General features: G+C 45.0%; 2 long non-coding RNA genes across 2 annotated transcripts in view; both read right to left on the bottom strand.

The window, feature by feature from the left end:
* Positions 1-92,835, bottom strand: part of LOC140216333 (uncharacterized) — a 199,747-nt gene extending 106,912 nt beyond the window's left edge. Inside the window, exons 1-2 of the long non-coding RNA XR_011892979.1 lie at positions 92,261-92,835; positions 90,470-90,563 (exon numbers count right to left, since the gene is read on the bottom strand). This is a non-coding gene — a long non-coding RNA (uncharacterized lncRNA). The remainder of the gene's footprint in view (positions 1-90,469; positions 90,564-92,260) is intronic.
* An 11,051-nt stretch (positions 92,836-103,886) lies between these two features.
* LOC140216332 (uncharacterized) lies at positions 103,887-285,512 on the bottom strand. The gene is made up of 3 exons (XR_011892978.1): positions 285,008-285,512; positions 137,521-137,621; positions 103,887-104,103 (listed from the first exon to the last, which is right to left on the bottom strand). It is a non-coding gene; the product is annotated as an uncharacterized lncRNA (long non-coding RNA).
* Positions 285,513-288,358: the final 2,846 nt, after the last annotated feature.

Raw genomic sequence — 288,358 nt, 5'->3', positions numbered from 1 at the left:
CAGACGCTAATTTTGGCACATAAAGCCCACCAGTTTCATCAAATTTCATTATTTTCACATTTTTCGCGCCAGACCACGTGGCTTTCAAATGTTTTGATCCGGGAATGCGCTTCAACTCTTCCTTTAATTTCATCCTGTGCACCGCTGCTCGAAAGGCGAGAGACAGGTCATGGGTGAAAATACGAACAAGGAGCGGTGGACTTAAAATAGGAACGGAGGAGGCTTTAAGCTCATCTGCATGTCGCTTATTATGCAATACGTTTCCTAGGAAAAATAAAGAGCGACACTATAGAGGATGTTCTTACTTTTTATTTAATGCGGAAGTAGTGCCGCACAAACCACATCATTTCTAACAAGGAGGTCGGAGTTTGGAGGCAGTTCAGCCCGCGGAAAAGAAATGCGTTCAGACAAGTACGTTCAGCGATTATGCAAATTAGATGCTCCATCTCATACAAGAATTGCAGTTTTAAGGAATATATGACGAGCACTGAAGAGGACTGTAGCATAACGAATACGTTCGCACTTGTTGCTCTTTTAATGTGGTGGAGCTCATAGGGTGAAAATTGAGAGCGAGAATTGAAGCTCCGCTCAAGGTGATCGTGATAGATTACATCTACTGCTCTTTAATGGCAAGGGCAACGGTGCTTTCAAAGTCAAGTCTGAAACATAAGGCCAGGAAGCCTGAAAACTCCATAAAGAATATTAAATGAAAAAAAAAAAGCCCATTTGCAGGTCACCGCGCCACGCAAAAGTATAAAGCAGCGAGCGCTCATATCGTATTCGCGCTAGTGTGAAAAAAAAACTTTTAAATTGTAAACCTCAATTTAAAGATCAACAGAATTTTTAAGGCATGTAGTTCGTTTACTATATTCGCATGAAACGAACCGAAAGAAAAGAAATAATTGCAAAATCCAGCATAAAAACTGAATGTATGTGCAGGCCTCGCCAACGTAGCAAGCAACTGAAAGTTGACCTATTCTAAAATTTAGGACTCGGGATACAGAACTGTGATTTAAAAGAAAAAAAAAGAGATTAATTCTTGTTACATACCGTGTATAACAAATATTGCACGACGTGAAAAATTTTGCCGCTACTTTTTAGCACAGTCCTTGGCAAAACTAACCACAATGCAGTTGCGTATTTTATTGCGAGTCCATGGTAGCTAAGAAACATAAAAAGAAAACTTTGCAAACGCATAACTTCTGATGATGGAAATATTCGACATTTTGTTCCCATGAAAGACCGGACCTGTTGTTACTGGATTTCTCTTTAGATATATATTTATGAAGCAATAAATATGCATAGCTGAGCAAAATTTTTTTGTAGTCTGTGTTTACGGGCAACGCAATGTAATAAGAAAACACTCCTTAACGGTTTTCCAGGTGCAATGCTTTCGATGTAGTGGAGAATAACAGATCAAGTGAGGCGAAAGATAAGTAATCTATTCCTTTTTTGATGTGTTGTGAGCGCATTATTTCAAGTTTAGAGGCAAATATTTTTTTGTACTTATCTGTACATATGTACCTATCTATGGCGTCTCTTGTACTTTATGTGATGCTTTGAGAGGTCAAGTTCTATAATTTAGTGTTCAACGGTGCCTGTGATACAGAGGCGTTGGTGAGATTTCCAGCGACTAAGCTCTTGCTAAATATAGAAGCTTGTCTACAATATGCATGAAGAGAAAGTGCGGTTTCTTGAGTCCAGCTGCATGTGTTTCATACAGCGCATGGGTTGCTATTTTTTTTTCCTGCAAGGAACATTCAGATCACAACTGGAGTTGGGAAATGGAAGATTAGCTTCCGTTTCTAGGTTTCGTCGCACACATTTTCATGTTCCGACAGTGAGCTAGAATTTCCATAGAGGTAGCATAACAGGCTGCGCCTCAGTATAGCAAGTACTTTTCGACGTTGTCCTAGATTTCATCACTTCAGGCTTAAAACCTGCAGACTACCTCACAGTAGTCAAATTTCAATTTAGTCACATTCTCAAACTGTTTCGTCAATATTGTGTGCTGCACTGCTTGTAAGGCGTTAGAATGGTGTTCTTTCTTTCTAAATTCAATTTGTGAGCATTAGTTAACAAAGTTCAGGTGAATTTCGATGCCCTTTAGTACGTACTAACGGACTTTAAACAGAACATATGCCTCCAATTCTTTAATCGAAAATAGAAATGAATTTACAATGCTGTTATGGAGACTACGTTATTATGACTCAGACACCCATGAATCAGCTAAGTCTGTGGACGTGTTGTATAAAAAAAGAATATCTGACTGGTCGAGCCTCTGAACTGCATATCACCAACTTCCCATTTCAACATTTGCCGCATCTTTACTGCGAGAGCAGTCAAGAGGAAGCTTTAGCTTGGAAGTTGCCATCTAAATACATGAGAACGAATAAATTTCATTCCGAAGTTTATTCCCCGAGTCTAGCCACTTTTTGGCGGACGAACGTGTATTGCCGCTTTCGTGGGCCACTCCTGATGATAGGGCAGCCTAAAATTACGTGCTACAGGGGTGATTGGGTGTGTGCTACTGGGTATGTGCCAGTAGACTTTAGTTCCATATTATATCTTGTCATAAAACATTCTGTATTGCTTACTATAAATATAAATGCCGCAGCCTGTAATTTCTACATAATGACACAACAGTTATTTTATTCATTCAACCGCTGTCTACAAGTCAAAAATACTTGGAATTACGTGGACGTAAATTACAGTTCAGTCTGACACATATATTTCTTCTTTGCAACGAAAGCGCCAAATTCGATTAAGTTTGTTCCATAAAAAAAAAAAAAGGCGTTAAGATGTAGTGACTGAAGGAAGCAGAATTTTTATTTAAGGCGTTGATTTCTTTAGAAAAGTTCTTGAAAATTCCACAGTTTCAAAAAGTGAAGTATCAAATTTACAGCTCTCTAATTCAGCGGTAAAAAAAGCAATCGCAGGAATCTGTAAACTACAGTTATAAAAACATATAAAGCGGAAAAAAATATCGTCTTGTACACCGCTCTGAAATTTACCAGGACTTTTGTAAAATCTTCGTAAGCGTTGTGACACTCTCACGTAAGCTTCAAATTCATGTATCACATATATATGCTTCAGATGCTGTAACAGGTGCAGTTTACAGAACTGAAATACCTGTTTTTTTTGTGCAGAGTTACGTCCTGCTACTGTTTTTTTCTGGTGTAACAAATTTTAGGCAACTTTTTGAAACATTTCAGGTCACAAACCAGGATTTCGCTTCCTAGATTGGCTATAATTTAATTTTTCTTTCAAATGCAACAAATACCATTAAGATTGGCCCGGCGGTTGCCTCACAAAAACGTTTGTGCGTTTTACATGTAAACAAATAGATAAATTAGAGTTGGCTCAGAGCTAAAGCTTCCTGTTAGGAGCATAACGCATATGTTAAAAATAAATACCACGTGGCCGAGGTTTAACAGGAACCCTTCACTATGGCGTGTTCATAATGAAATCGCGGTTATGGCACGTAAAAGTTTAGAGTTTTAAGAGCATTACCATGACTTTGCTGTGTTCGTCAGTACTTCGCGCTACGCCGACAAAGAGGGCGGCCCGCAGTCGTTTCATCGTTAACGTATCGTCGTTATCGTGCCGTCGATGGGCCACGTGCTCCATAGTTTCATACAATTGCTAGAGGGAACTGTGGCGCTAGTATCCACGGCAGCTTCGAACCGGACGGTTAAACCAGTACGGGAATGATGGGTAGTACATGAATTTGTCTAAACTTTGTGCTTCTGCCTTTTAAACGGCTTGGTGGCTTTGCAGACTGATCCTTTTCGAGAACGTCGTGCACTATAATTAATTAAATGAGCATCAATAAAGTCCTCTGGCAAAGAAGGACCTCTGGACCTCTGGACCTCTGGCAAAGAAGCCCGACAATGAAACCATTGCGCCCAGTAAGCATGGACTAGCGGATCTGCTGCAATTAGCAGCGAATATGCGTGTTCGCAGATACTTATTTCCTTTTGGATTCAAATCAAAATGTATAGATTGCTTTGCAATTTAGCCTAGTGAAGGCACAAAATGAAGCCAAAAGCACGAAGATAAGAAAAATCGATGTGGTGCCTATAATTCCCATGGCGGCTGAACAGTCGCAGCGTCAGAACCGCCTCTATAGTAATTACTATATAATACTCTATTACCTGTGCATCCTCAACTTCACACTCGTCGTAGACCAAACAGAAGAAAACATTGTTTACAATTGCCTCTTTTTGCTCGAACTCTACGCTATCAAATCTCAGGAGAGGAAAAGTTTTCAGCGCGCGCACACGCACGCACACACACACGCGTACTCAGGTGTTGATTGGTCAGTCAATCACCAATGGTCGCATCGGCCGGTGCGTCTTAAGAAGCGCAGTAACGCTTTTGTGGCTTGACTCTCACAAAGCCTGAAAGCCTGGCCACTCAGTCTCGCGAAGGATTCCTTTGTTTCGTCCGTATCATTGTGTGCATGGGCTAAACTCAGCCCCAAGTCTCTTTCTTTAGAAGCTAAGCAGATGGAGCGAGAAGAATCTGATAAAGAAGCCGAACAAGAGCAAGAAGGATTACCCTGAGGCATGTCCGGTTCTTTGCTTCCTGACTACGTGATTGAGAAGTTAAAGATAGACGGGAGCTCGAACGAACTTGAGGAGTTTCTCAGATTTTTAGCTTAAATTTGTTTCTTCTATTTATTTCAGCTTCTAGTCCCTTCGTTTTTCAATGCTAGACACAAGTTCATGTGCAGGCCTTCGATACGGGCTCCAATACCTCCTTTGGGTCTTTTCATTCGGTGGTGCTGACCAATCGAGAGTCGCCATTTGAGCTGGGAATCTTTTGTCCTCAAGTCTGACCCAGACTGAAATTGAAACCACGACACTCGGTTCAACTCTGAGCGCGAAGCGGAACAAATGTGCCCTAAAAGGTCTGTAAGACAAAGCCTTTCGATCAAAAAGACTTTCTTTATATTCACTTTGGGGTTATACCCCACCTCTGCAGCGTCTGTCCAGCCCGCATCGGTACCTCTCTCCGACCTGATTTTTGAGTCCCGAGACTGGTCTATCCTACCTGACGACAAAAGCAGAGTAGGTATTCTCAATCGAACTATTTCGAGCACATGACTCTCATCGTACCTTGATTGATTATATCAGGGCTCCCATAAGGAGTCTCGTTAGAAGTTAGGTCACGCAAAAATAAAAATGTCTATTAAAGTGATTGACCGCAGTGCGCCCCTCGGAAGATGGCATTCTAGGCAGCCACCGGCACTGTATGTTGAATGGCTAAGTCACTAGAATTTACCCCTCAAAGTATCAAGGTATCATATATTCTAGGTTCAGTTTGATACCTAAAATGCCGATTTCAAAAAGGGAAATGCCAGGCATAACCTTTAGCAGTGCTTTAGCTACGTTGGAGCAAGATTTCATTTCTGGGTATGAATATCTCTGCATGCAAAAGCAGTGCTAGTTCGTCGTCGCTGCACCTTTTCTGGAAATTCTATGTGATCGAGCAGGACCCACAATGCTCACCCCACCAAACGGGTGTGGTTTTTCAGACGACTAGCCGCGACTGTACTAGTCTGCGCGCAAGTTGCCTCTGGGCCTCGCACTTCCGTTTGGAGTTCCAGTTGGGTGGGGTTGAAGAAGACGGGATGCGGATTTGCTCTGGGGTCCTATTGTAGAGACCGTCAAATTCCGCCATATTGTCAATTTTTTCATATTCTTGGTGTTGATTGGCGCACAAGGCTGCTGCAGCTTCCCTGATTGGCTCAACACCCCAACATGGCGGAAATTGACATTGTCCGCACAGCGGCACTCCAAGAGAGCGGCCTCTGAAGAGGCCGCCAAGACCACGCGGTGTCGTAGGAGGTACGCCACTATCTGGACACGGACGCATACTGTCGAAGATGAGCTTGGTACGGCGTGTAGCGCCTGCGACCACATGTGGTTCCCATCGCACACGTCTTCGAGAGGACGTGAGTCCGTTCGTGATTGGATGCGCGGGCAGGGGAGGAATGGTTTGAGTCACCGAGGATGGCTTTTGCAGTAATTTTTTATTCTTTGTGGCTTTAGTCATTGAATAGAAAGTCGCCACGCCGTTGTCGTCGCTGAGATTCGGACAGTTTCCGTTCAACGCTTTGTCTTTTCTCACGCTGCAGTACTTAAACGTAATAAATTCTGGCCCCAACCATCTCTGCGGTTTGATGCCGGCTAAAGATTTAATTAGGACTTCTTATACATTTAAGTGGCATTTTGCGCTGTTTTTCTATGTTGCTTACCGCCGACAACTTTCGTGCTGTGCACAAATTGGAAGGTAACTTGAAGACTCACGGCTGCCACAGGATCGGCTTTTATCATCATGTCTGCGTTAAATGGAATGCGTGAGAAAGAGGTGCATTGACCTTCAAAGCATGGTGTGATATAGCTTAATACACTGTGAAAAAAATATAACATGAAGTTTATTGCTCAATAAAATTCGTAAGGAACGAGCACGTAAAATAAAAAAAAGGAAGGAAATGCACAATCAAGATGGTGCATATAGAGTCTACGTTATAAAATCAGTCTTGGTAATGTATTTCGCCTGAGGATGTTCTTGGAACGTTACTAGGCGTAAAGGCAAACGAAGCTAAGAGAACGTGCCAAAGAAAAAGAAAAAGGAAGTACGCTTGAAATGTTTACGAGTGCGTTGCACCCACTTTTATGCTCACGTCCGAAGAAAATTCATTCCTCTGCACGAAACTAGCCTGCTACATTTCAACACCGAACGACCACGGGGGCTGCAATTATTCACTGGGAGAACGAGCCCATGCATGTTTCAAGCAGATTGACTGCGTTCATTTCCTTTTTTTCGTTTAGTTTTATGCAAGACCGTGACAGAACATAGCACTGTTTAACTTTTCACAAAGCGAACTCCTATAGCAAACGCTGAAAGTTTCGACGGAGTCGATCGCTTCAGGACGCCGCCATGCAGTACGTAACAGGCCTACATGTCAGTCCTGGTTAATCTACCTGACTTTGATTTATAATTTTCTCTCTCTCTCCCTCTTTCTCTCTCTGTACCTGTCGCCGGTTCTGTCTAGGCTAGCTCCACCTAGTTGGGCTGCGACGGCGATGGCGCATGCTGGGTTGGCCTCTTTCATAACCAGGAATTATAAGATTGGCCCTTCGGCAATCTGTGGAACTTGGCCGCTACGCACTAGCGTAATTCAATGGGAACATTTTCAATATGTTTCAAAAGATCGAGCTAGTTTCAATAGTTTTCGTTAGCAACGTCACGAGGTTACTTCCTTTTAATAACATACCTATTTAGAACGTTAGTCTGCGTTATACCAGCGTTTTGGTCCTGACCAAAATTTTGTTTTCTTCTCTATTCCCAATTCTTTCTTTATACCGACTTTAAGTAAACGACTTTGTCAAAAACCCGAAGAGCAATGCCGTACCTTGCGTAGCATTTGGAACCGTCATCAAAGATGAAGGGAAAAAAGAATATCCGGAATTCCTTCTTTAGTTCTCCCGCTACTGGGCTGTTTGCAGTGCTGTTGATAGTGCCCCGTAACTTCTGCACTCGGGAGCCGTACATGTGCAGTTATCTTGCCACTCGTAAATGTCTCATCTAGATGCGCCTAGCAAGAAAGAGGAAAATAAAGTTTACTCATAAACGCTGATGCAACGGAAGCCGCGAACGATAGCGTTCGTTTTTTTTCCTGAGCGATACAAGCACGCAAACAAGAGAATAGTAAATAATGGAGGCGAAGGTTATGTGCAGGATGTAAGGTAAAGTATATTGATGGCAAGAAAATAAAGCAGAGCTATTCTACTAAAAGTGGAGCTACACCCTTGGTCATGGTTGAAGTCTGTAACGGTCAGGTTTCGGGCATCGTCTTCTTCAGCAGCCGCCTTAAAAAGTTCTTCGCTATCCATTTTTACTACCCACTCTACAGACTTTCCATAAAAAGAAACCACTTCAGTTTCGATGCCCGGACGTCCGCCATCAGGGCGTGCGGAAATAGCAAAGTTGGGAGGGGCCATAACGACGACGAGGATAAAACTTGCATTTTTATGTATATGTAAGTCCTGGTTGTTTGAATATCTGACCAGCTTTGAACGCCATAAGAAAAATAATAGAGACTATAACTTACGTGTCCTTGCTTGTAATAAGATTCAGAGGTGCAATTGGGCTAAGCAGAACTAACAGGGATTCAGTATATTCCGAAGCGTTTGAAGCAGCTATCCGGTTCGCAAGTAAAAAAAAAAAAAAAAAAAAAAAAGAAAGAGAGAGAGAGAGAGAGAAACGCATTAGCTTAGATGCCTCTTTCTGAATAGTAGTGTTCTCAATAACGGTATTTCTTGCTTACCATATAGAATAGCGCGCGTTTATGTTTCAGTGTTGCTTTATGTCTATCGTGAATAGTGACCAAATTGAACATTTAGGAAAATCATCACTTCGACATGTAGAAAACGTCAAAAATCAACGCCTTACTGTATCTTTAGGTCAGAAGTGAACGTAGGCGAATTAAAGCCTTTCGTATGAAATGAACTCCACTGTAGAAAAGAGCTGTGCTCGAGTGCAGAAAGATGAAGCGATTTATCCCTCATTCAATACCAATGTGCAGACAGTTCAGTCGATTAATGTGAGTCTTCTTAAGGACGAAGCGTCATAAATGATTGACATCTGCAGAGCACGATATACAAGGAATAAACTTTAGCTTGACAAAAAAAATATTTACAATGAATGAGACATAGAGAAAAAAAGAAAGAGAAGGAAGGAAGGGCAGGGAGGTTGACCCGACGCACGCCCGGCTTGCTACCCTGCACTGGGGGAAGGCTATACAGAGGTGAGAAAGAGAAGAGAGAGAGAGAGAGAGAGAGAGAGAGAGAGAGAGAGAGAGAGAGAGGAGAGAGAGAGAGAGAGAGAGAGGAGAGAGAGAGAGAGAGAGAGAGAGAGAGAGAGAGAGAGAGAGAGAGAGAGAGAGAGAGAGAGAGAGAGCACAAGCTGCAAACGCACTTGAAAATGTGCACCAAGCATCTAAACGGTCGCAGTGACCTGACTACTTCAGGTACTGTGGCGATACCCTCGTTGCTTTCTGCGCCATCGATGCGCAGAAAAATGTTCGATATCATGTACCTACAGCGTTCCCGTTATAAATCAGCATTTCATTGTCGGTTCAAGCATTGCACCTTTCCGTTTTGATAACGTCTTCGTGACAGAATTTATAAAGTTAGGTTATGAAGGCTTCTTGCCAAAACTACTGATTTGATTATGAGGCGCGCCGTAGTGGGGAACTCTGAGTTAGTCATGACCATCTGGGGTTCTTTAACGTGCACCCCATACATAGTACACGAGCATTCTTGAATTCCGTCCCATCAGAATGCGGCCACCTATTCCCAGATCGAACCCGCGTCCTCGGGTTGAACAGCACAACGCCATAGCCACTAAGCTACCGCGGCGGGTAGTTAACTTGGCTCAAAAGTTAAGTGCCTGAGATTTGGAAGCTGGGCCATCGCTGACGCCTGGACAGAGGCTAAATGGGAGAACTGAAAGCGGTTCGTTATTTCCTATTTCTTCCCTCTTCTACTAATTTTTGTTGAACACGCTGATTTGTCCAGTCGGGCCTGTTATCTACGTGAATCTTGATAGGCCTTGTGCGTTCCTTATTACGCGATCTCATTTGCCTTGCACATATTTGCGCTTAATTGCGTTTCGTTACAAATACCACTGCTCGAGAGCTGTTTACCAGTGTACGAAGGTGGAGCTTAATGATGTATATATGGCGCAGTCAAGTGACTAGCCTTTGCCGGCTAACTTCGCTTATGCAGAGCGTCCCAACTATCACGCACCAAGATTTCAAAATATGCAAATTTCACGAAGCTGGACAGAACCAAGGTAATGTTTGCCGTCGTTTGGAAGTACTCATAGTGATATTGTTGACCGTCACCGCGCACAGTGCTACGTAATGTATTCCGCAAGAAACGCCTGCCAACGTTTATTAGGTGGCTCAATCATTTACCTTCTGTGCTCTTGCGTAAGGTCTCACGTGCGTGTTCATGCTTTGCGGTCTGAATGTGTACACGTGCACGTGTGAATTCGGGAGCAGGCACGTGTTTCCATGTGTGGTTGCGGTAAAACATCACAACACGTCTCCATAAGCGCAAATGTGATATGTGTTTAGAATCACATATTGACTGTCGTTAATCACCTACATGGCCCATATGATACGATAACCAAATATCGGATCCAAGTGGCATTGGCGGTGTCACATGTTTTGTGAAGATAGAAGTGCACACAAGACGTCACTACGATGGAACTAGACGTGAATCTCACGCTATCTTGATATACTCTGTACTCAGAAATATTTCAGTTCTAATAATTATCTTATAGTCCCGATTAATTGCTGTATCGTTATTAACAATAAAAAAACAGCACTTCCAGTATCAGATAAGAAGCAATTTGATTGATCGCCTGACAAAAATCATAAGGTGCTGGCGGCTCCCTCGTCAATAACTGTGGTGAATTCTCCTTTTAAGAAGACAAGAATAAAATGCTATAGAATGGAATGTGGTGGTTATAGGTGGCAAATTCCAGGAATCAATAGGATTGTATCTGAGTGTGCTAACTTATATTAAGCTGAAAGGCACATGTAGATACTGACTGATGTGATATGTGCAAGTTTTCCCTCAAGTGGATGCCTATTTTCTTTCGCAATAACAAAGAAAAAAAAAAGAAGGTCTTAGAAAGTGTAGACTGCAAACCAAGGCACAGCTCCCAGAAAATTTAATAAACAAATATGCGAAGCTAGATTAGGGCCTAAAGCTTCTTGCAGAATTCTCAATAAATGCTAAACGTTCCAAACATTTCAAGCAAAATATTGGTAAATCGTAACTCTGCATAAAGAAACAGGTACCTCGATTCTTGAAGTAAGTACTAAGTAACACTGTTATATCACTTGAGTATTATTAATATCATGAGAAGCCAACAAACTTATTATATGACTAATAAAAATCGGGCCCCTCGGTTAACCCCCTTTCTCCTTGAGTATTATTAAGGCACAATAGTGGTCGCCACTGAATAGCTATAGGCGTTTATGCAGACACTAATTGCTCGAGCTTCTTTATTTTAATTTCACCTGACTTGAGTCCTTTTAAGCTTCGCGCACATTTCAGCCACTGATGAAGTCGGTGTCTGCGGAGTGAACGCAAGCAAGTTTCTAGTTGGCAGAAAACAACAAACTACTTTGTGCGATGCATAATAATCTATGTATTTTTCTCTTTGTAGCTTCTGTCCGGAGTTTAAAGCAAGACGGATGTTTAATGCTTCGCAACTTAAGACAGGGTAGCTTACTAACACTGCGCACATCGCCTAAGTGTGTCCTCCATTGTGAGGACAAGGTCTCTTTAATAAGGGGAAGGAGTGTAGAAAGAATAGAGAAGACAGAACATTGATTCAGGCCGACCTCTCAGCTTTTCTATGATAATAAATACTGCTCTCTCTTTTTAAGAGCATTCCGGCTGCTTGTGGAACAGTGCGCTCATTAATTCATTGCTTAAGTCAGCTTGTGGCGAAACATACCAAAACAACGACGTATGATATTGGAGCGTCGTAGGTCCGAGAGGGTCACACTAGATGAGCGACCTTTCGAAATAATAAAGCAAGAGGACGTCGGGAGACCAGGGACGGTAGTGCTCCGAGCTTTGTCCGTCTACACAATGGTTTACACAACGGCCGGAGCATCCTGGCTTCATGAGTGCCTTTGCTGGTAGTCAAAACATTGTGCCGTGAAAAGCAATAGATTGACGAGGAGTAAGCTAAGCACGTGGCTCACTAATAGAGTACATATTTTCGACCTTTATTGTTCAATTCATGTTCGTTTGTGATGAACGATAAGAATGAGATTATATCAGCTTTTCTGGGAACGTCTTGTTCAAGCGAAGCTTGTATTGTCGGCGTCGGTGTCGCCGTACGAAAAAACCCAAGCCGCGCGAAAATAATAATTACTTATGTAGCTGCGGATAGGAACTACCGACCTCCGGGTTGCGAGACCACCACACTAACCAATTCAGCCACTGCTGCTTTTTTTCCCTTCTTCATTGCAGGGAATTATGAGTAGTGCCAATCCAAAATTGTTACGTTACGGCCCGTTCATCATAAGTGCCCTTTAAAGCGGGGTTTTATGTACATGCAGAAATAGACGCAGCGCAGGGCGCGAGCCATTCACAGGCGTCTCTTCCGTCCGGAGGAGGGAAAGGGGTGTGATCGCCTGTTCCCTCGCCTCGCGCCCGACGTTGCCCGGCAGTGCAGGCCCAGCAGTCCGATGGGGAGGCCGCGTTTGGTTCGTTCTGCCGAAGAGCAGGCTGCATTGAAGGAACGGCAGTGGGACCAGGACGTTGTCGTCGACGTGCCGACCTCGACGTGAGGGAGCGCGAAGCCGAGGCGTTACGGTAACGAATAGACGCGGATCTTGAGCTTCGCTTGCACCCCTGTTCACAGTAGCGGAAGGGCGGTCAATTTTTTTCTTCAGCTTAGGTGTTTTGCACTCATTGCTGTAATGGGGCATGCGCAATATGTTTATCGACATGTTTGAAGCGCGGACGTCGAAGCTCTTCAGCAGCGGGCTCAGCTGGCACGTGGTAGATTGCAAGCTAGCGGGAAAATAAGTTCATTCCGTGTTGTTTCTATGACTACGCTTGCTCAAAACCCCTCGAGGGGAAGTGCCAAATTTAGCTGACGTCGTCGACGACCAAGACGACACAGCAAACTGGGGGTAGCATGCTAAGGTAGGGTTGGACTTTATTTGCAACCTGCGGATGGTGTCGGTTGCAGTCACGACTCTGCACCGCATTTTGATCCAGCACAAAGCTCACACTTGGAAAGGACGCAGTACACAAGAGCACCTACAGGAGCTACACGTGTCCCCCATTGTGGCGTGCTGACTGGGTGGTCGCAGATGATGGCGTGGTGTTCTGTTTAGCAGAGGCGCGTAAGGGAGGCCCCTTCGAAAACGCTTTATTACGTGAAGGATGTGATTAAGTTAGTTGCATCTGAGCCCGGTGTCTTATCTTCATCGTGGCGCAGCGTTCAATACGGTCTACATTCCGACATTGAACTTTCGCTACAGTGCTTACTGGATGCTGAAAAACTCGGTCTTCCTTCCTTTCTTTCAATTTATTTAAATATGTTTCTTGGAGTTACTAAAAGAGATTTACCGTGCTGGGTTTCACCAAATTACCCAGTCATCTCCACAGCCAAGTTTTAAGTTCGTTGGTTGAAACGTAATACTGTATATGCATTGATTCATAGAAATGTAGTCAGTGCATACCAAAAAAACAAAAAAAAAAAAAAAAAACATTTAGCAACCGTCTTCTAATGTGGTCTTGTTTGTCCATCACGTTAAGGCGAGTTATAGCGCTAGTTATGCGCTGTATTCGCCCAACGCGTATTCTTATATCCTCGCGGTTTTTACGCTAGAACTCGCTTTATCAGCGAAACTTTTGAGTAGGCATACATGAAAAACAGCTTAAGCTTAGATCGAACGCAAGAAGGCTCGCGACAAATTCAAAGAGGAATTTTTGGCTGATACAAGCAATTTCTCTCAAAGATGAGTCAAGCGTGCGGGAGGTTCCACGAAAGACCATTGACGAACACCAGAAGGCTCTCTTAGGATTCCACTAGTGCGAACACAAGGTCTACTTCGTTCTTGCAAAATTTCACCTCGAATAGTTTTTCTCATTTATACATATATTCTCTTTCTGGCGGCAATTCAAGAAAGAAATGGTGACTTAGGTGATAGTGTAGATTGCAATATGGCAAGAGCACTGTTGCAAAAATAAATAATTGTATGCTGGATCAGTTGGAATTGCACACGGCACTCTTGCTTTGCCGCGCTACTTCAAGAAGGTAGCAAAAAACAGAAACATGTTTTATAATAAAATTGTGATGTTATCGTCAGCGTGATATATTTCCTCATCCGGCACTCTAGAATTTGATAAATTAACACACTGACCGCCAGCGAAATTACGCGCTCTGGAAAAGTGGCAGAGAGCAATGCCATCAATACATGGAATTTCAGAAAAAAAGGGAGATAAAGCACGTCTGCTAGAAGTATAACTTGGAAGAGACCTTCCTAAAAACCTTTCGCTTCCGGTATCGTACGACTGCAATTTCAAGAGCGGGTGTAGAACTGTAGCCAGTGTGAATAAATGAGGAGAACCTTTCCGGTGCCTCCCCCCCCCCCCCCCCCCCCTCCGAAAGCAAAAGAAAACCCGGAAAGAAACATTTTTGGAGGGGTCGCTTGAGATTGGCTTCATTCATCACCACTCTTTATTTATTTCTTTTTTTCCCCTTTTCCTGCTTTGAGCCTCGACGTACATATCTGCTGCTTTCCTAAGAGATAAGTGATGAGTAGCTTTCCGCTCCGCGGCACATTTCCGGCTCCTCCAGAAACCCATCTTCCTTCGCTTTTTCTCGTTCTCTCCGAATTTTTTTCCAAGCATTCGCTCTTCGCACTCGCATACATGTAATGCGCTGTCTCAATGTAGACCCCGTTTCATTGTTTATTTTCTGCTTTTGCCCTGCAACCTTAGTGAAACTGCGAGAAGTTCTTCATTGCTATAAAGAGACTGGCGGCACTAACTTATTTAGCGATCGATTAGAGGAAAGCAAGCTGTATCACTTGGTACCTCGCGCATGCAGGACAACATCTTGTGTGCTTACTACTCTTAAGCTGCGAGGGGGTACCCAAAAGTAACTGGAATTATTTAAAAAAAAAGTTATATGTATTTGTTTATTTTTTTGCAAAACGTCGTTATCATATTGTAGGTATACTCTAAGATTACACTTATTGCATTTGTCCAATCTGCGATTCTATTCTTCAAAACTTTTTCAAACTCTTCTGTTTTGATGGCCTAATAGCTCCTGTCTCGTTTTCTTCCCTCACCTCTTCCACGTCGTGAAATAGCCGTCCTTTAATGTCATTCTTCATGCGAGGAAACAATAAAAAGTCGCACGGAGCGAAGTCAGGTGTCCGCGCCCCTTACTCACTGTAGAGCACCTTCAAGGCGATAAGGGTGTTTTGTAAAAAAATAAATACCTGCATATAATTAAAAAAATAATTCCGGTTACAGGGTACCCCTTTGTATAAACACTCACTGTAGCAACATCGCCGAGACGTTGCGCATTGTGTCAGCACAATACAATAGTGCCTGCCGGTGGAACATGCCGCTGTTGCCCTTGTCTTCGAGTTGACTGAGAGTATTGAACGATTATAGTGTCAGCCCGATAAAGATTGGCTAAGCCTTAGAGTACTTCAGGTTCTTCAGTAGATTATTTATTTATTTATTTATTTATTTATTCATTTATTTATTTATTTATTTATTTATTTATTTATTTCAATAGCTTCAAGGCCCCAGCGGGACCCTATGTTCATCATTCGGTTGGCGCACACTAGATCGCCGCACAAAGTATTAAAGTGTTCTCTAGGCTATCAGTGCCAATGCCATAAAATTAACATCAGCTCGCTATTTTTCCATTTCCAGAGCTGTCCAGAGCTGCAACGACGTTACTACAACATTCATCAGCGCCTTCAGCAAGCAGTATTCAGAGACATTTAGTGTCCGACTCATTTTTTTTCTTTTCAATTTTGTATATACTCGGAGATAGCGCTTACGCAACCATGGTATCCGAAGGAAAGGAGCTGATAAAGATAAAAAAAAAGCAAAACATGAAACTAACAATCATTTCAGAGCGTTGCGCAGCGATTCACCTATCGAGAGATAATATCCCGACAGTCCCTCGTAAGTGACAAGCGGCTGGCAACCATGGCAGACTCGAGGCGTCAGCAACAGCAGCTGTTCTTGACACATAACATCCAAGGAGTTTCTTATTTCGCCGCAAGATAAAAGTGGAATTCCAGAAGTAGCAAAGCCCTTCCTTGTTTTTTCTGTCTTTCGTCTGACTCTCTTAAAGACGCCTATTCGGGAAACTAGGAAGTGAAGCACCCTTGTTAGCTTCAGTGCACAACGAAATGAAGAGAACTTCCGCAAAAGCTTTATTTGACAGCAGAGCCAAGTGATATGAAGCAAGAGAGAGCGCACGAACTCAGGAGAACAACATGGCACGGTGCCCATATTTTTTTCTGTCAATTTTCGTAACAGTCAATATTTGTGCAGCAGCCAAACGTTCGAGTTTCCAATGGGGTTTTGAAACAACGAGGCATGACGCAGCTTTACAATTTCCCTGCGTTATAATTACGTGTCATGGCGTTCAGCGAGAGTTCAAAAGGCTTTTCACAGTATATTTCACGGATCACAACTAAGCGCAATGGGATGTTACGACGAACGCGATAGCAGCGTACAAGGGCAAGGTTCATATTTTATAGGGTAATACACAATCATTGAGCGTCACTAGAGATATATATATATTTATTTCTGAATGCATGTTAAAGATGTTTGCCTGGCCATACACTTCGGCTGCTACTCCAGATGACGATGGTAACGTGTGTTAAAGCGCATGCATACAAGTACGCGCGCACACAACACAGGCAAGTGCACACAGTGAGAAGTAATTAGAATGTGTAGACAAAAGAAGGTTAGCATGCAATTAGAGTGTGTCTGAGGAAGGTTAGCAAATCTTTGTGGCGCATAAAGTACTTACAACGCTGCTCCAAGGTCCAAATAGATGCTGCAACTCTGAGAAGATGCCATGTAAATCTGAGGGCGCACAGCGCACGCAGACGCATAAAACACTAGAACGAAGGAGAATTTGTTGAGGACACTGAGAGAGATCCGCATCAGTTACCATTAGAATCTTCAATGGGATCAACAGAACAGCCCGCACAACTTAACGCAAGCTTTTCGTTCCTAATGCTGCAAAATAATGAATCCCCTCACATGCGGCTCTGGGAATTTGACCCTGACCATAGCACCCAGCTCAAACTGAGAGCTTGACATGCTACCCACTGCGTAATCGCATCAACCTTCGCATGTGGAACGGGGGGCGTTATGTTGGTGGATTGGAGTTTAGGCGCTGCGTAGCACAGGTGTCTATCTTATCGGAAAGAAAGAAAAGCTTGAATTGAACGCGCAATGGCACACTACTTCGTTACATAGCCGTTTTCGCCGAGAAAAGCCGGGCCAGCAAATGTGATGTGAGGTATCCGCGTACCCTGAGGAATGCCAATTGGCTCCCTGCAATCAGAGACAATTTTCCTTCTATGTTATCGCCATGCTTCTAGGATTCGTTTCACTTAAATCCCAAACCTCCTAACTTGGTTGGTAAACGCGAGTATTGCACACAGACCCTCTTTTCTAAGCTATATTCACCTTCGATTCGATTAATTTGTTATCAGTCGTCCCAGCGACTGTGGTGATCACGATGGATTGACGTTATTGCCATTCGATGACGCAGGGCAATAGCAAGTGAGGAAGTCCCTCCGAGCGGCCGCTGCTTCTTCGGTGAGATATTGTTTTCTGTTTTCTTCAAGAATCAGTGCTGTGTTGAGACTTCGCTGTTGTCCAGAGAGAACGGACATCCCGTGGGATACCTGTGTGCTGGAGATCGCGCACGGTATCGCCTGGTTTTGCTGCTCTCCGCAGCGCATCTACGCCTGCCACGGCGGTCGGCAGCAAAGAACACCGGTACGAGCCATATGTCGGACAGCGCGTTCCTAGGCGCATGAGTGCCGCAGAATCGGCGCCGCACTCGGAAGTGCCGCAACACGCGCCTAATGTCGAGTCGGCGACGCTAGTTCTCAACGCTGCCCTACCTTCCAGCGCACCATCAGTGAAAATGGCTGAGACAAGCGAAATTGAAGCCAAGAAACCAGGGGTTGACGATGACAAGACATCTACCTATGAGCTAAGTGAAGATGAAGACATAGACTGTGATGAAACGCCGTTCTCCTTGGTAAGGTATAGAAAGAAGCGGCCTGAGGGAATTCCAGTTGTTTTTCGACCCTCACAAGTAGGACGCAACCTCTGGCAAGTGAATGCAAACCACGCTGCGTCGGAAATTGTCTCCGCGGCAAAGGAAAAAGTACAGTCATTCCGCGTGAATAGAGATGGAAGTGTCTCTGTCAACGTTACTTCAGTCCCATCTGCAAGACATCTACTGTCAATGAGTGAAATGGCTGGTTTGGGAGTCGAACCATTAATTCAGGCATCTTATACCAAGAATGTTGGCAAGATACGCCATGTGCCAGTTGAGTATACAGAAGAATATCTGCTTGACTTCCTGAAGGACTTTGGCGTGACATCTGCCTGTCGTCAGGCACGCTACAATCGCCAAGAAGACGGAGCGGTAGAAACACGCCCTCTGAGAACTGTCATTCTCCATTTCAGAGAACACAAACCAATGCCGCAACGAGTGCATTTACGTTTCACGAGTCATCCCGTAGAAGAATATCACGGCCCTGCTCTGAGATGCTACAACTGCCAGAGATTTGGACATTTATTGAAGAACTGCCGCAGTCCACGTCGCTGCAAGATATGCTCAGAAGGCCACGGCCATTCAGAGTGCAAGTCTGTGTGTCAGCCAAAGTGTGCCAACTGTGGCGGAAATCATACAGCTTCCTTCTCCGGGTGCCCTCAGAGCAGAGCTGCCTCAAGGTTGCGCAGACATGAGTTGAAATATGGAAGGCTGCCTCCTCGTAATGCGCTCCCACGCAACCTTGATGCTGTAAGGTGCGCGCCTCCAACTGCCAACAAAGAAAAAGAGTAAGTGGTCAATATGAACTATTTTGCAGCTCTGAAGCACTCAGGTCGACAACGTTCTGACAGCGAGCGACACGATCCACCTCCAGAGAACACTACTCATCTTGCCCAGGCTTCAAGTGAACTTCGCCGAGCTTCTAAACAACGCCCTCTGCCATTCACACAGCAACCTCACCTAACATCTGAGCAACTACCTCAACATTCGCCTCAACCACACCAGTCATCCCAGCGACCATCTCAGTCAGCTCTTCAGCGACCTGCTTCGAGCACACATGGAGCTTCAGCGTCGTTTGGTGATTACACGTCTTTACCCGTGGCACAGATAATCCTGCCCATGCTATTTAAAGCTCTGCGTGCAATTCTCTGTACCATTCCACACGCTAACAACCTTCCAGAGGTAAAAGCACTGCTTTCTATGGAATCGTTGGTGCTTCCACAACCACCAACAGCTCCACTGCAGGCTTACAATGAACAATCGTTATAACAATGTTTTCATATTTCAGTGGAATGCTAATAGCCTTCGAAATGAGTCAGCTGATTTACGCAAACTACTAGCTCAACATAACTTTCCTGTTTTATGTATACAGGAGGCAGGCGTACGAGATGACTTTCGTCTTTCGAACTATGTTATATATACATCATCGTGCATTGCTGGAAGTAGCAGAGCGATGTTATGCGTGAGAAAAGACCTGCCGTCCTGTTTAATACAGTTGAGCGATTTAAATATACCGGAGTTCGTAGCATGCAAGATATATGTTAGAAATACAAACGTCACAGTGGTCAGTCTTTATCTACAATGTTCTAGCAAAATATCAGTAGACAGCTTCGTGAATGAGTTTGGTATCGCAAAATCACATGTGCTGGTTTGTGGGGACTTCAACGCACATAACGTCATCTGGGGCAGTGAATATAATGATTCCGGTGAAGCATTATAGAGTCTGCCGTAGGAAAAAGTAATCTGATCGTGTTAAATGACAGCTCTCCAACATTCTTGCGGGGGTTTCGTTACTCAAGCTGTATAGATGTTACGCTCTGCTCACAAGACCTTCTTGATGACGTTGAATGGTCAATGGACATAGAAACGCACGGTAGTGATCATTTTCCGATTCTGGTAAAACATCGCCTCATACGGAGTAAGGGGACCCGACGCTGCTCAAAATATACTAATTGGCAAAGTTTTCGGCACCATTTAAGTAACTCATGAAGCGAAAATCCGAACTTTCAAAGTTTTGCAAGCATATTGTGTGAGTCTTACAAGATCTGCACAAAGCAAGTCATTGTTCCAAATGAATACGCTGCAGTCGACGGGGAATATGAATGTCTAAGAGCAATTACAAGACTCGCAGAACGGGTTTACCGCCGCAGTGGAAAGCTGGATGACTACAAGATGGCACAGAAAGTTCAGTCAACTTCGCGCAGACGCTTACAAAAATTAGGTACGAGAAGATGGCGAGAATACTGCGCGTCGTTGTCTCCGTTTACTCCAGTTCCCAGAATATGGTCAGTTGACAGATCTTTTATTGGTCCAATTACCCAGAGCCATGCCTTCCGAGCCTTTTTCATAGCTCGAAGCACTCCGGAAACATCTGTTGCTGACGAATTCTGTCAACCTATGTCTAGACCAGGAATTCCGTTTACTTGCCCTACGATAGGTCGCGGGATCGAATCCCGGCCACGGCGGCCGCATTTCGATGGGGGCGAAATGCGAAAACACCCGTGTACTTAGATTTAGGTGCACGTTAAAGAACCCCAGGTGGTCGAAATTTCCGGAGTCCTCCACTACGGCGTGCCTCATAATCAGAAAGTGGTTTTGGCCCGTTAAACCCCATAATTTAATTTAATTAATTTATTGCCCTACAATTTACAAGTTCGACAACACTAGCAGAACAGAAGGTTTGCGCATGCTTTATGTCACAACATCCTCAACTTGACTGTGAGTTTAGTTTAAATGAACTGAAATGTGCTCTTTCGTCATGCCGTACAAAGACAACCGCAGGCCCAGATGGTGTTATGTATGTGATGTTAAAGAACCTAGGTCCAGTAGGAAGAATGGCTCTTTTGGAGATATTTAATGATATCTGGATAAGAGAGACTCTTCCAGATTCATGAAAATTAGCTGGGGTAATTCCAGTACTAAAACCAGGAAAGACTCCCCTTTGTCTTGACTCGTACCGACCCGTCAGTCTCACAAGCTATTTTCCAAATTAATGAAGAAGATCATAGACCGTCTACTGCAATGGTGGTGTGAACACACAAATATGTTTTCGAACTACATGCCCGGTTTTCGACAAAATCGGTGTACAATGGATTCAGTATTAGACATTGCCACATGCGCCGAACATGAACGAAGTTGCGGAAATGTGACAGTGGCAGTATTCTTAGATATTCAAAGAGCTTTCGACGCGGTAAGTCACATACACATCCTTGCTGGTATGTTAGAGCTTGGCCTACACGGTCGAACACTGCGATGGGTATCAAATTTCTTGAAAGATAGAAAAATATTTATGGAAACAATCGAAGGAGAGAGTAATTATCACAGCATCACGCAGGGCGTTCTGCAGGGCAGTGTTCTCAGTCCGTTTTTATTCAACTGTGTCATGGCAGCCTTGCCACAAAAACTCCCTTCTGGTATACAGTATTTTCTGTACGCAGATGACATCTGCATATCGACCTCTGGATCTCATACGCAAGACATTCGAACAACGCTGCAAGAGGGTCTTTATAGTATCGACACCTTTTTAAAAGAAAGAGGCATGAGTCTTTCATACGCAAAGACAGCCGTACTTCCTTTCACTATAGACGACAGCTGAATAATTTCCAACTTACGCTTAATGGGCAAACTTTGATGTTTGTGAAAGAGCATAAATTTCTTGGAGTTATTCTTGACCGCCAGCTAACATGGGCTTCACACATCCGCGCAATCGAAAAGCAGACCAATGCAGTAATAAACGTACTTCGGCGACTCGCAGGGACAACGTGGGGGGGATCAGTCTCTTCGCTACTACAAGTTCATAACGCACTCATAAAACAAAAAATTGCTTACTCGGCACCTATTCTCCGTGGTTTATCGCAAACTTCTGAGGAACGTCTTCAACGTTTACTAGCAAGGGGGCTACGAGTGTGTCTTGGGGTTCCGCAGGCTACCTCGAGTTCTTTAGTAATTGCTGAAGCTCGTCACCCCCCATTTCCAGTCATACGAACGGTTGAAACATGCCAACATATTTATCGCATCTTAACCCAACACGAGAAGCATTCATTAAACCTCGCGCTCACCGAAAGAAACAAAAGCAAAATTGACGATGATGTTCGAGAACATAAAGCATTATTACCAAGATTTGAATTATGCAAAGTGGATGTTAGTTACCCTCCCTGGATGTTACCATGCCCTAAAATAGAATTATCGGTTGACGGGATTATATCTAAAAGAGACATGTTCATAGTAGCCGCACAGCAACTGGCACTCTTCCAAATTTACTCATTATATCCCCAGTACATCCACGTTTATGCAGATGGTTCGTGTCATAAAAATTCCTCGACTTCAGCATTCGTCATTCCACATTTAGCGCTAGAGCAAACATTTCAATTATCCCGGGAGACATCTTCCACCGTGGCAGAACTATTTGCAATCCTGTGTGCTTTGCGCTTCATAACATCAGAAAAACATTCGCAAAAATGGGTTATCTTTAGCGACTCGCAAGCCGCTCTCACATTACTACAGAGCAATGAGAAAAATTCTTTGAACATTTCGCTATTGTATGAGACGCTCAAAGAACTTACAAAGGCAAGCGAAATGAACCACGTAATTGCATTTCAGTGAATACTTGGGCACTGCAATATTCCTGGTAATACTGCAGCGGACGCAGCTGCGAATCGAGCGCACAACAACGCATAGACAACCAATCTTCCCCTATTGCGTAGTGAAGTCCGTCTGATCCTGAGACAGATTTCTTTTCGCCTCAGCAAAATTACCTGGTTTGACCAGGAAACTAAAAACTTGGAGTTATACTCTATAGACGCATGTATAACAATCAATGCCGGAAACTCTAAGAGACAACAGAAAATTTGAAACCTTGGTACACCGGCTGCGTCTTGGCACTGCATTTACGAAACACTTCTTGTACAGGATAAAACGTGTCTCTAGTCCGCAGTGTTCTTGTAGCCATCCAGACGACGATGTGCATCATCTTCTTCTCGAGTGTACGAAATACGATCCGCAAGCGAATTTGTTTATATTAGACAGAAGACCCTTCACTCTAAAGAAGATAGGTGGCCCATGGCCAACAGCGGGCCTTCAAAAAAAGAGCACTTCTTGCACTGAAAAAGCTTTTAGAGGACACCAACATTTTGGCAAAATATTAAGTATCAGATGATCCGAATATGCTAAATGAGTTACATAAACGTTGTTCGTGGTTTATAATTGGTTTATATGCTGATCGCATTTTTTACACAATATGTACAATTCTGTTCTGTACTTGCAGTGTACTACATGTGTTGTGTGTTTTGGCTGTTGAAAACATCTGACTTTATATATGCGTACGTGGACTAAACTAATGCACAGAACTTTGCGACTCATGTACTGTTGGACTGTATATTTTTTATTGATCCGGTGTTCTACTGAGTGTCGCTATTCTCCCTTTTAGACGCATTCGTTTGCCAAGTGACAAGGAGTAGCCGGTGCCACCATTCCTAACAACGGCGCCAACCTCTCCTAACATTCACTTCAATAAAAAGAAGGCAAGGTGAAAAGAGCAAAGCCAGTTCCCCGCAGTGAAAGCTGTCAAAACAGCGAAGCTGGTGGTCGTTCTCTCAATTTGAACTCTTGTTTAGTGCAATCTTAATGAAAGTCTTGTCTCGTTGTCGTCGTTCTGTTAGATTCGAGCTTCGGTTCCAGATTGCGCACACTGTTGAGTTGCGTGAGGTTGTGATCAGACCACAGCGTATCACACACCTTGCAGCTGTGGCCGCACTCACGGTCGAGCAATTCTCTTTTGAACCGCCCATAGGCACACTCAGTGGGAGGAATCTCTCTGCATCGACGTCTCTGCTCGGCCTCCTACTCGAAGTTGGGGGTTAGCTTGCCTCTGCTGGTTCTTGGCTTGGGTTGCTTTCTCTTGAACGTGGAGGTTGGCTTGCCTCCACGGGTGCTTGGCTTGCGCTTGCAGTTCTCCATCCTCGGTGGTAGCCGCTTCCCTCTGCTTGCGCTTTGCTTGCGCTTCTCGCTCTCGAAGCTCGGGATTTGCGCGACGTCGGTGCTGCCGCTCTCGTGCGAGCTCCCGTTGCTGCTCGCCCCGAGCGGAATCCATGGGGCGAAAGGGCACGGGTCGGCGAAACACCTGCTCCTAACCCCTCTTCTCCCCCCCCCCCCCCCCGCCCCCCTACCCACCCCCGGCATGCCCTCTGATTCGTCCGCTGCCATCCCGGCGGGGCTCCGCTCCTACCCTCAGCGTGGCCTTTGGCGGTGAGCTCCGGAACCTGCCGCCCTATGTGACACCGGACGCCTAATGGCGAAGGCTCGACTTAAAACATCTCCGCTGCTAAAATGCACAAAGAGTCGTTACACGCTGGCAATACAGGTTCGGCCTTGAAGCTATAGATCTCACATCGTCGTCTCATCTTCCCACTATAGTTCGCTTTACTAAGCCCTAGTTGGTTATATCGTCGCGCGTCCTTTTTCTGCACCTTGTCGTTGCCACCGTAGCATACACGTTTTTGTTAAAAAAATTATGGGGTTTTACATGCCAAAACCACTTTATGATTATGAGGCACGCCGTAGTGGAGGGCTCCGGAAATTTCGAACACCTGGGGTTCTTTAACGTGCACCTAAATCTAAATACACGGGTGTTTTCGCATTTCGGCCCCATAGAAATGCGGCCGCCGTGGCCAGGATCCGATACGGCGACCTCGTGCTCAGCAGCCCAACACCATAGCCACTGAGAAACCACACCGGATTACACGTTTTTGTTGCCGCGCAAGACACTTCCCATGGTATGCGATGACTAAAGTGCCTATTGTGCAGCCGCTGGTAGCCCTGTAGCGCTTGGAAGCGCTTGGATCTGCTGCTAGCCCTGTAACGCCAGCTCTTGGCACTACGCCCACTGAGCAATAGGTGAGCAGGTAAATACGTGTATGAACTGCACTAAAAATTTAGCAAACAGGCAAAATGCATGTTATAAAATTATAAATTGTCATAAACGGTCCAAATTTCAGACGGAGTAATCTGAAACTTTAGGACACGTTTTCTTCCTCATTTAGTAGAATGGAATGGGGCAACCCCGTTTTGCTTTTCGATTACCTTAGGAAAATTTTTATTCCTAACTATGTCAGCTTCTACGAGTGGGCTGATGTCATAACCCCATATAACACTATTATAAGCTTGTACGTGTACTGCTGCGGTTGCTATTGCGGCGATAGTCTGCAGGTCCTGCCTAACCGAACGCGATGGTTCAGGCGATGGCTTTCGACAAGTTGTCATGAAGATACAGGGTATTGATGCGACGAAAGACAGGTGGTTCAGAAAACAAAGCAGCTGGCTTTTGTATCTTTTGAATATTTTGTAAGCGTTTACAATTCGTCGTGATGCTGGATGTTGCACAGTTTTAATACTAAAGGTAACTTTCTCTAAATATAATTTGTAGGAGTAGCATAAAAGACACCACATGGACAAGGACACTTGTCGACCCCTGTGGTTTATTACGTCCTGTCCTCGCTGCGCCTTGCAAAACGCGCTTAGCTAGCACACCATGCATTTTGTCGCATTTGATACTGAACGCGATTGCTGCAAACTAAGTGCAGCACCTCAGGCGCATGAATAAAGAAAGGCTACAATGTGCTTTCACACTGCGAGAAGCGCGGTCGTTGTTTTCTCCAGCTACTTGCAGCCTCGCATGTTGTTCAGCGCCTCTTACAGGAAAATTGGAGTGATAAGAAATTGCTGCCCAGTCAAGCTGCAACTGACCGTTCAGCCAATGTTTATGAAGTAAAACGTTTTGATTGAAGTCATTGATTATTGGCGCGGCTTCTAATAGCTCCATGAAAAGCTATAAGCTTTCTTTAAGCGTTACGCTGGCAAATATGCAGAAAAAAGAAATAAGAATCATGTGCGTCACACGGGGTTATTGAATATAAAGGAGATTTTTTTTAATGGGGCAAATCTGTTAGGCATTAAGGTTACTATTGTTTAAATAATTTTTAAATAAAACAACATGTTACTAGCGGCACTATCGCCTCAGACTGTCTGATAAGCCATTTAATACTAACCTCATTAAGAATAAACACCTCTATTTTTGTTATTTTCGACACTTGATATTCAGACTTCCAGTCGTTACAAAACGAAAAAAGAAACACAACAAGAATTTGTTGGTCACATGAGCGCAGCAAAGTCCCAGTTTACGAAGTACGGATTCAAAAGGGTTCATGACGAGTTGTTTGACGACGCTGAACTCTGCTAGTTCGCGAAACTACGTCGGTAGCTGAACAAAGAGCGCGTAAAGTGATCAGTTGCTCCAACTGAATAGCTGCGATTCGACAAGTGAAACAGGAAGCGTCCTATAGCGAATGCAAGTTAGACTTGTTGCCGAATGCGTGGTGAACTTTCGGCGAACGAATATCACACATTATTTGAGCTGAGGTAAACAAGTTTAGTACTGGAACGAAAACCCGAACTTAAACTGTGAGCATTGTCCTCGTGCACAGAGAAGCAGTGAGGAAATGCGTGTTGTAAAATGCCGGAAATCCGGAAACGTCAATGAGGCTAACAATACACGTGCAAAGAAATAGTCATCAGCCAGCTACACTACAGTGAATGCTGCCTTGGTTTTTTTTTTATTTAACGCAAATGTTTAAAGAAATACTTTTCAATAGCATCTGGAAATGTAATAGAGGTTTTTTGTCAGTGGTACCCCGTAATCTTGTTTCAGGACCTAAACAAATTCTATGTATCCGGTCGCCAGTGTCATGGTTTGTAAACATTAGAGACTTTTAGCGTGTCCGGTATTCGGGCAAGCGCGGGCGGTTTTCCGTTTTAGCGGGGGCGTCAACGTGAGCGGCCAGATTGGTGGCGCCAGCTGGTGGCGCAAATCTCAACCACACAAACACAGAGCTAATTACTATATTCTGCTTAGCTGCTGGCGTAAATTTTCGACGGTGGCGTAATCGTGTTCACAATTACGCCGCTGCAAAAAATTTGCACGAGTGGCGAAGCAGGATATGGCGAGTTACTGCAGTTTTAGCTATGCGTTTGTCTGGTTGAGCTCTACAACACCAGGTGGCTTCACCGCTCACGTTTACGCCCCGACCATCCGGTAATCCGCCCAAACCGCTCCCGTTTACCGGAATAGCGTACAAGCTAAAAGTCTCTATTATAAGTTCTTGGCGCGAGTCGGGTGTCATGGTGAGCTAGCTAACAATGGCCAGAGATATTTTCATTACCGTTTAAACAGACAGACAGACAGACAGACAGACAGACAGACAGACAGACAGACAGACAGACAGACAGACAGACAGACAGACAGACAGACAGACAGACAGACAGACAGACAGACAGACAGACATGCTGAGTTTCAAGAGAAGCTGCAAAAGTTAGCTACGCTGATGGCCATGGTCATCTTATCTTCCATTCTTACGTTCCTCTGTTTTTATTCTGGCTAAGGATCCAATATCTTTTTCGCGCTCATGACTTGTGAACGAAGTGTCCGATGTCACTTACTCTTATACGTGGATAAGGGAAGCTTGTAATTTATAGAGATATGTCACAAATGTCAATTTTGACCACCTTGAACGTTCTGGCAAGTTATGTTAGATAACTAGAATGCCTTTCACCAAAGCGGAATTAAGGTGCTTTAAACATGACAAGAGAACATGCGTACTGGCTTAGTGGCTACATTGTCGCACCGCTAAGCGCGAGGTCGTGGGTTCAAATCCCAGACACGGACACCGCATATCAGTGGGGGCGAAATGCACAAACTACAGTGTCCCGCGTATTTGGGGCACGTTAAAGATCAGCGGTCTGAGCTAACTCAGCCACGGCTTGCATCATATTCATATTATAAAGGAGATTTGTTGGGGTTCGTAGCGACCGCTGGTTCTAGGATGCACCGAGCAGTTCCCGAGCTCGAGCCTCTGCTGCGCGCTTGATGCTGCCGATGCTGCTGACTCTGTGCGCACATTCGTTATCTTCCTTACAATATGCTGGTTTTGGGGCTCAAAACTCAAGAATTTGGATATAATTTCTGCATTATTTTTTAAAAATTTCTTAAGGTTGTCAACTATTGAATAGAAAACGTACTCCCTCCCTCCAGAAAAATTAATATCTGCCCACGGTGGTCGCAACTTTGTCGGTTGCTTTAATTGCAGGAAGTTCCATTCGAATCGGTTCAGCAGTCACCTGAACATAACGTTCACTTATTTCGACATATCTAGTCACCAGATAGATATTATCACGGTGCAAATATGGTGAAGACTGCAAATACTGGGAGTTCATAATTTAGCTCTTTAATAGGTGAAGTTGTGCCCATAAATATGGCAAGGCTCGAATCACAACAAGAGTAGTGAGCACGGTCGTCGGTCGTCTAAATGTGGACTGACGGGTCAAGCTAATCCTGTATTTATTTATGTATTACCGAACATTTCAGTGCAATCGCTGCTGCTCGAGTATATTCGAGAATGTACAACGCTATGCGCGTCACTCGCTATCAGATTAGGCAAGACACTTTCGCTATACAAGCAACGACAACATGAAAAAAAAAGCACTTTCGATACGCAAGAATGTGAATTTGATTACAATAACAACCTAGTGAAAATGGTAACAAAACATTTACGCGTGAAAATATTAATAATGTGATTTATCTTTGTGTCGGTCATGCTGCTACAGTAATAATGAACTATACATAATTGTGTCTGTCCATGTTTGCTTCAGTTTGCATTCCCTGTGGATAGATCAGTGAATAACGACAACAAATAGTTCCGAAGTACTTTTCCCGCGTAAACATTTCGACCGCATCAGAGGACTGATTAGGTTAGGAACGATATGCCCCTAGTGCTTTTGGGATGTAGCTTGACGTGAGGGTGCCAGATTGCCTTTAACACCTTAACTCGTATTTGCGACGAGCTTACTCTTGAGCGAAATTCGCCCAAGATGAAGTGACTGTACGAAAAGCTATTTGTCCGCACTGGGCGTACATGCTTGACGCAAAGCAAATAACTGCTGGCTGACAAATGACTAGCCCTACACTGTCAATTATTGCCCCTGCCATTGGGCCAACGCCTTTTCGCACACCCTTCACTTGCAGATAAGTTGCGCAACAATAGGAGTGAGACCTGTCGTTTTCCGTGTAATTATAAGAGAAAAGCTTTTTTCAGCTATGCGGGCATCATATTTTATACTTTCGTTAGGTTAATAACCATGTGGTGGAAACCCCATAGCGTTAACTGGCCACGCGTGGGAGGTTTCTTTGTAGACTAGTACGTTGGCAAGTGGAATCCTCATTGTTCTGGAGACAAAGAACGTGCCGGTGTGTGCCAAGCCTCCTTGTTGAAGCGCACAGCTTGCGCGCTGCAGGTGGAAGGACGTGCAAAATGAGTCTGCAAAAAACAGCCGCACATTTTCGTAGGTTCTGGTGGTTTGTATTTTGTTGCATAAAGGGTTATACTACCAGTAATTACTGCTATCGTTAATCATCGAGCCTCGCTGAGCCTTCAGATGCCTTACGTTGCTATACAAAGGCCAAGATTCAGGAGGAGGCAGATGATGATGATGATGATGATAATGATGATGCGGAGGAGGAGGAGGAGGAGGAGGAGGAGGAGGAAAGTGTTGCTTGCTGCAGGCAGCCCTAGATTTGCAAAAGTGGCCGGCGATTGCTCCGCCTGAACGTTATACTATCAAACGCGATACGGTCTGATAGCCTCAGCAGTCCAGCTAACAACACCAGGTATCAGAAACATGTTGACACGGAGCCTAATACGTAGCTCGTTTTACAAACCAGGATCTTGCTGTCGTGTCCTGTCTATATATGTCCGTGGGTGTGTCTTGTTAGGCCGTACTCACCTTCGCGAATGTTGCTGGAACTAGCAAGATAACGGTAGCTCTCAGCTTGTCGTGACGTCAATGCGTGTCAGTTACAAAACAGACCAATGTGCTAGTAACATTCACTGATGAGCCAATGCGGTAGTGGTTCATCATGACCACTTTAATCTGATTAGTTGGTAAGCAACCCGTGCCATGGTTTATTTCCTAGCATGCCCTGAACTGCTGGAGCGGTTTGGTAGCTGTAGTGAAGAAAGAGCATGTATGTGAAGTTGGACGCTGCATATTTGTAACAAGATACATGCGAAGAAACACGGTCACACACAGAGGATGATCTGATGGTGGTTGTTTGCTTGCGCCTTGTCACAACTACGCAGCGCAACCTCCCGTATGTAATTAAGGACCGAATAGGCAACATGCAACATTTAAATGAGAGATATATAATGAAAAAAAATGGTTAGAGCGTATATACATTGATAAACGCCTCGCGCCGTTCTTCCGATGATTAGGGTGAATGTGCAGACTTACAAAGTAAATAAGAAACATCTAGGGTATTAACTTCCAGTTATCTATGTAAGAACAATGCAGTCTTTATGTCGGTCCTCGCATAATAACCTCACTGCTCATGAGGAGCAACCAAAGATGGGGAAGGCAGCGACTGAAGAAATCGTGAACCTGACAAGTAAACCAGCTTTAGCGGTGCTTGTTTCTTCTTCTGTATTCTGTAAAAGAAGAACACTAGGCAATTATAAATAGAAATAAGGAACCTTACCAAGACGCGCACTTGTACTTGTAAGCCGGCGGAGGTATTTCACTGGCAAGCGGCCATTTGGGCTACATTCTTTATACCAAAGTTCAATATGTGCCGCAGTTCGTAGCGAGCAGAGACAACAATGTACTTTTTTAAGCTTTGCTCCGTAAATAAAAGCCGTGCATTCATGCTGCTTATGATATGGTAATGGGTGCAGTAAAATAAACAATAGAACAATTACCCTAAAATACTGCAGAAATCTAGGAGTGCTGCAGAGATAAACAAAAGACAAGTAGGTGTAATCTGTCAGTCCAAGAGTTGAGCATCCGTATGGACCCGTTTCACGGTGATCCCGTGGGCGCCGCCATGTTTAATCATGTGATGACGCATCCATTGCTTACGTCAGCTACCATGTTTATAACTGATGTGCATGAAGCCCGGTGTAGCCCATCAAATCGTTGACGGTGACTGGGTGGACGACACAAAGCTCTGGCTGCAGCTTCAGGGGATACGTAAGCGCTTGCGGAGCTAATTTGCTGACTCGGGCAACAAAACAAGCCACGAAGGGAGGCGGCCATTGACATCACAAATCGGCAAGAGGACAAGAGACTACGCCGAACGCTCAAGCATTGAAACCTCCATGAACCTACCAACAACACCTTCCCGAGATATCTCCGACAACGCAAAATACCGCGAGGGGTAAAGAAGATTTTCTGTGGGCGCCCTCGCTTCCCTTTTCGCCGATTGTTTCGGCTATACGCAGGAGGTTACTTAAGGCCGTCCTGACACCCGTGTTAACTAGAACCCCTCGGAACTCAGATCGAGTCACCAGCCTGAAGGATCAATGATGTAAACACATTTCTCATCGTTTTCATCATTCCGATGCCCGCCTTCGTCGTCGCCTCTTGATTCTTGCGGTGAAGGCTTACCAGCGCCCAATCGTGAAATTCAAGCCAGCAACCCCATGTACTTCCTGTGTTCAGCGCCTTAAAACCTATCTGTTTATAGAGAGGGTGAGAGGGAGATTTTATTGATATGAAAGTCAGATAGGTAGACCTCGCCTTGTGCCGTCTGGTCTGCTACTCTGCACTGGAGAAGAGGGAAGGGGAGTGAAAGTACCGGCACGGATGATGATGAACTTTCCTGTCTATTTAAATGCTTGACAAAGATGTCACTTTGCGTGGCTCAGATAACTTAAAACGTTAAAAAGTTGTGAGTTGCGTATGCGGCACTTATCTACGAAACAAATGCGTGCCTTGGCGCAATCTAATGTTTCTGGGGGAGGGGGAAATCGCATCGGGCGCTTGAAACTTTAACGAAACGCCTCTGGTGCAGTTTTCACGACGGCCGCCCATCGAAACTTGATGCATAATGCATCGAGCTGCTCTTCATCACAACTGATTGTATGTATGCGCGTCGAATGCATGAAATAGATAAAAAATAAAGATAGTCCGCTGGTTTCCGCTGCTTTCTTCCATAGCGCACACAGCCACTTCTATGCGCCACGTACATAAGTGAAGGCTCGCTGCGTCAGCAGAGATGCGCGCGCCGATCCCTGCAGATTGTTCGAGAAGTACCCGCGGCACGCATCGATGCATATCCGGCTCGATGCACATTTCGCCGTTCCTTCCCGTTCAACCTCATTACCAGCGCCTCTCGAGCGGCACACGCCGTTGGCGAGATTGGGCGGTATGCAAATGGAGATCGAACTCGCATTCCCGCTTGCTCAGTTTGCTGCTGCATACCCCCGTTATCAAGTGTCGCTGAAAAGCGACGAACGTAATGGAAAGGCTGAAACTGTACTATGAAAGAAGAAGGGAAAAAGGAGCAAGTCAAGTGGATCCTATTCCTCAGCAGTGTAGAGTGTGCACACTTTCGTCTGCAGTCGCTATTCGTCAACAATTTCAGATCTGCCCTTCAGATTGAAGAAAATTAGTATAGATGTACACGCCAATTACACTCGCTCGTTTGCGTGACGTTACGCCAAAGGGCGAAGATCTTTAGATATCGGCGTCTCTCAGGAACAGCTTCTTGGAGCACGAAGACGGAGAGAACAGGTGCAGTGCAGTTTTGTGGATGGAGCTCGGGCAGAATGCTTAGGCAGTCACTGAGTGTAGCAGCGTACGTTCGGACTGTACGAAAACATTTTGCTTATTATAAACTTGGGACCATATTCACAGAGCTTTCTTTGGTGAGCGATGTTTTTTATTGCCCAATCGACTTCTGTAAAAAAAAAGGTTCAACATTGCGATGTGTTGCCATCAGCTCTTACAAACAGTTTTAGCGTGAGAGATGTCTTGCGATTGATGGCCCTGTGCTTGATGGAATTGGCCAACAAGACACGTTTACCGAAAGAAAAAAAAAAGCAACCTATGTAGATCCATCACAGAGGTTGGAATCTGTGTGAAGCTAAGCTTTACTGAAACGGTTCATTAAAGCCTGTACAACTAACGGCGGTGGATGTAATATTGTTTGGTTTCATGCTACGCAACCCGTAAGATCAGGGAGTGTTTATGTTTATCCAGCGCAGCGGTCTTGTAACTTTAATCACGCAATCTTAACGCTTGTGCGCGGCACCACTCACAAGCCTCGCCGGAGTGAAAGCACCAAGCTAGGCGGATGCACAGCGTGAAACGTCTACGCAGTGATGTCGCGAGGATGAAGACAGTGTATGACGCTTGTTGAGGGAAGAATCGGGGTGACGCGGAGCAAAGTACGACACCTACCAAGCAGCAGTTAGGGATTCTGCACCTGTTGTGCCACAGTGGGACATGCATAGTAGTACATAACGAAACTCACTAAAGCAAAGAAAATCAAGTAAATCAATTATCTATTGAACTTATTGCGCCATTCTATTAACCGGTACGCGTGCTTTAGAGATGCCTTTGAGGCGACAATAAATCTTGAGGTTTTAGGTAAGAATCTAATCCTTTTTCTTTAATGGCATAATAGACGTGTCCTTATATACTCGCACTAGTTTTTTCGTCATTGTACAAGATTTATATTGACCATTAAGAATTACACTATCAGAACAGCGAGTAATGAAACTAGCTTTTTTTGTACAACCTTGTGACCAGAAAATACACATGATAACAACAACAACAAAAAAGAACAAGTAACACCAAAGCGCAACGATAACGGCGAGCATGGTCGTCGACCTCCAAAATCTGATCTGCGGGTCACTATTTGCGTGGCGCGTGCAATTCCGATTAGACAAATGTTATTTCGTTATATGATCGGAAACAATCTTCGAGACAGTTCCGATGCAGCAAGGCGAATCTTGCGCTGGGCGGTGCCTCGGGAGAGACCCGCTGGAGAGCTTAGTAGAGAGGACAGATGGTGGTTCCAAGCGGATGACGTCACCGAATTAACGCATAAAATAGCTTGTGCAACAGAAGTAAAAGCCCCATGTCGTCATTTTGCGCATGTGTCTTAAATGTGTTCCTAAAGTGAGCAAAAGGAATAATAACTACGAGTTGTCATTGCGAGAAGTTTCTCTAAGTTTATGTATCGATATTATTGCCCGATAAATTAATACTTGCCGAAGTTTCAAGACCAGCTATCTTACAAAATGAAACAGAATAAAAATATAATTTGATACGTCTGCAAAAATTTCCGGTAGGATCTATCTCATGATGAATGTTGACGTTAGTGCGATCAGCATGGAAGCAATGTAGCGATACACCGTATCGCCAAATTCGTTCTTTGTGTGTAATCGACTTGAATTTGTTGTTACCGACATCTTTCTTACTTCTCTGTAGGACAACGATTCTCGCTCGATGCATGCGCTCATCCCAATATGTTCATTCCACTTCTTTTTTTCCGCACTCGGCCATTCCTGACGCCAACTTTTTGCCTTCTTTCTAACTGACTTCGTCAACTTTCTGTTGCCGGCTTCTTCAGTTCGTGTCTCTTCTTCTGACTGGACACGCAGCCAGCGGCACAACCCACATTTACGGGATTGGCCGAGAATGTCCACATGCCTAGTTTTACATGCCTGGTTGCACATACCCAGAGGTCCAAGTTGTCTATTCCCATGTTGTGTGTTCGCGCACATACCTAACTGGCACATAACCAGTGGAAGATACCCAGTGACCCAAAATTTTCGTGAAAGAAGTTACACAACGACGGAGATGCTGAAGAGTGCGTGAAATTCCCAAAAAACGCTAACCGCATTGTTGGGAATGCCAGATATCATTCGTGTACGCAACGTTCTTTTCTGTGCAACAGAAACTGCGCACATGTATTCTCTGGTTTTAGGTGCGCCATAATTACTCAGAACGCACCTCGCTGTGGGCGCGACAAGAGTACATAAATGCATATTCTGCAGTCAAAACAGGAACATATCATGTGCCAAAAGGTTTTGTTTACTGCACAAGGGCTAGCACAATCTACTGTAAAAAGAAGAGATAAAAAACAAGCCGAAGTTGCATGCAGTGCATAATCTGTATCCTTTCCCGAAACTTAGAATGCTAAGCGCTTTTTGAACATTTTGCTCAATGCAACCTCCTGCAGAGAAAAAAGTGTCGAAGAAACACACGTCTGGATAGTTGCAGCTAGCCACTTCTGAACTGCCTAACATCATCGCAAATCAGGCTGCATATGCCAGCGTTACTTCCAAAAGGAAACGGATTAGGCAATGCAAGATATTAGACTGACATTACTAAACATTGTCGCATTCTAACGATTGTTTAAAGAAACTGGAATTAAGTCAATCTGTCGACCGCAAACTTTTGTCGATCGAAATGGAAATCCAGTGATATCTTCTTTTGAAGACAACGGTGTACTCCGGGGAAAGAAAAGTAGAGCATGTCGCCATAGTCGCGTATGTGTTACACTATTCAAGTACTACGCGTAGCAGAAATATATTGATCGATTCTATCGAGCCCGCCGTAGTCACTTAATAATTAATTGTTTATATTATAAATGAACATAATGAATCGATGCCCACTGAAGCCAAACTGACGGATTCTTATCGGAGTGTGGCTGCTGCCGCAGTACGCAGTCGGCGAAGGTCAGACGTTCTTGTGCGGGTACTAGAATTGGGCTCTCGGCCTTTATCACCTTTCTTAAATATGATAACAGCAATAGCAGTATGGAGCTAATAAACTTGCTTGCGGCTTAAAATGAAATGGGGGCCATCGTCACCTCCTTTGCAGAAGGCCGTCGCAGCAGTTTTTTACTGCTGTGAGAAGGAAAATAAATGAAAGGGCTCATTCTTCAAAATTAATGAGAGGTTGCCCGATTGAGCCGTAGGTTATTAGACGTCGGCGCAGTCGTCTATCACGAGGAGAACGGCCGACGAAGCCTCGCCGTTCGCGGGGGTTATTGTTCGGACGGCAACTCATCATGTGACGAAGGGAGCCCGCGGCTCGAGAGATGACGCACCGCGTTTAATAACCGGGTGCACGTCGATGAGCAGTGCTCGGCCTTTCCGGGAGACCAGGTTTTTCGCAAGCGCTGACTCGACGAGTGGTGACCGAAAGCGTAACTGCAGGCACGGCAGGCCGTGCTCGGATATCGTATGCGATACCCTCGTCGGGATCTCCATCAAAAGCCGCGGCACTGAATGGGCATTCCCCATAGATTGAAAGGGGCTCTGCAACATCTCTCGCCAACATGCCTCACTGTCTGCCCGCCTTCGGCCCCCGCCCCCTTCCCCGCACCGTCCACTGTCATCGCTCTTCCGCCTTTCAACTCCGGGCCTGCTTTTCGCCGTTGAGAACGCGCTCGACAAACGTGGCCCGCCACATGGGGTACAGGCTGTACTGGAGGATTTTCGTCTCTCATCTCAGAAGGGTTTGGGTGCGAGCTAGTTGGTACGGATCATCCATATTTAAAACAGCGCCAAAAAACACGGACAAGGGAGGAGGACACAGGACGAGCGCTGACTGCCAACAACACCTTTATTGGAGCCTGCGCAAATACATTTGTCCGTGTTTTTTGGCGCTGTTTTAAATATGAAAGTCTCTCATCTGTAAGCATGCTCTCAGTAATTTCTGTCAGTATGACTCGAGTGCAATTTTAACGAATGAGAAATTATGAATGTTATCGCGATGGCAGTGCCACCTGTCGCGGTTTGCGAACGCCGGAAAGTTGAAATCAGCAAAAGAACTGGTGGCCGGCACCGTTAACGGGTAGGAACATTTCCGATTAAAGGCCGTAGTGTGCATTTAGAGTGGGCGTGTTTGTGCGTTGGAGCGCCGGAGTCGACAGCGAGTCGTGATAGAGAATATAGCACGTGCGCAAGCGACCGAGCAAATACAAACGGTTTCCACAGACTTTGCGAGTGCATTCGATGGTCGCGTGTGGCGAAATGCCCGTGCCGTTGTGCGTTTCGATTGACCACTGCAGTGGCGCTCTGCCACAGAAGGCAGGCCTATATTTATGTTGCACTGCCATTCAGGGCAAACATAAACCAAGCCAAAAAGAAGAACCCGCGCAATAAGGTAACGTGGTGCTGTACTTGTCTCATTACCGGGAAATTGTTTGCTCGTACGTACATCTTAAACATATCACGAGTCTGCCACCTGCCACAGAAGAATTGCTCTTGCTTTCAAGCAAAAAAACAGAAAAGAAAAGAACAAAGTTGACGAATTTCCCAGTGGCAGACGTGCTCGCCAGAACTGGAGATGAATTTTAACAGTGTGTACAAAGTGTGTAATAAGATCTGTACGTTTGTTGATATTAGTATTGTGTTTTCTTTCTCATCTTTTCTGTTACACGTAGCTATATTGCTCTCGAATCGAAGGCTGTTTTCAAGTAGCCGGCTTCCACAGCACGGGCCAAGCTTTCCATTTTAAGTACATTTCTTTGTCTCGTCTGAGAGTTATCCACCGCAGCTGGCAGCCGGTAACTGGAGTAATGAAAAGGCAGGACCTTCCAGTGTTGCCATTTTAGCGATCTTGACGTTGGAGTAAAAGACTTTCTTGTTTGCTTGGCGCCAGCTTTTTCTATTCAGGGACCGGCGATATATTCAGCGACATGACATAACAATTGGCGACATTTTAGCGATTTAAGAATTTAGGAAAATTACTGTAAAAATGGAATAATAGGACGCATGTTATTTGAAAACTACAATGAAGCGGTCGCAATCAGCTCTACACAGTGCATGGGCTCTGTGAACATGAGGGAACAATGTCTTTCTGCACATATGTTCAGCGCGGTGGCTTTCATAGCCTTTCGCATTGTGCTAACAAAATGCATCGTTTATTTATTTTTTTGCTTTTCTAGAAAACGATTTTAATGGGTCTTAACCAGGCACGTACCCAAGGGGGGGGCCCGGGGGGGCCCGGGCCCCCCCCGAAATCAAGTGGCATACCCCCCCCCCCCCCTCCCCACCCACGCCACCACTCCTCACACATTCCTAAAGCGCCGCCAGATCAATGTTGAGACTTGGCAGCTTTTCATCGGTCAGCATTATGCTGCCTTTTTCACTCCTTTTAGATGGCGGTAGTTATCGGCATCTCTTGTAATGTGAAGGACAGTTTTCTCATAGATTCCGCACCCGCGCGATTAACTCGAGATGCGTTCAGTTGTCACCATCTATTCAACCGTCACGCGCATAGCTGTTGCTTTTGTTAGTTCAACCTTCTTTGTTTAGGCTGATCCTGGGACCAGGAGAGGGATGCGGCTGTTACTCAGCTGGTCTGTACTCTCATGGAACGAGTTGCGGCGGGAGAAAACGCCAATTGCGTTTAACTTATCCCTTTTCTTCATTATTTCCTTGAGTTACGACTCGCCGCGACGCTGGCAGATGCCCGGAACCATATACACGTGATATGGGTTAGATAAGGTGGCAAATAAAATAATGGGAAAGAGCGTCCATCATGAAACCCTGCAATAACCCTTAAGCCCATAAGCAAGATGAATGTCGCCCGTTACCTCGTCTGTTTTTCCCTAATTGTATAGCACTTTTCGTGCAAAATTGCCAACTGGAAACAAAAATCGCAAGGAGTTGAGAAATTAAGCGATCTACTAAGGGAGAGAGCCAAGGCAACAAGCAAACTTCAAGCAAAAGCGAATAATAAAAAAAGTTAACCGTTGTTTATGAGAATATTTATGGATCAACATCTTTTTATTTAAAAAGGAAGTAGAGAAAACGCCGCCGGAAGTGGAGAAGAATTACTTGTTTTGAATGACGCTTCTACAGTTATCGGTCGAACCGCCACACGTAGCCACTTCTCTGCTGTGCTTTGTGGGTACTGCGCTCACCTTTCGCGGTGAGCGCAGTACGTCTGGAATCGCAGAGTCCTGCGCTCTACGCGGTTGTATGTGACTGGCGGCCGCACAGCGTTACGCAACTCGCGGAACTGTCAAAACTGATCAACAAGGCGAAAATAACTGATATTCGAACCTATAACATGAGAAAGGCTGAAGAAGCCGTAAAAAATGAACGCAGCCTGAAATCAGTAAAAAAGAAACCTGGCATAGGACAAAGCATGATGTATGCACTAAAAGATAAGAAGGATAATATCATCAGCAATCTCGAAGATATAGTAAAAGCAGCGGAAATATTCTAAGCTGACCTGTATACAGTACCCAGAGGAGTCACGATACCTCACTTAGAAACAGTAATGAACAGGATACAGAAACTCTCCTATAACTAGCAATGAGGTCAGAAGGGCCCTGCAAGACATGAAACGATGAAGAGCGGGAGGAGAAGGTGGAATAACAGTCAATTTAATCAAAGATGGAGGAGACATAATGCTTGGAAAACTGGCGGCGCTTTATACGAAGTGTCTAGAAAGGGTCCCAGAAGGGTCCCAGAAAACTGGAATGCAGATATTATACTAATCCACAAAAAAGGAAACGTTAAAGAATTGAAAAATTATGGGACCATTAGCTTAGTCCCAGTATTATACAAAATATTTACCAAAATAATCTCCAAACACTGGACTTTAGTCAACCAAGGGAACAGGCTGGCTCCAGGAAGGGATACTCTACAATGGATCACATCCATGTCATCAATCAGGTTATCGCGAAATCTGCAGAGTACAATAAGCCTCTCTATGTGGCTTATATAGATTACCGAAAGGCATTTGATTCAGTAGAGATACCAGTAATCGTAGAGGCACTACGTAATCAAGGAGTACAGAACGCTTACGTAAAAAGCTTGGAAAATATTGCTACCTGCGTGTGGTATTTGTTTGTTTGAACGAGGCGCGTAGGCGCCATCACTCCAGAAAAGAGGAGGAAGAACGAACTGGGCTCGCGCTGTGAATCTAACCGGTCAGAGCTGCAACCATTGTTGTAAATATAATCTGTAAATAGTTTGTCGTCTTACTGACTCGTCCTTCGCGTAAGAATATCTACAGAGGTTCTACAGCTACCTTAATTCTACACAAGAAAAGCAGGGAGATACCTATAGAGAAAGGGGTCAGACAGGGAGACACAATTTCTCCAAAGCTATTCACCACGTGCTTAGAAGAATTCAAGCTATTAAACTGGGAAGGCTTAGGAGTAAAGATCGACGGCAAATATCTCAGCAGGCTTCGGTTTGCCGATGACATTGTTCTATTCAACAACAATGCAGACGAGTTACAACAAATGATTGGAACCTTAACAGAGAGAGTGTAAGAGTGGGGTTGAATATTAATATGCAGAAGTTGAAGATAATGATAAATAGCCGGGCAAAGGAACAAGAGATCAGGATCGCCAGTCGGCCACTAGAGACTGTGAAGGAGTACGTTTACCTAGGTCAATTAATCACAGGGAACCCTGATCATGAGAAGGAAATTCACAGAAGAATAAAAATGGGTGAGTTCACATACGGCAGACATTGCCAGCTCCGACTGGAAGCTTAACATTATCATTGAAGAGGAAGGTGTGCAATCAGCGCATTTTACCAGTGCTGACATATGGGGCAGGAACTTGGAGACTGACAGTGAAGCTTCAGAACAACTTAAGGACAGCGCAGAGAGCGATGGAACGACGATTGCTGGGCATAACGTTAAGAGACAGAAAGAGAGCGGTTTGGATCAGAGAGCAAACAGGTATAGACGATATTCTAATTGACATCAAGAGGAAAAAATGTAGCTGGGCAGGCCATGTAATGCGCCGGTTAGATAACCGTTGGACCATTAGGGTTACAGAATGGGTACCAAGACAAGGGAAACGCAATCGAGGACGACAAAACACTAGGTGGAGCGATGAAATTAGGAAATTCGCGGGCGCTAGTTGGAATCGGTTGGATGAGGACAGGGGTAATTAAAGATCGCAGGGAGAGGCCTTCGTCCTGCAGTGGACATAAAACAGGCTGATGATGATGATGATGATGGAGGTGGTGGGCCCCCCCCGAAAAAAAATCCTGCGTACGTGCCTGGTCTTAACGCTACAAATTTCACAGTTTCACTAAATAGCGTTCGATTGGTGAACGTCGGCAAGCGTAACAGTATCAGAACTATTTGCAATGAAATGGAGTATGTCATGTATGTACAACGCAATACAGGTGTATATTTAGACTTAGGGCCCAGAAGGGGCGTAATCAGACTGATCGACTCGGCACAAGATTAAATTTCGGAAGTGGCTGGCCTCGTTAACGTTAATCCGAACACGCTGCTCTCGTTCCTCACTGTTTTTGGACAAACGAATGCTGCATGAAGCTTCCGGTGTTCAAGGGAAAGGACGGTGTAGTATTTTAACTACCATGGCCGGTTTGGAGTGGTGTGTGGCGTCTCGGACACTAGACGTGCGCTCCTGACAGACCTGCATACAAATCAGGTAGTTGCATTCGCCGTGTTAACAACGTACAACCACGCGCATGTTAAAGAATTTTTGCTCTTCTTTCACGAATTCCGAGAACTACAAAATTACCAGGGATATAGCAGTCCAAGTGCCTTAATTTTCGTGCTAAGAAAATCAGTTTATTCATGTTTTAGGCTTTTAATTATCCCGGATTGTAACGTTACAATCTGGAAGTAAAACCGAAAATCCGTTGTTAGGTAGTGGTAGTTGAAATTTAAAGCTCTACACACCATATTAGATTAATTTTTTTTATTCCTCACATACATGTACACTGAACCAATGTGAAACGCTTCAGTAGATGATTTACGCCACGCTAGACAGCGTGTTATAGTTTTCCAAAACGCCTGCTTTATTTAAAACTTGTCAGTTCTCGCGATCGTTCTAGCGACATTGAAGCAAAATTTAGTGGAAATTTAGCAACATTTCTGTCTCAATTCAGCGGCATGCGCCAAAATTATAATGGCAACACTGCTTCATAGTTATTTCATTTCTTTATTTTGCCTGTACAGTGCTCGGATTCCAGAAGTGCTCACTTTGCACAGCTGCACAAGTTCCAGCATCCTGGGCTTCCATATCGTTCGCCTAGTGCCTTTGTATTTGATAAATAAATAAATAAATAAATAAATAAATAAATAAATAAATAAATAAATAAATAAATAAATAAATAAATAAATAAATATGAGTTTTAGGTTGACACAAAACCCTCAAAGCTCTCATTAGGACTCCAATCTCGTTACTAGTCATATTGTCCTGCCTGTCTGTGAGGTCATGTGATGCGTTAAGCTGTGTCCGCTCTTCTCTCCTCTTCATGCTGGTGGGCGTGGTGTCCTTTCCTGAAGACAAGAGCTAACCTGAAAACCTTCTATCCTTTTTGTTTCATTTGCTGTTCCTATGCTTTTACCGACTGTCCTTTCTCTTTCGTTTGCTGTTTGTATGTTTTATGCAGTAATGATGATGACCGCGTAATGCACGAGATCTCGTTAGGCAAGGTTATCGCGCTGCCAGAAAGACGCGTGTGGCTGGTCGAGGAGAAAGCGTAGCTGGAACGGAGGGCCAGAAAGCACGCCAACCCTTACGAGGCGCGAACAGTTGCACTTTCGGACGTGAATGAAACAAGAACAACGAAGGAATTTTCTCAGCCACGCCGTACAGCTCGCGCGTATGAGGTCCTCAGCCCTCATACGTCGCACTGGCTTAGCGTGACCGCATGTTCCGAACTAAAGGCAGCACACGATTGGTGGCTAACGCCGGCTGACGCGCCAGCGCTAATGCACCGCGCAGCCACCGAGGCTTTTCTTGTTGCGGCGCCGTAGTAGCGGGGAGCACTCAGGTCCTCCTTTCGGAAGCTCTCCTCCCAGTTCTCCTTGCGTGCGGAAGATCACTAGTCCGACCGAGAATTTATTTCCGGATAGTAGTGCAGCGAGATATGGAATGCTTTTCGCCGTCTCGATCGAGAGTTGCTTGGCACCGCCTGGGTTAGAGAGTAACTTTCAGAGGCCTGCCACTAGGTCACTTCGTAATGCGTAACCTTTCGGGCCTTACAGAAATGAGCGCGTAGCAAGCAAATTCAGAAGAATATATATATATATATATATATATATATATATATATATATTTGTTCGCTTCGATTAGTGGTGTGAGGAAGTCTTTCCACCGTAGTGGTCACGTACAGCTTCGTTAAGAGAGGGGCGCACATACACATATGAAGGAAACAGGACGTTCTGTGTATGTGCTAATAGCTATGCATCAGCAACTAGCACAAAATGAATCACGGGAACGTACTATCAACAAACCGGCGCCGTCACCTTCTTCCCTTTTCAACAAAATATAATGAGAGAGAGAGAGAGACAAAGGGAAACAAAAATTCCGGCGGCTACACTTCGAACTGCTTATGAGTGAGAATGCCAAAACATTAAACCGTTTGTGGACCTCGGAACGGCAAGATCGCGCTGATGTCACGCACTCCTGACGTGGCGCCGCCTCCTCCCCATTGGCTGCGCCGTTACGTGACCAATGACACATGCATTAGGCCACACTGTTTGTCAGCCACATGGCGGTGACGTGACGTGTGCAATGACGTACGCACTATATATAGGCACACTTTTAGACTGCCAGGACTGTGGAGCTGCCGTGGCCCCGGGGACGCGTGCTCGTCCCGCACCACGGTTTCGATTCTCACCCAGAAAGAAATTTACCAATTTTTTTTTCCAAAGTCGCTAATTTACCTTGTTTACAGGAAGCTCCCTGACAAATTTGACGTCAATCCGAGCATCTTTTTGACGTGTTTTTACTCTATACGCCGTCGGCTATTTTTGGTACCATCATTCGGTTACGCCAATGCCGACGGATTTTTGCGTAATGGGGCATATAATGCGTTCGCATTAAAATGGAAACCCACTTTCTATTACTGGACACTTGCAGGCTTCATCGGCGAAAAAATTAACTGGTGAAAGCACCCTTCATGCCTGCTAACAATCCTGCCCCGTGAGTGAGTGAGTGAGTGAGTGAGTGAGTGAGTGAGTGAGTGAGTGAGTGAGTGAGTGAGTGAGTGAGTGAGTGAGTGAATGAGTGAGTGAGTGAGTGAGTGAGTGAGTGAGTGAGTGAGTGAGTGAGTGAGTGAGTGAGTGAGTGAGTGAGTGAGTGAGTGAATGAGTGAGTGAGTGAGTGAGTGAAACAACTTTATTTGTTCCACTATAGACGCAATTAAACTCAACGCCACCTAGCTAGGCCCCCTCGGGGACCATCAGTTGAAACCTGACGGCCTTCTCGCGAGCTCTCTGGACTGCCAGGATTTGAGAGGTCTGGTCCTGGGCCCTAATGAGCTTCATCGTTTCCTCTTGGGTTAAAGGGGGACCTGCAGAGGCGCAGCTCCACAGGACATGCTCGAAGTCCGCATAACCACCACACAGAGGGCAGTCCGGGCTTGGGAATCGTTCAGGGTACATTGTGTGCAGCGCCGCAGGGCTCGGGTAAGTGCTTGTTTGCAGAAGTGTGATAGTGATCGCCTGGGCCCTGCACAGCCCCGTGAAGCAGATAAATATGTTCTGTCTCAATAATCCCCGCATATAATTTAGACGCCATAAAATTGCGTAAAGTATTTCAAACACGAATTCTCACCTAAAAAAGCAAGGTTATTCGTTGTGCGACCGCTTAACTTTTTCTAGTAAATTATGGCTGCGGCAAATGCTCATACAGCGCGCTTACATGCAGACACCTTTTTCCAATCAAATACGAAAACTTATCCTAGGTACAGTTAAGAAAAGCAATTGCTGTAGTACCAGAATAAGCTTGTGCGAGTTTTGTGGTTGTGTCTATATTTAACAGTTCATTACCAAATATTTATGCAGTACTATGAAGACAATTGACGACTTCAACACTAACAACTAACACTGACGACTGAGTGGCTAAATGCAGTTTACAGAGCCGTCTTTTTTTTTTTTTTTCGCGGAGAGTTACGGATCTGTGAATTCACAGTCAGTCAGTCAGTCAAGAACTTCAGTGAGGTCCTAAGGAGTTTTAAGCCGTTAGAGATCCCATACGGGGAGCACCTCGGGCCGAAACCGTAGGCGACGCCCAAGTCGGGACGGGAACGTGGTGACGCTCCGCCAGTTCTTGGGCCCTCTGGACGGCCTTGAGCTGGAGTTTGAGGTCCGGGCTTTTGAGGGCTTCTTCCCATTCGGGCTCACTAGAGAGAGGGCCCTTTGGTAACGCGGTACATTGCCATAGCATGTGCGAGAGTGAGCAATAAAGTTCTTGGCAGTCTGGGCAATTTGCCGGGATGTCCGAGTTATAGTGACTCAGTAGGCCTCGTGACGGATACGAGTCCGTTTGTAGCATTCGAAACGCGGCCGCCTGCGCGCGTTCGAGTTTGGAGTGCGGGAGCGGATATTTCATTCTGCCTTTTCGATAGTATGAGGTGATTTCGTGATAAGTGAGTAGCGGGTCATTAAACTGAATGTCCAGTCCCTCGGAGGCCGTGGGACCGTCGCGGCGGGCAAGTTCTCGCGCACGGTCGTGGGCCGTCTCATTGAGGTTTGGTTTCTGCGGGTGAATGTCTTTCCCCATGTGAGCGGGGAACCAGGAGAGGCGTCGTTTGCTCTCCTTTGAGCTCGCTAGTAGTATATGCGCTACTTCTTTACATACGTTGCCGCTTTCGTAGGCCCGAATTGTGGCACGCGAGTCCGTGAGGACATGAGTAAATGTGGGGTCTGCCATGGCGATGGCTACGGCTATCTGTTCTGCTTTAGCGCTGGTGGTCGTTTTAACCGATGCGGATGATCGTAAGGTTCCGTTACCGTCCACGACTGCTTTATCGCGAAAGTGGATGTGTTGCCGTACTGGGTCGCGTCCACAAATGCGGTGGCTTCGCGATCCGCGTCGGTGCGATCGAGAATCGCGCGGGCGCGGGCCCGGCGCCTGCCCACGTTGTGTTGTGGGTGGACGTTTCTAGGAAATGGTGAGACCTTGTAGTTGCCTCTAATTTCGCTCGGTAGGGTAATCGCATGCTCGAAATAGGGAGATGGGGAGATATTAGCTTCGTTTAGGATTAGTCTGCCGGCTTTGGACGAGGATAGGCGTAGTATTTGCGCCATTGTCTGAGCCTCGATCACTTCGTCGCTTTTGTTGTGCATGCCTAGCTGGTCAACCTTTGATGTACTTGCTCTTTGTGGAATGCCCAAGACCTGTTTGATGCTCTTGCGAAGGAGTGTGTTTAGTTTCGTCTTTTCTGTTTTCGTCCAGTTGTGGGCAGAGGCGACGTAATTAATGTGGTTCATAAGGAATGCGTGGTATACGCGCAAAAGGTTGTCTTCGCAGAGACCCTTTCTGCGCCCCGAGACTCTGTGGATGAGTCTGATCATGTTTTCAGTTTTGGCGGTTAAATGTTTGATAGTGTGTCCGTGGCATCCGGTGGCTTCGATTAGGAGCCCAAGAATGCGTATGTGATCGACTCGCGGAATCTGTTGTCCGTCTCTTGTGTGTAGTGCGATCGGAAGTTCGTCTAGAGGTGTTAGGTAGCGGACTCCTTGGCAAGACTTGCGAAATAGTAAGAGTTCCGATTTCTTGGAGGATAGTTTCATGCCTGTGTCTAGTAGGTAGTCTTCCGTGGCATCTAGGGCAGACTGTAATGCCTGCTCCATGTCTGCCAAAGAGCCTCCCGGGCTCCAAATGGTGATGTCATCTGCGTATAAAGCGCAGTTTACGTTCGGGATGTCTCGTAGTTTGTCTGCGAGTCCCTTCATCACTATATTAAATAGTAATGGAGAGATGACTGAGCCTTGAGGTGTTCCGACGGAGCCCAGGGTGTAAGGGTCCGACTTAAGTTCTAAGACTCGCAGTTGGGCTTCTCTGTCTTTCAGGAAGGAGCGTACGTACTCCTGAAATCTCTGGCCGAGGCCGAGGCCTGCAACAGACTCCAGTACGAAGCGGTGCGAGACGGTATCGAATGCTTTTGTGAGATCGAGGGCGAGGATGCCTCGAACGTCTCTTGTTTTAACGTCGAAGATCTGTCTCTTTAGGAGTAACATAACATCCTGAGTGGATAGGTGGGGTCGAAACCCTACCATGTTGTATGGGAGGAGTTCGTGTTCCTCAATGTAGCGTGACACTCGGTTGTGAATGACGTGCTCCGCTACTTTACCCACGCATGAATTAAGAGAGATGGGTCGTAAGTTATCCAGGTTAAGGGGTTTGCCGAGTTTGGGAATGAGGACCACCGTGGCAGTGCGCCATTGCGTTGGTACCTCTCCTGTTTCCCACACGTGGTTGATGTCTTTCGTGAGCAATGTAATGGATTGGTCGTCTAAGTTACGTAACATTCGGTTGGTTACCCCGTCGGGTCCTGAGGCCGACCTGCTGTTTAGGTTGTGTAGCGCCTCTCGGACTTCTGCTTCCGTGAAGGCAGCGTCTAGCTCGGGAGTGGATTCGCACTTTATGCTCGGGTAATCGTTGGGGTGAGCGTCGCCTAATGGAAGGTATCGTTTGGCAATTTCTTCCACGAAAGACTCCTCCGTTCCCCCTTTCTCTTTATGTGAGTGTAGAAGTCAGTCTAGCGCGTGGCTTTGATTATCCTTCGTTTGGCTGTCGTCTAACATGCGTTTCAGGAGGTTCCACTTACCTCCGGTCCGCATGTGGCCGTCGACCGCCGAACAGAGTTCGTGCCATTGGAGTCGTGTGAGTTCCGTACAGTATTTATTGGTCGATGTCTTGGTTGAGGATCGCGATGCGTTTGCGCAGTCGTCTGTTTAGACGTTGCTTTCTCGATCGCGTAAGTATCGAGGCCTTGGCCTCGAGTAAGTGTGCGAGGTGAGGGTCAACCCTTGGGACCTCCAGTTCCGTTTGTATGGTTTTCGTGGCTCTAGTTACGTCGCCCTTGATCGCAGAGAGGAGTTCCGCGAAGGAGTCGTACGTGTTCGTGTCTTCCTTTCGTAACTTACGGAAGGTATCCCAGTCTGTGAGGGTGAAAGATCGGGGTGGGGCGGTCGTGTTTGGTATTTCTGTGCGTATGACGAAGTGATCGCTGCCCAGGTTCTCTTGCGTATTTGTCCATGTGTAGTTTTCTACATTTCGGAGTAACGTGAGGTCCGGCGTAGTATCGCGTCGCGTCGACGTACCCAATCTGGTGGGAAACCTGTGGTCCGTCACCAGGGTGAGGGACAGGTCGTCTATTGCGCGCGAGAGGTTGTTGCCGCTCGGCTTGATTGTGGTAGCCCCACGACGGGTGGGGAGCGTTGAAGTCACCTGCGATAATGAGTGGTGAGTTTCGTGCCAATGATGTGACTTTAGTAAGGATCGCGTGGAAGGATTGTTTGTAGTGCGTGGGGGAGCTGTAGACGTTTAGTACAAAAATGCTTTGTTTTAAGAGTCGGTTAGGTACAAGCTCGATAAGGATCGCCTCGATGCGACTGTTTTTCGGTAGGACGTCATGAACGATGTGCGCGAATTTTCTATTAACGAGCGTGGCGATGCCTCTCCTGGCGTCCCCTCCTCTTTGGGAGACGGGGCTGTACCCTGCGAGCGTGAGGGTTTCGCATAGAGTTTCTTGTAATAATAACGTGCGGCTTTTTGGGTTGAATTTTGAGGTACTGTTGCAGCGAGGATTTGCGTTTCGCGTAGCTAGCGCAATTCCACTGCCAAATTTCTAAGGTATCCCGTGTCGTGTTAGCCATGATGGTTTTGCGGGGGATTTATTGGCGGTGAAGGGTGCGTCGTCGTGTCCATCTGTTGTGGCGGACTAGCTTTGTTTTTAATTTTTATGGCGACTTTGTTTTCGACCACCTCTACACGGTTTGCTAGGGTACGAATACTTTCTAGGTTCTCTCGCGAGAGGCGCAAAATTTCGCCCAAGGTGTCTTGCGGTGCGTGACTCTCTTCTTCCGTCTCTGGGAGCGGAGGGGGTTTGCGTTTGGCTGTGCTTACTTTTACGTTTGTCTCTTGGGGTGGTGCGTGTTTGGGAGCTTTAAGGCTTTGAATCTGCTGTTTCGCGTCATTAAGCTGCTCTGTAAGCACTTGTATGGTGGCTCGGAGACCAGCTAGTTCCTGTCGTAGGACTGTTACTATCTCGCTCTCATGCTCGGGCAATGAAGACCGCGTTACCTGTCTGGTAGATGAAGCGTCCCTTTGCTGCTGCTGGTGCTGTCTTCCTCGTACTCGGTCGGCCCACGTCAGTTCTGTGTGGCCGGATGTAGGGCGCCCCCTGGAGCGGGAGCGGCTGCTGCGTCGTCCCCTGGAGCGGGAGCGGCTGCTGCGGAGGGCGCTGCGGCGCTCGGGTGTCGGCGTGACCGAGCGACTCCTTGTGGTCGCTACGGAAATTCCCGAGGTGGTGCTCGACTCGCTGAGACCGGCGCCGCGCGGTCCTCGGGAGCGGCTGGGGACGCGTTGGTTGCGTCTACGGCGGCGTCTCTGTCGCACGATGTAAGGGACTTGAAACTTGCGTTTACAGTCCTTGTCCGCGGTTGGGTGTGGTCCGCCGCACAGGGTGCAGTGAGGAGTACACTGGTGATCTTCTGGTGGCGTTTTGAGACCACACTTCCGGCACCACGTGGTGTTGGGGTTAGGGCATACATCCGCGCGGTGACCGATGTTGCCACAGTTGTAGCAAACTTCCGTGTGTCTGCGAAAGAGCGTGCATCGAACAATGCTTGCTCCGCAGTAGATGTAGCTGGGTACTTGCATTCCTTGGAAAAGGATTGTCACGGCTGTGGTGTTCTTTATTCTCTTCACCTCCGAGGCATTGGGGTTGCGTTTTGTGACGATCAGTTCTCGGAGTTGGGAGTCGGTGAGCTCGAGGTCAATGCCTCGGACTACGCCTTTGCAGGTGTTATCGGGTGGGGCCGGGTATACTGCGACCCGATACGTGGTATCTTTCATGCGAATCTGTTGCACCGTGGCGTATGCTCTTGCATTACGTTCGCTGGGGGTGCAGATGATGAAGATATTCTGAGTTACGTTGGGGCAGATGGAGTCTTCCGTGAGGTCTTGAGGAGCCAGGGCTGCCGCCATGGCGAGGGCTTGCTCAACCTGCACTGGTGTGGATTTGGCCACGTTGAGACCGTCTCGGGGTCTCACGATGATACGGAACGTGTCCCTCGGTAGCTGAGGGAGTCTCGAGGTAGCGACGAGGCGCTGGTATGCGCTGTTCGGTCCGGCGGTGCGATCGCCGTCCCTTCGTCTGCCACGTGTACTTGACGAACTTGGTCCTTGAGGTTGACTGGCCTTGCCCTTGCGGGGTCTGCGGTTATATGCCGCGATCCAGCCCGGGTCATTCGCTTCTTCCGGCGATATCGTCTCACCGGTGACGACTTCCATGGCGGTAATGAATGACTTGCGGTGTTAGGCCTAGGCCTGCCCGCCTTTGCACGCCGAGGTAGAAATTCGAACGCAGAAAATCTTGTGAAAGAGTCCACCCACCGAAATAAATCTGGTATCCCCGGAATCCGTGTAACTTCCTGCTTTCGCTGGTACGCAATACACGTCGATTTGGGGTGAATAACCTCGTGAAATCATTGAAGATATCGGGAGCCGATGTTGTCGCGTCCGCACTAGTCGGCGCCCCACTACCAGTCCGTCTGAATTCACAAAGAATTTTTTTTTTTTTGCTCCCCGATTTCTGGCAATTCTTCAACCCTATCGGGCACAGAATCAAAATCATGCTTCTCTCATTCTGGATAATTCGGCTTTCTCTCTGAAATGTGACAAGTATTATTCATATCGATTGAGCGGTTGTCTGCTGGTGGCATTTCGGCGTTTCGCATGCAACGTTCAAGGGAGATTAGAGTTGTCCCCGAGCAAAAGTCAAGTGGAGTCTATTGTTTTAATGAAGGCGGCCTGCCAATGTCAAATAAATGTATAGCGATATCTGTGACTGAAATCTGCGAGCCTACTTTCCCCCCGTCCCTTCCTCATCATCTCGTGATTCTTTCAGAACATGTGTCCAATGTCATTATCGTTGTTAATGGTATTGTTGCTGCTGCTGTTGTTTCAAAAAAGGGAACGGATTTTAATATGCCGAGGGCCTGATAACTATCTCCACAAAGAGAGAAGGCCGACACTAAAGAGAGAGGGAGAGGAAAACGAGCACGGACTCCAGAACAAATACACAAAGCTTACGTCAAAATAACAACATTCAGAATAGAATGCGAGGACAAAGAAACAAACGGAACAGAAAAAGGCTACGTCTGTGGGACTGTATGTGCAATATCCAAGCAGGGTTAAATATTGACTTCTGTGGCTCCTTTGTGCTATAGAGCTCCTTCCGTGGCGAGCGTGAGTTGTTGATACCGTAAAATGCAAATTCAATATTAGACAGCACGTGCGCCATTTCAGCGAGTACGACAAAATTTTTCCCTTGAAATGTTTTCCTTTGTCACCTTGAAAAGCCACGTGTGCGACGGAAAACATTCCGTCGAATTGCGGGCACGTGGAGGAGTCGCAGCGAGCTGAATGCTAGCATAAATTATGGTAATAAGACTCGAGAAAAAGGGATGACAAATAAATAAAGAAAAACAGAAAAACATTCTACGCAGAGCTAAAAGCAGCCAGTCATGAGCTATGAAAGATAGATAGATAGATAGATAGATAGATAGATAGATAGATAGATAGATAGATAGATAGATAGATAGATAGATAGATAGATAGATAGATAGATAGATAGATAGATAGATAGATAGATAGATAGAGAGAGAGAGAGAGACAGAGAGAGAGAGAGAGAGAGGACTTGTGATATGAAGATCGAAGAGGTTTTCCTGGCACGCCTAGCCTGCTATAGTTTAAGTAGACACGAAGAGAAACGAAATAATAGGCACAGGTCCCGCCACAGACACACAACATAGTCACACACACTACCGAACACAGCGTACCAAGCAATCGTCATAGAGACAGCTCATTTCTATTCATAAAATGACTACTCTTGCACACGTAGCCATTGTCCCCGACTTAATTTCACAGCTGTCTAAAACCAAGAACAACTCGCAATGAAATTCCAACGCGCAGAATCCTCTCCTGGTGGCATAAGCATTTCTTACGTGTAAAACGCATGCCCATCAACCGACTATATGTCGCCATGACAGCCAAGCTTTGTATGCTGCTTATACGAGTGCGCAAAGGAAAATAGTTTCATTTTAAAGAATAAACCAGGTGAAGTACGTGGATATTAAGGACTAATGTGTCTAGCACGGCTTACATGTTCACTGCTTGTGTAATCCGCGTTGCTTAACCTATCTCAATTACTGAGCGGACACAGTTGGTCGTCGTGCTAATATATATATATATATATATACATATAACAATTAGCCTGAATCCGATGTTCAATAGGTCCCGACAAGTGCAGGCTCATGCACACAAACAAAAAGAAATATTGAATTCGGGCAAGCATGTGCAAATACATTTCCCTAAAGAAGTACACATAAAAGAATTTACTAATGCAACTGACCCGTAGTCGCCTAGATGCGCGTTTAAAACTAATACGTTAACACACAATCGCGATAGTTTAACTATGTGTTTTACTAAAGTGTTGACCTTATCGTAATGAAAATGGCGCCGTATGCTAGAATAGCATACTGCGAGGCCACTCCTGCGATGACAAGCAAGCATGACTGACGATGTGCCGATTTGTATCTTGCGTTATTATGGAAGTGGAAATGGTCTTTATTTTGATAAACAACGATTCACTATAAAGTCGACAGAAGACGCCTTTCATTTTTCTTCTAGGAGCTGCTGATATTGATTAACCAAGAAAGCACAGAAAATAACGTGCAGAAGGGGTCATGGCAAATAAAAAAAAAGAATGTAATCGTCCTAAAGGCACATAAATGGACGATGAGAAAATTTAGGGGCCTCGTTTTGTATCGGCGCTGGAAAAATCAATTACCGGCTTCATTATAGCACGTGACAAATCCACATTGAACGAGCTCGTTGACAGTTCTTGCGGAAGAACGCTGCCCTAAAAAAAAGAAAGAAACAGGGAAGTGTGGGTATTAGTGAGCCCCACGGCCAGTGGTAGAGTATGAAAGATAATGCTCCGCGATGTCCATGTTTTGGAATAAACGCTCGCACACGCGCGCACATGGGCACACAAAGAAGAGACCCGAACAGCTAGAGACTCCTCAATTTACTTCCATACATTCCCTCTTCACAGGTGATGCTGATATGGCGTCGATAAATCGATTGGATCTCCCGAAGCCCGTGACATGGAAGCCTGTGGCATGGAAGCCTGTGAGAGACCGACAGATGCAAATCACGGCCCTTCGACCGTGCTGCCTTGCGGCGTTCGGTGACATGTTTGTTACACTTTGATTCTTGTCGGCGCAACTCGCCTGCTTAAACATACAAGCGTTCTGTATATTGGAGCTTCGTTCTTTGTCATTATTTTTTCCCTCATAATAAATCAAATGAGCCGCTTCTCTTGTGGGTATTAAAAGTGCACGAGCATCCTCGGTTACTCTTCATTTTTAAGTATAAGAGGAAAAGGGACGCGCCAGTGTGAGTTTAGTTGCCATGATCTTCGTCTTTTGAACACGAGGTTACGGGTTCGATTTCCTTAGAGTAATTTATCAGCCAAATGCCTACCGGTCTATTGAAAAACAGGAGAGAGCGAGGGAGCTCGCAATTTCTCCGGTAGTGAGATTAATCGGGAACTTTCTGTTTAGCTACAATATTGGAATAGCGGGCTCTTCAGTAGCCAAACTTTGCATACTGTGGTGGTTATTTAACATTAACAATGGTACACCTTGGCCGGCGGACAGTCTCAACACGAGGAAAATGCGACAGTCCGAACGCAAAGACCCACTACCTCGACTCGAAAACCTCCGAGGAGAAGCGACCATTGCTCCCTTCGCCATCTCAAATATTTAAGGGAGTGTAGGTGGCTCCCTATCCGAAGAACGCAAGCATCCTGTATTCCCCCAACCCACGACATTGCAGCACAAATAAGAACCTACCATACGGTACCGGACTCCTCTCATTTCCACAGCTATGCCAATTAAAAGCATCTCTCGCAAACTTGCTCCCACATTAGAAATCAACAACAGGATAATCTGTTAACTGCCTCCGCTTTCCCGTTCTAAATTCTGGTGTCATTGAATGGCTTCATCACTCTAGTTAATGCTTAAGAAAAGCGCGCTGGTTTCGCTACTCTCGAATATATGTCTTCCCTGGGTGGCGAAGGCCAGATAAAGAAGCTCAAAGGAAAAACGAGGATATGTAAATCTACGAGACACGAATGTTTTACATGAGGAAGCGGACTTCACGCAACAAGCAATTGACATCAGCAATTGAGTTTCATAGGCTGTCCCATGTGCACGCACGTGGAGCTATGTTCCTTCTCTTCCGCCGGACAATAACGTCGCCTATATTGCCTGAAATTCCGAAGCACAAACGCGTCGTAAATTTTTCACCCTGGAGGCAGAGCTGAGAGGAAGGCAAACGTAGCGGCACCCGTGCGAATGAAGTCAGTCTTGGCGAAGCTTAATCTTCTTCCAAGGTTGAGGTCAACAATGCACGCTTGTGGGCTCGTTATTGATAGTGCATACGAGGACGGTGCGAAAAGTAATGAGATCCGATGTCATACATTTGAATGCTTTATTTTGAGAACCTAAAGGGCTATCTTATATATACTGCAGATTCCTAGTTACTTCCCAGTCACCACTTCCTTTTATATACTTCCGTGATATTTAAAAGCATCCCTGAAAGCTTCCTTCCTTTTCAGCTGAACTACGTCTCAGGCTTCTGTGGAGATGTTAACGCACACGGTTGCCTTGCATCAACTTTATTTTCTGCCATAGGGAATTATGTTTTCTAAATTCTGGTCGTATACATTAAGAGAAAGAAAAAGATAGCGCTTTCATGCAGAACATCAAATCTCGTTTAGTTTTACTACCGTATGCAGCGTTGGTGGAAGGAGGCGGGGGGGGGGGGGGTGGCGACTGTGTATATCACAAGAAAATACGAACGTTTAAGGAGATGCCTTTGTGCTTCGAACGTTACGCAGCATGCAACTGTTTTCTTATAGTTTCTTCATGGTCAGGATTAAGCAGCGAGATGGTGTGTTGCACTTTTCATAGTTGCGTTCCGCGCTTCGCACGGTCTACTTGTAGCGCGAAATGCGTTTGATATTTTGGCGCTATTGTGAGCTAAACCAGGGCCACGTTTTTTTCTATACTGTTGGTGAGCGCAGAGGTTAAGTGGTTAAACTATGTAACTGCTGAATGTATTATTAGGCAGGTAATTAACAGAAAGTGCTAAGCTTTGGTAGACTATCATGTCAGCCGTAATGCGTATTTCAATGCGCCAGCACATACAAAATGTGCGCATTCATCATTCGCCGAATCTGTCCGTCATGCGCGGTGAGGCGCATGCGGTTTTGCAATCTTCACACAAAAACACTCGCTGTGCGCGCACGCAGTACACAGTGATGCCACGATTCCCAATGTACAAATCACCACAAGTGCGCGCTAAGACACGAAATTGCATTATATGACATTACTTATCTGTCTCAATAAAGGGAATTGTGTTTCATAAAAGAAAAAAGTTAAGCGTGCTATCAAAAGACATGCAGTTTGGCAAAGGCGCCACGCTGTTCAATAACAGTGATTATAACTGAGTAGTGAAAGTGCACATCTCTAAACCTGAGAACATTTACTATATTGAAAACCATATACATCAGGAACATTTGTAGGACATCTCAAATCTTATTGCTTGAGTTGGCTTATGGTGACCGTGTATTTGTCAATACAACTCTTGCGTGTGTCGTATTATAGGTAATCCACAATTTACATGAGCTTCCGTCTTCGAGCACGTTCCTCGTGAGAGGACTTCTATAGTAAAGCATGATCACTTCGAGCTGGCTACGCCGCAACCACAGTTAACTTGCGAAAGGGGCCGCTATACAGGGAACATACCGAGCTAATCTGTGGTTCACGTGTCGTGATGACGCTGAGGCTTCTGAGCTTCTTTCGGAGCTCAGTAATGCGGCAACGACGTCATCCCAATAATGAGCTATGTCAGCATTTCTCGCGACTAAAGCGAGCTAATACTCCTGAACGGAGCGTGCTGACCGTAATTAGGCAATCCCAGCCGACATATTTTCGAGGCCGCCTTATATAACCATGCCGTTAGCGTGAAACTACCCAGTCCCTAAGCAAAAAGAGCGAGAGAAAGGGGAAAATGCGAGAGTGGTTGTGAGAGTTTCTCTCGAGAAATATATGCAGGTACTGATTACTGCATTGGCTTAGGCCTAATCGTCTGTATAAATATGGTTAAATAAAACGCTCCAGTCCGCGGTAACCGACGTTTATCCGCTGTTATGTTCTGTTAAAATGTGTCTTATTGCCTATAAAGCTTATAGTGCAATTTTCGCTTGTGTGCTTTTGCATGTTGACAATATTATGTACTGCCCTGCTATGTCAAAGAGGACAAGGAGGTGAGGTGCTGTCAGGCTTCAGCTTTTAGCCGTGGCCTTATTCCTTGAAAAGGGATTATAGTTCATCTGAGAGCTTGGTGAACAACTCTGAGGGATACGCGAAATGTTGCCACATGTAGTCCTGTCGTTCTGCCACGTCATTCGGTATCGACGGAAGTGTGTCGAAAGAGTGTCCGAACAAAAGACTGTGCTTTTGCGCATGCAACTATAAATTCATGCATCAAACGTACGTTACGCTCGAGAGCGCACCAAGCAATCAATCTTACGGCAGCAGAACACTAAAAGCCCCTTTGCGTAACACTAACTGCGCATTCTGTATTGCGTACTACGTTGTGAAATGCATGTGGCAAGTCAGGATATGCAGAATATCTCTCGGCAATTAACCGAGTGTCGACAATTGCAGCAGAGCCATTTCGCAAAGGGATGTCATTGCATCGAGTTTCTTGACTAACATTGTAATTGTATGGCAGACGGCAGTCACCTAGTGCCGCTACAACAGTCGACACTGGCAATGCCACTAGAAGATATTCTTTTATTATACGAAGGCGAATCAGAAACTTCTTGCCCTATTTTTTTATTAGCAAAAATAAGGTACATACATATAACTGCATATATACGTAATATTCTACGGACGTTACACTATTTTTCCACATGGTCAAGGCACCGGTTCAGACATATGTCCCATCGAAGCACTAAATTATAGGTGCCCATGGGATAGAATTCGTCCGGTTGACTGTGGAATCACCATCGGACTTCATCGTTAGCGTATTGGCTTCATCGCTGCACGTGAATTGGTGTCCTGCTAGGAATGTTTTAAGCGGACCAAAAACGTGGAAATCACTAGGCGCGACGTCGGCACTTTATGGTGGGTGGGCCAGACTCTCCCTTTGAAATGACCGGAGCTTGTCAGCAGTCAGCGACGCATGCGGCCGCCCCGAATGCTCACTGTCATGCATGTCTTCACGGCCTTTTGCGAACTCACAACACCACCACCTCACACTCCTCAAAGTGAGACACCTTTCGTCATACGTGGGCTGCATTTCTCTGTGGAATGAAATGGGCGTTTATCCTTCGCTCCATCAAAAACGAGTCAGACTTCATTGTTCATACACCGTGGACGTATGAAGCACAACTGGCATCTTCAACGACTGACAGCAGCGCCGTGTCGCGAAGCTACCGGCAGATGAAGCCGGCCGGTCCAAGAAAGGTCCATCGCTGGGAATGGATATGTTGACTTCACATATACAGCCTTAATCTGGCTAAAACAAACAGGGGCAAATACTTTCTTATTCTTCCTGGTATAATTATTCTTAAAGCGAAGCGTTCTTTGCCAACTATTCCATGGTTTCGCCCGGTTCGGTTGGTCTTACTCTGTGGGTTGGTCGCTAGCAGAATTCTGGCCGAGTAGATTCACATTTACTCAAAAAATAAAAATAAAAATAAAATGAAGTACGTCCAGCGGCGGGATTCAAACATCAACTAGCGCTTTGCCATGATCGGCGCGTGGTGATGGTGATGGCTACCAGATATGGCAAATAGCTACAAAGGAGTATCGTCCAAGGAGCGCCTCTGTGTGTTGATTATTGTTATGATGAGGGCAATGATGACTTACATAGAATGGCACATACCCACAACAGCTGGTCGGCCGGGAAGTGGGCGGCGCAAGGGAACCTGCCAGAATGTGGGATTGACAAAAAGAGCGAGCGGTTATATCTTGCTATCGCCAAGAAAAGGGAACTATGGTAAAGGAGAAGCAACAAGAAAGAATATTTCGAAATGTTCCAGGCACACTCCAAAAACGACCAAACATATAGACTTCAATACGTATATTTACCTAGTTCAGCGAGCTTTTTCTGATATTATAATGGAGGCCAACAACCTGAAAGATGTGAGAGAAGGGCAATATGTTATCTGAATTGTCTGCGAAACTTACAATTCCAGTGATTCCGATGTTCGGTTAGGAAATCCAACAGCGCAAAGGGGGCGTTTACGAACGCAAATAGTTAGAACTAGAGAACAACTCTCGAGGAAGGGTGCTTGAGTAAGCAAGAATAATAATGAACCTATCTAAGTCTTGTGCGCAGCCTGCAATGAGGTCACTCAAATTAAATGGCGTCGAGCAGTACAGCGGATAAAAAACCAAAGAGGGCGTACTTGCGTCCCGGACCATAATAAAGACTCCAACGAAGCACTTCCAGTAGGGCCTATTGTAGAGCTAAATTAATCATCGTTTCCTTTACGTTTCTCGCATGTGACCGTGGTTTTCCGATAAAGGGCAGTGGTGACGTTATTTGCGACGTCGAAAATGATGTGGTACGGAAAATGACCTAAGTGAGTGACTGTAGTTGCGATGTACACCTCCGGGTTACTTTCTTACTTTCTTTCCTTCTATATTCATTTCCTTCTCACTTTCATTCTCTCTTTCATTCTCTCTTTCCTTCTCTCTCTTTCCTTCTCTCTTTCATTCCTTTTCTCTTTCCTTTCATCTTTCTTGTTCTATCGTTCTTTCTTCCTTTTCCTCTTCTTCCTCTTTCCTTCTTTCATTCCCTCTTACTTTCCTTCTATCTTTCTTTCCTTCCTTGCTTTCTTTCTCTTTTCCTTCTTTCTTTCCTTCTCTCTTTCTTTCTCTGTGTCTCTCTATTTCCTTCTCTGCTTCTTTCTTTCCTTCTATCTTTGTCTTTCTTTCCCTCTCTAATTCTTTCTTTCATTCATTCTCTTTTATTAGCAGCCTATCCCAGAGCAAGGCATTCAATGCACGACACAGTAATGTAGAGCTAAGCTCTCTCTTTCCTTCTTTCCTTTCTTCCCTCTCTCTATTTCTTTCCTTCTTTCTATCTTTCTCCCTTTCCTTCTTCCTTTCCTTCCTTCTCTTTTTCTTTCTTTGCTTCTATCTGTCCTCTTTCTTCTTTCTCTTCAGAAAAATGATGCGGTTTTACGTGCCAAAACCACTTTCTGATTATGTCACGCCGTAGTGGGGGACGGCGGAAATTTCGACCACCTAGGGTTCTTTAACGTCCACCTAAATCTAAGTACACGGGTGTTTCCGCATTTCGCCCCCATTTTATTTTCTCTTTCTTTCCTTTCTCTCTTTCTTTTTGTTTCCTTATCTTTCTCTCTTTCTTTCTCATTCTTTCTTTCCTTCTCTCTACTTATTTCCTTCTCTATTTCTTCCTTTCTTTCATTCTCTTTCTTTCTTTCCTTCCTCCTTGCCTTCTCTCTTTTTGTTTCCTTCTGCTTTTCTCTCTGTCCTTGCTCTTTCTTTATTTCTCTCTATACACTCTCTTTTCTTTCCTTCCATCTTTCTTTTTCTTTCAATCTTTTCTCTTTCGTTAATTTCTTTTCTTCTCTACTTACCTCTCCCTCTTCTTCCATCTGCCATTATTTCCTTCTTTACCGCCCACTCTTTCAGTTTCGTTATCTCGTTCTTTCTTTCCTTCTTTCTTTCTTTTCCATCCTTTTCTCTTTGTTTCTTGCTTTCAATCCTTCCCTTTCTTCTCCCTTTCTCTGTCTTTATTTCCTTCTCTCTTTCCTTATCATTTTTTTTGTTTGTCTCCTTTTCCATCTCTCTTTCCTTCTCTTTTTATTTTTCTCGCTTTCCTTTTATTTGTTGCTTTCCTTCTCTCTTTCCTTCTCTCCCACTTTCTTCATTTCCTTCTCTCTTTCATTTATTATCTCTTTCGTTCCTTCTCTCTTTCTTCCCTTCTTTCTTGCCTTCTCTGTTTCTTTCTGTGGAGACACTAGCCCACTGCCAGTCGGTGCGGTGACTTCGCTCTCAAATTTCGGTCTCAAATTCTAGGCCTCACTATATCGCGAAATGAAAACAGAAATGTATTTACGAATGTATAACACGAATCAACGCGGATATATAAAACTAAAGGTATACGCGCACCTTTCGTCACGATGACCACCGATCCCGATAATAAATGTGTTCGTACCATCATCCTCCTACCGTCACCTCTTTGCCGTGTACTTCACAGCTTCGCCGGTAATCCATCTTCACAAAGTAAAAATGCTCATGATTTTTTTTCAAGGATATCTGTTAGGATGTTAGACATCTGTTAGGCGTGCGTATGCTCGCATGTGTCAACAACACGATTGCCAGCTATAATAAGGCGCTATTAAAGGGAAATGTTATTTGTCCGCGCCTACGACTCTACACGGCCATGGACAGCAGAGCAATAAGGTGTTGGGATCAAGTAAGGATATTTTCGGGCATATCTTACAGTTAGCCGACAAGGTGGGCATAATAGGAGATCGCTGACGCAGGTATTCGTTGTCTTTTGGGGAATATAAATTATAATGATGATGATAATCGATGTCGACGACAACGTCGTGCGACGTATTCTGACGCTTTCAGAGATTTAGTTGTCGTTTCTTCAGTTTTGTATTGCGAGCGTTGAATTAAGTTGCAGTTTGACATCCCAACGACAATCTACGCTACTCCTGTCGTCAGAGAAGGCACTGTATACTCTGCACCTTAAGCTACTCGTAGACATTCAGCTGAGCTCATGTTCGTGCGACCGATTCTTTTGTTATATTTAAAACAACGACTGCACTAGCGGGGCTCTTATCTTCATAGCAAAGTGAAGGTCAAAGAAATGTCTCTCGCTCATTTCAGCGCATTCTCGCTTACTGAATTACGTGCTGGATGTAAGGCTTACTGCTGCGTTAACTACTATTTCGTAATATTTTTAACGCATTCAGACATAATTTGCAATAGGTTCTCTAAGCGAGAGTTTCTTTTCGTTCATGCGATACAGCACTTTTGCCTATCGTTTCGTACGTTTTCATCGAATCGTATTCGAGATCAAAAGCGCCGGAACGTGGTTAATTTCTCTGTAATCCGTGTACGAATTTCGTGCAGTCATCATGGTACGTGCGATATCCTCTCCTCTATCATGCGCTTGTGGAAATCGGCTTAAAAACATTCCCTGTAAAAAAAGGAAAAAAAAAAGAAAAAGAAAACTGCTGCAAACGAGGGAGAGCGGAAATTGGAGCTGAAGACATCCTCTACGGTTCTTCCACCTTTTCGGGCATGGGGCATAGAAACTCAAAGAAGGCTAAGACGAAGACAAGGAATAAGATCACCATTCAATGCGGCACTATTTGTTCATGACTAATATCGGTACTGCTTCTGCTGAACGTCTCGTGTGCATTTTAAGCTTTATCGGAGCAGTCCTTTGCGAAAATAAAAGTACAGCATACGGTTTCGTACGATTACCTACAGAGGGAATAGTGGCGCTGCGCTGTTGCTGCTTTCGTGAGAACATCATGGTTCCGCCAAGAAAGCAGAGGATTGACTGTCGGGCTAGTTGGTTCATGATCAGACGAAATCAGCGTTACCATACGGGAGGAGACGAGCGCAGTGTCGGTGGGGGGCTCGTTCTCGTCTCATTTGGCAATGCTGTTTTCGCCTGATTAAGAAAGCACAGCACGGCGATATGTGCCCGTGTGTATTTTCCCTTGCATTTTGTCTAAGGGCATGGTCGTACAAAATCAGGAAGAAAAAGTATAATAGGTGCGGTTAATTACTTATTCAGAAAACTTCAGAAATACGTGTGTATAGTCTCCTTTATATCTATACAATCTATCCTCTGCCATATCATCTCTCCCTGTCATTATGCCTTTTCCCATATCCCCCACTGCCACACACCGTTCAACTGTATTCCAGAATATTCGACGGTTCCTTCTCTCTTTCTTGCTTCTCCATTTATTTCCCCCTTTCTTTCTTTCTTTCTTTCTTTCTTTCTTTCTTTCTTTCTTTCTTTCTTTCTTTCTCTGTTTCATTTCGTCTCTCTTTACCTTCTTTCTTTCTTTTTCCTTGCGTCTCTCCTTCTCTCTCCTTTTTTTCTTTCCTTCTCTCGCTTGCCTTGTGTCTCTCTTTTATTTCTCTCCTTTTCCTCTCTCTTAATTTCCTTCTCTCTTTCTCTTTCCTTCATTCTTTCTTTCTTTCCTTCTCCCTTGCCCTCTCTCTTCCTTTCAATATCTGTATTTTATGTCCTTCTCTTTCTTTTCTTTCTCTCTTTCATTCTCTCTGCATTCCATTTCATTCCTTGTCATTGAACGTTCTTTTAACGACAACTTTTACATTCAACGACAAGGAATTTGCATTGGCTCTTGCGTCGCCCCTGTACTTTGTGACATATCTTTAGCCGCTATCGACTGCTACCTGAATGACAAGTTTAGAAATCTGGGGGTACTTAAGTGTTTTAGATATGTTGATGATTTTTTATTGTTTTATCCAAACAAATAACCCTGACCCACACTGATTGAGTGAGTAGAATTTTAGCTGTCTTTCGACAGTGTGGGCGGGGCTTAACCTTTACGTACAACTTCTTTCTAGTGGGCCATTGCAGTTTTTAGATATTAACCTGAAGTTTGGCTTACACCATGTCTGCTGGCACTACGCTCCACGAGCAAAGAAAGAGCTACTGCCGTATGATTCCGCGCATCCGAAGATAGTCAAGAGAGCCATAGCAAGCTCGTGTCTGGAACATGGCCTTACCAAGTCACGCCCGCCTGCAATTCGCATAAGCTTCAATAATCAAATTGAAAGGTTGCTTTCAGCCGGCTTCCCTGCGACGTCATATTAGCTGTGGCTGAGAAACTTCTTAGGAAGGTAAAAAGAGGAAAGCGGTAGCAGGAATGAGTCGCTGCCAAAAAAATAGGACTGCGGTTCTGCCATATATGCACAAAGTTGCACACAATGTAAAAAACAGTGGCCAAGAGGCATGAGGTCCCTGTCGTTTTTTCTGCTCCGCAGAAACTCGCAGGCTTGTGCCCGAGAATCGGTAGTCAAGGAGCGCGAGGCAGCGGATGTGGCATAAAACATGCTGAAACGTATGTAAAATGTGCCACGGGTGTGGTGTAGGAAATCCCGCTCAAGTGTGGAGGCGTCTAGGTTGGTCAAACAGGACGTTGCCTGAATGGAGGCGCAGGGGAACATGTCCGTTGAATTCGGAATAAAGAAGGAGCGAACTTGCCCGCTCGTTGCCTTGCATGCAGTGAATGCGAGCCTCTGCTTAAGAGGATAAAAATTCTAGGAAGACTTGCGTGAGCTTTTGGAGGCCTACCACATAAAGGAAAACGGCGACAAATGTGTTAGCGACACTTCTGTCAAATTGTACTAAAAGGAAAAGATTTTTCTGTGCAGCTGTTGTTGATTGCGAGTTGACTTGGGCTTTTTACTCTCTCCCCTTCCCATTCTCTTCATCCTTCCGTTGGCTGTTATTCTGAACATATAAGGCACCTTCACACAAGTAAAACCAGTTGATAGTTCGCGCTCTATTCCTGCAGTGGCTGTCTTTATTGAATGCGCAATTTTGTTCTTCAAAGTATTGTATGGAACGTCACAAACCTCGTGGCAACCAACCGCCGATTGAAAGGAGTATCTACACTAGCTTGGTCATGTTTAGGAAGTAGCGGCTTAGAGATGCGCCGTAAAGAAAGGCTGCACAAATTTGCTGACCCTAAGGGCAAGATGCTTCGACATCGTCTTCGCTCGCCAAACTCCTGACTTAACCTGGCATGGCGGACTCGGCGTGCTTTGTGGCCGAGTCGGTAACCCAATAAGCTTCGCCGCATAAAACAAAATAACCAATGTAAATCACTGCGAGAGACGCGAAGTATGTTGAAGGATGCCGCGTCAGGTGGCCTCTGGCAAACTGCGTTAGCTTGATAACCAGCCGTTGTGGTGTTGCTTCTCGGGCCGCGACAGCATTCCGCACACACGATCGTTGGCACCGTCTGGTGACTCCGTAGTGATAAAGCCTGCGACACGCTGGAAGCATTGCAAGCCACGTGTAAGAGCAATTTCTCTTCATGTCGTGTTGACCTTTCTTTGGCCCAGCATCATTTGTTTGACGTCAGTCTGCCAGCCCAAATTACGCGTCAGAATGACTAAAGCCGGCGAAGATATATATATATAATTTATTTATTTCACAATACTGAAGTCCAATCTGGCCCAAGCAGGAGTGGAATTACAATAACATCGGTGAGGAACAGCACAGAAATAATTTCCAACAACATTCACACGACAATAGAATACATCGGTTTCACTAGGATGGTATTTATCACACACACACGTAAAGAGAACAGCACATAAATAATTTACAACAGCACTTGCACCAGAAATAATAACAGTTTGGCTAGGTTGATATTCAAGACAAGTGTAGTTCAAGGGCTTCGTCAAAATTTTCAGCCTCACAAACTCGGGTAGACTGTTCCAATCCGAAACTGTGCGTGGGAAAAGCTCTGCTTAAAAGCCTCTGTTTTGGCAAAAATTGGTTGTAGGGAGTGTTTGTGAGTGTTACGTGTTGGTCTTCTTGCGATGGACTTTAAATATGAGGGTACAGATATATTTATTTTTCCAGACAAAATATTATGCAAGAATTTTAGCCGACTGATTTTTCTGCGTGCAGCTAGTGTGGGAATGTTATGCGCAATCATGAGCTTAGTTGGAGAATCTAGCCTTTTATATTTACTAAATATAAATCTGATTGCTTTCCTTTGCAGGCGTTCTAAGCAGTGTATATCTTTTTTGTGTGGGGATGCCATACAACGGATGCATACTCCAATTTTGGTCTGACGAGGGCATTGTATGCTTGAAGTGTAACATTCACCGTTGCCTTTGTAAGCTTCCTTTTCAAAAAACATAGTTTGCGAAAAGCTGTTGCGCAAATTGCAGAGATGTGCCCCCCCCCCCCCCCCTCCCCATGTCATATCACTAGAAAGAGTAATCCCTAAATACTTATATTGAGTTACTGCTTGAATGTTAAAGCGATGGATAGTGTAAGGGAACACGCTAGGATTCGTTTTCCGCGTTAAATTTAATAACACCGTTTTGTTAACGTTTAGTTCCATGTCCCATTCTGCTCACCAGCATTCAATGTGGCTGAGAGTTCGCTGTAATAGCTTATGACCTTCATGGCAGATTATTTCTTTAAACACAATACAATCGTCCGCAAAAATTTAATAGACACTGAGTCCGGGATTACTTGCACTAAATAATTTACATATAGAAGAAATCATAACGGCCCCAAAACACTTCCCTGGGGAACACCGGATGTAACGCTGAGCATCCTAGATACACTAGATTTGATTGCAACACACTGCTTTCTATTAGTTTAAATATATATATATATATATATATATATATATATATATATATATATATATATATATATATATATATATATATATATATATATATATATATATATATATATATATATATATATATATATATTAGAGCTTTCGTCTTTGCAGTAAACCTGTTTGCGTTGTAGTTGAGTGATTTGGCTGGAATTTTGAAATCACCTTTTTGGAGACCGCTGGAATAAAGCCAAAGCACTGGAACTCTGCCATGTTGCCTGTTTATTTACGAGCCACAATTCATACAGAAAAAAAAACGAATAGGTTCTGGTAAGCGTCGAGTATAGCTGCTTTCTTTCGACTAAATGTGAGAACGCCAGTTGTTAAACTAAACAAGTATAAAGGGACGCCAGGGAGAGCTCTAAAAGGTTTCGGTTTCTCCGCATCGAGCGCGGCAAATTCATACCTTCATTTAGACACATTCGATTAATGTTTACGCATAGTTTCAAGATGCCTCGTAAAAATATCTCAATTTCCTTTTCATCAAAGAAATAGGCACGCAGAATGGCTTGTAGAAACTTTCAAGATCAAACAAGTAAAGGACAACTTAAATTAACAGACGGTGTTTCAATGCTACGTCATCTTATCGAATATATAACCTCTTACGCATTTCTTCTTTCCAGGTGGTAGCATGGGGATAAGGTATAGTATTAAGAAAATCAAGCGAAATTTACATGTGCTAGGGTGCACATGTGGTTGTTCGCCTCGCAGTGCCGTGTAGCTATTCGTGCTTGGTATGTTAGAAAAGAAAACACCTCGTGTATAAAGAATATTGGTTTCGTACCTACTAAGCAGCCCTGCTGACAAACGCATGCAAGGTATGGAATGAGCGATTACCGATAATAAAAAGCGTTAAAGCATTATTAACGCACGTTGCGAAGCAGTCTGACGCTGTTTACTTTACTTTTTCACCACCATTTCGTTAAATCCCGAAAAAAAAATATGCTCTGGCGGCGCTCTACGTTGTTCTCCAGCTGTGCAGCTTTTTTGGGAGTAAATTAAGACAAACTATGAGCAAAGAAAACTAATTATTACTAAAACTGCCAACATCCTCTTATGCGCCTCCCAACAATAGGAGAGACAGACAGAAAAAATCACTAAAGCTGACACGTACTTGGAGCCGTGGTTTCTCTTCATTAGGTTCATATTCATATAACAATAAGGCATCAGCTGTCTTTCTTGTTGTAACTAGGGCAAAATAAAAACCTACCTAGAGACGGTAAACACAGGCCTGCATCTCTTTGTTTTTTAGTGACTGACTGAAGTCAGAGAACTTTAACTATCAGCTGATTGTAGAGTTCAGACAAGAATTCCAGGAACAGAGCTTTTTTTTCTTTAGGTGCACTTAGAGGAACAAGTATAAATGAAATCTAATAAATTATCGCTCAGAGACTACTGCTGTGTCTGTCGGAGCACACGCAAGCTGCAGGGCTGGGGGACGCCAACGCGGGGTGGTTTTCAAACAACGCTTTAGAGACCGTTTCTTCTGAGGGGAGTGCCGAGAAGCCGCATAGGAAGCGAGTTCATAATTATGATCTTTTTTTTTTTGATGCTCGTATGTTTTCCTCACAAAACCGCGTCGTTTGTAGCTTGGTTTCGCTTCTACTGTTTTTTTTTGGCAGAGAAAACTACAGTTTCCTTTTTTTTAAGACAGTTCTGACAGGTCTGACTATTTCTGTTGTTTGATAAGTGACTGAAGCTAGAGGAAATACTGTCGTTTTTTAAGTCTTCGAAAACAGCCGCTCGCACCAATTCTACAGAGCAGACGAGGCCTTGACGTCAGAAAGAGCGAATTCGAGTTCCCCAGTATTTACGGATGAAAAATAAAGCGCGTCACAGGAAGTAAATGATTTGCGACGTGCTTCAACTCTCTCTGGGCTGTCAAGCAAATACGGCCACACAGTTGAGGTATATTAGTTTAACTAAGGTTGGTGAGATTATGGTATGGTAACATGAAAGCGGCAGTCAGGACGTAGAATGGCCGTGAATGAATCTTCGCACTTTTGCGGACAAAATTGGCCTTTGTCTACCTCCGAGGTAGAAAGTGAAATGGCGCGATTGACTCAGCGGAAATGGTGCGCGTGGAAATATTTTCTTTTTCGTCAGGAAACCAAAAACCATGAAATGACCAAATGTAGCACAAAAAAAAAGGGGGGGGGGGGGAGAACAGCGTGCACCAAAGTATGCTAGGTGTTCCTAGAGCTTAATTAAGCATCTTCTGCAGGAGAATGACATAAGAGAAACTGAAGGCTGGAGAACTGCAAAGGCGTTGTAAGAAAGTGGGGCGTTTCTGTCGCGCTTGCAGAAACGTTATGCGGAGTTTACTGGCAACCAGAGATACTGGACTGCATGTTTTTTTTTTCAGTGTCCACCTGCCTTTTTTACGCTTTCCATATTGTAGCTGGTGTTTGCGACGACAGTGCACTTGCAATATCCACTTCGCGTCGGATAGGCGCATCATTTGTCTAAATTTTCTACTCGTGTTTTCTTTCTGCCTTTCCCTCAGATCTATATCTTGTTTTATTGTAATATCAATTATACGGGCACTCTAAGCCTTTTACTGCCATCGCCGGCGGCGTCGCCGTGGTGCTGGGTATAAAGTGCAAGGGCGATAGCATCGTCGCCGTGCGCCGTATACTGCATGTGCAAGTGAAAGCGTGCGATGGTGAGCCGACGATATTGGCTCAATCTCGCGCGCGCAAGTGAGGAAAGCGGGATGAAGCGCGCCCTATTCCGTCGCGCACAAGGCACCGGGGGGAGGGGACGGAGGGCGGGGCATCTACTCCGGCGGCAAATGCACATGACGCGGCCGCGCGGGCCTTATCGTGAAATCGATCTGCGATGGGGACAGAGCCTAGGTCCGCCTACGGCTCATAGCTTCGTGTGCACGACGTTCGCGCCGCTCAGTTAGCGTTGAAGCGACAGGTAGCTTGAAAGCTCACTTCGCTCGTTGCTGCTGCTGTCGCGCTTCCTAGTGCCAGCGTTTTGACAGTGAGTGTAGTGTCCGTGGTCATCGAGTGTGATGTGCTCGTGTTTGCCTGGCGCGCGTGACACCATGCTTGTATAATTAGTAGTAAGCGAATGTTTAGAAGTTGACACAGCCGATAAAACTGCTACCCTTACTTCGTATAGCTGTGTACTAATTAGCTATTGCAATCGATACTGCGCCTTTAGGATGAAACTGCAGCTTTTTTCAAGCATAAATTAGATAAAAGGTTTATGCTAGGTGTACAACTCGATTACGCTACATAAGATTTCTTGCAAAATATTGGATTTTGAAAGAAACATCGTAAAACAATCTCCATAGACCCCTTGATAAACTATGTAGCTTCCAGAAAGTAGTATCCCGTGGCAACAGTAAACATCAGCCATGGGGGGGAACTCACGATAGTTTCGTGCCAGAATTTCGGAACGGGCACTTAAGACTGCTTTCCTAAGTTAATCCGAAAGCATTGTGGTGAAATTCTTTTTCTAGCGAACCTTGGATTGGCTCAAAAGTAGCGTTCTCGTAGTGGCGAAAAAAACAACAACAAAAAAAGACAGGCGTTCCCAGAGAATAGCTTCGAGAAATGGCGCCTTCATGAGTCGACAGTTGCGCCGGCAACGAGCGTGAGCCACTAGCAACCATTCCAGCTGCATAGGCACGCGCACACGCCACGCGCGCAAGCAATCGGAGCCGTTTCGTTTCCAACGGGGAGGGAAAGGTCAGGAATGGGTTTCATTCGCGCTGCGCCGGCTTCGTTTCCGTTCAGTTCAGCATCGGAAAACGGATGGCGCAGCCACGCGTTGTGCGTTCCTCCAAGGAACAGGCAGTGATCGACGAACAGCGGCGAGATCTCGTCCGTGAAAGGCCTCGCCGTCGGCGCACCGATCCAGCCGTTAAAGCCGCCGCCGAGCCCCGGCAATCCAACAGCAACGAGAAAATCCCGAGCTGAGGGATCGGGCGGGAGGCCGAAGCCGTCCGGCAACGCTACCTGCGGGCTAGCCTACCATGACGAAGGTCAGGTGCACGCAGAGCAAGCTTCGCTCACATCCGTTTTCCGGTAGGGGAAGGGTTGGTGAATTTTTTTTCCACGCCTCCTTTTCCACGCAAGCTCTCGCCTGCGTCTTAACTTTGCCTCGGTAAGGCCAAATCAAAATGCGTCAAGCGCCTCAACGCGCTCATTTTCCCGCGAGGAGTACACAACTCGGATGACCACTCAGCGGCGTTCAGCTCGACATTAACGCTTCCTTTGCGATAACAACTATATGGACACTTCAGGCACATTATTCCCGTCGTCGTCACATCTTCCTTATATTTTTGCACATTTTGCCGTCTGCATCGCCATGATATTCCGTATAAAGTCTAAGGAAAATAATATCGTCACAGCGAACCTTATGTTGCATCTGCTGGTGGAAATGTGTGAGCGTGAGCCGGCGATTGCTGCTCAATCTCGCACGCGCAAGGGAGCAAAGCGGAGAGGAAGCTCGCCGTTTGTCGTCGCCAGCAACATCAGCTGTCACGCGAAAAGTTTATCTTGAATCTGCATAAAAATGCGCAATTCGCGAAGTTAAGACATTTAATCGTTATAGAGTGTAAATGCTGATGATTCGCAACTTCATAAGCGATAACAAACAACTGAAAAAGAAGGAACTCAGTGCCCACCCATTCTGTGAAGAAGGATGAACAGTGAAGCTGTGTATGTGGGCCCGTTAATGGCGAACTGCACCTCCGCTGCAGGTCGACCCGGCATTGTACTCTCTTCGGGATCGGCCCACATATGGAAAGTGCTTAACGCCTGCGTCACCTTCCCCGAGCGTCGGCCTGGTATCGCACTATATTCAGAATATTTTTCCACGCGCGGACACGATGGTGGAGAAAGTAGCCCTTAACAGCTTCGCTGTAAAAAAAAAAAGAATGTTTAATGCATAAGCATTCTTTGGTGCGTACCTCGGCAATTTGGTTAGCAAGATCATGTACCTAACGGGAAAAGCGTGACGCTTTACCCATAGGGATGCGTAAGGCTCCATAGAAAATGCATGGGGAAGCTATTCATACTCAAGCTGGCCCTCCCCCAAAATTCAAGTTGTCCCCCATGCATCGGGACCAAGTTCTTGAAATTTGAGGGTGGGCCAACTTGAAAATTTCGGGTAGAGTGACTGAAAATTGGGAAACAAAAGAAAAAGCTAATTAACATCCGAGGCAAGGAATGCTTACGCATTAGCAGGCAATTCTCAGAATTACAGTATAAGTTTTACTTAGACTGCTTACGTTTACTTCAATTCATAGTGCCAGTACAGCTACAAGTCTTACACTTCGTGTAGTAGTCTAACATGCTGGTATCGCATTCATTGCTTCACCCTTATGGTGAAGCGGTGAGCGTTTTGGCTGCACGAAAGCTTTTCTTACTGTTTTATTTTCATTTTTCGTTGGGAAAAGTAATTTTTTGTAGCGCTCTTTCAACTTTACTCCTTCATGCCGCAGCCAAGGACACTCAGCTGCGCTTCGTAGCGCATCGCCGATCACACGTTGTTTGTTTTTGTTTGTTTGAGCAATTATTTGTTTTTAGCTTGTCAACACAGAGGTTATCATCCTATAGCACTCCGTTCGTCTTCCGGCAAAGTGAATTCTATAACTGAGAGAATGTGCTGCGCAGACAACCCAACTGATCTGCGCTTTCAGCGATGGCACCAGACGAGGAGAATGCTTCGAGCGCGTTGGTAGCCTAGCGTGTGTAACTTCCCAAGTTTTATCCTAAGGAGATACGCAAACAAAAAAATTACAAGAAGGCTTTTACTGCAAGAAATTTTACTTTAAGCAAACCTTTCTTTATCTAGTTCATTTGTTTTCCCTCTGCTGATGCCTCATATACCTACTCTGAGGGATCGGCAAAATATTTACGAAACCTTCGTCTTCTTCAACAACCTTCGTCGTCATTGCGGCAGCTAGGTTAAACAATTGCGGTGCACATCAATCATGTCCTACGCGCCGCGTAAGTGGAGAATCGGAACTGCCACGAATTACCAAAAGAATCGGTTTCCGAATCCGGCTTAGCATGGGGCGCGTAATGGCCTTGTTAACCGATGCAGATTTGGCCACGATAGGTTAACCGTGCACAAGTTCGACGACGAGTGTGAATTTCTTCTCGGTACATGCTTGGCTTTCCCTAATGAATGAATCACTATGTAGGTCACCACAACTACACCGACGAAATCTCAAACATTAACAGCCTGAAATTTTAATTTGATGCTTTGTTCCAAGGCTCTGCGGTAATTCAGTTTCTTTAGCGAATCCTGTGTTCTCGCAAGCTTCTGTGGCCTGCTGTGCAATGACTAACACTCGCTGCCATGCGCCACCGACACATAATATGCATTCATGGCGTGAACAAAAATATATGTCTGACGGGAGTCGTATTAGGTCTACTCGAGCACATAGCGTAGGTAAATAATTAGGTATGAATTCTTGGGTTTTGGGCAGCAAATCCACAATATAATTATAAAGCACGCCATAGTGAGGAGCTACGGAACGATTTTGACCACCTGGAGTTCCTTTACATGAGCCTAAATTTAAATACACCGTGTATTGTTTTTTATTTCGCACCCATTTAACTCAGGCTCCTGTAGTCGGGATCGAACCCTCGACCACAGAAGCGCGACACCGTTGCCACTAAGTTACCGAGGCGGGTGGAACGCAAGTATTCACGCAGCATCACAACAGCGAGAATGTTAGGTCTTTTACTGAAACTTAAATGAAATTTGAGTTTCTTTCCAGTTTTAGGAAGGTAAAAAGGAGATACCACAACAAAAGCGACGCCAGAACAGTTTTCTGAGCTTGTACCAAAGCTCCGGAGAATTCTGATGTTGGAAGCAGCGTTAGCTGCATGAGGGAGACGAACATGCAAAACATGTTGAATCATCTTCCATAGGCAAATCATCGTTTCGTCAATGTCCTCCTCTTTTTTCCTTATTATTCTTAGATCTTAATCAAACCCATATTTAATTTCTTTTACGCTTTACTTTACTTCGTTGTATGTTGATGTCTTGTGATTCTAACACAAATCTATCCGTTCGGTTACACTTCTTGCAGATTGTGTATTGTGGTTAATGGTTCGGGCCATGCAACAAGTCTTGTAGAACCACTCGTCAAACGAAACAAAACTTTTATTTGAATAGACCAACCAGGCAGTAAAATACGAGTAAATTTTTTCCTCTGTCACATCGGAACTTCTCCACGACATCACACCGACTATTATTAATGCGTTCCAGTGCTTCGAGTATTTTATTCTTCAACACGCGCGACATTATTATAGCATTTGAGAGAACTGCCTTGCCCTTATTGCATGTCATTTCTTTCCCGTTTATTATTCAACTCCAACCTACAACCGCCCTTCTAAGAGTTTGCACGCCTTCTCGTCCACCGAGGGCAGTTCGCTCTGTCTGTATTGTCGTTTTCTTCCTTGCGCGATTCTCTGCATTCCCGGCAAAAGTCGCAAATCTTGGTTAGGAACAGAAGAGACATTTCTACGACCTTACGACACCGCAGCAAGCATTCGTTTCAATCAGTTCCTTCTCGCCCCAAGTAGTAAACCACGATAGTCCTATACACTGTGGGAACGTAGCTGTATATCAAAACGAAGCACACAGGCAGAGAATGATGTGCTCGGCTCATTGTCCTAAGCTCACAAGCCGTGAGGCTCTGTAAAGAACGGAAGGTAATAACGGGAAGACATGCTTGCAAGAACCAGAGAATCAAACAGAGGCGTCTCTGTGGACGGAAAACTAAGAGTCGTCAGTTACATTTGGCTGTTTTGCAACGCCAGTATTCGCTCGTTCATGTGTAGTATTGTAAGGACCTATACTATAAAACGGTGCAGTGTCACTTGGCATTCGGAAACCATCACATTCTTTGTGGCTGTCACCGAACGTTTATCATATTTTTCTTGACTTCCTTTCTTTTATTCCCCACATGTCACACTAGCCTATGGCTATATTTAAAAATTTAATTATCGGGTTTTGCGCGCCGAAACCACTTTCTGATTATGAGGGGGACTCCGGACATTTGTACCACTTGGGTTTCTTTAACGCGCACGTAAATTTAAGTACCCGGGTGTTTTCGCATTTCGCCCCCATCTAAATGCAGCCGCCGTGGCTGAGATTTGATCCCGCCACTTCATTCTTAGCAGCCCAACACCATAGCCACTAAGTAACCATGGCGGGCTAAGGCTATTCTGCATTGTAACGCTACGTAAACGCAACCCTGAAAGCAAAAAAAAAAAAAGAAAGCGATAGGGTCAGACGAACAGCAGCATTTAACTTGTCAGCAAGGTGTCTATTACACTTCAGTGCTCGTTCTACAAAGTTGAGAAAAAAAATGGGAATAGCTTTTTCTTTCCTGGACCGTGCTGACATCAAGTCGCACTTTAAAGTGAAGCGTTCTTTGCCTCTTTTCCGTACTTTTCGGGAGCTGCTGTTATGGTCTTGCCACCCGTGCCGCTGGGTTCCTTGCAACACCACCAGATGACGCTCGCCTCCGCGCATCCCCTAGAAGTGGTAGGCGCTTAGATGATAGCCTGTTCGTGCTTACCCAGTGCACAGAAATAGCTAAGGCGCAAAATAGACCTCTGTATTTAGCCTTCCTGGACGTAAGCGGTGCCTACGACAACGTGACCGGGGAACTCATGTGGAGGAGGAGCAGGAGGAGGAAGTAAACTTTATTGCTCTAGAAAGAGTAATTCAGCGGTCAGGCCGGATGTCTTCATCTTCGGTCATGATTCGGTATCGGTCATGAGGTAATTGATTTCCTACAGGAAACATATCGATGAAATAATGTTGAAATAACATGAGAAGGAATTAAGAGTACCACAACTGTCGAGGTACACAAAGGATTAAGGCAATGTTGTCCTCTATCACCGCTGCTGTTCATGCTTTATATGATAAGTATGGAAAGAAGGCTACAAGGAAGCAATCTAGGGCACAATCTGTCGTACAGATTAGGCGGAAAGGTTGTTGAGCAACGGCTACCGGGTTTAATGTATGCGGACGATATTGTACTGTTGGGAGATAGCCAGGAAGATTTGCAAGCTCTGGTTAATTATTGTGGAGACGAAGGAGACAGTCTACGTTTCAGTTTTAGCGCAGCTAAGTCCGGTGGGACGTTTTTCAACGATACAACTCATCAGGAGCTTACAATATAACGCCATGAGATATCCCGAGTGGCCGAATACAAATATCTCGGGGTATGGATAAACAAAGGGCAGATGTACATGGAAAAGCACGAACAGTCTCTCATAGCAAAAGGGCGAATAGATGCCGGGATAATGAAACATAGGGCATTGTGGGGGTACAACAGGTATGAAGTACTGAGAGGTATTTGTAAAGGAATAATGGTGCCGGGGCTTACTTTCGGGAATGCGGTCCTGTGCTTAAGGGCAGAAGTTCAGTCGAGACTAGAAGTAAATCAGAGACCTGTTGGAATATTAGCACTAGGTGCCCACGGGAAAACCACAAACGAGGCAGTACAGGAGGATATGGGCTGGGCATGGTTCTAAGCACGGGAAGCTCAGAGTAAAACCTTATACGAAAAATGCCTGAGGAAATTGGACGATAACAGGTGGGTAGCTAAGGTATTCAAATACCTATACAGAAAGAGCGTTGACTCACAATGGCGGAAAAGAACTAGGAAGCTAACTAGTAAGTATGCCAGACACGAAGACGGAGAAAGACAGAGCATTAAACGACAGATTTAAAACGCGGAAGGTAAAAATTGGATAAATTCGATGGAAAAGAAGCATAGTGTTCAACTATATCGATATTGGAAACAGCAGATCAGGAAGGAAACGTTTTATGATAACTTAAGAGACAATGACCTACTCTTTGAAGCTAGGTCAGGATGTCCTAGAAGGCGGAGCTATAAAAAGAAATTTTACGAAGAAGACACATGTACTGTGTGTGGTAAATATGTAGAAACAATAGAACAACTAATACTAAAATGTGATGGTATCCATCCCTATGTCGATGCGGGCACAGTCACGCTTCCTGAGACCCTAGGGTTTAGAGATGACAATAGTCTTGTGAATAAATATGCGGTGGAAATTAGCAAAAAGCGATGGGAAGATTGGTGACTCAAAAGCAGAGAGGTTACATAAGGTTAAAAATTAGGAATAAGTATTTAAAGAAAATGCCGAATTTTAATAACTTACAACACAGTTAAACAAAAATAAAAAGCTGAGCATGGCGGCAACTACCATATATCACCCGGTTTCAAAGGGGACGCTCCTACCTTCCATCCATCCATTCATCCCTGAAGAATGATAATGTGTGTGGCAGATGGATGTTTTTTTCACGACAGATTTTTCACGATAGATTTGTACTAATTACTCAGTTATCTTGGAGGATTCGTACTAATGCCTGTACTATCGCTAAACATGAGTACTTATAGAACGCACGCGTCTTAACAGTGCTGGAAAAGCACTTTAAAGAGACACCATCAGCAGACCAAAAAAGAAAAGGCGCAGTTTCATTTGAAAGACAGAACATCGGCAGCAATAAGGTCTCGTAGATGCACGTGTTTATTTATTTGTTGTTTTTTTCCCCTCTGGAGATGTGTTTGCTCGCACGAGCGGGAAAGCAAGCTTAAAACTAGGCGGGAGTTGAATACCCATGTGTTGAGCTATTGATCACGGATACTGTCTCATGTTTCGGCCAAACAGTTAGACGAATGCTGTACATGGCTACCTTGTGAATTTGTTTTGCATCTTTGCTTTCTTGACACCCATAATTCATCACCTTATTTCGTAAAAAGCCTGACAGCAGTCCTGGTCATTTTTGTTGGCTCAAGTCAACAAGCATATTCATTGGTCCCTTTGGTTGGGCTCTGGCAGGGTGTAGGAAACCATCGCGGGGCTCCCCAATGGAGTTCGTGTCACACGTATCTGGAGACCAGGTCTTAGTAAGTGATGAAATTAGCAGTTCAGTAATGTGTAAGTTCCCCAAGTAACTAAACGCCAAAAAACTGAATAAAAAAAAATGTCCACGGATCTTCTGTGTGCGCGCATCACCTCTCCGGTGTGGAAGTAGCGAATATATTTACGCGAAAATAGCAAGGTATTAAACAACAATACTAGATTTATCGACTGTACAAATTGCAGAAAACATTCACTTACTAATTAAACTAACGAGCATGGTGTTACGTATGCACATGGAAACATGAACAGATCGCATTCGATGACCGCGAACACTCCCCATCACAACACTTGCATGATGAACACCAACAGCGGGTAGCGAAAACTTCGCGCTGCCTTTCGCTTCGACGCATCCCCGAAGTTTGAGATTACACAACCTCCAACACTAAGCGCGCGGGAAGACAGCGCACATGAAGCCACCAGCTATATCAGCCTAGCCCAGCTTTACATCCCGCGCAGATTACCTTAAATATAGGATGCGCGAGCCGCTTATGCGCTCAGCCGCGCCAGGGGCAACGACGGCTAGACTAGAGGATAAAATGCGCGCTCGCCTACTACCTCATGCGCTTCCTCTGCGCGTGGTTGATGCCTAACCTCCAACATTAGGTACGCGAGCAGACGGCGATCATCAAGCCACCATCCTACTCGCCTCACCCTCGCACACTTTCCCTCGCACTCACGCATACGGCATGCAGGGGTCTTACGCGGAACATCACGGCAACGCCGACGGCGAATATTCGCATCGAGTGCCCATATAATAAATATTGCAAACGCAAGGCGAACACACAGAGAGCAATAAACAGTAACCAGATACCTAAATCATTAGGAGTGCACAAGGTAGGAATAGATCTTTGCGCAGAAAATGCACTCATAGCTTGTGAAGCGCAGTGAATGTATTGGAGGAACAAAAGTGAACAGCAAATTTTCATTGTCGTTGCAGCGCAGTTCATTACAAAGAGCCGGACTGTGACGTTTCCTTACGATACGAAAGAAAAAGCAAAGAGTAATAGAGAAAATAGAATATTCATGAATCAGCACGAGGGTGTGCGCATGTCTAGTGGGAAAATCTTCAATACTCGCTTCTTGAGAAGCTAAATAGTGCTCAACTATGCGAACAATGGTAAGCAGGTTTACGGGGACAAACATAAGCTTCGCAGCTTTGTACAAACGCGTCTATGTTGGTGTGATTTCACTTCTGGTAGGTTGTTTGCTTCCGATAGAGCAGATAGAATTGCCTTAAGAGCTGCGAAAAGCACTGGCAAAATCAGTTGCGTCATCGATGCGGTGGTATGGTCGCTATGAACTGGCGTTACCTCTGCAGTAGATGCGTAAGGCATTCCGTTGCCTTCCTTGTGTTCCAGATAAGAAACAGTGCAGGTGCAGAAGATTTTGACAAAGGTTCAGAACCAAAAGTTCCCTGTTGAAGCCAGAGGGGAGGTATAATATGTTTAACTTGCTATTGAATTAATTTAATTTAAAGTGATAGCTTCCGTTTTGCTTTGTCGCTAGTGCCGCATGACGTCGCATAGTGTGCATGTTATATCTGCAATAAATCAAGTCGATATCATTCGCAGTGACAGCGCTGCCTTAGAAGCATCAAAAAGACACAAGTAGCTAATGTGAAAATTATTTACAACAATATTCCCTTGTTTGACTAACCAGTCTCGCTTCCCACTGCACTGTTCGTCATGACGTGAATTAAGTTAAGGCCAAGGAAGTAATTTCTTTGAAATCAACATTTTCTTTTTGCAGGTAATATTGTAATAGCACACAATTAGCATGCTTGCAGCCCTTTCAAATAGCTGTGTTTGTGAAGGCGCGCACTGTTACGTTTCGCCTACAACGCGCGGTAATGCCGGCGCGGATGCAACGGACGCCGGGGCTTCGTTCAAAGCGGCGGACATTTTGGCCCGTTCGACGCCGCCGCAACGCCTCCCCGCCAAGCGTGTCCAGGCGTGTTTCAGTGCCACGTGTCTTCGTGTGTGCGTGTGTGTGTGTGTGCCCCGCTTGTCAAAGCGCGGCAGCCGGGGAGCGGAGCTCCCCAAGTGAGGGTTGGCGATGCGTCACTACACTCGGTTCAGCAGGTCTCTCGGCTCGACCGTGCGCGCCGTCGTGGGCTCATGCTCCGCCGTCCCGTGACCTTCATCCCGTGACCTTCAACCCGTGACCTTCCCTTTTGGACCGCGACGCCGAGAGTATAAGAGCAGCTGCCCCCGGACGCCAGGAGAGAGGCTCCGATTTGTACTGTTGAGTTACGTGCTCTCCCGTCTCTCCACTTCGGTCGACCTGACCGGCCGCTCTTTTGCTATGTTAGAATAAACAAGTTGTTCTGTTACCAGTCTCCTCTTGCTTTGCCGGGACCTTCGGATGCTTCCAGTGCCCCAGGCCGCCAGGCCAACGCTACCCTTGGGGCTTGCGACCCATTGGCAATAACGGGCGTCAGCACCGAGACCCCAACAACTCGTGCCAGCGGTGCGATTCCAACATCTGGTTGCCAGCGGTGAGATCGCGACAACGGAGGCCAGCAGCGAAGAGATGCGGTTGACTGTATGCTGAGCAGCTCAACGACCATCCGGGAGCAGTGCAACGAGCCCTGTGTGATGACTGGTTGCCTGCAGCGGAACGACTGCGCTGAAGTCTTGGCTGCAAGGTTTGGTGAGTGCGGGACTTTCTTCTTCTGAGTTTTGCCAGGCTTTTGTTAGTGTTAGAAACAGAGCTGGTAATTGTGGTTGTCGTTGCTACCGGGTTAGTTTGCGGCAAGACAATAGTAGGCAGTAGAGAAAGCAGCATTCAGAGCAGCCATGGATTTGAAGTCGTTGCGCAAACCGAAATTGCTGGAGCTTGCGAGAGAGTTGGGTCTGGATGTCTCAGACAAACTCAGAAAACCAGAACTGCTAAGGGCTATTCTTGAGTTAGAAGCTGAGGATGACGAGCTGTCGGAATGCCTTGAGACCATTGAGGAGAGGGAGACGGCAAAAAGACAGGAGCGCGAACTTAAAGAACAAAAAGAGAAAGAAAAAGAAGAGCGCGACCGTCAACACGCGTTGGAAATGAAGCGTCTCGAGTTAGAGATGGAACGCGCTCGTAATGGAAGTCAGGCACACGGTGCAGGAGAACGAGTATTGTTCAAAATGACTGACCTGATGCGGCCGTTTAAGCTTGGAGAGGACATTGGTTTGTTCCTGGTTAACTTTGAGCGAACGTGCGAGAAGCAGGGGTTCTCTCGGGAAACGTGGCCACAGCGCTTGCTCACTTTGCTACCCGGCGAGGCGGCCGACGTAGTCGCTCGCTTGGAGAGAGAGGAGGCAGAGGATTTCGACAAAGTGAAATCGAGACTGCTAAAAAAGTACCGGCTGTCAGCGGAGGCGTTCCGTCGGAAGTTTCGGGAAAATGAGAAAGGCAAGAGTGAGTCATATACAGAGTTTGCGTACAGGCTTATGTCAAACATGCAGGAGTGGCTCAAAGAAGAGAAAGCGTTTGGTGACCACGAGAAAGTTCTGCAGTGTTTCGGGCTAGAACAGTTTTATAGTCGGTTACCTGAGAACGTGCGGTACTGGGTCTTGGATAGGCCAGACGTTAGTACGGTGGCTAGAGCCGCTGAGTTAGCCGAGGAGTTTGTGACGCGTCGGGCTCGCGGAGCTAAGGACGGTCAAAAGGGTGAATTTGGCTCCAAGTTTGAGAGGCCGAAGTTCACACCCATGAGAGCAAAGGGGGATACACGTAGTGCGGATGCGAGTGAAAGCAGTCCGACCGAACGTAAGGAGACGGCGGCAACCGAAGCCGAACGCAGAAAGCGGTTCGAGACGAGGCAAGCGCGCGTTTGTTATACGTGCCAGAAGCCGGGTCACTTTTCGGCGCAGTGTCCAGAAACAAAAACACAAGTCGTGTTTTTGTCTATATGCAGCACTGACGAGAACATGAAGCTTCTCGAGCCTTACATGCGAGACCTCCTCGTGAACGGGAAAGAGTGCCGAGTGCTTCGCGATTCCGCAGCTACAATGGATGTAGTTCACCCCTCTTACGTAGAACCCGATATGTTCACGGGCGAGTGCGCATGGATCAAGCAAGCAGTGGAAGCTCATAGCGTGTGTCTGCCGGTAGCAAAAGTGCTTATTGAAGGACCTTTCGGAGCACTTGAGACGGAGGCCGCAGTGTCATCTATGCTGCCCCCCCAGTACCCGTACCTATTTTCGAACAGGTCCGATCACCTCCTGCGCGAGAAGGGGCTTTTGTTTGGTGAGGCTAGCGTTCAGGCCTTAACCAGATCGAAGGTTCGGGAGCTCGCTGCAAAGGCGGTAGTTGCGGGGCCGACGTTGTTGAACGATGAAAAAGGGTCAGAGGCGCATCAAGCTGGTATTCAGGGCACGCCCGAACGGGATAAAATTGAGCCTGTAGCGTTAAAGGCACCAGATACTGGAGAGGAAATTCCCGATGCGGGAAAGTTAGAAGAGCTTCCGGTCGAGCTTCCGGGACTAGGCTCAGTGACGAACAGGAAAGACACCGATCAAGTCATTAGTGACTTAATAAGTAAAGCATCGCTGTCGCCTGAGCAGAAAACCGAACTACATCAGCTCTTACAAGAGTTTCAAGGTCTGTTCTCTGAGAGGCCTGGTAGGACTTCTGTCCTTACTCATGACATAGAACTTACCTCCCCAGAGCCAGTACGATCCAAGGCGTACCGGGTGTCACCCCGCCAGAGCGATATTATGGAGGCTGAGGTAAAGAAAATGCTACAGCTCGGTGTTATTGAAGCGGGTGAGAGTGATTATACCTCCCCTTTGATTTTAGTTGAGGTACCGGGCAAGGAACCTCGTCCTTGCGTCGACTACCGCAGGCTTAATTCCATCACTAAGGATCAAATTTATCCGATCCCTAACATCGAGGAGCGCCTTGAGAGAGTGAGTAGCGCTCAGTTTATTTCCACCCTAGATCTTGTCAGGGGTTATTGGCAGGTTCCACTTACAGAAGAGGCTAGTAGGTATGCGGCGTTCATTTCACCGATGGGGACATTCCGTCCTAAAGTTTTGAGTTTTGGTTTGAAGAACGCGCCATACTGCTTTTCAAGCCTCATGGATAAAGTGTTGCGGGGACAGCAAGAATTCGCTTTACCGTATCTAGACGACGTAGCGATATTCTCCGCATCCTGGCCGGAGCATATGGCCCACTTGCGGGCAGTGCTAACCCGCCTGCGCGATGCGGGCTTGACAGTCAAGGCTCCCAAGTGCCAGTTAGCACAGGCCGAGGTTGTCTACCTCGGACACGTGATTGGTCGGGGTCATCGCCGCCCCTCTGAAATAAAGGTGGCCGCTGTGCGAGACTTCCCGCAACCGCGCACGAAGACCGATATTCGGTCGTTCTTAGGTGTCGCCGGCTACTATCAGAGGTACATCCCCAGGTACTCTGATATCGCGGCTCCCTTGACGGATGCTCTAAGAAAGACAGAGCCGCAAACAGTCGTCTGGGATGAGACGAAGGAAAGAGCTTTTAGCGCCCTAAAGAGCGCCCTAATAAGCCAGCCTGTGCTACGATCGCCCGACTACACAAAAGGGTTCGTTGTTCAGTGTGATGCTAGTGAGCGAGGCATGGGCGTTGTACTGTGCCAACGGGAAAATGGAGAAGTAGAACACCGCGTCCTGTATGCTAGTCGTAAGCTGACCAGTCGTGAGCAGGCGTATAGCGCCACCGAGAAAGAGTGTGCGTGTATCGTGTGGGCCGTTCAGAAATTGTCAGGTTACCTAGCCGGCTCGAGGTTTATCATTGAAACGGATCACTGCCCTCTCCAATGGCTGCAGACCATCTCTCCCAAAAATGGCCGCCTCCTGCGCTGGAGCCTCGCTTTGCAACAATATTCCTTTGAGGTGCGTTACAAAAAGGGGAGTCTCAACGGTAACGCCGATGGCTTAAGTCGAAGCCCCTAACGTGGGAATCAGCCTCAAAATTGCTTGTTACTGATGTTTTTCTTCCTGAGGCAGGATTTTTAACCTATTGCTTTTGTGTAGTGTTTCAAAGTGATGATGTGCTTTTTAGTGCAATGTTTCCGATTTGTGGACGCGTCCTGAGTGCTGCTAAACTACTGTAAGGAACTAGGCAGCAGTATAAAAGGGGAAAGAGCCTGGCAGGGCTTAGTGAGGGTTGTGCCGTGCTTGCTGACTGAGCGGTTGACTTTCGGCGTAGTTCTAACGCTTGCCGGAAACGAGAACAAAAATGTCAACTCTCCCGAAGTCACTTTGCAGTGTCCTGTGTGCACCTGAACGTGAGAACGAGGACTTCTCTGTGCGCTGCGCTCAAGAAACGCCAAAGGACGCCCGACTACGGTTATGAGTATCATCGAGCGACATCCCTCCGGACAGCGGATGCAGTCCCCTGACCATCGGGATCTCCTTCCCCCGGCGGGGCGGTCTGTTACGTTTCGCCTACAACGCGCGGTAATGCCGGCGCGGATGCAACGGACGCCGGGGCTTCGTTCAAAGCGGCGGACATTTTGGCCCGTTCGACGCCGCCGCAACGCCTCCCCGCCAAGCGTGTCCAGGCGTGTTTCAGTGCCACGTGTCTTCGTGTGTGCGTGTGTGTGTGTGTGCCCCGCTTGTCAAAGCGCGGCAGCCGGGGAGCGGAGCTCCCCAAGTGAGGGTTGGCGATGCGTCACTACACTCGGTTCAGCAGGTCTCTCGGCTCGACCGTGCGCGCCGTCGTGGGCTCATGCTCCGCCGTCCCGTGACCTTCATCCCGTGACCTTCAACCCGTGACCTTCCCTTTTGGACCGCGACGCCGAGAGTATAAGAGCAGCTGCCCCCGGACGCCAGGAGAGAGGCTCCGATTTGTACTGTTGAGTTACGTGCTCTCCCGTCTCTCCACTTCGGTCGACCTGACCGGCCGCTCTTTTGCTATGTTAGAATAAACAAGTTGTTCTGTTACCAGTCTCCTCTTGCTTTGCCGGGACCTTCGGATATTTCCAGTGCCCCAGGCCGCCAGGCCAACGCTACCCTTGGGGCTTGCGACCCATTGGCAATAACGGGCGTCAGCACCGAGACCCCAACAACTCGTGCCAGCGGTGCGATTCTAACAGCACGTTCACCGCTCCGTAAAGACGTTTGTCAGGTTTTCTTCTCCACAACAATACTCTTTGAGTGGAGAAGCCCGCTTTAGTCATTCCCTCCTGCGTACATAAATACTCAAACCGATTACACCGTGCAACACAGCTCAAAAGTTTCAACTGAGCGCACACGATAGTACGGAGGGGCAAACATTGATAACACGCGTACTGCGTGACACACCTTGCGAATGAAGAAGCGAGCAAAGAAAAAAAGGAAACGAGAAAAGAACCCAGATGACATCTTGAGTTAGCGCGAATAAGCAAACACCGCTTAGAAGCACACAGTCGCCTCCTGCGTTAGCGTCTACAAACACGGAGCACTTCCAGACAAGAACGAACTCGCGGGGCATTAGTCAGCTCATAACGTCGTTCTCTGTTAAGGCTACTGTTCCCGAGAGCAGCGAAGCGCGCAGTAGCCTCGTAACTTGCTACTTGCGGAGCGAGCTCCTCGGCTAATTTCGCCATCCTCGGCGAGGAAACAGAGACGACTAAGAGCCGCTCATTCCCAAGTGGCAGGCGTAATTATTTGTTTGCGCGAGCGTTACACTGCGTTTTTATTTTGGTTAATGTGGTAGGCATCTAGGCTCGTACATCTGTCCTTATGTTCGGCCTGTGTCTGTGCTCGCCCTGTGCTATTCAACACGAAGCTCTCTTGATTAATACTCGCTGCCGTTACGCCACCACGCACACAAGTGATTCATCGTGCATGAAAGCCGCCACTGGCATAAACGCAGTAGGGCAGAGGACGTCTGCAGGCAAGTTATTGCGAAAGAAAATATCAAATGCTTGTTGTGATCGCGTATAGCTGGTCGAGTATCTCGGATCTTGCCTGGTGCTGAACAGGCGGCACGATCAACACGGCTGTAATTATGAAAAGAAGTGAGGAAACGACGGAAAGAACGGAATGATGCATTGAGAACCAGCCTTCCAGATTCTCTTCAATAGACAGCTGCAACGCTTCGTAGATGCAATGCATAGAACACTGACTCATTCAGTCAAGTTATCCTGAAGGTCTGGGCCAAAATGTTGCTTATTTCGATGCATTTTTTGCAAGCCATTATGTGACAAAAAAAAAAAAAGAAAACGAGGAGTGTTCGAATAGTGAAATTGCCGAATCAAATCGAATATGAATATTCAAGAAAAACGACCTCCGAATATCTAACGGAATATGGAATAGCATATTTTTTTTATTTACTTCGCAAAGTGAAATGTGAATCTTGCTGAGTACCTCTGGTAAAATGAGGCTTGTCTGTACACATTATTTCACACATGCATCTAATACTCTCAGAACTTCGACGTGCACACAACTGAGAAGCTTGCAAACGAGAAACAACTGCTTCCAGTTATCCGGGTCACCTTGGCAATGACGGTAACGAGACACATTAATATCCTGTCATTAGATACACGTAGAGTGTTGTGTTCGTTGTAGGATAGAAGTGTTGTCCTACAGCAATACACATTATTTTGATAGGATGGGAAAATGGTGAGATTGTTCAAAAACTAAGTCTGTGCATTAAGTTCACTTTTCCAGTTCCTAATGACTTCTTACTTGAGTAGCTGTAAATTGCGTAGAGCCTCGTACGGTCACTCAGGAACTCAGGAGCTAGTGCCAATGTGCAGCAACTGCAGCTCTCCTGCCTCAGAATTGTTCAAAACACTCGTCACCTTTATCGTCCTCCCTCACTCAAGACTCCAATAAGTGTCCTCCCTTCAACATTCGAGAGAAACGAATATGTACAACATGGAATGACGAATTCTCGTGTCAAATGCGATTAAATAGCGAGGGTTGTTCTGTTCGCATTAGAAATTTTGAATATTCGCGCACAAAGAAGATGCAAGGGAAAACGTGTCCAGCTCTGGATCCTACCAAAAATGCAACAAGTATTAGCGATCTCGTTACGCCAGAACCTGAACTTGAAGTGTTGCAATGTCATGCGGCCGTCTTAAGGCCTGGCCACTGTATGCGCGCGAAAGACTGACAATGACAGATACCTTGAGACATTTACACAATGGACCACTGTCGAAGGACCTCTTGCTAGGCGCATGGGCACAGAGTTGGCAGACGACAGAGATAATGCGTGCTCTTTCACGTTTCCTAGGGGACACGGGCCCGGACTCACGCCTGTGATACCAGTTGTGTAATGTGTCCTTCACCTCGTTCCTCCCATTATCATCCCCCATTGTGACCCTTTTTCTTCCCCTCTTCCCCTCTTCCCCTTCCCTTACGTAGAGTAGCAGGCCAGATGCTCCATTATCCGGCCGATCTCTCTACATTTTCCAGTCATTAAAATACTTCTTCAATAAATGACCAGATTCTTTCTAGTGAAACGAAGGCATGGGGGGTGGGGGGTGGAGCTTTAGGAGAACACATAAAGGGAACAGAGAACTTAAGCTGACCAACTTTAAGGGCGCTACTGTTACTTTTATCGCCCGCGCAAACGATTGTCCCGGTAGTCAGGGAGAGACAGACACACATGGCGTTGTGTTCTTGTGTATCATTGTAACTCGGCCTTGTCCGTGAGCCTTGTTCACTTCACTGAATACTTCTGCCGGAAAGGGAGAAGCGTCGACGGAAGTAGCCACTGTGCTTGAGTTACGCCCGTCTTCAATGATTGAGGCATAATTTTGTTGTCGAGGCCCTTAGACGCCCGCTCCCTCAACTGTGCGAGAATAAATTGATTATTCGTTCTCTCCCATAGAAACTCTCGTGTAGTGAATATTAAACTGGTATTCTCAAAAGAAACCTTTCAACGTGTATTGGAGGTTGTTACTATAATGGCAACACGGGTGCAAGGACACTGACGACACCTCGTTTCTAAGCCGACAAAACGTCTACAAAAGTGGGTCCGTTTGACGTACCATCTACAATGACCATGTCTGTCACTGAGGCAGAATGTATTGTTAGCGGTGTCTTTGATTCTGCTGTGCTTTCTACGGCGCACGTGATCTGTCTGTACTGTTTCATTGATTATTCTCTCTATCCTTTCCTTACGTGGGAGACAATATCCCTGTCTTTTTTTTCTTCCCTCCATTTCTTAGTAGTGCAATTCATTGTCCTTGAAAGTAACAACCGATTGCCGAAACCGCAAGAACTGCGTTACTCGGAGCTCTCACGAAATATGAAGCAATAAAGTTTTCTATATGACATCAATAAAGAGCCCCAAAAAAAAAGAAAGACAGACATCGCACGAGAGGAAAGGGTAAACACAGGGCTTTGTTTCGTGTCCTGTCTCTTTCTTTTTGCGCTCTTTAATCATTTCATATATGCACCAGCTAAGCCCTCTGAAAGTAAGGCTGCTTTCTACAGCTGCACCGCGGACAGTCTTTGTAAAAACACGATACAAACTGGACGAAGATGGAACGAAAAGCCGCTATATTCTCGCTTTAGTTATAACGAAATGCCACTTCAGTTGTGTGTGCTTGGCTGCCAGTGTGTGGAAGTAAAGAAAAAAAAAAACATTCTGAACTTTGATTTATATTTAGTTTATGTAGCTGTAAGAGACGTGGCTCTTGATAAGCCGCACACCCATGAGGTAAAAGTAGCTTAAGCTTGTCGTTGGCTAGCTGTTCTAGGTGATTACTTGCACTTTGTACGAAGGCTTCCCGGGCAAGTAATACTCAACACATGAGCGAAAAAGCAGAGACTCCTGCAAAACGTGACAGCCTTTAAAAAAATGTAAAAGTGGGCTTCCTGACAACGCTTTCTGCAGCCACCACGTCAGGTCGCGCGAACACGCCCTTCAATCAGCGGGCAACCCTTGCCCTTATGGTAGTCTAGCACGAATGGGGCTAATGCATAGCCTTTACGATCATGGTAGTCAGCGTGTGGAACTGCAGCAGGCGCACTTCTTATGGCTGCTGCAGTCGTTCGTTGTATGTCTTTTTTCTTTCTGTTTCTCTATCTGCTCTGTGCAGAAGCCTGCCGACATGGAAGATGCTTTATTAATAAGTGGCCGCTTTCCACGACAGGGCCGCCTACAAACCGGGGCCATCTCTAGAGCACACCCAGCAGCTGTCGCAGTTCGTCATTCCCAGCGTAAATAAGGTCGCAGCAGCTGCAGCGGCAATAAGGCAACAGCAGCAGTCGCAAAACGAGAACCCTAATTCACAGAGCCATTTGCACGCAAAAATGGTGGATGATTGCAGGGTTACTGACTGCCCAAATTACTTTGTTTCATTCACTTACCATTGAAATATTACATACAGCGCAGTGTAATGTCCCACACATGTTTCACTTATCTTGAGGGATGCATTACCCGTTTCCGAAATTCTTTGTCACACGAAATTTCCGAACCTGAGTTTTTTTCTTCATCCACGGCTCATCTCGTTTTTTTTTTTTCTTCTCTGCTTGAGAAGTAACCTGGCGCGGTGGTCCAGTGGCTGTGGCCTTGCGCTGCTGAGTTAGATCTCGTATGTTCTATCCGAATGTCGGCCGTCGCATTTAGAGGAAAGCGGAATGCAAAAACACTTGTGCATACTGTATTCGGCGCACGTTAAAGAACCCTAGGTGGTCAAAATTAACTATGTGCTTTATAATGAGTTGTCGTTTTATCACGTAAAGCCCCAGAATGCTTTTTTTTTTTGCTTGAGCCCTGAGAAAAACAATGAAAAGGCATGAGATATGTTCCGTGCGAGCACAGGGTATCACTTTGGTAGCTCTATCTGAACTAGTTTTCTGCTGCCAGGAAGTTCGCGAATCTCCGCGCTTGTGCAAAGCGCTTTTTGATATCCTCGAGCCGAGAGTGTGAAATGCCTCGCGATTCTCCCATTGTCTTGGACCTAGCAGGGCAGAGAGCACGCACAAACGAAAACGACGGGGGAAAAAAGGCCAACAACGGTTCCTTACATGCTATGATTTCATGTTCTGCGACAGCTGCGTTCTCGCTTAGTAAAGATCACCATCTTATTTTTGCATGTTTGCTTTCTCCTCAAATAACTTCGCTCACCCGCTACGGGCGAGTCGATAAGAAGCCACTGGCTAAAGGATTGTTTGGTTGGTCAATAAAATGCGTGAGGTGGTATAGTCTATGAATATTAAATAAGAAACTTAAGGAAATTAAATACGGAATATATATTCTAAGCGATGGTTATAAATATTGCGATATTATAGAATGACACGTGGAATTTAGCTAAACAATTTGTTGCCTTAACTTCTTTGCACTGTACGCACTTTTACGGTGCTATAACGTAAGGCTGTTCTGATTTCATTCTTTGAATTTCTGCCACTAACACTCCACGATCGGCAAAAGCTTTTTTAGGGCCATCACCGCTTCGCCTGTCTGTCACACGACGTCGCGAAAACGTGAAAGCTCCCCATTTGACATGACGTGTACACATTGATTATACAAGATCAGGACGAACAAAATGAAAAATTATTAGTTCGAATTATACTTCTCTTTTTCCCCATCAAATCGGTTAAGGGCAACGCCCACTGCCCCTGCCTGTCATGCGACGAAAAGAAAAAAAAAATAAAAAACGCGAGAACTCACGCCGTCGAAGTGGCATGTGTACGTATAAAAGTGCATTGATACGCTGAACAAAAACGAAATTTTTTTCCGGAACAGCCGGAGGCTGGGCCCGTTCCGCAAGAAGTAAACAATGGATGGCCACCGATCACTCTCGCATGCACTGGTTACTAAGAGCTGTCCACCAAAATGTGCGTATAATAATTACGAAATTGCCGTACAGTGTAATGTTGCCAAGCCCTTTCGGCGCCCGTACGATATTGCTTTGCCAAATCTTCTTCGCTGAGAATCCGTTTTAGCGGCATTCTTAACATCTCGTGGCACGTCACCCGATTTTCGACCAGCAACCGCAAGCTAAGCAAGTGGAAGCCGACCAATCACAGACGCCAGCCCCGACATACTCGTCCGGTTGTCTACTTTCATTGCGCTAGCTCAGACCCACCGGCACCCTCTTCACTGCTTCGCGCTCCTCGCCTCTCGTCAGCTAATCAGATAAGAAAATCCTGTCAAGGTAGGCAATGCTATTTGCTTTCAAACCAAATAAGGGGATCTACCATAAACGAGGACAGCATTTATTGGGCTGTTCAAACAATGCTGCGGGTCACCGCTCAATGCTTGCGTCAGCAGTGAACTAAATTTGACGTCGTGAGATTGGAATAAAATCCGAATCCAATCGCTTTACTTTATACAGCCCTTGCTTTCTGTATGGCATGAAGCTGTAATGCGTTTTGTGCAATTCTAAATACATGGACAGAGATTAGCACTCTCAGGCTCGCCGCGTCTACGTTGTTTAGAATTATTTAGAACAAATATATAGCTTTATGAATCCTTATGTTCGCAGTGTTTGACCAAAGGCTTACGCTAACCTTATCTTTAGAGATGTTCAATCGAACATATTTGATTGAAATAATCCTGAAGCATATCTTACTTTTGTTTGTTTTCTATGTTGTTATGGTGAGACTACTTATTGGTTACAGCGTAATACGTTTACGTAAGTTGTAATAAAATGACTAAATTTTCTGTTTGAATAATTCAGTTGCACAACTTGCAGCGTGCGCCTATTCCGATACGTAGAGAGCGCGGTGCTTGAGATTACCTTTAAACATAAAGTTCTTTTACACCATTTTTAGGTTAAGTATTTGTGTAAATTAATGTTTTAGCCACACGTGGTGAGGCAGCTGCTATTTAAAGACTGCTTGCTGAATTTTCAGGCTCGGAAATGTTTTGATTGCCCTGACCCTCAACTCTGAGGTCCAAAATTCTTCTCTGACTAATGTCGCGAGCAAAATAAAGCAGTGTCACATTCGAGATCTCAGGGAATGTTTCTTTCTTTTTATTTTTCTTGCACATTTCAGTATCGCTACATTGGGCACATCGTGGCTGCGAGTACTGTGGGTCACTTACGTCACAAGCTATGTGGCGTAATTTTTGCGACGTCATTGATGGCATTGACGAGGTTGATGCTGAAATTCTTGTTTTCTACCAATCGCCTTATTCTGGGCTGCGTTTCGATTGATTTTGACGATTCTATTTGGAATACGTGCTATGTTTGAGGGTGATCATGCCAGATCATGTTGGCTGATCGTTGACCCGCACGCGTCGTTTGTGTCGTCGACACTGTTTTCAAAAGCAAAATATTCACGAAATCGCACGCCAACATTCCACCTTATTTTCGAGACCAATTTATAGTTGACTCACTCATTGCCATCCTTGTAGAGTAGTGCTTGTATCGGTGCAATAGTTCTTGCACTGGCCTCCGGAATATAGGCACAGATGCCACCACTTTGAGACCCTGCGTAAAAACATAATATCTTGCAGTAATTGCCCAGCATTGCTGCGTTTTTATTGGATGCATATGTTTGTCTGCCTCAATATTAGGTGCCTGTTCATGTTGTGCATTGCAGACACTACGTCTGTTTTCCATGTACTCATGCAAAAAAAAGAAAGAAGAAAGACTGTTAGCCCAATGGTTAGCATACCTGATACCCACTGCTGCAGTGTTGCTGTAGTATGAGAGGTTTTGAATCCCAGTGGTGCTGGAACTGGAGACAAAGTTTTTGCTTCGCGCTGTGGAAATGATAAAGCTGGGGATGGCGAAGGGGTCTGACAATGCCAAAAAGTCACGTCGACGACAACATTCGTTGTCAGCCTGACGGAATATATGGACAGGCAATGTAGACCAAGTTTCAAGACACAACTGCTTTCTTAGTAGAAAAAGCTGTGAAAAGCGTAGTTGAGAAAAAGATGGCAAACAAACAAGGAAAAAGATGAGAAATACTTAGTGCAGAAAACTAGAAAAGCAGTGATCCTTCAGAGCAACAGAAAATAGAATGGCTGTGATAGTCTGCACTATCGGCATACAGGTGTAGATGAGAGTGTGCACTGAAGGGAAAGCGCCGAAATTTTGGCGTGCTGTGGTTATGACGTCACATAAGTAATAATGTGGTGAGTGGACTGGTTAGCCTAGCCATGGACTACTCCGGGTTACACATGCACGCACACACAGACGCCATCAGCAGATACGGTACTCTTCGTCCGAAAAACTTAGAGACATAACGGTGCGGACTATTACTTGAGTTGATACGGTACTTTACGTGTCCGTCGTCTTCAGTCCTTTTCTGAGCGCGTCTTTCTCGCGAACATGAACGAAACAAGAAGTCATTCCGGCTAAGCTTCTTGCAAGAACACTGACTTTCCTTGTCTCTCTTATCTCCGCAGAAGTGTGTTGTGAGTACGTGAACACGACGTCGATAAATCGATGACCACACGAGATGGCCGGCTGCCAAAAAAGCTGGCCTCCGGAACCGGCCAGGTGCAAACCACCACGCTCCGTCCCACCTAAAGTGGGCTTCTCCTATTTTGGTTTTATTCGATCTGTGCCCTCAGAGTCGTTCACTGTGTTCCTGCAGTTTTTTCCCGAACTTCCTTTCCTGTACAAGTGTAGACTTGCTACCCAGGCCATCCGTCTTATGACTCAAACGCTTTTCTGTTGAACAACTGTATGCAGTTTTTTTCTTGCACTGGTAGTAGAACTCTCCTAAATTTCGGAGATAGGGAAGTTGCAGGCTTGCTCTACTCTCAGGTCTTGACAATCTAAAACGTAACAAAGATTAAAAAAAACGAGTACAGTGGAAAGCGCCTGGGCATTGCGCACAGAATAGATCAATGAATAAACACGTCGAATCATTGAAAGAAATAGCGAGGTTCAGCACTGCACTCGAACTCGACGAACTGTGTTCTAACAATACGCGGAGGCGACAACGCCCGACGACGCACGTGGGTTAACTGCTGCTGTGCAGCAGGAATGTCGCCTTTGCGTGAACGTCTTAGTGTGAACGGACGCGAAGCTATCGACAATTGTATGTGCTCGTGTTCCACGTCGAAATACAAAACGCCTATATATTTAACACGGGAGCGATGTAGGTGACTGTGGAGGGAAAATAATCAAGGGCACTTAGCTTTAAATAAATTTAGTTCAAGCGCTTTTACCTCAAGGAAGAACGCGAAATCGTGTAGCTTCTCAGACCTGAAAAAAAAAGAAAAAAAAATGTCATCTGGCTGAAACTTTCGGCAGGATTGAGCATTGAGCATTGCTCGTACATCAAAACAGGGCTCGATAGGCGACCCATACTGCCCATTGCGGAGTTCGCTTGCGCAGATCCCGGAGAGCAAGCTTCGCGGCGCAGCCGCGTGTTGACGTCCTTCACGTGAAAACATAAACACCATGTTCCGGCCACAGATTGATTATTCTTTACACACCTACAACGAAGTATGTCAACACATGCCATATCCATCAAAGCCATGATTGTTGCTTATGGTACTTAAATGGTTTCTGTGAAAAAAAAAATATTTGATTACCTCGCAACCTTAGGCTCATGTATTTAAGAAACAATGTAGAATGTAGTTCTTCGTGTGTGCTTTTTCGTGCAATTATAAGAAATAAAAAAGTTTAAATTTCGCAGAAATTGCAGCTATAAACACCATACCTAGAATCGTTCTATCCAATATTTGGAAAAATAAAAAGCAGTTTATGACAGTAAACATTCCTCGCCATATCAAACTATTTTCCTCCCGCTCGTCTCGAGTAAGTCTGTGATGGTAAACAATTTTGCTTTCGTCTATTGAACCTTCTTCTTTTACGCGTCTCGGAGAAATTTGTGATAACAAATAATACTTGCTATAACGTACTAGGTTCCCCCCGCCCTCCCCCTCCCCCCCCCCCCCCCATATTTTCGCATCTCAGGAAAAGTTTGGAACGGTAAACAACTCTTCCTTTAACGAAATGATTCTGCTCTAATCGTCTTAGTATCGAAAGCCCCGTGAAACCACAGATGTATTTACTGGGAGAAAGTGGACAAAGGCGAAGGAATGGGCGGAAAGCGGGGGGAGGGGGACACGAAATTTACTCTCGGCATTGCACTTCATTGTGCTTGCTTTTTGCGATGGATTGGCGAGCAAAGAAAGAGAACACGTGGACACTAATCCCATCGTCTCGCCAACCCGTACCGCCATTGTTACTCACCGCGAAGGCCAGTGCATCGCAGGAAAGATGTCCTGAGTGCTTCCCCAACGCTATGCGCTTTAGAAGCACTCTCAGGAAACTAAAACGGGGATCATCTCCTTCGATTGTTGCCAGAACCCTCTTATTCTGTGTACGGCCTTTAGTCAGAAACAAGTCTCAAAGGTTTCAAGTTATCTGCTCCTATACAGACTCGCATTCCGACGCCTTGTCTACGTGCCATATATATGCGGCGTAAAAATAAATTCTTGCTAGAAAGCTTTCACTATATTGTAGAAGCTAAGGAAGGGGGGAAATGTAGAGGTTTCAGTAGCCCTTCGTGATGACAGGTATCTACAGTGGCGAATAGTCGTCTAATAGCACAGCTAAGTGACAAGCGCTTACCTTTGCGCAGTATACGGATCACTATTAAAGGAAACATCTAATAAGCATTCGAACTCACGTACCCAGAACGCCTCTGCAGCCTGTAGGAAAAAAGGAGCGTGATGTGGGTCGTTCGGTAGACCTATAGTAGTAAAATAATTACTTCGGAGGCCCTCGCATCAAAAATGAGTCGCAATCAGCCCCGAAGTGCTAATTTCATGTTACCTTTAACGGTGGATGGTGAGCTTTGCGCGATGTACAGTTGGCCTGTGGGAATAGTTCTGCATAAGCGTGGCTTGGTGCTGGCCAGTATGCACACTTCTAGCAGTATTCAGCCTAAAATAAAAAAAAATGGACCTTTGGCGCAGCCTATAAAAACAGCCTGTTATGCTTTCACAATCCTTGTGCATTTGTAGATCTTTTACAATGAAGCCATTTTCCCATGCTACTTCTAAGAAAAAAAAAGGCTATTGTACACGCAAAACTGGATGGTACTACTGCCAAGTTAAAGCCGTGCATTTAATGGTCAATTTAAACATTCTATAGCTCCTCTTAGTATCTCACATTGCGCATATCGTCTAAAGAACGAAATACCCACGCTTTAATTATCCAGCCAGAATCAGCGTTCGTGATGGCTTTTGCCGCTCGTAATTAATATGCTCCTCGCGTTTGACACGTTGTGCGTTCATACTTGTGTTTTTTCTTTAAATTCAGATCAAACAATAATAGCAGTCACCGGTGTTCTTCTTTTAAGTGTATGAGCTGTGTTGTTGCCGAAATAAGCAGTATGGTGCAACATGAAATAGTGTAGGTCATGAAATTATTCATGAAAACTGGAACACTTTAAAATTTGTATAACTTATAGAAATAAAATACATCTATACATGTGCTGTTCATTGGCATGCTTTAAGCGCCCATTACCAAGCACCGTCTGAAACATTCTACACTGGACGTTTTATGAAGCGTAATTGAGGAAACGTTCTATAAAAAAATATTCAAAATATTTTAGTGATTTTGAGAACCTGTTTTTTTTTTAAAGTTCGCGCAAAGCATCGAACACAACAATATTAGTATTCGCTAGTATCTATTCCTGTTTTATAGGAGCAAAAAAACGGTGTTTTTCAATGAAATTTTATTTCAGTTTCTTGAACGTTGACCCAAAATCATGAAGGTGTGACTGCGAGCACTGTTGTATTGGTGCACACACCGAATCAATAAGGAAGGAGAGAGAGAGAAAGAATGAAGAGGAAAGGCAGGGAGGTTAACCAGATATGAGTTTCTGGTTTGCTACCCTACACTGGGGATGGGGGATAGGGGTTAGAAAGATGACAGAGAGAATTTCTCGAAGTTCATTGGCTGTCACGATCTCACATCACGTAAGATTTCAACTCCAGTCTGGTTTAAGAAGTAATGATTTTCGGCTGAGTAGGTTGCGCATTGCGAATTGGTTTCAAAGAGAGGGGGACACGCGAAGCGCTACAAACTCATTTATTTCAAAACAGCACATGCGCTAATTTAGAAGACATGGTATGGTATGGTATGCGCACTTTTCTTCAGGGAAGCAATTTATTTGTTCGAAAGTGACAGTGAAGGCACGCTTACATAATTGTCACCCAACTAGTGTCTTATCGCCATGGCTTCGTTGATTTCATTAGTGAATTTGCCCTCGTTACGGCCTACTAGTGAAGTTGCAGTTGAATTCTGCTTGCAAATGCAATCCCTCCAGTGAATGGCAAATATGACCGTCATTTTTTCTTTGAAATTTGTAGTTGTGTTCGTTATACGTTCATTAAGGCACTATGGAATGGTATCTGGCATAACGCAGCAATACACGGTCGCAAGGAAGAACGTAAGACTGACACAAACGCTATCAACAACGATATCAGCAACAGTCATTGTTGATAGCGCTTGTGTCCATCTGCGGTATTTTCTTATGTCCGTGTTTTGCTGAGCTACGCCAGATATCACTCCATAATGACCAATCAACAGGCCCATATCGCCACCCTCGTCAGCTTCATTAAGGCACCGCCTTGTTTGACCAACGTAACATTTTCCACAAGAGAGTTTCCACGTCCTGTTTGCGTTGGACGTATTGATGTTTATGTTTGGTAGAGCATCCTGACGGCCCCTCCTTGCAGGGATCTGTCATACTTGCATAGGTGTGAAGGCTTCATGGGTGCCGACATCATCGCCTTTACTCTGGCTCAATGCCCAACACTTTTCAAATTCTGTGACAGCCGATGAATACAAGGCACATTCTGCTTTTCTCTGTTAAATTTTGTTCGTCGAAATACCAGCGCTGCTGTTACTGATTTGTTTGAGCATTTCTACAGCTACGGTTATAAGCACATGCTCTGAAAAACCTGCATGCTTGAGATGCTCCGCCTTCTTAGAAAAATAAACATCAAGCATACGGCGACATGACTTATTCAGCGCGTTTGTATAGAATAGATTTGTAATGCTGCACTTGACCAAATTTGAATGCGTTGTGTTAGAAGGTAGGAGTGGTTTATCAGCTCCTGGCTCATAACTCCGCATACGTGGGCATTAAAAATATAAAGCTTGAGATATAAAACCTTGATTGAGGTGAGTTATACTCTGGAACAGGGAAGAGGAAGACGACGCTGTTCGATCTGTTGTCACCTCAGCTCTGTAATTTTTGCATAGGTATTGCTATTAATTAAGTGAGTTATTTATATCCTTGGAAGACGGCCGCATCTTTAAGGCGGTACTGTCCCTATGGGAAGGGTACGGCTGCTCCGGCGCCGGCATCTTTAAAGGGACAGCGCCATCCGAAGGAAGCCAGCGTGGCGGAGGCGGCCATGGCGTCGCAAGGTGTGGAGCTGCCAGACATCAGGGACGATAAGCAGGCCAGTGCGTCATCATCGCTCAGTGGGGACGACACAACTATCGTCGACCCTGACGAGGAAGTGGCTTATATGGCGGAAGTGGATAACGACGGCTTCAAGGTGGTGAGTCATCGCAAGCAAAGAACGGTTGGAGTCCCAGTGGTAGTTTTGCCAACAGAGAAAGGTGTTGATTTGAGAGAGCGGAACCCTATCAGGCTCTTCGAAGCCATTAAAGTACTGCAGGGATCTGCCCCGATTCGCAGCCGCTTCACAACGCAAGGTGCTCTTTATTTAGATATCGCAACGGAAGAGCAAGTTGACATTCTTCTCCGGTGCTCTCAAATTGGTGATATAAGAGTTAAAGCCCGGCTGCCCCACTCCTACATGACTAACACATGTGTTATTAGGGGAGTACCAGTGTGGTATTCGGAAAGCGACCTTCCGGACTACTTGAAACCGCAAGGTGTTCTGCACGTGAAACGTCTGATGCGCCGGGTGGAGACTCAAGGAAAAGAATGGGCAGCGAAACCTACTACTTCTGTTGTGATAAGGTTTGCTCCCAACACCGAGCGGCCCGAAAAAATTGACCTCGGTTTTACCAAGCATGCAGTCAAAGAATTCGTTGAACCTCCTCCCCGATGCTTTAGGTGCCAACGCTTTGGGCACGTAGCCAAAGTTTGCATCAAAGATCAACGTTGCAAACGATGCGGTGGCGCCCACGATTACAAAGCCTGCAAGGCAGATTTTGCTTGCGCTAATTGTGGTGGTGACCATCCAGCCAGTTTCGGTGGCTGCCCCTTCCGTGTAAGCGCCTTACACCGCCGAGTGTCCTTCATTAGTGGTCCCAAACCACAACCTACAGAGAAGCGGATACCTGGAAGTGACGAGTTCCCGGCGTTAGATTCGCAAGTTGAGTTCCCTGCGTTAGAGTCGGAAGTTCGTAGCATGGTAACAAGCAACGTCAGTGAGCGACCTGAGCCTAGCAAGACGGCAAAATCATCTGTGGGTGAGTTGGTTGTTCGATCTGCTGCAGCAAAAAGTGTCCAAGTTCCTCAGCGACCAGATCACAGCCAGACTCGACAACATGGAGGACATTTCCTCGCCTCAAAAGGGATGAAGAAACCAGCTGCAATGGCCAAGAGTGGGTCCCAGTCCGCAACTTTTGTTGAAGTTGTGAGGCAGTGCGTACAGCAAAATAAGGAGCTCAAAAATCAGGACCTGTCCGACCTTCTGCGAGTTTTGTTTGAAGTCCTGCGTTCATATGTTCAGGCAATGCAGACTGGCACCTTAAAGAACTTTCTACAGCTCGTTCTTTCCTTTGAGTCAATGATCACCACCTTCGCAGCGACCTTTACCTTATAATATGGCTAGTCTTCTTCAACCTCGTGCAACTAAAAATCACCGAAAAGTGCCGTTTATTATGCAATGGAACTGCGCTGGGATTATAAGTCGATTAGCAGAACTTAAATTATTTCTGAAAGATACGTGTGTTCCAGTATTGGCCCTCTCGGAGGCTGGCCTACCAAGCGGGAGATCTCTGACTGGATATGTCGCCCATAAGAATTGCAGCATAAAGTCATTTCCCGCGGGAAGTGCCGCCCTTTACATACGAAGAGAGAAGAGAGATTCCTCATGCGGCTTTAAACGTCACCGATCTTTGCACCGATAGTATTGAGGTAGCGGCTGTGAGGATACGTCTTGGCTTCCGAACTCTTTTTGTTGCATCCGTATACGTCTCCGCGGAAGAAGGTAGCAATGGACTTGTTTCTGCAGCAGCTTTGTGACCGGTGTCCAGCGCCCCGAATTATCTGCGGGGACTTCAACGCCCATCACTCTCTCTGGGGTGACAGGAACACAGATTCCCGCGGACGCAAACTTGTAGAAGTTATCGATAGTTTGGACTTGTGCGTGGCCAATGAGGGAAGTCCCACTTTCTTCCGGCCTCCAGCCTCAGCCACATCTATAGACTTAACCTTGCATTCATCTGACGTCCGCGTGAAGTGGTCAACTGCAGCTGAGCGCATGGGAAGTGATCACTATCCAATTTTTGTGTTTACTGCCGACTTCCACATGCGCGACTCTAAAATTAGCCATGTTGTTAATTGGGACAAATACAGGGAGAAACTTGCATATGTTTCTGGTGATGTGATTGACAAAATGATTTCTGGTAAGATGGCTGCTACCACAGCGGTCAAGTTGCCTAATCATTTTCCGACTCCAGATTTAAAACTCAGGAACCTTTGCGCAGCGCGCAGAAGGGCGGAGCGACAACTGATGCGGAAGAAGGACGACAGATCCTTGAAGACGACCTTCAATAGGCTTAACTGTGCCATTCGACGCCATACGAACAAGCTCTGTAGGTCGCAGTGGGCGTCCTTCTGCGCTAGCTTGACGGTTTTCTCACCGATGACAAGAATTTGGCGAGTCATTGGCAGTCTCGCTGGTGATTCTCATCCTAGTAAACCTTTCGAAGCGCTTGCACTGCGCAAGCAGAAACCTCTCGTGTGCTTGGCAGAGGAATTTGCAGATGCATTTGTAAGTGCAAGTTCAGGAATTCATCCCTGCGCTCCGCCTGCAACATCTACGTCTGTGATGGACGCCCTGTTTACACTTCGAGAGCTACAGACAGCACTCAGCAGCCTGCGGCGTCGATGTGCACCAGGTCCTGACGGCATCACCAATCAGATGATGCAGAACCTACCTCTGGAACACCGGAAGATGCTCCTAAGCTATCTCAATCGAGTGTGGGAGACTGGCGACGTTCCTCCTTCATGGAAGGTGGCTTGTGTTGTCCCAGTGCTGAAGCCCGGCAAAGAAATGACAGACTTGGCCTCGTATCGTCCTGTATCACTGACGTCGTGCGTGGCTAAGCTCATGGAGAAGCTGGCAAGTAAGCGTTTATCTTGGTGGCTCGAAGACAGAAGGGCTCTACCAACATGCATGACTGGATTCCGCACAGGTTTAAGCGCGCAAGATAGCGTCTTGGACTTGATAAGCCTTATTGAACATCATAGAGTTTTCGGTCTTTCAACACTAGTTATTTTCCTAGACGTATCAAAGGCTTATGATAGCGTCCTTCAGAGCTCAATACTAAATAGTTTGCAGGCCATGGGCGTACAGGGCTATCTTCTGCGTTTCATTCACTCATTTATCAGTGATCGTAAAATTCAAGTGCGGTTAGGAAGTACCACAAGCACCGAAAGGGCGGTATCACGAGGTGTACCTCAGGGAAGTGTTCTTTCCCCAACGCTCTTTAACGTTGTAATGGCTGGTCTTCCCGCTGAAGTGCAAAAACATTGCAGGCATGTCCATATGTCGATATACGCGGACGACATTTGCCTTTGGTTAACCGGATATCAACACAAGCGTTTAGCTCTGATAGCTCGACAGGCATTACTTTTAGTTCAAAATTACCTTCAAGGTGTTGGGTTGACTCTCTCGGTGGAAAAATCTGGCTTCATCATGTTTCCAGGTAGAGGAAGAAGGTATGCGCGGCTGAAGATAGACCTTGATCAATCTTGCCTTCGACAATTGAAACACAAGCGCTTTTTGGGTGTCATTATTGACTACCGTCTACTGTGGCGACGAGCTGTGGACTCGGTTGTGACATCGATATCTTCGCGTCTCAATGTGATCCGTAGAGTTGCAAGTGAGCAATGGGGAAATCACCCTTCCTCAATGATCAGGTTGCACGATGCACTAGTGACGAGTCGGATAATGTATCAGCTCCCTTTAATTTCCCCCTCGATATCACAGCTGCAACGACTTGAGGTTCTGCACAGAAAGGGCCTGAGAAGGGCTCTTGGCGTTCCGCAGACTGCTCCTAACAAAGCAGTACTTTGTGAATCTCTATCGAGACCTCTTAGCCTAGTCGCTTCACAAAGGTTATTGATGCAAATTGGCTGCCTCAAACAGACGGCAGCCGGCCGAGCCCTTCTACAGCGCCTTCGAAAGAGATCTGAGTCCCGAGCGTACTTGGCACTAAATACTCTTGGTTGCCTGGGTCTTGACGCTAGAGGTCGAACTAAGAGGTTGAAACCACCTTGGTCATTCGCGAGCCTCGATTGTTCGTTGACAATTCCTCACGTACGCGCTAAGCGGAATTCTCCTCTGGTGGCAACGCGTTCGCTGGTACTGGAACATCTTGAGTCTGAATATGCACGTCATCTTCAAATCTTTACTGATGGCTCTGTGGACAAGGTCAAAGGATCTAGTGCAGCTGCTTTTCACATTCCCTCTTTGAAGTATGATTGGTCTGTTCGCTTCACTGCAGCCGTGTCCTCCACAACGGCCGAAAGCGTTGCCATTGAGGCAGCTCTAAAGAAACTACGGTTTTGTACGCCTCAACCTGTTGTTATTCTTACAAATTCAAAATCTGCCCTTCAAAGGTTAGAGCATGGGTTCCCTACTGATGCCTTATGTCTTAGCTCCCTACGCTCGGTGCACAATCTCCATATCAAAGGCTTCTCCATACGTTTCCAATGGGTGCCCTCGCACACAGGTATCATAGGCAACGAGATGGCGGACAGCCTCGCCCATAGAGCGCTGTCTGGGAATCCATTGAGAAGAGTGCCTCAAGACGACAACAGACTCTTCAGAGAAGCAGTGTTGTGCCACCTCAGTTCTTTGTGGAGCTCACCTCACAAGCCATGTGTGATCAAGGGCCTCAAAAGAAACCAAGCCACCTTACTGCTCCGCATTCGCACGGGCTCTGCTCGAACCCCTGCGTGGATGTATAAGACTGGCCTGGCGTTATCACCATTATGTTCAACGTGTGGTGTGTGCGGTGACATAGAACATTACCTAATGTGCTGTACTGTGTATAACGCGGAAAGGAGGGTGTTATTCGGGTCCCTCAAGAAGACAGGAGTTCCTCACAGCTCTTTTCAAGACATTGTTTTCCCGCGCGGGAACTGGTTGTGTAGGAAGGAGGTCTCTCGCCTTCTTTTAAATTACCTACAGGACACAGATTTGGCCTCCACATGGTGAACTGAGGAGTGACCATTTGTATTTTGTGAGGTCTGTGTCTGATTATGTGATTTACTTATTTTAAGTGTCGCTACGGTGGAGCAATTGCCGGCAGCAACTGCAAGGCTAATCCCACCAGTAGCCTACAACAACTCAACTCAACTCAACTCAACCTTGATTGAGTCGTTTGCACATAGTTCGAACGTTAGTTCTAGAGGCACCTATAAGCTTCTTTAAAATCTTTAAAATGTTAGCTACTTGATGCTCAAAAAGGCGAGAAGTATTGTCTAAAGCACCGAAAATCGGCGACGAATCTAAACACATTTAGACCATTTAAATACCCTAGTTTGCTTAAGAGGAGCCTGTCTAGCTTGCCTAAAACAGATCATTACGTAGCAATGCCACGCATGAGCCAATGCAGATTCCCCGCTTCTGCATATTCCTCGCATTGCAGGGATTGCTTTTGCAAGACCGAGTTTAATCGCATGTTCAATAGTAGGCAGGGGCTAGGACAAATGCACTAGGGAGATGATCGACGCCATGTAGATAAGGCAGTTACACTTGTGTAAGAATGCATTCACTCTCGCTTTCCAACACAGAAAGGGATTAGCAGAAGAATAGTGAGCGCTGAAACTGCGAACACCACGGTACGTCTTGTACATTTGCGTATGTTCTGTTTCGAAATAAATAAGTTGGAAGCAGCGCTTAATGTGTACAGTACCTGCCCCCTTCCCCCTTCTTATATTTATCCACATCTTCTAGCTCAAAAACTTTTTTGTGACGCTTTCAGAAGTAATGTTCATCTTTAAATAAAGATAGCGGAGAGAGAGAGAGAGAATGATAAATGAAAGGTGGCGAGGTTAACCAGGACTGATCCCGGTTGGCTACCCTACACTGGGGAAAGGGAAAAGGGGACAGAAAGATTAAAAGAAGAAGGGAAAGTCCAGTGGGGATATCGTTCAGTCACTCAGTCCGGATCAGAGATGCTGACTCAATCCGGTAGCTTTCAAATATCGAAGCAGCGCTTTTGTGGCCTAGGCACTCAAACAACAATGCCTACTCTTATATTTGCTTTCATAAAATTTTCGCAAGTGTTCAATCACGAACAATCACTTTTGCACCAAAGCTCTTTAATGTGCTGTGTTGCAAGCTTGCGCGATAGCGCGCACCTAGTTCATGCATTGGCGCTTTCTTTTCTTTTTTTATTTGCAGTGATCTTCTCACCACCGACCACGAAAACGTGCGAAAGAGACAAAGGAAGCCATTCACTTTGAAACTCTTCGTAAATTAGGTTCCCAATGGCAGGCGTCGTCAGCGCCCGAGGTAAAAACGCGTTATCTCACGCGCACGTATACGTGCCTCGCTCTTTTACGGCGCACTTCGCCGCTGCGTCGTACATTGCCCGGAAGCGATCATTTGCACGCGCCGGGGAGCATCCGTCCATACCGCTTTTTGGTCGACTGGCGCTGCCACTCTTGCCTACGTTGCATTTTCGCGTGGTGAACCTTTTATTTGGCCCTGTTGGCACATTCTCGGCATGGTATCGCGACAACCATTGTGCGAACATAGTTAACAAAAGAATAGGGCATTGTAAGCGCACGTGTTAGCATATAATGCATACCAAGCAGATTTAAACAGGGAGCAACAGAATGGTGTAGTACCTCGCCATCAGTGGCATTGTGTGGAAACGCGCGCTTTATAGAATAGTGAAGTAGGTTTACATCTTCGTGTCATGCGACGTGAAAGTTGAACTAAGTTATATAATCGTTTGCGGTAATGTGCTTTGCTGTGTAATTATGACCCGATTGTGTGCAAAGCTGAACGGCGTATTTTCATGGACTGTGGAACTGTGCGTGTTCTCGTGCAATATTTTGCGGTTTCCTGGACTTCTGTGCACAACATTCATGGTTTTGTGCTCTTTGATTGTATACTCAGTGTATTGCAATGCCTTTAGTAATTCGTTTTGTTTGCCGAGCAAAGAGCAGTAGCCGGTACTATACATAAAGGCGCCAACCTCTGCTATACTATCGTGCCTTTAAAAGCAGCAGTGTTGGAATATCTGGAGCTGCATTCTTGTTCGACCACTTGCGCGGATGACACTATATCAGCGCATACGTAGGGAAAAAAACTGAACTTTGTTCAAAGTGTAACAGTTGGAGAGGTACACAGGAGAAGGGCGCAAAGACAAAATGCCTGGGGAGGTCCATCCCAACGCAAACAGTCGTAGCATTTGACAGAGAGTAGTACAGACACTTCACAGTATAGTGAACATAAAGCAAGATCAAAAACACATTGTGAACAGCAAACTAAGTGACATCACTGAATACATATACTAGTTTCTATTATGTAGCAACCATTTGAGTAACAGTGTCTCTGAAAGCTCTAAACGAAGTACTCTCATAGATAAAGTTTTCAAGATGTTTGTAATGTTAGCAAAAGAGCCAGCACATATAATCCGTCATATTTCTTCTACTCTCCGTGTTCGTCTTTAGCGCTGTTTTATGGTGTTCCATCCAACGAGACGCTACCATGTCATGCAGAAATGCCTTCAAAAGTGATCGATTGACAATCCAACACCTTTGCCAGAAGCCGTCTTAGTTATCTTGTTGAAATGTTCAGATTTTTAGTAGTCTCTGTAAAAAAATTGAGGAAGAGAATAAAAAATTCAGGACAATAATGCACAGGAATGTGCAACGCTGCTTTCAGTTGTAGCAGTACTTGTTAAATTTCAGTCGGCGGTTAAGTGCTTGATAGCGGGTCAGGATTTCCGCGTTTCGTGTGCCTATACTTGAATGATGGTTGTATTCAAGTCGAACATTTTACTCTAGGGTGCTCTTCAACTCTGCCTTTGCGATATCGCCCTTGCTTCCAAAATCCTCGTCCAAAAGGCTGAACCGGAGCGCTGATCGCATGTCGTTCCATACTTTAGCCTACAACTTCGTGCAGCTCCAACTTAAACCTTCAATTATCTATCCGGCACGCCACGGTATAGTAGCAACTGGTGGTTCCCGATAGGTACACACATTTTTAAAAGAAAGTGTATCAGGACAAAGAAAATGAATAAATAAAGCTGTAGCACCTGCGTAGTGACGCAGTGTATTCGACAAATAGCTCAAATCTCCAATAACAAATGCCGCTCCAATAACTGTGCTCTGTAGAATCCAAAATGTGCTTAAGGAAAGCGCTTCACAACCAAGCATAAATAGAATTCTAGTAAAACGATTTATACATTACCGTATGTGTGTGTCCTCATAGTAGCAAGAATGATCTGGTTGCCTGCAGTATATTAACTCACGCGATGTTTACGTAAAGAAATTGTTTATTTAGAGTGCAGATATACGATGGGAGCCTGCTAAAAAGAGATAGCGATATGCAAACGATGTTGGTATTTGAGCTTTCTTCAGGGCGATTGATAAAAAGCAAACAAACAAACAAACAAGAAGGCAATCGACATTATTAGGTAGCAATATCGAAAATCACCAATTAATAAGTTCATGTTAATCGTTAAATAACATCAATATTATGTGCGTACGATGAGTTTCAAGTCATTTTTCACAGCGGGATGATACCTAGCGCCGAATCGGGATGGCCAGTCATCTTATAACACAGCAGAGTGCAGGATTCGGATTAGTGGCGTTAAAGCCAGCTCGAAAAGAAAGGCAGTCACGAACGGGCTGTCCAATGGCTTTATTAGGTCCAGAATAAGCATGCTCTTAAGAGCTTACGCGCGCGTATAAATTGATTTTCGTATACCAGGTGTTAGTAACAGGCTAAGCGTATATAAGAAGAAAATAAAAGAAGAGAGAAAAGAAAAACCCATTAAACGGCGTTTGCTATGTTCTTTCTTCTGCACGGGGAAAGATAATAAAAAAAAATATGTGCAGATCCGACGCACTGTGGCAATCCGTTTCACGCGAAGCATTTTGCAAGTATAGGTTTACCGGGCTATCCAGCATTGTTTGTGGTCTCTCACGTGAAGAGTTTTTGCCTCGCGCCAGAGTTCCCTCTAGCGTACTGTAGGAAACTGTTTGCCTCGAAGCACTACTAGGTGGACCAGCGTGCTTGTGTAAATCGTGTAGTTAGGTGCATGGCACGAGCGCGCATGTGTGCGACGACAGCAGCAAGACGACAACCACGTTGACAATGATCGTGTGGTGGCAACGGCAAGATATCTTCTGCGGCCATGGGCGCGAATTTATACTGTTAGGAATGGCCGTACGGGGTGGCAACGTGCCAGCTATTTCAGCCCGTTGCACGTGTTCCAATCCAACCAGACGGGGCGCACTTCAGAGAACTGCGGATAACCGGCAGCCACGTGGCGCGGGGTCAGCTCAGGAATGTGCTACCCGCCAGCGCCACCCTTGACGGAGCAGAGTTCTACGAAGCCCCCCTGACGTCGGCTCCGGACCTTTACACCTGTGTGTGTGTGCAACACGACTATGTGAGCTCGCCTCCTCCAAAAGGGCGGGTCATCTTCGGTGACGTCGAACGGTGACGTCGAACGATGACTGGACGAACGTTTCCGTTCGCTTGGAATAAAGGGGGGGGGGGGGGGGGGGGGGCGAGAGCTTATAAGCAGCGATTGTCGGCTGCTAGTGGGTGCTCGTTGTCGTGCTCGTCGTAGTAAGCCGAGTGCTCGTTGTCATGCTCGAAATGTACTAGTGAGCTGTGTGCTCGTTGTCGTGCGAGAAATGTACTAGTGAACTGTGTGCTCGTAAGCTGTTTGCTGTATGCGTCGTCTTGCGGGCACCATTTGGGAGTCACGCTAGACTGTCGATGTGTGTCTTGTTTTAAATGTAAATCCTGTAAATAAATCCTGTTCACCGAGTTCCTCTCTACGACCTTCAACTCCTTCAAATGGTGGCAGCGGCGAGATCGTCCGACGACTCCTACATCTAGTTGACAGCGGTAGGGTCGTCCGACAAATCTTACAATAGTACAGAGCCCTTGTTTCGTTCCTCCTAAATGTTTAACGGACGCACGCAAGAGACGCAAGATTTGAGACGTGATATGCGATTAAGCGACCAAGTGTTACGCAGTCACACGTACCATGTTTGTGTCATGCACCTGCCCCCGGTGACAAGACATACAAAATTTGCAACTCACCATGGTTGGTTAACGGCTATAGTGTTGCGATGCTTAGCACGAGGTTGTGGTTTCAAATCCCGGTCATGGCGGCCGCATTTCGATGGGAGCGAGTGCAAAAAACACCCATGTAATTAGATTTATGTCCACGTTAAGGAACCCCAGGTGGTCAAATTACTCCGGAGTCCTTCACTATATGGTGTGCCTCATAATGAGATCGTGGTTATGGCACGTAAAGCCACATAATTTCTCAAAATTTGCACGCACGCGCGCATGAAATAGGTACACAAGAACAAAAGCTCGTGAGCAGATAATAAAAGACAAATATTCTCTTGGCAGTAGAAATGACGCCATTCCTTGATGTTGCCTTGTAAAGACAAAGAAAAAGGAAGACGAGTTAAAGAGTGCCGCAGAGGAGGATTTAGCTGTAGTATATAAATGGTGGCTGGTTACGCCATGCTAGTGTAAGGGTTAAAAAGAGAATAAACATCGATGGGAGAGACGAGATAAAACGGGGAGAGCAACATACAACTCGCGAACAACGGAAACGAAGATATGAGCGAAAGATGAAACGAAAAAAAAAAAAGGAATTACTACAGTCTTCGTTAAGACAGCGCACGTTTTCCTAACGAATTCTAATACACACGTTCAAGATCGTGTAAATAAAAAAGGAACGTAGTTTGAGCGGAGTGGTACAAAGCGGCATCTCCCTTTGGGACGTCTACGCGCTACAAGAGTCTCGATGGAACGAATTTCGCGAGCAGATCATTTTCATTCGTGTGCGGCCAGCGCCGAGGGACGACGTCTCAATGCAGAGCACCACGCTTGAACATGACCACGTGGCAGTGTTCACCGTGAAGAGCTTTCGGGCACCATCTCCAATAAAAGAGGCTCATTAAGGGAGCCTTCGTGCTAGAGGTACGAGGCCTAGTAAGTCTCTACAGCGAGTACCTGCTTGAAGTAATCGCGAAACACACATGCACACGCACACGCACACACACATCCACACACAGGGGTTCACGGGAGAGCGTAGAAAAGGATAGCAAGCAATACTGTCTAGGCGCGTGCTAGTGATTGGTACGGCCGCAAGAGAACGGCACCGTAATCCGCAGTTAATGATGCACAGCGTGTTTACCGCGCCTTATGCGCATGCGCGCAATGCCCCGCTGCAACAGCCGATTCTGTTCGGAGTCCACGCACTGAAAGCTGGCGACGAAGGGACGAAGTGTGCACGCGAAAATCGATAGAATAAGTATTGTATCGCAGAGGTTTGTTTAGTAGGAGATTTCAATATTGCGGTAATGGAGTAAGAAGAGTAAGAGTATTGTGGCACGCGACATAAATAACAGCCCATTCCAGAGTTCTGACGCCAATTGCACCCATGTTTATGAGGTGTAGCTCGCAGTGGAAAAAAAAGAAGAAAGAAAAAGCGACGATACAGAATAAGACGTGTTGAAAAGCACGGCCCTATTTTCACGGATCTCCTCCTACTCTGCGCTGCTGACTGGCGGTCGGGTGTCAGCGGCGTGCTAACCAGTTAAGGTGCGGTCAATAGAGTTTCAACTTCTTTGTTCCATAATCTCTCACTCTCTTCACCCTGTTGTGTTCCGCTATGACAGTAGGTTATGCGGATGCTTCCGTATCGGTGGGAGCGCCCTTTATGTTTTACAGCTGTGTGCCTACTAGCTCTCAACCACGGCCTATTTTCATTGCAGTATGGATTGGAACTACTAATACTAAGCCTTTAATTTCGCTGGTCTTGATATTTGCGGAGCCGGGAAATTGAACTCAAATGCACATGTTACTACGGTGCGTAATAGAACAGCCTCTTTTGCAATTAAAACATTTACGCTTACTCTGAAGCCGAAAACAATCCATCGAGATACCCGTCCTTTTACTCGCGAGTCTGCTGTAATTCCAAACTCAGTCCTAATTGATAAGGGTTTTCAGTCGTCCTAGCTCTTTCCACTGATAAAAGCAAGCCTACGCGTGCAGATTATTTTTGAGATTTTTTTGTTGTCTCACGCCTAAAATATACCCTCTGTAGCCATCCGCAAAACGCTAGCGTTATTTACAGCCTTCAAGTAATTGTTCTAACAAGAAGGATAACTCACATAACAAAGCCGCGTTAAAAATTCAAGAAAAACATGAGACCCCGGAATAAAAGCCCTCCTTGTGTTAAGATGAACTCATTATGATCGACAGAGTCGTGAACGGGCTGTATGCAGGCCGCATGTGTTCAGGTGTAGTTGTGGTGTTGGCTGGACGCTCCCCAATATCCGATGCACTTTCCCTTACACCACGGAGTAAAAGAAAAGAAACATGGAGTAACTGAAGGGAGGCAGTTTTACGACGTGCTATAAAATATCGAGTTATGGCTGGGATCAACCATAGGAAGACAATGTCCAGTGTCTGAAATGCTCCACTCCTGCGGCGGATACACGCCATCTATTCTGGACATGCCCTCGGACTGCACTTTCCCTCGGACAAAGGCGGTCCGCAAATGTGTACCTAGGGGAGAAGGAACTAATCGGAAGACTATGAACAATGGCTCATGAGACAATACATTTTGGAAAAAGGGTGGTTGTTTGGGGTGATCGGTGAAACATTACTTCAGAATAGAAAAAAAATATATGTCTAGACCGCAAAACGTTGAACGAAGAAAAAAGACAAGACAGTTAGTGTGGGCTGGGTCCTGTCGCCTTCTTCCTTCTTCCTTCAACGTTCTGCGCACTAAAAACGATTTTTTTCTTGTCTGTAGTAACACTTTACAAGCCGCGTTTGATGTATCTGCATGAAACCGGCCTGCATGTTTGTATTTACTTTGATCACGACATTGTGCCGCGTGGTAACCCAGACGAATTAAAAAGTATTACTTGAAGTAGCACACGTGGTATTATTTATTTATTTATTGATTGAGTCACTTAAAATACCTTTAGTGCTATTAGTGTTACAGCGAGGAGTGGGTGAATTCCGTTATACAGTATTAGGGATTGCGGCTTTCGTGGTCAGGGGCCGTAGAACGTCACTTAAAATACCTTTAGTGCTATTAGTGTTACAGCGAGGAGTGGGTGAATTCCGTTATACAGTATTAGGGATTGCGGCTTTCGTGGTCAGGGGCCGTAGAACGTAATACTATTCCAATATGTTTTTATTCCAATCTACTGACGTCACTTTTGCGTAACCGCCGACGCAAGCATCGGGCGATCACCCGCAGGGTTGTCTGAACAAGCCAATCAAGTGCTCCCCTCGTTCATAGGAGGTCACTTTTGTTTGCTTGAAAAACGAATAACATTGCCTGCACTGAGCTGCTTGTCTTATCTAATTGGCTCACAAGAGGCGAGGAGCATGCTCAAGTGGAGAGGGATTCGATGGGGCCGAGCCACTGCACTGAATATCGATAACCGGATGAAGAGGGTGGTGCCGGCGTCTGTGATTGGTCCGCTTTCTCTTACTTAGCTTGCGGTGGCTCGTCGACAATCGTGGCGGTATGCACCCGAAGCTTAAGAATGAGGCTAAACCGGATCTTCAGCAAAGAGTTGGCAGAACGAGGTTGTAAGCGTGCCGAAAGTTCTCGAAAACGTTACACGGCCGCGCAAAAAGTTTTATTACACGCAAATAAACCCATGCTCTCCCGCAGGGGCGAGTAGCCAGTGATGGAGCGATCGGTGGCAGCCATCTTTTATTCCTTTCGGAACGGGGCAGCCTGCGGCTATTCAGAAGAAAATTCAGTTTTGTTCGGCATATTAATGCGTCTTTAACGCGTACGCGTCACTTTGACGCGGTAAGTTCTTGCGGTTTTGTGACGTCGCGTGAGAGGCAGGTGAAGCAGGTGCAGCTCGAAAACTTTTGACGAATAGCCGAGGGCTAATGGTAAATAGGCATCGAATCAGAAATGACTATTTTTGTTTTGCTCGGTCAAATTATGCATATTTCAGTGTGTACACGTCATATCAGATGGCGAGCTATCGCGGTTTTCGTGACGTCGCGTGACAGAGAGGTGAAGTGGGGGTGGTCCAAAAAGTTTTTGACCAATCGTGTTGGGCTTATTGCAGAATTGGAATAGAAAAGTTTGGAACAGTTTTACGTTATAGCGCCCCAGGATTGTCGACGGTGAAGGCGGGAAGGTCGTTGCATTTAGCGGCTGTCGTCGGTAGGAACGATTTAAAATAAAGGTCAGTACGGCGGTTTAAGTGCACTTTAATCTTGTGGTCCAGGCGTGAAGAAATGTAAGAAGCCGGGATGGACACGTCTTCTCACAGTTGAGAGTTTGGGTAATATATCTTATGGCAAAAAGAACACATACGCGGGCGATTCGCCTTTTAACTGACAATTCTTGTAGGCTGAGCTGAACTTTCGTGGCAGAAGCATGTGCCGTGCGGAAATAATTGCACATAATGAAATGCGCAGAACAATTCTGAGTGCCTTCGAGTAAATGTGTTAGTTGCGTTGTATGTGTATCTCAGATTGATGAGGCATATTGTAGTTTGCATCTTACGAGCGATGTATATAATGCTAGCTTGAGTGAAACAGAAGCACGAGCATAATTGCGATGCAAGAAACCAAGCGAGCTGTTAGCGCAATGGAAAACGTATTCAACGTTTGTCTGAGATGACAGGTTGATTGTTATGTGAATGCCTAAATATTTATTAGATGTAACGGGAGAGAGTATGTGAAATTGTTACATATACATAATTTTACATTTCATAACGTTTACTTTCATTAGCTAATGATTTCACTTAGGAGGGCACATTGTCAAGATCTGTATGAAGTAAGAAAGAATCTTTGGGGTTGGTTATGTCGCGATAAACGACACAATTATCGACGAACAGAAGAATCGTAGAAGAAACAATGTTAGGAATGGTCGCTAACGATTTGTGAGATGCATGCTCTAGCACGCGCTTCTGAAACTAATTGCATATGCAAGAAACTTTCTTTGTTCGAACTACATAGTCAAGGATAAATTTGACTGGTCGATTAGGAGTCTTTCTTCTTCCCTGTTGCGAAAAGGTGTGCTTTATCATCCATTACACGTAAGTTCTGAAGCTTTACTGGAAAATGAAAGCTAGACCTTCCTTAAAATACCCAAGTAAGTATGCGATATCGCACAAAATCAACCAAATAATACCCTTACCCTTTGAACACAAAGAAGTGGAAGTAGCTACAACTAAGGCTAATCAGTAACTTATGTATATGAGCGCAATCTTAATGTGTACTTGTTCTATTAACGTGTTTCTGAGAAGGCTTTAGAGATCATAAAGTTAGTAAAATGTTCACTATATAGTGGATCTTATTTGTACTGCCCGATAACATCATATAATACATTGGTGAGCCTTTCGGGCAGGCGCACGCATACATCATGTGGCATTATACTATATCATGCCAAATTGGGCCTTTGCGACGGGTTGGTAAGTGTGTGATGATGGCTCTTCTGTTTGTGGCCTGTTCGGACGAGGCTTAAAGTCTGCATCCGCGACGTCTAGCTGCTGTCAGACCAGAATGTCTAATTGTTCGCGCACTGAACTTTGACAGAAGGTAGCATAATAATTCTGCTTGATGTGGTACAATGTATTAAGGCACACTCAATGAATGGCTATCTTGGGATAAGTCCGCACCGACTAGATATATCTTAATGTTCAAATACCAACTCCTTTGTTACACGATATTAGCAGCCGTGACACCTCTTAATTGTTCGCGCAATGAAGTTTGATCGAAGGTATTTCTTGAATTCCGATTCACGCGCTACACAAGGTGTACTCGATCCCGTGATATAGTGTTATACATCCGCATTAGTAATTATGGTTTTCAAGTTCCAGAACCCCCCTTTACCCTGCCTGAAACACACCGCACTAACCACTTGCTTCTATCTAGAAAGTGCGTACGATGAATTTCGGCGCAAGATTGGTTATATACATATAGTTTCTGTATGCTCCGGCGTCTCCGGAAAAACAGTCACCTGCCAGCAACAGCTGTCCTTGCTTGACATAGGCCTGAAGCTTCGCTCTTCTCATCTTGGAGCTGTCGCAAGCATCGATGTTGGGGGAGGAAAAACCAATCTCGCATCCACCGGCCCGACAGCAAGATTAATCAGCGAGAGTAGTAGTTCTAGGCTGGGCAGACGGCTCCAGGCGGCTAGGTCGTAGCGAATGTTGCGCACCTTAGCATACCGTGGGGCTACTCTAATGCGTCATGTTTGACGTTTCCTGCGACGTTTTGCGTGCATAAACCGCCGAGGCACTTCTTTAGGAACAACACTCTTCAAACAACTATTAAGGTACAGTGGAACGTTGGGCTCCGATTCCTTTCCAAGTTCGCTCGCGCTCTTGTTTATTGAGCTTAAAAAACACTGAAAGAGAAAATATGGCTATTTAAGCAATAAAGTAGGCGATTATTAACGTAGACGTCATGACTTCGATATTTTTGCGCCTGCGATGCGCTAAACATAAGCCAAACGCAGCTGTCCTCAGCGAGCCTCAGTGCGCTTAAGCAGTGGACTCGTGGCGGCACCCCGTGGCGGCCACGGTATCTACGCTATGTAGCCGACCGCAGCTACCAATAGCAGTCGCGTATTAGAATCCGCTTTATTACGAAATAAAGCGTAAGCCTTTTTCCTTAAGAGAGTAAGAGGGCAGGCTTCTGTTGAAAAGAGAGCGTTTGAGAGAAACGAAACTTCGTGATCTGCTTGCGAGCTCCCGCCTGCTACAGGAAAACTTGGCTGAGATGTTTACAGCCCGGCGTACTACCCGCGGGCTATGTTACTTCACCAAGCCCGAAGGGCGGTTCAGGGACCCTGTACATCCTTCCTTCCTTCCTTCCTTCCTTCCTTCCTTCCTTCCTTCCTTCCTTGTAGTGTGGAAGTGTGGCAGGGAGACCCCAGGTCTCGGTGCTGAGAATGCTGCAGACGGACTCCTTTCTGTCTCGATCCAGGCTGAGCCACTACACTCCGGGTGTGGATCTCCGCTGCCCTGACTGCGGCGAGGAACGGTCCTCCTTAAACCACATGCTGTGGAAATGTTCTGCGTTGCACCACTCGCCTTTCAACAGGCAAGAAGACTGGGGAGAAGCCGTCAAGAGCGATGACTTTAAGTCCAGCTTCGGGCTGTCCAAAGGGCCTGCGACAGGGCTGAATATCATAGTATTTCGCCCCCGGCGCGGGTGCGGTCCGTGACTACGACAACGCAGTCCCTTAGGACCAAACAAGTTTCCTATCTGTCTGTCCTTCTTACTTTCCTTTCTTGCTGCTTCCTTCAGTTCTTTCCTTCTTGTACATATCTTTGTGATTAAGCTCATTGTTCCTGCTGCGCTCACCAGTCTCAATTTAGGCGGTTACCTTGCTTGGTTCAATGGCCCTGAATAATTCGTTATATATAACGAACTATTCAGTTTTGATTTTATTCCAGTCTTTATGCGTCATATTTACACGCCGCCGACGCAACCATTGTGCGGTGACCTGTAGTATCGTTTGGAAAGTTCTCTTTTGTTTTGGTATTGCCTACCTTGAATCTTATTTAATTTGATGAGAAGAGGCGAAGATTGCGCATAAATGGGTTTCGGTGGGTCTGAGCTAGTACCGCGAATGTACATAAGCGGATAAGGAGGACGGTGCCAGCGTTTGCGGTTGGTCCAGGACCCCTTGCTTAGCTTGTGGTGGCTGGCCGAAAATCGCGGTATCTTGCAATGCAAGCTTACAAATGTCGCTAAAACAGATCCTCTGCGCAGAAAAGTTAGCAAAGTGACGCCGTATTGGCGCCGAAAGGGCTTTGCAACGTTACACTACTAGGATTTTTTCTTATTACACACAGAGAAAGCCTTTCTGCGCAACAGCACATAGTAGCCAGTGGAAAAGTGATCGGTGGGCCGCCATTTTTTTATTTTCGGAATGGGGCAGTCTACAGCTATTCCTAAAAAATTTCAGCTTAGTTCGACATAATAATGCGTCTTTACGGTGTACACGTCAGTTTGCCGTGGTGACTCCTCGTGTGTTTTTGATGTCGCGTGACAGACAGACGAAGTGGGTGCAGCTCAAAAAATTTTGTCCAACAGCAGAGTGCTAATGGCAAAACAAAAAGCGAAGAATAGAATACAATGTTTTTCTTTTGTTTGGTCTAATTATGCATAATCAGTGTGTACAAGTCATATTAGAGGAAGAGGATGCGCGGTTTTCGTGACGTCGCGTGAGTGACAGGCGAAGTATAAAAGTGGCCCAAAACGTTGTTGACCAATCTTTAAAGGCTAGTGGCAGAAACGGAATGTAAAGATATTGGAACAGCTTTACGTTGTAACACCCAAGAATCAAACAGCTCTAGATTTTTTTTCAATATTTATGAGCCCAGAAACCTTAAACACCGTGCATGCAGCACCCAATGTTAAATTTTTTGGCTGTCTATGCCTGCGAAAAGAAGACATTAGATAGAGAAGTCATAAGCGCCAGGATGTCTACTAAGTAACATCGTCAAATTTTGTAACCTAAGAAAAATATCGATGGCAGTAAGAAAACAACAGACTCTAGCAATGTGCCCCTGTGGCAAAATATAATGAAATTGTCGTTTCTCAGTGGGTAAACCAGAGTTGCAGAAGTCTGCAGATTAACCGCGTCAGTCGCTTAAGAAAACAACAGCGCACCGAAAAAAAGATTGAATACTCTAAATCCTTAAGAAAGGCTGGAAACCATAATGCGAAAGCACAGCCAATAAAAAAGAATAATTTCATACTTGAAGAAATACGCCCACGCCTCAGGATATGTAATGACACATCGCAAGAAAAGATGCCCCACGGCTGTGCCGAATAGTTGTTCAGCGAATTACAAACACAGCAAAGAAAAAAGAAAACACTGGATGACGAACTACCGACGCTGAGCACCGCTCATTCCTCATAGCGCCTACACTGCGAACGAAGGAAGCGAGCCAAGGAAAGAGCCAAGCTAACAGCAGCAAAAATTTAACTATAAGAAAAAGAGGAAGCAAGATGACAAACAAGATTTGTCGATTTGATATAGTGTGCACTTTCTGCTTCCGCATTTACTTGGTGTTCCTAAAATTCCACGCGTGTCATCTTCGTGCGACTTTCGTCATCAATTTCCATGTCCCTTGAAAGCGACGCCGAATCTATTACTCTCGCAAGCTCTCTGTCGCAACGCAGCAACCGCGTCTTCTTCTCCTCGCTGTTGAGCGTCTCAATTGCGTCACTGTTTGTGACTTTCTCACGTTTGTTGACTTTTGGTGCGCAGATTTCCACTTGCAAGTAAGCTAACACACAAATAAATGAGCGCAAGCATGCCAACAAGAAATAATCACGCGCATTTCCTCTAAAAAAGAAGTATCTCTAAACTTTATCTCAACGGGCCAACAGATGTAGTGGACAATATCGTGAAGGCCTGGGGTTGCATATGTAGGGCTGCATATGTCATCCCCTTAACCTAGGGCCCGTAGTCACCAAAGTGGATTAACCGAGAATCGGCGCACAATATAATGTAATAATAGAAATTCTCAAGAAATTCAAATTATGGCGTTTCATAACGTGTTAACACAGGGACAAATAACGTGGTAACACAGGGACTTTAGCGATTTAAGCACTGATGAATGTGACCTGCTGCTGAGGGCTCGCGCTGCCGGCGTCGTTGCGTAACTACTACGACGGCAACTGTATGTCATGGCTGTACATATTCGCTCATTTGTAGCTTTCCTTCGGGAAAACCAAATGCCGCACTCACCACCCCATCTACGACCTGCAGTTGTTCTTGCGCTTCGGAGAATGCAGGCAAGACCGACGGAACAGCGCTACTGGAAAGCATTGGTTTGAAAGGCACTCCACACGACTTCAGTAAGTGGGCGTTGAACTCGTAATCCTCTGGACGAAAGTGCAGCGAGCACACTATGCCATTTTTCGGCTCTTTGCCAACGCGCTGTGGCAGACGTACGGCACTTAACCACTTCGAACGGAGAGGTTCACTCGTTGGCACACAGTGATAAGTAACGTTGGATTCGCCACTGCAATGCCCATGGCAAAGTTCCGCGGACCGTTTGCGCATCCCACGACATCATATGGACGTGGCATTCTCACTGCTTGTTCCAAATGCAAGTTTCGCGAGCGAGCAGAACCAGTGCAGCACGACGCCATAACGAAACAACTGAAATTCCAAAGAGCGCGCGACGCAGAGTCGAGCGCGCAGAGTCGAGCGAAAGCGAAAGCTTTCGGCAACCCATACTACTGAAGGGTAACGTCAAAACGTTATTTTTTCTTAGAATCGAACAGAAGTACCCAAATAGCATTTTCTTCCGTCTTATAACCTAATGAAATGATCTCTTTAATACGACTAGTTGAGTACTAGTGACATAAATTATGATGAGTGCCTTCGTCATCGGGCTAGTATACCGGAATGTCGCTGAGGAGTCTCAAATCGTGTTATGCATTTACCTCAATTTCTCAATTACTTAAGCTCTGTTCGCGATTATATTGACGCCTTAGATGTTCGAGAGCATTGCCTTATCGCTTTAACTTGAATTCATAGTAATAACCTTTAGTGTCCCTTTAAAGTGATGCGTGCTTATATTCCCAATGTGGTGCGTATACTTCAAAACGATTAGCAAGAACACACACACTCGGCCAATTGTAATGGCGAACACAATGTTATCGAAGGCACCCAGCCAATGTCAACCGTCCTGTGAACCAAACCACATATTTTAAAAGCTGGCTCAATATCGTTAAAGAGGCTGCTTTGCTTAAATCAGTCGCTGTTCGATCCTCCTACGCTATAATTCCCAAGCAGGAATATTGTGGCCCAGAAATACAAGCTTGTTAAACGCAAGGGAATGAATAGAGTAGTGTTAATAAATAAATAAATAAATAAATAAATAAATAAAATAAATAAATAAATAAATAAAAGGTTCCGCCGCTTGCCATAACGCAGCAACTTCTGCGTGCGGTATTTCTATGCGTTGTATCGGTTTCTCCTCTTCTCCACTTTTGATTCCCTCCTCCCTAAAGAGCAGGCAGGTGTTGTGCCCCTCTCGGTGGCAGTTGTCAGCTTGCTCCCTCCATGTTTCCGTTGTGTGCTTGTATGTTTCCATAACTAATAATAATATTAATCCTGGTTTACTAAGCTAGTCACCTCTCTTGGTACACTTGGCGTCATAACTTTTCTTTTCGATCAACCTGGTCATTGCAGGCCATTCTGGCGGCCACCATTGTACACCTACATATTTTCATGCTGAAAGCTGTCGAGTAAACAAAGGTCTAATACACGCTCCCCACTCCGTCATCACTGTCAGCAAACTTTTGCCGTGGACATGCACGATCTTTATCCTAAAAGATTGATATCGAGGAACTGTAAGTTCGTTAGGCAGCGCAAAACTTCATGCGTACAACCAAGCCTGCCAGTCAGTGAGCCGATGCATCTCAAACAGGAAGAGAGACGAAGACTGATGGGTTCGAAAACTATCGCAACAGCGACATTAAAACTAGCATGTACTTTCGAAACAAGTAAATGTAGTCTTCTTTTTCGGCCAAGTTATTGTTCTTTCTTAAGTGAAGACATTGCACTGCACCTCTTCAGTGCACTTAGATGAAGACACAGTCACTTGAAAAGTTTTACCGGACGCTGCTCATGGCGATTGGCCAGTGATAGCCTTCCTGGGTTCTAACTTCTCTCTTGAAACGATCAAAGCTTGGACTGCTGCATTGGAGAGAAAGAAATACTTAAGCAAATGAAAAGGCAAGAGCCTCTACGAGTGACGTGCTTGAGACGCTATGTACTGATGACTTCCCCCGAAGGGTAGCGTACATAGGTTAGGTGGAGTGATGAGCAAGAATGAAGCCGGAACTGTACACTTTGCATTTTTCTTGAGTGTTTGAGGATCGATATTTTGTAAGTTTGGGGCTTTATGAACAAGAGCCTACGTCTTTCACTGCTAGTTCTTGCTAACGGGCCAATGGAACAAAGGAAGCGCGTGTTATTGACGGCAGAATGCTTCGATGCCATAGTCACTCCAGTTTACGACAAAGCCAACAAAGAGCTGTTCGCTTAAGCGGCGTTCTTAGCGAGTTACTGACATAGGTTACTGATCTATACACGCCTACAAATGATATACCACATATTATGCGGGATAGCATGGGAACTATTCTCCCTGTCGCAGTGTTCATATAACCGTTTATTGCAACTATTTCGCGCACTGCGTATTCAAAAAGAAAGCTCAATGAATATTCTTAGTAAGATAGTAAAAGGAAATGTGGTATTGTATCAACGTTACTAGGTAGGCGCACTTGGAAAACACCGCGAGCTCGTCACAGCAGCGAGGTGGCCTCTGGCTGTGGCCCAAAACATGGCGGCGCTGCGATTGAGATGCGTGAATTTTTCTCCGCATGTCGTCTGCTTCATTGTGTGCTGTTGTCAGCCTTCAACTCAACTCACGTTAACCGCCGTAGCCTTTTCAGAACACTTTCAGTTCTCCGAGTTCGACTAAGGATGCGTATTGCGACAGGAATGTGTCCCCCTACCGCGAGCACAGCAACTTTCTCGCTCAAAGAGGACACATCTTAATTCTTCTAGCGAATGATCGAGGATCGCTCGACACGCTGTACTGACCTATCCCAGTGCTGCTTAGATACTGTGTTTATGCTTCTCTGAGGAATAAATGCTCATCAACGCATAAACTGTAAATTTTTGCTTAGTTTTTCTTGCTGAGTTTTTAATTACTACTCGCATGCCTGTTTTGCGACGAATAAATAAATTATGCGTAACAAGCGTACATTGTATTAAATTATTTATTCATTTATTAAGGGTAACAATCGCTACAAACAACTCAAGTAGTTGAGTGCTAATATGATGGCACCAACGGAATTGCTTCACCATTTGGAATTTTAAAGCGCCCTAGCCCACACATGACTGCATTTTTGTGATGTTTACATTAACCCTAAATGTTCCGCTTGCGTGAACAAGCCTTCTATCTCTTTGAGAAGTAGAGAATGACTGAGCAGTGCTGAAGAAGGCCGAAAGAGAGAGAGAGAGAAGGCACGCAGAATTGTATTGGAGTGAAATGTGATGATTTTAGCTGGCACGTCGTGAGAAGTTCCGTTGCAGGAAAGTTTTTTTTTCTGATGCTGTGACAAGCCTTGACCGGTACAACTCGACAAAAACAATTTCCCCTCAAAGTGAGTCGCAAGCAGCGACGTCTACCCGCCTTTGCTTATTGTCCGCGTTCAAAAAGTCGTCTGTTCAGACTCTGTCGTGTGTATGGGCTGATCGCACTCGTTAAGAACAAGCCGCGTCTCTTTTGTCAAATATCTGTTCGCTAACGAAGAGCAGATGTCCTTATTTGCAGCAGAAAGAGCTCGCCCGAAGCGGTGTCATCGTCTGCTCGGATCGTGGTCGCAAGTCGATGCGAGTGGCACCTTCTAATGCGCGACAGGCTGTGGCCGCCTTTTCTATCCATGATAGAATGTGTAAGCGCGACTTGAACGAGGACGTAGAAAGTAACATACGCACAGAGACAGCGCTACTTTCAACTATAGATTTTTATTCTCGCACGAACCGATAACGGCTCGTTCGGTATGTATTTATCGTTTCGTGCGAAAATAAATATCTATAGTAGAAAGTAGTGCTGTCTCTGTGCGTCCGTTTTTTTCTACGTCCTCGTTCAGTCGCGCTTACACATTCTATCATGGATTCTAACCATCTATAGTCCGCCAACGGGGTTTAGCCAAGTTCATTTCCTAGCTGGTTTCCCAAGTAACCTAATCTAGTAACGTCGATAGTATGGGTGAACGAATGGTGAAATTTTTAATTCAGATCGAATAATATATTCCAATACATTTACCTTCCGATGAACAATATTTTTGACTTTGTAAGCAAAATAAATGTAAAGTTCGTGTGGAGGACGCTTTGAGAAAAAAGAAAGAGAGGATTATTTAAATTACTTGACACATACACGTAATGCCGTTCGCAGCTGCATTCCCAGTCAACTAAAGAGCTTGCAAATGAGAAACAGCTGTTCTTGGTTATCTAGCGCACCAAGGCATATGCAATTATAAAAAAAAAAAAGAACGACTTCAACAAATACACGTTTAGAGGTCTGCGTTCCTTGGACAAACGCAAGCGTGATGCTATATAACTCCGTACATTGCTTTAAAAGAATTCAGATAAGAAATTTGTTAATAAATTGCTTTCCCAAAATCGAAACAACAAATCAATACATAGGATACCTCACAGCGATGCGTTTTTATGCAATGGCTGGCACTTATAGAACAGCGGTTATGAGCCGAATGCAATCGCCCAGGCGGTGCTCCCTCTGCATAGCAACAGTGGCTCTCCGGCAGGAAAATCAGTCGCAACAATTCTCAGCTGTATTGATAGCTCACCGCGGAGACTCAAATAAGAGTTTCCATCTCGTTTATTCCAAAAGAAACGAATAGTTTAAAATTTCGAATTGTAAATTCTTCGATCGAACGGGAATAGAATAGCAAAGTCTATTTGATTCGCATTTGATATCCTAAGTATGCGCGCACCCTCAGAAAATATCAGTGTGGTGAAACAGCTGGTTGAAAATAATAGCAGGAGGCGGAGGAGGAGGAGGAGGAGGAGGAGGAGGAGGAGGGAAAAGATTAATAGGTGAAATACTGATAAGCAACACGAACCTGTATTTTAAAAACGATAAAGGTCCATATTCCGAAGTTACAAAGCCAGTATATTGCAGTGTGTTAGCGGACATGGGCAAATATGCAAGATAGGCTCTTACGCTAAATCTACGCATAGGCAGACGAGAGCCAATTGTGATTTTGGACATATGATTAGCGGAGGCGGCCGAACAACGGCGAACCATCTTTCAAAACAAGAAATTTTTGTGAATTTCGCCTCTCATTCTCCTAGAGAAGCCGGAGGCTGTTCGGATTGCGTGGCTGCTTTAGCAAAGATCATGAACAAAGAAGCAGCGGCCGTTTAAACAAAACTGTGCTCGGTGCAGAACAACCATCTTTTCAGTAACGAACAAAGAACGCGATGCACAAAGCTACAAGGACATCTTTATCGTGGTACTGCGCAGAAAGTAGACAAAGCAAGTGAAACAACATTTGTGTCCGTCGTTTCACGTCCTTTTTTCTAACTTTATGCGGAATGCCACTCGAATGAAGGGTGAGAGAAAAGGTGGTATTATTGAGAAACGCAATAATTAACGCTGTTGCTGACCTGACTAGCTACTCAAGGTGTTCCTTGACAAAGATGATATGCACTGTTATCCCACAAAGACCGTCACCGCCCCCGCCCAGTCTATCAAACCAAATCACTTGAACATTTACTTTACTCACAATTACACCAAGAACTGCGCCGACTTATGTTCGAACCCAGCAAGACCAACTATAGTTAAGAGTCAGTACTGGAACCACCTACGGCATCACATCAGAGGCCACCCCGTCTGATCAAATTCTGAGCTGCCCAAGCCGCGCCCCATTGGTCATGCCAAGGCACGCTTCTCTCCCAAGAGCACAAGCATTAGGGCGAGTATCTCGTCATGCAGCTGTCCCGGAAGGGGTACACAGAAGCTGACAAAGAAGCGTCACTGCCACAAGTTCTCCACGTTGAGACAACTGTCAGGAAAAAAAGCGTAATAAAAGACGAGTCATGGCTATGGGGCACCGCTCGTGTTTGTTTTCACAAGGTTTTTTCTCAGAATCGTTCACTTTTCTCGTACTTGAGCTTATCTACGACCTTGCTTCCTGACACGTCCAGGTCGTTTCCTCGGCGCATTCGGGCTAGAGGCCATTGCGAGGCTAGCGGATTCGGAAAGCGGATGGCGGGGGAAGAGGTGGTCGAGTGGGCTTTGCGTGGTTGGCTGGAACTGACCGAGGTCTTCTCCTGCGATTCTCGTCCATCAGTGGCCACTTAGGAAAGTGCAGTCATGTGGAAGTTATAAAGAAAAAAAAAGGGGGGGGGGGGGAGGGAGGGTTAAGGGTGTGTAGAGAAACTTGTAAGAAGTTGACTCGCTGGTATGTGAAAAAAACGGAGGAGGGAAGGAAGCTGGGAAAAAGCAAACTTTTCTGGTTTTTCTACTTCTAGTCTATTTTCCCGAAAAGCTTTGTAACGAGGCGATCACCGAGGCGCATGGACCATCACGGACACACGTCACAGTCGCAGGTCTGTTGCCTCTCTTTTTGGGAAATGTTCTTTTCTATTTTCGACACATCCGGGCCTTCTCTCTTTATTTTCTCCTCCTCCTCGACAGCACAGTACAGCACAGCCGGTAACCCGGACATGAAGTATTTCTAGAAGCTGATTTATGGTAGCAATAGAGAGCGGATCTATAAGTAGTTCCAGACGGCCTTTTCTTTTTACCGGTCACAAAATTCTGGCAGAACCCATCAATTGATGTCTGTCAATGTCAATGCCACGGCATTTTAACGAACACTCACACCACGGCTCATTAGCAAAATTAGTAACATAGGCATAGGCAATGTCAACAGCATCGTTATGGGCCTTACAGCGTCTTACTGAAGCGACATCGTTGAGCGTTACTAAGACTCGCGCAACGCCTGCGCATCGGACAGAAATCTTGGCGTTATCAGGTCATAGCATCTTACACAGGCCTAGAAACGGGATTTAGCAAAGTCAATTAAGGTAAAAAATGGAATGCTCTCGCATTCGACAATGATGCTGAACACACTAAATTGCTCTAAGTTGCTCTAAATAAACTAAGTAAACAAATCAGGCCTGTCTATGACGGCCAGGTGTAGTAATTTTCTTGAAAGGAAGGATTGTCGTAGCCCGACTGCAGTACGAGGCTACAAGGAATTCCAATATTGGTTTCTCAGAAAGAGAACTTACGAAGTGAACTGATTTGAAGTGAACTGAAGATCTAATGACTTAAGTTAGAACGAAGTCGGCAAATAACGATGATTAGTGAAGTTCGCAAACCGAAGTGCGGGAGACAATGTGCACACGGAAAGGTTCCTTGTGCGTACTTTCCTGTTTCTCGAGTCAGCACTTAACCTATAGGAAACGCCAGCTTTATTTCGGCTTATAAAGAGAATCAAGCAATTACGTACTGCTTTAAAGACACTAAACAGTCTGGATAGCTTTTTCATGTGCTTTTTAATGAAACCTATCGCAGAGTTCAGACCGAGAGATATAGAAGATACTCTCGCGGGATTTGAAACATGAATTTTTCATTCGCAAGGCAAGTGGAAAGCTCATTTTGGCGATGAAGATGAAGTAGAGCCAGGAACCCGGATGTGCTCAAGATGACGCACGACCGCAGTATTTAACCTCAGGTTGGTCTACTCGTGAACATTCAATGGCTCAAACAAGAGCACAAATAAGAAACTGGAGGAACATTAAGGGAGGGAAAACCTTCTGAAGGCTACTTTTCCCCGGTGTTAAGTTTAAGTTTGAGGACGAATCTCCCAAGGGATAATAAAGGGGCCAGTGAACGTATTTTTCGGTCCACCTACTGCCCTCACACTGAAGCAACCCAATAATTCATGGTTTGGAAGCCATCAGAAAGGGAGAACCATCTCACGGAATCTCCATAGTTCCAAATTTCTTCGCAACATAAAGAACGAAGCATTATAAGCTACAATAAATAGCCATATTACAAACTTTCATTTATGGATGCATGCTATGAAATTTGGGAAAATGTTTTTAGTTAAAGACATCTGCTGGCGTTAATTAATCCCAATGTTTATTACTAAGTGAAGGGCTGAAAGTCAGATGCAAGCAACCGCGCTTCACGTGTTCTCTTGGGGACTGAGTAAAATGGCGTGCAAATACTTACTGATTGCTGGTCGTGCCAGAGTTGTCCCAATTTTAGCGCGGACACAGCACTGATATAAACCAAGTGGTGTTTCTTTAGACGCTTGGAACAACAAGTGCGCACACATTGTAGGGCTAGATGGGCTTCTATTTGATGTATTGGTGGTTGCGTAAACCTTACAGTACGACATTGTGGGTACCTTGTACATTGTGGGTACACAATGTACAGAAGTACATTGTGGGCCAGTTTTCTGACCACGAAACCAACCAAACCGCGGCAGATGTGACCCAATCTTTTTAACCTCAAACCGTTCACAGTTCCTTGAATTCGTGCTCTGTTTTTGTGGAAATACTTTCACCAAATTTTTTTTACACTTTAAATGTGTCTTTGTTATGAACTTAATATATCTGCCTTTCTATTAAATAATATACAGAACTGGGCAAGTTTGCACTACTTATAATGACGCAGGGAACTGCTTCGATGAAGTAAGTCTGTGCTGAGAGAACAGGGTTCAAAATCTACCGCCGGACCAACTTGGTTTACCAAGTATATGGCACTATGTACAGTCGCGGACAGAATACAATGGACCACGGGATCTCCGAAAACGTTCAATTCCCAAGCAGCCTGTAGCAGTAACCAGTAAAACTGCCCACGACAATGTTGTTAGCATATTCTAGTCGAGGTCCAAAATGCAAATACCAGATTGCGTTGTGAAGTTCCGGAGATATTCAGCTTTTTCTTAGATTTCATGGTCCATAATATTCTGTCCGCGACTGTACGTATGCGCTGCCATTTAGCGAACCTCTCTGATGCCGAAGTGGGTAACCGGAGGTGAGGCACTGGATAGGTGGGACAGGTTAAGCGCCACTCTTCAGTGAACACCAAATTGGAACACTGGGTATGTGCCGCTCTTCAATGAACCTCCTCGACGCCAACTTGAGTAGGTAGGTATAAGCCGCTTGGGTATGTGTCACTATAGATTGACGAAAAAGATACTTCAACTTTTTCCGACGCTCAGCCGAATGGACGAACCCGCGCAACGTGCAGTCCTTACAGCGGCGCCGTTAGATGGCGCTGCGTCTGTAGTGCGATGCGCGAGAGGAACCCGACTGCATACATGTTTCGGCGTTTTGGCAATACGATGCGCCACTGTATTGCTTCAATTATAATCGCAGTAACGTGACATTCATCATGAGATGGTTTCTGTCGGAATTTCTTTTTCTAATGTGCTACCGGGGCAGACGAGTTTACGTAGAACATTTTAATGCGCGAATGGCTTTTCGTGTATCTGTATAAAAGCACAGAGTTCTCGATATCTTTCGCGCGTGCACCATTCCTAATTTTTACACTTGCCCCGCCAAGAAATGTAAAATTCGTGCTTTTTGCCACAATTCCCATTTCCCACTTGCTGGCGGCCAAGACAGATCTTGTCGTCGCATCGCTCGCAGTGTTAGTGCGCAACCGTAGCTCACGAGTACGTACGAGGAGTCACGACGGTTTAGAAATGCAACCTTTGGAGCCATCTGCTGCTCAACAGCCGTAGCGGCTAGGAACAACAAGACATGACGCTTAGTCAGTCTCAAGTGCCTAAATTGCGAATAGCACAGGTATATGAACTGTCTTCTATCAGACGCCCACAATGAACTGTGTTCAGAAGTAACGCGTCCAGTAGATTGTTCTGGAAACCAACATTGCTTATTTGCGCTGCCCCTCCCTATGGGCAGAGACGGTGGTGTTCTTTCCCTGGTGGCGCACTAATGAAGGTGTGCGTTATTTATAAGATTTCAGAGTGAGCACATTCCCTTTTGTTTGCATATATCTGATTAGCGTGCTGCATGTAGCTATTCACGTGCAGAACGCAAACCTAAGCTCGTGGCTGCTCGCTCAATCCCCAGGGCAGCAGCTGTAATGCTCTTGAAACGCAATCTATGTACTTTTACCGACTGTCCAATTAAGTCAACGAAAATTCTAGAACAATGTCTGTTTTGTTCTCTATTACATGAAGAGTTAACATAGTTCTTGAAGCGGAGCGGATCGACAAAGAGAATTTATTTTGGAACACGGATGTCGGTGGCGCAAACGACTGCCGAAAACTTCCCCAGAATGTTCCCTCACGCCCAACAACACAAATGGAGGGATTAAAACTTTTCTGCCTTTCGTGGAACTTTGTCTCATCGCTGCAGCTGTAATGCAAATGTGCGACAGTCTCGATCGGACTACCGGCACGCTTTGCTGAACAGATAAGCCTAGGGCAAATGAGAAAATTGTCGGCGGTACGAATGATCTTATTCGACTATTCAAAAATTCAAAGCATGCGCACTTCGTTGATCAGCAAAGTTATTGGTAAGCACGATACCTGCCTAGAGAGCGTAATTTTACTTCCAGTAACAACAGAAGGGAACAGAGCGTGTCTCTTGTGCGTGCCCGAAGCTCAGAGATCGCGTATATATTGCGTTCTGTCAGGCGTAAATTAGGCAAGGGGTGAAATTGCGCTCGCATTCGAGAGCTCCGCGCTAGTAGCGCTTTTACCGCGGTTCTTTTATCTGGTGCTATGATTTCGTACCAAAAAGAACTTGCCAAATTTTCGCGAAAGGGTTGTGTGCGCAGAAGTTGGCAGGCGCAAAATAATTATGGCGACACATTCGCCGCGAAACAGGTAGCAACATCGGAAAAATAAGAGAGATGTTGCGGAGACCATCCATAGACATTTTCAAAGCGGTTATTGATCTAGCATCACCTGCACTGCCAGATCAAAGGTAGTCGCGAAGAGAGAAAATGTTACGCACATACTCGGAATTCTGTTGCTTTCTGAATGATACCAGTGCCAGGTTTTGTATAGACAATAGTTCTTGTCACCGAGTTTCATGCAAAACGTTACGCTCATCCAACGCACAAGTTGTATTCTATGTGAAGCGAATTATGAAATGCTATAAATTTGCCCATTTCACTGGAGCATTTTTGGCGCAGTGCAAACTGGCATGCACATGGCTCTCGCGCATCAATGCTTCGTAATGTGATAAACATTTGAATGGCTTGTATTTACTAATTTCTTTATATTGATATTAAATGTATTGGCCACCTCTTGGCCAATTTTCTGTTTTGGATATGTGCCATAGTATAGAAATCATAACCATCATTAAGTACGCGGCTATCATCTCAAAGAGCAAGTTGGTGTCAGCACAATATCATAGGGTTTTATACAATAATTACTATAGGGGGAACTCTGGAACTGCGATCGTTCAGCCACCATGGGAATGACATGGATTTCTCTAATCTTCATGCTTGCGGATTCAGACGTTATTCTGGCTTTGTTTATTCCACTTTATCCGTCTTCAGGGTCCTAAATTTTAAAGCAATCTATACATTTCTAAGTGCGGAATACTTTTCAAACACGCACAATCGCTACTAATTGCAGCGGCTCAACCTGGCGAGGTCGCCAAATTGAAACGCGCAAAAGGTCTCAACATGCTGGCTTACTGGCAAGAAATTCATAATTGCGTTCTATGCCACCTGTCTATGCATGCGTCCGTGGCGTGATGGTTTGAATGTCGGGATTTTGTGCTATAGGTCCTGTATTCGAATCCTGCCGTCAGACAATTGTAATTACGGATACGTAATTGTTTATTACACAGTACTTCATCGAAAATGACGAACTTACAAAGTTACGGTGCCGTTTGAAACCAGATGGACAAAGTTTAAGCAAATCCATGTACGTCCCATAATTTCCATACTGGTTGAACCACCCGCTTACAGCTTCCGTAGACAATAGCGCCACAGTTCTCTCTAGTAATTATTATTTGAAACTCACTGCACAATATGTACTGTCGGCTACTTGGTTGCGGGTATGTGCGATTGTAGGGAAGTCATCATCATAATGAACACACTGCGACCTTCTGAAAGAACTAGTTGCTGTTGGCACGAAGGAAATGTACGTGCGATTGTGGCATTTTTTACTCATTTCATCTTTCTAGTAAATCCTCTCTCCGAGAACGATTGTTCTGTTACCAGTGGACCATTTACGCAGCAAGAAATAGAACTTGCCATTGATCAGTTACCACCTTCCAAAATAACAAGTCTTGATGGAATATCCGGGGAATCCTATGCAGCATTTAAACCCATAATAAGCCCGGTTTTACTGCTAGGCCTTTAATTCTATAGTTTTTATGAAGACTGCCTGCCACGATAATTTGCCGAAAATCATATTATCTTAATACCTGATAATAGCGACTAAAAAAAAGCACGGTCTGTAGGAAGCTATAGACCCACCACACTGACGAATGTAGACTACAAGATTTATTCAAAAGCCTTATCTAACTAAGTGCAATATACATTGTAATTACTCATTGAACCTAAGCAAACATGCGGATATAAAGGCCGTTCCATACAAACCGACTTACACCTAGTCCGGACAGCTCCTCACTATTGCTCATTCCACTGTCGCCACCTTGAACTGCTTCAGATCAATCTAGCAGAAGCATTTGGTCGAATGCACCACACCTGCTTTTAAACTTGTACAATACGTTAACGTTCGTTCCATTGTCTATGTGTTCGCATGTGCTACACTAGCTATACTAGCCGCATCATCGTTAATGGTACAGCTGTCAATTCTCGTCGAGTTCCGCAAGGGATTTTTGAGGGGGAGGGGATACGGGTGGAGGGGGCGTAACATCGTCGCTGCGCTGCCCTAAATTCGACAGGCAAAATGCATCTCATGGGTGCTGTACATATGCGCGGAGAGCAGGCGCATTTAGAAACGTTAACCGAAATCAAATTCAGTCCTTAAGTTTTACGTGCCAAAACAACGATTTGATTATGAGGAACGCCGTAGTGTGGGACTCCGGATTGATTTTGACCATCAGAGGAATTAAGGTGTTCCCAATGCGCGGGACAAGGCGTTTTTTTTTATTTCGCCCCCATCGAAATGAGGCTGCCGTGGCCGGGATTCGATCCCGCGACGTTGTGCTTAGCAGCGCAACACCATAGTCGATAAGCCACCGCGGCGAGTACCGAAAACAAATGCAAAGCGGAAAGAATCGGTGCACAGCTGATACTGCCTTTCGTTCAAAAAGTGGTCGTTGGTCCGAATTCTGCTTTCGTTGATCTGAGTGATCTAATGCAGCCATTATCTGGAAAACGTTGATTGCGAAACGCGCTAACCGGGGTGCCCCTTCTTGATCAAAGGGAAACCTCACGGGAATCAGACAAAAACAAAGCCATTAGTCGTGACAATGACAGCGCACTTTGAAGTGAAAAGCTATGATAAATAAGTTGGTGCTGTTTGGCACGAAGAAGCAAGACGCGCTCGTTTTCTCGGCTATAATGCCAAAGTGTAACTATGAACACGTGAAAGCAATTCGACATGAATATACTACCTAAATAAGTCTATCACGTTTTACGCATAAAATAGGACCACTAATCTTGCATCAAGCGTTAGTGACCTGGCGTCTAACATAGATGTGTCTGAGTTTATAAATAAGATGGTTGGTTTTGTGACGGGCCAGCTTCATTTAGAATAGCCGAATGTTAGGAACCAGAACGTTAGGGCGGGAGTTCACAGTATGTAAGGGCTGCTTCCCATTGTGCAAGCTGTTGAGGTCAGCCAAAGTGTGAGCAAGAAGAAGACAGAAATGTGCTCGTTCCGGGAAGGCCCTACAATGAGAAATCTACGGAACGTTGCATCTATTACTCGATTCCTTGTGAGGTCAGCTTCGGTCATCGCTCATATACCTGTCGGTAGTTACTCGCGAAAATGCGGCCCATGCACGCAGCTCCCACTGGACCCGCCGTGATTGCTTAGTGACTTTGGTGTTGCTCTGCCATGCATGAGGTCGTGGGATGAAATCCCGGCCGCGGCGGCCGCATCTCGATGGGGGCGAAATGCAAAAATGACCGTGTCCCGCGCATTGGGGGCACTTCAAAGGTCCCCTAGCGGTCAAAATTAATCCGGAGTCCCCCACTGCGGCGTGCCTCATGCTCGGATCGTGGTGATGGCACGTAAAATCCCATCATTCAATTCGAAATGGAAAGACTTCGGAAACGATCGATGCACGTGTTTCGACGAAAAGGTAGAGGACACTCAATAGCGACCAGCTCCGAGGAAGCAGTGACGGGCGCTAAACCGCCGGCGTGTGACCATATAATCGACGTGAGAAGAGATACCTGGTAGCGTGTGACGACTAGAGGAGACGAGATCGATGTTACACCGGCGCGCACGGGATGACAGGGCGAGTGGCGTGATCGATTGAGGGAAACAAGCGAGCGTCGGTTGGCGCCGTCTATCACGCTCGCACCGCGAAGTACTAAGACGTCGTGCGGCTACTTTCGTGCAATCCGGCTTCGTCTTTGTAGCTGTAACGTGGATTGCGCCCCTTGGGTCACTGCTTACCCGCACCGAGCAGCACTATACGAGCCCGACTGGAAGCCCGGGTTGTTTCGCAATGGGTTGGGCCAAGTTTCTCGCGGTCGTTGCACCTGGCTCATCGCCGTATGCGCTCGCTGTGGTTGCGTGATTGCATGGTGCTAGGATTCTCAACGGCTTATAGTCGAATCAGGACGTAACTGCGCTTGCTTATAGGCAAAAAAAAAAAAAAGGTGTGCGAAAACGGGAAAAAATGGTGGCATGACGAGTGACGCAGCGCCGCGTTTTTCTTTCATTGTGTGTGTTCTTTTTTTTTGTTTTTGAAGGACAAAAACAATCTATGAGTAACGCATTCAGGAAACTAGATAATCGTCTTGTGAGTGAACAGACAATACTACAACACCGTCTGCACCGATCATCGGCTCAGAAGGCGTAAAGGCACTGTTGCGCTATCTGAGACCATCTGGCTTGTGCGAGCGACTCTGTAGTGCTGTTCATGCACGTCTCTCTACCCCATCTGTTTCTTTCTCTCCTTTTTTCTTTTCCCCTTCTCCCTTTCCCCAGCGCAGGGTAACCAACCGGACTCTTGACTGGTTAACATCCTTGCCTTCCTCTTATCTCTCTCTCTCTCTCTCTCTCTCTCTCTCTCTCTCTCTCGTTTGCCATGTTTATCTCTGCATTTGACCCGTTAACGAAACAGCCCGACTAAAGATCATATGCATACATCCAGCATAAATTGGATAGGATTGCTAGGCAATGTGCTGGATAGCAATAAAAAATATTGCAAGCAACTGTCGGAGATGTTGCGAATGCGCAGGTCTTCGTTTCCTTTGAATTCACGGCTGCCCGTTTCTTCCTTTTTTCACAACATGCAATCTGTCAACGGTGAGTCGAACGTAATATTTATGGTAATAGCAGTAATATCAATATAATAAGTAATGAGTAATCTTAAAGAGATATAGAAATAGTTAAGTCTTGCAAATGAAATCGACACCTGCCTCACGTTCGATTCCCCTTTGAGCGCGATTATAAGCACTGGTGCATAAGCATTGTAACTTTTATTCTATAATTCTTGATAATTACATTTCAAAGCAAATTTGGAGCTCTGATGCAGGCCGCGTTTCTGTATTTTCTTCGATTGATATCGAGAACTCCACCGTCACAAGAAATCAGCCGTGGAAGTACTCTTGATAACTTCGCTTAAAACATTTCACTGATAGTCTGCTTGCATGAGTATGCGCGCTGAAAATGAAGATTACGTGATGGCTAGGACAAACATAGAAACGTGCCAATTAATGTAAGCTTGCATAAACAATGTTGAATAGCCTGAACAATGTTGAATAGACAGAGAAAAAAAGTAATGCAAGGTGTACCACGCAAAATTTTCTAAGTTCGCAAAAAAAAAAAAAAAAAAGAGAGAGAACTGCGAATAAGATGGCCATCCTACGACGTTCCCCGTACAATTTTCGCTCAACTTCGAGTAAAATCGACTGAATAAATTCATGCCGATTTCTTTCGTGAAAAGGACCAACGAATAAATTTTCAAGCGTCATTTTTTTTCGACCAGCGGACGTATTATGGGAAGGTCACTTTCGGCGACACTATCGCCTCCGCCATCAGGCGCATGCTCAATGGCTGCTGGATCAAAACCGGATGAGCTGATTGGCTGGTTGAGCACTACGTCACGCGAAGGCGATAATATCACCGAAAGTGGTCGTCCGAGAATACGTGCCTAGATAGCAAGAGTTTTAAAGCGTTTAATTGTCGTATTTCTTTCTCTTCGAATGCCAACGAAGAGCAAACCATCCTCAAAGCGATATCAGCAAATTTCACTCATTATTCTGAATTCGTTTAGGCAATGTCACGTGGTCTGTAAACGAAAGCACCAGTGTGAATAAAGTACGGCTTTTGGTAGCCGTTTCAAGGACTTTCTCATATATTTGGACAAATAGACGCACCAAAGAATTAGAACTACAAAAAAAATTATATTCACCTATGCATTAAGTGTCGTTAAAGCTTTAATGTTTCCACAAAAGAACAAATATTCAGTATCGTTAATCATTTATTCAAATATTCAGTTTTGAGCATTATGTGTCCACCTCATAACGCATCATTATATGCTGGATGCCTGGCCATAGAGGCATCCAAGGTAATATGTTTGCTGACCATATCGCCAATGAATAACAACAAAATCTAACAATTTTTCAATAGCTGTTGCTGCCATAGACTAGAAGCTTTTCATACGCACGAAAATGAGGGGATATCGGCAAGGTATGCGTGAAAAGAAAATTCTTAGTGAACTTCACGTTATGAAGCCACACTTAACATTTTGGCCAACGCAACAAAACTCGACAAACTGATGTCCTATTATGTCGATCCCGGATAGGGCACACATTTCATTTAGCCCAGGACAAGAATCTTTGTCCGGAGTAAATCCTTCCTCGAAGTCACAACGACAGCATTGTGGCCACAGTGCATTGTCGAAATGCAATTCAGCATTGAATGTGTGCCAGAGACCTTTCTGGACAAACAGTACAGTACTCCAATGAATTTCTGGGGTAGGAACAGCCAGAAACGTTGTGACGAGCTAGACTTACTTTGACCAAACACGATCCTGTGGAGGCTGGATTGGAGAGGGTTTAGGAACAGTATTCTATATATGTTGTTGGCCCTAGCGGATACTGTATTAGCTCTCCGTGTAATCTGTCTGCTCTCTGCGTAAACAAGATTATAAAGCAGGCGCAGCGAATTAAAAGCAAACAACTCGTGATTGCAACAACCGTGCGCCGCGCGCCGGACCATGTATCGACGTCCCTTCTGCAACCCGCTATCTTTTCGGGGATCTTTTCATCTGCTCGGCCAAATTCATCCCGGAATAATCAGCGAACCTCGCTGCCTCTGCGCCACTCCGTGGGTAAACAGATCGACGAGGGATTCCAGCTAAAGAGATCGATATCAGTAGCAAGGTAGCTTACCAGGCGGCTCGAAAGTTATGCCCGAGAAATAACCAAAATAACACTGTCAATGTCTTTGCAGCAGAAAAAAAACTGATTAAAAAATAAGTCAAGGCGCCATGCGCCTCGACTTAGTGCTTAGCTTTTATTTGATTTTCTCGAAAGAGTTATAAAAAAATGGTATGCTGGCCTATCTCTGAAGAAACTTCTTTACTGCTTTTGATATTTCTTGCCGGCTCTCGTAGACAGTGTGCAGAAAAGCAGCAGATGAAAACAAAGGAATCTCCAACAAATGCAAAGCGTTCCGCAGAAATGGCTACAGAAACTCGCGTTTCCATAGATGTGAAATATGGACGAGTTGGTGGTGATTGATCTACGGACCAGCGCAGAGGTAGTAAGACATGAGATTTTGATTGCGCTCTATTGCGTGACATTTATACACGCTCCGTTCTATCGCGCTGTCCTATACTTCAAGTCCATTGAATTGCGCTCGAAAACATTAAATCTCTCTGATAACAAATTGTTCTGAACGACTGTGTTATGCCAGCGTATTCACACAATGATTATATGACTTATTCTACAGCTGGCGATTTCATGCACCATTTTTCGTGTACAAATTGTTTGAGCAGCAGGGATCAGATCCAGAGAGTTGTAAGTACACTCTGCCTCTGCGACGTACATAAGTCGTGCATATGACAACGCTATTTAAGTTTGCAACCGTATGCAGCCCCCAATACATACAAGTTCTGCGGTGATGCGAGTGTTATCCCTACAGGTGTTCACCCACGCTTGTGTGTGCATGTAGGGGGCGGGGAAGAGGGGCCTGAAAACTCCAACTGGTCGTCTCCATTTGTAACTCCAGTTTCACCTAGCTTATATACAAGATGTGCTATGGCTCTTCAACTCATGCTATCGTGTACCCAAACAAAACACGGACACAAAAGGAATAGAGTAGTTTTCTTATTATACAACGCGTGAAGGGCCGCATAATGTGTGTTGCAAGTTCTATTTTTCTTTTTTATTCTGGTTCAGAAAAAGTCGAAATGTGGTTGGCTTTCCTGGTTAGAATATTGTCAGTATTATCGCCCTATCTTTTAGCGACGCACACTGAAATATTTTCCGAGTCCTGGTTTCATTTCCGGTAAGTTAGTGTCAATAATGTTTGCAACTTAGCAATAAGAACCACAGCACAGGCAGAGGATTTCATATAGTGTGAACACATGTGACAATACTGAACAAGTAAGTACAGGCGTTATTTTTTTTCCCTTCAAGACTTGAAACTAAGATCTATTTTGTCATGCGTAGGCGTGACACACCCTATCTTTCCGCGGCATCTTTCGTAACGCCCGAGCATAAGAGCTCTAGTTCGATTCCCAGTTTCCAGAGAGCTGCACGGCTTCCTTGCAACCACTCGTACGCTTTTACCGTATTTGAATGTCGGCGCTCTCAGTCATCCGCTCACGTCTGCCTTTATTGGCGTTGCTGAACATTTTTGTCGTCTGCTGCGCATTCACGGTAACTCCCCACCCGGTAAGGCTTTTACCTCCTTTGGTCGATGGCTGAGGCCCGGACGGCCGCGGTCTTTTGTCCTCGTTAATCTCCAAGACCCGGCAGCGGCGCAAAAGTACTTCACCAACCTTACAACACCACACCTAGCATTTGTTTCAATCAATAGGCCCTGGTCGCATAAAGAAACCTTAAAAGCACGTGTTCCGACTTGAAGTAGAAAAAAAACGCTAAAAGTCGCCGCAGCCAGACAGATAGATGCGATACGAGAAAGAAAAGTCATATTGTCATAAAGTTCAGATGGAGGAGAAGCGACAGAACAGGCATTGCACAATAAATGCAATGAGTGACTATGCACTTTTGCCGATACTTGAGCTGATCTGGCCGCAAAATTACTACAAGTCGAAAGGCCTCACTACGCTATAAAGTCATGGAGCAAGACGCAATTCGCATCCTGACTAAAGCCTTCTTTGTAAAGTGTTAAAAATTTGTCTTTTAGGTGTGGCTAAGTAAGCGTCATGTTGAAATATTAGGTGGTGGTCCTCTGTCGGTTAGACATCATTTATATTACGCGCAAAGCAGATACATTATCTGAATATGAGGCGCATAGCGAACGTTTGTGGGTGAGGTCATCTGGCAACATAGGATGCCGATTCCCTACCTTTTAGTGCACTGTAGTTCCGTGGTTAAATTTAAGCGAAACAGATGCGGTGTACGCCACAGAAGCTGTTCTGTTCACCCCATCCTTAACATGGCAGCCCTAAAGAAAAACAGGTCCGTGAGAACTAAAGTTGACGACGATGACGAAGTACATTTCTCATCTGCGTGATACAGTTAAAGGCGTTGATCTGAAATAAGAGACTTCTTCAGAGGCTCAATGATATTATGCGAATAAAGGCAATAGAACGTTCAACAGAAGCAAAGGACAAGGAATTTAAATAATTTAATGTATTAGAAGGCAACATGCTTATAAAGTCCTCCATTGTCTGTTCACCGGCGGTTCTCTTTCGCAGTGCATCGAAACGCTTTTAGCGTGCTTCTAATCACCGTCTATTTGACTTATTAAACACCGTAGGGAAATATAACCCTGGTTGAATTGAACTGAATTGAATTCAATAGCTGTGGGTTTACGCGGTCTGCGGTGGAAGTGATTGGTCACTCAAGGAAAACGCCATATCGACCTCACCCCTTACTTCCATTACCGCCTTCGATGGCGATATAAAGCGAGAGTCGGACACGCTCGGAGACGCCGAGACAATACGCTTGCGCAAGACGACGACGCGTGGGCCGTCGCGGAAATGGCTGGCGAAGGCCGAGGACGAAACCAGTGGTGTGGATAATGGCGCATCTTAGCAGCGGAGCTGATTTCACAAGTTTAGATATTCAAGAGGAGCTGCAGTGGTAATATTTAACGCACTGAAAGGAAATAACGTTTTAATGGGTGTGCGAACTTGCAGTTCCACAAGCTGACATATTTCAAGGACATATTTAAAAAGGAAATATACCTAGGCTTTAGCATTCTCGATCTTTTCGGAGCGATGACTTTTATGGCATCTACGAAATTCGCAGCGTCATTTCGGATGGGGAGTCATGAAATGGCGAAAGTTGTTCGTAAACATAAAGGGAGAGAGAGAGAAAAAAAAGAGAGAGAAAGCTCTTTATCGAAATGCAGACAATACTGCCGGCGTGTATGCAGGAGCCTACATGCTACCCTGCATAGGGGAGGGGATCGGGGACATAAAGGCCCTAGAAGTAAGAGGGCTTGAAAGGAAAAAAAAGTTCAAAATATATGGTCAAGCTATTTACAGGTGAGGCAAAGATGGTGTTGGTAAACATAGAAACTACCGGCATACTATATGCTGTGTGATTGCTGCCTAAAGGCCCGTTAAAAACTTTGTTTTAAAAAATTATGGGGTTTTACGTGCCAAAACCACTTTCTGATTATGAGGCACGCCGCAGTGGAGGACTCCGGAAATTTCGACCACCTGAGGTTCTTTAACGTGCACCTAAATCTAAGTACACGGGTGTTTTCGCATTTCGCCCCCATCGAAATGCGGCCGCCGTGGCCGGGATTAGATCCCGCGACCTCGTGCTCAGCAGCCTAACACCATAGCCACTGAGCAACCGCGGCGGGTGTTAAAAACCTTTAAAAGGTGGCTGTGTGAAAGGTTGATGTTTGTAAGCCGGGCAATGATGTTACTGAGATAGAGAAAGAGAACGAAAAAGAAAGGCAGGAAAATTCACCAGGGTGGACCTGCTTTGCTACCTTACACTCCGGGAGGGGGGACGTGGGATGAAAAATGAAAGGAGGAAGGAAAGGGTTGGCAAGTGATGTGCGCACACTAGCAAAATGGCGAGTGCACTGGAATAATACAGTGAAGGAAGTAAACATAGGAAAAAAAAGTGACTCACAGGCTAATCGGTCCGTCGATCGGCAATTGCTCCTCGTGTCATAGACTGAGTCGATATACGACGTTCATTAGGACAGTTTGGTGCCCGATGGCCATAAGTACCTTGACGGTGAAGCAAGAAAATGCAGTTCAGATGACAAGTAATTACTTTGTAAGTGTTAACATGGTTCACGAAAAAGTTTGATGTGCGATTGGGAGGGGTAGTGGTCGAAAATTCAATACTGCGAGAAGCTAGAAATGCTCCACGTTAAGTTACATGGTTCACATAAATCAGTTACATAGAAAACCGTTCACCTTGAACAAGACCTTGGGACCATGGCCTCACCTATCGCAGCTCCAAAAGGCCACAAAAGCGCTGCTGTGATTTTTGAACGCTACTGGAATGAGCGACCATCTGTGATAAAGAGCAGAAAACTGTTACCACGTCGGCGGTATCCAGAGTGGACTTTCTCTTCTTCTTTTAATATTACCCTCCCCCATTCCCGGTATAGGGTAGGCAACCGGGCTCCGTCCTGATTAACCATTCTGCCTTTCATTTATCATTATCTCTCTCTCTCTCTCTCATATCAGCATCACTGAAGACGTGAATGTCACGGTGCTTGCATGTGTATCAAGCAAGAGCACGTGCGAAAAAGAAAAGACAGGTTCAGATAAAATAAAGATACAACAAAACATTGTAAGATGTGACAACCACGCATGTTGAAACGCTGCGCATACCACCATTTGCTTAGCGATATAATTTTTGCCGCTGAATTTATTTCGAAAAGAACCCTCTCGCACACCGCAACTTCTTGCGAAGCTCTTAGTATTACTGAACATTGGTCTAAATAAATAAAAAAGAAAGTTGCAACATATATGGCTCATTGCTGTTCTTGTGACCTGAAGGTTCTGTGTGAAAGGCAAGACAAAAGAACGTTTTTTTCATTTGTTTATACATGGGATGCTCTGGGAAGGTTAAGGTGTGGAAAGTGCCTTGGCTACTTCCTTGCTTTATGCTCTATTGCAAATAAATAAATAAATAAATAAATAAATAAATAAATGTTAAACATCATCATATTTAATATATCTTGATCTTGATTCTTTGCAGTAATGATAAATATTAAAAAAAGTTACTTACAATTATCTTATCTTAGCTAATTGGAGAAGTTGCAAAGCAGCATAATAGTCAGGTGCGCATTTCATACACGTGGAGAAATTTTCGGACAGCAGGACCTCGCGTAATTTCCAAAGAGACTTGCAAAGACTCCACTCGCGCCATAATCTGCTCCGCCGTAAGTTTCTAAAAAGAAGTTCGTCTAATGTTACTGCCCTTCAGGGAAAGCCGATACAACGGTCCATTAGCGTGTAAGCGTAATTAAGCGCACTTCTGTATCCATTAATCTAGACCAGCCGACTCGTGGAGCCGAAATCTGCGTCGCAAGCTCGAAGCTAACGCGGCGTGCGGCCCGCGCGGCCTTCGCTTGCAAAACAGGCGAACTCGCGCATTTCGCCGGCCACACCGGACCATGTCGGCGTCGGCTGACGCGGACACTTTGTCTCTGTACTTGTGGAAAGGAAGCCGCGCAGCTGTTCTGGCTACAGAGTAGGGTGACGGGCTTCTCGTAAACAGTGTCGCGCCAGCGGGGGCTGACAATTAGGGAGGGGCATGCAGCCTCGCCCAGGGCGGGCCCTTGGTCCGAGGCTAATCGGGGAACGGAGAATTTTCACGCTCGAGCTGCGTCCGACCTCGAATGTCGAGCTGGATAATGCGCATCGCGAACGATGTATTAAGAGCTGCGCATTTACTGCAGGGCTGTTCCGAGTAGGTTAACTTGGAGAACGTGAGTCCCGACGAACGGCCCACAACCCTAGAAGCGTGGATGGTGTTCCCAACCGGCGCTTTTATTACCCCGGAAGTATTTAAATTACATGAAGGTCTTCTTTGAGGCTATAGCTTCAGCGCTTTCTCATTATCAGAAAGTTAAATAATTTCAATCACTTTAGGAAACTCTTGTATGATTCCGAGATGCAGTCCCGAACGGCGAAGTAGAATTCGTTGTTAATAAAAGGGGGAGGGGGGGGGAGCGAAAGATTCCTTAGCCTTTGAGTAAACAGCGACTCCGGCCTACAATGTGACTGAACAGGGCCTTCGAGCCTACAAGGACTCTACCACACGAATTCATCAAACAACGAAACAAATAAAGCGGGAAGGAAATTAAATATTTTAATTGAATGAACAGGGCCTTCGGTCATACAAGGACTCAACCACACGAAGTCATCAAACAACGAAACAAAGAAAGCGGGAAGGAAATTAAATATTTTAATTGAAATGCGGACTGAATTATTAAATAAGGTTATGCTTCGTATTCAGAATTTAAATTGAAGGAAAGGAAACTTGCCACCTGAGCTGGGAGCCAAACCCAGGGTCTTGTCCTTGTGCTCATGTGCTATTCTAAATTCCTCGTCTTGCTTGCGCTACATTATATCGTTCCAAGATGGCATAACAATGAACTCGCGCGACAACACGAACCGACGACCTCAGCACGACGTGTGAGATGGTCTGCAATATCAACTACGGCGCCGGCTGTCGATCCATCTAATTTCTTGGATATTTTTGCACACGTATACTAGACCTATAGCCCTTCATTTCTTAGCTAGAATCACTCACTCCCATGAAGGCGGATGTGGAAATATTTTTTCAACAGCAGCCGTCAAGTACTGCGTGGCGTAGGCCTTTGCTAGTCTGTTTATCGGTGCTGACACGTAGCTCGACTTGTCTACTCCACATTGTCTCTTACTTGCAGGGTCGCCCATGGATTACGTATTCCCAACCAGCACAAACATAAAGGAACGACAACAGAAATCGCGTTGTTTCACCGCGTGAAGCATCACTACCCTCGGATGCACAAGCATTTTGCTAGAGGTTTGCAGACGGTACGAAAGGGGGGGAGGGGAGAGAGGAGGTCGGGGGGGGGGGGCAGTGAGGGAGAATAAAAACACTTGGGGTCGATACGATTACGCACTTGGATATTTAGTTTAAGTTCTTGACTTTCACGCCTGAGGGAATGCTCAAAAGAAACAGAAAGAAAAGAGTAACAACAACAACAAAAAAAACGAACACTCACGGCCTCCGTATTATTGCAACACCAAGCCATGCAGACGGCATGGGTGAATACATTTACCAAGCAAATGCGAACGACATGTTGTTAGTGCTTATAGTAACGTGATCGACTCCGGCTCTGCAAGGGTGTCGACTGCGGCCGCCGAGAAACAAAGAACATGCAAATAGGTTTGTGCGCCGGCACCATAAGTCTGCTTGCTTCATCCGTGATGTGCTGCAGTCTTGACGCAACATGTCAAGGGCCGACTGCCACCTCATGCAGATTGTATTACAGACACAGGGCCTTTTCTGCATCTGCGGGTGGATTATGCTGACACGACGTGTCGTCACATCAGCATAATGCACAAGGCAAATTCGCATAAGCAAATCCGTCCCGAAGTCAGAAAATGCGGTCAATGAACTTCTCACGCATTTACTTCGCGGTAAATTATTTGCGGTGAAAGGAACATCGCATTACATGGATTTATCTGCAGTGACAGAACATTAGGTTGCCATGGAGGCTATATAGGCGAAAGACGTGCGTTGAATGACGTATTCGTGCATGCTCAAAAGGGGTCTTTCTGTTTCCTAATTGGAGCTTAGGTTCTCCGTATGTGCTGGCACTTACTACAACGGCGTAATTTTCTGGCGTATTTCATAGCCTGCAGATGAGACGTCAGTGAGTTGAGAAAAACATTTCTTATTCAAGCAATCTCTGACCCTAATCAGCAGCAACGTCGAAAGCATCCTTCTGCGTATGTTGAGCGCCGACAAAAGGACTTCGTTCCACAAAACAAAAACGCTGCAAATCTTGGGCGGAATTTAGAATTTTTATTTCGTAAAAATTGCTTTGTGAATACGATACCCTGAGTTCTTTGCCTGCAGTTCTTTATTTTAGCTATGATTCGTCGTGCCTATGGGGACGTCTTAAGGCGTTTATGTGCATAAAGGAATATTACAGCCTTACCATCCCACAGGCAGCACTGACGGGATGTAATGAGTATCTGAAATCCATTACGAAGCTTCTTTGTAATAATTCCCGCTTGAATAAGAGGGTAAGTTAAGGGGAAGGTAAATTTGGAGGACTCTTAAGTTTCGCCTTTAAGGGTGGAACGCGATAGCATTCAAAGATCCCTGACTGCTACTCACCCTTCCCGGCAACTGCAGCTTATGAGACAGTACTGTTTACTGGGAAGCGTTGGCGGAGAACGCTATGCCCGAAGGCGAGCTTTCTGGCAGAAACGCGGCCACTTGCGTGTTCCGATCTCAGAGGTAGTGCAGAGCAACGCTAAAAATTACATCTTTTCCAGGTTTGTGTTATTGTTTCGCACTTTTAATAATTAACTCTGAGAAGGTTTAACATAAAAGGCATGCTCTGTCAGTGTTTAGTTTCATGGCATTTGTTCCTAGGTTATCATTCTTAAAAATTCCGAGGAATAACTTTGTCAAGAATGTAAGACAAGGTGTGAGCAGCTTTACTGATACAATGATGTGGAAATATATCCCGAATATACCGCATGCCATATAGCAGGGCGTAACATATACGAAAATTTTCGCTCATGAACAACTCTGCTGACACCGGCACCGTATATATTGCTACACGGGGCCTTTAAGGCTATCGCTTTGTTAAGAGCACAGACAACAGCAGTGACTGCGTTTTCAAAGGCGGTCGCAGAGCAAAATTATTTGTAAGAAAGTCGCACCATTAGCTGAAAAAAAGAAGAAGAAAAATTGCTTGCGTGCGCGAGATCTAGCCGCGATCGCCGGATGACTTTCGCACGCTTTCACTCGCACGTACAGCACATGGCGCGCGGCGACGATTTTATCGGTTTTGGACTTCATACGAAACCTCATGGCGGTGGCCACGGTGACAACAGAAATGCGCCTGGAGTGTCCATATAATTGTTGTCGCCATAAAAGTACAGCTATAAGAATGACGTTCGAGTCCACGGACTCAGAATATTTTGTTCTGCGAGCAATTTGCAACCTACTTGACTTGAAACAGCACGCAAAAGCTGTCTTTTGGCCTGCAAATAAGGTCACTAGGTAATTATGTGTTTTATAGTCTCTTCGCCATCACTAAAGTTGCATCATGCCAAAGCAAAAACAGCTAGTCAAGCAGGTGAGCCTTCAGTGCGAAGTATGTTGCTGTCAATGAGTGCGCTAGACGACGTAATACTGGGCATTGGTTTTCAGCTTTCGTTCCTAGGCGTAAGAACAGTCCGTAAATGATTGACCTAAAGTTTCGCGAGGGGACACTCTCTGCTCGTTGAGTGAAAGACAGTGACGGATTTCGGCCTGTATGCGATGACAGGGCACACGGATGCAAGTGACACATGAGCGCAAAGCTGAGGCTGTGGAAACCGCGTGCCCCGATAGATTGTGCAGTGAAACTTCGTCGCTTACTTGCAAAATATGACGAAAAGGCAATTAGCCTAGATGTTTTTCAGGGTTCTGTTATATTTTTCCTTCAGGTGATCTTGTCCTGGACATGCTCATTACTTAGGCAACCATGGTTGCTTTACTACAAGTCCCCGACTTGAGCAAATATCACTTGAGTTTGCCAAGAGTACGCAGAATAGAATTGAAAGCAATGTAGTGTTACTTCGAGTGAGATTAGCACGGACATATATTATGACTGGGTCCTCTCCGTGGCACACGACAAGAACGTCGTCACATTGATGTGGACGCATACCTGACGGCGGTCATTTCTGGCAGCGGGCAGCGGCCAGGCCTACGCTATCTGTAGGCCCCATGAGATCCGTGCAGTCATAGTTGTAAGGGCCTATGATGAAGGAATGATCCTGCGCTGCTGCAGTTCTCATTAAGCCGATTTGTAAGGCCAATAAAGAACGCGTACGCTACAATTAAATAGTGGTATGTAACATGTGGAAGACGGTTTCGTAATATTCAGTATCTAATTACTCAAATAAAGTTTTGCAGTTTCACCTCAAGAGGGAAGCATCGACAGCGATAGCAATGTTTAGCGTTGCGCTTGCACCCCTCGGGCGGTGTCTTAACTCTACGACGGGATACGACACGCTGGCGCGACGTAGCACGAAGCTGCTACTGCTGCGTAGAAGGAACATCACCCTAGCAACTACCAGGCGTCTCACAACGGTGGCATGATAAGGAGCGTCGCCAGTGGCACTGCAGGCGCCGACGGTGTACGAGATCAGACTGAGGTGAAGCAGTCGGTGTTAGTCAGCGCCCAGTGAAATAAAGTTAGCTTGATGATTGCTGACCGTTCCGCTCAGAGCAATGACTTGCATACGCACATGCATGCACACAGCATGCACACAACATGCACCCACCTCGTGCACCAGCAGGAACGCTGGTGTACCTATAGTGCCGTACGCACAAAGCTCAAGCTACCAGCGAAAGGCTCAGCGCTGTCCAGGCTGCGCAACCTAGACGATTCGGCCTAGCGCTGACGGTGCGTCGACGTCGTGTCGTTGCTTTTTGCAGCCAAGCGTACTCGAGAGCGACAGCGTGGCAACGACAGCAGCAGCAGCGGCGCCTCGAGCGGCCGTGTAATTGCTATCGCAATAAAATATAAAAAACACGGAAAAAGGAAAAAAATAACATGAACGTTGACACACGAAAGGGCATGTAGAAAAGAGTAGGCTTATTTCGTAACTACAGCGGAAAGCTGTTTATAGGAGGCTTTGTTCCGCAGAAAAGAACGCTAGAGGGCAGTGTGCCATCAGTCGTGGCTCGTTGAGCTCTTGATTTAAATAAAGTTACCAGTTCTAAGGATGAACTTCGCGGTGAAGGAACCAAAATCACAGATTGTAATTGTGTCGTAACGATGCGTTGACTCTAGAGACACGTGCCGTCGTAAATGGACGAGATGTATTTGCGCTCAACTTTCAGATCGTTTACCTCAATTGTTTAGGACTTTTATTTGTCTATACCGCGTGAGTGTACAGAAGGCAGTGGCCGGATAAAAGGATTTTGTTAATTATTTCTATCAAAGCAACGCACGAGTGCTTCCAGCGCGAAAAGAAATAGATAAAGAAAGGATGAAATGCCTCGAAGCGAAACATTTCCATCGGGCCATAGAGAATTCTGTTCTCGGTGCATCCAAAGAACTCACAAGCGGCAATAAAAAACACAAGCAAAATTAAATATAAAGGTTGGAACAGCGAGTCATGACGTTTTACGCGAAACCGACCAAAAGGCAGGCTGAGCGCTTAGTGAAACAGAGCAGGTAATAAAAGAAATAATGCAAAGATTACAACACTGAGACAATGTAAACCACCCTCTCCACTTTTCTTTCTTTCTTTCTTTCTTACTGTGCATCTCAACGAAGATATTGTTGTAGCTATGGTGGTCATGTTTTTTCGGTCACCGTTTCTTGTGTGGGCCATGGATGACGTTTTGACTTTTCTGGCCACGCTGCCAGATGCTGAAATAAGAAGAAAGCACACACACACAATGATATTTACCAGACGTATCTTTCCATATTGTTGGGCCGTACTGATTAGAACCGCCTTTAAAAGATCAACAAGAGTGGGCTCTACGGAAGTAGTGACATTCACTTACTGGTAACATTGGAAATATTTTCATGAGAACTTATGAGTGTGGAGCACAGAAAATTAAAATACTTCAATGAAGGCGTAAGTACGCCTTCGGACACCTGAACCGGTCTCACGTAGAAGAAATTGGCGCCTCCGTATTGTTAGTTTTAATATTGGTTATAAAGAAAACTAGTAGCTTTGTCTGCTCTGTTAATGCGACCGTCCGGAGAGGCACACAGAACAAGCTTGTAGCTGAGGAAATGTTCTCGCACTATAAGAGTCATCGAAGCAATATAATAAAGTAGCCTTACACTCCGCTTCTACACAGAATGTGCGCACAATAATGATGTGAGCTTGATGGAAGTGAAGCTCGCAAAACCTCAGGCTAACCCTAGATACCTAATACGTCCCTCCGTCCGAAGATCTGCCACGATGAACATTCAGGTGCTTTTTAATTCAATCATATTTTATTCGAGCGAATCGAAATGACCTCGTCATTTCGAGCCAGTCTCTATAGCTTCAGCATTATGGCACACATAATAAAAATTTAAGGAAAACACGGGGAAGGCGGGAGATGGGTATTCATGATGACCTAAACGAGAACGAGGTAAAAGCGGGAGCCAGCGTTTCGACAAGTGGAGTTGTCTTTTTCAAATAAAAAATAAAAATTTAGCAAACGAAATAAGGCTCATACATACGTCGACAAGCCTTGCTTTAAGAACCTCCGCAATTGTTTAACCAGGCTGAGCCCCAAGTAGGCCATTTTGTTTCGTACTATAATTGGCCGTCCATCACCTTCCCTAGCACATCCTACTGAGGTTTATGTACACAGCTACCCGTAGTGAAATGAGGCATGTGTGAAATACAGGCACCGGTGTCGTACAACCCTTCTGTGAAAAGATTTTGCCCAACCAAATTGCAACTAAAGACCCACAAAATGACAGGCGCTGCAGGCTCTGCCAGGTTAAAGTAAGTGTGTTTGAACTCAAACATGAATAAGCTTGCTAATCCGATTGCCTCACAAGAAAAAAATTGTGTATTATCCGAAATTTATTGGGCAACATGGTTCGTTTGTAGGAAGCGAGTACGAACAGTGACAGCACAGGTGACAATAGAGCGCTTGCTTGGCGATACTAATGGAACTTGGTAGGAAAAATAGATAAATGTGGTTTCGACGTTCCAGGCCTGAACAACTATGTATTCAGGAACACGACCTTCACCAAAACTGACTGCGCAGTTAATAACACACAACATATCGCATGGCTCCATCGTGAAACGAAATTCGAGCAATTCTTCTATACAGCCTTCAGTTCTAGGTTGTCAAGTTTGTCTAAAAAAAAGCGGCCGTGGACTACACTACCCACCGTTGCTAATCGACACTTAATCGACGTGTCGTGTGTAGGTCGTGCAGTGCGCACTAGGAAGCTACACAACTTGTCATGACCTCGTCGCGCCACCATAAAAAAAAGCTTACTGTAATCTCGCTTTCTGACGTGGTCTGAACACTGTATTGCAACAAAACTTATCATGGCGCAGTAGCTAGCTCTTAGTAGTAGAAATATTAGCGGGCAACTGAACCTGGCTTACCACTTTCCTGCTGTTGCTCCGTTTTGCCCATGTCATCGCTCATCTATCAGGGTCAAGGAGGTACAAACTGCATCTGAGTTACACGTTGTGATATTAAGATTGAGGAGGCCATAAGCATCGGTTAGAGTGCGTACTAGCGCGCGCGTGTGTGCGCGTGCGTGGTGCGTGTGTGTCGTGTGTTTGCGTGTTTGTGTGGTGTATGTGTGAGTGAATGAGTAGTGTGTTCGTGTGTTTGTGGGGTGTGTGAGTAAGTGAGTGTGTGTGGTGTGTTCGTGTGTGTAAGTGTGTGTTTGGTATCTTTGTGTGTGTGGTGTGTTTGTGTGGTGTGTGTGTGCGTGTTGTGTGTGTATGTGCGTGTGCGTGTGTGTTTGTGTTGTGTGTGTTTTATTGTAGACGTTTCTTAAAGGTTTTGCAGCATAACGGAGGTAACAATCTTCCTCGCAAAATGGATTAAGGCTTTGTCCCCATTGTAATCTAGGAGCTAAGCGCTGATTCAGAGACCAAAGTGGGATGGACACGGCACAGTCACTGACGTTCCACTTTTTCGGTGGAAATACTTGCAAATACACAGCCCGCAAATATACTCGCGCTGCAAATAAAGGAAGAGGGGGGGGGGAGGCTACACGTGGGAGCTACACACCATTTTCTTAATTTAATTCACGCTTGACCAAAGATTTTAGGCACAATTAGAAACTTAATAGCTGCTGTAGTACGGTAAGCAGCTTGACGAGTCGGTACGTTGTTCGCGCTGTAAGTAATATTGCAGTTAATAGCTGTTGGCTGCGATCAAGCATTGCTTGCATCGGGATACTTGGAGACACATCCTTTGGCCGCAACCACTGCCACTAATATACATGGGAGTAAATGGTAGCCAATGGGCACGAAGTTTCTCTCTGCTTTAAGGTTTCACCGCTCTTCGCAAACAGATATTCATTGCTATTCCGTAGTGGTACAACCAATTGACTTTTCAACACGGTTCCTCTCATGCACCGCGATATATATTCTCCATGAGTAATACTCTGTTTGTCGGCTTGGCGTAGCTGACGATCAGCGCGATTCCGTGACGTCATGCCCACGAAGCAATAACTTCATTACGCTGGCACCTACTGACCATGCGCAAAGCTTTTCGGCGCCACCTTTGACTGCGCTGATAGTACTGCATTACCCGGGCTCCAGTGTTAACGCTCAAAAAGATCACGATAGTAAGAGTCAAGTGCGTCGGCAATTTATATATGACGCATCCCCTATTCGAGTGCAATTGCTGGCGCTACGGAATAATTGAGAATGTATGCCACTCTATTCCCGTCGCACGCGTAATCTGATTAATAATCTTTCGTTATAGCATCGGCAACAACATTCTGGAAAATTTGATACATGTAAACGCGTCTTTTGCCAAGTTATGGTTTTATAACAGTGCTTATATATACTGTAAAAAACAGTCCTCGGCAGAACATAGACAATGTACGTGCATCACTATGATATGCCAGCTTTAGCAGTAGTTGTTATGGCCTCTTCTGCCTATTCCTAAATTACGTGCGCCACCCGCATTGCACAAAGCGCACAAAAGGACGGTAAAAAAATACCAGGCTGTTTCTTTTTTTTATTTGTTGCGTAGTTGCTTTCGCTTAGAGTAAAAACTATCTGAAAGCTATACGTCATCTGTCCCTGTAGGAGAAACGCCACAGCGTAGTGCCCCAGAATATGTTTTACTTCATGAACTATAGCTTAATTTGAATTTAAAGGTACGATGTGTTATGGTTTCATATACGATAGTGTCTACATTCAGCGATCTTTATAACGCGGCCGTCGAGGTCGGAAATACAGCCCGCTACAAGATCTTGTGAGCCTGGCCTCACAGTTCTTTAGCCAAGAAAGCAATTCGAGTGCTTTTTCACTACCTGAAGGCAACAGACTTCAGTTCCCGACTATAGACATCCTGCACCTCAGTCTTCTCTCTCTCTCTTTCACTTCCCGTTCCCCTCCCCACGTGTAGGGTAGCAAAATGGACTCAGTCTGGTTAACCTCCCTGCCTTTCCTTCTTCCCTTCTCTCTTTCTCTCTCTCTTTTACTATACAGCAGAACGCCGCAGGCATTGAGACACATGCGACAATTCATTCCATCTCCCTCACAGCTCTGTAGCCCAACAGATCAGTTTCCGCAATCTTTCTTTAATCTAGCAACGAAAGTCCCTGGCAGGTGGTCTGAGAAGCGTTGCAAAGCCAGCACTGGAGGAAAACATATTATGTCGACACCTTAACACAAGGTGGCGTAGACGACGCGACTCACAGGATTTGGTGGTGCCCGTTGTAGCTGCTGAACTTTCGATAATTGCTGCGAGAACAAGTTATGTCAGCTCGACTCTTTCGAATGGTGGAAGTGTCGTGGAGCCGTCCTAAACTGACATGCTGTCCTTTTTTTTTTCCAAGCCAGGGGATAATAAGTGCGTTAAATTACGCCAATCACATGGCTAGATTATTGGCATAATACAAGTTTTACACTCTGATTGCATGAATTCAGTGTGTCTTTCCAAGTGCCAGTAAAAATAGATAAGGCTGTGGTGCTGGGAACATGGCAGGGTGCATAAAGCGTCATCTTTACCCCAACTCCGAGTAGCGCCACTAACCGGGGAAACTTGAGAGCTAGTCCTTGGCATCGAATGTTATCGGAAAAAGAGGCCACAACACACCAGTGAAAGTAAAAAGAACTAGGTGAAAAAAAAAAGAACAAATTAAGGAGGTTAGTGAAGTGAACAAACTTCAAAGGAAGGAGACGTAAAGCTTTCGGAGGGCCGAAAAAGAGAGCGAGGATCAGTCGTTGCCTTTCATTTCGCTAACTCCCAAGGTCTGCACTGACGCTAGAGGGTACTTGAAGAAATGGAAGACAGAGAAGAAAACGTAAAAAGAGAAAGAAAGATTAAAAAACAGGGTGGATATGAGTGCGCATTGCCATAATAGAAATGAGATTATGATGATGAATGAGAACACACCAGAACCAGTGGTGAGAATCCTCGGGCACAGGAAGATATGTTTTAGGGACAACGACATGAAAGGATAGATGAATGGAGTCAAAATAGCTTGGGAACAAGTATTTTCTCCACTAATGAAGCGCGATGGGGTAAATGATTAAGGCGGTTAGGAGAATAGAAGAATATAAGCTAACAAAGAACAGAAGAACAGAAGCTAACGTTAGAAGCTTCAATAAAGCACAACATATTTTCTTCGAGAAGAAACAAACAGAAATTCCATAGTCTGTACAAATCCCGGTCCTCACCATTTTTTTTTCAGAAGCATCAAACATCGCCTTTGTCCTTGGAATCACCGTGCCATCGTCCCACCATATGCATCCACCTGTATTAGCGTTTGCATTGCGGAATATCTTGTGAACAGTGCAGTGCATCAGTTTAAACATTGCATCAGATGTAAGTTGTGACTTGCGCGACGGTTAAGCATCACAATCCAAGCGGTTACACGTCGAATGGGATGCAAATAAAGCCTTTAACAAAATCTCCGCTTCACACATATTCGCGCAAGTCTGTTGAACCTGCATTCGTGTTTTAGTGTTCTACAAATGAAGCTTTCCGGCTCTATCAAGTCGCGCGTGGTAGATGGTTAGTTAGAAAGCCCAGTTAGCGTAACACGACGAATTCCTAACTTAACCGAGCAACATCTCGCACCTCGCTCGATGCCATGGGAACCCTGCAAAGTAGGAGGCATTTCTTCGTTCGCTCAAGAAATATTGCAAATGACACTGACAGGCGGCTAGTTGTGCATCAGTTGAGAGGGCAGAAAACCGTAAACACGATGTCTGTCTGCCCATACCAGTGAGTGTCGATCCGTAATCCGTCCTTAGGGGTTTTCGCAGACGTTGCTGAGATTCCAGACGTTCCACCCTCGCCATTTTTTCAGGACTCGCATATCTGGTTATATTTCGTAGTTTCTTGCTGCGTATGACAATAGCTGATGTTGAGGAAAAAGAAGTACTGACTTCTGATTCTGCGACGTACGACAGCCTGGCCCAGATTACGCCGGTGCTGCGCATACATGAATAAAAGTAAACGGCCTAAAGCGGAGGCGTCCATACTGTTGTATATGTTTCTCCGCCCGCGCCTGCGCTGCGCCGTTCATTTTTCATGACGTTTGAAACACCAACTAGCTCAAACCAATATACTGCTTGCGCATACAGTTTGTCGCGGTCGATAACGGGTTTTTCGACGACTTTAACTGTTAGCATCGAAGGCCACGGTGCAGTATGATAGTCCAAATTTCATTGTTTGGTTACTTTCGGGGAATATTGTTTCGTGGCTTAGTGACTCTCTCTCTCTCTCTCGTCTCAGAATTATTTTTAAGATAAGTCACAGAAGAAGTCATTATGGTGAGTCAAACGGTGGGGATAGCTCCCGCAGTACTTAATGAACTACAGAGTAACCCATCCGCCAACAATGCTGCGCGGAAACGCGCAAGCAATAGCTAAGCTACAATCGGGGGAGACCTTTAGTGTAACATCCTTGTTTTTTCTCGGGTGGAGGGAGTCTCTTCGGGGCATAGGGCCTGTGGCGGCCCTTACACATTCCGTCACCTGGACCCGGGTTTCGATCCTTGAAGACCCAGTGAACCGGGAAAGTGTTCTGCTCCAGCTTCTACACCGGACATTCACCACCTCTTATGGCTCTTACCCAGGAACGAGGACTACTTGTGAAAGGATCTTAAGAGCGTCCAAGCTCCGAACGGAGCTACATATGTTAGGTCGTGGGTGTCAAGTTCGCTAAGTCACTACTGCAATTTATTGCGTGAGGAGGACCTCCACGCTTTTATTCAAATAACCAGCATTGCCGCAGGGACAACATCACGAAAAAGAAAACACCTTTCACCGTACTTTGTTTTTATAACGTTATGTTAAAACACTAGGAATTAAGGTAATTGAACCGCGTTTCAAACGGGTTGAAGTTAAAGACGACAGACACCACCGCGTAGATTCTCGTTCTAAAATGTTGCCGTTGAAACGTAACAAACGCTCATCGTTAAACAGCGCTGTGCCTGTAGTCTTTACTTTGTCATCTGAAGCGCAGTACGATTACTTTCTAAGAACAGTCCAACCAGCCCAGTTCAGCACACTCTAGCTTAAACGCAGTATTGCGGTGCCTGGTGTGTTAGTTTGTTCATGAATTCCTTTCATATGGCCATGGGGCAATCAATTGTCCAGAGGAAAGGTAGCCGAATAAACTTCTTACTGAAAAAAGAGACCTGATGCCGCATATGCTGTATCATGGACATTACGGCACTTATATTTGACCTCAGCTAATCTTTCCACCAAACACGGCGTATTTTAACAGCGTACTATTCCACACAGGGCGGCTTTCACGCAGAGAGCCACCGCTTGTGGAACAATACGCCACAATATTTTTGGTGGAATGTGAGAGCTATTAGTTATAGAAATCGCATAGGTGAGGAAGTGTTGCTTTAAGTCTACGGTTATCCTGTTCTTTCAAAAAGAAAGAAAGAAAGAGAGAAAAATTTATTTGACATAGCCGAAATTGCTCCAACTGTGTGTTATCTACAGTGATGGCTTAAATAGGGCCATATTTATTGCTAATATGCCAATTCATGAGAAATTATGACCCTATGGCGCAAGAAAAACAAATAAATGGCTTCTATTTCCTTACCCACTGAGAATGCATGCCTTTCGCTTGCGGCTCCACAAACTTCGCCCCACATAGAGGACACTCAGTGGAAAGTGTGAACTCCTCTCTTCCTTCTCCTCGTTCAATCCCCTTCCCCCCTTCCTCAGTGCAGGGTAGCCTACCGTGCTCAGCCTGGTTAACCTGCCTGCCTATCCCCTTATGACTTCACTATTTTTCTCTCGCTCTCTGATTCCTCTAACACTCGGCCAGTTGCACCTCCTTTTCGCGCACTCTGTGCAATGAGGCACAACCACTGATGTGCGATTTAACCTGCCAGTGCACCATTGAACCCCAGAAAAACAGTTTCTTTAAGTTCAAATGCACATATGAGAAACGTCAATTCTTTAGTTGAGTTGAGTTGAGTTGTTGTAGGCTACTGGTGGGATTAGCCTTGCAGTTGCTGCCGGCAATTGCTCCACCAATTCTTTACGAATGCAGTCACGTTGTTATGCACAATGACCCTTAAATTATTGCAACTAACAATCATGTAATCATAGGAAAGCTATGCTATTTTGTTATTTTATGTAACAAGAAAAAAAAAAGTTGTGCTTTACCCTCCTACTATATAATCGGCACGCACTAAAGACGAACATAAAGATAAAAATAAAATGGCAAGAAAGCAAGACAACTCGTCTGTTTCTACCAACACGCATCGTCCGTTATTTCGCGTGTGTTGGTTATCTCTTTAGACGTTGTCCTAACACCGAGCAACAAGAACAGCCAATAGTGGCACTCGTACGGTTTTTGACGTTCCTGTTGTTGGGCATCCGTTCGCGTCTTTTGCGCCCATATCCGTTTAGGCAACGATGCCAAGCAATTATCTCAGCAAGAAGTTCCAGCAACCTAAAGGAAACGCCAGAATGAAGATGTAAAATTACTGGAAATATCGGAGTTCGTGATGTTCATGCTAGAACGCAAAGGATGCATTTTACCGGTTTCCGAAGCCATCTGTTCAGCCTTTTCTTTCAACGTCGAAGAAAATGATGGTGGCAAGACGCCTATATGAGTCGCATCTAATGTAATATTTTACAGTATAGCGTGTAATATTCGCGCGAAAGGCGTTTATCTTCTCACTTTAGAATAGACTCAGAACGTGCTATTCTGTAATTTGAAAGGCCTATCTCATTTTAACTCGTGTCTGATTCGCTTGCTTGAAATGGCGGCGGATAAAAAAACGCGAAAGAACGTCCAACCACATTTTTTTTTGTACTCCAGGGGAAGAAACCTAAAGCCCCTTCGTAAAAGTGTAATTTAGAAAAAATGTGCTTCGCAAGTTTCGCAATTTTTGCTTTATATAATATTATCACGCATTTTATGCCTTTTCATAATTTAAACGAAATAACTTCGGAGGCACTGGGATCGCATTTCACCCATTTCTGTATCTCATTTGCTAGGTCATTTATTATTTCTTTCTCCCACTCCTTCCTTTCTTTTTTTGAGTGACATAATCTATTACTTTTCTTTCTGCAAGTGATAATAGGCCGGCGTATCGAATTTCACATTTCGCGCGATGGTCGCAACAGATTTTGGCTTGCTTGCGACAGTCGGTTCGTTGCGAATGTGTAATAACGCGATATAAATAGCGACCGGATGTAAGCCGTGTCATTTGGTCTGATATCTACCAGATGTGTAATCAGTTGTCTATAGCTGTAGGTTCATTGCACAAATGTTGAGTAATGAACTTTTTTTTTAGTTCCTTGTTGCTGCATGCCTGTCCGCACATCTTGCTTTTTGCATATACACACGTTGATACATTTCACGTTGTCTTTTAGTTGACTGTGCATGTTCTCCATTAGTGTTACTCTCCCGAAAACGTTTTCGTAATCTACAAGGGCTATGTAGAGGGGTCAGTCATATTATGCAGGCTTTCCAATACAATATTTTTTTTTAATGTCTGTAACCTGTTTCATAATACTTTTGATAAAGCGAGCCTACGCTCTGAGCTGATTAAAGGTCAAGCGTTCACCTCAGATTATTCTACATCATCCTAGCGATTATAATAACATTGGTGGAACAAGGAATGTCGCTGAAGCCATGTTTTATTTTGTAACTACTGTTGATCATTTGAAACTTCCATCTTCCTGCGAACCGCTTTCTTGTTTTGAATTAGCGATTATGTTGTATAACTGCGAAAGCAATCTTGCGTCAAGGAAGCCTGAGCAAATCTTTTGGGTTATATGTAGTGTTATTTCACAGCTAATACAACTGTTCACAAAAATTGAGCGAATACTGTTATTTTCGTAATAGCATTCGTAAGAACAATTGCAATAGTCATTTAATAGTATAAGCGTCTCAGACAAGGAGATGGAAGCTGGCCATTTTATTTATGGACTTGTTGTAAAAGTGAGTTCAACGTTCTCGATTGGAAAAGATAAAGCATAAGATTTAACGGGAATGATCTAGGGAAGCTCTGGTTCATCAAAGAGACGGCCTTGTTCAGCACCGACGGAGGAAATTTACAAAAAATTATCGTTATTGCATATCCTCCCTTGAAGGTGAAGCATGGAAGCAAGTCGAGGAAGGATAAAGGCATACAAAGATCACGTGAAAAAAAAAGAATAATTTATTCACCAACAATTAAAGCCCAAGACATTCTTGTGCTTCTTTTTTTAGTGTTAAATGTCTAAGAGAGATCGACATGGAGGAGGATGTCGGCTATACCCGTTCTCGCTTAGCCAAGCAATAGGAATGTATCAAAGATATGCCAGTTCAAACAAACAAACAAACAAACAAACAAACAAACAAACAAACAAACAAACAAACAAACAAACAAACAAACAAACAAACAAACAAACAAACAAACTAACTAACTAACTAACTAACTAACTAACTAACTAACTTTCAATAAACAAATCAACAAACAAACTTGGTAACAATAAGTAAAGTTCCATGCCGTGTTTATGAGTGACATCAGAAAAGGCGTAAGAACGGATATGGTTCTTTATTCTTGCACATATTCATGACGAACAATGTGCTCGATCAGTTTCGCATTCTTCGTTACTTGCTCCTTTCACTCTCGTTTTTAGGAGTCCACGAATATTAAAATTAATGCTTCTGTCTAAAAACAGCAAGTCGTTGAAGTCACGTGAAAAATCAGATAAATAATAGGCTCAGATGCTCGGCTTTGTCTTCCTGTATCGCGAAGAAACTGATGGCCCGCGTGCTCTTTGATTAGTTGTTAAGATGTCATAGCATTTCACGATAAAAGGACGGGTGCCTGTTGTCCTTGGCTCCTCGGTCTGCGTCTCCTGCTAGCAAGTTGCAACAGTGCTACAGCGCTACATGCGTAATTGCCACAGGGCGAACGGCTTTAGGGCGTGGGTTTTATGCGCGTTGTCAGCTAAGCGGGAGTGGATGGAAAGCGTACATTCTTTGAGGCTTTACCAAGCGAACCAGAGATTAATTATTACGCCGAAGAGCCATTCACGAACAATTTCAGTCCTTTCACTAATAAGCCCATAAAGTAGATTTAATTTCGTCATTGTGATTAAAGCAGAACCCGAATTCGAGATCCGCTCCTTCATTGTTTCCTTTAATATAAAAGAATAAAAAAAATTTTTGAAAGTTGAGAACAATAAATCTAAGTCCAAAGGTGGGTAATCTAATACATGTTAATTGATTGCTTAATTAAAGCAGCCCCCAAAGCTAATAAAGTAACTTGCGCGGAACAATCAAATGCCATGAATTAGCAAAACTTTATGTGATAGAAAGTCGTGATGAATTCCCTTTAATTAGACCTTAAATATAGGACCGCATTTCCGCAGGGCTGCGGTGAAAACAAATATGAATGGAAAGCAAATGTTCTGCAAAAAAAGAATTACGTCCTCTCGCATTGCATGACTCGATTTTGCATTGCATGTCTGAGCTTGCAAGCTCCGACATGTAATGCAAAATCAAGTCATACAATGTTCGTATGCGTGTTCTCAGACAAGGCCGCGAATTTCCCAGTTCCAGACTGCAAGACAGCGCCACAAGAAACGTTCAACCTTTCACTGAAGCCGTAGACTCCAAGATTTTCTTCGTGAAGGCATATGTTAATTAACCCATAATGTGGGGCGGTCTTGTTATTCAATATGAATCTTGACACAGGTCTTCCAGTGTGAACGTGCTTTTTAACTAGCCTTTCGTATTCTTTCCTTCATCCGTACGTGGTTATATTTTAAGGAATCATCTAATTTCCTAGTGGCTTATTACACTCTGTTTTTCTCAATTTCCCTGCTGCGACCTGAACTCGTGTGACCTGGCGCTGCTCGTGTTTCTTTTTGCGGAGGAGCTCGACGCACTGAGCGACCGCGTAAAGAAGCCATCGCGGCCAGCAACACGCACTAATATCAGTCGCAGTCCTGATTGCGTGCCCGGCTAGCAATGATGAACGCGGATTTGTACACCGCGATGGACATCAGATACGCTGCAGGCAGCCTAGCTTCATCGAAGTGAAAGCCACCGCGGCTGATACAGGCTGAGAGAATAACGAGCAATCGTCCTCGTTTGTGTGCCCGAGGGGGCATTGACCATTACCGAGGTTGCTTTGTCGGCGGCGAATGCGCTCCGACGTTATTGCTCCGTGCGAAGACGATAACGGCGCTGTCGCGGCATTGTGGAGCTCTCAGTGATGCGATACCGACACGCGAGACTGTTTCGAAACGCGTGGCTAGACGTACGAAGCTACAGGATGCTTTGAAGAACAAAGATTGTAACCGTAAACCTATCGGGGCAGGGAAACAACCTCGAGTCGGAAATGGCCAAACGGCTAGACTGTCTTGCTTCTAACGACACAAGCGCCAGTGAACCGGAAGGTTCGACAACTTTGAAGTTATCAGCCCTCTTTCGTTAACGGGATAACTTTTGTGTACTAGTTACCTGGACAACTGAAAGAAAGATTCTTTAAACATCTTTATTAATCTTTAGTGTAACGTCTTGACTCCTGACGGAGAAGATCTATTTGCGTCCTAAAACATCCCGTTCCGTCGTTTAATCACGCTATTAGCCGCGTACGAAAATGACCACGTACGAGAAGTACATGGCATGAGCGTTCCGCATCTTCCGGATGTGAGCTCTAAAAGAGGCGATTGTTTCTGATATGGAAGCTCCGTTATGTGTGTAATGACTGTCGCAGAGACTATTGGCCAGTCAGCTGTTAGAAACAACCAAACACAAAGCTTTTCTTTAATTATCCTTTTTTGTGTGTGATGGGCTGTCATTCGTATGAAATGCAAAAGCCAGTCTTTTCAATTATTCAGAGCTCAGTTGTTTTGAAGTAATTGCTGCTAAGAAATTATCATTACTACACCAAACTTTTGGTTTTGTAAGCAAATACGAGCACTGCCGAAAATGACATATCCATAAGGTATTCTATAAAAAAAAAGCGATTCAGAAGACAGGCTGTCTTGAGGCTAGCCTCTTGGTGAAAGTAAACGTAAACCTTGAAGGTTCTTTTTTTTTCCACACTGGTGCAGATGTTCTTTCTTTTACCTGGCTTGCGATATATTTTATTTTTATTGTTCTTGGTTGCAGAAATAAAAACAGAAAAACAACAACAAAGGAAACGAAGCAGAGGAACGCAATCCCTAAACAACGCACGCGAATTTTGAAAACAGGGGATCCGAATAACCGTGTTCAAAGTGCTGCCTTTATGCATACAGTCCTAAATTACTCGTTTTCAGGAGCAGTAACTGCACGGTAAACGGGGCGAGAGTTCTATGTTTGTTATGTGTAATGTTTGCACGCACTGGCGAAGACCACCTGGTCGTTACGAACTGGCCACCATAATAAATGGGTCGGATTATTGTAGAAGGGACGTAGCGCAAAGGTAAGGCGAAAGAAGAGAAAACCGGGCTGGTTTTTTTTAACACGCTGTGGTCCGTGGAAGTCAATTAAATGTTTTTCCTTATAGCTGCGGTGTATGTCTAAAACAATATTTAGCTAAAAGCATGTTGCATCTTGGTTTGGAGCGAAATATGTAGGTCTATGTCATCCATAGCGTTTTAATTTCTACCGTTGATTCACGAAACGGTTTTACGTACACAGACTCATCGCTATGTATGCCTACGTCACGGCTTTCTCCTTTGCAGTAAATATAGAATTTGACTTTCACTTAGGTTTTCATGAAACGGGTGTACGGCGCTGGGCTAATTGGTTCAACATGGCTTGAAACAGCAAACAGCGTGACGCATAAAACAAAGGCAAACGACAGGAAGAAACACCAATGTCTGGTTGATTATTCATTTTATTCATTTATTTATTTATTTACTGATTGACTGTTTTGTTTTGATGTCCTAAATCAATAATGGAGCTATGGGAGAAGTCATAGTACAAGGCCACAGATTAATTTCGACCCCTAGGAGTTCCTTACCGAGCATTTAGGTACACAGGCATTTTTTTTTCTTTCGCAGGGAATCAATCCCACGACCTCGCGCTCAGCAGCAGAGCGCCATAGGTAATGAGCTACAGCGATGGCTTCATCAATTAAACCATAAGGCCATAGTTGTGTTTATCGTTGTGAGATAGAGAGTGAGATAAACGGGATGGGAAAGGCTGGGAGGTTAGCCGGATGAGATTCTTGTTTGCTACCCTGCACTGGGGGAAGGATAAGGGGCAAATAAAAACGGAGAGTACAGCGGAAAGAAAAAGCAAAGAAACGAAAAAAATGTAAGAAAGGTCGTGAACGTCCATGAGAATTACAGTCTCTCCAATAGACCACTAGAATGTAAACGTTTCAGGAGTGCCTTTACCGTCTTGTGGTGTGACGACTGTACAGGTCGGCGTTCCAGGACTGTCTACTTTGAAAACGGCCGGTCGCCAAGACGCGCCAGCGCGGTCGCGAGTGAGTGCCTGTGTGCGCTTCATTGGGGACAATGACAAAGAACGTGTTCGATAGTTTCTTCATCGCCACAGTGGTCACACGCAGCACTATCCTCCCATCGGACGCGGAAAGCAAACGACTCCGTAAATGCGGCGCCAAGCCAAAATCGGTAAAGTACCGTTGTCTCGGGTAGGGATAGTCGAGGTGGAGGATCAAGTTGCAGACAGGGGTCCAGTCGACGTAGACGTGTGTGCTGGAAACTAGGTGTGTTCCACAGCGATTGTAAAGCATCATATGCAAGCACTCGAAGTTGCGCTGGTGCATCTGTTCTTGACAGCGGGATTGGCTCCAGCACGCAGTCTTCATGAACAGATCGAGCAGCTTTATCGGCCTGTTTATTACCCATTATGCCACAGTGGCTAGGGAGCCACTGAAATGTGATGTCATGTCCTTGCTCGACGAGGCGATTTAGGAGCTGTCGGATTTGTAGCACTAGTTGTTCCTAGAGTCGACGGCGTAAGGCGGAAAGGAAGCAATGTAGACCTGCCTTGGAATCACTGAATATGCTCCACTTTTGAGGTGGTTCCTCTCGAATTGTGTGTAATGCGTTACGAAGAGTAGCAAGCACCACGGCCGTCGATGTAGTCTGATAGGATGTCTTTAACCTTGAAGGTGGCGACTTTCGCAGGAAAAATCACTGATCCTGCAGATCGTTCCACGGTGGTTGAACCAGCAGTGTATATATGGCTATGATCGTTGTATTGTTTGTACAGCAAGAGCAACGAAAGTTGCTTGAGAGCTGGTGATGAGAGTTGTGCTTTCATTCGAATCCCTGGTACTCTCAGCCAAACTTGTGGCTGAGCTAAGCACCAAGGCTGAATCAAATCTCTTGCTGCAGCTGTGTAATCGGATGGCGCGCATACGCGATAAGGCAGCATCGTCTGACAAAATGAGGCATGCGGTTGGCTTTCTGGCAGTGAGCCGACGTAATGGAGAGGGTCTCTAGCAAGGTGCCTGACGTCTGCTTTGAGCGCTTCCATAACAATGTGAATCTTGGCTTGGTAGCCATGCGCAATTGCAATGGTTTCGGATGTGGACGTACCTCGTGGAAGCCCTAGACAAACCTTAACCGCCTGGGTCTGGGCACTTTCGAGTGTACCCATGTTAGTTCTACAGGTATTTGTCAGCCCTGTCAAGCTATACCTCAGATACCCGAGAAACAGTGTCCGGTACAGTTGGGGGTATCATCACGTGTACTAATGTACCCCAGGCTTTTCCTCCAAGAAACTTGAGAAGATGAGAGATGGCTGCCAGGCGTTTTGTTAGGTGGGCCACATGGGGATTCCAATAGAGGTCCCGGTCGATGATTGTCCGTAGAAACATGTGCGTCCTTACATAGGAGATAATTTGTCTTCGATGGATATAGCCTACGATGTCGCTGGCTTCCGGCTAAATGCCGCCAATGCACATTTATCTGGAGAAATCACTAGGCCTTGTTCTCTAAGGTACGTCGATATCAACGTCGCAAATTTTTGCAGCCTTGCACGCACTTGAGGACGCATCACACCAAGTGTCCCAGTCTGCATAGATTGACAACTTCACCGTAATTGGTTGACGTTCTTTGAGATCAGTAAGCACAAGGTTGAAGAGTGTTCGGCTCAACACACCACCCTGTGGTACTCCACGGTGTGTAAAACGTTGAAAAGTTGGGCCGTCTTCGGTATTCGCAAAGAGAGACTTCATATGTAAATAACCGCGCGTCCAACGATAGAGTCGACCGCCGAGGCCAATCACTTCCATAGCCTTTAATATAACCTTATGCAGAACATTTTCATATGCTCCTTTGATGTCGAGGAACATGGCGACAGATAATCGCTTACACGTCTTTTGATGCGCATTGCTGCACATCTTCAATGGGTTCGGGCAGGCTGGAGACTTTCCTCAAGAATGGAAGACCAGTCGCCTGGTACCGCTCCTCAAGCCTGACATGTCTCCGCTAGAGGTTACTTCTTGCCACCCAATCACGCTGGCTAGTTGCATTTGAAAGGTGATGGAAGGAATGATCCTCGGCACACTTGAATGGTACCTTGAACGCTGTGAAATTTACCCGGACACTATGGCTGGATTTTGACGTCACCGATGCTCCATTGACAACGTCCTCGATTTTGTTAAGTACGTTGAACATCATAGTGAGACGTGATTGTTCAGTCGGTACGCTAGTTTCAGGACACGTTCCTGGAGATAGACACTGCCTTCAAGTACGCTATGACATCAAAACCACCTGCTACCGGGGCGGCTATCGCCAGTGTGTGAAGGCGAAAGATGCTGCTTCGCCAGCATCTCAAAGAACACGAAGTACGCACTCGGCTAGCTCTGAGAAGGTTATTTGTGAATTCTACCTAAGTCCCAATTTCTCTTTATATGATTTCCCAGCAAATGCGACGGCATGCTGAACTGCAATGCAAGGATAACGAAGAAAGCGAGAAAAGAGGACTGAGAATGGAGAGAATGGACGGCAACGTCTGGAAGAAACATAAGAGCCTTATCCCGGTATACGTTCACTAGCTTTTTACTGACCATCCGGTGCAGTATATCACGTGGAGCGAATTACACGCTTCGCCGAGTTTTCTTAGATAGCCTTCCAGCTACCTGACTCCATGATCTCCGTGCACTTGAAGGCACCAACATTTTTTAAAATTTTTTTTGCTCTCATGGCTCGTGCATATGCAGCTGTAATGAGTGCTGGGAATGGTTTACCCCTAAAGCCGATTAATAATTAAGACAACATTAATCAACATACTGGTGGATATTGCAATGTTACTAAAACGTTGGCTGTTCATTCGTGACCTAGATTTTTTAATAGCGTGAACAGTACACATAAATAACGTGAACAGTAACGCAAACGACGTATATAGGTACGTTCAAGCAGGCGACATTCTTGCGCCTCTAGTTCGCGCTAAAAACATGAGCCATATCGCTCTTATATGGGCATTGGAATTATCCGTTTGCTTCACATAACCACAAGGAAATACGGTATGTTATAGCTCTCTGGTTGATAAAGACGTTGCAAAAAAGAAAGGAAGTTACATTGCAGCATATTTTAGGTGATTCTCACACTAACAAAAACATGCGCACGCCGAGCACGCCGCTTGTGAATATACCCCCAGTGTAGGGTACTGGTTAACCTGCCTGCCTGTTTTCTCCCCTATTTCTTTCTCTCTTTTTAAATTGCGGGGTATTACACACCGAAACCACGCTTTAATCATTAAGCCCACCGTAGAAGGGTCGGTGGAACGCTGGTAAATTTTGGTCATTTGGGGTTCTTTAACATTCACCTAAATTTATGTACCCGAGCACTTTTGCAAATCCGCACCCATCAAAATGCGACTACCCTGGCTGCGTTCGAAACCGCGACGCCGAGCTCAGGTGTGCAACACCATAACCACGGGGCAAGTGCGGCGGGTCTGTAGTACAACGTCCTACGTGCGATTAAACGTGGTACGCGCAGTTGCGTGTCACCAACGGGCGCGGGGTAATTCTCAGGCTGAGGCCTCAGGATTTGGACGCCTGGCGGCTTCCAACTAGTCTTCCCTAAAGACGGCGCCTAGTCACGGGGCACCTTTTTTGTGTATTGCAGGCCTGCGTTAGCACTTGCTTGGAAAAAGCTTTTATGTAGCACGTATTGAGCAACGTGAAGATCAATCAGGAATTTTTCATGATAGGTCGGAGGAAAGCTACCATCCCCGTTGAGTTACATAGAAGCGATGTTCATTACAGTGACAAGTAACTTGCAGATAAGTTTAACTTGCATTTTCTGGATGCCAATTCATAAGGTAATATGGCAAAGGCGGTTGATTTTAAACTTTCCGAGTCTTACATACACAGTTCACTTCCTAAGTGTGTGTTTTTTTCCCTTTTACTGAACCCGAAGTGGCGCCTGTTCTAGGCTCACTGAAGAAAAAAAGTTCTCCAGGCGATGATAGTGTTACTGCTCCTCCTTTTGAGGCTGTTATTTATTCGATTACGGAGCAATTTACTCAAATTTGTAATCAAATTTTTCTGACGGGTATTTTTCCTGATGACACTAAAAAAGCCCATGCAACCATAATTTTCAAACGAAGAAATAAAAATGAAATAAATAATTGTCCTTCAATGTCAGTACTGCCTATATTTTCTAACGTTCTTAACACTTAATATATCGGAGACTATATTTCTTTATTGAAGAGTGATGTCATTTGTGAACAACAGCACGGATTTCAGTCTGGTAGGTCGACGCAGACAGCACTACCGCACGTTAAGGATCACATACCTAATAACATTGAAGAAAAGCCTTACACTGCGGGGATCTTTCTTGATTTCGCCAAAGCGTTTGATTCCCTAAAGCATAATCTTTTGATTAGGAAACTCGAAATGTATGGTATACGTGGAACTGCGCTTACTCTAATGAAAAGTTCCCTTTCTGTGCCGCCTGTGGCTCGGCGTGGTATTCACGAACTCCTATTCATTCCGCATTGGAATGGCCGACAGCCCTACTTGCGACACCTGCGGCTGCGAGGAGACGATTGAGCACCCCCCTTTGTGACTGTCCCCGTTACAAAGTGCCAGGAAAAGTGCTCGTGACCAGTCTCGAAAAACTGGACAATCGCCCCTTTACAGAGGAAAAAGCTCTAGGACATTGGTCCAGATGGGTTTCGGCACTCAAGGCCTTAAGGGCTTTGCTGAAGTCTTTAAGGACATGCGAACTGTGCGACCGCCTTTGAATGTTGTAGCGCGTAGCTTCGCGTTACTGTGTGAATTTTCTGGTTTCCATTTTTTCCCTTTTCTTCTTCTTTCTCCTTTTATTCCCTTTACCCCTTTCCCAGGCACAGGGTAGCCAGCCGGTACTTGCACTGGCTAACCTCCCTGTCTTTCCTCTCCTTTAATTGTCTCCTCCTCCTCATCCTCCCTTGGTAATAGAAAACAGCATACAAGAATTCAGGATATTAAATCTGGCTTATGTATTACCAAGTATGGTGCACCGCAAGGGTCAATCCTCGGCCCTTTGCTCTTTATTCTACATATAACCGATAATAGTAAATATTAATTTCACTCCTCACCTTGTCATGTATGCAGATGATACAAACGTCTTTATTTCTGGTGTAAATTTACAAGACATTGAGCAAAAATCAAACCTATGGTTACGCGAACTAAAAACATGGCTTATAGCCAATCAGTTAGAATGAAATGTAAAGAAAACGAAATTTATGTTCTTTCGGCTGAAAAATAAGCCCTCAGATTACAATGTTTCTTTTCAATGTATTAATGAAAGCATCACAAAGACGCATTCGCATCAGTTTCTTGGGGTATGTTTCTGAAATTATCTCAATCGGTCTGACCATGTAGATAACGTTGGAGTTAAAATATCAAGGTCTATCGGCCTAAGTCGGCGCTTACATCATCTTATTCCGGGTAGGGTTAAAAGACAGCTGTACTTTTCTCTTATTCATTCCAAACTTATGTATTGCATTTTGGTGTGGGGAACTTGCAACAAACCAGATGCCGACAGGCTGTGTTACGTGCAAAAGCATGCTCTAGGTCTAATAAGTTGCACAACTGAATATGATATGTCCTTAGATTGTACGCATAACGTGATTCCCTTTTTGGACTGCTACAAATATCAACTAGCAGTGCTAGTATTCCGCAAAATAAAACAAGATTCCGAACTGTTTACTCATACGTTCTTCAATAAAAATATGTCTCATAATCTGAGTGTTGTAGCACTTATCGGGCCGGTATGTTGCACCAACTATGGAATGCAGTCAATAAATGACCAAGTTATTGTATTACGTAAAGAACATCATGCAATCATAGAATATGCAAAAGAAACCACTAATATATGGCAATTCAAAAAAAGAGATTAGCGACTTGTTGAAAAATTAACTATCTGCATGTACACAGAACCGAAACTACAATGCATTGTCTCGCACCAACTATGTATCAAATTAAGTACGAATCCGTATTGCCTCATTTTATAAATTTGCCATATGTTTGATACACATCGATGTATAACTAACACATGCATTGTATATCACTGATGATTTGTGCGCTTGATTATTTATTTTGTTGATGATGATGTGCCCAATATTCTCTGTACATAGTGCATTGTTTGTTTTGTGTTCTGCTTTGTTGTACCTGTCCGAAGTGCAGCACGAAGAGTAGGCTCAGTCAGAAGACAGTTTGCCTCCTTTTGCCTCTCTTCGAGGGCGTTTCTTGAAACGGCCGAATAAGAACGAAAACAAAAGAAAAACAGTCATAGATAGGAACTGCTGATGGATACTGGCGTTCTTCCTTCTTGACCGCCAAGCGTTGGTCATATTCTGTACTCCTTCATTTCTTTTTTTTTTTTGGTAAGCGCTTCCACTGGAAACAAGCTTACGTTTCTTTCGACATCGGCATCAAAGCAGCACGTCTTTACATTTTGATTTGTACTAGGGCGCACTTAATTAAGCCTCGCAATAATTTTCTCCTTGAGTTCAATTCCTCAAACATGAAACTTTGGGATTTTGTACATTGCAAGAGACGAATATTACCTATTTATAGACGACTGGTACTAAGAGTTTTTCAATATCCGCGCTTTAATTTAATTGAATGCTGCTGGCGTATTCGACTCCGCAGTTATCAATAAAATATTCGCTGCACTCAAAAGAAAGTCAAGAGACGCAGATGAAAACATTTCGGAGAAGGTCTGCTAGGCTCGAAACCGAGATACTCTCAGAAACACAGGTAGCTTATGAACAACGGCAGAAACAATAAAATAAATAGAATTCGTCTGCAGAACGAGACAAAATTACGTGGATATTTTGATAGTGTTTCTTAAATCATTTTGGGAATGCAGGATAAGACGGTTCAGTCCGCTTTTGATGATGCTTCAAGCTAAGAAAAGCCTCACATAGCGATGATTCCACGTGGCATGTCATTGTACGCTATGCCATGCTTGGCAATGATTCAGGTAATCACGGTCGTAAGACAGGGCAGGTCGTATTTTAAAAATACAACTTTGCACCGGGTGATCATGTTCACATTTTATTTGTTAATTTACTTCGCGCAAGGTCACTTGCCCCGACAAAGACGTGATTTAACGCCGACATTGCGAAGAACTGCTGCTTTTACAAAAGGGATGAGCAACAACAACCTACATGTTTTATTTTTCTTACTTAATTTTTAAATGGATCTATCTTTTCCCATTGTCTTGGGTTCGGGGCCAGTCTTTCGCCGAGTAGATCGGGCTGATTCCAGAGACAACTTAATCAAAGATGGAGGTTTGGAGGGCCGATCATGATCCCAGTGCACTCAAGGTCTCATCGCAACCATATTACAAGTAGGATCTGTACGATAACAGAAGCTTTGCTCTTTGAGGCCCTAGTGGGCAATCTAAGGACAAAAGCCAACCGGAGTAAGTACTCGCAACAGAATGATTCGTGTGTCTGCTCCAGTAAAAGTCTGCGAACGACTCAGCACATTGTAAAAGAATGACAAGACATTCACCCAGCAAGACGTGAAAGGAATGTCCACCTTCCAGAAGCGCTGAGATTCAAAGCCGATTAACTGGAAGTATTAACTGGACCGCAGTTGAGATAAGCAATGACCGTTAAAAAAAATAGGGAAGAGATTGATAGAAACGGAGTCGTTACAGGCGTAGGTATCTGTAATATGTACAATAAAAAGGTAGCTGTTTCAAAGAAGAGAGAAAATAATCAAGAAGAGGCAGGCGAAATGCTGGACTTCTGTGCAACTACACAATACCTTTTAAGCTGAAACTGGCTAAGTGACGATTTCTGGCTGCTATTTCGAAGCTGACACCAAAAAAAAAAAAAATTGTCGTCATCATCCCCCTCACTACCATCATATCACCACCAACGCATCATCATTATCATCATCACGCGGTTTGCAACGCGGACCGATTCAGGAAGAAGTTCAATAGACGGCGTTTGTGGCACGATCTGATTCTGAAACCCCATTTAGGCGCTCAGGCTGAGCACATCGAACGAGCTTCTTTGACCCCGTTTCCAGACGTGGCGTCGGTGTCTCGTCGTGTCAGCCCACCGAGGTGCCTGTCACACTGCTGTCGCGTTCGCATCGGAGTGGCACGGAAAGGAACACTTGCGTCGACAGTGGCGTCGACAGAGAAAAAGCCTGCTTGACGTCAGCGTGGAAGAGGTTGTAAATTAAGCTCTGGTGGTCGTGACCGTGTTTGCAAGTCATAAATGGTGTTTATTGTTCCAATGTGGCAGCAAAGAACATTTGCCAACTTCTGGAATGAAAGCTGCACAGCTTGTGCCAGCCGAGATGAATGGTCGCTCCACCTGCACCGTTTTCGCGCTCGCCTATTGCTGGAGGTCACTTAATCTCAAGTTGGGGAGACGCGTTAAAGCGAGAGGAAGCAAGAAATTTTCTCTCTACTCTGTTTACGTACCTGATCACGCCAACATCTTGACAGCGAGTATTTGCTGTCAACGACTGAGACCTGTTAATGTTTGCCTGTGCCGCGCGTGACACCATGCTTGTTAATTAAATAGGAAGCGAATGTTTACTGCAATTTACACGGCCTACAAATCTACGAACTTTATTTCCTGTAGTTGCTTTATACCTTGCTATCGCTATAAGTGATTCGCCTTTCTGGCGAACCGCAAGTTTTCTACGTTGGCGTAACATCGCATAACAACAACATCTTCAGGAATGACATAAGCATCTACATCAAAGAAGTTTTCGCGGCTGATACTCTTCTAGCGGTCACATGCTTCTTTGTTATACATGTCAACGGCGGACTTTTCCTATTCTATAGAAAACTCCTAATGCAAGCTGTGACCATGAAAAAATGGCAACGAAAGCAAACACAAAGTTACTTGTAGCTGCGTATAAAGAAGTCCCACGTCGTTAAGGTGGCTTCCCGATTCTCGAACCACGTCCTGGCGGCGTCTTCCAATGCGAAATAGACATGCCGCAGCTTGTCGTCGCTGTCCCAACTGTTAAACTTAGCGACCCTCTCATACGTCTCCAGCCAGCTTTGCGGGTCCTCAAATGTGGAACCGCGGAACGTCGGTGGCTCCCTGGGCTGCTGCAGAACTATTGGGGCTGCTCCGGCTGCCATTGGGGCTGTCTTCTTGGTCGTCTCTGGACGAACTTCTCTGACGCTCTTCTTGGTCGTCTCTGGTAGAATTCCGTGTTCCAGGGGCAGCTGCTGTAGCCGGCGGCTTGCTCGATGTTCCGGGACGGCGCTGGTGTTGTCTTTGCGGTCCGGGCTTGAATTACGGCTTATCGGAGGCGTCCGGTACATGAAAGTAAAGCACCTCCACCAGATGTCACGTGGTGGTGACGTTGAATAACACAGTAGCAATACTGTGAATGACAAAACAAACTTTTATTGGGCGAACCTGTGCCCACAAAACAGGCTACACTTATAGCACAACGATAGCGGCGAACACGCTCGGCGATCGTCGAAAATCTGATCAACGGGTCAAGCGCGTCGGCTTTTATACAACAGTCGTCGAATGTTCCAGACTAATCGTTGGGACCCGCATGCCTTCCACAAAGTTCTACAACATTCGAGTCACGCGATGAAATCAGATAACACAAGGTTCGGCGACAACAGACAGCGGATAGAAGCATCGATAACTTTCCAGCAACTTCGGATACATGCAGACGCGTCCCGCGCTGTGCGATAACATTTGTTAGGCGGCGAAACGTGGTTGCCTGTTAAATATAAGTACACGTGTCAATATATTCGGGGAACAAGAGAATGGATGTCCACGTAAGAGAAACGTTGACAAGGACGGCAAACATTCAGATGGGTTTACGAGATTCTAGTTGACGTTAAGAGAAAGAAATTGAGCTTGGCAGGCCATGTAATGCGCAGGGCAGATAGCCGGTAGACCAATAGAGTTGCAGAATGGGTGCCAAGGAAAGGGAAGCGAAGTCCAGGATGGCGGGAAGTTACGTGGGGTTATAAAATTAAGAAATTTGCAGGCGGAAGCTAGAATCACCTAGCGCAAGACAGGGGCAATTGTAAATCGCTGGGAGAGGCCTTTGTCCTGCAGGGGACATGAAAATGGAATGATGATGATCATGTTATTACGCCATCTACAGGCTTATGGCCGGCCTCCGAAGGGTTGGGGTAACTAGAAGTTGCTGGCAGAGGCCTTTCGTCTATCATGTGAGATAATTATCATATTGATTAAGATGATGGTTGTTAAGACAACTATCCTTTTTTATGGCGCAGATTAGGGATCGCTTACTAAGAGACATTACCTTCTCGTAAGGATGACAACACGTGAATTACTGTTTTGTTTTATACCTTGTTTATTTTTCAGTAAGTACTTGTGCATATTCGTCCTAGTCACGTACATGTACTTCTGCCTGGACCTCCAGTTCAATATATCTTTATTTTACAGAATGAAAATTTCAGTGCGTGTGCATATTTCTGTCACAGCCCTAAAAAAACCTCAAGTTTACCTACAAAAGCACGAGCAATGATGTTGCGAAAATGTGTACATTGTTAAGCAAAGCAACTTCGTCAAATGTTCAGCACTTTCTTCTCCGGCAGAAGAGGACCGAAATCTTAAACCAGAAAGGGAAGTTCAGGCAAATCAATGAGAAAAACAAATTAAAGGGAACATCTCTACAAGTGGACGCACGCACACTTATCTAATGCATGGCGCGGTCAGGCGTGGTGCGTACATCCCTGGCACACTAACGACTTGTGTCCTGCTGTAGATCGCCTTAATGACGTCCCAGTGGACTCGTAGAGACTAGCGTCATCACAGCGGCTGCTACCCGTTTGGCGTAGCTTAAATCGAATGAGGCCCACGTGACCACTATTTCTTTTCTCTCTCTCGCTGCAAGTGCACCACCGCATGTACCTGTGGAGGGAGATATGAAAATAGAAAGAAGAAAATAACGTAGAACTACAAAGCATAAGAGCGAAGGGAGAAAGAAAGAAAGAAAGAAAGAAAGAAAGAAAAAAAGAAAGAAAGAAGGAAAGAAAAAAAGAAAGAAAGAAAGAAAGAAAGACAGAAAGAAAGAAAGAAAGAAAGAAAGAAAGAAAGAAAGAAAGGTGTTTCCTAACGAGGCGGAGTAAATGCGTGTGGTGATAATCTACGTCGTCTGCTCAAGAAGAGGGCACGTGAAATATGGTCGCCTTTCAGAAACTTGCTGAATAGGCTCTAGCTACCTGGATTATATCCCCGCTTGTAAGTGCGGGGGAACGTATTAAATATAATATGTCCCAAAACACGCTCTCAGGTTGTGCGCAGTGAGCTTCTCGGCATGCACTGGTGAAAATTGAGAAGAGTGCCTCATCCATTCTAAGTACGTATAATGGGTAGAGACTGCAGGTATGCTTTATATAGCACGGCCAGAGCATTTATATGAGGCACACGTACAGTAACTTCACCGCTTTCTCGCCTTCTGTACTACTGGGAAACACAGTGAACTCTGTAATGCTTTTGCGCAAGCAGTCATGTTTCTTTTTTTTTCTTTTTTTCAGTGCTGCAGCTAGACGCGAAAGTGGACGTTGACATTAATAATCACAGTGTTTGTTGCATAGGGGAAAGGGGCTTCATGCTTTACGTGTTCAAAGACCCTGCGGATGGCAGTTCCGTAGTATACAGCACTTTAAATTATCAGTAGCAGGAATATATAAAAAAAGACACTTATATTCTGGGGTTTTACTTGCCCAACACTATGATATGATTATGATTCACATCGAAGTTGGTAGACCCCAGATTAGTTTTAACCACCTGGGGTTTTTTAACGCGCACCCAACTCGCGGTGGCTTCAGAAAACTTAATGAAGCGCTCTACTACCCGCGCGAGTGCTACTTGCACAGGCAGTTTATGCGTTTCTGCGCGCAAAACTTTCGAAAACAAGTAACGGGGCATAAATGAGGAGAACTTTGCTAATTATCTTTTTTTTACTTTCGCGATTAAGGTATGCATTAGAAACGTAAAGAAAATTGTATTAGAACACAATTTTACCTTGATTCTTCTAGATCTCTTGTGTTCTGAGATATTTGTCATCAAATATGACACTGAGTAGCGGAGCCTTAGGATTGAGAAAGGGCGTAGTCCGGTGAGTCTTTTCTCCTTTTTACCAATCGTGAACAAGAACGTGGGTGTTGCCAGTTTCGCCTGTGTTCTAAACTGGCCTGTCATGCGCAGTCAACTACGTCACATGGGGGCTTCCACTTTGTCTCAGAGTGATTCGCTGAAGGAAAGCGTAGTACCACATTCTCTAATTTATCGCCTTTAGCTCACGGCAGCCATTAGCATTCCCAACTGTCCGAAAACTGCTCGAACGTATGGCACCGATGTAGTGAATTTCGGTGCTACTATTCTCCCCAGCCACAATGGAAGCATGCCAGCTGTCGCGAAAACGTTTCATTTTTAAGACGAATATGTATCGCTAAGGCAGGCAGCCATTAGTTTTAAAAGCCTTGTAAACATTTGACGGATTCTGTGAGGACACGCAAAATCACATTTCTTTTTCAACATATTTCTTGTGAGAGAACATACCGACAGACATATTCCAGCGATCTATCTCGCACCACCAGGAAGTACTGGAAGTAGATCTTAAATTTTATGCAGCCGAAAAAGAACAGAAAGAAAAACAGCACATGAACAGTACACCGATTGTAATTCTGTAAGTCTTGCGTTTTTTAACATTCATATTATTCCAAATTCTAGCTGGTCCTCAAAAAGTTGCAATTTATGAGACTGAGCAATTGCAGTCGTCCCGCACAAAGTAGCACAGTGAGGAAGCTTCAAGAGACGCAAAACTATCTATCTCCTTTTATTCTGGATTCAATAGCCGAGGCTTCCGATGACAAGCACGAACACTTAAGCGTCGCAGGCACTCCAGAGGGTTCTCGTTACGATAAGACGCACAGAAAGTGCATGAGCTGACTATTCCTTTTCTTCGTTTGCGCTATCTGCTATTTTCTCTAGAGATCACCCTTAAGCTGGACAAATTGAACACAATTTATCTCGTTCAGGAGTGCACGCTCTTCGGGGCATAAAAAGGATTACGTGGAGATAGGCTTCTCGTGACAGTTCTTCCTGATACATTATTGGCTATTTTTTTTCTTTGATGAAGAAGCACGGTGATCACGCTACCAAGGAACCCGCTCGAATGCCTTTAGTTGTCCCGCCTACTCTAACTGTAAACTACTTAAAGGGTTAAATAGCAGTTAGAGATTGGTAGCACATTACTATCCATAATTTCTTGACTATATGGTTGGCGGATAACACATTTCAAAAATTGAAATTTCTCGTGGAGCAAACTGTTTGTGTGTACCGGCTACACAATATTGAATTTTCTTATCAAGGAGACGCGCCGGAATATTGAGGAAATCTACCTGCAACATCTAAAATAAGTAGATTCTATAGTGAAATCAGCTTCACAGTGATAATTTCTGCACATGAGCAATGTTCCCAACTAATAGAGTATATATAATCGACTAAAGGCAGCACTCATGTAACAGCCGCATTCCCAACTAGCAGACCAAAACTAACCAAAAAGGAAAAGAAAGCTTGTCCGGTCTTGAATTCTGAGCGCATGGCCTGCGGTATCTTGGGCAACCATTGTGAAAAGCCTTTATGTCACAAGTATCTGTAAGGCCGTGTATAGCACGAAGATCAGAAGTATCTACGAGTATGCTGCCGAACCAGGCGTGACTAGTGAAAAGAGTGACTATTCCGAGAACTGGGTGAGTATTAGGCGCTTGGCGAGCGTACGTGTAGAAATAAATGCAATTGTTTTTTTAAAAAGAACTAGCGTTCGCTCTTCTCATAAAAAATATGACCAGGTGCAATGCACGCGGCCGCAGAACTTCGGTCAAAAGGAACTGTCCATGTGTAAGGGCCGCACCTTATGAAGATTACGAGACAAAAAAAGTGTGGCCCTTCCACGAGCGTGCACGGTATTTCCAGCCGGTGCGACGTTCGCAAGTTATTCACGCCAACTGCAATTACGCAGTCCTCTCCAAACAATGTGTCTGGCATCGGTTGTGTCAGAGTGTCCATCCAGCTGTGCGTGTTTCTCAATTTCACACTCTTACCAGCTGTCATATACGGACTGCTCTTGGTGTATTAAACGGGACTAAGTTTGATTGTGCAGGCCTCGTTTTGTCTCGGTAGGTAGGCACATGTTGATGGGAAAACACGACATCCTCTACAAGATCGAATGTATATATATATATATATATATATATATATATATATATATATATATATATATATATATATATGTATATCTTGAAAGCACGCGCAGACGTTTGGTATGAGTGTATGTATAACCATGAAGCAAAAGTGTACGGACTGCGTGTTCGCCGCATGAAACTGGCTTTTTTTCATATTACGATGCGCAAACAGGCATAGACGAGTGAACTAGAAAATTCGCACTGCCACATTCCGACAATTTCAAGACACATTCAAAGGCGTCGAAAAAAAATCACTTCTATTTCGAAATCCCTGGTTCAAATAATTTTGCTCAGGGGAGGACACAAAATATTCACTTGCTTAATGAATTCATAATTTATCAAGCTATAAGATGACAATATTAGAGCACATTCTTTATTGATCTTTCTCAGGGCACGGAGTGCAAGTGGCATAGTTGATTTTTGTAGAAGTGGTGAAGTCATAACGTTTAAAGGTAAAATACAAATTCTCGAAGATATCGACGACTGCAGTATGTTTTTCTTTCCATATTCTTTTCTAACAGAAACGCCTCGAAAGTCACTAGAAGCAGTACTATAAACTGCTGCGTTACCGCTTTGGCGCTTGCTATATTAAACCCTGTCTTGAGTTATTTGGCTAGTGTTTCCCAACTAATTCATTGCTTTTTGGGGAAGGAGGTGACACTATACCTTCCAAGATTATGACGTCAGCGCGTTTTGATCCTTGCTACTTGTAAACATATTGCTACACGCGAAGGAGACCGCGAAGACCGGTGAACGTGCTTGCGGCCAAAGATGACGACGTCGTCGAAGTAGCACGCGCAGATGTTCCACTTCAAGCCTTGCAGAATAGTGTCCATAAATCTCTTTAAAATCGCTATAGCGTTGCACAGTCCTAACGGCATCACGTTACATTCAATGAGCCCGTCAGACGGTACAAATGCAGTATTTTCCTTGTCCTCAGGATGCATCCTAATTTGCCAGTAGTGGGATCGGAAGTCTACTGAGGAAAAGTAATAGGTGGAACGAAGGCAGTCTATTGCGTCATCAATACGTGGGAGTGGGCACACCTCCTTTTTTTGTTACAGCATTCAATCGGTGATAGTTGATCCGAAGTCTCCAAGATCCATCTTGCCTTTTAACAAGAATCACTGGAGCTTCCCATGGACTCACTGACTCTTGTATGATTCCCGTTTAAATCATTTCGTGCACTTTGTCGTTGATAATCTTTCGCTCTGATGGTGAAACGCGATATGGCTTTTCATTAATCGGATTTGTTGATGGTATGACGTGTTCGAAACGTGGGGATTGCAGGTATCTTGTCCTTCGAAAGTGCTTTGAAAGCACACCTACTAATGTTCGGCGTTCACTTGTGCTGAGCGACTCAATTACTATTGACAAAAGAGCGGTTGCCAAACTGCGGTCATCAAGCTCTTCAGGCACATCTGTAAGTTCAGCTACCGATAAGGACGCGTGCTCTCTGACGAACGCTAATTTCAAGGTGTCTGGTTGTAGCACTGGCTCCGCAGAACAGTTTACTGTCCATAAGCCAGCGCGTCCGCCTTTGATAGACACCACACAATGTGGAACCAGCACATTCTGCTTCACGCAGTTAATTCGCAGCGGTTCTATGGTAGCATCGAAGGTGTCTGAATCGGTTCTGCAACAGACAACGGGAACAGAAACGGTAGATTATGCAGGTATGGCCGTATCGCCTAAAACACACAGTGTAGTTTCGTGACTTCACAGGGTTCTCTAGGAATCCTGACGGCAAACTAGCACTTATGAACACCTTCCCTGTGCGGCCGTGGGCAGTGGCACCACACTTCCTCAACAAGTACATGCCTAGAATAACATCATGGGTTGACCGCGGAATCATCGCAAACATGATAAGATGACCATAATAAAATAACATGACCTCCCAAAAACACGTCAGCACTACACACACCAAGAGATCGCAACGGCTCCCCACTAGCTCCACCGAACTTTGAAGCTTTGTCCCATTGAAACACAATCTTTCGCCCTAATACGTCTTTAAAAGCAACACTCATAGCCGAAATTGTTGTGCCCGTGTCCACCAGAGCCATCGCAGGCCCCAGAAAAACGCGCACTTTGTTTCTGAGCATCAACACCGGAGGTGTTTCTGTCAGTAGCATATCTCCAGCGACTTCACCTCCATCGGCCGCGCTGGCTAGATTTCTGGTGACGACGGGGACGTGGTGCGATGCTGCACGGAGGGACGACGGGAAGCTCCAGAACATGGTGGGGGCGGTGGATAAAACTCCTTTCAGATGCCGGGAAGCTATTCCGGGGCTGCTCTGCCAGTACTCGTCCCAAGACGATACATGTGTTGGCCACGCGACACGGTGGGACCGTTCGTAGGGTCGTGGAAACTCTGAGGGCTGGCCATACCATGGGGTCATACGGTGGTTGCAAAACCGCGATATATGTATGACCTGAGACACCGCAGGGGTAACACACTGGGACAGGTCGAAACCTTGGTTGTTCATCGATGAAACGAATATTATCATTTTCCCTTGTGAAGTGGGATGGTTCATCGTGCGTCTCATGACGATAGATCGGGCATCGAGAAGGCCCGTGGGTCATACTCGTAGCGTGAAACCGGAGAGCGTGTTGTCATCCTTGACTGTGGGGCTGCGCTGTACTCCACGGCCGTTGCGCTAACTGCCAAGGGGCCGAATGTGGCACAGTCATAGCCTCACATGACGTGCACACACCGTGGTGGTAACCTGTTGAACGCGACACCTCTTCGCGGTGACAAACTTTCTCACAGGCAATCTGTCGTATGGTCGAAGGACGGTCGAGGCAAGGGCCCGTGTGCACACTGGCAACCGTCTTAACTTTTGCCAACCGACCAAACTTTGATCGACGCTTCTTGAGCGTTTCAAAAGTTCTGCAATCCCGAATGACGTCGGACACAAAACTTAGGCTGTCTTTTCCGAGTATAATATTACACACGTCCTCAGCCACTCCTTTCAGCAAATATCCGACTTCATCTTGTTCCGACATACGAGGACTGGACACCTTGCACAGCTTTAACACTTCGACATATGTGGTGCATGTCTCAACTGGTAGCTGCGCCCGTTGCGACAGTGTCTACTCAGCACGCTTCTTTTTGGCGACTCAGTCCCCGAAACACGCCTTTAGCTCGTCAACTAAAAGTTCCGACGTCGTAAGCCTGTGCTCGTGGTTCCCGTACCACACGAGTGCGGTATCGGTCAGGGAGAACGTCAAATTGGTGATCTGAGCGGTTGCCTCCCACCTGTTGGATTTGCTTACTCCTTTGTATAGTGGACGAGCCACTCATCGGTATCTTCTCCCACTTTTCTTCCGACAGTGGATGGAACTCGGTATAGTACTGCAGTGGACTGCTGGGCGCTACGCTCGGAGCGGCTACTTCTGCAGGCGGGAGGCCGGCAAGTCGACGGCTTCGACGAAGCTTAAGCAGTGATGGTTCCATTGTTGTGAGCGCTTACCCAGCACCTGTTACACGCGTAGGACACCGATCTTCACCCTTACGGCTGAAGGGGGCCGTTTATTTCAGGTCGTGAAGGTGAACTCAAGAGCGGCCAGCTGGTTGAAGATCTCAACGCCGTCCTCTACCTCTTTTCAAACTCGGGGCCGGAAGCACGTTCACCGGTCTTCGTTTTTCTGATGCGTACATGCGACAATATGTATGCAAATCACCAGTCGCTTGTTGATATAAGCTGATGGAACCTCGTAATTAAAGCTGCACGCAAACAGTTTATTTAGCAGCGAGAAGCAGCCATGCTCCAGGTGAGCTGACGACGTCATACTTCAGACACTTAAAACACCGACGAGGCCTGCCAGTTCTTCCTTCCTCTCGCCCGAGGCTTACGTCGAGGAGCGCGCGTAAGCCAGTGGGAGCGATTACGCTAATTTCTGAAAACACGATCGTTCCCCTTCTCGTCATAATGTCCCGACGACTTGGAGCAGGCAACGGTGGCACACCGCATTAAGTTCACACCATCCCAGCAAGAAAGCGAGGAATTATCGTGCAGAGGTGGGAAACACTTCACGCGAGCGTGCATCAAGCTGGCACGTTGCTCATCACGCCGCTCATAAAACCGCTCATCGTGAGAGCCGGGCAAGCGCACCACGAGGGCCTGCTTTCGAGATAACGCGACTATGGCATGGCGGCAGCTGACGCAGTAAGATGTTTGGGAACAAGGAGCCTGCAGCATAAACAACGGCGCGGCATTGCTTAAGACGTGGCTATAAACGGTGATAACGCTCATAACTGCAATTTATGATGGGGGCGCAGGAAAAACTATTGCCGTTCGAACGCCGTGTTTGAGTTGCGCGTAAAGGTATTGCAGCCGGAAAGTCTACAAAGTTCGTTAAGTAAGCAAGGTTTGGCAGACGGAAAATGTTGTCGAACAGAAGGACAATGTTTTCTTGGGCGTTTAACTGTCTTGGTTAGATCGACGAGTCTCGATATGCCTTCCTTTAAAAGGGCTTCATCAATGAAATGAAGCTAGAAAGAACGCGACGCGATAGTACCATAGCGCGATAGTATAACACGGAGCCATTTTAACGTAGACGCACTCTATCGGGTGGAATATCGTTTCGTTTCCTCAATGCTATAATCCACTGACTGAATTTTGATGGGATTATTTCATTTCTCACGTGAATTTCTATTAAATTATATAGAAAAATATTCACACTGACTTCCCCCCCCCCCCCCCCCCCCTCTATCCTCAAACCGTATTTCTATACCTTGAAGCTTAGTTCATCTTTTTCATAAACGGGGTGATCATATCTAAGTTTTATGAAGTTGCAAATATCGCCTGTTGTAGGTAACAGAGTCTCGTTCTTGTGCTGGATGGTTCGAAGAGGCGGACATTAATTGCACGAAAAATCGAAATATACCTTCAAGTAATTGACGAAAATTGACTAAAAAGCTTCTTCATTAATTACTTGACAGCACATATTACAATTTATGAATTCGTGCGGGTGAGTTTGTCAGGCGTATCCACTTGGAATGAATTTCTAGAATGACACTAGTCTGGAGACATGGGCCATCGAGCTCGCAGTAAAAATGCACTGTTTGTCCACTTTTCTAATAAAACGTTTTTTTTATGCACTGGAGCACAAAAGTAACTTGAACGCCTATGTATTTTGTCCCACAATTTTGGAAATAATATCTCGAAACCGGTCTCATGCTCGAAATTCATTTTAAGTAGATGCGTGTTGCGAGTTCACGGGCTACAACTCGTAAATTGCAATATGTCGCGTGAAGTAATTATTTTATATGTTAATTACACCATTTTTGTTAATTAATAGGATATGTCCGCATCTTCGAATAAACAAGCTCAACGAGAAGAGTTACGGTATCTGCCACAGGCAATTTCTAAAATTTCCGCAAAACTAAAAAAATGATTGCCCTGTATAATTCAACATGTACTTTCTGGTACAATACAGGGTAGCCAGCCGGTGGGAAAACTGGCTAACTTCCTTGTCCTTCCGTCTATTTATCCTCCTCCTTCAGGCAGAGTACAGAAGTGATTCACGTTCCTTCAAATTATGGTCTTAAGGAGATTTTTCAAGGTCGGGATATATAGTATATAGAAAGGAAAGAAACGTACAGATTACACGCACTGTGGGAATCGACGTTATGCGAAGCATTTTGCATGTAGTTGGCTATCCGGCATTGTTGGGGTGGCGTAAAACGTTAACACGTGGACAAACGCGTTTGTGTAACTCGAGTAGTGGTGTCTGAAGTCGGCAGATAACGCGGCTAAGGATAGCACAGAAAAATTTTGTTTTTTTTAGTGAAATGATAAGGTAAAGTGGAATGATGTGGGCGAAAAAACAACTGGATGCCGGTGAGAACTGAACCCACAACCTCCGAAAAATAAAACACACACATTGGGTAAACGACGTCTTTCTTTTTTGCCAAAGGCTGCAATTCAACGGAAACGCAAAACAAACGTGTGCAGCGCAGGGAAACAAAACCAAGCTATAGCGATTTCACTGTACGTGACACGCAACGCAAATCCTAGATGGCAAACAGTTGCACTTACATGTTGACGCAAGCAGTGGATACCGGAAGCGGAACTGAGAAGTGACGGGCGCTGGTAATTCATACACAGGAACGAACTTCGTAGAACGCACAGGGGAACAAGCAAATAATAATAGTTCTTGGCTCCTTGCCAGCCTTGGCAAGGAAAGAAATATAAACGGGAAGCGCCTTTTCAGTGCCGCTGAAACTGCAGTGAAAGGAATTATGATTCTGCCACGTGAATGTGTTGATCGTTTTACAGCGGAAGCTGTGTATGACTAACTTCCCGTTACTTCTTGGCCTCCGGCAACAGAAAAAATTATCATGTGGGCCGATCCTAGTGATAGTGCATAAAGCGTGCCAGCTCAATGGCACATACCACTGTGGAAAGGACTTGAAAATTCTCGGCGCCAACCACTTGCTTGCTTGTCCCTCACTTCTGGCGCTCACCCACTACGGGGGATCGGCCAAGAAGCCGGCGGTTAAAGGTTAAAAGTTAAATGGAAGGGGAGAGAGAAAAATTTAAAAGGAAAATTAAATCGTGATGAAGTATAACGTTCATGTTAATTAAAGATAGATTTGCGTGGCAGATATAGAAATAAAAATTTTGTAATTATATATAAAGAGCAAATTTTGTATTCATTTTTTGGGTGTTATTAGAATAATCTCGAAGACACAATGAGGGATTTAATGATCTATCCAATTATTGATTCCGACAATAAGCATGATAACCTTCTTGTGTCACACGGATAGTCGCAAATGGCGACGCATATGTGCCTGTGCCTAAAGCCTAACGAAGAAGCCCCGAAGGAGAGGATACCTTTAGTAGTTAAGAACATCCCCAATTTACGGAATGAAAATTCTAATTTCTTCCTTTGATTTCTAAATCGACGGCATGCTATTAGAAATCGATCAATGTTTTCGGGTTCGTGGCAGGTTGGACACAGAGGGGATGGAGCCAGACCAGACCTGTATAGGTAACCGCGCAAACGCGCAAGTGCCACTGCTCGCGCGTTCGTCGTCGTCGTCGTCGTCTTCTTCCACAGCTGGCTCCATTGCCGCCCATCATTCCAGCGTAGAATTCACTTCTCTTCTGTCGTCGTAATTGGAAGGCTGCGTCTACGGGGGTATGAGCCATTGATTAAGGGTCAGTGAGCCATTCAACATCGGCGTTACCGATGGGGCGGGCACGTAAGTCCGAACACCCGAAGAACAAGATGCGTACGAGGAGCGCTGGAGGGAACAACAACGAGAATGTAAATGACCCCGGCGGGAAACGACCACCGACGAGGAACGTTCCCGCGATGCTGAACGAAAACGACAGCTGCGAACCCGGGCACCTCCGAACGAGCAATGACGCCAGATTCGCATCGCAACACGGAGACTCTAACCCATTACTGCTACTCTGACCCCAGGATAGCTACCAGGTATCACCGGAGGTGCATTTATTTGATTCTAGCCAAGAACCTCTCTAGGGTGGCAGTCGAACCACTGAGTGTATATCACAGTGATCATAAAGCAATCGTGACTGCCTTGACAAAATAAAGAGCCTCAATCGAACATCTACCACTCTCTTTAATCGTCCACTCAAACATATCAACTCCCATTATCAGACACTTAAAAAAAATTGCCATTCCACTCTGTGAAGTGCTTTCGCTGCCATTCCATCTTCACAGAGTGGAATGGTTGTTTTAATTATTCTGTTTAGTAGCAGGGGGCTTGTTTTTGGAACAGGCAAGACAACTTCTTTAACTAGAAAAAGAAATAACCATGAAAGCTGCTTTTAAAATGCTGTAGTCCGGGTAGATACATAATATATAGTTCAGCAGTTGTGAAGGCTATATCGCCTATAAACCTTCCTTTGTTTTTTGCTTGCTTTTGTTTTGTGCTCCGAAAGATTTCCCAAAGGCATGTTTTTAAAGACTACACTGCGTGGCACACAACCTACAAAGCATAGAGGATGAACCTCCGAGGGCGCTGGAGAGAGAGAGAGAGAGAAACAGAATCAAGGAAAGGCAGGGAGGTAAACCAAACGCCAATGCGTTTTGATACGCTGCACAGGGAAAGAAGAAAAAATTGGAGGACGCTTAAGCTTCGCCTTCAAGAGTGGAACGCGATAGCGTTCCCGTCGATCCGCCAAGGGGTGTAAGACAATGCGCTACGGCGCAGCGATCCTTTATGAGGCCCGCATCGGACTTTGCACCCACCAATCACGCGGTGAGCGCCGAGCAACAAAGCGTTCCGCGCTGCAACGAAACGTGCGCCTGAGCAAGCGGAACGAACCAAAGAACTCGGTGTCTCGTAGGGAGAAACGATCTACGCGAGCCAAACGTCGTGATCGGCACGGACAACAGGGCCGCGACGCGTTATGAAGGCCGACGCAATCATGGGGCTGACGCCTCGATGTCGTCCTCTATCTCGCCTGGGAGCACCACGCAGACGCATGACTCCTTGGAAGCAGCTCGGCACACATCGCAGGGGACACTTTCCCACCAGACGCGCTACTGCGCAGCGATCACGTCAGAGGCTTCCCGCATCCGACGCTGCACCTAGGAATCGCGCTGTGAGCGGAAAGAGGAGCCGCGTTGCCTAAACACGAGGGCTCGAGTAACGCACGCTGGAAGTTGGAAGGGGAGAGAGCGAGAAAACTTATTAAACGCAAGGGTAATGGGGCATCCTCGCACCGGTCCCCGCACGGCCCGAAGGGGAGAAGCGGGCGAGTGGCGCGCCACGTGTCGGGGCAGCGCCGCACATTGCGAGGAGGGCGTCTTCTGTGTTTGCCGCAAGATGGCTCTGCGTGTGCGCAGAGCGCAGAAGAAATGTAGCGGAAACGTACTTCGCTACTCGTGTAACTGGGACTTCTGTAAGTTACATACTCATAATTATCGATATACACCACAGTATAGCTTTCTACGGCACGTTTCTAAGGCAACACCGCATTCACTAGAGGCGCTTTTGTAGCGCTTTGAACCGTCCAACTCGTGGCTGAGTGGTAGCGTCTCCGTCTAACACTCCGGGCGGAGACCCTGGTTCGATTCCCACCCATCCCACATTGCAAGTTGTTTTTTGTTTATGGAGTGCCTTCCGGGATTTATTGGTCACGGCCAACGCCGCCGACACCGACGACAACGGCTTTTCTGCGACACGAATTCCTTAACGCTGTCGCGTTAATATATGGATGAAAAGAGTGCGAGGAGAGACAGTTCACAGTTTCGCGCGCATTCGAAGGCGAGATAGGCTGCGTATACTGATAGTGCAGGCGGGTTGGCTTGCTGACTATTTGGATTTGTGTACGTGACTTTGCGGACGCACTGTGAATGGCGCACCTTGATGAAAGCACATGCCGTGCTCAACACCTTCAAGCATACGCTGTAAGAATTGTGTTGACTGACCATTTTCGCGCTTAATGCTATGCATGGACACGCTCGTGAATAATACTGATACTTCGCATTTACGAACCACATGTAGCGGTATCAACGAATATTTTCTTTAATTTTCCATCAAGAAATATATATATATTAAACATTCTAAAGGCGTCCCGATGGGCCTATAAACTGGAAGTGGCGATGTGGGCTTGTTGATTTTTCATGTTGACACAAGCGAGTGAGGGAACAAGGACACAAAAGAATACATACACCTAGCGCTACGTATCTGTGTGTGCACATGTGTCAACGCTACAACTGGCTTGTTTCAAGATGAGCTAATCGGAAGTTCATGGCATTAATAATTGATGACTATAAAGTAGCGTTGACAACGCCTTGAAAGTTCCTATGTATGTCAGCTCCCAGTGACTCCCAGTTTCAAATAGAACCGAACTGCATAAGCGCAGTGTTAAACTATGGCGCGCTTTAGTTTATGTACCAATGTAGGATAAGGCCAGAACATGTAGAGTTTGCTTTGGGTTTGAATTGGCACGGTTTCTTCGCTTTGGTTTACTCCGCCCCTCTCGCCCCCCCCCCCCCAAAAGAAGAAAGAAATATAAAATTGAGCCAACGTTGAGGCGACGTTCCCGATGGCTTTGTCAACGTGCACTAACACGGAATTCATGCGCATGACTTCGCTTCACATGAGTTAATCTTCCAAAGTATTTTGGTGGCGGAGATACGATTACACTACAGTCAATCGATGAACAGAGGTCAGGGTACATTGCGTCAGGGGCTACTTGGACACTGAAACATCAATGGCAATGAAAGGGCCGGTAACGCTGCCCGTTAGGAAAATAGAAAATATGGAAGCCCCTCGATCCCATTGTCGAAAACGGATGCAGCGTGGCCCTTACGCATTCTTGCCGGACGCACACATGAAATAAAACTTTTAACTGGTTTTACACGATGGGGAAGAAATGTTACTGTGTCGCCTTCGACTAGTCGTTTCTTTCAGGAGCGTCTACTGATTACTAATTGAAATGATGAGCTGTGTCAATTGCAGCACAGGTGGCGCAGAAGGAACACTAAAACATCTCCTGTGTGACTGCCCACCCTATACGAAAGTGAAAGGACCGCCCTTCGGACAACTGTAGCGTACTTAGGTGACAGGCCTTTCTCAGAAGAGAAGATATTGGGCCCGTGGCCTTGCTCGTCTGCGATGTATAAAGTCGCAAAAGCACTGTGGCACATCTGGAAATGCACTGACCTCAGTGACCGCTTGTGATTGACTCACTGAGGAATGCTTGGTTTTGTGTGAAAAGTGTGAACTTTTCTCTTCCTTCTCATTTTTAGTGCCCTTTCCCTTTTCGCCTGCCGGTATAAGCCTGGTTAAATCTCCGTAATTTTTCCCGATGAACTGTCTCTCTAAGGTGTTTGATGTGAGCACCCAAATTTTTGTTATACAGTAAAAGATCTATCTCTACAGAAGAAACGCAGGAAGGTGGAAGCAGGATAAGTTTGGCAAAATGTATGGCCAGTGTGAGCAGGAAGTTATGAAACAGCGCTTGTGTGTCCTTAGCTGTGTCCTTAGCCTTGGCTGTGCTGTTTATTTACAATGTCTAAGACGTCATTTTACAGCCCTGTGTATAAGAAAAGAAGAAAGTGCGATTCGCCGCACGTCGTAAAAATAAATGTTCCCATCAAAATTTAGTGCCCTTGGTATGAGATCGTAATGAAATTGCCTCCAAAATTACTTCCTGTGCTGGTCAACCCAACCTTGTCCGTGTCGATATATTATTTAATACATAAATTTGCTTTATTTCCTGAGTTTTTTATCTGGAATTTCTGTTCTATCGTGTCCATTGAAGGAGCGATAGAAGCACGTCGCGAGTGGAAGTTTTCAGTGCAGGAATCTTCGCTCGCTGCACTATGCAAGAAGGGCGTCAACCAAGGATACAGTTTATTGATACGTCACTAGCTGTGCCTGTCTGTTCGTCTAGCACGCAACTATACATGATAGCGAAGACATTTGAAATACTACCGTACCTTTAAATGAAACGAAGGATGGGCTCACTGGATTCAAGTTGAAAAGAGGAGATCTACTAGATACGTAGACTAGAAAAACCGAGATTAACACTCTAAATCACGCCTTCTCAATGAAATTCTGAACAACACAGCGACAGAATGTCACACAAGCAGCCAGTCTGTAAGCCACGGTCCTACTGCGGAAACCTCGATCAATATCCACTGTCATTAGCCTGATGGCGCTTCCAAAGCGTCATTTTCTTTGTGTGGTTCCGAAGCTGCGTGTATTTTTCGAATCCAAGTTATTTACTTGATAGGGGCCGAGACACATACTTCTGGGTAAGTATAGACGCTGAAGAGACGGACAGTGCAATGGCCTTTTTTTTTTTTTTTAGGGTAGCGCCACTGTGTCGCCCGGTCATCGCCCCGTTTCGTGTCTGCCCTCTCGTCGTTTCTGTTATGGGACATTAACGTGGCGACGAAACCCTTGGCAACGGCCAAATGGGGTGTGGCTGGGAGGTTACTGGACTCAGAGAGTCCTGAGGCTAAACTTGAAACTGTCTCCTTGCTTTTTTTTTCTTTGCTTTCATTTCACTTTATGACACAGACTGGCACTGATTCTGACAGTGTCACGCTCATTCGATACTGCGTATCAGAGCCAGACAAGCGAAGGAAGTTTCGCTTCGACTTTTAAAGCTACCCACTGCAGTGGCTCAGTTGCTGTTTCGTTCTGTTAGCTCGAGGTCGCGGTTTCCTTTCCCGACAGGCGCACACGGATGTGGGTGGAATGCAATAAGGTCGTTTACGTAGATTTAGGTGCATATTACAAAATTCCCGGTCGTCGATATCCATCCACAGACTCCTACTACGACTTTTCTGGCAACCCTCTGTGCAGATTTGGAGTAATAGACCTTACAGTCTCCCTGGATATTTGTAGCCGCTTTAAACTGACACCTATCCACAGAAAAGTGAATGTCATAAAAGCCATCTGAATGAATAGGTTTGCACGGCCAGATTGCAATGTAAGACTACGTGCAGAGTCGTATGAGCACAGATGCCTTGTACACATTATAACTGCAGCAGTGCATCATCTTCAACATCGAGCCGCAATTCGTTGAAGGGCACCTTTCTAGCTTTTCTTCTGCAGACTGAGCCTCCGTCATATTGCTAAACTTTGGGGAGTCAAAAAGCCAAAACTGAAAGCTTTATCACCACAATGTGTTCACTACGCTGAAAGTGAACTGTACGCTCTCTCTTGCATTGCCTGCATGTGCCCCCTCGTATTCGTAAAAAAATGCGACTTGGCGTTGTCGTTGTTCACAAGCATGACCTACGTGTACAATAAATTACATAATTGTGCGCTCAAGCATACACACCATTGTGTGACTGTCTTTTTACTTAGATACTGAAGAAATTGTGTTTTCGTGAGTGGGTGACAAGCTTTGGAAGTCTGTCAAGCACATTTCCTGTTGTTGATGTGTGTCACAGACCATCTCGCAGGAAGTGGGCTCCACCTAAACTATTCTGCTGAAGCAGGACAGCCATCTGTACTCGGTGATCGCAGGGGCCTTCTTCTCAGCTATAGTAGGGATTTGCGAATATTAATAGCTTTCGAATAAGTAATGGAATATTCTATTCGATATTCGATTCAAATAGCCACTATTCGTAAGTACGAACATTTGTTTCGAATAGGCTTCGAATATTTTATATAATCAACTATGGCTGATGAAGCATAAATTCGTCATAAAAGTACGATAACTATTTTTCCCGCCACTCCCTTTTTTCCTTTGTTGAGAGATGAAATAAAGTTTTGATTTGATTTGATTGATTGATCCCGGCGCCCGTAGTATGCACCGAAAACACAATAAGTTATACAGTGAAGCCCTCTGAACGTCGCTCAGGAAGCCAGACTTTTCTGTCTATCGCTATCGTTCGAACTTACGGAGGAGCCCTCAGTATGCGAGCAAACTGCTTAATTTTTTCTAACGCTTCGTTACTGCTTTAAATAAACAGTGCTCCATAATGCGTAATGTCATGGCAAAAGCTTGCGGACATACTGAATATACTCGGATGTGAACATCATTTTATATTACTGCCAAGAATGAATACTCAATAATCGAAAAATATTCTAGAAGTATTCGATTAGGTTCCCTTCTAGGGCTACTGGATTCGTATTCAATGCAATCTCAAAAGCTTCTGTTCGCACGCACCTATCAATTCATGATCCTTTACAAAAATGCTTAGTTTCGATGAGCTGATGAGGACCGACGCGTTCAACAAGACATGATCGATTGCGGTAAACCCTTCATGTCTACGGATGAACGCTAGCACGTGCGCGTTTGTTTCCTTTTTCTTTTTTAATTCCTTTCATAAGTGTCTGCAATTGGTGTACTAAAGAGACGTTCTTTTCTTTCAAATGAAAGTTTCAATGCCAAGTCCTTTAAGCTAAAAGCGGAAGTGCCAAAAGACTGCCGAAGATGATCATTCACCGCACCAGTTTGATCGCCGTTTGAAAACACTGTAGCGCTGATAAAAATGCCGCTGACGGGCTCAATGTTTTCTTTTCAATCAAGGGGACGGTCGGCAGAGTACCGAGCGTTCGGGGCGTCTAATTCCCGCGGCGCTTCTCAAGCGGCGAGGAGAGCATCGGGAAACTTGGGAGGTTCGGCTTTGAATGCCGGCTGCGAGTTAGCGAGTGTGGCGCGAACGCCGCGGGTAAACAGTGGCTGGTCGTTCACGCCAACAGAGTTGAGTTTCCCGAACAAGGAAAGACGGCGTTTAAAGGTATAGTGCTCTGTAGCGGCGGCGAGCGTATAGACAGACTTGGAAGACTTCGACAGCCTTTGACGCCTACAGTAAGCACTTTGCCTTTCCGCGGCTTTATTTGTCGTGATTCTCTGCTTCAGTAATGTTTTACACACGTGATAAACTATGGCAAACGCTGGCGCCTTTGAATGGTGCTATAGCTACTCCAGTTCGCATAGAATTACATACTATGCCTAAATGAATGGTGTGCACTGAAGAAAGGGGAAAAGAATTCACAAAGATGACAATTGTTGATAACACGAAAAGGATAATGAAGTAAGGTGACATACTGTACTAACGACCACTCGCAACGAAGTCACATAAAACACACTGAAATAGATGGAATCGCGAATAATTGGAGTGCGAAAGCCGATATGCATGCGTAAACTGTGATACCAGGGTTGGGGCATTTTTAGGTATATAGACAGAAATGAAAAACGAACAAGTCAAAATCTCATTTGAACTTTGCTTTATTCAGGGTTTCTTTGTTGTTTCTCTCTTTTTTCATACATGAGAATAACAAGAAATGTTATATGAAACCTAAAAAGCCGTTAAAAGAGAGTTTGGCAAGCTGCTTGTTTATAGTACTAGGCACACCAAGAACAAACCCTATCATATAATGTGTGCAGTCAGTCACCCACATAGTATCACACGGAACACACAAAGCAAAATCATGACTCATTTAAGCATAGAAGAAGTGATAGCGATAATAAGAGCCTTAGCTCAAGTGATAATAAGCACGTTATAGATAGGAGGATATACAGTTCAATCGTTCAACACAGCTGATACTTTTACAGGTCTATTCACGACAAGATAACCCGTATGTTTACAATAGAACTTGTTTAATATAGCAAAATGAAAAGAACAGAACGAAAGAGAGAAATAAAATAACAATAATTTTGACGCAGAACATTCTTCAAATCACATTTCCATCTCTTTTATTCAAGTTCGTAATGATGAATTCCGTGTTCGAAACTTTCTTGCTGTCTTTGCTGGTAGTAGATACAGAAATTTGTGAACGAGGAATGAATAAATGCTATTGAATGCAGCTTCACAACGTAGTCACGCAATAGAAGTGACGTGATCAAGCAAAAGTAAAGTTTATCCTACGCGTCCTCGCGTCCGATCTGCTATCATTCCTGACGGCGAGGATCGGGAACAGTGACTATTCGAGCGCATGGAAGTGGTCATGCGTTGGTTATAAGAGTAAGCTAAGTTATACGGCTACCAGTCACACAATTTGGACTACAAATGCGACTGAAAACGTGGTCGCACTAGACATCGCATTCATCCAATGTGTTTCTGACCAGCTTCGTATATACACGTCTGTTATTTTAGTTCACGCGCTTTTGGCAATGCAACCTAGTACAGTGACTTGCCGGAGTTTTAGTACGTGACTGCACTTCTCAACGCAGAAGCAAGCATAAGCAACGAGCGTTTTGGCATTACAATTTCATCTGATTCCAAGTGGTGTTGCGAATTACAAACTCTATAGAGTGACGCTCCTAAATGTCACCTAACGTATTGGCCAATCTTTTACGACTGCAAGAAACCACGCAGGGAAGCGAATATAACCAGATTTGTATATATAGTGAAGCGCACATTTCGATAAAATTTTATGACCAAATTCGTTAACCAGCTTTCTACAGAAGAGGAGATCCTGGGACAATAGCCTCGTTCGCGTACGGTATATACAGAGCCACAAAGGTGCTGCTTGCGTTTCTTGTGGTCTGCCACCTGTAAGGCAGCTTGTAACAGACTAAACAATGAACGCTTCAGCTTGTTCGTGTGTGTGTTATTTGAACTTTTCATTTCACCTTCCAGTCAAATTTGTGTCTCTTTTACCCCTTTCTCAGCACTGTAGTCAAATTTGGTAGGCATGGTTACCATCCATCTCCTTTTCCTTATAATTTATCTCAGTGTTAATAAAATGACCAGCTTTCTCTTTGAGATGCCGTAAGCGTTAGGAAACTACGATGCTTTATTTTTGTAGGGGTAGGGCAAAGTTGACGCCGAATCCGACAAAATAAAATTTCGCTTTTCAGTCACACGAATTAATATGTACATATTCGCGCCAAGAGACACTGCCGGCTACTTATTCCCGCATGAGAAATGTAGAGATATATATTCTCATGGTGCCTTGTGATCTGTGTGTTCTTCCTATTCGACAACAGCACTGGTACGCATCGTTGTCACGCTCCTGTTACAACGCAAACTTTGAGCTCCGACATGAGAATCACGATCAGCTCACGTGCGAAATCGCGGAACTTGTCCACCACTTAGGAGAAAAAGGCCATGATATCTCTTTTCAGTGGATACCAGGTCATTGCGGTATCATTGGTAATGATGACGCCGATAAGGCAGCTCGGACGTCAAACCAAGAAGACCGCTGCGTCCCCATTCCGCTCTCAAGGACCGACGCCGCGAGACAACTTGGCATTCTGGCACGCACGATCTCCTTAGCAGAGTGGAATACCGTACATACAAGGCGCACAAGACTGCACCGACTAAACCCATCACTTCAACTCAGACCTCCAGCCGGTGTGCACCGGCGTGAAGCGTCTCTTCTGTGTCGGTTATGGCTTGGAGTGGCCTTCACGAATGCCTACTCAGCCCTAATTGGAATGGCTGATAGTCCTGCATGTGATGTTTGCGCATGCGAGGAGAACATTGACCACATATTGTGCCATTGTCCTCAATTTCAAGCACAAAGACAGTATTTGTCCGACACATTGAGGAGACTAGACCATCGTCCTCTGAGTGAACAGACAATATTAGAGCACCGTCCCGACCGATCATCGGCTCAGAAGGCAGTGAAGGCACTTTTGTGTTTTCTCAGAACTTCTGGTTTGCTCGAGCGACTTTAACTGAAGTGCTGTCCGTACACGTACCTACACCTTCTCTCTCCCTTCTTTCTCTTCCCCTTCTCCCTTCCCCCAGTGTAGGGTAGCCAACCAGACTATTGACTGGTTAACATCCCTGCCTTCCTGTATTCTTCTCTCTCTCTCTCTTGAGCTATATCGGTTCCCCCCGTTAGAGTTTGCAATGAAATTAACGGAACTGGCTTGCGCAGGTTTGCGTTTTCATTCTATAGCTCGTGAAAACATTGCAAACTACGTCCGAATTAAAAGAATCGGTCGTCGAGCGCTTACTTTTGCGTGGCATATTTCAAGACAGCTTTTCATTACAGACTTTTCGGGATGACGAAAGCCGTCCCGAAGTGGTGAAAACCACCAAGCCACTTGCAGAGTTTCAGAGGTTTATCATATTTGCGGTTTATCATTTATCAGTGCCGCGTGCCGCGCTTCTAAGCTTTCCCTGCAACGAAGGTATCCTCGGGACTAATCTTCGGCTTGTGTTCTCTCGCTTTCTTTTTCTTATCTTTTTTTCTGTCTACATGCGTCGTCGTCGTTCGGCGTCTTGTCGTGGTGTGATAATTTGCGTTCTTGTCATGAGGAACACGTTCGGCAGTAGATCATTATGAGCAAACAATGTATGCATAAATATCTATGCCGTGGACACCATTCTATTAAATTCTTGAGCCACGTACAACCACCGCGTCAGTTTTCTTTCTCTCTCTCCTTCTGACATGTTTGCGGTTTGTTTAGAAGCCGTTTTACTGACAAGACACGACTAAGCCTTCAGAAGGATTTCGGCGACGTTTAGAGGATGCATTGTTTTTTTCTGTGGTCTCCCGAAGATCTCGCGAATAAGTTGTCAAGTTCGCAGCCAGTATAGTTTTTTTAATATCCAACTTTTCTTACACAGCTCGTCTTACACTTTCCCGAAAACTCTACCATTATGAGCGTTTTCTCTTCTTTCTTATTTCTTTTTTTATTTGGCATGCTTAGACCGCTGACGTCCTTGCGACGCGAAAAATGCCGACAGTAACCGAGCAGCCTTTCAGATGCATAACTTCAAAAATATTCTTCGTGGCTTGATAAAAAAATATTAATAAATCAACACCACATTCAGAGACGACCAAAAAAAGTCCCCGAAAATGGTCCCCCAGAAAAGAGGGGAAAACTCCAACGGCGACCATTTTGAAATATTTGTACTTAGATTCGCATGTGAACTAACCACATTACTGACATATCATAATAAAGGCGGTTATTTCAAATGAGATTTCTATTGACAAGAAAAATACTTCTCGGCGAGCCTGAAATATAAACACTGGCTCACGCAAGGACGAAAGGTCGGATATACACGTCTGAGTTCAAGCATATAAAATAAATGTCTTAATACGGGCTGAAAGTTTACGTTATATGAATGGTTCGGGTTATTAAAAAAAACCGTTCTGAAAGTTTACGTGCCGAAACAACGATATGATTATGAGGCGCGCCGTAGTGAGGGACTCCACATTAATTTTGATCATATGGGGATCTTTACCGAGCATCCAATGTACGGAACGCATATATATATATATATATATATATATATATATATATATATATATATATATATATATATATATATATGGATATGGAATATGTATATGGAACTGGATTTATTAAGGATGGTTACAGATTGGGTGATCAGCTATTGGCGAGCGCCTCCTCTCGCTTTGAACGCTCGTCATCACGTGATATGCCTTTTCCCGCCTCGCTAGCCAGACGCTTGTACTTCTATATAACTACATGTGTGTGTGTGTGGGGGGGGGGGGGTAGTATTCTTCAGAGTTCAGCACGCAGGCTACGAGCCGTAGCATATGCAGGAAAGAGACGATAAACTTTTTGGAAGGAAGACGTGTTTACCTAACGTTTTCGGCTGGTGGACCAGCCTTCATCACTGTTATGTCGTTTGTGACTGCACTCTGACGAAGGCTGACCCACCAGTCGAAGACGTTAAGTAAACACGTCTTACTTCCAAAAAGTTCGTCGTCTTTTGCCTGCACTGCACACACACACACACACACACACGCGCGCGCACGCACGCACACACACACACACACACACACACACACACACACACACACACACACACACACACACACACACATATATATATATATATATATATATATATATGCGCTTTCTCCTACCTTGTTACATGACCGAAAGGGGAGGAGAAGGGCTTGTTACCCACCACTTTCGAATCGAGAGTAAGGAACTATACAGTGGGTCCCCACTATCATGCACCACGATTTGCGAATGTGCGAAAGAGACGTAGCTAGACAAAACCAAGATAATGTCGTTTGCCATCGCTTGGAGATACTCAGCATATCTGTTGCATTCCACCCAACAACATCATTAGCCTTAATTAATTTATGAAAGTGTCTAATATTATATTTAGACTAAATGTGGTAATGAGGAAATTGTACAGCAACATGAAAAACTACCGATACAGCTTTTTGTTTTTCGGTGCGTGAAAGCAGCCCGCGAATACACGGAAGGTGCTTCGAGTGGCCAGTCGCGCGACAATATTACGTGCATTCAGGGGCTTTTTGACGTTAGGAAAAACACTTTTATGTAGTAACTACTGAGCAACAGAATGCTTAAACGCATTGAAGCATGATGTTTACATATTTGTAATTCTGCATGTAAAACGGATTTAGCAGTTCTGCAAATGACATAGCTTAGATCAGCTAAAATGGAGAAATTTGATATGTTAATTGATCGCTTACGTAAAATATTTAGCTATTAACAATGGTACTGCAATAGTCCTACTCACACATTAGTGACATATTTCAGAGTTGGGCAATACGCTAATTTTGCACACTTTAGAATTCTTGATAAATGCAGTTTACAGAATTGTGGCATGATCTTTCTTTTTGCGCTGAGTTACAGGTTTGAAAAGCTTATACATAGTTGCCAATTTTGTAAACTTTAGCAATTCTTATAAAAATATGACGGCCTACATAAAACATCTGATTGCTATAGTCGATAGATTTTAAGTTCATATTTTAAATGCAACAAAGTTTGTCAAAATGTGTGTAGTGGATGCCGGTAATAACGATGTCTCCGTTTCCATTTATTTACGATGGAGCTTACGAGCTAAAGCTTCCTCTTAAAAGACTAAGGAATTTGCTAATTTACCTTAAGTTAAAATAATTAGAATTGTTTTGATGAATTCGCATAGTTGCTGTAGGGCAACTACTTAGAAATGTACTAAGCGCAACAGTCGCCCGAGTTATTTTTGAGAAGGGTCGTAACTAGTAATGCGCGATGAAATTTAGCAGCGACACTGTTCCTGTCTTTAGTTTCCATATAACCCTCTGCTCAACTTACACACTTCCCGCATAACGCGCTGAAATCGAACAGACCGTATATAAGACCAAATTTTAAACCTATAGACAATGCATGAGCTGAAACCTTGAAATCCTGATTAAAATGTCATTTACCAGCTTTCCTGTCACTCCCATCGCTAAAGATGTCGCAGAGCTTGAGTGCGTAATCACAATGTGATATGATCAAAATATAACGACACCGTCGAGATATAACGCTGGGCCTTACTTTCAATCGCTTTCGTGTTCGCAGGGTTGTGATTTATTGCATAATTTTGTATAATTGCATCGCCAGCATTGTAGAGATGGTGCGTCTGCCAGACCGCATGAGGAATCTATCGCCGTCAACGGATGATTGCAAAACGAATTAAGCATGCCGCGCATCTCCGATGGCTTCTTTCTAAATACATCTTGAATTCGCTCAGCAATTGTACACCTACTTGATGTGGTGACCATGGCTACTACCGGCGTTCACCCTACAGTCGTTCGTAGGCGTTTTCAGCATTCCCATTATTAAAAGGCGGCCCAAACAGGAACAGTCGCCAGAATGTTGAGTATTGTTTTCATTTTAATTTTTTATTCGCATCACGCTTTTGCCTTTCGCAGCACTCACTCGAGCCAGATATCTGTAAGCACGGCGACAAAAAAAAAAAAAAAAAAAAAAAAAGAGCCGACGCTGCCCAGAGCTCGGAGAGAATCGAGTCAGGTAACCGGAAGGCTATAACAAAACCCGGCGATGCGTGTAATTCACTCCACGTGATGTACTTCACCGGGTGCTCAGGAAAAGCCAGTGATCTGGTATCAGCGTAAGGCTATTTGTTTCTCCAAGACGCTTACGTCCTGTCTATCGAGTCCCATTCTATTTTTCTCGCTTTCTTCGTTGTCCTCACAATGCAGCTGCCGCTCGACGTGGCAATACCCAAGAAAGCATAAAAAAAGGAAGTACTCAGGCAGAAGGCATAAAATGCCCTCGAGAACCAGCGAAGTGTGTAATTTGCTGTTCGCGGTGCTGGGGATGGCTTCATGACCTTCGCCTGTTAGCGATGTCAATGATGGCAGATGATTTAGATGGCAGAGTGCTTTTAAAGGCAACGGCTGTCGCTCGAAACGTGTCCAGAAATTAAGAGTACCGACGGAAAGATCACGTTTGAGAATGATACACCCCACAACAATTTTGTCCCTTTTGTAATGGTTTGCTGACGATTGTATAAGTACAAGTAATCCCCCCTATGTTTTCCTTGGTGTCTTTGTTTGTTGGCTTCTCATGATTTGATGGGGAAATGTAGCTTGCGATGAATGTGACAGAGAGTCTCTTCTTCTTTATACTAAGGCGCACGTACTGCTTGCCATCATGGAGATGAACGGTCTGGGCTTCGTAGGTGAGCTCCTGGCGAACATAAACGAGGATCTTGCTGCTCCTCTCACACATGGCAGAAACAAAAGATTCGTATCCTGATAGTCTGAGGGTATTTTTCCCGTTTGGCTTACACATGACTAGAACTGGAAACTAATTCATATATACAAATTGACAAAAGTCGGAAATAAGTGATTTCAGGCCTCTCGCGTTCCACTGAAGAATTGAGTTTGTAAACAGCGATAAGGTGCCTCAGAAAGGCTGGCCAACGTTTCGATAGGAGGACCTATCTTCATCAAAGGCGGCCTGCCTCGTCATCCTTGGAATGTTAGTTTTAAAGGGTTAGTGTACTAACCCTTTAAAACTAACATGCCGAGGATGACGAGGCCGCCTTTGACGAAGATAGGTCCTCCTATCGGAACGTTGGCCAGCCTTTCTGAGGCACCTTATCCCTGTTTAGAAACTCTATACCACAGTGTGCTATTCTATCTGTCAGCCCCTTTCTTGATTTTGTACTGAAGAATTCAGGCATTCTTGATTTCTTCTTGAAAGGGTTGCTTCTGCAGAAGTGAACGAGCCATGTTTCTAATGCAGGCTTTCAAGCACAGGAGCGAGAGCATCCAGCACTTGTAAAGAGCATCGAGCAGTCGAAGTTTGTCTATTTCCCCAGAGGGTGCGAATCTCAGCCATTAGCGACTTGAGCAACATAACCACCTGCAAATCCTGTTCAGGCAACTTGTCGGAAGCAGGAAGTACGTTCGATGAAGGCAATGTACGCCGCTCAAGCTCAGCAGGTGAGCGTGCATTTGGAAGTGCAGGCAAGGCAACGTCGTAAGCGCTTTTCTCGTCTTCTTTGTCAGTCATAACGTTGAGTCTGGTCTCGCGCAATGACTGCTGTTTCACAATTCGAGGTGATAACGCCGCCGGATTAGGTTGGCGCTGTGAGGGGTCTTTCACGTTCTTTGGAAAACGTCGGCGGTGGCGGCGCGAGCATCGTTTTGTCACCGAATCGCCTGCTGTCCGGTGCGTAGAGCCTTCCCTTACTATTTCCTTAAGTATACTCTACTCCTTGAATCGGGGATGATTTCTCGACTTGGCTTCATACGATCATTTGCAGTTTCTGCAATTAAATACAACTGTTTGGCAAGATTCCGTGGTGTGGGACTCAGCGCAACACGCACATGCTGCGAGGTTATTACTAACGCCTCTGACGTGACCCAACCTAAGCCACTTGCTGCACTGCAGAGGTTTCGGAATGAACGGTTTTACGGGGTGGCGAAAATAGCCCACCTTGAAATTAGATGGTATGGTGTTGCCCTTGAAGATACCTGCGTGATCGTAGCATCAGGAGTGGCTGCCTTGACTAGGGTAGGCAAGTATTCATTTGGGTATTGCAATACCTACGTCATAGATGACGCCTGTTGCTCTATCCTTGTCGACTGGAATGCGGGAACGCCCTCTGAACCCGTTCAAATCGGTTACTGTATAGAAGCAAGATGTCAAAAGCGGTTGAATGCACGAAATATACGGCAAGTACGTTCTTGCGAGTGTTAATTCTGATATCGGTTGTCTCATTTGGGGTACTAATCTTTCAAGGAAAGTTGAGATAAAGTGGTTATTCAGGTCGTGCAGATTGTCCGAGGGAACCACCGGCATGAAGAGTGTGGCAAGGGCTCGAGAACGGCTTCTATTCTATACTGTGGGCGCACCTTAAGGCGAAGGTGTCTTGAGGCTCCTCCGCTTCGCCTTGTGGCTTCGTGCGTATTCGAAGCCGCCTTCGGAGTCTTCTCCGCTGGCCGAGTTCAGTTCTGTGCTGTCACTGGCGGTTCCGTCATGGCATCGCAGAAACCGAGGCCCGGTCTGGAGCAAGCCGGGCAGTGTCCACTTCCATCGCAGCCGGCGGGGGACAGATGTCCTGCAGATAAACGCAGGAAAAACTGAAAATCGGCTGGAGACGGGAAAGCACCGGTCAACTAGACACACACTTCGTAGTCTTCGTCGTCTTCGGGACAGGTAAAGCACGGTTTTCAAAAATGAGCGCTCAATTTCAAATATGACACCAAATGGCGTTAGCTGGCTGGACAGCAAAATGTGCATTCATGTGAACAGTGACGTAGAAGTAAAGGCGATACTGTAAATTAAGACGATACGCTCTCTACCGTATGCGTGTAAACGCGGCTACTGTTATGATTTAGAGAAGTTACCGCAAGCAAAACACGAGACTTAAAGAAATGAAGAATCGAAATAGTGTTTCAGAATTCTTATGCTTGCTCAGAAAGTCAATTTAGCAACTGATCCCAACTTAAGTAATGATAATGGAGAAACGTTGGGTGCTTTTACTTATGTGGAGAAAACTAACCGCGCTGGGATAGCCTTTCTCCGAGAGGTCATTTTTCCCGCACTCCTTGCAACCATAATATTTTTCTGCCATTATCTTACATTCCGTCCATTACCAAAGCTATGCAAATGACTGAGACATAAGTGCGACGCACAGTTATGAGCGATCTGCAAAGGAAATTCGAAACTGTTGATAAAACATGCGGAGGCATCTCCTAATTTATCCTCAGAGTTGCAATTTTCTTTCTCTCCTATGGTAGGCGATGTACCACAGCAGCTGCCATAGTACTCGTCTACACATGGTATTGAATTGTTTGTCCTTATTTCCTTTTCAATTGTCGATAGTTCAACTTGCAGATGTGTGTCGCGTTTGTGCGCGCGTGTGCTTTCGTGTTACTATCTACAAACGAAACTCTATAGTAATCAAACTGGGATGGGAGCAGCATGTGGGTCCAGCCGTTGTTATGTTTGCTTATATTCTCTTCGCTGCTTCTTGAATCCATTTGCTTTAGTATGCGGCCTTCCTTTGAGCCCCCCTTTGCAAGCAGCCGGCCGCCAAAGGCTGGGCAAGAAACAGTCCATCGACGTGATTGAAAAAAGGACGGGAAATTTCAGAGAAAGTTAGCCTGCTTTCCAGTGTTTGTATACAGAAGTAAGAACAAAATTTTATGTCTACTACATCTGTCGCAATAGATAACAGGTCAACGCGCCCGCGGGAAGTTGGGGAACATTGTTGTGCTGAGGTACTAGCGCGTTGGCGAACGTTTGATTTGTACATGTAGAGGATACTCGAGATCTATGCCCCCGTATTCCCTGAAATGAACTCACAGGCCTGCCTTTGAGTTCATTGCTGCAGAAACCACAGAGCAATAACATTATATGTACGAACTACGTGACAGCAGTAAAGCACCTGAAAACTTCTGCTACTGTTAGTATAGGCCACAAGCGACCAATAGATGTTTTCATGTCAGCCTCGCTTCGTCGTTTACGTGTTTGTTCTGCCTTGTTACGCAAGAGAAAGGTAGAGTGCCCTACGCAGTTAAACAAAACATTCCATTATCGTCTTCAGGTCACCACATAGGTCTCCACATAGGTCATCACATAGGCCACCACTGTGGGACACCACTGTAGGACACCATAAAATAAAGACACCGCTTGGTTATTTTTTTTTTCTTTGATGAAATGGTAGGTCTTCTAAAAACTAAGATTTCACTAGCCGCAGCCAGCACTGGCGATGACTTGTTTGCTGACGACAAAAGAAGGTTTCCTCCCGCCTTTTTTTTACGACTTCTTCGCCGACTATTTACACGGCACAGAACACTGAGAACTCGTGTAATTAATTTTGCTCCCTCCGGCCATTTGCACTATATCGCAACTGCGGTAAAGGTTCCCTGGTTTGCTCGACCAGCACTCGCCCAGTATTAAATACTTGACCTGCATGCTTCGAAGATCAGCGCCGGCAGTCAGAAACGTTTAAATAATTTATTCCGTTTTGTAAAAAAACAGAATTGCTTCACTGTTTTGTCCTTTGAAGTATCAATCCGCCCTTCTTTCTACCGTCTGTTCACACTTTCTGTTTTTGCTCTTTCTCCGTCACTCGTTTTTTCCGACGCCACGATTAAGGTGCCTACTTTCATTTAAAGTAGTAAGCGCCACCTTCCTCATTAATAATCATTTTCTCCACCCCTCCTCCGCGCCTCCTCCACCTCGCTCACACACGAACATACACGCCAATCATTTGTGACTAAACAAGCCGCACACGAAGAACCAATGTGCATCATTGTCTATGTATCGTTACAGTCTGCCAAACTTGATATCCGCTGGTACTGTGCAACGCGCTGTCTGCGTCGGCCACGGCAGGTCAGTCAGCACTCATTATCATTGCGTCGTTAGAAGCACTGTCCATCCATTCGCCCATTTCGACCTGAGGTATTTTCTATTCTTTCATATAAGCTTAATGGCTGCTATATTTGTTGCTCAAAGTGTCCTAACGTCGTACGCGTAGCCACGCGCTTCGCAGCAGTCTGGCGTGCCAGTGTCGAATCTCAGGAAGCTCAATAATACACCGAAAACAGGAGGACTATTATCCTCTCGCATGGAGCAATGATGCCGAAACGCATTTCCGACCGACAAAGCAACCTCGCCGGTGGTCAATGCCCCTGATACAAGCAAACAGGGACGATTGCTAGTTTTTGGCTGTGCTTGTAGCAGGCGTGGTGGCTTTCAGCTCGATGAAGCTAGGCCGGACACAGCGTGTCTGATTTCCACCGCAATGTACCAATGTTTGTCTGTCGTTGCCAATTGAGCTGTCAAAGCAAGAGAACTGCTACTATCATATCCGTCCTTGTTGATGGACACGGTGTCCTGTGTACGTTGTCTCTAAGTGCACCGCAAACGGCTTCGTCTTACACACTCCTCCGGTAAGGTGTCACAACCGGCTCCAGGTCACTCAAATTCAGGTCGCCGGAAAGCAGTCGAGCTCAACTGTGGGTCGCAAGTCCGCAGCACTTCAGAACGAGCATTGAAAAAGAATCAAATGCGAATGTTTAAACAACACAAATGCCAGGTCCTAAAGCATGTAATCACATTCACATCAACAAGCGTATAGCATGGCGCTACTTTCGATTAACACGTGCGATTGCTAGCGAAAGCTGGGAGGTCTTGGCGTCAAAAAAAAAACAAAAATCCTTGCGGTGTGGTTGTGTTTTCTGGGATTATAACTGGAACTGCATTTGCTCGATACGAAGACTTGCATGATACAGAATCGCTGACTATCGGGCCACTTGGTGTATAATATTGTATTGTTCAACGGAAAAGAGGTGGAAAGAAACGACATGGCCAGAACAGAGCGTCTATCCATTCTCCATTCTCCATCACTTCTTTCCGCCTTTATTCCGCTTAACGACACAACATATTGCATAGTACAGCTAAGTTTTGGGCTGCGAAAAGAAAAGAAAACATCTTTTCGTGGCGGCCGTGTTGTCAGAACTTCAGCTGGCGGTGCACATTTACACACATTACGCAAATGCAGCCGTTCGTTAAGCACCAAGTAAAAGAGAATTTATTAGTACCTTTGAAAACATCAAATGTTGCAAATTGCTTTAATTTAAAAATACCGAAAATAGATACGTTGTTAAGGTCAAGGGGCCCTTTAATGAAGCAACCCCTGAACGCTAATTATGATACTCACCTTTAACTTCTTGTTCTCGTCGTAAAAGTTCTTTTGTCCCCAACACTCTCAAGGCAAACGCGAACGACGAGAATTAAACTCGTGTCTGCAGTAACCTTATTCATGCACCTAAATCCACTGATTAACTGAGCTCAGTAAAATGACTGAAATTGTTTGCCATTGACCTCTCCGGGTAATAATTATTCACTGGCTTGCTTGCTTAGGCATCCCAGGATGCGCAATGTCTATCCACTCGCGCTCGTCCTACAACGCGCACAATAGCAACGACTCAAAGACGCTTGTAGCAATATAGTTACAGCGCCGTTGCAAGTACGCATACAGCCAAGCTCCTGCGCACTTATCAAAGTTTTTATTGTTTTTAGAAGTACGAATCAAGAAACAAAGAACAACACGCACGCCTCCTCTCATCTTCAGATGATGCGGCGGCTTAGTAAAGTGTATTCACTTCTTCAGTTTACTGTGTTTACTTTTTGCACAGGAACAATATAATGCAAGTTTCGTGAACAATGGATAACGAAAAGGAGAAAGCAAGAAACTAAAGGATCAGATTGTACGCAAGTATTGCCGAGTTAATTGTTCGTTTCAGTACAAATAAGGAACAGGAATAAACAACAATAATTGTTCTTGAGTCTTATCTTTTTCACTCATAAAGGCAAGTTACAACACTGCACCCTACCTGGTTTGTTTGTTTGTTTGCGCTAGCCTCTCTTTGTCTGGCTAAGCGAGGAAGATGAGCCGGTATTCCACATGCCTGATGTTCTTAATATTTTTGTGCAAGTCATCTTCACCATTGTTCAGCAGTACCATATCATCTGCAAAGCGCCGCTTGCTGAAAGCTTTCCTGTTAATGTTTACACATAATCTTGTTCAATATAGAACCTTGAACACTTATTGCAACCACGCATTGAATGACAATGTCAGGATTCAGTATGCTTGCCTGCACCCTCATTACGCAGTATTTTTCAACTCTTCTTGTGGAGAATTATCGCAGCTGAGGATATTTGCAGATATTAATTGCCTAAGATATAAGCACATGATTTTTTATATAATTCGACATGATCTTACTTTCCAATATCCCTAACTTCAAATGTCATCAGGTTGGTGGAGCGAATGGTCCTGTTTCGCCTAAATGTCAAACTAGAGAAGTTGAATTTTTTCCGGGATGTCACGAGTCGTTTTCGTCGCTGCCGTTCATTTCTGGTCAGTATTAAAGACCTTAATGGAGTCTGACATAAAAACGACATGCGGCTCTTGCCCGCTTTTACTGGGATCAAGGAACCAGTACAGTCCCGAAACATCTCTGTGTATCTTTTTCACCTACACTTGGTCAGTGACCGCAGTTTCTTCATCACTTCAAGCCTTTTATCACCGCTTTAAGTTGATAGTGGCAAAAAAGCAGTCCATCTAAATGCTCTTCCTAGACACACAGCAAGCTTTCGACTCGGTTCCGAATAAGGCTATTATTTTCGCGCTTGCAACCGCGGGAATTTAGGATCGTCGATCTGTTCCACTTCGCGCGCAATGTTCTATCGGAGAGCCGAATGAAATTGCGTGTCGGTCGAATAACAACTGAATCCCACACTATGAAGTGTGGTGTCCCACAGGGCAGCCTTTTGCTTGTCACCGTACTCGACCGAGGCAAGTGACTTCCTTGTGGGCATGGCTATCTATGCAAATGGTATTGCTGTGTGGGTAAACGGCCCTTGGCCCTTTGGTCCGCGGCTTCTTACAACCTTGCAGAGAACTCCGAACGCGACTTAGAAGTAGTTGGGTGAAGTTGGCCTGCATATATCACCTGCTAAGTCGGCTGCAATAGCACATCATTGTAAACAACGCGCTCGTCTAACAATGAGCCGACTGTACCTTGAAGAGACGCCGATAATCTGGGCGCGACAACACCGCTATTTGGGCGTAATTACCCATGATGGCATCTCTTGGCGTCCTGTTGTTAAATTTGTAAGACGCAAATTCGAATCGCTCCTTAAGTATGTGGCCGCCTTGACTGCTAAAGGTGCCGGCTGCGACCAAACAACGGCTATGCACTCATCTGTACTCTCAGGCATAAGTATGCTTTATCAGTACTGAATGTGGCCCCTAGTTTGATGAACCAACTGGAACTAGATCATCGCGTTGCCCTCCGACTTTGATTACCTCGTGAGGTGCAATCTGTTGTATTACTCAATGAAGTCCATCAGTTCAGGCTTCAGTGAATCTGCAAGCAAACCAGAGAGCTCTATGTCATATTGAGCGTGTGCACCGGTCATCGAATTGTCAATCGCTCCTTGATCGTCAGATTCACCGCCCGTTATCTGACATAGGAAAAATGGTGGCATTGATTATGAACATTGGTCGTATTTTGATCTTGCCGCTTGAGTTACGCCTCCGTGTCCTGAAGATATCACCAAACACGTGTTCCTCATTTATCTCCCAATCTCTGACATACACAAAATGTCTGATTTTCCTGTTTCGGCAACATTCCAATTGGCTCAGTCACAGATGTTAGAAAAGTTTGCAGATTAGCTTCAAGTTTTCAAATATGCATCTTTAACAGCGATGATCAAGGCGCCTCTCCAGCATTTTGCTGCCCTTCGACTCAAGTACGACGTATATTTCATATACCCCGTCCAGCCTTGTCAACAATTACGGAGCTGGCAGAAATTAACGTTGCACTGAAATACATGCAAGAGGAGTTAACCGCGTCGAAGATTGTCATCTTTACGTACTTCCGCACTGCCATTAGCAGATTACAACGCAGTCAGATTGATTGTCCAGTTGTGCGCAGCATTACTGATTTTGCTAACAAAATTGCGTCACGTGGGGCACTTCTCGTTGCCAAATGGATACTACCACACGTAGGGATCGCCGGAAATGAAGAGGCGGATCGACTGGCTTCAACTTGCGCTCATAACAACTGTACCTGCCCTAATATATTGTGCAAGTTTGATGGCGCTCGTCTGCAGATTCGTCGTCACCTACTCAAGCAGCATCCAGACCAGCGCATTGCAAATGGGAGGTTTCCGCCCCGTGTTCGCGGTCGAGGCTTGCCTCATCGCACTAGAGCCCGAATAATGAAGATAAGGGTTGCATGCGTGAACGTGTGTGAACGTTTATACCCACAAGGACGTGGGGCTAGTTCATCGTGTACGTTTTGCGATTACTGTAAGACACTGCAGCGCCTGATACTGGAGTTTACCGCTTTCAGTGCGCAGCGCATGTCGCTAATGTGGAGCTATCACCTATACTTGGCTAGTGGTGTACGACACTCCACGAATGTATCTACTCAAGTAGTTGTGCTTCTCCACATGATAAGGCACATCGTTCTCTCCTTGCTTTTCTAGGAGCAACTAATTTAGGCTCACGTTTCTAGCATTTTTACATTTTCATATTAGAAGATCTGAGACACATTTTTCTTTCTATTTTAACATTATTTAGAAGCGTGATCTGCAGGACCTGTACGATGCGTGTTCTGCTTCCTTCTTTGATAGTTGTCATCTTGCTCTTTCTTTCCTCTTTCCTCCTTTCCTTCCTATCTTCCATTCCTAAGTTTCTGTCTCCTCCTTTTCGAAGATTAGGTAGGCGTTTTGCCCCACACGATGGCATTTGTCAGCCAGCTCCTAGCTTCCCTTTTCATGTCAAGTGTATATATGTTATAAAATCAAATAACAATAATAACTACTTCCACTCTAGTACAAAGAAAGACAGATAAAAAAAAAGATGGTATGTTTAAGAGCTTTAATGTTATTTGGAATTGGTTAGATAAAGACACGAATTTCATCAGCCCAGGTAAAAGGACTGTTTCAGTGAAAGCAAAGATTCCAATAGTCTGAAAAATCAGGTTATTAAGATGCCATTAGAATATAACGAATCCCTCTACATTGCCTCCATAGATTACAAAAGCCGTTATGAAAAGAAGCAAAAGAAAGTAAATGTTGCAAGATATAGAAATGAAAAACAAATATGTAGACAAACATGGATGGGCGAATAACTTCAGAAGAAAGAAAAAGCATTTTATAACTTTCATCAGCTGAAACTGTACACAAGTTCTGCTACACAGAGCAGACGCATCTCTGGTGGTTATCGGAATGAATGACGAGGCCTACACCCAGTCGCTGTTTGTATCACGTTATTACACATTCCACAAAAAGCGACTGTTGCTGACGAGTTAAAATCTACTGCGGCCATCGTGGGGAATGCAAAATCCTGTGCAAAAGCACATTCTCGATTTCGAAAAACAACCCCCCCCCCCCCCCCCCCATCACACTTTACTCAGAGAAAAAAGCCAACGAAGAACGCGAAGCTAACAACATGCACATGGGAAAATGGCTGAACACGTTCCCTAGCCTTGCTAAATAATTTAGTGCGCAGGACGAATAAAATGCCATGAAAGTACATATTTCATCTTGAAAAAATTTGCAAATGTAGTGAAGCATAGAGATTTCTTCAATTATATTATCATGGAAATGCTTTAGATTTGTTTTCTTTTGCTTTTTTTTATCCGACCGCCAGTTCCAGCGGGCCCGTCAGACCTCAATGAAAATGACAAATGCCTTTCAAATTACAATATAGCATGTCAATGGAACTATAAGGACATCGTGAATGCGCACAGCAATGGTATAATCTCCTGCAAGCCAAGCATAACATACGCAGGCGCATCGCGACGAACATTTTCTTCGATAGTGAAGGAAAATGCGAGGCAGATTGGCTCAGGAATCGATTGCACGCTTATTTTATGTTTTTGTCATGAACATCGGGAAGGCCCTGACGTTCTCGACGATCTCTTTTTACTCTGACGTTTCCTTTAGGTTGGAAGTAGTACTTCTTGCTAAACTAGTTCGTCTTCATGGTTGTTAATACGAATAGGGGTGCGCAAAAACAGAAAAACGCGCATAGAAGCGAAACGGTGGTGATGTATTAGGCAGATGAACGCCACTATGTAGTCTGTTCTGAATATTATATGTATGCACGATACTATACGTGTGCATAGATGACGAACATGCGAGAGATAATGGCAGACACGTGTCGGTAAGGAGGACGTTTTCCCTTCTGCTTTTCATTTTATTTTTGTGCTTCTTATACGTGAATTCTAACTCATAAAGAGCGTATAACAAAATGCTTAGCTGTTTTGCGTACTATAACACAATAACGCAGTTCAACAACGATTGAATGATTGTTAGCTACAATGATTTAAGAGCCATTGCGCATAACGACGTTGCCATATCCATAAAATTGTGGTGTTTTCACTTGGGGACTAAAAGTTAAAAAAGAGACATTTGTACTGTGTATCCGTGAAGGGCATGCACAATAAATCATAGGTAAGTGTGATGCCCCATCGTATAGAGTGCGTGGATGGGAGGTAGAACTTAATGAGAATATTAAGAGAATGAGAACGGTATTACGAAGGGGCGTTACTTGTCTACTGAGTGATGTATTCAGTGAAATGTACGTGTTAAGACTTAGTAAAAATTTGTAGCTGCAGAATCCTTTCCTTTTGCCGAAGAATCTGTGTTAGTGGCCATGAATGCCTATATTAGCGATCAATAGGGGTCCATCTAGTGAACAATCTTAATAATGCACTTTTGGAACAGTTTTGTCAAAGAGATACAATATCTTTATTTCTGTTCTTGCCGCCTTTCTTTCACCCCTTTCCCCACCCCTGAATTTTATTTAAGGAGTATTATAACCCTAGACACAAACTTATGATTCTGTAGCAATGCTATTTGTAACTCACAACTGCTCAAATAAAATGAAAGCAATGACGTAAGAGCATATTTTATTTATGTGCGTCAAATTCAGAAATGCATTTTTAGCAGCGTTCGCTTCCAACGTGGTTTTCTCCTAAGCCTGAGAAAGGCCTTGGGAGGTGTATTATGAATACTGCAGAACCCCTAACGCAGGTAAACAAGATGCAAGATCGTTTGTCAATACAAGGTTTGTCGACTACCTTTCTCTTTAGTGTTGTTTCCTGTCCATTTAGGCAGGGTGCGTGAGAAAAATCACCAAATCAGGTTTAACAATAACACAAAAGCATTTGGCGAATCGTAGCTTACCTCAGCACAGCACTGTCAATAAAGTAATTTTTGAAATGTTGATTAAGAAATTCGGCGCCCGTCAAAAGTATTCTACTCGCCATAAGGATTTAGTCCATTACTTCAAACGTAAATATTTTGGAAACCAGACAAGCAGACAGTAAGCAGCGAATCACAACACAAATATGAATGAATGTAAATGAATGAACTCGTGCTTTCGCACTACACCGCAACGTTTGATCCTGACAACTAACCTGGTCGTGAAACGATTTATCGGCTGCAATAAACTCTGTATACGGAGCAACGGCGAAGTTCGGGTCAGCTTGTCATAAGTGACAGAGCTTGCATCCAGCACTTCTTTTTTCCGGATTGGTATCTACTGTCATTATGAGCAAGAAAAAATTAAAAAAAAGGTACGCATAAATATAGTATTGCGTAAATAGCGATGAAGCCAACGTCTCGTATCTGAAAAGATAACGGGACGTCTGTGAAAGCTCCCACAGAAGCAGCTTAGAGAACGACACGCTCCGGCATGGGCCGAAAGACCGCCTGTCCACGCCTTTCTGATAGCTCAAGTGACGCACGACTAGCCACTGCTGATGCCACTTACAATATTCTTGCGGCGATGAAAGATATATGGGCCTCTAGTTTTCTAGAATCTTACGACAGTGAGCTAGGTTTACGGTGCCGCCAATTTAGGTTAGGAATAAGTGGTGTGATGCTAATTAGGCTTCGCTATATAGATCATCCGACTTCGTGTCTCGGGATGGAGTCGCAAAGGTTCATTCAAAGGCCAACGAGAAAGGAACTCGGCAGCGTTAGTAATGTAATATATATATATATATATATATATATATATATATATATATATATCGTCTCTTTTCATTGCCAACAATGCCGCTTCTTATTAGAAAAGCATAAATAATAATGCGTTTACGCTTTGTTATTTATGCTCATTGCATGAACCAAAACATTTCTAGCGATCCCTTCCTGCTGTTAACCTTGTCTTCTATTTTTTCCCCTTTGCCAGCGTAGGTCTACGAGGCCGTTAATTTTTTATTCCATCACGCTCCATTTTAGAAGCGACTGCTTGATAAAAAGCTATTTTGTCGTCATCAGTTGCCTTTCTGGTCGATGCCCTTTTGGAAAGAAACTAAAAGGTCCTTTTCCCTTAGGATTCTCGTCCCTGATTCCGATTTGTGCTCATCCATCATCTTAATCTCTTTTCTGTTGTGGCAAGGCTCGATTATATCCACCCCACTTTCCCTACTCTTTGGTTTTGGTTCAAGATGATGCCTCTTTATCATCTGCTTCCTCTTGCTCCACCTGGCCTCAATTTGAATAATTGGAAGCAGTCAAATCAGACGAGTTATCCTTGCGAGCCTTCCACAAAAACAAAAAGAAAATTTTTTTGTTGTTGAATATTGTTTACATCTTTGAGCTCCACACTTCGGGATTTCCTTTTTTCCTTTTATTGATTACATTCTCCGGTATGATGTGTTCTAATTCCTTAAGTAAATAACTCTTTAGTAACTCCCTTAATTCCTTTAGTAAATAACTCCTTAAACTATAATGTTGGCCCACTGACCTTACAGTGTCCTGAACTACAACTGTACATGTGTTTACGCGACAGTGCTCATCTCCTGCTTCCCTTATGTTATGGCAGAGTAGTTGTAATGTATACGTGTTATCAGAATCCTTGCCTTATGTCGATAATCAAGCATCGTTAGAACGAAATTCTCAGTATAATAGGACGCTTCATATACCGGCTTGAGAAAAGAAGCCAGCGTACGTGTTTGTGAAATATTCTGAGAAACTTCCGCAATTCTGCGGAGTCAGGAGCTGACAGCACGAGGCTTAGCAAGGAATTATGGAAAGTTCGGCAACTGCCTCGGGCGCTGCTAAAGTGTGTAGGACGCGACGGCTACGCTTTCGCGCTTGTTTAGACGCTGAAACAGAATCCCACCCGGCAGCGCGGGTGTTGCAATGCTTATCTGTCAGCCTGCGAAGGGATTTCGACGCGAGGTAGGAAAAAAATTACGAAACTCAGTTTAACTGTGTACGCTGCTCCGTGGGAGGTAAAGTGCGAATAGGGAGGTTCGAACCCCAGCACCGCTGGCTGTATTCTGACAAATGCAGAACGCCTAAGATGCGCGCAGAATAAAGAAGTCGAGAAAGTCAAAACTATCCTCGAATCTTGTATTAGGCCGCGTATTCTTACAGCGTCAGTGGGCGTGAAATTGATGTCTAGCGCTTTGCTGCCACGCTCATTGAATCTGGAATGAACCGCGAAAAAAAAATAAAGAAATATAATTACAATTTCTCATGGCGTTTACATCATGCGCTATGTGCAGTGCCGGTGGTACGCACCTATTCTAACGGGGCAGAAGAAGTCATTAGAGGTAAGACTAAAAAGTTGCATATCATGTTCAAAGCTAGGCAGAGGTATACGTGGCGCCGGCTAGCAGTTATTCTGACACATGGTGTCCAGTGATCTATTGACAGTGAATTTTTATACTCTATCCTTTAATCTATAGCTGCGTGAAAGAGAAAACGCAAGCAAAATCTTAAGTACAGAAAAAACAATGTAGCGTGAAAATAAGTCGTGGAAGGAGGACAAGAAGTACGCCTGCATAGCGAAAAAATTGTGATTCACTCATTTACAACGAAAGGTGTGCTGTAGCAAGAAAATTATTTTCAACGAAAAACCGTGACGTGAAGAGCAGTCTAGAACATACGCGACCACGCTTTGCATCTCATTGTTCACTGCTGGAATGTGCTTTCAACGAGCTCAGGCAAACACTTTACTCTGTGTCTTGGCCCAATGCACTCGGCCTGTAATGATTCCATAGGCCCCGAAGGCAGTTTATGCCCTCTTTATTGCTTTGCCATTCTGTACCGAGAATGTCGCTGCAACGAACATTTATTTCTTCATGGGGAAAAGAATTCAGGGTCCTATTGTTTGTCCACTAGGTTGCAACATTCAATATTCTGCTGCCAAAGTGACAGCAAGCTCGAAATGAATCCTGGTTACCAAGACATAACCTCATGATACGCATATAATCTGTAAGTTAAGAAGAAAACCTATAGGACCTTAGCACAAATAAAGCTTCGTAATTGATGAAAAATTCTTCCAGGTCCACGAATCGAAGCCGGCACACCCGCTTTAGTCAAGAGAGACACTTAGTCTCACTTCAATTTGTGTACGACAACTCAATTTTTCCTCTCGTAAAGCCACCTCCTTCTTGCAGCATTTTGTCAAAGTTTACACTCTGAGAACAGTTTACACCCTTTGGAGTGCCCCTTCTGCCACACAACGATAATCGTCATCTGGCTTGATGCGTTTCCTTTCTTTAACGCTGCGAGCCCGGTACCTTCCAGTAACGAACGGCACGCGCGTTATCAGCATGATAGCATTGCCGACAGGAAATGCTATCATGAAATCCGAGTGGGCGAGACGTCGGTCTCAGCCAACTGCGTCTTTTCTCTTTGAGGCAAATTACTAAACACAATGAACGTAGCAGCGTATAGAGTTAGTAGTTGGTGTCAGAAAGAAGGAAGATGGCCGAAGCAGTGGATATAACTTTGAGTGCAAAGGGGACATTGCATAGGAGGCTAGATGAGTGTGTGCTCACCGTGGAACGGTTGGTTTTCTTTATCTTGCTCTAGGGCTGACAACATGATCGAATAAATTTCCAAATAATTGGTTAGGGGTTTAAATGAGGACATTATTTTTCTATCGTTGAACAGTTGAGCCCACTTGCTTAAATGAGTCAAGTGCGGCTCCTAAATGTCTACTTACGTTGGCGGCCGCTAGCTTTTGATTACAAACAAAGCACCGCGTTGGGTCGTCGTAGTGTTTTTATGGCTTTCGCCATTTCCTTTCTTTTTGTGTTTGTGTGTTTAAGTGCTCCCCTGTTTTATTCGCACAGCCACAGCCATCGAATGGTACGTAGAGGCTTGAAACATAACTCACTGGCCTTTCGCACAGGCGTATATAGCTTATTTCCACAAAGATACGGACAGTCCATATTCAAGATAACGACCTACATTAAGTACATATCTAATGAAAGGTATCGCATGATTTATTCTTTCTTGAGCTCCTCGGCGATGCCCAATGCTCGTGGACTGTTGCTGTTCGAATGTACTAATTGAACAAAATTTTCCGCATCATCTTGCGGAGGAGCACGATAATAATGTCTCCTACTACACTATGGGAAAGGGCGCACACATTATGAAAAATATAGCAGGAAACCATTTATCCAGTCGCATATCATGAATCGCCAATGCCGCGCCCATTTCGACCGCAGCTGTTCTGCGCTCCACCCCGAAGATTGAGTGCTGAAAGACATCACTTATAATGAAGACAGGCTCAACGACCGCAACAAACATTACGACACTGATTTGCCGAGCGCCAGCGGCTGAGGACGGGATGCATGACAAGTTCGTATGTCGCGTGACACTCGGCAGCGTCTACGTGCTCGCTAGCACGAGGGCAAACAAGCAAAACCAACATCGGGCGTACTCCTTCGACATAAGTGAACCGCCTTGGCACTCCCAGTGTCCGATCGATTTAGCAGATCGAGACAGCGCTCAGCGGGAGCACAGCGTGTCTTCGCCAGCCACGTAAGTTCGCGCGATATCTACTTGCCCCGCACAGGTTAGTGACGTTGAAAGCAGAATGGGTTTTAGGGAGGGTTGGGCTGACGACAGCACACTCTTGTCGCTGTGCCTATGTCGGTGCATGTTCTGAAAAAGCTGTTCGAAAAAGCATACATGTTTTTTCATCAATAATGCAACGGTGATCGCGTAATACATTTGCGGAAAAAAAAAAAGAGATGAAGTTGCTGGTCACACAAGCAAGAACGCTATGCAAAAATGCTATTACTCAGACGTAGAGCTTAAGTGCACTTTATTTTTTTTTTGCTATAGACGTATCATCCAAATTGCTGTTCAAGACCAAGCACAGGTCGCTGAAAGGCTGAGCCGTTTTCCAGAGTTATTTATATTCAGGTAAGAAGGACGGAAGCGACAATTTCTCAAAACTGACCATTATTTAACACCGAGAATGTTCTCGCGATTAAGAAACCAACCAATAGCATTGGTTTGCTAACTGCTTTTGATGACCACATTGCAGATGCAAGAGCAAGCGACTGTCCTCCAGTTTTGACACGGGATTGCAAATCGGTGTAGGACTGCTGAGCACGCGGTCGCGGGATCGAATCCAGGCCACGGCGGCCGCATGTCGATGGGGGCGAAATGCGAAAACACCCGTGTACTTAGATTTAGGTGCACGTTAAAGAACCGCAGGTGGTCGAAATTTCCGGAGTCCTCCACTACGGCGTGCCTCATAATAAGAAAGTGGTTTTGCGCATAAAACCCCATAATTAGAAAAAATATTGTAAGTTCCCTGCTGCATCCAGCGGAATAATATTTGGCTCATGCACCCACAGAAACCTCGCTACTGGGTCGGCAATGTCTTTTTACAATGTTCAAAGAGTGTTTCAGGGCACTTTTAATAATTAAACTGTGATGACGCCATACGCTGCATCAGCAGGACTGCAATATAGCATAATGCTATTGCTTTCTTCGGTTCTGACTCCTAGGTTAAGGTGACGCATCATTCTTTATTTTAATAAGTTCTTGTTTCTGAACTGTAATTAGTCTAAGCCATAAGGTACTTACCTTAATGCGGATTCTACTGAAAGGGTAGCCAACTGTTCTTACGTCGGCCTCTTGAGATCTCAACCTAGCATGCATTTAAAGTAATCGCTGCAACATCTACACAAGAAACTTCTAGAAAGTGACGATAAGCCACCATGGGTAGTATGAAACCAATATAAGTTAAACGACCAATCTATAGAATTGAAAACTATAATGAATGAGCTTTCAAATTCTGTTCCATGACGACGACACGTCATATTTTCAGTGCTCTTAATTATGTAGGCAGTTTTAGTGAAGCTGGGACTCGTGAGTACATAATAGTATTTACCTACGCATTTAGCTACGAATCCAGATTTCTATACTTATACTACCAAGCTGCACCAGAAATAATTTCCTAATAAACACTATAATAGTCTCCCCCATGCTGTCACTCTTTACCTTTCATTTGTACAAAGGGATGCTCGACAATGAATTATACAGTTTCTTCAACCGAGGAAAGAGAAGGAGTCCCATTTGGGATTTTTCAGGTGTTGAAGTGTCACTTGGCTGGGAAAAGAAAGGTGCTTTTGCTGAAGAACTAAAAGACAACGGCACATATATATGTTTGGCGCGTCCTTAAAAGCGCCTTGATTATGCCAGAAGAGATGAACTGCGGGCCTAATACTGAATAGTATTGCTCACTTTGTGTTTAGCCTGGGTCCCTTCCTGTGGACGCTCTTCAAGTAAGACGTGTGCGAGCTCAAAACTGTACAAGCGTGTACATAAAGTGGCTCCAAGTGATGTGACGGTCAGTCTTATTGCCTCAAAGAAAACCGGACAGCGCTAAAATCTCCATCCCCAAGTGAAGCGTCGGTGGTAGGTGTAGCACTTGGTCAATGCGCCGCTTTCAAAGGAAAGAACATAGGAGTGACGCGTGTCCGCACTATAGGGGTGTGTTTGCTATATAAAATGAGACAGCACATCTCTTTCCCATTCAACTCTATGACAGCCCAGCAGTCGACTAAGAGGACAGGCTTTGTCGCGTTACTCTAAGAATCGACCCCGTGACACCGACGTGTCCCTTCGCAGACGGGCTCCCACGCTCCTGACGTAGCAGCTCGTAACTTTGTCGGGGGGGGGGGGGGCAATGAGAAATAGCCAAGTCACTGCAGGTGTTCCTCATTCACTTCTGCTCAGATAAGGTTATCCAATATGGTGTGCCCCGTTCATATTGGCATAGCCTATAGGGAATGGTGGATAGTGACGGCCTAGTTTATGGAACAATACTCAAGGAGGGCCCCCTGGCTTAAGTGCGAGAATAGTTCTGGGAGTTCGGCTAGCAGACTAGAAACAGAGACGAGAAAGCACGAAGTGGACAAGGGCGATGCTGGCACTGTGGCCGAAAACGACCACTGTCCTCGTCAGTTGTGCTTCCTTGTTTATGGTTCTAGTCTTCTTGTCATATTTTTTTGAATCCTGAACCATATAGCACAGATTCAATCCTTTTATTGAAAGAGAGAGAAAGAGAAGACGTTTACTAATTGAAAGAAATATATATGAAGGAATACTCACACTTTCTACTCGCTTCCATTCGGCCTCTTATTCTGTACGAGTACACCAGGAACTTGCTTGCCAAGAGGCAAACGTTGAGACTCTATTTGCAACTGACGGCACTTTACGACCTTCTGAAGTGCTTCTTAGCTTTCCAGAAACGCCTTAGTCTTAAGAAATCTCTTTCAGCAAGTATCCCTATTCACAATACTGCACTTTACTTGGAATAACAAGAGCTGCGAAGAATGCCGTAAAAGCCGGAGTTTGTACGAGCAGCTATGTTGTCTCGATGCTCTTGTAATCACCTTCCTAGCCTTTTTTTTTCATTTTCCATTCCGACACTATCAACAACCAGTCAATCTCCTCGTCCACTTCTTATAAGCCATCATTGCACTCTGCACCGACTCTTGATTTTCATTTCACTCCCTGACTGTCGCATATACATTTTTGTTTCTTAGAAATAAGGACGCACAGAAGAGTCTGCCATGGTGCATTATGTTTGTTTCTGCCCTAATTTATTTATTTTTTATTTTCTTGGTGTAAGAATCACTCCTTTGTTTTTATCTAGAAATCCACGAGCCGCCCACATCTCTTATGATACATTTATTCAAAGAAAAGGGAAATGAGTAAAATCTCTGTCACGGCGCTCTCCTCTAAACTAAGGCAGTAAACTGCCCCGAAGAGTCGCTCGAGCAGATTTGAAAATTAAGAGGCAAATACATCTTGTCCGTTTTCAGCTGCATGTGTATCTAGGGTCACGGCTCCATCACATCTCGACAACGAACTGTCATTTGATATTCTTCAAAGTAAAGTATGTAAAATTTAACGAACAAAGCTTGCCAATATTCTTTTTTGATTCAATAGCTCAGTGAAGTAAGACATGAAGGACATTGACTTCTAGCTCTCTTCAGTGTGAAAAAAAGCCTCATATGAGCCGCCCTTCGCAGGAATGACAAAGTGATCCTATATTTTTTCCATACATGCTCTTCATTGTGCTAAAACCTCAAATTTATTCTTTGTGCAATTGTATACCAAGTGTTACGAAACCATTTTATGCTATACTCATTCACATAATTAAGTCCCGGCTGGGTAGCCAGCCGGGACTTACACTGGCTAACCTCCCTGTCTTTCCTCTCCTTTGTCTCTCTCTCTCTCTCTGGTGTGTACAGGCTCTTTGTTGGCCTTTAAGATTGTCTTCTTATAAAATGCGCCAGCGCAGGCCAATGGCTTCACGGTTGTCATGGTAACCTCGGATAGCGTTGATGTGGCCGCCACCGGCTACTGCACATGACTGCCACACGGCTGTCTGTCACAGACAAACTTGATGAATTGATGCACATTAGTGTGACGGTCAAATTAATTATCACTTGTGGCGGGGAGCACTAAGTCGTCGTCTATGCCCGTGCAGACGTCATGGTTATATAATACTAAAATATCCTGTTCAGTTCTGCATACTCCTGGCAGAACCAAGTTACATCATGTGGAGCCTCGGGGTGTAGCATTGCCTCCATGATGACATAAATGAGTAGCACAATCAGGACAAACTAACCTCTCTGAGAAATCTTATAGAGCCCTACAAATGATAACCACCTGTCATTTTCTATATATAGGCTGCATTAAAGGACATCTTGGTGCCTGTGAGACGGCACACGCTACTGCGATTTTTTTATTTTTTGCTGTAGGAAAGCAGCGAAAATTGGATGCGTTGTCAATCGTGGCGGCGGTGGTCTGGCTGTTTCCAAGTGCCACTTGTATCTGTGAGAACGCCAATAAAATACAGGCCTAATTCAGCCGGTTCTTTATATGACGACAAAAAGATTCCAGCTACGCCATACTCCGAATCGGGGGGATAATTGCCCACTTACGAACGGTGTTCCCACTCTGGGCACGGATGCTGAAAGCGAATGCTTGGGGCTTAGAAGGGCTTCCATGGGGTCTAGCATGGCATGAATGCATGGTGTATGGTAGCGCTGCTAAAATGGCACACACCCTGACACGCAAGCATAAAGCAAAGTTCGCGCTGGGTTCGTGATTTCGCATTAGTATCCCTCTGTGTACATCCTTAGCAGCGCAACCATACACTACACAGCCATGCTTGGGGCTTCTGTCGTCGGCCAAACTCTGTAGCGCACAATGACTGCGTAGTGAAGGCTCATGTGTTTACATGTGTTGCCTGTGTGGTGGTGGTGGTGGTGGTGGTGAATTGTAGCAACAGGCGGGTTTAGCCTGGCAAACAAGGCCGGCAATTGCTCCGCCCGAGCGTCTCGCACAATACCGCTGAAGGGTTTCACCATATGTCCATCAAACTAGTCTCTCTTAAGAATTCGATGAGGAGACGTGAAGTTTCTTTGCGGGCTATAACTGATCCCTCGGGAAATATAAGGTGTTGCAGGCGCGCATGCGGAAGGTCCTTGTTTTGCAGATTCTTCAGGAGAGTGTCTCTTTCATCTTGGAATTGCTGGCAGGACCACAAAAAGCGCTCAATGTCTCCTGTCTCATTGCATGCCGTACAGTTCGGAGATTTGATTTGCCCCGTTTTACATAGCCAGGCCGGTGTATTAGCAGATCCTGTCCTTATTCGATATAGAAGTGAGGCTTCCTCTCGGTGCAATCTCTTGGTTACGCAGGGCATATTCGGTGGAACCCAAAGCGGCGCAAAGTGATTTCGAATGTCAGATTTTTGCACTTGATTACTCTTTGGAGCCTTGATTTTGGGAGGACGATAGAGCGCTGCGTATGCAAGCGCATCAGCTTTTTCGTTTCCTGAGATACCAATGTGGGAGGGAATCCACTGAAACTTTACTGTGAAGCCTTTGTTGTTGAGTTCTTTCACGATGGCTAGTGATTTGTGTGGGAACTTGAGGGATGACAAACTACGGTATACTTGCTGTAATGCGGCCTTTGAGTCCGTAAGGACAACCACATTCTGCGGAGGCAACGTCTTTAATTTGCGCAGAGCAGAAGCTATTGCTACGCCTTCCACAACTGTCGACGAGGCTATACAAACCAGACGGCCAGACCATGTATATCTTAGAGATGGAATATAGAATGCAGCTGCACAGCGGTCTGCACAGCGGTCTTCATCTGCCTTGACAGAGCCATCTGTGTATACTTGTAGATGATTCGGGTAAGTCGTGTTCAGGTGTTCCAGGACTAATGACTTGGCTTCTGCAGATGGAATGCAGCTCTTTGATTGCAATCGTGGTACACTTAAGTTGCATGTGATGTCCTCAAATGTCCAGGGTGGTTCTATCCTTTCTCTCTGTCTCGAGCAGCGCAATCCTAATACGCGAAGCGTGTTCAATGCTGCATAAAAATGTGAGCGCGGCCTGTTACCTATACGTCGTAAGAGGGCTCCACCGGGCGTAGACTCACTCAATCGTAGTAGCTGGATCATCAGAGCCTGGAAAGCCTGAAGTCGTAGAGGGCGTGACTCAGCTTCGTAGAGCACTTTCTTGTTTGACGCTGGCTGAGGGACTCCAAGGCAAAGTCGGATACCTTTTCTGTGGATGACTTCCAAGCACTCGTATTGGCTGTCTGAGGGTGACATCAGAGGTAGCTGATACAGGATTCGACTGGTAACCAACGCTGTATGTAGCCGTAGCATCGACGTCGGGTGGTTGCCCCAGCGTATGCCAGCGACTCGCTTGAGCCCATGTAGCCTGGGTGACGATGACGCCACAACGTGGTCAACACCACGGCGCCAGAGTAGCCTGTGGTCTAAGGTAACGCCCAGAAATCGGACGTTGGTGACTTGTCGAATCTGGTATCCGTCCAAATTCAGCGTCAAGCGTGTATATTTTCTTTTCACTCCAGGAAATAGTACGAATGATGATTTCTCTGTTGATAGTGATAATCCAATCGTTTCCAAGTGGCCCTGAATGGCTTTTACTGCTCCCTGGGCTATTCGTGCGAGGCGGCGATGCTGGTAGCCGGAGACCCATATCCAGATATCATCGGCATATATAAATATCTTCACTGGTGTTCGATGGTTTAGTACTCTTGGGAGGCTGCTCATGGCAATGTTAAATAATAAGGGAGATAAAACACTCCCCTGTGGTACACCGCGAAATATACGTAGTTCATCGCTCAAAGTGTCGGCAAGACGAACCCTGATGCGATGATCATTGAGGAACGTATGTATGAAGTGCAAGAGAAGACCCGTGACGCCTATAACTTGTAACTGGCTGATGATGGCTCTTTGAGACACGTAGTCGTAAGCCTTAGAAACATCCATGAAAACAGCAAGTGTCGACAGGCCATCCGCACTGTAATGTTCTATGTGGCTTAGCAAGTCCAGCACATTGTCTTGAGCGCTTAGACGCTGCCGAAACGCAGTCATGCACGATGGTAGTTTTCGACCCTGCTCGACATACCAAGTGAGTCTTCTGCACGCCATCTTCTCCATTAGCTTCGCTGCACACGAGGTCAGTGATACCGGTCTGTATGAGTCCAGAGCTGCAGGATTATTTCCAGGCTTCAGAACCGGTACTACCCATGCTACCTCCCATAAATGTGGAATAGCCCCACTGGCCCAGACTTGGTTAAAGAATGCCAGCAAATCAAGCCGTCTCTCAACCGGTAGGTTAGTCAGCATCTGATTACTGATAAGGTCAGGTCCCACCACACAGCGACGTCGGAGGCTGCTCATAGCTAGTTCCAGCTCTCTGAGTGTGAAAGGAGCATCCATTAGAGACGACGATAGCGGCGGAGGCGGGTTGGTTGTGCCGGCTGACCTGCCGGAAGAGTATATTTCAGCGAAGGCATTCGCAAGACAAGCGAGTGTCTTGCCTAACTTCAATGCTAGGGCTTCAAATGGCTTGTTTGGTCGAAAGTTTCCAGCAAGGTTATTAACGACCCACCATATCCTTGGAACTGGCGTGAAGACCGATAGGCTTGCACAAAATGATTCCCAATGATCTCTTCTTAGTTTCCTTGCATAACGTCGAATCACTGCGTTAATCCTGTTATATATAGTCTTCATTGGTGGGTCGCCCTTCGTCCTCATAAGCCTCCGTTCCGCTCTTCTACGGGCAGCACATAGATTTTTGAGCTTTAGATCCGGAGTGGGGAAGTGGTCGGGTAGCTTCAGCTCTGCGGTAGCCAATCTCTTGCAGCGTAGCATGTCCGCGAACAGGTCTCCAGATGATTCGCTTAGGCCGTCCCTGTACGTATCCCAATGCGTCACAGGACAGGATCTTCGGCCGTTGCTTCTATATCCAGCAATGTTAACGAAGACAGGAAAATGATGCGAGGATGTCCGGATGTCCGGACGATGCGAGGATGTCTGTTGAGTGCAACGTCAAGTCAATGACACTGTAAGAGGCCGGTGGTCGAAAAAACGTTGGCTGTTTGTCATTTGCCACACAGAGTCCTTCGGTGTTTAAAGCACTAACAATTTGCTTTCCACGTGCATCAGTCGCCTTGTCGCCCCAGAGAGTATGGTGCGCATTGAAGTCCCCACATATAATTCTCGGAGCTGGGCAGCGGCTGCAGAGGTCTCTTAAATTTCTCCCATCGAGACCTTCAGGCGAGAGCTCACATACACGGAGGCCACGCTGAGGCTTCGGTTTCCCAGCCGCACTTGTACAGCTATGACTTCCAAAGCAGTGCTGCAGAGGTCTTGTACTGGTAGAACGTAATGTGGTATTTCACGTCTCACATATAGCATGGCACTTCCGTTCGGAAATGTCGGAATACTTTGGTTTCCATGTGCGACATAACCAGCAATTGATCTGGAACTTGGAAGACCAGCCTCGGACAGGGCCAATATTGGCACAGGCATGTTGCGTAAGAAAAGCGACAGTTCAAGTAAATGGCACGCAAGACCCGCACAGTTCCATTGTATAATAAGTGGCGCCTGTGGACGACATGGTGAACATTGTGTCCTGACCACATCCATATTGCTAGGTGCTTTAAAAAGAGGCAGAGCTGACTCGAGAGCCAGGACTACTTCGAGCATTTGCTTCATCGAGCTCGCCGGCATCTTCTTTATGTGTGATCGCAAGGCCTTGAAGAGAGCACGTAGCACCTGCTGACAGTCCTCCTGTGGTGTGTTTTCATCGCAACGCGATTGGGGTCGCTGCAGTACAGACACATAGCTTCACTGTTCCGGTTGTTCAGCAGTCTTCTCGTCTACGGTGCCTCTGTTCACTGATTTGACTGTTTTAGCAGGTCCGCTGCGCGATGGCACCACTGTGTTCTGGATTCCTAGAGAAGGCTTCAGGCTTGGAAAATCAGTTTCACTCTTTGAGCTCCATTTCATTTCGTCTGACTCTCTGTGACTTTCTGTCTTTTTCTTCGTCGTATTTTTCTCATCATTTCTTGTTGGCCCCAAGATAAACGTTTTCTTACGCTTTATTGCCGCTGCCCGCATAAGACACTTGCTATAGCTAGCTGGATGACCACCACTACAGTTTCCACATAGAAAGTTCTCGCTGCACGCGCATGTTTTGAAATCGTGCGGTCCTCCACATCTCTTGCACCGCTGTTCACCACGGCAGTACTTGGCCACATGTCCATAGCGCTGACACTTGAAGCACCGAGGTGGTGTCTCAACGTAGTCAATGGTCTCGTGTCTTGTGAAGCCGAAGTTGATCTTCTCTGGACGGTCTTTATTTGGAGCGAATGTAAGAACCACGGAGCTGGTTCGCCTGGACTCCCAATCGGTTTCGGAAATTTGGACGCGTCGCGTGACTCTCCTTGCATGGTAAATACCTTGTGGTTTTAGGTATAGCAACAGTTCCTCGTCAGTGTACCACTTCGGTACTCCTCTAAGAATGCACGTGTTTTGCAGGTACGAATTGGGCACTCGTGCTGAGATTGCAGTCCCTGAGATTGACTTGCAGCTGAGAAAGGAATTCACATGCTCTTCTGTCTGTACATCTAGAAGCAGGGCTCCTTGAGCAGTAAATCGGCTCCTAACTGGCGATGCGCCAAGAATTTTTTCAATTTCAGTAGTCAGAACAATGGGATTTACTTTTTTCAGGTCGGCTCCTTCTGTGGCAGGCGTACCAATCACTGGGATTCCGACGGTCCTCTTCTTGCGGTGACGCACAAGCCTGAAGCCTTCATCGTCCAGATCTGTGATGTCAGCTATGTCACAATTAATCGTCAATAAGCGTAGACTCGTCGTCTGTTTCTGTAGCCTTGTATCGCTTACAGTCACAGTTGCTCTCAGGGTCAGTCGGTGGCCTCTGACCCGGTGTCAGGTCAGGCGTAGTCATGATGGAGCTCTCGCCGCTACCAGATCGGGCTCTGCTGCAGGCTCCTATCGAAGCGACGGAGGCGAAGCCCCCCCCCCCCCCCCCCCCGGCCTCCGGTAGGATTGCCTGTGTATTTACCGTCTAACATTGCCATTTTTCACTATGCATTCTCACCTTTTTCGTCGGCCCCGGCGTGCGATAGGCAACTGGCGCGTACTTCGTTTTAACATCCCTGTTTATTTTTATTATTATCTCCGTCTACCGGCTGTATTCTCCGCGTGATTTAAACGCTACTGTTGGTGCACTCTATTCTTTGTTGTTGCTTTATTTAGTCCTTGTGGTCTATCAATGTTATTGCGATAGCCATTATATGGACACTCAAGGCGCATTTATGCCGTTGGCGTCGCCGTGATGTTCTGTATTAAGTACAAGGGTAATCAATTGTCGCCGCGTGCCGTATGCTGTATGTGCGGGTGAAAGCGTGCGAGGGTGAGCAGGGAATCGCGGCTCAATTTCGCGCACGTAACGGACGAAAGCGCGGAGGAAGCATGCCGCCTTCCGTCGCAAGCAAGGCTTCGCGGGAGGCCATTGACGGGGGAGAGGGCATTCCACTTCGAGCGGCCCGGGTTGCCGTGCGTGCCCGGCCAACCCGCTGTATCTTGAAAGCCATCTACGACGGGTAGCGACGGGTAGCGACGGGCAGCGGTATAAGTCGCGAATACGCGCTGCGCTGCGTATTCGCGTCTTATACCGCTGTCACACGGAAAGATTTAATGTCATTCGAATCGAATGGCATTCGATGCATCGAATGCCATTCGGTCTCTTGCGGTGGTACACAGTAAAATATAATGGTATTCGCAAATGATAGCAATGACGATCTGGAACAAAATTTGTGAAATTCAAATAAATTTTGTGCCTATTAAACGCGTTAAGAACTTTTGCGAGTACTTTTGAAACGGACGAAAACATTTTGACGGCAATTATCCACAGTTAAAAGCACTTAGATCAACACATCCAATATGGCCGACCGCCGCAACAGAATCCTGATGCAAAGAGTAATAGCGCTTGAGCACAGCCCATGGTGACAATATCATCGCGGCAAAGATAATTATTGCTTTTTATAAGTCTAAAGAAATATCTTGTGACTTTGCTGATGCACGCATTATTTTTTTTTTTTTGTGTTGCGTGTCGCTGTTGTCTATCTGGGGACTAGAGTATACATTCGGTTTGATATCGAATGCGAATGAGTTCCCCTAACTCATTCGATAGCAAATGTTATTCCATTTGAATGACATTAAATTTTCCCGTGTAAATCCTGATTAGTGGGATTATATGCGAATGCCATTCGATTCGACTGGCATTAAATCTTCCCGTGTGAGAGGGGTATTAGTTCGCGTTGATGCGAGCGGCTGCATGAAGGTCAATTCGCTCGCTGCTGCTACAGCGTTTCCTCACTACAGTGTTTTCACAGCGAGTTTCCGCGGTCATCAAACGAGATGTGTTCATGTTTTCTGGTGCGCGCATGACGCCATTTTTGTTAATTCAGTTACTATGTCTATGTTGACAAGTTTATACGGCCGATAAAAGTACTATTCTTACTTCGTAAAGCTGTCCACTAATTCTACTATCACAATCGATGCTGCGCCTTACGGGCGAAACTGCGACATTTTTGTCCTCTTCACCCTGTACTTCTTTTTTTCCGTCGTACTTGTTTGTTTGCATATCGAATAATAATAATAATCAATAGCGGTACCAGCGCTCAAAGCACATGCAATCCCAGCAGCCCCTTCAGTTTCCTGCAGTCTCGTCCTCGCCGACGCCCCGTGAAATACGCCTTATTTTATCAAAAGTTTTTAACAAGGAGCATCCCAAAGCACTTATCGAAGTGCATTACGCCTTTTCGTCTTTGCCTATGAGCCGATTAAGTTGTGAAATTTATTCAAGTACTTGGACTCCTTAAACATCTGCAGATACATTATGGTTCATAGCTAAAAAGTAAATGCAACGAATTCGGGGCCTGCGTTCACAAAGCAATTCTTGCGGTGGAAAATATTTATGAATTTGGCCCCTGATACGAAACCTTTTTCTTCAGAGAACGGATTGAATTTTAAAATAAAACAATATTTCTATTTCATTTTTATATGCATGAATTCAGCGTGTGCAACATGTGCTTTCGATATTCCTTTTGAAACGTACGAACAACCGTTTTTATAGTATGTCTTTCCTCGAATGGAACGACGCCTTTACGTCCTTAAAACAAAGGCCAGCACCAAAGGGGAATATGAGCTCTATTTCGTGAACAGGGAGACTCCATTTTAATATGTGCGAATCAGGCGCTTAACGCACGTTCATCGCCTATAGAATCCTTAAAGGAACATAGTACTCTTTTAATCCAGGTAAACCCATAAGATCCATTGTTTTTCTTTTCTATTTTTTTATCCTTCTCTCTCTCACCTATTGCATCCCCTTGCCCCTCCCCAGTACAGGGTAGCCAACCGGAGATAATCTCGGATTAACCTCCCTGTCTTTCCTTTGCCTTTCTCTCTCTCTCTCTCTTTATCGTATAGACGCATCGCGAAATGAATGCGTCCGCACTTTATTGACCGTAGCTTCGCTTCCAGACGAACTTCGCGCGCTGCAGAACGACACGATGCATCAGCTTAACCCAAACGCTGACGCAGAAAAGGACCCAGTTTCTGGAACGCGACCCACAGGGGATGTCAGACGGCTCTTGGCATGTTGCGTCAGGACTGCGCCGCATCAAGGACGCAACAAAGAAGCTTACGTTGGGGTTGCATCAACGTAATAAATATTCGCGCAGCGCTGTTCTTTTGGGCTGCCATGGTCGATGCCCTCACAGAGACGCAGTCTATCACGTTGCTGCCAGCGCTAACAAGATCTCGTTCGTGTTTGCAGCGTAAATGCATTTAACCACAATATTTGCATGCCTTAGCATTGCGATTACTTTTTTGTTTCTCCTGCGCATCATTGGAGGCGTCAGAGCCATGAGCTGATATTGAATAATCAATTGCGAAATCATGTTGACCTCGACCGCTTTTCCTTGTTGCTGTGTTTGTGGGTGTGTGGGTGTATTTCTCCCGGTTTATTCCTAGCTGTCTGCGACCCTCTAGTTATAAGCATCTGTACTGTCAAGGATTATGCGATTTCGCGCTTCATAAAAGCAGAGTTTCTGCCTGCCATTCTTTATGTAGGAACTGACCGCCGATAAATACACCACGAGCGACGCTGTAAGCAACACGCTGTGGACTGGAACATCTGAAGTACCCGCAGAACTTGAGGCAGCGTTAAAAACGGGGATGCGCAGACGTTAAGCGGTATACGTGATGCATCATAATATACACGCGACGGTTAAAGTTAAATAGGGATGTTCCGAATTGTCTGCCGCTGTCGTGAGTGTCGCTGTCTAACCTTCGCACAGCAGGGATTTGTACATACGCACAAATGCCCAGCAAGAAAGACAGAAGTGCAGCCACCATCGTAGCGTGATTGGCGCATGCTTCACACGCGTCGTGCCGGGGTTCAGGTCTAAGCTCCCACCGACTCGAGCATGTTTATCACACGTAGAGATATATGAAAGTTTAATTTAAAACACTTCTTTGTTAGAGTTAATTCGTATTTACGCCTTCCTTTTCTCTTTCCCGCTTTTCTTTCTGCCCTATCCTAGTTGGTGGGAAGGAAGGAAAAAGTGGAGAAGGAAAGGTAGGGAGGTTAACCAGTTTAGCTTAACCGGTTTGCTACCCTACACATGGGAAGGGATGGGGGAGATTAAAGATAGGGAAGGGGGAGAGGGAGAGAGAGCACATAGCACAGCACACACACATCGTCCGTTGGAGTCCATCAATCTGGCATGGTACGTGACATCACTCTCACAGCCGCTTGTCCAATCCAGTCTCTTTCAAAAACCGAAGTAGTCCCTTTGTCGCCTTCACCTGCGATGTCTTCTGTCGGCGGCATGTGAAAATCGTGTCGACGGACAATGGTCTACTGTCAAGGTGCGCTAGAACAGATGCCAGGGACTGTCGCTGAACATTATATTCAGGACAGTCGCACAGAATATGTTCCAGCGTCTCCTCGCAAAGACAGGAATTACAGAGAGCGTTGTCGGCCATTCCAATGCGGAAGGAGTAAGATTTCGTGAAAGCCACCCCTAGCCATAAGCGATAAAGCAGGGTCGCCTCTCTTCGGCGGAGTCCAGTTGGCATATAGAGATGCATCAACGAGGGCAGATGGTATTGACGGTTGCTCTGGTTGGGCGTGGCCAATAGCCTAAGCAGCAGGAGGCACACCGGGCATGTGCCCTTCCCTCTGAAATTTCAGCGTTATTGTGGCGCCTTCCCTGCACCATCTTCCTCCTTCCTCTCCCCCTTTCCGGCTTCAGTCAGCTGTGTGCTCTGCCTGCCAGCGAAAAAAATTGCTGGCAATGTCACTGGGTGTGGCGTCCTTTTTTTTGTTGTTGTTGTTGAATTGATGAAATAGGAGCGGTTGGCGCATTTAGGTTCCACCGGCTCCTCCTCGTCACTTGGCAAAGAAAGATATTGTGAGACTTATTTAACAGAATGCGCCAAGAATGTATCACGAAAAATAGGCAGTTATTTTTAACAAGAACGTTCCGTGCATCAGTCCAAGATACCACGGAAAATAAATACGTTCCTTTAGGATGCAATTGCTAGCCTGATTTTCGTCCTCTTTTTGTGGTGTTCACATATGCTTACCCGATAAACAATAATAATCGTTGGATTCGCAGCAGAGTTCTTTCGTAGCGGCGCTATGGTGATCAGCCAGCCTGGCGATCAAGTGGCATGGCTTCTGCTCGCAGGAGCCCCAGCTGGTCGGTTGCTCTTCGTGTGTTCCAAGCTAGCGCTGCCTCCTTGAGGTAGAAAGCCACATTGACGAGCATCGTTATCGGGTTTGATCAATTGCACTTAGTGACACGTTTGTACGTGCCCAGTGATTCGTGGACGGCGTCAATGCCCATGAAGGTCCCAGGGTCGACAGGCGGACAAAAGATGATCGACAATGCTGGCGTATAGCAGTTCAGCCAGTGGCCTCGTCTATCGACCCAGCAGCACGGCCCAGAACAAATATGCTGTGGAGTTACGTCTAGCACCGACATCCCATCAAAATATAGGTGTCGAGAGATAAATAAAAAGGCATTTGTGCACTAGTTATAACCTATTGCGGAACTGCCAAGGTGGCGGAGAAAGAGTCCTGCGTCGTATTTTTCGCCACATTCAGGAATGTCGTCGTAGTCACTCTGCTTACGGCGCCGAGGAAATATGAATCTTAATGGCAATTTATTCTTGGGTCGCAAAAATTTCTACACTTCAATTAAGACGCAGTTAACTTTCAGTTTACTTTCCTAGCTTAGCTGTCTGCTTGCTACGCATAATTGTTAATGATGGTGAAGCTCTTCTCTTCCACTGATCGCTCTTTTGAAGGCTCAGTAATGTTTAGGTCCTCCCTTTCATCAACGACGAACTCTACTACATCGTCTATGCAAGCGCCCTCGAAAGAAATTGAGATCATTGAAACCTCCGATAATGAGAAGGCGCTGAAGATCTAACGTCCAAGAAGGCATTGGCCCACTTTGAAAACTTCCGAGGCTATGATGGTGATTCACCAACCAGTCAAATCCATAGCGGGCTCCACGAGGCCACCCCGAGAACCGTCCACGCTTCTAAGCGGAGAGGGGGGGAGATCAGTTTGTTGCGACCCGCATTCTGCAAATTAACCTATCCTGAACAGCTCTGCAGTAGGTTCAGATCTGAATACGTCTCTCGCGATGCGCGGTATCCAGCTCGACATTCGAGGTCAGACGCAGGCGTTTGCTCGAGCTCCGTTTTCCACGCCCCGGCCGAGGCTCTGCGCTCCTCCTTAATTCTCAGCCTCCACTGGTAGGACGGCGTGCACGCGAAAACGCCAACCCTGTTGCGAGAATATCTTCGCAGCCTCCTTTTCCCGACTCCCGAAAACAAAACCTATACGCGCCAGCCGATGCGGACGTGGTCCGCTGTAGTCGGTGGAATACGTGAGCTCGCGTGTTTTTGCAAGCGAGAGCCACACAGGCAGCGCGTCGAGTTAGGTTCGAGCTTGCGACGCAGATTTCGGCTTCATGAGTAAGCTGGTCTAGATTAATTGACGCTGAAATGCGTGTAATTACAGATACAGACTAATCAACCGGTTTCGCCTCGCCACAGAGAACAGCAAATATTGCGGTAAATCATTAAACCTTCTAGAGTGGAGCAGATTTTGCATTTTCTTGAGATTATGACGCGTGTAGGGTCTTTGCACATCACCCTATAACTGGCCCGTACACCCGAAAAAGTCGCGTCCCGTACATATTACGCATCTCACTTTTGTACCTTATTATGACTTTTCTACTATGAAAAAAAAAATGAAGAATACGCTTTTTCTTTCCTTTTACCGAGAAACGAACTCTAAATATTGTGATATACGCTATATCTCACAAACTTTGCGTAGGTATAGTCTACGCTATGGTAAAGCGTCATTACGCGGTGCGTTATACTGATGTTCCGTGGAAGACGAATTCAGGTCTAAAGTGAATTCACGATGCAGTAGGTGGAATCGGCTAGACGTTCAACATGTTACAATATTTATTTGTTCGTCTTATAATGACGGTTCACAGAACATTTCGTGTAGGCGCGAACAAAGACAATCTGGGCGATGCGACAGTCCAGGCTTAGTCAAAAACAGTCTCCAGCTCGGGCCTTTGGTGTCGGGTTGGCGACACGGCTTCGGAGCGTGCATCGTCTCTTTTGCTGAGCGTAAATCTCCGCTCAGCGTGCCCCTCCTCTGCTGCTGTATCAACAAGTCATCTTCAATCAATCTCAACACATTATCTCAATCTTCTTTTGAGCATGTTGGCACCACTTCGTGACGGAAAAATAGTGCAATAAACGAAGAAAAAAAGAACCTGAGCGTTTCTCTTCTCTTCTCTTAATATTACTTTTTTTTTCGCATGTGCTGTTGCTTGAGCACGTACTTGCGTGATAACGATGCAAGCATCACGATGTTCAGGTCTTCACTGACATTGCCACAAACAACGTTTCCCTGTCGCCCCATACCTGAAGTAATTTTCGCTTCTGGTGCTATTGAATTATCTCCTAATCCCACATCGAACTTTCTCGTGAACTGCGCACTAACTTACAAAATATCACGTATGCAATGAATTCCTTGACGGGCTCGCAGCATGTTCTTTAATTTTTCCTTTTCTTGCCCCACCGTCAGCGTAGCCCGCGGCCATCAGGCATCGAACTTAATGCATGACATTATTCGGCCCAGCCTACGATCTACTTTTTTTCTATCTTTATTTCTCTGACGGTTTCCTTCCAGGTCCTTTGCCACTATTTTAGAGCATTATTGAACGTCTCACATGAATCAAACTTTCAAATACTTAACTTTTAAGTTTGAATCGCGGCTTTAAGCAACAAGCACCATTGAAATGACAGTTCAGTGGTGGTTTATGTGTTTCTCAGGAAATTTCACCCTTTCATCAGCTCTCATACGATGCGATGTTGTGCATTTTGTAGGAGCCATAAAGGTCATCGCTCAGAAAAAATTTAAATGGCTAAAGCCTAGCTACTCTATCTTGGCTGAACTTTTATTTTGAATTGTGTATGGGAAGTTGAACTTTGAAGTTCAACGTCCTTTCTAGCGTGATGTACATTAGAATGCGTTAAAAATTGCCGCTGCACCGTCTTTCTATATTTCAGCTTTCTCTAAGAGCAACTTTCACTTCGGTGTAAAGTTTTATTTGAGAAAAAACTGAAATATGCACGCCACGCCTGAGTTTCTCTAACAGGATTATATTTTCTGACTGAATAACCGGTAAGAAACACGGTGATTAGGAGCGCGCTAGAAGCTTTCCCATGCATCGTGAAAGTGACGCACGAGAAACTGAATGGAGGATGTTTTAAGTGTATTTTCCTCCATAACTTTTCTCTTAGTGTGCCTTCCTTGTCTGCGCATGCATTTCTTTCTCGTTCCCTTGCTTTTATTCTTGAAGCTTCGTAGTGTCTCTGAAGAATGATCTCTTCTCGGGTCATCGCCTTCAACGAAGAGATAAGGACTTATGCCAGAAAATGGTTGAAACCATGTCTTTTGTTCTGGAATAAGTCGTTTGTAATATCTATTAATGTACATGGTGTCCATATAGTAACGTCTGCTGCCAAGATCTCTTGCGCAGCTTGGGAGCATGCGCTTTTTTAAATGTGGGATATCGAAAAACGGAAACCTAAAGCTATGAAAAGAGGGCGCACGAATGCTGTACTTCGGGTTAGTGTGCGCATAGGAAACCATCGAAAATTCACCGAGCAACTATTCTTGGTGATCCTTTCTTGTATATTGCTCTTTCTAATATAGTTGAGCTGGTAGTACACGGAATGCAGTCAGCCATTCAGAACATATAGTGTTCACGAACAGCTGTTGTTTCCTTTCAAGTCTTGATTTTATGCTGCTTGCTCAACGCTCCTCGTGAATTGCCCTACTATATTGCTTCCATAGTACGTTCTAAAATGAGGGTGCTTTCACACTGTGCGAACGCCGTCAGCCACTTAATAATGAGCACAGCACAAAATTAGCGAAATACAATAATTCAGCAAATGGAAGCTGCAAAAGAATTTTTCATTCCTAAACAACGCCAACAGTGCACTATCTCGGGGAGACAGCACTTTGGCGTTTGAAGTAATCATGTTACTCGAGGGCTATTTCTAACAATTCTAGTAGAATGAAGCTGTGTGTGCGGTACTCTGGTACGCGACTATACTGCAACTTAACAGTTGATGCCTAACGACGTAGCCGTTTTACGCTTGCATTTCAAGTATGAGGCTTTGCTTTCACATTTCCCCCCACATTAAGTGAAACTTCGTGCACGTATTGCAATTGATGTAGCAGTTCTAGCTCAACAACTCGCCAGAAGAGTACAAATTAAGGCGACTATATTCCTCGCTGGTCTTGCACGAAACGCTTATTCTATGTAACTTGGTGGAAGGACCTGCACATGGACAAAGTAAGGGGACAATGATTAGTATGAGCAAATAGTAAGGTGATACGAACGGAAAGGCTTACACGAAACAGCGTGTACAATTTTGCTTTACCGCGTCACCAGCAAACGGAAGTGGCGGCATCGCGACGCAAAAAGAATTCATTAGCTGCATGTTCTTAAACTGGCTGCAACATACGCATACATACATTCATACAACATACGCAACATACATTTTCAGTATGTGGGTCACGACGAACTGCAGCCAAGAAACGCAGACTGTGTTAGGCGCGGCCTCGTGGAACCGTTTAGGGGAAGCAGCGCTGCTATTATAACGCGCCAGTGAAGACGCTCTGGTTTGGCCGATCCAGATTCACTGAATGTCAATTACCGTTCGCTTGTGCCAGCCAGGATCCGGTGCATTCCCATGTCCAAAGACCTAGCCTATAATGTGCTAGCTCGTGCCAACGTTCAGGCAGCGGCTATAACGAATTTCTGCATTACGGGCAACTAGACTAGTGTAGTCGTTGACAACCTCACAATAACAAACAAGCTCCCCCCATGAAAATGAAGTGCACCTACCCTTCACCCCTCAAAGAGAGTCGTGCCTGCTGGAGTCCGCTCAAAGCTGGATGACTTTGCTCTGGTAATGTAAATGCTTGCTAATTGGAAAATAAAATTCGTTCTTCCAAGCTAAAATGTTACATACTCTAAGATACTCCGTGAAATTTCTCTAGACGTTCAGGTTTCATCCAGAGACCAGTGACACCAAGACCGATCTGTGATGAGAAAACAACTGTTTCAGACAATTGAAACCGCTTGACGCCAGATAGATAAGCGAACCTAAATGGCTGGCGCAGTCACGCAAATTGTGTTTCACTTTGATAGCGTACATATAAACTTTCAATCTTAGGTTGTCGCCGACTATAGTCCGCTTGCTTCACTCTGCGCGCCTGCGAGACTGGCTATCAGTTTGATGTGTAGCTATACAATTTTGTTTCGGTTGTTCCTTTCTCTCTACGATCGTTTACCTCACTTGTTTCTCTGCTAGTTCCCCTCCTTTCCTATACGGCCTCTCTCTCTCCACACACAACCACACACACACACACACACACACATATATATATATATATATATATATATATATATGATTGAACGAGAAAAAAAGGAAACCGAGGGCCCGATTTGTAGTAGGCATGTCATAAGAATCCAATAATCAGAGTGACACCAAGTACAGCATAGGGAAACTTACATGTATCTGTTAATTGAATTAAAGAAAAAAAGAACTGGCCGCAACTGGGGCCACAAACCGACGTCGTCGCAAATTATGTATATATATGTGCGCGTGCGCGTGCGCATGTGCGTGCGCGCGTGTGTGTGTGTGTGTGTGTGAGAGAGTGTGAGTGTGCGTGTGCGTGTGCGTGTATGTGTGTGTGTGTGTGTGTGTGTGTGTGTGTTTGTGTGTGTGCGCGCGCGCGCGTGTGTGTGTGTGTGTGTTCTGGTCATTTTGGTACGGGGAGCTCATTAATTCACTCACCAGAAGCTCACAAAAGCTGAATTACGCTTCTATGAAAGTAAGCTTTCACAAGGAAAGGTTACTTTCCTTGTGCAGAAAAGTTTAGTGCTGACTGGCGTGGTGAAACAGGGCAGTCAACGCCAGCACTAGGCTTACTGCTGTTGCTATGTGATTAACGCTTCGGAACACATGATTCCTCAGCAGCACAAACTCAATATGTTCGGCGCAGCCGCTATGCAAGGTGATACCTAAAGCAGATTGATTAGATTTCCAGACAAAACAAATACATCTCCACTGCTCGCTTACGTAATAATGTATCTGTACAACTCCAACTCGAACAAAGAAGGAAAAATAGAAGCACAATATTGGCTGGACGACTATTTACTTACTGAGATGAGCTCAACCAGCACTAACAGAGGTTGCCTGATCAAACAGACTTGGTTCTCGTTATGTTTGGCGACCTTGTCCCAAGCTCAAAGTCGATTGGAACAGGCCGAGCTCTCAGCTGTATAAACAGACACACGCTGACGTTACGTAAGTGGCCGCCCGCGGGCCCTAGTCGATGTGAACAGCGAACATTTCCCCTGACACATCAAAATCATAAACGCAAATCTATAGCAGAATGACATATATGTGTATAGTGTGCGAGAGCTATAGTGTTCACAACTTCTCAGTCGTCGTCTTTCCGGGTCAATCGGAACGAGATGACGGCCACTGGCTCGCAAATACAGGCAAGTCTTACAATCAATCCTTCGTGCGCCTTCTTTGGCAAGGCTCCTAGACCAGGCCAAGACTAACATCATCGGATGATGTGGATGGTAGACTAGAGCTGGGCAGTGCAACTTGTCCAGGCGCTCCCAAACCACAATCGACACAGCTTCAGATAGCCTTGGAAATAATATAATCAATGCGTTGTACCTGTAATAATGTGTTGGTACTATACTTGGAGGGTAACAGAGACCGTTGAAGTGACACTAAAGAAGGTGCGATGAGTGACCAAGCGCAATTGACAGATATGAAAGATAGCAAGGCGGCAGTATTAATTAAAGTAAGCACTCGCCGGGAGGATGATAAGTTAAACACAGCAATAGCGTAGACTATGTGGTTTCACACATGCAATGGCATGCCGCTAGGGAGGCTTTAGTGGCTCTGCACCGGGTGTAATGAATGTTTCCTGCGCGGGTATTTCACGGAATTTGCTACCCGTGCAGCGTCTTACGAGGCCGTTGCGCAATCAGTGTCACGGGCTCGTGTTGGTCATAGTTCACGTGGTTCAAACTGGGCCTACGTGATACAGCAAATGCCGAGTTTTCTTTTCGGAACCCGGGGGTTGGCGTAAACAAAATCTGCTTTGCCATCGGCTGTGGCCCATTCAAACCGAACACGAAACGGCCGCTTTCACCGACTCTTACGTCCGTAGTGGCACTGAACGCTGGTTTCGAGTTCCTTTCGAGATAAAACTGCGGCAATACTATATTAAATGTACTGAATAACTTTTTTCTCGTATGATTTCCCGCATTCTCATACACGTTTTCATTATCAGGCTACGAAGTCACTTACACATCCCCCTTAATTTCACACTACTTTGGTTATTGTAAGCAAGGTTAAGCAGTAACTTGTTGTGTTACATATTTAATGCCACTTGGAATACCCAAACTCTGCTGACTTTCCTGTTGCTTCTTTATTTAGCGCCACGAAGTACAAATAACTTACTAATAAATGCTAATCCAAAACACCAACTCGTCCAATGCCATGTTTCACCTTAATTACTGGTTCGAGACACGAAGCTGCAGCAGTCGTTGAGCCGCGGCTGCGGTTAAAAGAAGTATCAGTGTATATCCTTCCTACTTGCCGTTCTCTAATGCTTCGACTTATCGGATTATTCGCGCAAACAACGAGAGAACAAAATTAGGCCAGCAGCTTGTCCTTTATTCTTTTACCCATGTTTATAGTCGACCTTACGATGCTCACTTTCTTCAGGGTCGTTTAAGCTCAAATTTAACCGCTTCCTCGTTGCGTAGGCAATGTCGCGGCTTCTGCATAAGTGGACTCCTTTTCTAACACTACAGCATTCTCTCTCTCTCTCTTTATCTCCTTGTCTCTTATTTAGTAGTTGCCTTAGTTGCATCTGTTTCCTGTCTTTTTCCGTTGCTGGTGTGTTTTGGCGAGTTTACAATGAAATGTTCGTGGTGAAGCCCATTCTCACAAGAATCTGCATTAGATTGCGAAACCAGCACCGATTATACCGGGTGTTTCAGCTAACATTTCCGAAAATTAAAAAAAAAATGACTGTGGCAGATAGCGCAATTCTAGGCTATGAGCTGGTCTACTCGAAGAGGCAGGCTTTACTTGCAGAAAAAAAATAATGCGAAAGCAATTAATTAACAAAATTCACTCATTAAGTTATTTAACTAATGCGCTTATGGCACATATTGTAATTTACAAATTCTAGCCAAGAAATTTGCAAGGCCGATCTACCAGGAAATATTTCTCAGGATGGCACGAGTTTGGAGATATTGATTCCCAAACTTTAAGGAGAAATGCAATGGCGTTCCAGTCACATTTGTGCTTTAATGCATATAACGACGTTTTGTACAGGAAGTAAATGGAATCGAAAGTTTGACTGTGCATATCTCGTAAATATTGTCATCTACACACTTCTTTTCAAGTGGATATGCCTCGCAGTCTCATTCGCTAGATTTTGTAAATTGCAGCATGTGCCGTAAGGTAATCAGTTAAAAATATAATTTGTAAATTTTAGAGCGCAGCTCCGAGCATTGGTGTTTGCGGCGGCGGCGTAACTGAGCGATCGAGCACAGCAAAAGATGAAAGAGCGAACGCCGAGGGGCAGGTGAAAGCCGCGAACGGCGGAGACCAGTGAGAGAGGGCCCTTGAGTGACGTGTGCGCGGGAAACTGTTGCCGTGCGAACTGATCCGACCGCTCGATGCTTACTCGTATATGGTCTCAGCCGGACCGCTCGTTTCGTACTATCGTGTGCTCGCGTCGGCTCTCGTTGGCGCTTACTTGCATTGCTTGGTTCGGTTTCGTTCGCGCTTGGTTCGATCGTCATGGTTGGCGATTGTTTTAGAGCGCAGCTCTTAGGCAGCTGTTTCTGCCGCGAGCGTCGTCGTCGTCGTCGGCGGCGGCGGCGTAACCGACCGAACGAACAAGCGGAGAGGAGGATGCGGCGACGATGGCTGCAAGATGGCGTCAGAGTAGCGCGTGTCGTCTGGTAGATTTGTCAGAGGCGGCTGCTGTGAATCGCACCGATGCGTCACACGCGCGCTGGCTCTCGCGATCGCCAGATTAGCGGGGAAGTCGCGGCACACTACGCTCCGTTTGCAACGTGCCGCACGAGACAGATTGTTCGCTCCAGCCAATACATCGCGAAATGGAAACGCGCGTACAGCTGCGCTCAGATTTCGCATTAGGGAGTATCGTAATTGTCGGTGAATTTTTTGTTAATTAGTCGATAACGTACTTCAATGTTTTGCGCAAGTAACGTACGCCTCCTTCAGTAAACCAGTTCATGGACAGAATGGTACTATTTGCCACGGGAAACTAAAAACAAGAAAAGACAAAGTGTTCGCTGAAACACCCTGTTTGTGTAATGGAGACATTGCGCTGCCATGTTTTACGCTCAGCGCACAGCGAAGCGGACCCCGACATATTTGCGATCGACTAAACTCATAAACAAAAGACGTTCCATCTGCATCCCCATGTGTGCTATAAGAACCCACGCGTGAAATGGAAGAAAAAGAAACTGGTCCACATCTCTCGGTTAACTTTGCTGCTAGATGCGCAATTAGAACCTCGCCGCTGGGGGAGCTGCGGCCATTCTCAGCACGAAAAACTGATCTCTCACGTCTAAAGTTGAGGCGAAAGAGACTGCAAAATGAGTTCATTTGAGTGGCATTCCTCTACAGTGCTAATTCATTTTGGGCAATCAAACAACTGTCAACCGTCGTCAGAGGAAAAACAAGCGGATAAAGCTACTTTTTTCATATACTTCATACATTCATATCTTTCTTTTACTTTTTGGCATTAACAGCTTTGATATCACACATCTGTAAAAATTACGTAGATAAATAATTGTGTTTATCGCGTTATCACCGTCCTTCGGTAGCGACCGTTGTTTTTTACCACGTTGTTGCTTACTGCTACGAAAAAAAAAAAAAGAATTGAGATGCGAATCGAAGAATGTTTTGCATAGCAATTATTGCTGTTTTATTTCTGTTATCTTTCCTCCTGTTCTTCTTACTTTACTTTTGTAAACACGTGCTATTGTACAAACATGATGTGTATCTGTAGTTTCGCCAAGTTTTTAAATACTTGCCTGTACCAGATATCACGATTCTGACCCTTGATGAACATTACTCGATGCATGAGGCGGTCATTTCTTCTACGATAATTAAAATGCACAATTGAATGTTTAACATAATCACGCTAATTATAGTTTAATTATTTACTTTATGGCCCATATTTCAATTTACTAACTGTAGCCAATTAGTATGCAAGACATACTGACCCAAACAAATTTAGTGACTGACACCATGCAGTTTAGAGATATGGGCCATCAAACTTACGGTAAAAACTCTCCGTTCCTCACAGTTTTTAAAGCAAATGCTGTTTTACGCATTGAAGCATGATGGTACCTGGAACGCCAATGCATGTCGTCGGACACGTTGAAAATTAATATCTCGAAACTGGCGTAGCCCTGTGGATTGGTTCCAAGCAGATACTCCTTGCGAACTCAGTGACTAGAATTCGTAAATTAAATTATGTGTCTTAAAGTAATTAATTGAAAAGTTAATTAGTGTAATTGCGTTGTTATCGAACTAAGCATTTCGATTGCTCGTACAAGCAATGACCGCTTCATCGAGTAATCTAGCTCAAGGTTTAGAATTGGGAATTATCTATATTGGAAATTTAGGGGAGCTAAAAAAGAAAGGATATGTATAAAGGTACTTCCGACGTCTCCCTCCAACTTGTTTGACGGGCACGTTGGATGGATTCGGTAGTGTTTTTATGGGAGTACGTCCGACGTTTCTCGTTGGTTTCTTGCGGTTTCAGGTTAGGATCTTGGGGCATAAGCAGGCTGAACAGCTAAAAACAAACTTCCCTCGCGTAAGCGCTTATTCTGTGTGTGTTGTGGGTCCTGCGTGCCTGTTTCGCTGAATCCTGCGCAGAACGGCATGCTGATCAATGCCGTAACCACTGCCACATCTGCTTCCGTAGCGTTGATGCGCGCTTTGGCAGGAAGAAAAACGTATTCTATTCGGTGCCCCTCTACGTGATACTATATGTCAACGTGTGCTCATCGCAAATAGAACAATGATGCGCTGACGTAACTAGCGAAAGCAGGGAAGCACAGCCCTTCTCCGCGGACTGCTCTTCAAGTCGCGCTCAGCTTTAGTTTGCGAACAGGAGTGAGTGACACTCGTCGTACAGTTTGTCTTATCGTTCGAAGTACTTATTTCTTCACGCTTCTTCGGGAGACTGCTTTAATTGTACCGCAAGGCAGACCACTAACAAAAACTTAAAAAGTGATAGCGCGAGGTACAGCGTCGTATAAGACCTCGGGATTCCGCATACGTTTAAAAGCATTTTCGGCGGTGTCCCTAGAACAGGCACAGTTACACTTCGATGTTGCTTCGCCTATTTAAAATAGTGAATGTTGTATAGATGGCGTCCAGCGGTGAGGGGAGCGCTGGGCAGGGAGCAAACGGGATCAAAAATCGACGCACAGTGTCAGGTTTGGGGGCTCAATCCCATCGCTCGTGATCCGTTGTCAAGATTGGAGTCGGGCATGAATTAGAAGGTAGCTGGCCCATGCCGTCGTCCAACTTATCCACGCTGAGGACGTTGATGAATGGAAGGACTGATTCTCATCGAGAACGAGGAATATGGGTTTACTTACAGTATCTACATCAGTCTAGCATGACTGCTTAGAAAAGTACATCAGCCTAACATGACTGCTTGAGAGAGTGTGCTGAGCAGCCGCACAACAGCGGTTTATAAACACTCGGTCCTCCCCTTGATTCCAACGGGACGGAAACGTTCGTCCAGTCATTGCAAACACGCCGCCTCTCCCCGGGATGGCTTACACACACACGCACACACACGCACACGCACACGCACACGTACACGCACACGCACTCGCACGCACACACACACGCACACACACACACACGCGCACACACACACACACACACACGCACGCACACGCACACGCACACACGCACACACACACACACACAGGTTCACGGTCCGAAACCGACATCACATGAATTTCGTAGAACTCGGAGCGGACCCGCGCAGCGCGCCAGGGTAGCCATTGTCCTGCGTCTTGGTCGGCGCGTGGGAAGGGGGCCCCGACGACGTTCCCGCGGCAACTCCCCCGCTCGCGACAGATCAGGTCCGCGTTGGTGGGTTCGGTAACAATAGTTGGCCCGCCGAACGCATTCAGTCACAATGGCGATTTAGTGACGCCGTGGCTAGAGGTTTGCGGCGGCACTCTAGGAAACGTTGACGCCCTTTGTCGCAACTGGTTGGCAACACTTGCACCTCAGCTGGGCCGTTCTTAACAACAGTAACTAACTTCGATGGTAATTGGTTCCATTGCAGCAGAGGGCTTGCTTTTCTACCTAAACGCGCAGTGGCTGTTTGTGTTCAACACGTTATACGGGATGATCATTTTTACGCCTTGCGGAATCACAAAAAACATCGTCTGTCCCAGAGGGAGGAGACAGACAGAGGAAAGGGGAAAGGCAGGGAGGTTAACCAGAGGGGCAGATCCTGTTTACTACTCTACGCTGGGGAAAGAGGGGAGGGGGAGGTAAAGTGATAACAAAGTAGAGATAAAGAAAGAAAGGAGTACAGACATACAACCACAGTCGGTCACTGTAACCGCATACTGTCACCGCACAGCACAGTAGCACTTGCAGCACTATGAACCATCTGTTCATGCTACAGCCATTTGTCCAATTCTGTTGCCCTTAAAAACTGCAACAGTGCCCTCGTTACCCTTTGCTGCGATGGCTTGTGATGATGGCATTTTAAAATAAGTTCCTCTGTTAGAGGTTTTCGGTCAAAGCGCGCTATCGCGTTTGAGAGCGATCGTCTCTGTAAATTATGGCGAGGACAGTCACAGATAACATGGTTACAGTCCTTGAGCTGGATTATTCAGAGAGGTAGACATCACTTTCATGAGGAGGAGGAGGAGAAAAATGCCTATTTGAAGGAATAAATGGGGTTTGTGGTGTAGGACCCACTTGGTTCATGTGTCGCATTCAAGCGGAGGTTCCTGTCCTCACTCCAGGGCGCCACAGGCAGTTGCCGCTCTGCGCGCCCTGTCGAAGAGACTGAGTTGATCGTCAAGGCTCTCGCTGGCTAGCAGCTCCTCCCATGAGAAATCGAAACACATGAAATGATGAGACCAAAACAAATGATGACGATGATATAACGACGATAGCGTGATAACGAAGACAAAAGAGAAAGCGATGACTGCGAGCTATAACAATGGCGAGACGACGACGGTATTACGACAACCGGAGATGAATCTGGAACGACGATGATACGTCCACGAGGGCACAATTACGACGGTATGCAATGGGATGCATGAAAGCGAGTGCCTGACGAGAACGCAATGATGTCGATGGCTATACAATGGCGGCATGATCACGACTCCATGGCGACAATTGGCATGACAACGGTGGTATTAGCATCACGATTGATTGACGACAGCGTGATTACAATAAAATGACGAACAAGTAATGACGTAGATTGATCGACGAAGGCGGTATGATAACAACGGCATGACTACAATACGATGACACGACTGAAGTGGTGACGATGGTAAAACGACCGCTTGACGACGACGACATGCCGATAGTGAGATGTTTAAGTTAAAATGACGACAATGGGGAACTACCACAATGGCATCACGACCACGGCATGGAATAAAAATGCACGACGACCGTATGACGGTGACGCATTGACGACGATGACAGCACAACAGTATGAAGATAATGGGATCGCGACGAGTGTTCGATGAAAATGAAGTGACGACGACTGTATCATGAAGCCCATACTGCGGCAATGGCGTGACGATGACAACGTGACGAGAGCCGGGTGACAAAGCTGGAAAGGCCATGATTGCACGACCGAGACGGCATGGCGATGACGGTCTGACAACGAATGCAAGATAACGACTGTCCCACGACGACGGCTTGACAACAGCTGTGTAATCACGATTGAAAGACGACAGTATGATTACATAGAATGACGAGGAAAGTCTGACGTTGACGGTACGACGAAGGCGGTAAGACGACGAGGGCATGACAACAACAGTATGACGAGGTTAGAAAAACGATTCAGCGACCACGACGGCATCACGACCGCGGTGTGAGAACGATTGCATGACGACTGTGTGACGACAATGGCGTGACGATGATAGCACGACGAGAATGTGATGAAAAATTAAAGCTGGAATGACGACGATGCAGTTACCACTATGGTAGCTAGTGGTCAAAGCTATTCGGGAACCCGGGTCACTAGGTCGTGGTAGAAAGTGTGACGACGACGACATGACGAGAGTCAGGTCAGGAAGCTGGAATGAAGACGATGGAATCATCATCATGGAAAAATTTGTTGGCCTTTGCAGGATCTTTTGCTGTAGTCCGTCAGGAGCTTCTTGTACGCTCTTGACTCGGTTTAACGTGGGTGGAGCCTTTTGTCCAAGGCTACAACGACCTCAGCTGCACGCGACCAATTTCGTCCTCGCAACGGTCGCTGGCCAGCAGTGCCTCCAATTGCTCCACACTTGGATTAATGATTTTGGGGACTGCTGTTATAAGTTGGCATTCCCATGTGGTGTGATACAAGGTGGGATTGTGACCGCACCCTGGGCATGCGTGCGAACGCCGGCAGGCGTCTTGAGAATCAGTTAGAATTGTTAGATATTTGCCGGTTCTGAAGCCCTCCGCCGCTACTAGAGCGGCAGCTAGCTCCTCAGCTTAAGTCACGGTGCTTTGGCTCATTGAGCCGCTTGTGATTTCGCGATGACTTGCGTTGATGAGCGGGGCCACTCTGCGTCCTCGTTCAGGATCTCGGGTGGCTGTGTTTTCGTACACTACGTCGTTTTTGGTGGAGTACGTGCGTTGGATGTAATCTGCACGCGCTGCCCACCTGCCTTCGTGAAACTTCGGGTCCATGTTCTTCGGTATCGGGTTTACTCTGAGTATCAGGTTTACTCTGAACAAACAAACAAACAAACAAACAAACAAACAAACAAACAAACAAACAAGCAAGCAAGCAAGCAAGCAAGCAAGCAAGCAAGCAGACAGACAGACAGACAGACAGACAGACAGACAGACAGACAGACAGACAGACAGACAGACAGACAGACAGACAGACAGACAGACAGACAGACAGACAGACAGGTTGCAAACGGATAAAGTAGGCAAAGAATGCTGATCGCATTAGAATACTGCACTGTCACCATAACTTTTGCAATAGCTATCATGTGACTGGGACTCAGGTTTTTGTCTACCATCATCGCCGTTGTTGTCCTGCTCACTATCCTATTTTTCTTTCTTGCTGCCACGTTCTCGCTCGCCTGCCCCCCCCCTCTCAAAATTAAGCGGCATACTTTCCCCCTCCCCCTCTCCCACGCCACCACTCCTCATACACATTCCTAAAGCACCACCAAATCAATCGTGACACTTGACTGCTATTCGACGGTTAACATTTTGCTGCCTTTTTCTCTTTTTTTGGATGGTGGTAGTTATCGGCATCTCCTGGGGTGTGAAGGGCAATATTGTTGTAGATTCGGTGCCCGCGCGATTAACTCGCGATGCGTTCAGTTGTCACCATCTATTGGAACAGTCACGCGCATCGCTGTTGCTTGAATCACGCTTGTACAGTTATCAGTCGAGCCGCCTGACGTAGCCACTTCTCTGCTGTGGTTATGTGGGTGTTTTTCTAACCTATAGGTGGCGGGCGCAGTACGTCTAGAACCGCAGCGTCTTGCACTTCACGCGGTTGTACGGGACTGGCGGCCACGCATCCTTACGCAACTTCCCGAATAACAATACGAGTCGGTTTTGGCAGTTGGTAGAGCCGTGAACGAGGAATCCAAAAGAACTCTGATTGTTTCGTAAATATCTATTTCTCTATAATTCTTCCAGAGCTAATTCAAGAAACGCTACTAGAAATATTTATTTTACACTTTCGTTTGTTTACTTGTTATTGGCAGTGTTATTCGTGTGCTTCTTTCCTGCGTGAGTGCATTTGATGTAGTTCCTTCTTTGTCAAGTAAAGGAGAGGTGTATTTCACAGGTGTACCTGTGAGATACACCTCATATCGTTTCTCTTTTGCAGGTTTACGCGTCTTTATGGCGAACGGTGGGCATTATTCACATTTGTACTAGTAAAGATACCTCCCTTTGCAGAGAAAAGTTACCCTGGGTTGCTCCCCACCACCCCACCCCCCACCCCCCCATCCTAGAAAAAATCTTGGGTACATGCCTACAGCGAGGGAAATACGTGATTCCCTTCACCGTTCTCGCTTCTATCCCCAGGCGACAAAAATGTTCAGCAGTGCAAATAAATGCAGACGTGAACGGATGAATGATAGCGCCGAAATCTTAACCGTATAAGCGCACGAGTCGTCAAGGAAGCAGTGCACAATCCTGGAAACGAAGAATCAAACTCGAGCTGTGATTTTCTAGTTACGCGCAGCATTGCGAACGCTGCTACGAAGAGTTGGTGTTTTCAGGCTTTCAGGCTTTCAGACTTAGGGACGGTTTAAGCTTCAGATTCTGTTGTTTAATTTATGGCTATAAGTGCGTCGCAGAGGTAGGTTGTGTAAAGGTGTCACGAGCATTGTGTAAAGGCGTCACGAGAGAGGGCTATGAAATTACTATCTTACGGTTATGGCGCTGCTCCGTGGACGAACCAACAGCAGCACATTCAACCTTCAGATCCATTAAAGTTGGAATATTCTCAGTAATTTCTGCGGGACGTTGTTCATTTGTCGGGGCTTTTTCACGTTTGAATGGTGTTCTTTTGGGCATTGAGGCTACGACAAGCAGTCAGAAATTTCAAAAGACAACGAATCACATTTCTTAAAAATGAGGCAGCCTAACTGTTATATAGTAAAAAACGGCTTCCTAGAAAACAAGATAAAAGTAGCAGTTCCATATGGTGGCTTGCTCCATGTCATTTCATGCAGCTTTCCCTGCCACAAAGATTTCGGCGTTCTTGCTGTGTTTATTGCCTACGTAAAGCTCTCGAACCTGCTGTAAGCTTCCTGCTTCTTGATATCGATCTATTAGATGGAACCCTCCTTCTATATGTTTGTATGGGACCGCAGATAGACGTTCCCTGATTCTTCTGGACCGAATCTGTCCAAGCATATAAAAAAGAACAAAGAAAAGTAAGCGATCTGGCTCACGAGCAAGAGTGCATGGAGCCGATTCGTCGACCAACGTGCCACTATTTCATTCACGAGTTGTTTGCTTTTACTTCGCCGCCCGTCGTGCTAAATCTTGTTTACGCAGAGCACATGTAGACAGTTCCCGTGGACAGCTAACGCAGTTTTCGCCAGGACCCCAAGATAGATTGCTATCCTAATGCACTGTTCAATACTGACTCTATACGCGCACGTGTTCGGCCTGAAGAGGTCTTGCTTTTCACACTGCGTCTGCTTATTCTTGTACCAGGAATCCACTCTTAGTGTGTACAGAAAGGCCTCTTGGCAGGATTGTCATTTTGACAGCTAGATTGTAATTTTGACTATGTGCTGTGCCCACGAAATTGGGACGTGGACTTCGCGAGAAGTTTCGTCCCCGATGGACATTGTTGTTCCAGTGTAAATAAACCGATATATATAGGATCTGCAAGCTAACCTTTTTCGCAAGCTTGAATTTCAGTCAATTCGACATGGTCAGAAGAATGAGTAACCTTTAATGTGTCTTTAGGCTTTTAATGCCCTTCGCGCATTGGGTTATCATCAGTGCACATTATGAGGTTTCGGCTTGCGTAACAACACGAGACAGTCTTGAAAAGTAAGCTCGCACAGAGTACAAAAATTAACGCTGAATGAAAAACGGGAGCGGCGCATATTCCTACACTACCTTCTTTGTTCAACGAAGAGCATTTCCAGTGCTCCTAAAAGCGTATGTATAGAACCATCATTTGATTTTCCTTTGTAGTGTGGACTGTATTCCCTTATGCTAAGTTATTCACGAAAAAAAAAAGAAAAACTTATACAGACAGAAGTGCCCGCTGAGATAGAGTTTTCCTTCTTGATCTGGGTTTTGGCTATTAAATGTATGAATTCGAATTATCATCGTTATTTCTATGGTCCAGCGATCGACAAGCTATTATGGTTATCAATTTTATTATTTTCGCGGTGCTATGCCAGAGAGTACAAGTATCCGTACATGCATATATCTGCCTTCGGCTTTCCGGGTGCCAGCACGATCCCCTGGCACCGATGGCTCAAGTTTTGTTGTGTCTTCGCAAGTCTACCTCGCATTCAAAGGTAGTGAAGAAGTCCTGTTTTCAGTCTTTCCTGAGCTTGGAAGAACAGAAACGAGGATGAAGATCTGCACTGTCGGAAGCAGGGCGAAGTGGGATGAATGGCTCGTAGGACGCTGCGTCCAGGTTGAACTCCGACTTCGCCATGGCAGTGGCCTTCCCAGTATGTGTTTTGACGGTCTTCAGACTAACGCAGTTAAGCCTAATGGTGGCGATTGCTCGGTTGGCGCAATCGCCGCCAGCTTTCGTAAGACTATAAGTTACGCATGCAGATGGGAGACCCTCCTTCCTTCTTACTACCAACGCCTACTGACCAACCCTAGTTCTGAAAAAGAAAAAATTGAACGACTTTCTCTGGGCTACGTGCATAAAAGGGTTCTGGTAATAAACAGCGAGTCTCACATATAATTCAACACACATACGCTCGCACGCATAAGCGTACACACACACACGCACGCACACACACGTTCGCACGCGCATTCACGCGCATACAAATTCACACATGCACGCACGCAGCCATATTGACAAAGTATACCTGATTGAAACACTCGGTGTAACCAGAGTTCGCAACGACAGCGAAAAACACGAATCAAATTAATTAAATCGGCTTGCAGGCATTGCAGAGAGGGCAATATGTGCTGTGCGGAATTCTTTGTTTTGTGCAACCTTGCTTCAAAGTAGTGATAGTGTAAGGCGTTTGAGATTCCTTATGTGTTAAGTTTTATTTAATTTCATTTCTTTTTACTTTGTACTGCGTGTGCATGCGTTGGAACATTATGTTGATTCGTTTTTGTTTCACCTTCGCGTTTCTGTGTGACGTCACACAATCTCTGTTATGGTTCTTTTTTCACTTTTTTTTCATGTTAAGTGGCTTAGATGCTTTTCGACATGTTGTCTTGCATGTTGTATGCGTGATTAGAAAGAATTCAAGCACTGTTCGCTTCACTTTGCCGAGTGCTTCTAGCTTCTGCCTCACGGGGCTATGAGCCATTGCATTTTTTGCTTGCTTGTCTGGTTTGCGCGAGCGTCTTTAACTCAAGTGCTGTTCGTACACGTATCTACACCTTCTCTCTCCCTTCTCTCGCTTCCCCTTCTCCCTTCCTCCAGCATAGGGTAGCCAACCAGACTATTGACTGGTTAACCTCCCTCCTTCCTATATTACTCTCTCTCTCTCTCTCTCTCTCGCTCTCTTGCTTACTTACGGGGGTATGAGCCATTGATGACGATACTTTTTGTTCACTGAGAACAAGAATGCACGGAACCCTAGCCATATAGAGCTTCGCTGTAAAAAAAATTAAGAAGCATACACAGACAAAGGAACTCGGAGTGTCACAGTCGTTCAACCAGGTCGCTTCACCTGAGAAACCTCAGTAGCGCCTTCGGTTTCGCTGCTACCAATGCGTCACAGGTCATTGAGTAAGAATGAGAAGTGAAATATGTATGCCTACCGGCTAGCGTATACCTTTCATCTTCAAGGACAGCGCTCTACTTAGAAGGAGCACTGATGGCCCACGTGACCGCCCAAAGACGCAACGGCTACTGTGGAGTGTGTTCAGCGTTGTGAGGGACAATAACACAAGTATTCAAGGACTCTAGACGAGGCCATGGCAGTAAGTGCACGGCAGTCATGGGGGCTGAACATAATCCAGGTTGCCCTGGCCCAGTCAAGCTGTCAAAATACAGCTTTTTGCCCAGCTACCCCTACCAGAAATGTGTTTTTTTCTGGAAAATGAAAACTGAAATGAAATGAAATGAACTGGATGGACTGCACGCGGCTCATGCTCAGCTCACTTATGGTGTAACTGTTGCCCTGAAGTTTCCCGTCTAGTTCAATCTGCAATAGACTCACTAGTTCCCAAAACGCAGGGAGAACTCGCTGCTTCTTTCAGAGGGCATCACGCATTTGAGTAAGAAGAACGTGCATCGGGAGGCACATGATGGGGGTGTACACTGATAACGGCTTAAAAAACGTTATCAACAATTCCCAAAACGTGTTGGTAAATATCACATCGTCAGAAGAAAGCACACCTATTACACTTATTACACCTAAGAAAAGCTACATGGGGTAGAAGGCGATGTTGTGGCCAGATTAGCGATACGCCGAGAATTTCGGGCCAGTGTTACCTCCAGTACCTTATATACGATGGACAGCGACTTCTGTAAGTCAGCTTAGTGATGCGCATATGCTAAGGTAATAAATTGCACGTTAGTGCAGCAATAAATGCGTTCTCATGGTCTAAGACCTCCTGTGTTGTCTGCTCACCGTTCTCTAGAACAAATGCCTAGTCACGTAAGCACACGCCATGGAGAATCAAACTCATTAAAGAAATGGTTAAATTAGTGATTGCTTTCACAGTGGCGCAGGAGTACTCCAGAAAGCACTTTACTGCACGCCTGTAATGTGGCGCTCTCAAGTGAACGGTGGGTAGGCAGAGGCTTTTCATAAGCTTTATGTCAGCTGACACGTTTCTTTCATTTCATTTGTGGCGCTAACAACCATGCTTTAACACCGAAACGAACTAGCCCAAGAAGGAGCTCTTCTAAGTTATCTTTTTCTGCGTTTTTCTTTGTATGTAACCAGTAACCACGGACAGGACTTCTGCGCCAGCGATTCCTGGGCGCTTAACAAGCTTCCCAGAGCTCAACTTTTGATCCATGCCTGTGTGGCTGCCTAACACAAGCCTTAGAGGTTATTGGATGAAGGACATATTGCAACTATTTGTATCGGCGTGGACGACGTCTTCAGGGTAAGGTCGGGAAAATGAAGCCAAAAAGGCAATCGTGCCAGTTCTCCTCCTGTATACCTCGGCCAGCGTAATCGCTTCGCAGTCTAACGGTCGCGCATGTCAAGCGAAGTGGTTTCGATACATAATGCAGTGCGGGGCGCAACCAACAGAAACAAAAATTGCAGGTGATAAGGGAGCCACAGAACGCCAAATAGTAAAAGTAACTGCGGTTGTCGAGTATGCGTGGCCTTGTAGAACGCTTCTTTATGCGTGCTATGGCCATCTAAAGGTCTCAAGGACTGGAGCAGGGAAGCTAGCTCTCTGGAGCGCGCTGTCTTCTTTTTTAAGCTTCTGCATCTAATTTGTCCTGCAGTTGTCTACGTGGAGTTAAATTTGTGAGGAAGTCTCTGCGGCATTTGCCAGACAGCTTACTCTGAGCACTGCTGATGAACCATTATTATCGAGTATATAATGTTATCTGAACGAATTCATAATAGTGAACGAGAAAAGCTGATATCTTTTACAAAGAGCTGAACATGGTATACCTAATTGGCAAAGAGAGGTTGCTCTTTGACAGCACTAGATTAGAAAGAAATACCACACCTTGACACCTTGAACTCTCCTTCTGTGGTGGAAAAAAGGCAATGCCCAACTTTCTCGTGAGGGAAGCAAGAAGAACCCCTTTTATTCGGCCGTTTTTACGCAAAGTTAAGTAAAACTAGGACATACGCTGCCGTGACATGCGGCAGCGTATGTCCCCCCCCCCCCCCACACACACACAAACAAACACACACACACACACACACACACACACACACACACAAACACACACACACACACACACACACACACGCACACACACACGCACACGCACACGCACACGCACACACACACACACACACACACACTTACTTTCACCAGCGCGTTTTAAACCGAAACTGCATGTAGGTATATCCTCCGCCGGTGGTCCATGTCCACCCGTCTACGCATCGCGTGGACATGAAAAAATTTTTTCTCCAGTTTCTATCAAGAACTTTTTCTCTGCTAATAATACCTTTATATACATAGATGCGTCGATTGAGGTAAAGCACACCACAGCTTCGCTGCCCGCCCTTTTTCACAAAGTGGAAGGGCTGATGAATTTCTTTTATGTTACTTCCTTCATCACATAAACTTCATTCTTTTTGTGCGTTCTCATGATAACAATACTTCATAGAATACGTTAGAACAAGTTTCTATTTACGCAGTCAGACATCGAAACTGCAGAAGAGTTCTTCCATGTATAGCGATCAATATACGCGGGAGGCAGTTGAAAGAGCACATATCTAAGCAAATATCAATTCAGCGTACATCAGCAGTTAATTTCGCTCTCTAAAAGTTATCTCTTCTATATTGAGGTCTATTTAATATTACTTGCCCTTTAGGAGAGAGCTCTTTGAGTTTGCTTACTAGATTATTATTCTTATTGCAGCTGCTATACAATTATTATTTGCGGGTCATTGCTGAAATTGTTTGCAGCGAAAGAGTAAAAAAAAAGTCTGCGGTGAAAAATGTGGTAGGCGTCCCTAATCTTTGACTAAGGTGTCTTTTAGAGGTACTCGCACCTCGGGTTTGGTGTTCATTAGGTTAAGCGAGTGAACGTCTTCCCCTGGCACGATATGAGGGCGAGGAGCGAAGGAGGGCAAGGAGGAAGCGCAGTGCTCTCCACCTGGCGGTGCGTAGCCCCCTAGCAAGCGGCACACGAAGCGCACCTTATGCGCCCTCTCCGGTGATGACGTCAGAGCATGTAACGAGCGCGCGCGCAGCTGTTGCGAGCAAGCGAGCGAGCGAGTAGGTACGCGCCGGGAGAGGAGAAGCGAGAGAGGAGGAGTGACGTCACATCCTCTATGCTAGGCACGTGTTCAGTATATGCCAGGCAACTGTTTTTCATTAATTAGCCGGTTAAACATCATGCCATCGTTTTTGTGTTGACGTATTAGTGACGTCATTACTTCCGCTTTCTACTTCCGGGTTGCCAGGGATTTCCCCAAGATCGTACTCGCATGGCGGGTCTTTAAAGTTTACGATTCTGTGCTTTGGTGTGCGGTAATCCGGGATTTATAGTTAGTGCTAATTATTCCAGATACTTCATTAACTCAACTTGCAACTAAACTTATGCTCTGATATCGCATCTATAATGAAACCTATGAATTTTGTGCTGCACTGTCTTTTTCTATTCTTTCTCGTGCGTCAGTTCAAAGTGCTTTCTTTATATCTTTTTTTTTCTTTTTACCTCATGGTAACTTTACAAAGCTCTAGCAACCTTACTTAATAAAGCTGATCTATACACACACCCTTAAATAGAGCTTTCTTAAATGAAGAAAAATAGTGAAGTATAACGTCTCGAATTGCACAGTGGGTTATGAAACATGTCGCAGTAGAGGGTTCCGTATTAATTTGGACCACTTTGGTTTCCTAAACGCGCACCGAAATCTAAGTGCAAAAGCATTCTACCGTTTAGCAGCTATTGAAAATGCGGCTTCGTGTAGTGAACGCAGAAGTAAAGACTGTCCCGGTAACGCGAATGGTGACTGGACGTTGTATATGTCGCGGATCCAGCGTGTTTTGGCTAGGTATGTTGTATAGCAGACTATGCCTAAGTTAAGCAATGTTCTATACTACGTCAATTTTCCTTTATGTATTTGTTTTTGTTTCCTTTGTTATTTTTCCCTACATTCCTTAGCCGCTGAAGCTTACGTTTAAATATTAGGATAGCCGGCCCCTCGACGGTCTACTTTCGCTGGATCTCATCACGTAATCAACGACTGCAATAAAGCAATGTGGCCACCGCGGCTGGTTATGAAACCCGTGTCGTTATTCTCAGCAACAAAATGGCACAGTCAATGAACCACCGCCCTGAGTGTTTATTAATACTGACACGAGGAAAACAGAGCAACATACGTGGCAAGCGAGACAACGCACACGCAAGAGAGAAACATATACAGTGCCGGGTCGTTTGTTGTCATCGTCAGTGATCTTCTTGCTCACGTTTTTTGCCCCTAAGCACGCGCTGTTGCGTCGACACGGGAGCACCGTATACCTTCGTCCTAAGCACGCAGCCAGGGCGCACACAGAGATTACCCTGAGGCAACGACCGCGAGAAAATTGGTTCGGACCGTTACCAAACTGCCTCGCCCGTGAGTCGTCCTCGAATGACGCGGCTCGGCGTGCGCGAGCAGTCACCCAAGGGACAGGCTGAGCGTTGCGGCGACGAATACAAAGGCGCGTTGCGCGAGCGTCAGCGCATAACACGTGACTACTTCGCGGTGCAAGCAGGACCGCGGCCCCAGCCAACACCCGTTTGTTTCACTCATTCGAGCATGCCACTCCCCCTGTCATCGCGAGCGCGCCGGGGCGACTTCGATCTCGTCTCGTCTAGACGTCGTATGCTAGGCCGTATGTATTCTCCCACGAATTAATCGATCACACCCCAGAGTTTTACCGCCGATAAGTGCTTCGTCTGAGCTGGTTTGTAGGCACGCAAAGCCTTCGGCTACTGAATGTCGTCTGCCTTCGCGTAGGACTATCTGCAGTGACCTTCTCCTGATTATTTCTGTTGTCATAAGCCGCTACGCAATCTGAGCTTCATTTGACTATGACCTTTGATCTCATTGCGTTAGGCGTTCCCTGAATGAACACGTGTCCATACTTGTATTTATTATTCTTTATTTATTATTAATACCTCAAAGGCCCCGGTCTGGGGCATTACATGAGGGATGGGTGATCACTTCAGTGAAATGTGGATTCAATGGCAGCCTGGAAACGACGTGGATTGGAATGGTGCACGACGTCGGCGGAAATGTCAGTCCAGTCCCGTGTAGCATTTACAAAAAAGGAATGAAGGTGCGCAGTGGTTCGGGCACGCGGAAGCTACAGAGATTTTTTCGTGACGTAATCAGCAAGACTGATCGTGCGTTGAAATGATGGCTGAAGTACTAGGAGCAGAATGTTAAAAGGTGTGGTAAAGACACAGTCTAAAGACGTGACGCCTTATATCTAGGTTGGAAATTCCTGCTTTTAATTTTAGCTGAGAGACACCAGTGGGGTATAAATAATCAGAATAAGTAAAGGAGCTGCACGATTTTGAACTGCTTCTAGAGCGTTACAAAAGGCTGTTTGGTGTGGGTCCCAAACAGAGCATGCGTATTCTAGATTAGGTCTGACAAAAGTCAGATAAGTTAGTATCTTTAAGGATTGGGGTACGAAGCACAAGCTGCGGCGGAAGTAACCAAGCGTGCGATTGGCTTCGTTAGTGATGTTCGTAATATGAGAAGACCAGGAAAGGTTACTTGAAAGTGTAAGGCGAAGATACTTGCATGACTTCACATATTATATTTCCGACTTGCAGAGAACGTACTTCGGAGTATGGTGATGATTGTGCCGATGAAAAGGTACTACTAAAGTCTTCGTAGTGTTCAGTGACATTAGCCACATGTTTCACTAAGTGGTAACTTTGTCAAGATCATCTTGCAGTGTGCGTTTGTCGGCACTAGTAAGGATTGGACGACACATGACACAATTGGCAGCAAAAAGGCAAATGTTAGAAGAAAGTCTAGCGAGTAATGATTAATATATATAAGGAAGCGAAAGGGCCCAAGGACTGCGCCTTGAGGTACTCCGGAAAGAACGGGGCTTTTACAGTGGTGGTTAGCATACACATAGTTTTGTCTGTTAGTTAAGAAATTACGTATCCAGTCTAAAACAAGAGCATTAAAGTGCAAGCGAGACATTTTTAGGAGAAGCCGTCGATGTGGAACTTTGTCAAATGCCTTTTAGAAATCTAAAAAGAGGGCATCAACTGGGATGTTTTGATCAAGGTTAGAGCTTATGTCATTTATAAATAGAGCTAATTGGCTATCCGAAAATAACCTTTGCGGAAGCCATGTTGGTTAGGGCGGAAGACATTGACAGAGGTTAGGAATGTATCAATGTGAGAGTAAAATACATGTTCCATTAATTTCGAACAGACGCTGGTTAGAGAAATTGGGCGGTAACTGCTACATAGTACCAAGTAACTACTATATTCAGTGCCCTTGGCACTGAATATAGAATTTCAGGAGACTACGCTCCTAACATTTAACAGCTAGAAGGCGTTTAGTCGATGGGCTCGGTGGCACGACAGCCATGACAACAGCGGCTTACCTGCGACGCCTTTTCGTTCTGCAGATTCTGCTCTGATGTAGCCCTCCACCATTCGTCAACGGACGCACTGGCGACATCTCGGAGGTCCCTTGGCTCCCGGCTTGGCCAGACGCCGAAAATAACCTTGATTTGCCACACACCGGACGAAGCGTACCCCACCGACATCGCGAGATACTACTACATCGCCGCCCCATGATCCGCTTCACGAGCCACCGCCTTGGCTCTCACAACTACGCCCCCTGGTTCTACCGGCACCAAGCCACCAGATAACGTCGCATTCATCACAAGAATATATAAATGTGACACCTTGCCGCGCGGCATTCTATGGCCTCGGTGGCACGACAGCCATGACAACAGCCGCTTACCTGCGACGCCTTTTCGTTCTGCAGGTAAATTATCAGTATTCATTGTATGCACGACGTACTCGTTATATGGCCCTTGTGCTGCCGCGCCTGCAGTGTTGTATTCATATTGCTTTCGATTGTGCACGTGTCCTTCATCAACTACTATTACTGTCAGGAGACATGGAGTTAAGCCCAGGACCAAGCACCCCTGCGAGCGAAACGCAAACGTCCAGTGACATAATGACAGCACTGACTGAAATTCAATCTGGCCAAACTTCACTACTATTATTATTATTATTTGTTTTGAACACATATACACAGGTGTCAGGAAAGGGAAAGCGAGGAGCAGGCTGGCAACTGCCACCGGAAGGGGCACAACGCCTGCCTACTCCTCTGAAGGGAGGTGACAGCAACACAGAAATGGAAGATAGGAAGGAGGGGAGGAAAAAGGAAAGAGGAAAGGAGAGCAACAGGACAAATCTAAAGACCAAAGCAGAACACTGCAACAGGACAAATCTAAAGACTAAAGTAGAACTCTGCAGCCGGAATTAAAGTCACTACTAAAACAAATGAAATCCATGCAACGTAAGCTGTCCCAAAGCGACAGCGCTATAAATGAGATTAAATACCGTCTTGCCAAAATTGAAGAACACTGCGCATTGTTACGGTTGGCGTGTAGCACCTCGTGCAAAAGGGATGCTCGACCACCATGCGTCATCGAAACGAAGTGTGAATTCCTAATTTGCCATGGTTGTCTCGAGTGGATGACTGGTCTTGCAGGGCCCCGCAGTGCTTACAGGCCCTTTTGTGTGTGTGTGCGTGAAAACCCTTTGCGCGAACAAGACAGGACCCCCGGGCTGCCGCCAGCACAGGCACGCTCGTGAAGACGTCAACTGGCACAATCGAGCAGCCGCCACTGTCCACAACCAGACGCCCTTTCCACGAACTGTCAAGTTCTACAGGAGAACTTCTGAGAACCAACGTCACCTAGAAGAAGGAATCAAGCCACCCCTCCCGGACCTACAGGCTCACTGAAAGTGAGGGCAGCTGCAAAGCCACGACGAGGGCATACCACGTCAACTGGGAGAATTTATTTATTTATTTATTTATTTACGAAATACTGCAGGCCCAAGCTAAGGCCCATGCAGGAGGGGTATCAAAAAGGTTTACACAACCACTGGTAAAAACATCAAACAGAAATCATCATAGATCATGAAGAGAGAGAGAAAAAAATAAATATACATAAAGATGGTTCATAAATGAGTACCTTATGGCCATGAAAACAATTATAAAGATTGCAACTTTAGGAAAAAGAGTCCTTTGCAAGAAAAAATAAGAAAAGCGCTTCACATTATGACGTCAAAGCGTCGAATGAGTCACTGTTCTGAAGCATACATAGCGGCAAAGTGTTCCAGTCTGTAATGGTTCGTGGAAAGAATGAAAACTTCAATGTGTTAGTACGTGTTCTAAATGGTGTTATCGATTCAGCATGACGATTTCGAGTCAATCGTGACATCAGAGGTTGGATGTACGGAGAATGGACCAGGCGCCCTTTCCGTGAACCAACGTCGCCTAGAAGAAAGGAAAAGCGCCTCCGATCCCGGACCTTGGGGCTTGGTACCTGCAGAGGCGGGCCCGTACCGGCTCACTGAGTGCGAGACGCCCATCAACAAACCAGACTCAGTGCCTGTCACGTGACGTTGACGTGAGCAAGATCCCGCCCACGATTTTAGAGAGCCAAGTTAAAGGGGCTCCGCAATGTACAATACTTTTCACTTCAGTCTATCTTTCACCAACCATTGAATAAACCGTACAAGTTTCGCACTAGAAGTCGTCTCGTTCTTGCCTGGTCGCCATGGTCTACCGAATGCCTGCAGCCCGCCAACAACGCCGCACTACCCAATAGTAACGTCGGTCGGGCTTCGATAAACAGGCATCGCAACAACTCGGCAGCGGTGGGGGACGCTACCCTGGAGAACGCAACAGCATCTCTGCTAGTAATAAAAAAACAAGGTGACAATATCCGGACGCTTGCCGATCAAAATGCAAAAGATATCGCATTGATAACTGTCGCACTGTCTTAACCCACTAGAAGTCACCTTTGAAATGCCACGTGACGAGAGGATTAGCTTCCTTGACATCAAGTTTTTGTTCACCGGTAACAAAATCTGCTGGTGTTACGAACATAGGGCGAGTAAGTCACTTTTACCATTTCATTCCGCGCATACAAAGCTTGTGAAGAGGGGAATCGCAAAGATGTGTTTCAGCGAAGCACTGAAGAAATCATGCCAGCACCTAATCCACGATAGCTTCGGACGGCAAGCTTCGCGTTTCAGCTGCGCCGGTTACCCGAACCACGTGTTCGTGCCAGTTGCAGAAGGAGTGCTTAAGAAGGCTCAGGAAGGCAGTTCGGAGCAGGTGCATGGTATAAGCACTGACATAATGACATAAACAAAAGAAAGGTTGCTGTCAACCCCTACATACGCGGGTTCCCCCATAGATTAAAGAAGAGTACTGGAAGGAGCGGCATCAACGTTGTATTTTCAGCCCCTAATAAATTGGTCAGCCTTTGTGGAAACACAAGGCCAGAAAGAATCGCACGTACCACATGCGAAAAGGAACATAAACACAAATTCATTGATTGCATTGCGGGTGTGGTATACCACATTGGTCAAACAAGCAGAAGCATAAATGACAGGCTACGAGATCACAATAACAAAGTAAACAACTTGACCGTTGACGGCTTTCTTGCCATCCATTGCCAGAGATGCAAATGCAAACTTGGATTTAAAGAAACAGTCATCATGAGTAGAAGCAGGTGTGAGATCACGCGCTTGATAATAGAAGCTAGACGCATATTAACATTCGGCGACGCATGCGTTAGTAAACCTTCCACTTCATTATCGTCAAAAGAGCTCAATTATCTTCGCGCTGAATGTGTACATGTCTGTGAATATGAGTAAAAAAAACTGCTTACGTGTGGTTCTGAGCCTATATATTTTTGTTCGTTTTTACCTAAATTTTACACGTGCTGTATGACATTTCGAAGGTGTACATGTAGCGACGAGAACGGGAAACATTTCTGTTGTTGAAAGTTAGCGCTGTGTGTGTCAGATGTGCCTTTCTGTTGTCCTTGTTCAGCTTGCGCTACAACAAAATAAGATAAGCCGTAACAACAAGCCCCTATAGCTATCCTCGTCGTGTATAGACTCTCGCGTAACCGATTGGCGGAGAAGGCCGGAAAGGCTAAGGAAAGGGCACGAGCTATCGGGTCTCGGGCAAGCGAGTGGCGGGGAGGAACCGGGGGGAGGAAGAGGGCAGGCTGTTGCTCGCTGGGTCGTCGCACGTCTCGATGGCCACCCGCTGGTGGTCAGTCCATCCTGGACGATGTGGCGGACGAGAATCCATAGCGGGTCGTCGCTCACGAAAAATAGACTGCACACGCTGATGACGTTGACGCCGTCATTAAATGTAGCACTGATGTAGTGCTATAAGGCAACTAGCACAAGCCCTACTTACGGAGTGTCACCTGGTGCGATCGCCTTATTGTGCTTCGCATTTACTGCTGCTGCTCAGTCGGAATTGTCGAGAAAACTAGCCCGCCTAGAGTCTTTGCAATAAGCGGTAGACAATGTCACTCTCGCAGCTTTTCGGTTCAACGTCCTGGATCATCGTCAAAAACCAACTCGTTGTTTCTGTTTTTCTTCTAGAATCTTTCACTTCGCTCAAAAACTTTCGTGGACCCCTTCTCGCAACTTCTTCGAAAGAATGGAAGCAGCCGGTCACTTGGACGAGCGAGCGTGTGCATGCGAGGAAAACCTAATTAAGGCCAACGGCCTACTTTTTGAGAGAATGGCTGCGTCAACTGTGCGCCGAGTGTTCTTTCGTTACTCATGTTGAGTGCGTTGCTCCTAACTGCGCCGGCTGGCACCGCGGATGGGCGGCACCCGCGAGACGCGTCTTGTGTCTCGAATTTAGGTTAGCGTGTGTCGATGTGACTACTCTTAGAGCGAGCGCGCAACTCGATTAAAACGCACTCCACAAACCGCCTCTCTCCTTTGTTCGAGCTTAACTGACCTAGGTGGTGATTTCTTAACATTTTATTTACTCAACTAGCAAAGACCAACAAAAAAGATCTAAATTAGTTTAAAGCACTTTTACGAACGGAGCTACAGAACTGTTTTAAGCCAGCCGTAAAAACGAAGGGGACGACTTATTTTACATGGGTGGATGTGAGGAGAGTAAAAGGAAAGAGGAGGAAGGGGGAGATTGAATGACGGACTCCCGGCAAAGGAGGAATTCACTCTTTTTTTTAAAAGTTGAGGCTGCATGTAATGTTTGAGAGGAAAAGCAATATTAATATAAGTGCCATCGAACCTGCGGCGAAAATAGACTGTTGTTTTACTTAGATTTTTTTAAAGGAAATGCCTCTTTGAGCTTTCAAGCTCAGAAATAACAGCAACTTCAATGCATTTCGTCGCACACTTCGGGAATGCACATTTCAAGACTGGGGACGTGATCACAATTTGTTCCGAGGGCATACGCCTTGTAAACGCATCGACAACAATTAGCAAATTATGATATGTACCGTAAAGTAATTAGTTTGAAACGTAATGAGCTAAATCTCTGCAGTTACTTCATTAAGCATTTCTGGATCTCGTGCAAGTAATGTATACCATTTAGAATAATTTAGCTTTAAAAGTAGAATTGTATTCATGACACGGGATGTTTTTTTTTAAGTTATGTTAATGATTGAAACATAAAAGCTATGCCATGTGTCATAGCTAACGTTAGCTTAGGTGTCCAACGAAAAAAAACAATTAAAAAAAACACGGTGCAAGATATTATTTTAAGACCTACTGCGTTCGGTTGTCAGAACACTGACGACCGAACGCTGTAGTATATCATCTTGCATCGTGTTTATTTAATCATTTTCTTTTGTTGAACAGCACAGCTAATGTTAGCTGGGACACCATATATATATATATATATATATATATATATATATATATATATATATATATATATATATATATATGAACTGTATTAAAGCGAACGTTTCTTTGTGAACACTCCGAGACTTTCCTGACCGTGACTGAGTCGTGCTGCCTTGCCGAATGCTTGACAAAAAGAAAAACACAAAGATATAATTATGTGCCTGATGGTGGGATCGAACCTCGGTCCCCTAGCATGCCAGTCCGATCCTCTGACATAAAAGAAAAGAAGAGTTTAAGCCACAATCTCACGCATACTTCAATCATTGCAAACGCCAAGAAAGTCATTGAGATGATCCCCGCTCGTGGCAAATTGCACAGCGCGGGTGTGCGATAGCAAAAGCGTCAGCGCCAGTATCCTCTAAGCCGAAGACGCAAGAATGAAATGGGTTAATTAATAGCATTTGATTGACCATTTCACGAAAGCTTCGCTTCACATGGATTCTGAAGTATGCGTTTAGAACGTCATTATTTTTTTTTTCATGTTTTAAAAGCCATCGAATTGTATAGAGGCCTCATGAGGCTAATATTTGCGGTACAAGGTCGTTCGAAACAGAGAAGACAAAGACTAGAAAAAAAGAAAAAGAACACAGCCACTTCCCGTTCGGCCCACGTTAGATGAACAACCACAGTGGTGATACACTTAGATGTAACGGCGCCAGGCCTCACGCTGGTATTTTTGTAGTCAACTCAATAATATGAAGTAATGTAAAAAAGTGCAGCCGTCCTTTTTCTGCCTTCGCGAGTGCGTTTCAGCTAGTAGTTCAAATTTTGCGTATACATTTCCCGCATTGGCTATGCCAACAAAATTTCCATGCAGCGTCGACCTTTTCCGCTGTTACCACACCTCCTTCGCGGCGCACGTGATAAAATAACTATGTTGTACTTGTCAACTTCTGCACGTACAACTATTCCGTGAAAGTAGGATCCCCTTTCCTCGGTACTAAATCCCAGGGTACGAAACAACTCAGATTAAGCGTCACTGGGTTGCAGTTCTACACACAAACATGCTCGTCCTGAGCGCAGCCCTCAAACGCGGGCGGCACAATTTCTCTTCTTGCCTAAGTTAAGCCTCACGGAACGCAGTAGGCGAAGTCGCAGCTCCGAGCACACGCCAGAGTTACATTGTGCAAGTTTCTGTTATACGAGGAAACAGCGCTTTCTACGTAGGTATCGTGCTTAGCATTAACATTGTTCATGAACAGTAAACAAAGCGCGCTTTGGAGTAGCTTTGAAATTTTTTAATACTAGGATAGGATATATACTCAGTGCCAGCAGTTATTGGCTCAGCAAAACGTGCATGCTGTTCAACGAAGGCTATCACACATTTTCATCTGGACTAATAATAAAAGTAAAGTGTTACGCATGGAAGATATGTCTTTAAGACCTCCGTTTAGACGAGTGCATTGTGTGCCGAAGACAACTTTCTGCAAAAGTTTCCAACAGAGCTTAGCGCCACCGAGTCGTATTCTGAAATGCAAGTTCCCTGTAGGTCCCGTTCATTTACAGAAGATTAGACCGAATATTCGCGTAACAAACAATGGATCACTTGGGTTGCTGGCATTTTAGGTTTTAAGTTGAGGCAGACTATGGCAGTAAGCTGTACCGTTTGAAGCGCGTGATAGATGTCGCTCCTGTGATCGAGCGAGCAGCCACGTGTTGTTTTGATAAGCCTTCTATGTGTGAAAAGTTAAGACAAACAGACTTTCCCAGGATGGCAGGCCGAATAAACTAAGCAATATACCACTTTGGCTTGGGTTTAAACATCATTATTTCGACTATCAGCGTCTTTTGCGTTTACACGGACCAGCGGAGCAGGAAACGAAGGCGTCTTTGCCCGCTACAGACCCACAAGTGAATCAAGAAATACAAGTGGCAATGTTTTGTTTTTCTTTATTTTACCATTAAACCCACGCGCTGCCGCGTCCGCAGAGATCTCGTTACCGTTTGCTGCAGAGTCTGTACACGCGGCACACAATACGCTCGAAAGAGCGAGGTATAAGCGACAAATGGATAAAGTGGGAAGATAAGATAAAGACGTGTCACTGCATCTCCTTTCTTTCAGGATCTCACAACAAGAAACACATTTTTCAACATTTCATACAGTTATAGATGATATCTCGTCCCTACCGATTCGTTGTGATAGGATAAGGACTCGTGTTCCACATTGCCTTCGCAAGGCAGTAACTGAACCGGAAGTGTTTTGATAAGGATTATCGCAATATAAGGATGCGACGCTGCAAACAAAAAAAAAGTATGCGGTTCCTACGCAGTGTGTGAATCGATGTAAGTGAAGCTTTGTGTGTTGATTGCTTTGATTGACGATAATTAGCAGTGATATTGGTGGCGAATGTGTAATTTCTTTAGCGTTTAGGTCCATACGAGAGTGGTGAGTTGATGTTAAACTTTACATTGCGTTCTCCACTGCTGTTTGTCCGCGTAGTCCCCAGAACAGACAGGGAGACGTGTTTATTTGTGGCGTTGTTGTGCGTCATCGTTAATAATCTCTGAGAGGGTTGAGCATTGTCTTGACTCACAAGGCACATCGCATCGTGTCTGAAGTGTACAGAACAACAGTTCCTCAACGACGGCTAGTCAGCAAGGGGACTGCTCTTGCGCGATCGTCTGCCGGAATGGCGCGTTCGTACGTGTGCCATACGAACGCGGCAGCGCAGCGTGCTTCACCACCACGGCCACTGGTAGGGACGCCAGCTTCAAGCGCTCTCTATAGGCTATCAACGATTGTAATGTTTACACTATGACAGCCCAACACTTGCATTTTTGTCGCATAGGCAAGCAAGCATAGCAAGTACCATACACACAAACTGTGAAACGCTGCCGTAGCGGCGCAGGCCGGGATGCGTGGAGGCGACCGCCGTCTGGTGTTGCAAGAAAGCAAGACCACAACAGCAGCAGCAGCGCCCGAGAAGTCGGGAGAAGAGGCAAAGACAGCTTCACTTTCAGAACTTCAGGTATGTTGTCATCCCTCTCAATCTTCAAGGTTTAGTGAGGCAAGTTTCATCATCGCAGCAATGTTCGTTTCGCTTCCCTGTGTCATATTTATCTTGAAAGAATAGTTTTTGCCTGCCCTGGAAGCCTAAAAATGGCCTAGGCAATGAGGTTTGCTTTCCTTGATTTCATTTCGCTGTCATTAAAGGGTGCAGTTGGCACATACGGTGCGTGGATGGTGTGTGTCCAATTTAACACGGACGTATCCCAGCATGCATTCCAATGGATTCCGTGCACGACATGAGTACATTGAAGCAAGCTCTAGATGAATAAGCAAACAAAGCAACTACGTTTGTCTATAAAAAAAAAGTAAATTTACCATCAGCAGAAGCTGTCAAGCTATCACGCAAAATTTAAAAAACATGCAGGTGGGAATAAAGCTTCCATAACAATACACGTTGCGGCAGCTTATCTACTGGTGTTGAAAATTACATATATATATATATATATATATATATATATATATATAGTTAGTGTGTATCCACTTTTCAGATCCCCTCAAAGTGCTTCAAAATTAAGAACGGGGCTGACTGACATATGGAGTAGCACATTGTGGTGTAAAGGTTATAAACAGAGCTAAGTTGCCTCAGACTGTTAACATTTGACTGGCATACGCAGGCAGATATATATTTGGAACTGAGACGATGGTCCATGCACCGATCATGAGATAAATAACAAAACGTGATTTTACTACCTATTGTAGAATATTGTGCAAGTTACTCTGGCAGCGAAACTTAAGACACTAGATATTGTAAGATGACCCGCCTTTCCCGGTGGCTTCCAAACCGGGAACTGTTGAGTTGCGTTTATATATGATGAAAATACTAAATGTATTGAAAGTGCCCTTCGTACCCGCTTTCGATACCCTTAGAGCATTTCTGCTCACGCTGAGATCACCACGGAACAAAATAGCCTCCACCAAGTTTTCGATCTCCGGAAGTTCTTCCGCTTTCTTCTCTGTACGCATCACTGTGCCATTGAAAGCTCGGGCCCTTGGCTATTCTGAGCGTATACTGCAAGAGTCTGTCATATTGAACCCATCTGGGTTCCTGGGAGTACTTCGTCTTCATTTGCAACGGAAAGCGTTCTTTTTCACTGGCGTTGCAAATGGAAAATCCCTGTAATAAACACGGTGAGAAGGTTCTCAATGCCTTTCAGCTCAACGTTTCAAGATATCTTTGAGTACGCATGCGCGCGGAAATAGAGTGCAGTTTCTTGGCACCTTGAAAGCGTTTCGTGTAAGCGCATAACCTTCTATACACCGAAATCAAGCTGGCGTTTCCTGTAAATTGAAGGATGGATGAAGAGGCGGCTTGAACACTCAAGGGACGATTCATCGCATATCGCGTATGCTTTGGGTAAGTTTGCTAACATCATTACTCGCAATTGTTTCTTTCATCTTTTGTTACGTGTTTGTGTCGTTAAACCAGTTTTCAAATGCGTTAGTATTATGAGCGTCCAAGTGGGAAAATGTGTGTGCGTGAAGTGTGGGAACCAGGCCACGTGGTAGACGTAGAGAGGTAATAGGAACGCTCAGAATGACATATATATATATATATATATATATATATATATATATATATATATATATATATATATATATATATATATATATATATATATATATATATATAGCTTTCTCTTACGTCATGTATCTGGGACCTCAAAAAGTGCGACGTAATGCGAACGCATTTCTATTGCATTTACAACTAAATTGCTACGGATTTCTTTCTGTCTTTGTGTCGTCAGGAAAGAGAGAAAACTGCCTTGAACAGGTTGCCAGAAAGAGAGAGCTGAGTATACAACGTGGTCAGCTTTCCTAGAACGAATGTAACACCGGGCTATGATGTGTAAAGTTGACAGCAGAAATGTACATACGTGTCGCAGAACAAGATACAGCGGACCGTCTGTCGTTCACCATTGCTTTTGATATTGCCTCGCTATTGTGAGCGAATTGCTATGAACAGCGGTAGATGCGTAAACGACGGCCAATAAATAAAGCAATCGAGTAGTATGTTTTGTGTGTGTGTGTGTTTTCGTTTGACCGCTCACTGTCACGCTTTTTTATTCCCACTCCCACGCTATCTGTTGAAAGAGAACTGGCGGACGCTACGAACTCGGGCAGATTTCGCACATACGTACGGTCAGCGTTCCAAGTTCAGAGACCGTGGGTTGTGTGTAAAAACTTTATATTTCTGCAGCGTGAGTATGGTCTGCTTGATATGCGGATTCCAGGCCTTCGCTAGTATATGCGAAACACCTGGCGCTGTACAATTTTCCTTGCTAAGCTCACAAGTGTTCCGAGATCCAACGTTTCCTGAGGTTATTCAACAGGCTAAAAGCGCCAGCAGGAAACGGTAAAGAACGAAAACGACTGAACTAGCGCCGAACACTTGCTTTTTAGATCTGAGACGCCGTAAAGCTTTAACGGCGATTGTATCTGTCAGCCTGCCTGAATCTCCATCACCCTGCGCTCCAGTAGACACTATAATACGTGAATTTGACATTGTCTTATGGTTTTTCTACCAGTGATCACAGCTTTCAGTTTCACTTTTCAGTTTCACTTTCGGTTTATCGTTCACTGAAGATATATAGTCGGTTGTTAGCAGTATGCAGGCGAGGGTCCCAAAGTTAGACGACAGCAGCGGGACCCTCGGTTAACCAGAAGATTGGTACAAAGTGATTAATTGATAAAGCAATGTAAAATTATGCATTGTACAAGTAAATCAAAAGTGAACGAAGCAGTGGAAAGGAATACATTCGGTTCTTATACAAGGAGTCCTACATGTAAAATAAAAATGTCGCATGTTAACGTGCGCCTAAATCTAAGTACACGGGTGTTTTCGCATTTCGCTCCCATCGAAATGCGGCCGCCGTTGCCGGGATTCGATCCTGCGACCTCGTACTCAGCAGCCAAACACCATAGCCACTGAGAAAGACAATAAGGCGTGAACAGAAACAAAATGGACGAGATTTAATGTGAACTCTTTTACCAAAAGCAGTTTTTGTTTAACATAAGCAATGGATTATTAAACTTCAGGTTAGTGTCTTAATTTTATGCCAAGAAAACTTATACAATCGACCGCTGGGATTCAATGATGATTTATGGATACTTGCAGTAGATAAAAGAGAACTTTTTCAGAAGTTTGAAAAATAATGAACAGAGTCTTAAGTGGGTTCAAAATTAAGTTCCTTAAACAACACCATTGAATAACTTGGCCAATTAGCTGTTCAGCTTAGTGATTAACGTTGTTAACGATTTACGTGACATGGAAATGGTGGTATCATCATCGTAAAGGACAAATTTAGGAAGGTTAATGCAATCAGCAGTAGATTAATGCAATCATTAAGGTAGATACAAAACAATAAAGGTCCAAGTATTGAGCCCTGTGGTAACCCTTGATTAATGATCTTAAAGTCTCAATAAACACCACCTATACAGACTCATTGTTCGCTTTCAAGTAATATATTAAAAAGGTTAAAATTGGACCAGTTATACCCAATGATTCTAGTTTAGTATATAAAATACTATGATTAACGGTTTCAAATGCCTCAGTAAAATTAAGAATTGCAGAACGGATGAAATCACAGTTGTCGATGGAACACTTTAAGAAATCAGTTAATGATAGTAAAGCTAAATTGGTTGAACCAGCTGCACGGAAACCGAATTGACAAGGCTTTAGCAACCTAAATTTGTCAAGGTACTCGTCAATACGTTTCAGAAATAATTTTTCATAATTTTGATAATTGAAGCCAGAACAGAGATAGGGCGATAGTTTAGGACCTCTGTAATATCGTGTTTTTTATGCACAGGGATTAGCTTTGCCTTCCTAAGTTAGCTGGGAAAGATACCACATTTAAAAATGTAACTAATTATATTGCTTAATATTTACACAATATATGAAGCAGCGAGGTCTAATTTATAAGCAGAAACATTATCCAGCCCGACGCTAGAGTTTTTTAGACTTAGGACACACTTCACCAGGGGTGACAGGAAAGAGCAAAAATGAATGGTTACAACGTGTGAGAGGATACGATGAAGCTGCGGGCCTATTATTGTATATCTATAGAAATCACTAAATGGTTTAGCAATGCCGGATGCCTAGGTGTAGATTTGTTGTTTACAATTCATTCTATCAATTATTCTACTAACCTGTGGTCTATTTAAAAGGTAATTGAAATGTTTCCATTATTTCTTGGGGTTATTTATGTCTTGCAAAATCCTTTTCCCATAATAAATTCGTTTTGATATCTTTAGAAGGTTAATCAACAAATTACTATATCTCTTATACCTAAGCTTTAGACTCGCATTGAATCGACGTTTTCTAGTTTTACTATATAGTTTATCTTGCTTGCGCACGCTAGTTAACAAACCTTTTGTTAACCAGGGATTAAGAGGAAATTTAAGTATTTTCTTGCATTTGACAGTTTTAGCATTTGCATACACTGCCTTAAGAAACAAGGAGCAGAAATTCTCTAGTGCTATATATATCAGGGTCACATAAGTTGCCAATGGAAGTCCAGTAAGTGCCAGGAATTGTAGAGATAAAGTTAGCCTGATTTAAGCTGGAAGAAAAACGGCACGTGTTATAGGGAGATAGTTTTGCGGTGAAAGTTACAAGTGCAGGAACATGTTGGTATTTTCTTTGATAAAGAGGCCTTCGTCTGGGATGAAGAAAATTACTGCCGCGCCAAAGTAGAGCGGGCGCTCGCAACTGATAGTAAAACAACGTGACAGCGTAGAATGGAAGAGCGGAATATTACGTTGATAGATGGATAAACGTCAATGCACGTAGCCTCCTGAATAAAACTGCTGAACTTGAGCACATCATTATGCTTTATGAGTCATATGTCCTCGCAGTTACAGAAACATGGTTGCGTCCTGAAATTGCTGACAGTGAGAGAATACTACTTACGTAAGTATGATTCGAAAGGGTCGTGATTCACGTAGTGGTGGTGTCGCACTTAATTTGTTAGGATAAAAGAATTTCCTAACACAAAAAGCATATGGCGCAAGGTAAACCTTTGCCTTTTTTTTGTGTGTCATTGCAGCGGTTGATAGGCCTCCCAACGCCCCGCCCATATTTCTTGAGTGACTTCAAGACTATATCTGTAATTTCGCATCTGCCAACGCAAGAGTAATCATTGCAGACGATTTCAATTGGTTTGGGAGTCCCTTGTGTTAGGCACAATTGATGCTAAACACAGTGAGGCAATGCTGGACATTACTTTATTAATGGTCTTACACAAATCGTTAAACATGCAACAAGGATAGGAATAACTACGGAATCAATATTGTACTTGGTTTTTGTAATCAGTAAGATAACTGAATATGACGAATGAAGGGCTCTCGATCACAAGCTTGCCTTAGTTTCTTTAAAGCAGCGCAGACCACCAAAACATGAAAAAAGGAGAACTATTTGTGTTAGAGATATTTCAAAAGCTAATGATGTAAGCATCTTAGACTATTTGGGAAGGTCCTTAGACTCTTCTGATGTGGAGGATGACGTCAACACATTGTGGACTATGTTTAACCACATTTTAAACTATTGCCTACAAAAATTTGTTCCTCTAAGAAATAAAATAGTCAGAAAGCATAATCCATGGACAAATCGTGAGATTATCCAAATTAAACGTAAGATAAAACGCAGATAACGCAAGCGAGAAAGTATAGATACAAATGAAATCTTGCGCCTTTCTTTGATGCTTAAACTGAAGCTGGTGGCAGCGAAAGAATAATACTTTTCAGAAAAGCTCACACAATTTATGAAAGCTTCCCCACATCGCTTTTGGCATCACCTTTCACCCTCGTATGAAAAAATGAAGTTCATTGAAACAGTTAGTTGTTTCATTACTGGCCAATCAGAAATCTCCAACAGATGCAATGCTTTTCATTCTTTGTTCAGTCTTCCTACTTCGCCTACAAATTTTAGTACAGGAAGGTGCGCACTGCCATCTGACATGCCGGATGTTGTTTTGCCTGAACAATGTATATTTACCCTCCTACTTAATTTAGGCACAAAACAGTCGCCTGGGCCTGATTCTATTCCTAATGAGTTTCTGACGCGATACGCAGAATAGATCTTTAAATATTTACTTGTCATATTCAAGGCTTCTTTAGCACAATATTGCTTACCAATTGATTGGTTACAGGCTAGAATAGTACCAATACACAAATCTGGAAGCAAGCACGTTCCCAATAACCACAGACCTATTTCTATCACTTGCACTTGTTCCAAAATACTTGAGCATGTCTTGGCAAAGTGCTTATCCGAATACCTTGAGGACACCAAGAAGCTAATTCCCAATCAACGTGATTTCAGACGGAAGTTATCTACTTTTACCCAACTTTTAGAAACACTGCACAATTTTGCTAAAGCAATGAATGACAAAGATCAAGTGGATGTAATTTGCTTGGACATGTCCGAACATTTGACCGCGTTCCACATGAAGAGCTTGTTAATAAGCTGTTTGACCTTGGTGTAAAGAGAAATACTGTGTTGTGGATAAAAGCATACCTCCCCAACGGAACTGTGTTCGTGGACGTAAATGACTCAAAATCTCACGTCTTAGGGGTACACTCTGGTGTCCCCACAAGGGTCTGTGCTAGGTCCCACATTATTTTTATGCTACATCAATGGCATTGAAGTTTCCATCCCGCTACATGTTACAGTACGCCTATTCGTGGATGATTGTTTAATTTAGTCATTTAACTCAAAACGAGAAGACCAGTTCACACTAAATTCTGCATTGAACACTGTTATTCAATGATGTGCAGCAAGCAAAATGGAAGCCAATTACGCAAGAACATTATGTATTACAATTACAAACAAAACCAAAGACGTATTTTGTTTTGATTGAATGAACGGGCAGTTTTTAACAGTAGTCAACTATTTCAAATATTCAGGCGCCACTATATCATCAAATTTAAACTGGCATACACATATAGATAACATATCCCCTAAAGCCGAAACTAAGTTCTGAATCATCAGAAGAAAATTTAACCTTGTTTCCAGAAAAGCAAAACTAACTGCCTATCTCGCATTGGTACGTCCAACACTGGAATATTCGAGCGTCGTATGGAACCCGCATCATAAAAACCAAGTTGGTAAGATTGAAAACGTTCAGAGAAGGGCGGCTAGGTTCATTTTATCTAGATATAAATTTACAGATTCAGTTACTGGCATGCTCTGTGGGCTAAACTTACCTACCCTTTCAAACCGAAGAAAGGTACAGGCTAAAATTGCTTTATCGGTTGCGCAATAATCACTTCAACCTAAACACAAGCCCCTACTTGAAGCAGCGTTCCTTACGAGCTGTGCGAACTTGTCACAAAGATCAGATTACACCTATGACGGCCCGAATTAACTCTTTTAAGTACTCTTTCTTTCCAAAAACTATAGCTGCAAAGAATGTCCTGCCCCAGGACCTCTTGCAAGCACATAAGCTGTTCCATTTCGAACATTGTTCGTCCCGTTAATTATCCGAATTAGGATTATTGTGATTCGCTGGTCCATCTTGTCATGTCTTTCGCAGAATTTTAGATTTTCCCTGGTCTGAAACCCATCGTACAGTTGTGACTATTGGTCGGTAAATATGTTGAATATGCGGCCTGTATCCACATGGTCAGTGGCCGATTGTGTTATGGTGGTTGTTGGTTTCCACTTCATTTAACTAGGTTTGCAATAAATAAATAAATAAATAAATAAATAAATAAATAAATAAATAAATAAATAAATAAATAAATAAGTGATAAACACATCAATGACTCTTGTGTGGAAATGGTGTGATATTGCTTAAAGCGTGGTCAAGAAGAGTACCAGTTCCACTAGTTTAATGCCGCGTAGTGGATGAAATTAAGGACTCAAGCCCGATACCAACAAATCAATAACTATATGCTATTGCGTTGTTGTGATATGTGTCCAATAAATTAATATTGATGTCACCAACCTGCACAACTTTCTTGCTTTCAGAGAAATTACATTGAGTACTCCGGCAAGATCGTGTAGAAAATCCGGGATCCGGAGAATCTGGCAGGACATCCTTAGCAAGAGAAAAGAAAAAAAAACGAAACAAAATAATGACTGAACCATAGCTCCAAAACCTTATGTCTGAGATCTCAGGCTCGGTAAACATTTCACGGCAACTCCATGTGGCATCCCGTGTCGAAATAAACCCACAGCGTTGTTCTTCCATTCATTCCTGTTAGACGAGGAGACGAAATGTACGAATGTTTTCCTTTTCCCTACCCACCTTCCCTACTGCATATTTTCCCGATACCGGCGGGTAACCTCATTCGAAGAAGTTTCTCCACACACTTTTTTTTTACTTCCGCTTGACTGCACTTTCCTAAGTGGTCACTGGCCGGGAGGAGCATCGCAGGCGAAGACCTCGGTCAGTTCCAGCCAACGACGAAGAGCCCACTAGGCGACCTCTTCACCCACGATCCGCTTTCCGAATCTGCTGTGCCGAATAGACCACGCAGTGGCCGCTCAGTCGAATGCACCGAGGAAACGACCTCGTCGAGTCAGGAAGCAGGGTCGTAGATAAGCTCGAGAAAAGTAAAAATGAGCGATCCTAAAAAAAGAAAAAAAAACATGCGAAAACAGACACGAGCGGTGCGCTATAGCGAGGACACGTTCTTTATTACGTTTTTTGTATCTTTCCACAGTTTTTTCTCGTGGAGAACTTCTGGCAGTGACCTTTTTTTGTCAGCTTCTGCGCACCCTTTCCTGGAATACTGCATTGCAGGATGCCTGTTCTGGTACTTCTGCGGTTGTGACAGAGGCATGCCTTGCAACAACAACGATGCCAATTTGGAGACTCAGAATTTGTTTAGACGAGATGCCCTCGGATGTGATGCCGTCGGCGTGGTAGGTAAAGAAGTCCAGCACTTACAATTCTTATAGTTGGCAGAGGTCGGTACGAGCGTGTGAGGATGCTGTTTTAGATGCGGTTGCGAGTAACGTAAATGTTTAGGTGATCGGCCTGCGTTGTGGCTTTGTCCGTCAGTGTATGTGCCATTTACGTGTTTCTGTGATCACTTGCATATTATATTTCTCATCGAACACCTTGAAAAGACTGTCAACCCCTTAGCAAGGCTAACACATTCAGCTTCATTAAAGACAGCTTCTCACTTTCCCTTTATTATCGTGATATTGCTCAAGAAGTTAAACTAAATATGTGAAAAGGCAGACACAATGACAAGCACTTTATCAAAAGGCAGACAATCTGTCTTTCTGCGTCATTTATGCAGCTCTGTGCGCGATATCACGATGGATAACAATGCTTGCGACTTTATGAACAATTATTTTTTTAGTCTCACTGAGGAAAGTCCTTCCGCGCCGAGTAGTTTTGCAAGCGTTAGGCGACGGCTGCCTCTTCATTCACAATCATTTCTGTAGCTGCTAAGCAATCCAACAAACCTGCAGCTTGCGTAGTAAAATCAGGTTTCCTAATACCTTGTGAAATATACACATGTGCGTTGTAACCAGGTAATATTTATCTTTGCCATTTTTATAACAGCTCTTGTTTATAACAGCTCGTGTTGATTTAGAGTTTCTCTATTAATTCGTTGAATGAATTTTTCCTTCTTCTGTCTCGGTTCCTACTATACGCAACCTATCTTGCACCCCATTTCTATTGGCCCCAGTAGCCTTTAACTATATTTCTGGAAACACTTATTGCGCTTTCTTTCTTAATACTGACTGCATGAGATATTCGTGATATGCGAAAATATAAACACCACGTAAGTGAAACCGATTCGAGTGTCACACTCACTTAACAAATGTTGTAGTATTTGTTGACTCTTTAAATCTGTCAGTGGCCTATGAAACCAGCTAAGACCGCGGAAGTTATCAGCTCATCGTTGACTTCATCGTTAACTACATCGGCTACGGAACCGAAGCAGTGACTTCAAAAACACTCATTTTCTTGGTTCAGTCAGCGCGTAGCCAAGAAGCAGCCGTGAAAAACGTACGATCGCGCTAGAAAAGCCCTAAACTACCGAATAACCAATGCACAAATGTTCAAGAACAAAAAAAAGCGTACAGTTTCAGCTTCATGCCTGCTCCTCACGTTCGTTTTTCCACATACTTTTAGGAAAATTTTATTTTTAGACACGTTTGAACCTGTCGGTCTTTTTTTTCACTGGGGTTGGGGCAGTTCTCGGGAGAGTAATGGCTGCGTCCATGCAATCTGGTGCATTGGTTGTAGTTCACGACTCGTTCGAAAAAAATCGGTAGAACTGGTAGGTATGAATAATCCAGTTTCAATAAAGCGAAAAAGTTCAGCGCAGAACCGTCAAAGCAAAGTCGCACAAAACACGGTTGCGGAACAGCAAACAGGTGGCGTCTTCATTTAGTTTCTTCTTTGTTTGCTAGCGTTCTATAATTTACTTCAAAAGTCACACTTTCGTTAAGACCGGTCTCTAATCATGAAACCGAGCTTTGTGGAGCACAGGAAAAACTGTTTAACTTACAATGAGTTCACCAACCTTCATCTATGAGATATGCAGAAATACCACCAAATATCTTTCTAAACAATAGTGATGTATGCGCTTTAGCCCACGTGAAAAATGAACCTGGCTGAAGGGGAACGTTGCCTGTCAAATTATTTTAATGCATTTATGCGCTCCAAAGATGCCAATTTAATGATTGTGGGAGTTCAGCACATTTACTAGTCGGCACTGAGAGCTGAAAGAGGAAATATTACGGCGGAGCACAACTCTTAGACCAAGTGGTAGCGTTCTCTGTCAGAGAGAGAAAGAGAGAGAAATAGAAGAGAGCAGAAGCACGGAGGTTAACTAGACGCACATCCGGTTTGCTACCCTGCACTGGGGGAAGGGGTATGGGGACGGAAACAGAGAGAGAGAGAGGAGAGAGAGAGCACAGTTTCATGCACATTCGAAGGTTCGCACCGAGTCTACACGCGGTTGCCACGACATGTCGACTTGAGGTATTTCAACAACGCTTTCACGGCTTCCTGTGTCATCGACGCGTACAGCCATGGTCCAAGGATCTTCATTTCCGAAAATGGTGTTGAGTCCAGCTGGTTCTATGCTGTTCGGAGAGCTTCATAGGCACCCTTGACGTTGTACTGGGGCAGAGGCATAGCACGTGCTCAATAGTTTCTATAGTTTCACATGAGTAGCACATGGGCGTATCCCCCATTCCAATGCGGAACGAGTGGGCCTTTGTAAATGCAACCCCTTGACAAAGGTGGCACAATACCCTCGCCTAAGAACGGGAAACTTTTGTAGCTTTAAGGATGGATCAAGCCTACGAAGATGACACTCCGGGAGGTTGGGAGAAGACCGGTATTTGTGTGCCATAGCTTTAGCCACGATATGAAGCTTTCTTGCAGCGTCGCGGTTCTAGATAAGGAGCTGGAACTGCTCGGGCTCCCAGATGGGCAGACCGGGCGGCTTCGTCGGCGAAGTCATCACCAGCAATGGTGGTTTGTTCAGGTAGCTACTGGAATATAATTTCAAGCCCTTTAGCGATAGCTTGATGACGATCTTCTTTTATTTCATATGTCAGCTGCTCATGAGTCCTATGATTTAGGACAAAATGCAGACTCTGAAGTGATGCCTTAGAGTCGCAAAATATGACTCATTTCTGAGGTGTCTCTTGCAGGAGGTATTTGACAGCAGCACGCAAGGCAGCAAGCTCTGCCGCCGTTAATGTTGTCATGTGTAACAGTTTGAATTTCACTGTGGTTATCGCAGTCATAATGACAACAGAACCTGACGAGCTTGTTGATGAGACCGAACCACAGGTATAGATGGGTATTCGGTCCCCTTATGTCTCATTGATTAACAGCAGCGTTATCTGTCTCAGAGCTATTTTGGGTGACTGGCCTTCTTCTTTACACCCGGAGTATTTACGCACACCCGAGGCTGTTGGAAACACCACAAGGGCAATGAAGGCCTTGCTGCTGGTATGTATTCTAATGGAAGACAATCTGTATGAGTGATGATAACTTCAGAAAACGTTGCACGAGGTATCTGCAATCACAAGAGATTCTAGGGAACCATCTACGCTCAAAGAGGCTCATTAAAAGAGACGTCATGCTAAATGTACGTGGCCCAACGAGTAGGCATGCTTGAAGTTATCGAAAAATATTTCAGCCCTTCAGGCGGCCGCGCTCAAGAACATCACATAGCGTTATATTTCAAGGAAACTAACGTATTTTGCTTAGTAAGAATAGTACGTACGATGCAGGCTTTTCCTAGATATTTTTTTATATTGTTGTTTCCGCTACGAGAAAAGCAGTAGTCGTCACCATTATAAGGTGACTACGTCTTTTTCTTTTATTTTCATTTCAATAAAAAGAACATATTTTTCTATATGTTCTTGGCCTGGATTCATGTTGTTTTTATTTTTGTGACCTGGTTTTACGAGGTTTAATTATCGGTGGCACGACGACTCACCGCTGTCACATGAGAATGCCTAATTGTTCGCCCATTGAATTTTGACTGGAGGTATATTATGAGTCACGCTTCATGTGGTGCATAGTGTTACGATGCACTCAATCACATGATATTTAGAAATACATCAGTACTGGTTAAACATGCATTAGACGTGCCAGAACTATCGCCATGTGCTGGACAGTACTGGCGACCCCAGCGCCTCGCTCTTGCTGAAACCAGAGTATTGTAATTGTTTACCTAAAACGGAATGATGTAATGTAATGTTGTAAGAAACATGTAATGTAATTTTGACTTGAAGTAGTTCATAAATCCGGCTTCCAACAAATTCTTAAAGGTTATTCAATCAAGTGATTTTTGTTATGATTCTGCACCGCGTGAATACGATTTCATATCTCTAACCACAACTTTGCTCGCATGAGACGCTTTGCATTAACCACTTTTTCCTATTATCAGATGCGCGCGCTGAATTTCAACACAAGAGTGGTCGCACAAACATAGCTGTTGTAAATACAGTAGTCTCGTGAAAAAAACAGTGACTTAACAGCAACAGCTGCTCTTGCATGATGCAAGCCAGAAGTCTGCTCTCACTGTCACGAAGCGGTCATATAGGCATCAATGTTGGCGGCGGCAAAAGTAATCTCGCTTCGACCGGCCAGACAGAACGATTAATCGACGAACAGAGTAGGTCCAGACATGTCCGACAGCTCCTGGTGGATATGCAATAGCAAACGCTGCAGATCAACGAGACGCTCTAATGCATCGTGTTTGAGCGCTTTCTCTGACGTTCTCGTTGCATAACACGAGAAGACACTGCTCTATGGCATTACTTTTGGAATGTCTAGCAACGGGAGTGAAACTTGTAGTTGGTGCATAGTTTATTAATGTGTAGTGTAGGTTTTCACTAGGATGTGGAAGGGTGATGATTTCCAGCTTTGCTCACATTCTTCTTTATTGTAATCACAAAGCAATGTAAGACTAAATTGAACACGTATAGTTAGTCAATCTTTCGGTTTACTCGCTGCTATCATGCAATGGGTAAGTGGTTGTTGCTGCGCCGTTAAATGAATATTCACGCGGCGCATGAGATGAGTTTCCCAAGCATTTACTCCTGCCTCTTTCTTTCTTTCTCTCTGTCTTTCTCTTTTACAGCGAAGCTGTATATGGCTAAGGTTCCATGCATTTTTGTTCTCCGTGAACAAAAACTATCATCATCAATGACTCGTACCCCAATAAGCATTCATACTCCCGTAAGCAAGCAAAAAATCTAATCGCTCATAGTCCCGTAAGGCAAAGGCTATAAGTACTCAGCAAAGTCTAGCGAGCCGTGCTTAAATTTTTTCTAATTAAGCATACAACATACAGAACAGCATGTCGTAAACTATCATCATCAATGACTTATACCCCCGTAAGCAAGCAAAAAAATGCAATGACTTAGTCCCGTAAGGTTCATGGCTACTCACTTTGCGTGAATTAGCTGCGATGACACTACCCCTGTTCTCGTTGTCGGTGATTTCAATGCGGATGTATCGGTACTGAAAAGGGAGCAGTTTACGAGTTCCGTGTTGCAGACATATCCCTTGCGATGCCACACCGATCCGGCCCAACCAACCACCCGGTGGCATACGTGCATCGATTCGACATTATCACAGAATGTGATTGCAGTTGCGAATGAAATAATGACCACAGATCAAGACAATAAATGAGTGTGCGTACCTTTCGTCACGATGACCACCCATCAAGAAAATAAATGAGTTCGTACTTTTGTTCAAAATTATGTGTCACCTCCGTGTCGTGTGCTAATTCGTTAGTCAACGACCTTCACAGAGTGGAATAGCTCACGATTTTTACTTCCTTATCTCTTTGCTCCTCCGTTTTGTAGACCGAAATCTCCGAAATGTGAACAAATTGTTTACTTCATCGGTGATGATAATCTTCCGCACTACAGTTGCTTTATAAAATACAGGCTTCCTCGCAAGCGCAGACGTAAGATTAAAAACGATAATCGGAATGTATCGGAATACGCATACATAGCTGGGCGCATAATTCTCTCACAGACAAAAGAAAATCATATTGTTATTAGCAATTATAATCCCAGAAACTATTACAGACGAAAACATACATCCCTTAACGTTTCATTCTTTGGCCCTCCATGTGTATGAAAAGCAATCAGATCGAGAAATCAAACTCCAGGATGTTGCTCTCCTCTGTCTCTCTCTCTCTCCCAGGATTTCCATTAGAGGGGGCCCTGAACCACTTTTTATAGAATTCGAGGAATGCATTTGAAGTTAAATTAGACTATTTCAGAAATACTTTGTCGCAAAAAGTTCTTCAATGAGTTCAGAAGAAGGAGAGGTATTGGCAATCAAACATACTGTTCACGGTGCTTCTGCTCCTTCTTCAGTGATTTGCACTGTGAAGGCTACGGCGGAGCGGCGTGTTGCCATGAGGCACAGTTAAAATTTCATTTTGGATGTTCACGTAGACGCCACTATTGCCGAATTCGGCGCTTACACTCTTAAACAAAATTACATTCTTTGGGTCTTATCTTGCCATACAGCGATAATCGTCATCTTTCTTGTCTGCATTTCCTTTCCTTAACGCGTCGAGCTCGGTACTTACTAGTCACAAACGACATACGCGTTATCAGCATGACAAAGGATTCTCGACAAGAAAATAGTGAGCGCAGCGTTTTCAAGATGTGAAAGGCAAGCGAAGCATATGACGGTTATTGTCGTGTGGCAAATATACACCCCAAGGGTGTACATTTTTCTAAGAATGTAAGATGCGCCAACCGCGGTTGTCTTCAGTGAGCCGTAGTGCGCTCAGCCAGTGGACTCGCTGCGACACCCCGCGGCGGCCGCGGTGTTGTCACGTAGCTGCAGCTGAATGCAACGGCAGCGTTTGCTTCGTGCACGACAGGGCTACAGTGCGCGCTCGAGCTGTATATGCTCCCGTCTGGCTGTGCTACGTGGTGCGGACCGGCTTGGTCTTGCCCCGGCTTGACCGATGGATAGTAGCCACAACCAATTCGCGAATTTTGAACCGCTACCAATGGCTCATTACGAAGACAAGTCTGCCAAGACAGCTAACCAGGAACGGCCAGAAGCGAGCGCTCGCTCGCAAGCGTGCATGTCCTCGACCTTAAGTTGCACTAAGCGGAGTTGTCAAAGTTCATCGCTGAACTGCGTCTTTACTTCAAAACATCAAGAGCATACAGGAAAAAGAGAAGCGACTGTAAAGTATTTCAGAACGTTGGCCCGCTTAGCGGAAAGCAAAACAAAGGAGAGAGAAGCATTTCGAAGTCTAAAGAAATGTCCTATAGCGTCCGGATGATGACATCACAATAGACAATGCCCCACGGCTATGGCAAATAGATGTTCAGTGAATTGCCGACGCGACCGGCAGGAAAAGTTTAAACAGAAACACTCGATGACAAACTACCTCCGCTCAGAACGGCGTACCACTAATATCACCTGCACTCGCAAAAAAAAAAAAAAAGAAGGAAATGAAACACCGAGAAGGCACAAACTCAACACGAGCAAAGTTTTAAATAAATATAAACGGATAAATAAAACAAGATAGAAAACAAGTTGTGACACTTCGATATAGTGTGCCCTCGCTGTCTTGCGAGCAACTAGGTGATCCTAAAGTTACTCGCCTGTCATCTTTGTGCAACTATTATCATCAATTATGTCACATAGAACGGGTGGCGAGTCTATTTTTCTTGCACACTCCTTATCGTGTCGCAGCAACTGCAGGCTGTACTTCTCGCTTTTGAGACAGTAAACAACGTAATTTTTTGTACCTTTCTCATGTCTTTTGGTATTGGGGAGGTAGAGCTTACTTGTACGCAAGTAAACATACACGTAAGAGATCATGCACACAAAAAAGAAGAAGAACAAGGAAAGGGTCACAATGCCTTGAAGAAACGGGCGAAAGCTTTATCCGAACAAGGCTACCGAAACAGTTTGCAGCACTTGGATGTCCTACGACTGCACGTGAAAGGTTTTTTTTGTTTGTTATCTTTGTAGGGTAAGATCACAGTTGCTTATTGCATTTCTTTTGCAGAAAAGGACTTTGTTATGACTCAGACTCAATATGGGGGACTAAACAAAGTGATTATAGAAATGAATTTCCATAACAAACCTAGGATTGATGATAATATGGGTAATATGAATCACATGGTAACAGTTAGAGAACTACGACAAAAGAATACAATTTGGCAGCTTGAATTGAAGTGTAAGAAACTCGGTAGTTGGCGCACTATGTGGACGTGTGTGTTAATTTTCATTTATTTATTCCGTTATTCTGAGCGTGCATTAAATAGGTAGTGCTACTCACATTTTCGAGGTAAACCATCTGCTTTCTGCTAAAGAAAAAGTGCCATCCCTGGCACCAAACTACCTCCTTTCGGTATCCATTAGCAGCAAACATTTCTACATCCCAAGATTAAGCATATTCTCTTTATGTTACTTTAAAGGGCCTGAGGGAAGCTTAAAGTTATTTCTCAGTTGATGTTTATAATATCATTACTCGTATTTGCTAACAAAATATGCGGACAAAACTTGCATACTAACTAGAGCAAGCATGCAGGCTTTTCAATGTGGCGTATGTTAACAGCTCCTGTATCCAAGCGGCTCTATGAATATGACAATGAATGATGACCACAGAGTATCAGTTGGTGACAGCATGATAATAGAGTAAAGAAAAAATGCTGGTTCTCCCGTAATCGAGAGTAGAAGTAAGCATGAAATGGCTGCCGGCAAACTATATTGGTTGGAGTAATTACGATGATTACTCACAACCATCCGCGGTTCGCCAAACGCTGCCAGCCTGGTCACGCAGCGTGGCGCCATCTCTCGAAGGAGAGGGTACGAAACCCGCGCCGTGGAATTCGCGGACCGTTGGCGTTGCAAAGAGCACAACCAACCCTGTCTCAGCGCCAAAAGATGACAATCAAGAGTATTACTTCATCTGCCGTTTGAGCGTTGCCCCCCCCCCCCCCCCCCCCCCCTCCTATAGGAATGACAAATAAAAATTCAACGTACTACAAGTTACACTTTGAGTGATACTGTGAACAAACATTAGGAAGAACTCGGAAGCAATATTTTGTAACTTGTTTTGGCAGTGACTAGCGTATGTATTGCGGTCCTGTACGAAGGGTCGGATGCCAAACACCGCCTTTTCTTAAGGTTTCACTGGTTGCCCGGTTGATCTCGTTTTGTTGTGGCAAAGGTGTGCGGATGTTCTCGTCTGAGTGCCCGTATAACGACTCCGGCTTTTGGCTCAAGGTCATTGGCTCAAGGTCATTTTAAGGTCACCGACAACATGAGCTGAGATCATTTCGTGCTTAATACTGTCTTTGTGGATACACACACTGCTTTGAAGTATTAAGAACCGGGACTTCAGCAGGCGCCCGAATCTGCATTACGGAATTTAGTAAGCGAAGAAAGTGGCGAACGCTGCGAGCTATAAAAAAAAAGAAGAAAGCCATTTTTTTAGGCCTGACATAGCCTTCAACACTCCCTCGCGTGGTCACCCGCCCTACCTTGGCATCCGTCCTCGGACAGCGTTTCCTTGCAGGTTTCTCCTTTAAGTTGGCCGATGCTCTTATCGTCGCCGGCGCCCCATATTGAGGAGAGACCGGCGAGGATACGCTGTCTCACGATGACGCGGGTACGAAGACACCGGACGGCGCGTTTGACGGCTGTGCTCAAGTATGTTCCTCACGCTCCACACAGGACCGCTCTACTTATCATCCGCCACTTCTATATAACGTTTCCCTACTTTTGATTCTGCAGTGAATGTACTTCCTTAGGAAAATACCTTTGAACATAGCTTCGTCCATTTTCGTGGTTAGTGGTTGGGAATTATACTGCTGATACAAAGCCGCCGACGTAAAAGGTCCACTCGCTCTCGCCAAACTCCTCTGTAGGCGGCATTGCTCTCGCCTTCCCGAGTGGAGGTGGATTTCGTGGAGCTGTTCAGGGAGGTATGTGTAGCGACAACCAAGCTAGACACCTTTTTCTTCCGGTTGGATTTATTCGTGTGTACGTGCATTTATTTGTTTGTATTAGTTTGATTCTATTACTTAGGAATCGCACAACTGTTATTGTACGTGCTGCATTTCATCCAACCTGTAACGGCTTAAAGGACAATAGCATATGTAAACAAATAAATACATAAATAAATAAATAAGTAAATAAATAAATTGCATGGTAAGACCGCAAATACAATTTAGTTGTCGAAATTCACCGAGAACTGAAACAGGAGTGTCCTTTGCTTCCATTGTCGTTCACGTTTTATGCTAAAGGCATAGAAAGACAACCAGAAACCAGTAAATTTGGTTTAGATATATTTTACACCCGTCATGGGCAAAAGGTGCTTCAGAAGGTACCTGCATGCGGACGATATAATGCTTCTAGCGGACAATGCAAGAGATTTTTCAGACACTTGCGAATGTAAGTGGTAGTGCAGCGACTAGTCGAGGCCCTAAGTTTAGCGTAGAGGAATTTGAAATTATGGTCTTTAATGAGGAGACAAGAATGACGTGGTATCTATTCAACAGGAAGCCATGCCCATTGTCAAGCAATATAAATACCTGGGTGTATACTTAAACAAACGAAAGACTTACTCAAGCGCTCACGAAAGTAATCTGAAAATAAAGAGGAAGCGGAATGCATCAATAATGAAACATAGAACAATTCGGGGCCACAATAATTATGAGGTGGTGCGTGGAATCTGGAAAAGAGTAATTGTGCCAGTGCTAAAATTCGCAAATGCCATTCTGTGCTTGAAATCGAATTTCATGCCGGGGTTGCAAGTTAATCAAAGGTGGGTAGGTCGGTTGGTTTGGAAGCACACTGTAAAACTACAAATGAGGCAGTGCAGAGTAACATGAGTTAATGGGCCTCTTTCGAAGTCAAACAAGCACAGAGCAAAATTATTTTTGAAGAAACACTCAGGAACGCAGATGAAAATAAATAGGTGGCTAAAGTGCGCAAGTATCTCTATACCTGAAAAGTCTGGACACAGAATAGAGGAAGAGGTCTAGAAAGATGGCAACCAAGTACAGGGTAACTGAAAGTATAAGTAAACAGCCAGGAGTCATCAGAAAGAAATTCAGAGAAACAGAGACAGTGAATTGTATGGGATGAATGGAAACACAAAAGACAATGGGGATCTACAAGAATGAGAGGAAAGAAATTAGAAGGGAAAGTCTGTATGATAACACGAATGGAAGTGCCTTGCTCTTTGAGGCTCGCGCTGGTTGCCTAAGGACGAGAACATACTGGGTAAGGAGGATGGCGACGAGGCGGAAATAAAGAGAGAAGGCAGGGATGATAACAAGAAATGCGCCTGGTTGGCATGTGTATGCTGCAGCGAAAATCCCGAGACGGCTCAGCGCATCCTAATGTAATGCGAATGGATTCACCCAGTCAGACCCGCAGGTAATGTACACCTTCCAGAAACGCTTCGATATTAAGTGGACTGAATCGTGAACAGCTTAGTAGTCGAGATAAGCAAGACGCGTTTAGAGTATTGGTGCAAGAAATGCAAATACTTCACATAGTGAAAACTTATGTTCCATGTAGGTACCTGCAGCAAAAAAAGAAAAAAAAACACACGGAAACCTTGATACGCAACCTTCTAAGGAAAGTGAGACGAGCGTATAAATATTTTTCTGCCAACACCAGTCTGGCAAATCAGGAAAGTTTACAAGGGATAAATAATCCATTGGAAGCAACAATTAAATCTGCAAAAGATGCATTCTTTGTCAAATTAGACAAAGACAAGAGAAAACTCAAAATGATTTTGGAAATATGCGAACCAGAATGGAAAAGAAGACATCTATACCTTCCTTAACTATTGAGAGCAAGCCCATCACGTCAGACTAGCTCAAGGCGAAATGCCTTAACCAGTGTTTCCAATCGCTGTTTTCGCAAGGATATGCTGAGGAGACTTCGCTTTCGAATAACACCAATCAGATAATGCCAATCAGGGATTCTTTATTACGCCATTTAGATGCAAAAAAAAAGAGAGCAATTGGACCTGATGGAATATCTGCAGTGATCCTTAAAGGGTGTCCTAGCATCATTCCTCCGTACTTAACGATAATCTATAAGCTCTCCCGTGAAACAGGCTTCATCCCCCAAGATTGGAAAACGGCAAGAGTGACACCGTTTTAAATTCGGGCGATAGAAAACTCAGAGAAAGCTATAGACCGATTTCACTAAAATCGAAATGTTCCAAAATATTCTAACACATTTTATATAGTAACATATTTGCATTCCCTTATTCAAACGCTTTCCTTACGCCTTCGCAAAACGGATACCGAAAATGTTATTCCTGCAACACAACTAACAGTATAGTCAGGTAGACGCGGTTTTTTATTGATTGTCAACGAGCTTTCGACTCTGTGTCCCATAAGCTATTAGATATAAATCTTGTTGCGTTAACGTAAACCCAAACGTTGAAAATTGGATACGAAACTACCTAAATAGAAGAACCCACTCTGTTGTCCTAAACAACGCCAAATCTCCAGCAATAACTTTGTCTTCGGGCGTTCCTCAGGGAAGCGTACTGGGTCCCTTGTTATTTTTAATCTACATAAATGACCTTGTCAAAATATCACATCAAACATAAAACCATTTGCCGACGACTGTGTGATATACAGAGAAATTACTACTGAAAATGAAATGGATACTTTGCAAATGCATTTAGATGTGTTAACGAGCTGGTGTAAACAATGGAACATGAAGTTAAATATTAAAAGTACACTAGCATACGTTTATCCACAATATTATCCAAATTACAGCACCGATATAACATCAATGGCAAGCTTATCGACATAAAGTTGGAATACAAGTACCTAGGAGTCTATTTCACTGAATTATTCGCTTGGCATAAGCAGATTGACACTCTCATAGCTATAGCTAGTAGGATGCCACATTTTATTCGCAGAAATTTCTAACAGGCAGCGCGCGAAGTAAAGGAAGCTGTTTACTTCTCACATGTCAGGACAATAATTGCCTGTATAATATGGGATGCCTATCAATATTACCTCACTAATAGACTGAAAAAACTACACAACCTGGCATTAAGGTTTGTTACCGTTAATTATAGTCCGTGCTCTAGCGTTTCAGACATGAAGGCCACTTTTTGATGAGATCTGCTACATGTGCGTAGGCAGATGCTAAGACTCAAACAATTGCACCGAATATACACCAGGCAGGTATCAATTGCTACAACTATATTCTGGAACCAGATTACATATCCAGTCGCTGTGATAACAAAAAGAAAAAAATGTCAGCCTATAACTACAGAACAAATACTTTTTACTACTGTTCTTTCCCCAAACCAATATGCCAATGGAACAGCTTATCAAACGATATCGTGAATGTGCGAGATAACGAACTCTTTTATTCTCTGCTGTGGCATCACTCCTGTAAAACAATTGTAGGTGCTCTATTTCCAGAAAAACTGTTTGCTTTCACCTTACTTGTATGTCTTTCTCTAAATGCCATTGTAATGATTTGTTTTTAAGTATATTTGTGCAAGAAGCTCTTTTTTGTTTTTAGAGGTTGTGTTCTGTTCCCCCGTCGTAATGCGTTTATGACAATGTGTGAACTTCGTAAATAAATAAATGAAAACAGACTAACAGAATCGAGACAGAGCAAGTGTAGGAATCGGCATATTGTGGCGATAGAGGTTTCAAAAGCGAAAGATCGAGATCAGATAGTCAAAGGGCTAGAAAGCGACAGATGAACGAAAACCCAGTTAACACAAGCAGGCTGCGTGACTATTTGTCCACACCCTGTTTTAAAGTGGATGACAATAAATATCGCCATCATCATAATCACTCAGTTGTGGTGTGCGCGTGCTATCACATGAGAGCTTTATGGCGTCTGAATATTTACATTCTGCAGCGTGGATGGTAGGGAAGGATAGCCCTCTTCTGGAGCCTCCATAGGGGAATATGGGGACGGGAGAAAAGGACGGCAGTCGCCCTCCACTCCAGGCGCTCGCGCCACTGGAGACAGCGCACGAATTACGAATAGGCTTACATGCAGAGACAGCTATAGCGCTGCTGCAAATGGGCTGATTGACGGCTCTGTTCACTGCGGAATTACGCAGTGAAACAAAAAAACGCAGCCTGAATATCCTCAGTGCGAGAACTACACACCTTCAAGGGCACCATTTCTATAATGAGGAGAATAACTTTCTAGAGGCGTTCGGCTATTCGCTTTCACTGACAATCATCGTCGATTGCTTTCCCACATTTTTCTATAGCGTATTACTATATCCATTATATCCATCCAGCGTATTAAATGTCCAGAGGAAGCAAAATCAAGAATGCTCCCACCGCGGCTCGCGGCAGCCGCGAAGAGCTACGACCGAGACGATCAGCTCTGGGCCGTCCAGCAGGTCCTCGAGGCGCTCGAAAGGCACGGACCCAGCGAGCCGGCAACGGCGAGCGGAGACCCGCGCCGAGTAACGGCGACTTCGAGGATGACGTAGGCCCTCGTCGGGGCGCGCGAGCGCCCAACTGCAGGCATAAATAAAGTTGCCTCCAATCCAATCCAATCCAATATAGCGTATTACTGCTACTTTTGTGCATACTGGGCAGCATAGCTCTCCATTATGCATATCTGTGCATAGTACAGCATATCTCGCGGAAATGGACTCTGCAGTGCCGTGCACTGTTATACGTAAAGCAAAATAAGTACTTCGGGACTGGAGTATACACCATATAGGCCTTAGGGTTTTCTCAGGAGAGCGTCAGCATTAATATTTAATATTAGTGGTCTGCATGAGCACCGCATCAAGCCTCTTTTTTATTCGGATAGAAATGATACGGACTACTATCATGGTGAAACAGCGCGGACTACCGTTTACGGTTGAAACCGAGAAGGTAATGAGCTGTTTTTGTTTAGAGCGGAGAGACGAAAGGTGAAAAATGACTCGGTGTAGAATAAATGCGCAAGTACTCTGAGCTGGGCCAGACGGTTTAAGTTGCTTTAAGTTTAAGCGAAAGATAGCAAACGACAGGACGAGCGAAACAGAAGCGCATTGTCCTGTCAGGGCATTGCCTTCTGCTTTGTGCTAGGCGCATTGTCTTGTTTGCATCGCTCGTACCACCGTCTGCACTATTTGGCCACGTGGAACGCAAACCAACTACACCAGCTTAGTACCATTACACGAAACCACCTTCGAGACGAAATTGCGCCGTCGCAATCCCATAGGGATTATCGTGTTGTCCTACCATCGACAGCGCATGCGCGGCCCGCGCGTGGGGTACTCGAAGGCCTCTAAGACGCGCACTGCGATTCGCTCCAAAATGACGAAGCCAAATTGATGTATCGTCACGCTCGTCTCAATCTGCACAGCAGGAGCCAGGGCAGCGTTCTGGCTTCCGCTGATATATGACATGAGCGTTGCGCGCACATACATTAGTGTTTTCTATTTCAATTTTTTTTTTTGCGCCACAGCTGCGTGTATACCACGCCATTGGTGCGTACGATTGTCTGAGTGAAACAAACAGCAAACACGAAGAACTGAGAGTCGAGCTAATTAGCCGGGATTCTTCTTCAAATAATTTATCAGCGCAAGGAAAGACACAGACGACAGAGAGAAGCACTGCGCTGTCAGTGCTGGCTTCTCTGTCATCTGTAGTTGCCTGTACATGAATGTGACAGTATAGCGTATCTTCATTTATTAGCCCACCGTGGTGATACCATGCGACAGCGTTCACGTGTGGCGCATCCCCCTCCATCCGAAACAAACCGGGGCCTGGTTCCGGTGAGGGCGTCCGGCCGGCGAGTGAAACACGGGACACGGAAGCAGCCATGCCACTTTTCTTCTCTCCCTCGATGCGACGCGATAGACTTTACATGCCCCGCGTGAGTCGACTTACCCGTCTCGGCCTACCTTCCCCTGGTCCACTAACGCGATTCAGCTTACTAGCGCATTACCGCCGTATAATGAATGCGATGCTCTAGAAACGCTGGGCGGTGCGCCGCTCTCAGATTCATGTACACAATTAACAAGGAAAGACGCAGCGCTTACCTTCAACAGAAGCACTTTCAAAGCAAGCCGGGTTTATAGATTGTCCAACGTTGTGTCCTTGCACTTGCGTGTTGGGGCACAGTTTACCCCATTTCAGAAAAAGAAAGATACGGTGCACAGAAAGGCCGGCAGGTTAACGAGAGGTACAGTTCCTGTTGGCTATTCTGCATGGTGCAAAGGATCAGGGGGATAATATTCATCGCTAAAGGCGACACAAATCTACGCATGTTTTTTTTTACACTGGACTAGCTTCTACAACGGGTAAAAGATTTCTGAGAACTAAAAATTAATTTCTGCACCACATAGTTCCCACTTACACATAGCGCCGAAACTTTACTGCGCAAAAGCGGAAAGCATGCAACTTTGGACATCTATTTTTGATTAAGGAGTATACTATAGAATGAGCTAGAACAAGTGAAATTGTGGGAAATAGTTATTATTCTCCTTAGAGTATTGTTCGACTGCAGAGCGTTGCAGAGACACTAAAAACACATTTCCAGCAAGACACTCACCCTCCGGATAAGTATAATAATGACCGACCAGTTGGTCGACACGAAAAGTATGAGCCTCCTCGTCCTTTTTCTAAAGTGCAAATCCATCTCTAGAAGCCAGCACGCTAAAGTGCAGTGCCAAGGGTGGGTATTAGCATCACCTCGCGAAGTCCTCTGCTGCGCCTAGGTAATTTTGATCCTAAGAAATTACACAAGAGCCCGTTCGTTAAAGCAAGCGCTGCTTACTGTCATAAAACCTGCCGACATCCGGAAAAAAAAATTCTAGTACAGCTGGACGTGTTTGCTCCACGAAATGATTTATGCGGAGATGAAATAACTTTACTTTGTTAGAAACTTGTTTATGGTCACTAACTCCCTTGAGACGTTAGAAAAAATGAAATTGCCTAATGTTAAAATTCTTGTTTTCTGTCATGAACTACTTCTCCAGCATATGGGAAAGTAAAAGTTAGTCTCAGCCATTTATATCAGCAGTACCTCCAAGGCATAACGCCTCTACTTGACCTTCCAAGGTTATGTGTAATATACTGCCGGTTTTAATATTTTGATTATTAACCGCGGAGTGTGCTTCGTAGAACGTACCGATGACAAATCGTGGATAAATGAGGAACAGTTCTGAAAGCCAGCGGTAACGAGTTTATTGAAATGAATATAACATTAACAAGTTAATGGTGGCTAGTTTTAAAACCTGTTGGTTTAAAACTTTTCCACAACCAAACGCAAAACAAGTCTACGATTTTCCGTGTTCCTTTTCCTGCCATCGTCTCGATCTTTAAGAAAATTCGATTCTCCGAACACAAAGAAAGCACCTACAACTTTTCTATTGAGAGTCGATAGAGGCGTAAAACGAATTGGCTAAGAAGCAAGTCTACACGTGTCGAACACGAAAGAAAGCTTAGGCACAGACGACAGACACATAATAGGGTGAGGGTAAGTGAGCGAACACAGACAAGGACAATACGCGGGCTAAAAGCAATAAAATAGTCGCTTCTTTCAGATTGGCTGTAGTGTGGTGAGTAGCGCCTTGCTTGTTACTAGTGGCAAACATTTCTTTAATTCATTTCTTTTTTGGCAGCCGGTCATTTTTTCTGATCATCGATCCATCGGCGCCATGTCCACGTACTGACAGCACTTCAGAAGAGGCGGAAAAGGGGGAAAGAAATCCGGTGTGCTGGCAGGAAGCCGAACAGCGCCTTTGGCGGAATGAATTATTGTTTATTTCATGTTCGCGAGAAAGACATGTGCGGAAAAGGATTGAAGAGAAAGAAGGCGTAGGAGTACCATGTAGGATCGCGCAGTAGTGCGCAACGATTTCAACTTGTATATTTTTTTGTGGTGGGGGGGGGGGGGGAGGGGGGAGAAGCGGGCTGCGGCTGCGATGATTTTCCACGTGCGTGTGCGTGCGTGTGGGTATATATATATATATATATATATATATATATATATATATATATATATATATATATATATATATATATATATATATATATATATATATATATATATATATATATATATATATATATATATATGTCTCTGTGCCCGCTTGCGTTTATTTATATCCCTTTTAGCCTTCATCACAGATTACACTTGGAGCAGCTTGGAGCGTGGCCTACCTGTCCACTCATCTCCTAGTTCTCTGCCGTCTAATCCGCCAATGTGCCGTTATAACCACAGCGCGCTATAGATGTTGCCCTTAGCTGGAGACTTTCATCCACCCTTGTGCGCCGTTGACTGCAGCATTCCTAACACACATGCAAGCTGCAGTTCCAGATACTGAGTACCACGATGGAAAAGGCTATGCTTTAACCCTTTTCGTGCAAGACCACCATCAAGGCTGCGCCCGCTGAGTAAAGGGCGTGTTCCCGCGCCCTTACGTGATGACTGCAAGAAGCGTTATCCGGGCCCTGGCGGTAATTTCTTTCTTTTTTTTATTGATAAAACGTCCGCAAGAAACGCAAAAGCACCCTCGGCTTTCGAAAGTATACTTGGCCCAGACAAATAATTTGTTTTATTTTGTTTTAGTTCTTATATATCTACGCTTCATTAAACATTTTTGTCTGCTCCACGAATCAATAATGTTCTAAGAAAAAAAGATCAAATTTGCTCTTGGGGAGCCCGGCAATCATGCTTCATTGTCTTGTGTAATTTTTTTTTTTTTTTGTAGTAAAGGTTGTCGTTCTATGACGGTTACTGCAGAGCCCATAACACTCAGCAAATTTATTCGGGCAGAGCGCATTTCAAGGTGACCTCAATTGCGCTCGGGATGGCGAAGTGGGACAGCTGCTGGGTGTGGTCAGGAGACGATGCTTGTTTGTGGACGGCTCCGTCGTGCAGAGTGAGCACTCCTGAATAAAGCATCTTCATTGGCACCAGGCTTCGGCGCCGGGCTGATAGAGAAAGACAGATGACTGCAGTAGCCCTAAAACACGTACCAGGTGCAGTTCCGGACGCTGGGTGCCTGATGGTAGGGGCTATGCGGTAACTCCTTTCGTGCAAGACTACCATCAAAGCTAGGGTTGTCCGCTGAGTAAAGGGAGTGTTCCCGCGACCTGACGTGATGACTGCAAGAAGCGTTGTCCGGGCCTGCAGTTAATCCTTTCCCGTTTTTTTTAATGTTAACACGTCCGCAAAATAGCACCTTTTTGTTAGTTGGTTGGCAATAACTTGCTTGGGAAGCCTCCCTACACGGTGCATGTAGTAATTAAAGAGAGCTAAATACCAGAAACATCAAATTACTCTTATCACATGCAGCTGCAGCTCATCAAAAACTACGTGTTACGGACACACAAAAAACACAGATTACTATTTCCTTTTGACATGCAACCACGCGCAGCGGAGC

This window comes from Dermacentor andersoni, chromosome 3 (genome assembly GCF_023375885.2).
Source record: "Dermacentor andersoni chromosome 3, qqDerAnde1_hic_scaffold, whole genome shotgun sequence".
In the NCBI taxonomy this organism is placed as follows: domain Eukaryota; kingdom Metazoa; phylum Arthropoda; class Arachnida; order Ixodida; family Ixodidae; genus Dermacentor; species Dermacentor andersoni.
Note: the sequence above shows the minus strand (reverse complement) of the source record. Positions and strands in the feature narration are given on the sequence as shown.